Below are 288,358 nucleotides of genomic sequence, written 5' to 3'. Positions count from 1 at the left end.
TGCAAGTTTTTCTTTATTCGTTTATGGGATGTGGGCAGCGCTGGCAAAGCTGGCATTTATTGCCCATCCCTAATTACCCTTGAGAAGGTGGTGGTGAGCCGCCTTCTTGAACCGCTGCAGTCCGTGTGGTGAAGGTTCTCCCACAGTGCTGTTAGGAAGGGAGTTCCAGGATTTTGACCCAGCGATGATGAAGGAACGGCGATATATTTCCAAGTCGGGATGGTGTGTGACTTGGAGGGAAACGTGCAGGTGGTGTTGTTCCCATGTACCTGCTGCCCTTGTCCTTCTCGGTGGTAGAGGTCATGGGTTTGGGAGGTGCTGTCGAAGAAGCCTTGGCAAGTTGCTGCAGTGTATCCTGTGGATGGTACACACTGCAGCCACTGTGTGTCGGTGGTGAAGGGAGTGAATGTTTAGGGTGGTGGATGGGGTGCCAATCAAGCGGGCTGCTTTGTTCTGGATGGTGTCGAGCTTCTTGAGTGTTGTTGGAGCTGCACTCATCTAGACAAGTGGAGAGTATTCCATCACTCTCCTGACTTGATGTGGAGATGCCGGTGATGGACTGGGGTGGACAAATGTAAGGAGTCTGACAACACCAGGTTATAGTCCAACAGCTTTATTTGAAATCACAAGCTTTTGGAGCTTTCCTCTTTCGTCAGGTGACCTGACGAAGGAGGAAAGCTCCGAAAGCTTGTGATTTCAAATAAAGCTGTTGGACTATAACCTGGTGTTGTAAGATTCCTTACATTTCTCCTGATTTGTACCTTGTAGATGATGGAAAGGCTTTGGGGAGTCAGGAGGTGAGTCACTCGCCACAGAATACCCAGCCTCTGACCTGCTCTTGTCACCACTGCATTAATATGGCTGTTCCAGTTCAGTTTCTGGTCAATGGTGACCCCAGGATGTTGATGGTGGGGTATTCGGTGATGGTAATGCCGTTGAATGTCAAGGGGAGGTGGTTAGACTCTCTCTTGTTGGAGATGGTCATTGCCTGGCACTTGTCTGGTGCGAATGTTACTTGCCACATATGATCCCAAGCCTGGGTGTTGTCCAGGTCTTGCTGCATGCGGGCTCGGACTGCTTCATTATCTGAGGGGTTGCGAATGGAACTGAACACTGTGCAATCATCAGCAAACATCCCCATTTCCAACCTTATGATGGAGGGAAGGACATTGATGAAGCAGCTGAAGATGGTTGGGCCGAGGACACTGCCCTGAGGAACTCCTGCAGCAATGTCCTGGGGCTGAGATGATTGGCCTCCAACAACCACTACCATCTTCCTTTGTGCTCGGTATGACTCCAGCCACTGGAGAGTTTTCCCCCTGATTCCCATTGACTTCAATTTTACTAGGGCTCCTTGGTGCCACACTCGGTCAAATGCTGCCTTGATGTCAAGTGCGGTCACTCTCACCTCACCTCACCTCTGGAATTCAGCTCTTCAGTCCATGTTTGGACCAAGGCTGTATTGAGGTCTGGGGCCGAGTGGTCCTGGCGGAACCCAAACTGAGCATCGGTGAGCAGGTTATTGGTGAGTAAGTGCCGCTTGATAGCACTGTCGACGACACCTTCCATCACCTTGTTGATGATCGAGAGTAGACTGATGGGGCGGTAATTGGCCGGATTGGATTTGTCCTGCTTTTTGTGGGCAGGACATACCTGGGCAATTTTCCACATTGTCGGGTTGATGCCAGTGTTGTAGCTGTACTGGAACAGCTTGGCTGGAAGCGCAGCTAGTTCTGGAGCACAAGTCTTCAGCACTGCAGCCGGGATGTTGTCGGGGCCCATAGCCTTTGCTGTATCCAGTGCACTCAGCCATTTCTTGATATCACGTGGGGAGAATCAAATTGGCTGAAGACTGGCTTCTGTGATGGTGGGGATATCGGGAGGAGGCCGAGATGGATTATCCACTCGGCACTTGTGGCTGAAGATGGTTGTAGCTGGTCACAACACCTACCACACATTCACATCAAGGAGGACTGGCAGGCTGCCGTGACCTCGTATGGGTTTCTGTGTCATGGAAGATTTTTGGAAGCGCTCACTTATACAAGGAAGAATGTGACTGCGCCCTGCTGCTGCTGCATCTAAGATTTGATTCTCCCCCCAGAATTCTATTGGTGCTGGCGGGTAGCCTCTCAGTTGCCCAATCTTCATCCCACCTCCCCGCCGGCTAGCTGCCACTTTCTGCCCGAAACAGCCATTTAGTTAGTGTCTACCGGGCCTCCGATGAAGAGCCCTGGGCAGAATTGCAGTCCGTCCTTCCAGCTGGCTTCCCGCCAGGAGTTAATATCGGCCCTACAATATCTCACGTCACAGGTTCCCAAACTCCATTGTTCCAATGGGACAGTACTGAATGTAGCCCAGCTGGTTCCCTCTGGGATAAAAGGGAGGAGAAACAAAGAGTGCCCATGACAGCCTGGTAATCACTGAGTAATCCCCTTACTACTCCACTGTGGTGTGACCACCTCAATCATTTTTCCCTCTTTCCATCTATAGTTCCTCCTTCCCCTGTGCTGCACCATGCATTGTTCCTAATTAACATGCTTGCATGAGTGATCTGCTCCCAGTCCTCAGCCAGTGCAAATTTACAACCATCTGTCAGGATGTGCAAGAATGCAGCCCAGGGTGACTTGTCCTTCCTTGCAAACTCCATCTTGCAAAGTACCTGCCCTCCACTCACCCCTTCCACATAGCAGCCAGGCTGAGATTAAGAACTCTGCATGCAGAGAATCATGAGGCAAATTATATCTCTTTACAGCGTTATGCTTCATTTCTATTTTTTAATCACATGGCTGTCACTAAATTCACAGACTCCTTGTTGGGCCGAAACCCAAAAGTAAAACACAAGGCCTTCACACACTGGCAGGAAGCCCACAATCCCTGGTGGCCATCAATTAGTAACCATGGACACCTAAACGTGAACCTGCACATGTTTAGTTGAGTACACCTGCAGGCACAGAGCCATCTCTCTCTCTCTCCATATTGCTGCTGTCAGCCTGGAGCCTATAGTTCTGGCTACACCTGTGGCTAATTGACAGCAGAAAAAGGTCATCAAACTTTGAAAGACTCCATCGAGGTGACTGACTGGAGAAGAACAGTGTACTTGAACTATTTTTATTTAATATTCCATAATTCTACCTTGTTACCTTCCTGACCCCATTGACAGACAAGCATGAATTTCCCCGCTCGACACACGCACAGACTCACTTCACTCAGCCACAAACAACCAAAGGATAGCTCAGGCTGCCGGAAGGTTCTTGATGTTCATTTTGAAGAGTCCAGTTTTGGCGCCAGTGGATTCTGCTCTTGGAGGCAGAATGTTTCAAATTCAGGGTCAATATAAAAAGTAATGTGGAATAGTAAGATATTGGTGCTTGCTCACATGGTGAGATGACAATCCCTGTTGTGCCACTGTGGGGAAAGCACTGAGTAGAGGCCTGACAGGTGCAGAGAGTCACCCAGGGGCAGAGGACTGTTGCCTGCTTGTTCTTTTTGGCAGAATAATGTACATGGTGTAGAGACAATTATATGTTATTCAATGTTGTGAGAGATCACAGGGCGATTTTCAACTGCTGCCCGCCCTTTTCTCGCCTAAAAAACAGGTGGCCGGCAGTTGAAAATGGGGCCCACCTGATGAAATATTCAGAGAAGCCAATAAGTGGGTGCACTGCACGCCTGCCTCTTTAAATATGCAAATCAGGATCCTACGCCATTGTCGGACACTGATTTCAATTTTGAAGTACAAATGGGCGGAGTACGCAAGGTGCATGCTTTGCCCATTTGTCAAAGACGGCAAGCGGCCATCAGCTCCCCACCACCTCCCCACCACACACCGCGCGCTCCCCCACCCCGGCCCCCGCCGACCCCTGGCTTGACCTGACAGCCAGCTCAGTGTCTCCTGCTCTACCACAACTGGTGAGCTGCAACGGAGTTGCCCATTTGGTGCCTGCTGCTCACCAGCTCCATTCAAATGAGGCCTGACCCTGGAAATGGTTCAGCCAGACGGCACTCCTGCTTTGACTTCACTCCTGCTTTTGGGGGGAAACTGAAATTCCCTCCCTCCCACAGCTTGAAATGAGCACAAAATTCAGAGAAGCAACTGTATTTTTGAAGAAAAAGATTGTCTTCTTCTGTGAATTTTGTATTCATCAAGGTGATGGGTGTTAGTGTTGCTGACTGGAGCACTTTCCATTTCCAGGTGCACAATGTCATCATCAACCATTCCCATGGTTAGATGCAGAGAAAAGCCACCCAATAATGTTCAGCAGTTTCAATCAGAAGAGCACCCTTGTTGCAATTTCCAGTTTTCCATTTCCCACACCAATCGTCTCGGAGTGAGAATCACAATTTAGTGGCAGTTCGGAACTGGACCGGGACTGTCCAGACTCATAGGAAACATCGGAACAGAGGAACAGGAGTAGGCCATTCAGCCCCTCAAGCCCGCTCCGCCATTTGATGAGATCATGGCTGATCTGTGATCTAACTCTATATACCCGCCTTTGGCCCATCACCCTTAATACTATGGACTCCTTCCACATCAGGACCACTCCAGCCAGTTAAAGACTTCCACCCCATCAGTTTGTGCTGGATTTAAATGCAAATCTGAAAGGTGAAAGGCCACTCGATCACCGAGCACCTTTAAACAGACGATTGCCACGTGTTCTGCACTTTTATCGAATGGAGAAAGGGTCGTTCAGAGCAACCTCAAAACCACTGACATGTGAAGAGCATAGCAAGGCACCAGTCAATCTAATCTTCTCATGCCAGTGGGCTAAATCAGGATACCATTCTTTTTCAAAACAAATAATACCATTTTCATCTGCGTATTCATCAGCAATGTTTTTGGAGCATCTGCAAAATATTACAGCAAAGAAATTACTCTTGGAGTTACAATGAATGCCAACATTATTGTGAATTAGACAACAGGGGCACGATTTTGAAAGGGAAAAAGGGGTGGGTTGGGGGCAGGGGGGCATTCAAAATCGCAACCATTTTGAACCTGCCCACTTTGAGTTTTTACCTGGGCAGGACAAGGGGCAGGCGATCAACCTGCTCCCAGAAGGCGGGTTGATGATTGAAACCCTTCAAAGAGGCTGCGGGCTTCTATTTTGCCAGAGTTTCCAATTTCAACCCCTGGGAGCCGGGATTCCCGGGCCTTCTGTTTTATGCCACGTGAAAGAAGGCGAGAAGGCCTGAAACTAATAGGTAACTGCCTTTCTGGCACAGGTTGTGGGCCTGGAGGAGCAGGAGTGTATCCCCCAAGCCCAACATGCCTACCTGCAGCGACCCTCCAATGATCGCGGACGCCCCCAGATCTCTGATCCCCCCCAACAATGGCAGCCCCCCCACCCGATCTCCAACCCCCCCCCCCCCCACAACGATTGTGGACCCCCCCGCCCCGATTTCTGACCCCCTCCAACGCTCGCGGACCCCCCAATCTCTGACCCCCCCACAACAATCGCGGACCCCATGATGACCCCCAACTCCCTCCCCAATGATCGCAGACCCCTGTGATGACCCCCGATCCTGACACCGCCCTTGACTGACGCCCGATCCCTCCCCCCGTGACTGATCCCTGTGCCCATAGGTGCCCCTAGTGCCAACCCATGCCCCCATGCCCACCATGCCCCTCATTCTCACCCATGTCCCCCATGCCCCCCCACCATCCATACAAACAAAGACTTACCTGAAGACTTACCTGAATATGCCCTCTCCCTGGCTGCTCTCCCGTCCGACTGAGACCAGCCTGTCAATCAGGCCGGCCAGTCGGACGGCAAACCCACAAAAAAAAAGACATCCTCACGTCAAAATCGTAAGGACGTCTGGGAAACCTGGACTTCCAGGTTTCCCGTCGCAATTTGCGCCCCCCCCACCAACCCCCTTCCCAGCTCGGGGTCAAAATCATGCCCCAGTAGTTTCAGGAATTTGGAACAGTGTATATTTAACCCACCTTCTCGCGACAGTAATGTCAAGGCCTGAAATAGTGCATGAGAGCCCTGTACCGTCTGGAAGAAGTGTCTTCAGCATTATAGCACTGAAGACGAGAGTAGCCATCCTGGCCATTTATTCTTTCCCTCCTTTGATTCCTTCAAGCAGCAATTCCATGCATTGTCCTTTGTCTCTTACGTTCCACTCTGCAGGAACATTGTTCTGTGATCAGCTATACTGTGGTCTCCTCCACTGCTCCAGGGCTTTAAATGGCCGCTTAATGCTACTGGTACCACCAATGCTCTGCACTGCTGAGTGGCATTCTGTCGGGCAGGGGGCCTGAGCTGCATAACATCACCTAATTGGATTGCAACTTAAGCAAATCTAATTTACATTGCGCTTTTCAAAGAGGCAAGTTACTGGTGCACCAACCTGTGCTCCGAAATTATCCTCCATCTCTCAGCTGAACCTGTTTGGTTGGAATCACAAAATGACTCAACAGGGACCATGGCAATGCTGCGGCACTCAGCAGAAGCTAACTCTTATTCAAGCCCTACTTCTGCTCATTCCACATCTATCTGAAGTGACATCCTGTGCTTCTTCTCCACTCAATACCTTTCTCCAGATGACACCCAAGACTCTCTCATTAAAACTAACTTTTACTCCTTTTGCTTTCATAAAACAAACTTATTTTGATGCACTTCACCCTTAAAAACAACCATGGCTCCACCTGTTTAAACTGGTTTGCAATCTGCCTCATTTATTGTGGTCAGAAATTGCACTTCTGACATCTCCTTGATATTGAGAGCCCCACATCCGCCCAGGGACTGGACAAAAGTTCTGAGTGAGGATGAGGACTTTTCACTGCTATCTGCTGCATGCTGTGGTGCTTCCATGTCCAGATCAGGATCAGGCACACAGGTCTGACACTGGAGAGTTCCCGTTTAAGATCCAGTGAGGAAGTTCCAACCGTGCAGCAAATTCCAAACTTAGAACAGCATTCAATCGAAAGTGGCTCTTTCCCCTGACTGGGAGACATGGGGCAGAGAGAAGAAAAATAGGCCCTGCTGAGCAGAAGCAGATGAATTCGTCACAGCATCTCAATCTCTCTCTCTCTCTCTCTCTCTGCACTAACAAGCCACATGATAATTACAACACTGACCAGTATTCGGAAAGGCAAGGATATCATTCTTTCTCTCCCACCCTGCAATCTCACTTTGAGGCAGGGCTGTCCTTCACCTGTCTGCAGTAAGAAAACTCTGGTTTTGGCCGCAGTGAATGTTATGTTTAGCCATCGAGGCATAATGGAATGCAGAAGAGGTTCCAGTCTGCAGGAGCACAGCGCGAGCTGCAACGTTTCATTTCTCATTGTTTTCATGTTATGGGACCCTTGGCTTCCCCTTGTCCTCACATATCAGCCTTTCTCTTCCTCTGTCTTTCAACACACTGCTCATAGACACAGGATGTGTGATTTCCTACAACATCCAGTCAGACAAAACTCAGCATCACCGCATGAGACCTGCATCAACACAAGGCTTTAGTTGTCCATCATGTGGCATACCAATAGGTGTGGCTGAAGGTTAGTGTAAAAAGGACAGATCCCTTGTGACCACGTCTCTGCAATGTGAGCCAGATGCTTCAGTCATGGGAGCCAGCCGGTGATCCTGATATTCCAGGTACACAAGAATTGATCACTGCTGGAAGTTTACAAACACAAGCATCTCTGTAAGAAATATATTTCATTCTCTCATACAATTTCACTCCCATTGTCTTTTCCCCCTCTATTTCTGTCTCTCTCTCATGCTTCATTTTCCATGTTCTTTCTCTTACACACTCTCATCCGAACTGAGCTTCCAACCCCATATCCTCTCCACCACAGAGACCACCTACTTCTACCTCCATATCATCGCCTGCCTCCACCCCTGCCTCAGCCAATCTGCAAATGAAACCCTCATCCATGCCTTCATCACCACCAGACTCGATTATTCCAATGCTCTTCTGGCTGGCCTCCCATCCTTCAGCAAATCCTAAACTCTGCTGCCCATATCCTATCCTGCACCACGTCTAGCTCACCCTTCACTCCTGTCCTTGCTGACAGAAATTGGTTCCCAGTCCTCCAATGACTCAAATTTAAAATTCTCATCATTGTGTTTAATCCTTTCGTGGCCTCGCCCCTCCCTATCTCAATAATCTCTTCCAACTCTCCCAGAACTCTCCACTCTTCCAACTCTGGCCAGTTGTGCATCCCTCCCTCTCTCCGCCCCATCATTGACAGCTGTGCCTTTAGCCATCTTCACTAAATACTCTCCCGAATCATCTCTCTCCTCCTTTAAGACCCACCTTGACACCCACCTCTTTGACCAAGCTTTTGGTCACCCCTCCGAATAGCTCCTACTTTGGCTTAGTATCATTTGTGTCTGATTACGTCTTTCTGAAGCACTTTGAGACATTTATCGACATTAAAGGTGCTATATAAATGTGAGTTATCACTGCGAATTTCCTCCTTCAACTTGCAACATCTCAATGCTACTTTATGCTTGCTCAAAATTCAAGGGAACAGATGCCAATTGGAGAAAGGCTCATAAAACATCTTGACTCCCTTGGAGAAGGGAATCCTGAAATATGAGAGCATCTAAGGAGTAGGGAAAGGTGAGGCAGCAGGTCTCCTTCGAACTCAGACCGAGCAATGGTCTTCTTTAAAGTTCTGTTCCCCCTTCTCACTCAGTCCCGTGCAGGCATACACATAGCCACGTCAACATCGCACACAGTGTTGCAGGGTCGAGGGGGACGTTGTTTCAACTGCTGGATGTCTGTTTCTTACGTGAAATACGGGTGACTGGCAAAGGAAAATCTGTACGGCACCTTGGACATCCATTTGCCCGCCTGATTCAATTTCCAGGCAGGTCTTTAAATGGGTGCCCATCGCTCCCATCCAAAACAGCTGTTTAAATATTTAAATCAGGAACTTACGTTGGTTGTCAGACCCCGATAGCAATTGTAATGTACAGATGGGCAGAGCATACGCTGTGCATGTTAGTCCCAATTGTACCAGTCGATGAGCGGCCTTGCCAGCAGTTCTTAAAGAGACCGTTCAATGTCTGGTACAATTGGCCCCTCAGGAAAAGGTAAGCTTTTGTTTTTTTTTGTAAGATTGTTGTGGGGCCAGGAGGAGCATTTATTCGTTCTTGCTCCCCTCCTTGCCCCCCCCCAGCCCACCCAGGATCCACTTCCCCGCTATCTGCTGTCCAGAATTGCAGAGCACTCCCAACAGACGAGCTCACACTCCACCTGACCCGGTGTGCCTTTACCTGTCGAATACCAAGGTCATTTGTAGCGACCCGAGGGTTCAAACACAATACACATATCACTATATTTTGGTTCACAAGTTAATCTCTGGAAGGAAGTAGAATGAATATTTAGTTGGATTGTAGCTTAGAATATAAACTGCCAAATAAATGTATTAATCAGTACATGGATCAGTGCGCAGTAACAATGGGACTATGATTTCCAATAGATACAAGCCTTACTATTCCTCCATGGGAGATGGAAAATAACAGTCACGTCTGTTGCGCAAAACTTCAATAAGAACTGGACCTGATTCAAGGTCCCTGAATATTAACCTTACATCGCAGGTTGTTGCCAACTCCTGACAGAGTCTGTCTGTCCGTCGATATCGATCCATGTATCTACGTTTGTATCCATGTCTGATGTCTTCAGTTCAATGACTCAGTTAGAATAAGACAGGCTGAGAAATTCAAAATTTGATCAAGACCAGTGAAAGTTAGACATGTATCTCTTCAGGTGTATTTACACTGTGTGTTTAACATTGGTGAGAAATGATTTCTGCTTTACACCAATGCTGGACCGACAGTGTAAATCTGGAGTCGGTGTCACACGACACGGAATGTAAATTCCCTGCAGTGTCCAACCTGGCTTGTCAAGTGCTTGGGGATCTGTGGGTCCTATGGACACATTGTAAACCTACCTGACTTTTAAGTTAAATGTTTGGAGAGCAAAGAGGAGAAATTGCAGGTGACTATTTATTGCACATTCTCTCTCTCTCTCTCTCTCTCTAATTCTTTCTGTCATTCACATCTCATGATATTGCCATCGAGTGGTCTGCTGGCAGCCATCATTTGGAAGAGGAGTCTTCACCAACAAAGCCTGCTAAAGTGAGCTTTGCCACCTCTCTCTTCAGACGTTGAGGTGAAGGTGTGGGTGAGGGCGGGAGGAGATCGGGAGAACCCCGTGGAAATTCTCCCCCACAGTCTTTTGCTCTGTCCCATACACTTGCTACTCAGGTGGAATTTGCATGGGGGGAGGGGCGAAGGGGTGATCCCTGATCTCCTGCCATAACTTGGGTGGATGATTGGCAGAAACCCCAGAGAAATGGCAATAACAGCTGTTTGGTGATCTTCCACCAAAGTTACAGCAGGAGATCAGAACAGAAATACCAGACAACTATTGTTTGTACTCTCTCGCTCTCTCTCTCTCACACACTTATTGTTTACACTCTCTCGCTCTCTCTCTCTCACACACTTATTGTTTGTCCTCTCTTGCTCTCTCTCTCTCACACACTTATTGTTTGTCCTCTCTTGCTCTCTCTCTCTCACACACTTATTGTTTGTACTCTCTCGCTCTCTCTCTCTCACACACTTATTGTTTACACTCTCTCGTTCTCTCTCTCTCACACACTTATTGTTTACACTCTCTCGCTCTCTCTCTCACACACTTATTGTTTACACTCTCTCCCTCTCTCTCTCACACACTTATTGTTTGTACTCTCTCGCTCTCTCTCTCTCACACACTTATTGTTTACACTCTCTCGCTCTCTCTCTCTCACACACTTATTGTTTACACTCTCTCGCTCTCTCTCTCTCACACACTTATTGTTTACACTCTCTCGCTCTCTCTCTCTCACACACTTATTGTTTGTACTCTCTCGTTCTCTCTCTCTCACACACTTATTGTTTGTACTCTCTCGTTCTCTCTCTCTCACACACTTATTGTTTGTACTCTCTCGCTCTCTCTCTCTCACACACTTATTGTTTACACTCTCTCGCTCTCTCTCTCTCACACACTTATTGTTTACACTCTCTCGCTCTCTCTCTCTCACACACTTATTGTTTACACTCTCTCGCTCTCTCTCTCTTACACACTTATTGTTTGTACTCTCTCGTTCTCTCTCTCTCACACACTTATTGTTTGTACTCTCTCGTTCTCTCTCTCTCACACACTTATTGTTTGTACTCTCTCGTTCTCTCTCTCTCACACACTTATTGTTTACACTCTCTCGCTCTCTCTCTCACACACTTATTGTTTACACTCTCTCGCTCTCTCTCTCTCACACACTTATTGTTTGTACTCTCTCGCTCTCTCTCTCACACACTTATTGTTTACACTCTCTCGCTCTCTCTCTCTCACACACTTATTGTTTACACTCTCTCGCTCTCTCTCTCACACACTTATTGTTTGTACTCTCTCGCTCTCTCTCTCTCACACACTTATTGTTTACACTCTCTCGCTCTCTCTCTCTCACACACTTATTGTTTACACTCTCTCGCTCTCTCTCTCTCACACACTTATTGTTTACACTCTCTCTCACACACACACTTATTGTTTGTCCTCTCTTGCTCTCTCTCTCTCACACACTTATTGTTTGTACTCTCTCGTTCTCTCTCTCTCACACACTTATTGTTTACACTCTCTCGTTCTCTCTCTCACACACTTATTGTTTGTACTCTCTCGTTCTCTTTCTCTCACACACTTATTGTTTGTACTCTCTCTCTCTCTCTCTCTCTCTCACACACTTATTGTTTGTACTCTCTTGTTCTCTCTCTCTCACACACTTATTGTTTGCACTCTCTTGTTCTCTCTCTCTCACACACTTATTGTTTGCACTCTCTTGTTCTCTCTCTCTCACACACTTATTGTTTGTACTCTCTCGTTCTCTCTCTCTCACACACTTATTGTTTGCACTCTCTCCCTCTCTCTCTCACACACTTATTGTTTACACTCTCTTGTTCTCTCTCTCTCACACACTTATTGTTTGTACTCTCTCGTTCTCTCTCTCTCACACACTTATTGTTTACACTCTCTCGCTCTCTCTCTCACACACTTATTGTTTGTACTCTCTCGCTCTCTCTCTCACACACTTATTGTTTACACTCTCTCCCTCTCTCTCACACACACTTATTGTTTGTACTCTCTTGTTCTCTCTCTCTCACACACTTATTGTTTACACTCTCTCGCTCTCTCTCTCACACACTTATTGTTTGCACTCTCTCGCTCTCTCTCTCTCTCACACACTTATTGTTTGTACTCTCTCGCTCTCTCTCACACACACTTATTGTTGGCACTCTCTTGTTCTCTCTCTCTCACACACTTATTGTTTACACTCTCTCCCTCTCTCTCTCACACACTTATTGTTTACACTCTCTCGCTCTCTCTCTCTCACACACTTATTGTTTACACTCTCTCGCTCGCTCTCTCTCACACACTTATTGTTTACACTCTCTCCCTCTCTCTCACACACACTTATTGTTTGTACTCTCTTGTTCTCTCTCTCTCACACACTTATTGTTTGCACTCTCTCGCTCTCTCTCTCTCTCACACACTTATTGTTTGTACTCTCTCGCTCTCTCTCACACACACTTATTGTTGGCACTCTCTTGTTCTCTCTCTCTCACACACTTATTGTTTACACTCTCTCCCTCTCTCTCTCACACACTTATTGTTTGTACTCTCTCGCTCTCTCTCACACACTTATTGTTTACACTCTCTCCCTCTCTCTCTCTCACACACTTATTGTTTGCACTCTCTTGGTTTCTCTCTCACACACACACTTATTGTTTACACTCTCTCCCTCTCTCTCTCTCACACACTTATTGTTTGCACTCTCTTGGTTTCTCTCTCACACACACACTTATTGTTTACACTCTCTCCCTCTCTCTCACACACACACTTATTGTTTGCACTCTCGCTCTCTATCCCACACACACTTATTGTTTGCACTCTCTTGCTCTCTATCTCACACACACTTATTGTTTGCACTCTCACACACATTTATAGTTTGCACTCTCACACACACTTATTGTTTACACTCTCATTCTCTATCTCTCACACACAATTATTGTTTGTACTCTCTCGCTCTCTCTCTCACACACACTTATTGTTTGCACTCTCATTCTCCATCTCTCACACACAATTATTGTTTGCACTCTCTTGCTCTCTATCTCACACACACTTATTGTTTGCACTCTCTTGCTCTCTATCTAACACACACCTATTGTTTGCACTCTCTCGCTCTCTCTCCCACACACACTTATTGTTTGCACTCTCTCGCTCTCTCTCTCACACACACTTATTGTTTGCACTCTCTCGCATACACACACACTTATTGTTTGCACTCTCTCGCTCTCTCTCACACACACACTTATTGTTTGCACTCTCTCACTCTCTATCTCACACACACTTATTGTTTGCACTCTCTCACTCTCTCTCACACACACACTTATTGTTTGCACTCTCTCGCTCTCTCTCCCACACACACTTATTGTTTGCACTCTCTCGCTCTCTATCTCACACATACTTATTGTTTGCACTCTCGCTCTCTATCCCACACACACTTATTGTTTGCACTCTCTTGCTCTCTATCTCACACACACATATTGTTTGCACTCTCACACACATTTATAGTTTGCACTATCACACACACTTATTGTTTACACTCTCATTCTCTATCTCTCACACACAATTATTGTTTGTACTCTCTCGCTCTCTCTCACACACACTTATTGTTTGCACTCTCACACACGTTTATAGTTTGCACTCTCACACACACTTATTGTTTACACTCTCATTCTCTATCTTTCACACACAATTATTGTTTGCACTCTCTCGCTCTCTCTCACACACACTTATTGTTTGCACTCTCTTGCTCTCTATCTCACACACACTTATTGTTTGCACTCTCTCACTCTCTCTCACACACACACTTATTGTTTGCACTCTCTCGCTCTCTCTCTCACACATACTTATTGTTTGCACTCTCTCACTCTCTCTCACACACACACTTATTGTTTGCACTCTCTCGCCTTCTCTCTCACACACACTTATTCTTTGCACTCTCTCACTCTCTCTCTCACACACACTTATTGTTTGCACTCTCTCTCATACACGCACACTTATTGTTTGCACTCTCTTGCTCTCTATCTCACACACACTTATTGTTTGCACTCTCACACACGTTTATAGTTTGCACTCTCACAAACACTTATTGTTTACATTCTCATTCTCTATCTCTCACACACAATTATTGTTTGCACTCTCTCGCTCTCTCTCACACACACTTATTGTTGGCACTCTCTTGTTCTCTCTCTCTCACACACTTATTGTTTACACTCTCTCCCTCTCTCTCTCACACACTTATTGTTTGTACTCTCTCGCTCTCTCTCTCTCACACACTTATTGTTTACACTCTCTCCCTCTCTCTCTCTCACACACTTATTGTTTGCACTCTCTTGGTTTCTCTCTCACACACACACTTATTGTTTACACTCTCTCCCTCTCTCTCACACACACACTTATTGTTTACACTCTCTCCCTCTCTCTCTCTCACACACTTATTGTTTACACTCTCTCCCTCTCTCTCTCTCACACACTTATTGTTTGCACTCTCTTGGTTTCTCTCTCACACACACACTTATTGTTTACACTCTCTCCCTCTCTCTCTCACACACTTATTGTTTGCACTCTCTTGGTTTCTCTCTCACACACACACTTATTGTTTACACTCTCTCCCTCTCTCTCTCACACACACTTATTGTTTACACTCTCTTGCTCCCTATCTCATACACACTTATTGTTTGCGCTCTCTCTCATACACACACACTTATTGTTTGCACTCTCTCGCTCTCTATCTCACACACACTTATTGTTTGCACTCTCACACACGTTTATAGTTTGCACTCTCTCACTCACACTTATTGTTTACACTCTCATTCTCTGTCTCTCACACACAATTATTGTTTGCATTCTCTCGTTGTCTCTCCTACACACAATTATTGTTTGCACTCTCTCGCTCTCTCACACACACACTTATTGTTTGCACTCTCTTGCTCTCTATCTCACACACACTTATTGTTTGCACTCTCTCTCATACACACACACTTATTGTTTGCACTCTCTCGCTCTCTCTCACACACACTTATTGTTTGCACTCTCTCGCTCTCACACACACACTTATTGTTTGCACTCTCTCTCATACACGCACACTTATTGTTTGCACTCTCTTGCTCTCTATCTCACACACACTTATTGTTTGCACTCTCTCTCATACACACACAATTATTGTTTGCACTCTCTCTCCCACACACACTTATTGTTTGCACTCTCACACACACTTATTGTTTACACTCTCATTCTCTATCTCTCACACACAATTATTGTTTGCACTCTCGCTCTCTCTCTCACACACACACTTATTGTTTGCACTCTCACATGTTTATAGTTTGCACTCTCACACACACTTATTGTTTGCACTCTCATTCTCTCTCTCTCACACACACTTATTGTTTGCACTCTCTCGCTCTCTATCTCACACACACTTATTGTTTGCACTCTTTCGCTCTCTACCTCACACACACTTATTGTTTGCACTCTCTCGCTCTCTCTCACACACACACTTATTGTTTGCACTCTCGCTCTCTATCCCACACACACTTATTGTTTGCACTCTCTTACTCTCTATCTCACACACACTTATTGTTTGCACTCTCACACACATTTATAGTTTGCACTCTCACACACACTTATTGTTTACGCTCTCATTCTCTATCTCTCACACACAATTATTGTTTGTACTCTCTCGCTCTCTCTCACACACACTTATTGTTTGCACTCTCATTCTCCATCTCTCACACACAATTATTGTTTGCACTCTCTTTCTCTCTATCTCACACACACTTATTGTTTGCACTCTCTTGCTCTCTATCTCACACACACTTATTGTTTGCACTCTCTTGCTCTCTATCTCTCACACACACTTATTATTTGCACTCTCACACACATTTATAGTTTGCACTCTCACACACACTTATTGTTTGCACTCTCTCGCTCTCTATCTCACACACACTTATTGTTTGCGCTCTCACACACATTTATAGTTTGCACTCTCACGCACACTTATTGTTTGCACTCTCTCGCTCTCTATCTCACACACACTTATTGTTTGCACTCTCACACACATTTATAGTTTGCACTCTCACACACACTTATTGTTTGCGCTCTCTCTCACGCACACACTGATTGTTTGCACTCTCTTGCTCTCTATCTCACACACTTATTGTTTGCGCTCTCTCTCACGCACACACTTATTGTTTGCACTCTCTTGCTCTCGATCTCTCACACACACTTATTGTTTGCACTCTCTCGCTCTCTATCTCTCACACATACCCATTTATTGCTTGCACTCTCTCACTCTCTATCTTTCTTACACACACACACACTTATTGTTTGCACTCTGTCTCTCTATCCCTCACACATACACACTTATTGTTTGCACTCTCTCGTGATAAATTTTCAGTCTCTTGCTGCATTGTTCCACTGACCAGCAGCACTCTTTCAGTGCTTTCTGGCAGAGACCCTATGGAGAGAAACAGAACACAGCAGACATTTCAGTTCTGCTGACATGCACATGTAATTGAGAATAACGTTCTCTTGGAGTGATAAACGACTTGGCTCCTTAAGCTGTAGAGTTGGCAATGACCTGTCCTACTGCAGTTACTCATCTGTGTACAGCAGTGTATCAGAAAAATGTGCCATTTACATGAATGATGTCACCAGCACCAGCAGTCATTTCTACCCCAATATTGTTTCATGCATTAAACCCTTCAGCAGCCTCTTGGGTTTAACTCAGCTACTTTGATCATATCTGCAAAGCAGTGAAAAACCTCTTATCAAAGCAGAGCCCAATCTAAAACTACTGAACCAGTGAGTCCCTCCCCCCAGGTAATAGTAAAGGCAACTTTTGGTCACACAACAAAATTACATCTTGCCAAAATTTTTTAAAAATCCAAGCTGAGTTCAACTTTAGCCACACACATTTAACTTCACCATTTAACTTAAGAAAAAGAACTTGAGTCCATCCAATGCTTTTTATGCCATTACAATGTCCCAAACTCCTGCATATCAATCAGATTTATTTTGAAGTGCAGTCACTAATGTTATGTAGACAAACGCAGCAGCCAATTTGTGCACAGCAAGATTCCACGAACATCAAATGAGACGAATTGCTGGTTAATCTGTTTTTGGCGGTGTTGGCTGAGGGAGGAATATGAGCCAAGCATCAAAAGAACGATCTTTGCTCTTCTTTGGATAGTGCCACAGGAGCTTTGATAACCACCTGGGCAAGTAGACAGGGCCTTGAATTGAAGTCTCATGCAAAGGACGGCCTTCATCAATGCAGCACTCCCTCAGTAATACACTGAAGTGTCAGTCTGGATTATGTGCTCAAGTCCTGGAATGGGGCTAACTGCAGAAGACATCACAGCCAAGTGCAATCATCCAAACACATGCATTTCTAGCAGAGCCAATTTATAATGAGCAAGAGTGGAAACCTTGGCTGATTTCTCCTAACCCAGGGGGACTGCAGCAAATGGTGGCAGTCCTCACTGAGACCAACTAACTCTGCACATTCTTGGTATCAAATCTGTTACCTTCCTATTAATATGGTTTCTCTATTGGTAATGTGAATCGAAGCAATGTGTGTGATATGACAATGTTATAGGATGTGGGATGTGTTCAGGAATGAATGCATTTTATACGTTGTCTGTCAGACAAGATGTCGTAAATGATATCGTTGGACAGTATTGCCATGAGAGAGGATGCCATCAACAACGGACTGAAACCAAACTTCATCAGTTGGCTGTATGGTGACTTTACCTGTGAGTTATTCGGGAACCCTGGTCGTGTTTTCTTCATTCTTGATTTCATAAAGTATTTTTCCCTCTCTTTTGCATCTCGCTGTGACTCTCTCCATTTTCCAATTGCCAGGCTGCTTTTTATGCAAGTATTAAGAAGCATATGAGAGCAGCTTGGGCTTACTTCCTTGCTGATTTTCTTTCCCTCCCTGTGGGGAAGTAGCTGGGCTCTGATCAGCTCCTGCCCCTGACAGTGCTTCAGAAAATAGTCTGATCACTGCATGAAGCCTTGTTAAGTTCTGCTTACCTCAAAATGCTTACAGTGGATTCTTAAATGATCAAATGCTTCACAAGATACAGTGGTTCTCTACTGCTGAGGCTGGAGGTGGGGGGTATTGTCTCTGGAGGGTTGCAGGCCAGGGTGAACACTGAAGACGTGAGGTTGGATGAATATTCTGGAATTTTACTTGATAACCTTTCAGAATCAAGGAGTATTTATGCAGAAATTTCTCTCAGGAGATTAAATCAATTGGGTGGAGTCCGTAATGGGGCATATTATTTATGGTCTGTGGTAGGAAAGGAATGGGCTGAGTGGCCTTTTTTTCTTTGAACAATCTTACTAACCACATTTTCACACAGTTTTTCTTCGAGTCTTTACTGAGTCAGATCTATGCTGTGTCTGTTTATTTACGGAATTCTGCTGATGGTTGCATATTTAAGGAAACATTATATCACAAGCCAGTTCATGCTTTGTGCTGTTCTGGAGTTATAATTCAATCGTGTCCAAGTCACCAGAGAGGTCTGAAGGTTTTCCTCACACGTGGAATAAAGGCAGCATCCCAGCATTATCCAATATCTGGATTGTGGTTCACGGTGAGGGGGAGAATGAATCAAACACAAAGGAAAGATTGAAATACATTTTGTATAAAACTCTCTTCAATGTTATCTTTTTGCTTAACATTTGGTGTTGATTTTGACTGTTGGGCACCCAACTGTCGGAGCGCGCAGGGCAGTCGCCCTATACCTGCGGCAAAGAGGTAGACGTGATTTTCAGGCCCCGGCGTTAATTGCACCAAGCTGCAGGGCACCAAACGGGCATCTCGATGCAGCCCACCGGATTATGGCTGGCCAATACTGGGCCTCCCCAGCCAGCAACAAGCTAAGTGCCGAGGGAAGGGTCTTGGGGCAGCAGCGAACAGATTATTTTAATGGGGTCCGGGAGGGCATTTCTGCTCCTCCAGAGCCCACAAAAATAACTCTTTGGCTTGGGACTCTTGGAACTCTTTGCCTCTATCGTCCGTGCACACTGCCCGCTCCAACCAGTTCCAACCTAAAATGGCAATCGGAGACCTTGGACACCAATTTGCATATTAAAAGAGGCAGGCACTTTGGGCACCCATTGGTAGACCCCTTTCAAAATGGCGCCAGCTGCATCGTTCGGGTCAATGACGAGTTAGGCTACCGACCCCATTTTGAGGCAGTTACTGCCCCGTTAACACCAAGGGCAACAAGTTAAATTCTCCATCGTTGCATCAAAAGGCCGACATAAACTAAATTTATTCACATCAGTGGAGTGTTATAAAGAGAGACTTCAATGTGGTTACTGTAACAGTGTTGTAAATAGAAATAATGTATGAGATCAGAGAATGCTATCAGGGTATGAATGGTGTTAAAGGACAAGTGTTTTGTCTGGGTTATCGGTCAAAGAAGGAGTCATGAACAACGTGGGTGTCATCGGACAGTGTTACAGTGAATGTTGCCTCCATTGGAGAGGGTGCGTCCCACAATGGACAGAAGGTGGTGCGAGCTCAAAGCAAATCGCAATCAGGTTTGGCTTTAACTGATTGAGTAGTATTTCCTGTCCAAACTGCTTTCATCCAGCTTATCAGAAACCAATCATGCTGCTCATTTAATGTTATGAATTCATAGATTCATTGAATTTTTTAGCACAGAGGAAGGTCATCGCACCTGCCACCGAAGTCACGGGTTTTCCAAAATCCAGGAGGAAGTGGCAGAAGAAACAAAGCCAAACATTGACAGCCTTTCCAAAGCCAAAGTCAGAGCAGAGAATGATGTTTAAAATAATAGAGAACATTTGTGAAATCCTCTCTGGGACTCCCTACCAATCTGTGAGGACATTTACTTGGATGAAGATTGCATCCTAAACTAACCACTTCTGAGGTCAAATTGACGTTGGGATAATTGTTGGTTATGCTTCAATGACTTCTTCTGTAGAATCATCGACAATTTACGGCTCAGTAGGAGGCCATTCAGCCCATCGTGTCCGCGCCGGTTAAGAATCAAGCCACCCAGCCTAATCCCACTTTCCCGCATTTGGTCCGTAGCCCTGCGGGTCACGGCTCTTCAGGTGCACATCCAGGCATTTTTTAAATGAGTTGAGGGTTTCTGCCTCTACCACCCTCTCAGGCAGTGAGTTCCAGACCCCCACCACCTTCTGGGTGAAAACAATTTTCCTCATTTCTGCTCTAATCCTTCTGCCAATCACTTCAAATCTATGCCCCTGGTTACTGACCCCTCCGCTAAGGGAAATAAGTCCTTCCTATCCACTCTGTCGAGGCCCCTCATAATTTTGCACACCTCAGTTAAATCTCCCCTCAGCCTCCAAGGAAAACAAACCCCAGCCTATCCAATCTGTCATCATAGCTGAAATTCTCCAGCCCTGGCAACATTCTCGTAAACCTCCTCTGCATCCTTTTTAGTGCAATTACATCCTTCCTGTAATGTGGTGACCAGAACTGTGCGCAGTACTCAAGCTGTGGCCTAACTAGTGTTTTATACAGTTCCTGCACAACATGCCTGCTTTTGTATTCTATGCCTTGGCTTATAAAGGAAAACATTCCATATGCCTTCTTAACCACCTTATCTACCTGTCCTGCTACTTTCAGGGATCTGTGGGCATGCACTCCAAGGTCCCTCACTTCATCTACACCTCTCAGTATCCTCCCATTTATTCTGTATTCCCTTGCCTTGTTTGCTCCCCCCAAATGCATCACCTCACACTTCTCCGGATTGAACTCCATTTGCCATTTTTCTGCCCATCTGACCAGTCCATTGATATCTTCCTGCAGTCTACAGCTTTCCTCCTCACTATCAACCACACAGCCTATCTTTGTGTCATCCACAAATTTCTTAATCATGCCCCCTGTGTTTAAGTCCAAATCGTTATACCAAAAAAAGCAAAGGACCTAGTACCGAGCCCTGCTGCACCCCACTGGAAACAGCCTTCCAGTCGCAAAAACACCCGTCAACCATTACCGTTTGCTTCCTGCCACTGAGCCAATTTTGGATCCAATTTGCCACATTCCCTTGGATCCCATGGGTCTTTACTTTTTTGACCAGTCTGCCATGTGGGACCTTGTCAAAAGACTTGCTAAAATCTATGTAGACTACATCAATTACGCTACCCTCATTGATCCTCCTTGTTACCTACTCAAAAAATTTAATCAAGTTCATCAGACACAACCTCCCCTTAACAAATCCGTGCTGACTGTCCTCGATCAGTCCATGCCTTTCGAGGTGACAGTTTATCCTGTCCCTCAGAATTGATTCCAATAATTTGCCCATCACTGAGGTTAGGCCGACTGGCCTGTAATTACTAGGTCTAACCTTCGTACCCTTTTTAAACAACGGTACAACGTTAGCAGTCCTCCAATCCTCCAGCAGTGAAGTTTGGAAAATGATTGTTAAAGCCTCCGCTATTTCTTCCCTGGTTTCTTTTAACAGCCTGGGATACATTTCATCCAGCCCTGGTGATTTATCCACTTTCGAAGATGCTAATCCCCTTAATACTTCCTCTCTCACTATGTTCATCTCATCCAATATTTCACACTCCTCTTCCTTAGCTTCAATCTCTGCATCATCCCTCTCCTTTGTGAAGACAATCTATGAAGAGATGTCTTATGATGGGAACACAGATATGGGTGAAAGGTGGTTCCCATCCTTCACCTACTGACCCAAATTCACTACTCTATTGCGGATAGTTGAACAGCTTGGAGGTCAGCGCACAATCATGTTACCCCCTGCTTTGCTGTCATGTGATAAGTCGTAATCTGATCTGAGGTTTTCCAAATTTATGGAAGAATCTATGTACACAATTTCTCCAATTGTTTTTGTAAAGGAGCAGCACAGTCTAATCTGGAAGTTATACTGATAAACGTAGGAGAACAATAATTTCCATAATTAATGGACTATGATCAACATTATAGTACATACCAATGAGTCACACAGTTGAAATCCACGTGTTTAACAGTTGGAAGTGTAATGTAAGCCATGCTGCAAGTATTGTGTGTAGCATCATTCATGATTGCCATGTCCGCTGCTCCTGGGACTATGGGAGGTGGGGCAAGGGATGAACATGACAGAAAGGTGGAACTGCTACATCATCTCATCACTGTAAATGACAGGGAGATCTTGGCATTTGAGTTAACTAAGGAAGGCGAGGAGGATGAGGAAGAGCAAAAAAAGAGGAGCCAGCACAGAAGAAACAACTCTCGTGTGACGTGCATGTAGAACAGATCATTTATGTACTGGGTCTCCAAGCAGAGGTCAGTTTGACCTCAAGTGCATTTTGTAGCGCCTAATTCACTAATATTCAATAAATCTGAATTTGATCCAGTGCTAAGACAGGGAATGATGTTCTTGTAAGACCTGGACTCCTCCACAATCTTTGTGATCAATATCCATGAGGTACAGCTGTCTTTAAGCAGGGCCTCCATATTCCCAAATGATTTACATCACATTCTGAGGTGAAGAATTGTCTTATTAGCCGGCTGTGTAATGCTCTCCGTAAAATTAAATGAGAACTGGTAAAACACAGCACAATATTAATGTGTTGAATGAATAGAGTTAAGCAGGCAGAATGAATCTGATTGTCCATAAAAGAAAGCTAACATCTCTCTCATATAAGTGGTAATTACTAATCAACCTGCATTCTGATCATACTCACAGATGTGCACGCAGTTTATGCTCACACTGAATATTTCCATTTGTTGTGAAATTACAGCATAATTACAGTTGCTGACCCTATGTAAATGATGAGTTACTGACACTAACCCTATTTTCAAATAAAAATTCTACTTTCTAATTTTCAAGTTGCCGAGGGTGATAAAGGAAGAGATTTGTAACTGGCTGATGCAGGTCTCATTTATTCTTTTAAAAAATATTCATTCTGGATGTGGATGTCGCTGGCATTTATTGCCCATCTCTGGTTGCCCTTGAGAAGATGGTGGTGGGCTTTCTTCTTGAACTGCTGCAGTCCTTGTGGTGAAGGTCTTCCCACAGTGCTGTTTGGTAGGGAGTTCCAGGATTTTGACCCAGCGACAATGAAGGAATGACGATATATGTCCGAGTCGGGATGACGTGTGACTTGGAGGTGATGGTGTTCCCATTCACCTGCTGCCCTCGTCCTTCTAAGTGGTGGAGGTTGTGGATTTGGGAGGTGCTGCTGAAGAAGCCTTGACGACTTGCTGTAACGCATCCTGTAGATTGTACACACTACAGACACGGTACGCCAATGGTGGAGGGAGTGGATGTTTAAGCTGGCTGCTTTGTCCTAAATGGTGTCAAGCTTCTCGAGTGCTGTTGCAGCTAAACAGCATTCTGGGAGCACCTTCACCGCATGGACTGCAGTGATTCAAGAAGAAGGCCCATGGGATCCAAGGGAGAGTGGCAAGTTCGATCCAAAATTGGCTCAGTGGCAGAAAGTAAAGGGTGATGGTCGACGGGTGTTTTTGTGACTCGAAGGCTGTTTCCAGTGGGGTTCCAAAGGGCTCAGTACTAGGTCCCTTGCTTTTTGTGATATATATTAATGATTTAGACCTAAATGTAGGGGAAATGATAAGAAGTTTGCAGATGATACAAAAGTTGGCCCTGTGGTTGATCGTGAAGAGGAAAGCTGTGGACTGCAGGAAGATATCAATGGACTAGTCAGGTGGGCAGAAAAGTGGCAAATGGAATTCAATGCAGAGAATTCCGAGGTAATGCATTTGGGGAGGGCTGACAAGGCAAGGGAGTACACAATAAATGGGAGGATACTGAGAGGTGTAGAGGAAGTGAGAGACCTTGGAGTGCAAATCCATCAATCCCTGAAGGTAGCAGGACACGTGGATAAGGTGGTTAAGAAGGCATATGGAATTCTTTCCTTTATTAGCCGAGGCATAGAATATAAGAGCAGGGAGGTTATGCTGGAACTGTATAAAACACTGGTTCGGCCACAGCTTGAGGACTGTGTACAGTTCTGGTCACCACATTACAGGAAGGATGAAATTGCACTCCCGAGGGTACAGAGGAGATTTATGATGATGTTGCCAGGTCTGGAGAATTTTAGCTATGAGGAAAGATTGAGGAAAGCTGGGGTTGTTCACTTTGGAACAGAAGAGGCTGAGGGGTGATTTAATTGAGGTGTACAAAATTATGAGGGACCTAGATAAAGTGGGTGAAAAGCATCTATTTCCCTTAGCAGAGAGGTCAATAACCAGGGGGCATAGATTTAAAGTGATTGGTAGAAGGATTAGAGGGGAGCTGAGGAAAAATGTTTTCACCCAGAGAGTGGTGGGGGTCTGGAACTCACTGCCTGAAAGGGTGGTAGAGGCAGAAACCCTCAACTCATTTAACAAGTACCTGGATGTGCACCTGAAGTGCTGTGACCTACAAGGCTACAGACCAAGTACTGGAAAGTGGGATTAGGCTGGGAGGCTCATTTTTGGCCGGCATGGACACAATGGGCCAAATGGCCTCCTTCTGTGCTGTGAACTTTCTATGATTCTACCACCACCATCTCAGGGCAATTAAGGATTGGCAATAAATGCTGGCCTTGCCAGCGATGCTAAGAATTAAGGCTTTGGGGAGTTCGAAGGTGAGCCACTCACCACAGAATACCCAGCCCTTGACCTCCTCTAGTACTTTTAGCATTTACATGACTGGTGCAGTTAAGTTTCTGGTGACCCCCAGGATGTTGATGGTGGGGGATTTGGCGATGATAATGCCATTGAATGTCAAGGGGAGGTGGTCAGCCTGTCTCTTGTTGGAGATGGTCATTGCCTGGCACTTGTGTGGCGTGAATGTTACTTCCAGAGATCTTGCACTCCCGCAAGTAGTTAGAAGCAGGTCCAATCGATTCCTATTTAAATACATTTAAAATTAGGTGGCCAAGGACAGATTGCAGGAAAGGCTAAATTGCATTTGGAAACTTTATGGGGGATTGATTTGGGGAGTAAAACCGGTAGAAACAGCTCCTGCCACAATTTGCTGGCCTGAAAAACATGTTGCCCTGATTTAACAGTATAAAAATACCAAAACAACATTGAATTTCAGGGCCAAGGAGTTTGACAAAGTGCGGCAGGACATGAGCTTATCAAAACATATGTTGCAGGTCTTCCCAACACTTGATCACTTTTTTTTGGAGAGGATAAAACTTGAAGTACACTAAAGTACTGTTTACAGCACTGGTGGATTTCGGAATTCCTGAAGGGGGAAGCAGGTCCTGAAGGCATGAGATTTGTTTTCTCGGGAGGGTCTGAGCCATCCCCTCCCTTCAGAAAATTTTGATTTTTTTTTTTGCTGCACTTCCAGTCATTTTGAAGGTGAATGAAATTCTACCTTTCAAACCAAAAATAATTTACCTTGGAAGGATTACAGATGTTTTAAAAATGAAAGTCAAGTTCTTGCAGGAGCTTCAGGACAATTTTATGGGGTCTAATTCCTTTCTTTGGGAATCTAACACCAAATGTGTCGTGTTAATTTGTGAAATAAAACCTTTTGCGACACACATCTCCAATACTCCCAATTGGCAGTGTATTCGACAATGACAACAAAAAACTGGCTCATGATCACCTCTTTCCCTGTGCTGGACTCTATCGCAGTCCATGTGCAGGCAGCAGATGACCATGATTGAGGGTTTACTGATTCAACCTCCTTAAAAAAATAACATGGCTCAGTTGTTTCAGGAGGATTAAGCGTGAGTCAATGTTATCAAAGCAAAACCTTAAAATTGAGTTCTGATGAAGGATCACGCCCAAACATTAACCTACCTGTCTTTTCCTCTCTTAGATGGTGATCAAACAACCATCCATTTCAAATAGTTTCTGTTGTTAAAACCTTAAAACACAAGGCTAGACGTGACTGTTTGCGATATTAGCAGATGAAGGGGTTATTGTGTTTGTATAACATTCCGCTATCCACTTAATGCTTCTGTTAAAATAGCCAAGAGAGCAGTGTCACCAAGATCTATTTATCGCTCTTTTGGTCCGATTAAAACAATTTCTTTACAGTGTATTCATTTAGAAAAAAGCAGGTGCACAAAAGCATGGTTTGCAGGAACAAGAATGGGGACCTGACTGCCTGCTTTTAGTCTTGGTTTGCAATCTTTTATACTCTTATTATACTCTTATTTACAATTAATATCACTTCTCAAAATTTTCCTTGGATGTTGACTGCTCTATTGTGGATGGTGCAAGCTATCAAGCTTGCCCAGTATCAAAGTGCCATTCATAACAAGTATATAATCAAATTGAAAACAGCTTTCATAGTTATGGAACAAAACTTGTCGCTGCAAATCACACAAAAACAGGCCAATGGGGGTTTGTATCACACATCACAATAGTACAATACAGTAAAATCCGAAATATGGAAATTGATGTGATTTTTAAAAATTACTTAAAACTCATCACCTCTCGAACCCCACTCTCAATTTTAAATCTACAATTGCAGCGACAGGAGTGTTCACATAAAGGCAGTTAACGCATTCACACCAGGGAACATCTTCCTTATCTCAAAAAGATGTCTATAATGAATCTTGAAGAAAACAAATCTTCACATAAGACAGCAGTTGTGCATATGAGGAAAAGATTAGGCTTTATGAAAAATGGCATTTTAGCAGCTTATTTGTTGTTTCTAACTTCTTTGGGGACCAGAATCAAATAAACACACTTGTAACTTTGCTGCTTCAAGTTTGTGTACAGCCAACAGTTGTACAAAGTAACACCAGACTGATTACTGATTCGTTCTAATAGCTTTACTCTTACCCTCCAATGGTCCAGCATTCTTTACTCTTACCCTCCAATGGTCCAGCATTCTTTACTCTTATCCATCAATGGTCCAGCATTCTTTACTCCTACCCTCCAATGGTCCAGCATTCTTTACTTTTCCCCATCAATGGTCCAGCATTCTTTACTCTTACCCATCAATGGTCCAGCATTCTTTACTCCTACCCTTCAATGGTCCAGCATTCTTTACTCTTACCCATCAATGGTCCAGCATTCTTTACTTTTCCCCATCAATGGTCCAGCATTCTTTACTCTTACCCTTCAATGGTCCAGCATTCTTTACTTTTCCCCATCAATGGTCCAGCATTCTTTACTCTTACCCTCCAATGGTCCAGCATTCTTTACTCTTACCCATCAGTGGTCTAGCATTCTTTACTCTTACCCATCAATGGTCTAGCATTCTTTACTTTTCCCCATCAATGGTCCAGCATTCTTTACTTTTCCCCATCAATGGTCCAGCATTCTTTACTCTTACCCATCAATGGTCCAGCATTCTTTACTCTTACCCTCCAATGGTCCAGCATTCTTTACTCTTACCCATCAATGGTCTAGCATTCTTTACTTTTCCCCATCAATGGTCTAGCATTCTTTACTCTGACCCTCCAATGGTCCAGCATTCTTTACTTTTCCCCATCAATGGTCCAGCATTCTTTACTCTTACCCGTCAATGGTCTAGCATTCTTTACTCCTACCCTTCAATGGTCTCACATTCTTTACTTTTCCCCATCAATGGTCCAGCATTCTTTACTCTTACCCTCCAATGGTCCAGCATTCTTTACTCTTACCCATCAGTGGTCTAGCATTCTTTACTCTTACCCATCAATGGTCTAGCATTCTTTACTTTTCCCCATCAATGGTCTAGCATTCTTTACTCTGACCCTCCAATGGTCCAGCATTCTTTACTTTTCCCCATCAATGGTCCAGCATTCTTTACTTTACCCATCAATGGTCTGGCATTCTTTACTTTTCCCCATCAATGGTCCAGCATTCTTTACTCTTACCCATCAATGGTCCAGCATTCTTTACTTTTCCCCATCAATGGTCCAGCATTCTTTACTCTTACCCATCAATGGTCTGGCATTCTTTACTTTTCCCCATCAATGGTCCAGCATTCTTTACTCTTACCCATCAATGGTCCAGCATTCTTTACTCTTACCCTCCAATGGTCCAGCATTCTTTACTCTTACCCATCAGTGGTCTAGCATTCTTTACTCTTACCCATCAATGGTCTAGCATTCTTTACTTTTCCCCATCAATGGTCTAGCATTCTTTACTCTGACCCTCCAATGGTCCAGCATTCTTTACTTTTCCCCATCAATGGTCCAGCATTCTTTACTTTACCCATCAATGGTCTGGCATTCTTTACTTTTCCCCATCAATGGTCCAGCATTCTTTACTCTTACCCATCAATGGTCCAGCATTCTTTACTTTTCCCCATCAATGGTCCAGCATTCTTTACTCTTACCCATCAATGGTCTAGCATTCTTTACTTTTCCCCATCAATGGTCTAGCATTCTTTACTCTGACCCTCCAATGGTCCAGCATTCTTTACTTTTCCCCATCAATGGTCCAGCATTCTTTACTTTACCCATCAATGGTCTAGCATTCTTTACTCTTATTTATGAATGGTCTAGCATTCTTTACTTTACCCATCAATGGTCCAGCATTGTTTACTCTTATTTATGAATGGTCGAGCATTCTTTACTCTTACCCTCCAATGGTCTAGCATTCTTTACTCTTCCCCATCAATGGTCCAGCATTCTTTACTCTTATTTATGAATGGTCTGGCATTCTTTACTCTTACCCTCCAATGGTCCAGCATTGTTTACTCTTACCCATCAATGGTCTAGCATTCTTTACTCTTACCCATCAATGGTCTCGCATTCTTTACTCCTACCCTTCAATGGTCCAGCAGTCTTTACTCCTACCCGCTAATAGTTTAGCAGTCTTCCCTCTTACCCTCCACCCTCCAATGGTCCAGCAGTCTTTACTCCGACCCTCTAATGGTCTAGCAGTCTTCCCTCTTACCCTCCACCCTCCAATGGTCCAGCAGTCTTTACTCCTACCCTCTAATGGTCTAGCAGTCTTTCCTCTCACCCTCCACCCTCCAATGGTCTAGCAGTCTTTACTCCTACCCTCCAACCAATTTGATTAATCTTGATTGACTCTAGTTGCATTTTCCATCTGGTCTTTTTGGCTGAAATTGACAACCTACAATCCCTGTGAAAGAGTTGATTTTTTTCATGTAAATCACTAACAAACTGACGTTTGGGTTTTAACAATAACTGTCAGCTTATAAAGCTGATGTTTTTTAAAAAATTGTTCTTGGGACGTGTATGATATTGGAAAGGTTGCACTTATTGCCCATCCCTAGTTGTCCTGAGAAAGTGGTGATGGGCCTGCTCCTTGAACCGCTGCAGTCTTTGTGAATATTCCACATACACCCTAATCACAAAATGGTTGGCATGTATGTGGACCATTTTCTACTTTGGCAATCCAGTGTCAGCATCAAGCACTCCCAGGTGAGTTATGGTATGGTTAAATGCAGAATGAAGTTTCCTCCCCGAGCCATGTGCCTCAGACCCAAACTCAGAAAAGCATCCTCTACTGCACAAGTGTGACGATTTCCATTTTGCACACTATGCCCATGTCCATTTTGTGAGGAAAGGATGGGGCTCGCAGCTCTCTCTCATTGTCAGATAACTTTCCAAACTCGCTGTCAAGGCTCACACATGAATAATGGGCACATCAGAAAGATACCAGAGGACACCAGTCAAACTGTAACCCAATCAGGAGTCAATTTTCAGGAGAAGAAGGCAAAAAACTGGTGAGAGAAATGTTTCTGATCTGTTGGTGGTAGGTATGGAGACTGCTGCAGTGTGAAGTCATGTGATGGGGGAGTGTTCAGTGTAGGCAATCCCAAGAACTGAGGCTGCCTAAAAACTCCACTGTGAGGGGACGGCATCCATTAAAACAAAGGGAATTTTTACACTGTCTGATAAATGATCAAAAACTAAAAAGGCAGCTGGACGTCGGTAAATTAGTCTTTGGTATCGGTGTCATTAAATAAATTGGTTCTGCAAAATTGTTGGGAATAATGATCTGAAAGGATCTTCAGTCGGATGCACATGTCACCTTTACATCTCAGGAGACAAATGGACGGCTGTTATACCTGACACTGCTGAGTGCACGGGCTTTTCCGAGCAGGATTTACTGCTGGTTTGTATGGCAAAGTTAGGACTTGTATGGAATACGCAGATCAGGCTTGGTTGATTCATTTGTCAACTGAGCAGGCAGTAAAAATGGAATCAATTGAGACGAGGGACCCTGCAAATCATCCTCCCAGGGCACTCTTATCAGCACACGTTACAGACTAATAACATCCTGAAATTAGCTGACAGATGCACTGATCTCTGTTAAAATGTTTTTTTTCTTATATACAGGTGTAAGTCTTCTCACATAAATAACATAGTTTGTCAGTACAGGATTGTGAGGAACACTTACCCACCGCACTGACGTTGTGACTGACAAATAATTAGTGCTTGGATTGAGAGCTAGCTGGACAGTTTACTACCTTGGTCCTTGCTCAATTATCAATATATTAATGTAGATCCTTGAATACTTGCTCTGACTCCATGTTCTGAGTTGAGCTCGTAAAGCAGAGATTTTTCAGCAAGGTTGTGCCTCTCTTTGAGAGACATTTACACATATATTTTAATTTGTATTTCCCCCATTTTCAAGTTATTTTCTTCCTCCTTCACATCTCCCATTGCAACACACCATTCTGCAAACAAGCTCTCCAGCCTGTATTTTGTAAAAACAGGTGTTACAACACCCTGTGGGGAGATTGTAACTTTCGACCAGCTGACCGGCAGAACACGTGACTGTCTGCACATGTCACGAGCAAAGAGGCCAGAGCCATTTCAGGGCCCCGGCCTCACTTAAATCGAACTGGTAAACTGTGGGTATCACGAGTGTGTCCCGATGCGGCTTGTTGGATTTCGGCCGGTATAATTTCGGGTGGCCTGGATCAACCCGGAAAAGTGCAAGGTGATGCACTTTGGAGGGACTAACAAGGCAAGGGAATACACAATGAATGGGAGGACCCTAGGCAAGACAGAGGGTCAGAGGGATCTTGGTGTGCAAGTTCACAGATCCCTGAAGGCGGCGGAACAGGTAGATAAGGTGGTAAAGAAGGCATATGGGATACTTGCCTTTATTAGCCGAGGCATAGAATATAAGAGCAAGGAGGTTATGATGGAGCTGTATAAAACACTGGTTAGGCCACAGCTGGAGTACTGTGTGCAGTTCTGGTCGCCACACTACAGGAAGGATGTGATCGCTTTGGAGAGGGTGCAGAGGAGATTCACCAGGATGTTACCAGGGCTGGAGCGCTTCAGCTATGAAGAGAGACTGGGAAGATTGGGTTTGTTTTCCTTGGAGCAGAGGAGGCTGAGGGGGGACATGATTGAGGTGTACAAAATTATGAGGGGCACAGATAGGATGGATACTAAGGAGCTTTTTCCCTTCGTTGAGGGTTCTATAACAAGGGGACATAGATTCAAGGTAAAAGGCGGGAGGTTTAGAGGGGATTTGAGAAAGAACTTTTTCACCCAGAGGGTGGTTGGAGTCTGGAACTCACTGCCTGAAAGGGTTGTGGAGGCAGGAACCCTCACAACATTCAAGAAGCATTTGGATGAGCACTTGAAATGCCATAGCATACAAGGCTACGGACCAAATGCTGGAATATGGGATTAGAGTAGACAGGGCTTGATAGCCGGCGCGGACACGATGGGCCGAAGGGCCTCTATCCGTGCTGTATAACTCTATGAATATAAGAATGGGGGGGAGGGTGGGGAAAGAGGGGTTTGCGGTAATAATTTAAAACTTACCTTTGTCGGGCATCTTCTGCTGTAACGCCAGTAAAACTGGTCAGAGTGTGCACAACACACACTCCGCTCAGTTCTTGCCTAAAATGGCAGTCGAGGTCCCATGTATGTCATGGGAGCCCAATTTGCCTATTAAAGGGGCCTACTGCCTGAAGCAGGCAGGCACTACAGCCATCCGGCGGTAGGCCCCTTTAAAAATGGTGTCAGCCAGAGCGTTGTGTTAACAGGCAGTGAGTCCACTGATCTCATTTTGAGTTACTGCCTCTTTGTGGGCAACAGTTTCACTGACACTTGGCTCCTCCCACTGACAGATTGACTGAGAATGTAAACCACTGATATAAATTGGGTGAGATGTACAATATTATCACTCTTGGGAGAGAAGAGAGGCAAGTAACAAAGATAACTCCAGGTCCCAGGAATTACAAAATTGGTCTTGTTTCTCTTCAAAAGAGTCGATTCGAGATTATTCAGGAGATGGACAAAAGTTTATCCCAGCAAATTGTTCACTTAAAAGAAATATCTTTTATTTATATAGCCCTGTATCATGTTCTCAGGATGTCCCAAAAGATTTCACAATCAATGAATTACTTTGAAGTGCAGTCACTGTTGCGATGTGGGCAATCGCAGCACCAAATTTTGAGCCTTCCAATGTCAACTTGGCTTTCCCTTCAGATCTCCTGAGCAGAGCTTGCAATGTTACAATATGTGGACAATTGAGAGGAGGCACCAGTGCCATGCAGCCTCGCTGATTGGAGTCAACACACACACTCCCAGTTCTCCTCAAATTATTTGTGTTAAATTGCTGTTTTGCATTATCGGCAACTACAGTCATTAGACAGTAATAAGGAATTTCTCCGTTCAAATTTCTTGTTCTCGAACCCAGCGGGGGTTTCAAACTCAGTAAATTTCTCTGATGCCCTCGAATTAAAATGCCCTATACTATCATTACTTCACAGCAATCATTTATACATTTCACAAAATCAAACCATTTTGCACAGCAGTAATCATTATAATTAGCGAAAGGCACGACCTGCTAAACAATTCCTTTGACACTGATGCAGGGTAAGATCAAGTCAAATTCACAGCTAATATCAGATTGAAATATTTACTTGCTGTTTGTTTTATTGCTGCCGACCTTCTCATAGGGAGAGATATTCAGTTACAGAGTTTCTTACTGGCCTGGTCTTTTGCCAGCTGGCATTTGTTAAACAGTTGCCAGCTCTTATCTCTCATGGGATGAAAGTGTGCAGCGTTAGATTAGTGGGCACACAAGGCTCGAATTCTGAATCTCTTGCAAATGCAACTGAAACGTACAATAAATTTTCTTATCCATCATCTCCAATAATTTCCAAACCATCATACAAAAAAGCGCAGTGTGTCAGTCAACATCTGAAATAGGACAGGTTAATGTTACAAGTCGGACCATTTATTAGTTTTTTTCCAATTTAAAAGTGGAGGAACTACAATGGACCTCAGTGCCCCTGGGTGAGGAAGGGAAGAAATCAGCCAAAGTTCCTGCTTCATATTACCATTCAGTGATTACGCTGCAATGTAGCTTAGCATTATGTGATGAAATGCATGTAATGGTACCCCCAAGAGATAAAAATCATAAGGATTCTCCTCGGGCTGTACCAATGCCACTCATGAACTGACCATTTGGAATTGCATCAAGGTGATCTGGTGATACTCACCAATCGGCGTCTCAGTCCTCCCTGGCAATCTTCTACCTTGCAACACCCACTGCTGCCACAGATTAGTTCAGGAACTTGCTGTCTCGGAAACTGTGGGCATGAATTAGTCATTGTGCTTCCTGCGCAGTTTGCTTTCTTGGCACTGCTTGATAGCAAAGTGGATGCAACTGATCTGAAAATGCAACGAGACTGATTGCACAAGTTGATTCTGAAGGTCTGTGACATCACATGACTGGAACGGGGGAATTACAGAGCCTTTTGGAAGAGTGTCTGATAAACTGTTCATTGGATGTCACACTAAAAACAACCTATTTGTGCAACAAAAATAATTATCACAGCAAATCTGAAAAGAATATTCCTTTTTGGCAAACACAGTCAAAGATTCTCAGTTGCATAATCAGTGCTAGAAAATAGGGCATAAAATAAAAACAAACAGGCTGCCTTGTTTTGTGATAGCTGTTCACACAACCCAATGAGCAACATCCAATTCTGACCTCTGAGATCTTTCATTAGCATTCCTGCACTGCTGCAGTGAATACGTCACCAGAAAGAGAGAGAGGACGATTCCCTTGAGGCCTTCAGGAATCACAAGGAGAGCTGAATGTCATCATGATCTGAGTGACCTTTTCTCCTTCTGAAATTGTGTGCATCTACAGTACTCAGCCAGTAATTAAACAGTCGGAGCTCCTGACATCCACTTATTGATTGATTATTGCCTGTCGAAAGGTGCAGGATCCCTTTTGCTGGTCTCTGCACAAGGTAACCATTCCCCCCCACAACTTTCAGTTTACTATTCAGATTCACCCGTCAATTTACCAACAATACCAAATGCAACATAAATAAACAGATATCGAGAGATAGCAGACTTGGTGTTAATGTTGGATTTGGTGGGGGTCCATTTCAAGTTGTGTTTTCTGATTTGGGTTTAACTGTGCAGTCAGCACTATGAGAGGATGTAAAACACCAACCAGCCAGTTATTAGGTCACAGATGCAATTACAAAAGCAGACATTTTCCAATATTATTCAGCCTTTCGGTCACCTGTTCAACAAATCACGTCTGGTCCCAGTTTTAATATCACCAACATACTTAATGTCAGTTTTGTTTTATATCAGAATTCAGTGGACAGTCCACTGCAGGACTTGGCCAGATCTGAGGTACTTCACAACTCCTTACTTTGGATCGGCATTCATCACCAAGAATGCTGCTGATTCAGGGAATTGATCGCTGATGGAGTCTTTCATTGATACGAACTGAACACGTGAGGGCCTCCACCTCAGCGAACTGCCAGGTCTCCTCAGGAGAGTTGGATGATAGCGAGGAAGATTTATCTAAGTACCGAAATGACTCTTCCCAGCTTCAACCCCCAGAGTATCATTCCCTTTAAAAAAAAATAATGAAATAAAGGAAAAGGATTATTGTTCATTCAGTTGCTTTGTTATCAACATAAAAAAGCGACGTTGGCTCTCCACATGATGCCAGTAGAGTTGAAAATTTGATGTTATGGAATTATCCATCATTTCTTCCCAATTACAAAGTTTTCCCTTGAAATATGCCACTGTATTCAATATTTTTAGATTGTCTGTAAATTCACCAACCCACACTGGTCATTTTTCTCCACAAGGGTAGTTCCATGGTTACTCTAGCGACACATAAAGCCAAAGGTCTTTAAAAGGTCCCCATTTGCTTCAAAATATGAAGAATCGTCCATTACTAATCTCTCCAGACTTGTCGTAATCCAAATGGAGAAAAAAAAATCAGATGCCTGGTTGTTTGTTTTTTCTTTCCACATCCACTGTGTTTATTTATATTTCCATCTGGTTTTAACTCCCACCCCTGTGCCAAATGTAATTCCCCAACTGGGAGAATGGGAAGAGATCCTATTCCCAAGCATATGGCAGTGGCACTCTGTAACCAGTTGCAAGGATGTGCACGAGAGTGACATTGAATCACTCACCCACTGATTTTCTTTCATTCTCTGCAGGGAAGTGACAAACCTCGGTTCCTGGACAGTCGTTTCACCTTTTGCATAAGTTTGGATCATGCACCAACAGCTGCTTGATATTGCATTTTTGAACATTCGCAAACTTCACCACATCTCTGACCCAGGAGCACCGATTGATACTGCTGAAGTAGGTGTTCTTATTATCATAGAATGATAAAGCATAGAAGGAGGCCATTCGGCCCATCGTGCCTGTGCCGGCTCTTTGAAAGAGGGGGAGGATCTCTGGTTGCCTAACTGAGAATGGGTAAAAATTTCCCAGAGGGTCCAAATGGTGAAGTAATAAAGAGTAGCGGGAACACACAATGAGGGAAGTGGCTTCAATTGACAAGCAAGTCCTGTTGGCTCCCATTCACATGAGGAAAGCCAGGAACTTCAAATGACAGGGAGATCCTGGGGCACACTCGCCTAAGGAAGCCCATCAACTTCATGTGATAAGCAATCCCACAGGAACATAGTCACGGCTTTTCCATTTGGGAGTTAAGCACTCAGCCATTTGAGCTCCCTACCAGGCCACCCCTTCTCCCTTCCCCCACTCCCCACAGCACCACCCCATGACTGGAATTTGAACCCAGCGTCTGCATGACGCCGACCCTAAACAAGAAGTTCAAGGCAAGTGTATTGCCTCTGATGCATTGCTCTGTGCTCGGTTATTGTTTGCAGCAGTGTAGATTTGTCAGCTTTTTAGAATCAGGTGAATTCTGCTCCATTGATTTCCATCCTGTCTCCTTCCACTGCTGTGACTAATCTTACCATTAGCTGTTCTTTAGATGGTGCAGTATAAAGCCCAGTAGACAGGGCAATGATTCATGCTATTGATTTATAGATTTCCAAGTAGCCTTTTACTGACAGTCGTAGACACAATTCAAACAATAACAATTACCATCTTTATCCTCCCTTCAACAGATCTCGCAGCCATTGTATAGATGTAATAAACACAGGAATGAGAGTACAGGGGGTATTTCAGTAATGTCACAACAAAGAGCTCAGCCTCAGATGTATTAGGTCACATGTACTCTTTAAAGGGACTCTGTCATCTTGCAGTAATATTGTGAAGCAGGATCTGCATAAGGCCAATTTGAGGCAAAGCAAAAACCCACTGACATGGCAGAGAGGTGGAAACCTGTCATTGTTTCCACAGCTGTGATTCCATGCAGTCTTCAAATATCAGATTGATACGGCACTTTAGCAATGGCTGTTAATGTCAAAAAGCATAAAAATTCCTTGTCATTTGAAATTGCCCCATTCCACTTGTACCCAGACATTGAGTGGATAATCGCAAAGGTGAAGCAGTGTGGGGTGGTGTAGTGCTACGGGCACTGTGTTTTAAAGTGATAGGAAGTCTTCTGATTCCCCACAGAGTGAGTCTTCACTGCTGGATGGCTATCAGGTGGTTTCCCACAAGGAGGGACACAGAGGGATAGTTGTTCCCAGGTAATTCTAATATCCTTCCATGGAGCTGATGAGCAGCATTGGTCGTGGTCTATAAGTGGGTGACTTACAGCGAGTCATACCCGTGTGGAGCAGGACAACAGGAGAGTAGGATAAGAAAAAAAAATAACAACAACAGAAAGATAAATAGCTAGAGAGCAACATTAACAATATGGAAATCACAATCAATAGTGGCATACTGCTGGGTTTAATGTGTCCCAGTGAATAATGTGTTTGTGTGTCCTTGTGATCTGTGTGTTGGTGTGCATATTATATACATCGTACCGTGTATAATAGTGTTTAGAATATAGTAATATAGGAACATAGTAATATAGAGTAAAGTATATCATGTAATATACAATAGAATTTTATTATATTGCACAATCTATAGTATATTTATACAATATATACAAGCAGATTTCCAATGGCATTAGTCACGGTAAGTTTGAGGACGTGCTATTTTATAAGGACAGCAGTTTATAATGTCGCAGGTGTGAGACACATTGTACGTTGTATTGCAGAATGTAATATTCTGCTGCTAAGGTGCAGCTGTGTGTAACCCAGTGGAGAGAAATGCGACTTATGCCCAAAACGGGCGCAAGTCAGGGGAGCGAGCGTTCTGCACTTCGGTCCTCCTTTCAATGCCACCGGTGAGTTGCAAGCACCAAAGGGGCACTCCACTGCAGCTGGCCAGTCGGGGAGGGCGGAAAATCAGCCGTTCAACGTGTGGCCCAACTAGGCGGAGCTTGCACAGCGCACACTTTGCCCGTTTGTACCTGAATTTTGCAATCAGGGTCCTAAAGCCAGTGTAAGACCCCAATTTGCATATTTAGGCAGCCTTACTCCCGTTTTGGATAGGTGGGCTGCTCGCCCGTTTACAGGCTCACCTGAATATGGAATCAGGCGGACTTTAGGCGTCAATGGTAGATGAGGTGCCCCCCCCACCCCGATTTTCAACTGCCGGGCGCCCATTTTTCAGGCGAGAAACGGGTGGCCATGAGTTGAATTTTTCCCCCAGTGTGTCGCTTTAGGTCCTAATTGCTGCCACAAGTTCCAATTGCTTTCCTTTCCTGGGGTCAATTAGAAAATACAGAACCTTAGAATCATAAAATGTCACAGCACTTAGCCTGTCAAGTCTGTGATGGGTTTTTTCTCCACATGAACAACCTGGTTTAATCCCACTCTCCTTTTCACTCCCCATATTTTAATGTTCCTTGTTTGTCAAGGCTGTCTCTGTTGCAGGAAAAGCTTCTCTGTAGTTTGGAAATGATTGGCTTTCTTTCGCTTCTTTTTAAAGTGTGACACAGAAATTTGCATGTGTGAAAAGGTGTGACACATCAAGTGTGAAGGGTGCACCTCAGAATTTTTATACAGACCAGCATATCTCCTATGGCATCGCTCTTGGTGAATCAGAGGTTATGCTGTTTCAAGCAGGAGGGAGGGTAGTTGGGTTATGGAATTGGGAAGGGGTGTACATCTCAAGTGAAAGAGTTTAGAAAGAAATTTGTCGAGACTGAGATGCAAGTATTTTTGCTCAATTCATGGGAAATATATAGTTAGTGTTTTCCATCGCCACTGCAAATAGGAAAATAAATAAATACCACATCCACGTAAATAAATCTCAGTAATTAATATGGTGGAGTCTGCCTTCATTGTCAGTTTGCTATGGATATGGCTTTTTATAGCAAATTCCAAAAAAAAACAACATTTCAGTTTTCAGTCTTTGTTTATTTGCATCTTTCCTTTTTTTACCAAATATCTTTGCAACAGTATCTAGTGGCCATGAAATTCCTGGGAAGGTTTGGGGGCAGGCGGATTTCGGACAGAGTGGAACTTATCCCTGTGATCTGTCCGAAATCTCAGGGTCAGGCATCTCTTCCATTTCAACTCTATGTCTGCGCGTTCGTGCTTTGCCTTTATTATTACCTTCTACTGGAACCCATTGTCTATTCAAGTGTCACAGTGATGGAACAATAATATCACATCAGGGAGATTTCGACAATAATGGCTCCTCCAAGGTGAACTTCAATAGGCAGTTGTACCATGAAAGACAGTAATAAAGGATATTGAAGATACACGAACATGTGTCGAGAGATCTCTCCACCATTTAGCGCAGCATGCCAATCAGTAGAATACTCTTCCTCTTTAAGTATAAAGGACTGCTACCTGCACTCTGGTGGGTCAATGAGGACAGTCAGGTGGATCGAAGGACAAGCATGCAGGTTCAGATACAGCACAAATGGATTCTGGTAAGAATACTCAACTATTGTCTGAGCCAGATCCTTATTTTTCTGCTTCCTCACAACCTTTAAATATTGACACATTGGTTTAAACAGAAGCAGGGAGCTATCTTTTGCTGCTGCCCAATGACTGATTGATATTGTGTTAGGTGTTTGAGGATAAACTCGCGAGGCTATCTTATCAGACCAGACTGTCTCCAAATAGTTGAAACACAGAGTCCAGAAAATAACATAATATTTTCAACTCACTGTGATCTCATTAATTATTGTATGTTGAAATTTTATGAGTAACTCTGCTGATTATAGTGATTAAACTATAAATAATGGTTATTAGTCCAATGGCCCATGTAAATACATTAACAGCGGCCTCTGATCTGGGTCACCTTGATGCCAGGAATGCCCTTCACAATAACTGTGAAGCAGGTCACAGGGAAGTCTTTAGTGGCCAGAGATTGAGAATCAGTACTACAAATATGTGGCAATATTCACTTCGACCTTCCAAGTCATTCTTTTATCTTTTTTGTAATCTGTTTTTGGTCATTAAAAAAACACACTCCAAATATCCACCTTTCACTTGTCAATTTGGGATTTCCTACATTATGTTCAACCCAGTAAATTTCTTACAAATTGGGTACTGAGTTTCCTCTTACTGTTAATCGCTTTTGAAAGAGGGAGTCTCAATATTAGGCCAATTTAAAATAAGTTTTGTTGTCAGGACATCTTTGAAAAAGGGAGCCTCAGCATCGTGGCCCTTATCATGAAATGTGAATTGCTTGTATTCAAAGAGCAGTTTTTTGTTCAAAAAAATTAAATGCTTTTGATCTTGTGATTGAATGAGTAGAAGTGGGCTTTGATTCTAGAGCAGCTTAACTGCTGATATAAATTGCGGATGGCTGCATTCAATGTAAAGAGCAAAAGTTTTTATATTCTGAAAGAACAATTTGTTGGCCACTTTGCTAATAAATTCATTTTCTGAAAATATGACAGCATTAAGAACACAGAGAGAATCATGTTTTTTGTTATCTAATGTGTTATTTTGTCAAGTTCAACACTTGCATGTTTATACTTCGTTGTATATTTGTGTTTAACTGTAAATATTGCCAACTTTGGCAGGAAATCTGATGTCAAAAATAATTATAGATGAGGGAGGATATTCAACCCGTCCGGTTTATCCTTCCATAGAAATTTATTTCCATGTCAAACTGCCTCATGAGCAATTTCAGAAATGTTGTTTCCACTCCCTGATTCTTGGTATTCATCACTCTTTATGTGAAAAAGTATTTGCCGACATCAGTCCTGAACTTGACTTTTTCCAGGTTGTACCCATGTCCTGCAGTCAAGGTTTTTAACACACCAGTATTCCAGGTTTATCTTTCCTAGTTTGCTTAGTATACCTCAGTCATCTTTCAAGGCTCAAGAGTCTGAGTTATTTTAGTCTTTCCTCATTAGTCAGTCCTCTGATAAGTCTCAAAGCACCTCTCAGCACTGCATTCAAGGCTTAGATGTTTCCCTTGTGTATTGTGCCTTGTGGGGTAGGGCAGTATTTAGGTGCATCTTGACTAGAGCACTATAGCTTCAGTGGGACTTGTCCTTTACTAATTTGACAATATCGCTCAGCATCCTGTCAGCTTTATTGATTTCTACTTTGAGATGACTCTATAAACTAAGTGTTGAGTCTACCATTGCTCCCAGATCTCTTTCAGCTTTCCCCGGTTACTTCAACGCCATTCATTGAGTGAGTGTGCTTCCCATTCTTCCAATGTATAATATTTTGCACATATCCATATTAAATTTACCTGTCATAGCTCTGCCTTCTTGTAAGTTTTGTTTAGGTACTTCTGGATTTCCTTGGTTGTCTCATCAGACTCAACTGTTGCCCCTTTAAGTTTAGTACCATCTGCAAATTTTACCAAATTGCAATCATCTGAATCCAAATCCTTTATGTACATTGGAACCCCCTTAAATTCTACAGTTCTGATGATATCTGTAGTTTGATGGTAGGTTCTTTGTTAACTCCTTCCTTCTGGTGGATAATACCTCCAGTTGTTCGAGACCACAAAACTACTAAATTTGCTTTGTCAGTAATAAGACTATTTCAAAATGAAAAGGACTATTATATTTCTGTAGAAGAAATGCCTATACAGGTAAATGACCCATTGCAGACTTTCCTATTTATATTATTTACTATAATCAGTATAATATTTGCCACTTCTAAAGTGAGTGTGATAGTCTTGTACAAGACTACATTTAATTCAGTTTACAAATTATTCAAATAAGGGAATTGTTAACTCTTTGGATCACACAACTCTGCAAGGACAGATTATTGAAAAGGTACAATTTCTAATCATATAGGACAAGGTCCACGAATGAGAATTGCTGTGAAACAGTTGAGAGAGAAACAGCTCGATAAAAATCTGAAATTTTAACAGTCCCGTAGAGAAAAAATGTTATAAACACACCTTTGGAAGAGAGTTTCACAACTTCTCGAAATCCTTTTGAAAGAATGAGCCTTGATGGAGAAAATCTCAACCTCTGGATCCCCATTGGAAGATGGAACCTTGACATCAGCATCTCTTTTAAACAGAGAGTCTCAACCTCAGAGCCGTTGAAAGTCAAAGCTTTAATGTTACCATCTCTGACAAATGGAGTCTTTAACTCAAGGCCATTTTGAAAGAGGAACTCTGACTTTCATCACCCTTTTAAAGAGGGATCCCAGCTCTCAGGATCACATTCAAAGATGAACTGGTACCGTGCGTGTTCTGTGACATCAATGCCATAAAGTAAAAGGTGTTGTAATTCATGAGGATTGCAAGAATGAATGAATCATCTGGATCTTATCAAGAGTAAAATTTAGTCAATATTACACAAAAAAGTTAACATTTTTGCTGTACCCATGAGATTTCAAATTGTTTTTATAGTATTCGCTGTTTAGTCTGCTTCATAGAGTTTTATATTTTAATTTGTCATGTTGTCATTAGAATTACAAATGTGGGATTCTGCAATCAATAACCTATTAAATAAAAATATTTGTTGAATTCTAAAACACTTTTAAAAAAAAGCTCATTGCACCTGGACTCTGGGAACATTGACTGCACATTCTCATCCCCCTGCAGTTTGACCCTGTTTCAAAAGCAATATATGGGACAGTGATAAATGCGATTGGCTCACGATTCATCTGTCACTGTACTAACCAAAGAAACAGTCAAGTGACGTAGAATTGGTAGTTTTAGGGGCTGGCCATCACAAATTAAATTTTAATCGAGGGATGATAGTGCATTAATGAAATTTTATGAAAAACATTTTAAATAAGAACAAGCACTCCACTTTTTCTCCAACCCACCCCTGGGTCACACTTCATTCCACAAACAAGGTTTGATCAGATATGTGTAAAATTCGATTATCCCTACTTAAACCATCAGTGTTAATGGACAATTGACGTTCCGATGCTTGATGCCACAAGCACATTAAACTCATTTGGCTGTAAAACATCATTCCTTCTGCAGGTTCTTCTCCTGCAATCAGATGTTGGACACTTGACAATGGGCACAAGATTATGGATGTCCTCCGATTTACACATTCTTGTATCAAGCACTGATCTTGGACACGGAAAACTCCATGATTGTAATTAATCCCGCTCCTGAATTGTCCAGCAAGAGCTTGCTTCCAAGGAGCCGGAATGATTCTGTCAGCCAGCCCCCCAATTCCCAAAGTGTGAGCACTCTATTACCATGCCATCCTCTCGCAAATTGGTGAAATGTACTGGATGAGAGCAGGTGAGTTTGAATGTCAAGGCAGTGACTAAAATTCATGTCTTCTGGGGACGGTGGCATTCTCCACAGCTGGATCTACTGGGCTACTCTGGGCAATGACCTTTCAGCCACAAATTCTGAGTCTCTCTGGACCATGTCCTGTTCCCTAGTAAAGGGACAGGACCACACCTGGTCCTGAACTACTAATGAAGAGGCTTCCCCTTTCAAAAGAGTCTTGAGGTGATATGCCAAACTTAAAAGATTCTGATACCAATGCCATTAGTGAGTTAGCAAATTGGAGGCATATAGGAACAGCTTCGGTGATGAACCTGTGAACTATCCCTCTCTCTAAGGAAGCACATGGCAAGTTATTGCATCACTTTTAGAGAAATCAGAATTGCCCTGGCAACCCCTCATGCTTTCAAATTGTTAGATTGACAGTATTGATGGGATTTCACCAGTCACAATGAACAAAAAAAGAAATATAAAAATTGATGGCTGCATCCTGGGCCTGCTTTAACATGCCAATATCAATGCATGTGTCATGTCTTTCACATAAACATCTTGCTTGACATGTTTTTAAAGTTCAGGCACTTGTTACCAAATTTCTGGCTCCCTGTTGAAACAGGACAAGGGAAATCAGTCAATTGGATGCATGTTTATTTTTAGAAAGCTAACATAAGAAGATGAGAAATAGGAGCAGGAGTAGGCCATACGGCCCCTCGTCTGGTTCCTGGAAGTGTACCAACCAATAGTTGGTCTCATCTCATCTTTTATTTTTAACATCTACGGACAGCCACAAAAGTTGTGAGTAAGAGGGGCTGTGGGCTGCTTTCAGCCTGTATCGGTGTGTGATAGTGCGTGAAAGAGAAAAATCAGAGAATGAGGGGGTAGGTATGGCCGGCAAGGCAAAAAAAAGGACGTGGGCTGATGAGGAAGGAAGGATTGACAGGGTAAGTGGTTCAGGAAAGACAAGTGCAACCCACAGAGTGCAAAAGCAGGAGACATTGTCGGAGTAAGGGAGACACTTGGGGCAGGAGGAGTTATGAAGGGCAGCGGAACTCAGAGGGCACAAGAGGCTAACAGATGCACTCGAAAAAGAAACAGGGGAGGGTAAACTGGGTTACCAGAAGCAAGAGGGGCTGGGGGCATAAGGGGGCACGCGGAGGAAGTTCGAGGGGTAGTTGGACCACCAGAGGCTGCGGAGGGGCTGAGAGGGCTGCAGGCACCGAACGGCCAGTGGAAGGGGCTGTTAAGATTAAGTGGGCAACTGGAGGCATGAGGGGGCTGCCAGGGCAAAAAGGAGGCACTGGAGGAAGGGGTATCTCTCTCTGGGGAATCATCATTTGTTTCAGGTCAGTTATGATCAGAAACCAAGAGGATCCCCCCCCGCCCTCCCCTTTTTTTTTTGCCTGACTGTTTATTTGGAGGTGCGGGGTCTTGCTTGCTTCCTTCCAACTTATTCGAGAGCACTCAGAAGAAGCGAGACATCTGGCAGCGATCGGCCGCTGGCACGGGTTTCTCAATCGCTCGGAGACAGATCTGATGGCTGTGGAGTTGAAAGGTAAGGAGGATCAATCTATTTTGTTTTCGGTGGGTGGAGAAGTTGCGGACACAGCGCCATTTCCCTGTCGGGGTGCTGTTTGTGTTGAATATTGTGGGCTGTTTGAGATGGATGAAGTGGGAGAGCTGCTTCTCCCCCCCCACCCCCCCCCCCCAGACCCCGCCATGGCTGCACTTCCGAACACCACTTCTTCATTTCTGCCTTTGTTTTTCTCCCCCCCCCCACATCTTCCTCTTCTTCAGACTATCGCTTGAGGTTAAACTCAAGAAGTTGACGCTTTGCAACACGATCGTCCCGCAGTTTTACAGCACACACACAGAGAGAGAGAGAGAGACAGGGAGAGGGGCCCCTTTCTGGTCATCCATTGAATTTGATCTCAAAACCGCTTCCCCGGACGAGTCGAAGCTGAAACAAGCTTTTGCTTGCCTCACTCTTGTCTTCCGCCTATTTTCTCCCCTTTCTCTTCCGATCTCGGGTGATGTTTCACCAGCGCCAGCAGTCCTCTGGCAACTTATCCAAAAGGCTTTCCCTTCACCCCCAGTCAGAGAAAACGGGCTATTCAACTACAGGGACCGTCACAGTTGAGTTTCACTCAGCGGTCACACATGTCCACTTTCCAGCAAGGGTGACTGGACAGCAAATGCCTTGGTCACGGATTGCCCCCCCACTTCTGATTCCACTGCAGTCCCTGTTCGGTACTGGGATGGACCTCTCCATAGTCTGTATTGCTCAGAATCACAGGCAGTACATTTTGCAACTGAGCCATTGGGAAGCTCTAAGGTCGAATTTTGATTTTAAAAACAATTAAATCAATTCTTTGAGTACAAATGAAGCTTGTGTCGATGACTGTGGAAAATCTCTCCCCAGTCTGTTTTCAAGAGATCTAATAAGGAATAATTAAGACGCAACTGTTAACATCAGTCACTGGACTGTTTAATGCAAGTGAGAGCCTCCACTTCTCAATTTTGATGGCCCCACCCTTTGCCCTTCTTCACCTCCTGATTCCAGGTCGAATTCCCACACCTCCTCCATTGCAAAAGCTGCCTCCAAGAAGTTCAGTTTCATGCAATCACTTCTCAACTCTCCATAAAGGCGAAGCCTGCACACAAACTGTGTGCTATTCCCATCTCTGGGGATGTCCTTGCAGTATTTTTCTTGCGCTCCTAGGCAGGAGACAAGAAAACATTTGTCAGTTGGCAGCCTTCCCCCAACTCTAGCCTCCAACCTCTCTCTGTGCAAACCATCACATCTTTCTTTGCTTTGCTGGTACTGCTAAGGGCATGGCTACTCTGAACTTTCTTCTGATGTTTCTCTCAAGTTGCAAGTGTAACATCAGACATGTCCTTCATCCTCACCGTGTTGAAAGTAACGCTCACCATCTCCTAGTTCTCCTACTCTTCATAGCATTCTTTCTCATAACCTGAAAGCTGTGGAACTCCTTGCCTCCCACACTCTTCCTCCTGCAATCTTTCCAGCAATTAATCTCATCTTTTATTCCACTATCTTCAACTGTTTGGTGGTCTTCTGCACCATGGCCTTGGCACTTTAACCTAGGTTTCTTAATCAAAGAAACCCTATTTAATGGGAAAGGATGTTGTTGTGTAGTTTCATCCCTCACCTGCAGTCCATCACAACTTGCTTCTCTGCTTTCTTGTTTTCATCGTATCTTTTCTGGCCTTCAGGAGCTCTCCATAATCCCACCTATATCAAAGGTGAATTTTATTCCTTTCAATAATTCCTCTGCTAAAGTTCAATATGGAGTTTTCGTACATAAGTATGTAAATAGTTATAAGTGGTTAAGTCACTTGACAACTGATGTGTAACTTTTAAAACATATTTACAGCTTAACAAAAAAATCCTGTTGAACAATTTCAGAAATGGTCAGTGGCTATTCATTAGGGCATGAAATTGAAAACATATATTACCTGCCTAAAGAAATGGTCTGATCAGTGAATAAATTGGATTTCAAAGAGAAAACAAGACATAAAAAGGCTCCAGGAGGTCGACTTGTTGAAACTGTTATAAATGTAAAAATGGGACTCTCTGCTTTTAATTGGTGCCTCAGATTTAGGTATTTGGAATGTTCTGGTCGAGTCACGTGGTTTTGTTGTAACTACAGAGTTGCTGTGCAGCCGTTTTCAAAAAGTATATCAAATATCAACCAACTAATTCAACCAAAGATGTCGAAATGGAAATGTTACCAGGAAGCTATAGCTCTCATTGTTTCCGATCAAGATTCCACTGAAAGTCTATTTTTCTTTCAGATCATTTGGATGTCTTTGAGCTTGTAGACATCTGGAATGTTGACCCCAATTAATTGTGACATGTTGCTAACTGCAACTAAATGTTGTGCTTAAGCTCCAACTTGTACCAGCATTGTCAGGAGTAAAGGGGTAATAGGTGCTATATAATGCCGTCAGGAGCTTTCACACCACTATATGGGGCAGCGTCATTCAGTAATCTAAAGATGATGAGTAGTAATCTCTTGGTAAGGATCGAGGGATCAGAAGTTTGCTTTTGTGCTGTTATAAAAGGAATGGGACAGAAAAAGTGTCAGTCGGTGATGCTGGAGAGGGTGAAAGTCCCACTTATGACTGAGGGGACTGCCAGCTCTGCGGGAATTCCATCCCATTGGACCGGACCTTTCAGAGCAACTGTGGGAATATCTGGCACACAGCCGCCCGTCCTGCCCCACCTCACGTGGGCTTGTTATGGGTGGGAGCTCCCGAGCTTCTCGTGGAAAATCCTCCCTTTAGGCCCTTGAAAGCTTCAGTGGAACGCATTCCAGTTGAGACTGTGTATGAGTCCCTGAGAGGCTTTTTGAAGGCCCCAAACCCTTACTAGAGTAAAGTAATCAATCCTTTCGAAGGGCGGATTGATTTGGGATGGGCCAGCCACTGCTGATGCACCCTTACATGGTATTCCAGGGCACTTTACAGAGGTAGTGGAGATGAGTGAAAGCATGGTTAAAAAGTAGATTTTGTGGCTTTTAAAAACAGGGAAATAAGTTGCAATGCAGTTTAGAGAAAGTCGAGCCAAATGGCTGAAGGCTCTGCCACCAATGGAGGTGAAGAGGGATGAGTGGGTGCACAGTGGGGGGGTTGGAGGGCACAGGCTAGGACATAGGCATAGAGGAAGTTGCAGAGGTAGGGTGGGGTGAGGTCACTGATGGACCCCGAAACAAGGACAAGAATTTTGAATTCAGTGTGTGGGTTGGGGCTCAGGAGGCTGGTGACGAGTCAGGTTTGGAACAAAAGGGTTTCAGTCGTGCTGGAGGTGGAGGCAAGTGGAAGCAAACTGTCCTAATGATGGGTGGGATTTAGGGTTTGAAGCTCAGCTCAGGGTCGAATTGGCCACTGAAGTTGTGCACCATCTGGTTCAGTCTGAATGAGCAGCCAGGGAGGGGAATGAAGTCAGGGGCAAGGTACAAAGTATCGTCAGGAGCTGATTGGAACCAAGCGAGGGCGGTCCCCTGGACGTGGACGATGGAGGTGAAACTGTGGAAGAGGATGGACTGGTTGATGATGTCAAACACCACAGAGAGACTGAAGGAGGCTATGGTTGCAGTCATAAAGGAAGTCATTGGTGACTGACCAGGGCAGTCTCAGTGCTGTGGACGGGGTGGAAATTGGATTGAAGGGATTTTAACAGGGATGTGTGGGAGAGGTAAGCATGAAGTTGGGCAGTGATAATGCATTCAAAGACCTTAGGAAGGAAAGGGATTTTGGCAGTAGTTGGAGAGGATGAGATTTATTGTCTGGTCTGTGCTCCATATACAATTCATTTTGTTATGGACTCCGCCCAACTTAATTAATCTCCAGAGGAAAGTTCTCTGAAGTTCCTATCTGACTGTCTGCTGGGATCTGCTGTATGTATTAACCCTGAGTGAGCAAGAACTCCATGTGGCAAGTTACAGCTCATACAGTGAATTAACGTCTCGATAAAATTTATCATCAAGCTGGAGCTAAAACTGACAAATATTAATCTTGAAAGAAGTGATATGAATGCTGAGATTTCAACATTCCCAAAACTGAACTTAAGTGGGTGCTTCTTCATCATGAATACAACATTATTAACTTAATGTCTGCTGAATGACTTGAAAGGGTAACTCCACTGCATGCTGCAGTATCCTTCGAATGTGGACTATGTACTCGAAATGTTCCTATTTAGTAACATAATGAGCTATTCTCTTGCTTTCTTTCATATTTTTCCAAAGCATAGTTTGGCTTATTTTAAAACTTGGAACAGGAGATTCTTCGCCCAACTTTATTATGTTTTCCTTGTATTGTTACTGTTCAAGGAGAAAAGAACACTTGAGGGGAGGGGGGAGGGAAATGCCTGCAGTCAGAAATTCACATCTACCAAAATCTGCATTGTGGTAAGGAGCAATTACTGAGAGAATCAGCATGTTTGAGGAAAACCTCTGATCAAATCCCACAAAAATGCACCTATAGTTCTGCCAGAGGGTACTCAGCGGGCTGGTAAAATTTAAACAAATCGAGCCCAGATTTCTTGTGCGCTACAGCTTTACTACAGTGCAGCATCGAGTATCAGTCTGACCAGTTATTGCCACAGGCCTAACTTTATTGACTGCATTTGAATCCACACATTATTATCTGGAATTTTAATCAACAGTAGTTAGTTTGGCTTTATTTTGGGTGAACTGGAATTCTAATACTGTACTTTTGGATAAGAAATCTTGGATGTTTTTATCATCCAGCTTTGCTGCATAACTGCTTGCATATTTTTCTTTAAAGGGTGAGCTCAAGTTTGTGCTGGTTCCAGTTGTGGAGGATCCTTTAACAAAGCTTTGGACATACCATGACCTCTGATGTAGCACTGATTGTTCACAGCCCCCTCACCAATACAGAACCCATATCATTTCTCCCTTCTCACTTTTCATGTAGATCCCAAAGAAACAAACCCAAATTCACTTTTTTCCCCCTTTGGTTTCTAAACAATGTGTTACACTCCTACTCTGTTGGCACATCACACTGTTTCTCAACCAAGAGGCCAGACAAGTGACTTGCTCCCAAGCCCCTGCCAATGCTGCTCTTTAACCACTAGAGAATGTGTGGGTGGGACCTGATTTAATTCACTCTTTGACTTTTACTTCCCACTACCATCCCTGAATATCACTCGGCACCACTCCCAAATCGCTAGGTCAAGACCTGTCAACTTGGAAATTTGTCACATGGGAAACCAAGGATATGAGCCTGTGTGCTAGCACTCTGCTTGGTAAGACAGTTTGAGAGAATGGAACGCACGTCTTAAAAGAACTTGAAGATATTATCCCACTCTAAGATATTCTCCACATAACAAAAAAAATGTTCAGGGTGCCAAATATCTAAATTTCATCAGACCAAATTCTGCTGAACATCAGAAATTGGCCAGCCAACAATAACTGATGGAATCAACATGTTAACGTAACGAGAGAGGAAGTCTTTCGTCAACTCAGCTCAAGGGATTTGATAAAGTGTCACTGCAATATTCCTATGTGCCACTGAATGTCTCTGATGCACTTGGGACATTTACTGCAGTTCAGTATTTACTATATGACTTAATGGCATCTGCTGGTGGTTGTCCAGTTGAGTTAAATTTTATTTAATTTCTATTTTTTCTTCCCCTCTGAGCACGATGCACCTTTTCAAGCCTCTGCAAAGCTTCTTCTCGGCCAAGGTTAGGAATTGTCTATGAGCGTTACTACGAACGGTAATGTGGCACTGTGCTGTGGTGCACCATCGTGTCCACAATCTTCATTTTTTAAGATTGGAACATCTGTTAACACCAAACAAGGCTTAAGATCAACTTCTTCCCCTTGTCAATACAAATTGATCTTTTGATGACTCCTGACTACAAAGTGCAAGGTTTAAAAAATGCATCAGTGCCTTTTGCGAGTGAAATGTTCCCTCAGTTAAAACTGAATGGCAATTCGTGCAGAGGGCGACAAGTAACTGGTGTGCATAGCAATTCACTTCAGGAAGGAGTCACCTCACTGTGCAGCTTCAAAGACTGAGAAGCTGGCACATACTGTGCAATCTCAAACAGCTGCCCCAAATTAGCTAATGTGATCTTGAAAAATGGTAAATCAAAATCCATCAACTGCTAATCAGGTTTCAATTATGCGTAGCACTGCTCAATGTCAAAGAAAAACTACTCTAAGTACTGTAGTGTCAGAGATACAATGTTGTGGCCTCTGCTTCTCTTCAGTTGAGCTTGATGCGATCAAAGATATTCTTTGGATGAGGGGTGTCATTTTTTTTTCTATTTTCACCTTTCCCTCCCCTCTTCTCCCGAAGGTACCGACTCATTGTTGAGCTGTAGTTCCATGGGCACCAGGTCCCCTCCAGCACCTTATCTATTCTTAATGTGTGGTTCTTGACAGTGAGTGTCGGCAGGGTATCTGACCACAGGGAGCATCACAGCTGAGCCTAATCCTGACCTCACCTGATGTCCATGCAAATGCATTTCCTCAAGGGTCACTTGATAGTCAATGGAAGTGGGAACTCTGGCCAATTTTTCCCTCTCCAACCCTCTGACGCCAATCGAAGGATCCCCCCTATTGCTACTCCAGCTCAGATCAACAAATCAGTTAGAGCATCCCTGCCTGGCTATCCTTTGCACCATCTGTCCCACCTAAACTACCGCAGTAGTGGTGTGGTCCTCATCATCAAATCACACCTTGGTCTTCGCCCTATTCCTCTGGTACCTTCTCCTCCTTCGAGCACCTCACCTCGTACCACCCCTCTCGCTTTTCCTTTAAAATCCTTGTCCTCTATTTCCCACCACCCCTCCCCCACGTCTCTTCCCTCCTTTTATCTCTCAGCCTCTTCCCCGAGCAACTCGTCATCCTCGGTAATTTCAATCATCTCAACTTACCTTTCTCTTCCTCCTCTGAATTCACTGCCCTTGTCCACTCCCTTAAGCTCTCTCTCCGTATAAACTTCTCGACCCATATTTATAGCCACCCCTCAATCTTGCAGTCTCCTTTGACCTCTTTACTTCAATGGTCTTGATTACAAACAAGACTGTCTCCAACCACTTCCTTGTATCCCTCACTATGCACAACCCCATATCTCTTCCAACCCCACGTCCTTCTGCATCTGCTGCTGAAAAAACACTCCCAAGTCACTTAGAGCTGCACTTTCAAACTCCCCACTGCCTAGTTTTTAGTCCTCCATATGCCATGATACTTATGTAGCTTTCGATCTGTTCAACCACTCCCTCTTCTCCAACTTTGAGAAACTTGTCTCCAGTAAAACCTTTACTCTCTGCCATCCTGGTCATTCCCCTAGGATGGCTTCCATCTTCACTCCTTTATGTCCAAGGGGCACAGACTTGAGCGTATCTGGTACACAGTTGCTTTAGCCATCCATCATTAGATCTGGCTGGAGAGCATCAAATGCTAATAAGCCTCACTCTCCTCTGCCAAAACCACCCACCACTCTATTCTGAAGCAAAGGTAACCCCTGGCTTCTTTTTTCCACTACCAAATGGCTTCTTCAACCTCTCTTCACTGCCTCCTCCATCATCACCTCCAACAACGCGAGGAGCTCATGGATTTCTTTGTCATGAAGATTTAGACCTTTGCTTCTGCTTCATTCCCCCTTCCCATCAAGCCTAATCTCTTTGGACAATGTGCATGTCTCAGCATGAGATATATCTAAGGGATCACAGAATCTCTCAGTGCTGTGTGAATCTCTCCCAGGCCCGGTCGGTGTTGCACCGTTCCCACACTACATTGTCTTGGGGAGTGCTATGTATATGTAGCTCTCCTGGTGCTGCTCAGTGTCGTTTATTTTTTTAAAATTCGTTCATGGGATGTGTGCGTCGCTGGCAAGGCCAGCATTTATTGCCCATCCCTAATTGCCCTTCAGAAGGTGGTGGTGAGCCCTGTGTGCGCGTTTCTCTCTGTGTTGTGTTTTAGTGCAGTGTGAGTACACTCACTCTTCATCATCCCAAAGTTGTGCTTCTCTCACTGTGAGCTCAGGAGTATACTCTCTCTATTAGTGATGGATGTGTATCTCCCTTTCTCTCTGCCAGTGTGTCTCACTCTCCCAATGCTGCATTGTCCATCTGTGTGTGTATTGTCTCAGTGCTGAAAATGGTACAGAATCTCTCTTTCTCAGTCCCAATGTTGTGTTAGTGTCTATATGTGTGCAAGTACACGAGTTCTGTGCTCTTCCCCACCTTTCACCATAGTGTGTGTGCGTATGTTCTCTGTGATGTCTGTTCCTCCCTCTGGGCCATTTGAGACTTTCTCGTATGTGAGTACACTCTCAATGTCTGGTTTTGTATTTCTTCCCCTCTCTCCGCTGGCCCCGTGCTGTGTGAGTGTCTCTCACCGCAAGTACACTCCTTGTGCAGCACACGTGCTGTGTGTGAATACACTGTCTGTCGCTCCCTTGCTCCCCCAGTCCCAGTGCTGTGTATGTCTCTTTCTCCATCACTCCCTTCCTCCCAAGTCCAGTGCTGTGTGAAGATCTCTGTCAGTTACTCCCTTCTTCCATGGCCTCAGTGTGCTGTATAAATATCTGTATCTCTCTAAGTCCCTGCCTCCTTTGGTAATGGTGCTGTTTGAGTCCCTCTCTCATTCTCTTCCTCCCCAGTCCCAGTGCTCTGAGTGTTTCTTCGTGAGAATGTGTGTCCATTTGTCTTTCTTGCTTCCAGTGCTGTGTGTGTCTCTCTCTCTCAAGTGTGTGAGTACCTTCAAACTCTCTCTTGCCCTCTCTGAGTTCACACTGTCTCTCTTTCTGACTACACATGCTCAGTAAATTGCGCTCTCTCTCTCTCGTTGTACGTGCACACAGTCTCTACGAATTTACACAGACTCAATATCTGAGTGTGCACATACGTACAGTCTCTGAGCAGTCACGCACCTTTCTTTCCTAGTACAGTCTCTCTCTAAGTATACATACTGTCTCTCTGAGTCGACACGCTCTGTTTCTCTCAGTAAACACTTTGTCACTTACTGTGAGTGGGCACACATATATTCTGTCCCACTCAGTACACACAATTTCACTCAATACACTCTCTCTCGAGGACTCTTTCGGTCTCTCTGTTTGAGTACTCTCTCTCTCGAAGCACACACTCCCTCTCAGACTCTTTCTGTAATCACACACCTCTCATTCCTCTATCACTATACACTCTGGACACACTCACTCTCTCCCTCTGTGTATATATACACATACACACACACTGTCAATACACATTGCCTCTCTCAGTCTCCCTCATATGCTCTCCCTCTGAATATACACTCTGTACACAAACTTTCTGCACGCTCTCCCTCTCTCCACACAGTCTCTGGAGTACACACTTCCTCTCTCACTTCCTGACTCTGCAAACTTTCTCTTCCTGTCTGTACACACTCCATGTCTCTCTATCAACTCTGTGCACACTTGCTCCCAGTCTCTCTCTGTATATTCTCTCTGTACACTATATAGATTATCTCTCTCTGTACACTAGATATACACCATCTCACTCTGCATACTCTATATACATTATCTCTCGTTGTACACTATACATACGCCATCTCTCTACACACTGTCTCTCTCTGAACACTCTACATATACACTATCTCTCTATATACATTTTCTGTCTGTGCACTCTCTATACTATATATACATTATCTCTGCACCTTCTCTATATACCATATGTACAGCATATCTCCCTTTATACATTCTCTATATGCTATATACACATTATCTCTGTGCATTCTTCATATACTATATACACTATCTCTCTGTACACAATGTATATACAATATCTCTCTGTAAATTTCTATATACAATGTATACATTATCTCTCTACACCATGTACTATACATACATGATTTCTCCACATACATTTGCTCTATTTATATGATCTTGCTGAACACTATAGAAACATTATTTCTCATTACACTATAGACATTATCACTCGCTGCAAACTACATACATTATCTCTGCACACTCTATACATCATTTCTTGTTACACTATATTCATTATCACTCTCCCTGTACACTCTTTATACATCGCTCTCTGTATAGTAAAGACATTATCATTCTCCCTGTACACTATATACATTATCTCTCTGCACACTCTATATATACATTATCTCTCTGCACACTCTCGGTATACATTATCTCTCTGCACACTCTCGGTATACATTATCTCTCTGCACACTATATATACTATGGAAACATTATCTCTCTTGACACCATATACTATATAAACACATGATCTCTCTATACACTCACTCTATATACATGATCTCGCTGTACATTTTCTTTATACATCATCACTCTGTACACATGCTCACTCCTTCTGTATACTCTCTATATACATTATCACTCTCCACATTATCATTCTCTCTACACTATATACATTATCTCTGCACTCTCTATATACATTATCACTTTGTACATTCTCTATATACATTATCTCTCTGTACACTATATATACAATGTATACATGATCTCTCTTTACACCATATATTATAGATACACATGATCTCTTTCTATATACTTGCTCTATATACATGATCTCGCTGTACATTCTCTTTTTCCATCATCACTCTCTGTACACTCTATATACCTTATCTCACTGTACACCCTCTATGTACCGTATCTCTCTGTACACTCTCTTTATAGACATTATCTCTTTCTGTACACTTATTATCTGTACATTTTCTATATAAGTTATCACTCTATACGCTCTCTATATGTTATCTCTCAGTAAACACTCTATATACATGGTCTCTCTGTACACTATATACATGATCACTCTCTCTGTACCCTCTCTATATACATCACTCTCATTGTACACTCTCTATATACGTTATCACTCTATATACATGGTCACGCTCTCTGAACACTCCCTATATACATTATCACTCTCTCTGTATATGCTCTATATATAATCACTCCCTGTACACTCTATATACCTTATCTCTCTGTACACTCTCTATACACATCATCTCTCTGTACACTCTCTATATACGTCATCTCTCTATACACGTCATCTCTCTGCACACTCTCTATATACGTCATCTCTCTGCACACTCTCTATATACGTCATCTCTCTGCACACTCTCTATATAATTCATCTCTCTGCACACTCTCTATATACGTCATCTCTCTGCACACTCTCCAGAAACGTCATCTCTCTGCACACTCTCCATATACGTCATCTCTCTGCACACTCTCCATATACATCATCTCTCTGCACACTCTCCATATACGTCATCTCTCTGCACACTCTCTATATACGTCATCTCTCTGCACACTCTCTATATACGTCATCTCTCTGCACACTCTCTATATACGTCATCTCTCTGCACACTCTCTATATACGTCATCTCTCTGCACACTCTCTATATACGTCATCTCTCTGCACACTCTCGATATACGTCATCTCTCTGCAAACTCTCTATATACATCATCCCTCTGTACATTCTCTATATATGTTATCTCTCTGTGCACTCACTAAATGTTATCTCTCTGTATGCTCCATATATTATCTCTGTACACTATATACATGGTCTCTCTGAAAACTATATACATGATCACTCTCTCTGTACCCTCCCTATCTACATCATCACTCTCACTGTACTGTCTCTACATACATCATCACTCTCTCTCTACACTCTCTGTACACATGATCACTCTCCATACACTCTCTACATACATGATCCTCTCTCTGTATACACTCTGTACACATTATCACTCTCTCTACACTATATCCACTGTCGACTCTCTCTGTACATGCTCTATATACATTATCACTCTGTGTGTACTCTATACACACTTTGTACACATTATCACGATCTCTACACTCTATATACACTCTGTAACACTCTATATACATGATCCCTCTCTGTACATTACCTCTCTGTACATTCTATATATTATCTCTGTACACTATAGACATTATCACTCTCTCTGTACACTATATACATTATCACGAAATATTATCATTCTTTCTGTACACTTTATATACAATATCCCTCTGTACACCAAATGTTATCGCTGTACACTCTCTTTCTGTACTCTATATGTTATCACTCTGTACCCTCTCGAAATGTTATCTGTCTGTGTACCCTTTCTATATGTTATCTCTCTGTGTACCCTCTCCATATGTTATCTCTGTGCACCCTCTCTATGTTATCTCTGTGTACCCTCTCTCTATGTTATCTCTCTGTGTACTCTTTCTATATGTTATCTCGCTGTGTACCCTCTCTATATATTATCTGTGTACTCTCTCTATATGTTATCTCTGTGTACTCTCTCTATGTTATCTCTGTGTACTCTCTCTATATGTTATCTCTCTGTGTACCCTCTCTATATATTATCTGTGTACCCTCTCTCCATGTTATCTCTCTGTGTACCCTCTCTACATATTATCTGTGTACCCTCTCTACATATTATCTGTGTACCCTCTCTACATATTATCTGTGTACCCTCTCTACATATTATCTCTCTGCACCCTCTCTGTATGTTATCTCTCTGTGTACCCTCTCTATATATTATCTCTCTGTGTACCCTCTCTTTATGTTATCTCTCTGTGTACCCTCTCGATATATTATCTGTGTACCCTCTTGATATATTATCTCTCTCTGTATCCTCTCTCTATATTATCTCTCTGTTTACCCTCTCTATATATTATCTGTGTACCCTCTCTACATGTTATCTCTCTCTGAGTCCCCTCTCCATGTACACAATCACTCTGTGTACCCTCTCTATATATTATCTGTGTACCCTCTCTACATGTTATCTCTCTCTGAGTCCCCTCTCCATGTACACGATCACTCTGTGTACCCTCTCTATATATTATCTGTGTACCCTCTCTCTATTATCTGTCTGCACCCTCTCCATGTACACGATCACTCTGTGTACCCTCTCTATATATTATCTGTGTACCCTCTCTACATGTTATCTCTCTCTGAGTCCCCTCTCCATGTACACGATCACTCTGTGTACCCTCTCTATATATTATCTATGTACCCTCTCTCTATTATCTCTCTGAGTGCCCTCTCCATGTACATGATCACTCTGTGTACACTCTCTATATATTATCTGTGTACCCTCTCTACATGTTATCTCTCTCTGAGTCCCCTCTCCATGTACACGATCACTCTGTGTACCCTCTCTATATATTATCTGTGTACCCTCTCTCTCTATTATCTGTCTGCACCCTCTCCATGTACACGATCACTCTGTGTACCCTCTCTATATATTATCTGTGTACCCTCTCTACATGTTATCTCTCTCTGAGTCCCCTCTCCATGTACACGATCACTCTGTGTACCCTCTCTATATATTATCTGTGTACCCTCTCTCTATTATCTCTCTGAGTGCCCTCTCCATGTACACGATCACTCTGTGTACCCTCTCTATATATTATCTGTGTCCCCTCTCTCTCTATTATCTGTCTGCACCCTCTCCATGTACACGATCACTCTGTGGCCCCTCTCTCTCTATTATCTGTCTGCACCCTCTCCATGTACACGATCACTCTGTGTACCCTCTCTCTTATCTGTCTGCACCCTCTCCATGTACACGATCACTCTGTGTACCCTCTCTCTCTATTATCTCTCTGCACCCTCTCCATGTACACGATCACTCTGTGTACCCTCTCTATATATTATCTGTGTACCCTCTCTCTATGATCTGTCTGCACCCTCTCCATGTACACGATCACTCTGTGTACCCTCTCTCTCTATTATCTCTCTGCACCCTCTCCATGTACACGATCACTCTGTGTACCCTCTCGATATATTATCTGTGTACCCTCTCTCTATTATCTCTCTGAGTGCCCTCTCCATGTACACGATCACTCTGTGTACCCTCTCTCTATTATCTCTCTGCACCCTCTCCATGTACACGATCACTCTGTGTACCCTCTCTATATATTATCTGTGTACCCTCTCTACATGTTATCTCTCTCTGAGTCCCCTCTCCATGTACACGATCACTCTGTGTACCCTCTCTATATATTATCTGTGTACCCTCTCTCTATTATCTCTCTGAGTGCCCTCTCCATGTACACGATCACTCTGTGTACACTCTCTATATATTATCTGTGTCCCCTCTCTCTCTATTATCTGTCTGCACCCTCTCCATGTACACGATCACTCTGTGTACCCTCTCTCTATTATCTCTCTGCACCCTCTCCATGTACACGATCACTCTGTTTACCCTCTCTATATATTATCTGTGTACCCTCTCTACATGTTATCTCTCTCTGAGTCCCCTCTCCATGTACACGATCACTCTGTGTACCCTCTCTCTCTATTATCTCTCTGCACCCTCTCCATGTACACGATCACTCTGTGTACCCTCTCTATATATTATCTGTGTACCCTCTCTCTATGATCTGTCTGCACCCTCTCCATGTACATGATCACTCTGTGTACCCTCTCTCTCTATTATCTCTCTGCACCCTCTCCATGTACACGATCACTCTGTGTACCCTCTCTATATATTATCTGTGTACCCTCTCTCTATTATCTCTCTGAGTGCCCTCTCCATGTACACGATCACTCTGTGTACCCTCTCTCTATTATCTCTCTGCACCCTCTCCATGTACACGATCACTCTGTGCACCCTCTCTATATATTATCTGTGTACCCTCTCTCTCTATTATCTCTCTGCACCCTCACCATGTACACGATCACTGTGTACCCTCTCTATATATGATCTGTGTATCCTCTCTCTCTATTATCTCTCTGCACCCTCTCCATGTACACGATCACTCTGTGTACCCTCTCTATATATTATCTGTGTACCCTCTCTCTATTATCTCTCTGCACCCTCTCCATGTACACGATCACTGTGTACCCTCTTTATATATTATCTGTGTACCCTCTCTCTCTATTATCTCTCTGAGTGCCCTCTCCATGTACACGATCACTCTGTGTACCCTCTCTCTCCATTATCTCTCTGAGTGCCCTCTCCATGTACACGATCACTCTGTGTACCCTCTCTATATATTATCTGTGTACCCTCTCTCTCTATTATCTCTCTGCACCCTCTCCATGTACACGATCACTCTGTGTACCCTCTCTATATATTATCTGTGTACCCTCTCTCTCTATTATCTCTCTGCACCCTCTCCATGTACACGATCACTCTGTGTCCCCTCTCTCTCTATTATCTGTCTGCACCCTCTCCATGTACACGATCACTGTGTACCCTCTCTATATATTATCTGTGTACCCTCTCTCTCTATTATCTCTCTGCACCCTCTCCATGTACACGATCACTCTGTGTACCCTCTCTATATATTATCTGTGTACCCTCTCTCTCTATTATCTGTCTGCACCCTCTCCATGTACACGATCACTCTGTGTACCCTCTCTATATATTATCTGTGTCCTCTCTCTCTATTATCTCTCTGCACCCTCTCCATGTACACGATCACTGTGTACCCTCTCTATATATTATCTGTGTACCCTCTCTCTATTATCTCTCTGCACCCTCTCCATGTACACGATCACTGTGTCCCCTCTCTCTCTATTATCTCTCTGCCCCCTCTCCATGTACACGATCACTCTGTGTACCCTCTCTATATATTATCTGTGTCCCCTCTCTCTCTATGATCTCTCTGCCCCCTCTCCATATATTATCTGTGTCCCCCCTCTCTCTCTATTATCTCTCTGCACCCTCTCCATGTACACGATCACTGTGTACCCTCTCTATATATTATCTGTGTCCCCTCTCTCTCTATGATCTCTCTGCCCCCTCTCCATATATTATCTGTGTCCCCCCTCTCTCTCTATTATCTCTCTGCACCCTCTCCATGTACACGATCACTGTGTACCCTCTCTATATATTATCTGTGTCCCCTCTCTCTCTATTATCTCTCTGCACCCTCTCCATGTACACGATCACTGTGTACCCTCTCTATATATTATCTGTGTACCCTCTCTCTCTATGATCTCTCTGCCCCCTCTCCATGTACACGATCACTGTGTCCCCTCTCTCTCTATTATCTCTCTGCACCCTCTCCATGTACACGATCACTGTGTACCCTCTCTATATATTATCTGTCCCCCCTCTCTCTCTATGATCTCTCTGCCCCTCTCCATGTACACGATCACTGTGTACCCTCTCTATATATTATCTGTGTACCCTCTCTCTATGATCTCTCTGCCCCTCTCCATGTACACGATCACTGTGTACCCTCTCTATATATTATCTGTGTTCCCTCTCTCTCTATGATCTCTCTGCCCCCTCTCCATGTACACGATCACTGTGTACCCTCTCTATATATTATCTGTGTCCCCCCTCTCTCTATGATCTCTCTGCCCCTCTCCATGTACACGATCACTGTGTCCCCTCTCTCACACCGTGTGCCGCTGCCTGCCGGTCCCAGTGCTGCCCCCTCCCTGCAGCCCGCACCCGCTGCTCTTTCTGTCCGTCTGTCTGTTGTGTGTAAGATGGCGGCGGCGCTCTCCGTCTGTTCCTCTCCTGCGCTCTCGGTGAGTCTCCGCGGCTCCAGCCGGAGCCGAGCCGCGCCGCCCCGCCCCGCCCCGGGGCCCGCCGGCCACCAGATACCGGCCTCCGGGCGATGGGAGGAAAACCAACCCGAGCTCCCTCCGCCCCCCCCACCATCACCACCACCACCACCAGCCCCCTCTCCCTCTCCTCCCCTCCACCCTGACTCTCCTCGAACCCGACAGCGGGGCTGCGGCCAAACTCCGAGCCCCAGCTCGGGCCTGGGGCCTAGGCCAGGGTGGGATGGACCAGGAGGCCTCGGCCTCGGTCCCGGCCTCAAGGCGGCGCGGGGAGGGTGGGGTGTGTGTGTGTGGGGGGGGGGGGGGGAGGAGGGCGAGTATTGTACCGCCGGGGAAGAAGCGGGGGGCCGAGGCTCGGGGTGGGGGGGGCGGGGGGGAAGGAGGGTTTCATCCCGTCAGGGGGGGGAGGCGAGACCCGAGGATTGTCCGCCCGCGACAGGCGAGGTCGCCGCACGTACGCCGTCAGCATCGACTGGCCTAGGCCGCAGGCCCCGGGCTGTGAGTTGTGGCGTAGCGGGGAATTGGGTTGCAGTCGGCGCAGAGCCGGGTTCAGCACGGCGGTGAAAATAAGCGGCCGCTCGGAGTGAGGGCAGAGCCGGGGTGTGGGAGCCACCTGCGGCCCCCCAGTGCGGTGAAATACTGAGGCTGTGATCAAGTGTTGGGCTGTAAACAAAAGCAGGGATTGCTGGAGCTGCCAATCCTCAGCCTAGAAGGGATTAGCACCAAAATTACACTGGGATTTATTGACTCCAGTTCCTTATATGCACTTTCTGCATTTAAATCTCTTCTCACTTTCAATAACAACTGCAGCAATAGTCCCTGTCAGTGCACTTTGCCTGTCCTTTGATTTTTGGAGCTGTTCTCCACTCTTTGAGTAGTTGGGATTAATTATTATGTGTGGATGCTATTTTTCTCTTTCTCTTCTAAATATGTCATTATTGTTCTTCCCTTTCCCCCCCCCCCCCCCACAGATGCAGCATTCTGCCAAGTGTTTATCTTGGATTACATTTGGAGTGAACGCAGTCTTTTCGGGCAAGTGAATGGAGACTTTCTGATGGTTCGAAGTTTCGGAACTTTACAGAACGTTTGGGATTTTATAAATTGGACCGTGCTTTTAATTTCCTATTTATGAAAGGTTATTTTTTTATAGAGCCAGTATACCACTGTTTTTCTTCCTCCTCCTCGTCCCCTTGCTGGGAGCGTCAGAAGTCTTGGTGAGAGAGAGAGATTGGCTTCGATTTGGAAAACGTCAATGCTATGGTGAACTGCTTCTTTACTCCGAGAAATCTTTTTTTGTTATGTGGGGAACTGGTTCAACACAGAGATAAGGGGTAACACTCTGTGGATATTGGGAGTCATCAGCCATGGTAAAACTTGCGAATCCGTTGTATACCGAGTGGATTCTGGAGGCAATCCAAAAAGTTAAAAAGCAGAAACAGAGACCCTCAGAGGAAAGGATTTGCAATGCTGTGTCCTCGTCCCACGGATTAGACAGAAAAACTGTTCTGGAACAACTGGAGCTGAGTGTGAAAGATGGGACAATCTTAAAAGTTACAAATAAGGGACTTAATTCCTACAAGGATCCAGATAATCCGGGGCGGATTGTACTCCCCAAACCTCGGAATCAGTCCAAGTCAGATGCTAAGCACAGTGTCGACTGGAATAAACTTCTCAAAAGGTCGATTGAGGGCTTGTCGGAGCCCAATGGGTCATCGTTGAAGAACATTGAACGGTTTCTGAGGGGTCAGAAGGATGTGATAGCAGTTTTTGGAGTTGGCGCCTCCTCAGCCCTCCACCAGCAGCTGAGGCTTTCCCTGAAACGCTCTATAAGCCACAGCAGGATCATCAAGGATGGGCCGCTGTATCGGCTGTCGCGCGGCAAATCAGGTGGTGATGGCAAGCAGGGACTTGAGACAATCTCCTGCCTTCCACCGGTTAGCCTCCTGACTCATGAAAAGGACAAGGTAGGTGGCATTTGGATGAAGACTGAAACTTGTTCCGTGTTAAACTGAGGCTTCAGAGCCAAAAGAGCCAGCTATGTAAATTACTGATCCAGGAGAAGTGGAAAGTGTTTGGGCAAAGTAATTCCAGGAATGATGGAAAATTTTGGTTCGGAGTGTAATCCCCCTGCTCTTCATTCCAATTTATTCCCTGTGCCTGCACTGCATGTAATAATGAGAGTCAGTACTTAGTGGGTGGTGGGAGAAGTGTTCAGATACTTTCAAGTACCAAAAATGTTCACTTCAGTTGCTAAAATGCTTCAAATCTGATAGCCATGATGGAAGCATTCAGCAATTAAGTTTGCCATTTGAGTGTTTTGTGACCATGGGCGATTTTATCACTTGTGTAGGCCTTGTAAATACTTGTATTGCAAAAAAAGGGAAATTGGTGTCAAACTCTGTAGTGTCGTTACAACTAACTTGGAGTTGTAGAAAACCTGCAGTTCTTCTGTAGTTTCTGAGTTGTCTCTGTACCTAAAAGAACTCAAGCTTGATTTTAAGGGCTCTGACAGCCTTATAATTTATTTAGTCGGTGAAGATATTTCTACAAGACATCCCAGTTAAGGTTCAAAGCTTGTTTAATACGGGTTTCTGCCGACGGATGGTTAATAAATATGAATGCACTGCACAAAATAGTTAGAATGCAGGTCAGCGTGGTGCAATGTTTTGAGATTTCTTGTAGCTCAGATCACTGCTGTCATTCCTTAATGCTTAATGTTTTGTTTTAAACTGTGTGGGGCTCGGTGCTGGAAAATGCTGTCATGGATCACAAGTTTTGACTGCCAGTTCCATTTCTTCTCACCATTAATACCAAGTAGTATCAACCTCTCTGTCTTACACACCACACACATTCGGCAGTGTAAATCCTCCTGAATTGCTCATTCAGACCTCTGAAAAGCTCCAGGACGCACCCTTTCAGGGTTTGGTTCTGTGCCAGCATGAGTTTGGACTCACCACAATGTAAATGGGATGTGCACTCCAAGCCGATACTTCAGTGCCATTGCCTTGTCTTCATTTGTTTGTGCATTTTGTGAAGAGTGGGTCTGTGTTAGTCTGAGATTAATATTATTTTCAGCTCGTTATGTTGGAGGTTGTGTCTGTACAGGTGCGAAGTGAGGCGATCCATAGTTTTGATTTGCGAACCTGGCGGTAAGGTTTGTAATGATGAAAGGAAAGATTGTGCTGCATTTGCCCACGTAACAACAGCCACTGTGCTCTTCAAAGTCATTAAATGTGTCAAGTGCTTGAGATTTTTCAACAATGTGTTCAGGTACTACATAAATAAAAGCATTTCTTTCTTTGTATTTGTAAAGAACTTGAATTCATGTAGTGCCTCTCAAATCCTCAGGACGACCCATAGCGCTTTGTCCTCAAATGAATTACTTCTGAAATGCAGTCACTGTTGTTATGGAAGAAAATGTGGCAGCAAATTTGTGCATAGCAAGGTCACACAAAAAGCAGTGAGATAAATGACCATTTAATATCTTTGGTAGTGTTAATTGATGTAATAAATTGAATAGCCTGGTGGTGAAGGATAGAATACTGGAGCCTGGTCTTCTGTTGCTTCCAAGCCTTTATTCACAAAGATTCACATTACCCACCCCGAGACAAGCTCTCATACAAATGGATACGAGAGTCCCCAATTGATACGCACCATCTGAATAGAATTAACACTAATTGATATAAATCATAGGGATACAATTAACAGTTGAGGGATAAACCTTGGCCAGGACACGAGGAGATTTCCCTTGCTCTTCGAATAATGCTTTATGATCTTTTCTATCCACCGGAACATGCAGACAGGGCCTCGGTCTTAACATCTTGTCCAAAAGACTTCACCTCCAACAGTGGTGCGGTCCCTCAGTGCTCCAATGAGTCCCATCCTCGATTATGTGCATGTTCTGGAGTGGGACTCGAACTTAGAACCTTCTGCCTTGGAAGCGAGTGTGCTACCAGTGAGCCAAGCTGACATTACGAAGGAAGATAATAGAGAGATTGCTACTACTCACTGAAATGCTGTTGCATGAATTCAGCCGAGAAATCATAAAATTACACACATTCGCCAACTCGAACCAGTTGAACAGGTACCTCACAGCTTATGGTATGAATTCTGTATTGGCTTCCCTTCAAGTTCAGTTGGAATATTGCGTTCAGCTGTTGTCTTTGGGCCTGGTCTAGACTTTACATTAAACTGTGGTATTGAAATTCCCAGAATGCTTCAGGGGTTGCACGTTTTGGCACCAGGAGGTTGATCTGTACATACGATTGTGGGTTGATGGGCCAGCCACAGGTGTATCATATAGCAGTATAACTACACACTGATTATCTACTGTGCTGAGAATGTTCTATTAAGATTTACTTTTGTGATATTTTGCCATGCAGGATAGAGTCGAGGAGTGGTGCTGTAGACTTGGAGTTAAGTATATCTGTGTACCATTGCACCTGAAAAGTAAGCTTTGATTTTATGCTTGAAATTGGCAAAAATGTTCAGTACTAGAATTCAAAGCTGACCAGTTACATTTTTGAATTTGTTCTTGGGATGTCGGTGTTGCTAGCAGGGTCACAATTATTGCCCATCTCTCGTGGCCCTGAGAAGGTAGTGTTGACCCTTCCCCTTGAACTGCTGCAGTTCTTTTGATAATGTGCTCCCACAGTGGAGGGACTTTGAGGATACTGACCTCGTGATGTTGAAGGACAATATGTCCAACTGAGGATGGACAGAAAGGAGAATTTGAAGGAGATGATGTTCCCATCATTTTGCTGCTCTTGTACTCAGTGGAAAAAGTCTCAAAATTGTCATGGAAATAGACAAGTAAAATTGCACTCACAGTTCTGGAGTCTTACAATACTCCATAATTTGAATTCCGACTTTTATAATTTTACTTACCGTGGGAGGGTTAAGATCTGGAAGGACAGAGGTTTTTTGGTGAGATGCTCATAACTGTTATGTGCAGTCTTGGGAAATCTTGTGTCACATTATAGTTGCAGTGGGGGATTGAATGTTGTTTACAACTATCCGTAGAAGTAGCAACTTGCGAAATATCTCCAAATCAAATAAATTGATCAAAACTGATGGTTTCAAACACAGCGCCCTTTGGAAACCTGTGGAGTCTGATTATGGTTATTGTACGGGTGTGCTCCCATCAACAAATTGATAGTACCAAAGTCATCGGAGTGCTACGAGGTAATTTGGGATTAACCTCCTTGCTGCAGGTTCAAAATAGTAAAAGAGAAGAGAAATCAGTGATTTGGTGGCATGCGACTTGGGTGGGAGTGTGGGGTAAAGTATTTGAAGTTTAGAAAGAAAAGAAAGAATCGAAGAAACAGGACAGGAATATTTAAAGAAGCTTCTGCAGATATGGAAGCAGTATTCAACTCTTAGGCTTTATAGAGAGCTAAAAGTTGTTGAGAGGAAAGAACCTATTTGGAACGGATGAGGAAAACAAGATTTTTGGAGCTTTAGCAACAGAGCAGATAATGGGAGTTGTATTTAAGGTTAGAGGAATTAGGTGAAGAATATCAGCTGATGAAGGAGGACAAAGGTTGGAGCCATCAAAAATAAGAGATGGTAACTGTGGGTAGATTTGCGAGAGACATATGAAAACTGTGTCTTTGAGGGATTAAAAGAAACAAGATTTTTCACTCCCGCATTTAAGGGTGCGGAGGAGCTCCTGATGTCGTGATTCAGCCGCGGAGAGGACTCAGCCTCAGAGCGACTGGGGCTTGTGAGCACTGAGGCTGTGCAGTCCAAAGAAAGTTGTGAATGTGAAGTGGAATCATTGGTGAAAGGGCGGGCAATGTTACATGGTGAAATAAAAACAGAAAATGCTGGAGAAGCTCAGCAAGTCAGGCAGTATCGATGGAGAGAGAAGCAGAGTTAACGTTTCAGGTCAAAGACCCGTTCTGATGAAAGGTCTTCAATCCGAAACGTTAACTCTGTTTCTCTCTCCACAGATACTGCCTGACTTGCTGAACTTCTCCAGCATTTTCTGTTTTTATTTCAGATTTCCAGCCTCCGCAGTATTTTGCTTTTGATTCAATGCTAAATTGGTGAATTGAAGAGGTCATTCATATGAAGAAGGAGCAGTGAGAAAGAAACAGTAGAGCCTGGGGAAACTGAGAGTTAAAAGGGAGAGCAACCTGGGTAGCCACAAACACAGCTTTGGTTTGTGATGTTTAGACGTGCCAGACTCCGTCAAAGGTATTTGAGATGCAAAGACATGTGATTCATCAAAATGTTCCAGGGATCATAACAAAGGCAAGCAGAGAACCAGCGGGATGGCCATGCCAAAACCCACCTTGATATCCAGAACTTTTCAGGTGATGGATAATTTGGAAGTTAGTCAGCTTCCATAATTTTAGAAAGTACCATGTAAGGACAACAGGGCAGTGGTATGCAGAGCAAGAACAATCACCTTTCTTACAGAACCGATCAAGATAAGTAAATGTCCAAGGAAAAGAAAGGTGAGCTGGGGTCGGAGATAATGAAGAGATGGCATAGGGCAGCATAATTTCAGAGACCGACATCTTGAGGTTGTTGGAACAGGTACAGTCTGGACTAGAAATCTTACCTGGAGTCCAGAGATCCAACTGACTTGGTGTGGATCATATATTATGCAGTCATACTGATTGAACCGGATGGAGCAGGTTCATCACTAAGATCAAGATTAAAGTTGAAAAAAAATGAGCCACAAATGTCAGCTTCCTCTTTAGGAGAGCGAGTAACTGTACCATTAGAGTGGAAGAGGAATGGCAAGGATTCACAACAGTCCTGAGAGATTGACAAGGGCCTAGGAGTAAATGCTGAAGTAGCAGGAAGAGAGCATTTGATTCTTTTCAAGAAAGCTGAGTGAGTCAAGCAGCTGTCAAAGATGCCACACACTGATCAAGAGACCGGATGTGATGTTGCAGTATTCTTACAACAGACTGTGCTGTCTCCACTTGAAGTTGCAACTTGAAGATGAAGTTAAATAGAACTTGTGTGGGTGCACATAAGCTGGGCAGACATTGTGGGCCAAATGGACGTAGAATGTGAGTGAAGATGGAGGTAGTTGGGTTGTGGCAGTCCTGCATGACCCTTCTGGTATCTGAAACCATCTGCACAATAAACAGTGGCCCATGTGACAGCTCAGACATGGATTTCAGGTCTGAGCATAAATGGGACATTTGGCTTCATTCAACCCAATTGAAAGCTCTTGGAGTAGAACTTTTAAAGTCGTGCCAGGGTGCTTACTCCAAGGGGGAACAAAGTGCAGCAGGTTTTACGCAAGCAAACTGTTTTTTGTTCAGTCGAACCAGTGCTTTGAGTATTGTAGACAGAGATTATGCAATGGTCAGCAGTGAGATAGCACTGATATCTCTGCGTGTGAGACTGTTCATATCCCACTTGTGACTTTGTCACTGGAGTTATCTGGTCAGCTGCATTTGTGGAAGTTTTTGATCCCTTCACACTGCTGTTTCTAATGCAACAGACACTCTCACCTTTCAAGCTTGATGCAAAACAGAATTTATTTTTATATTGGAGAGCTTTTACTGTAGCTGTTTGATGGCATGTGACTTGATATTGGTATCTCTGTGTTGGCACTGGTTGGCATCACATGTTCCTTCCTCCTCCTCCTCCTCCACTATCCAATTATCGCCCTTAAGGAGGTTGGGGGTTTGATTAATTCCCATTTAGTTTTTTACACTGAGGCAACAGTGTAAAAACAAATATTTGCTGCATCGAAGTTTCCTGAGTAATGAGTGTTCCGTTCTGTTTAACGGAATGAGAATTGATGTAAAGTACGAAGCCATGCAAGTACCTTCTTCTGATTTGGACATACTGCAGTAAAATTACCTTCAATATTGAGTAGGTAATGAAATGGTATGGAAAAATGAGCCTGAGAATATGATGATCACCATGAAAGGGAAGCATAAACATTCATGTGGTTTGAACTTGGAAGATGAGAGCAACATGCACAGTATCGATGAAGATCTTGGGACAGATAATGTGTCACAACACAGGTTCGCAATTAGTGATATTGTGCATTATCACAAACTCTTGGGTAGCGGGAAATATAAGTAAAAGGATGCATAACGCTTATACAGGAGGATGAGTGAGAGGTAGCAAGCTACTCCACTTTAACCCATGGACCTTACAGCCAGGTATTGAAAGTCAGCTGTGAGTTCTCATCTCCTGTCAGGCAAATGTGAGTGACAACAGGGTGGAGGCAAGCAAGGGAAAATAACTTAAAACTTGATGAATTAAAAGGAAATGATGTGCAAAAAGTTTCTGTCAAAAGCTGTGAACATTGCTGTGGTGTGACATTGTTTAAGATGAAAGATTTGACTGATGACATGAAACAGAAACGGTAAATCAAGAGCCACATACTGATTTGCATTCAGTGCGAAAAAAAAAATGACATTGGGTTCTGAAATTTAATTAATCCAATATCAGTGACGTTGTATTTGATGGTAGTTACAGTAGCTACGTTAGTTTACATCCTGTGTTTCTACATACAGTCTCCGTGGAATGTTGTTTTTCCATTTCCAGTCACGTTTTTCCAGTTATGTTGAGTTCAAATGTGAAAGGTTCTACTGGTACCACATGCTGTTCTTTGGCCAAGAGTGGGGAGGTGACTCACACTGTAACAGTTGTCATTACAGTATTGCTGTAGGCCATTGAAAGGTGCTTGAGTGGCACAGAGTTGAGTTAACTTGAGATTTATTTTTGTTGGCTGGCTGTGGAAAACTATCTCCCTCTCTCCTGGATTGATTATCTTTACCTGATGAATCTGGCTGTGAATGATGGAGTTGAACACGCATCCTGTCACTTTGTGTTGCCTCAAGTTGTTATGTGGATCCATCTCTTATCAGTCTTTTCCATCGATCCGTTCTGAACGGACCATTCCAGGTGAGCTGGATGTCAGGGAATCTGCTTACTTTTGGGAGGAATGGGAAAACGCAAAACCATCAATTAAATTTTGAATGAAAAATTCAAGTTGACACCACACTTGTTTACCATATTGGTACAATACCTAGTAAGAAGAAAAAAACACAAATCACAAGTAAAATAAGATACTTCTGTGATCATTTTAATTCTTCAAATTGCTCCTACTACCATCAGTGATAGACCCGTGGCCATCAGTATTTCATCCTGGTGTTACATGGCTCACCTTGGGTTATGTCTGATGAAGTGAGACACTGGGAGCAGTTTAACATTATACCCAAAGAGTGCGAAAGAAAGTAGAGGAAGATGGAAGGAAAGTGGTGAATGAGCTGATGTCAGACACAATATATTTGGACAATTCTTTTATATCTATGAAAAAAAATCATGATAACCGACAATGGCTTATTGTCCCAAAGAGTCAAAATTTCATACAGACTTCACATAATGGATGGCAGGTAGTAATTATTTTATCCTTGTTATGTTCATGCTAATTGTACTTGTTCCTTGTGATAGTGCCAGTCATTTTCATCCATTTCATTAAGTCGAACATCTATTTGCACGAAAAGTAAAAGAATGAAATGTATATCAGATTACCGTGGTCCTGAATTGAATTAGAATATATCTTTTTGTTTCAAACTTGGGTTTCTCCAGAGAGTACATTGTGAGCCACGTAACACCAGGATGAAATACTGATGGCCACGGGTCTATCACTGATGGTAGTAGGAGCAATTTGAAGAATTAAAATTATCACAGAAGTATCTTCTTTTACTTGTGATTTGTGTTTTTTTCTTCTTACTAGGTATTGTACCAATATGGTAAACAAGTGTGGTGACAATACTGGGCAGAGTTAGGATTCCTGTAGGAATGTAGCCTGATGCCCAGGTACAGTGTTCACCAATTAAAAATATATGAACAAAAGGGAAGCTCATTCAAGGTTGGTATTTGGACAGATTCAGGAGTCCGAAATTTAAAAAAAAAGTCCTTTCCTCACCCTGCCAGTACTGCTTGCCTTTCGGCACGATTTCTTAGTTTGGGAGGAATTCCCAAACATCTCCACAAGTACTGTTGGTATCATTCCATGATGGGCTGAGAGGAAAGTGAGTTTGCAGTTGGGGCATATTCATTAAATCCTTGTCTTCATGCAGATATCTGCCATAGTGACTGGGTCCGGCTGAGGTCCTATAAAAACTTCCAGGGGTAAGTTTGTATGAGCGACAGACCCTTCCCCTGCTCCTTGGACTCGAACAGGATTATCTATGCTGACAGGTTGACTAAATTTAACGCAAAAATGATACACGTGGCATATATTGTGCATTTGCACATTGTAAGACATAAGTGCTTGAAAGGTGCTAGGACTTGTTCTTAGCCTCTGGGAGGCCCCTACTTAATTTGATGCAGCAAATAGGCTTAAAAGAGAGCTTTGCATGATTCAAAATAAACTTCTAGAGGCTTTGGTATCAGAACAGTCTGTTGATCAATGTTTGCAGTTGATGTGATTGGAGCAGGTTGGTGCTCTTGATTTTTACCAATGATGAAAGTGAAACTGAAGTATGTCCAAAGTTTCTAGTTGACCCTTTGAACTTCATTATAAATGTTTGACAGATCTACAAACTCCCCATGCTCTTCATCTTAGTCATGGCTGAGTTATGAGAAGAGTTGACCGGATTAATAAACTTTCCTGAAGTTGAGAACAGGAGCATACCACAGGCATGGGACGGTAATGACACGGTACATTGGTATACTGGCACACTGTGCCATGGGGTGGCAAGATGTGGCTAAGTTCCCCATCTCATTGAACAAGTGGAGATGGGGTGCTTCCCCCACAGAGTATGATGGAAATAGCATGCTTTTATGTACCAACGGGGGCTTGTTTACTTACTGGCATTGTCAGAAGCTTGGCACCAAGTAGTCTGCCCACATTTGAGTCATGTGATTGCATTTGCCACTGGGGGTGGAATGAATCCAAAAGAGGGAAAAGTGGTGGAAACTCATAAATAAAACACTTTGCTCCTCAGATATATTTTGTCTTATAGATTTTGAAATTGTGAGTTTATAATTAGAAAGAAAGAACTTGCTTTGAGATAGCGCCAATGTGTTTTACAGCCAATGAAGTACTTTTGTAGTGTCTTGAAATGGAGCATTTCTGATCCGTTTCTCTGCTATGTATGGTTGAGCAGATTTCTCAAGTACACTCCTTAGCTTTTCCCATTTCTGATATATGTTGGCTTGTGGAGAAGAACCAGTTGAGATTGTAAAGGCCTGGTTGCATTGGGTTCCTGTAGATAATTGAGTCTTGTTTGAGGGATGCTGCTGTTAGGTTTTGTTTTGATTTCAGTCATGTTTTAGTTGTGCAGTGGCATCATGGTTGCCTTTGGCTCGAGTCCTGGCTGCATTTCTATAAATAGCGAGGAATAAGTGTGTGTCCCCCCCGACACCTTACAGTACAGTTCTGTGTGCAGGTGAGGTGTGGTGATTTTGGTTTGGTGGACGAGTGGTTTTATATTGTGGATCATTGGCATCTTTTTGATGCTGGTATTTGTTGTCCAGTGACTGCAAACACCTCTGACTTCGACTGCTGAGATTTCCCACCTGAGTGAGACATCATCTCCTGGGTTATCCATTGCAATTTCCAGCCAACTTCATGGAGGTCTGTGATGTGCTTTTTTTCCTGAATTTCCACTTGTGAGGCCAACAGTAAGTTGCATCTCACTTGTGGGAATAAAACTCTCAAGAACCCAAACAGCCCACAAGAACTCTGTGAACTGCTGACTGTGTTTGGTCTGAGTGTTGTGTTTGATGCACCTATTTAATTAAGACTGATGTTATTTTTTCCTATTTCTTGTAAGACTTGAAAGGGCTTTGTTATATGATAGAGATTAATAATAGCCATAATGTTTCCTTTACAGGAATTCAGACTTGCTTTGATCATAGTAGCTTTTAACTTGCTGTTACTCTGGATGAGAAAAACAAAAGCACTGTCCACCTGTCTGGGACACATTTAAAAAAAAAGAAAAATTCCTTCACAGGCAAGCTGTTGCTTTGTCCTCTGGAAGAGGTGGCAAGTTAGACAAGAGTTGCAGCCACTACATGAAACAAAACTCTCCAGAAAAGATTGAAACAACCACAAAATTCATGGTACAGATTGACGTTTCACTTAGCAATTCCAGAGGTCAGATATTTTCTACCACTAATGGCTGCATATTTGGCACTCTTTATTAAATTATTAGCTTACACTCACTGACTTACTCTTGATACTTTTGCAACATTCGTTGTTCACAGTTTAATTTTGCTAACTTTCTGATCCCAAGGCAAATGCAGATTTAATGGAAAAGTTTAATAGAACATGGCAACAAAAGTCTATCATCACTAACTTAAATGTCCACAAGTTAAATATTGGCTGAGGCTCAATTTTTTTTCTCTGATTAAACATATTGTATGGATTAAGATAAAACAATATCTCGTATGTTTTTGTTGGCACATGGTATCAATTGACGTTATCTTTCTCTCTCTTCCCTTTAATTTGTATCACAGTAATTTTAGGGTTCAGGTGCAAGGGCTGTAAAGATTTTTGCATAAAATAAAATTATGTTGTGTCAACAAGCAATGCAACATACAGTCACAGTATTGAAGTTCTGCTCTCAGTGCTTTTGTGAGAGATATATATATATATAGATAGTCTTGTGGTCTATTCTTAGCTGAGCAGTGCTCATTCTCTCACACTTTTGAAAGGGTTTGGCGGTGGAGTGAGTCTGTAGGGGCAGAGCTGTAAATACCACTCCACAGACCAAAGGTGTGCTGAGCAGAGCATGCACAGCAGAATGCATTTCATTTCAACCGGCTGCAGCTGAAGTCTCTCTCTTGCAGTAAAAAAGAGAGCCGTTCAAAGGATCTGCTGCACCATCAAATCCTGTTTGAATGAACTGTGGCTTTATGTGTGGTCTGGTAACTGAGCAGGGCAGTGTTGCACTGCTGCATCATTCTCAGTGGAGGCAAGGCTGACAACTCAGTGCACTCTGCTTTCAAAAAAGGCGACTTATTCAAAGACCAGCAGAAAAATGGAGTTGCACACCCCCTTAGCCCCCTTCCACCATCAGTTAGTGTTAAGAGCAAAAGCTGTTTCTGATACGTCTGTTATTTTCTCCCATCACATAAATGTATATTTGGGATTGAGGGCACACTGGGCTCAAACTTGGTATCCCAAAAGCAGAATGTGAAAACTATCTCACCCCTTTCCTCCCAATTGTTTTTCATGGTTTTTGGATTCCTTTTCCCTGATTCGGAGAGTAAGTAGATCTATGATCACAGGGCGAAGATGCTCTTTGGCTGCTTTCTAAGGATGGCCTGGGATGACTTGTCCTTGAATTTTTCCACAAGGAAACACTCAACCCTATTTTTCATACGTGTTGGATGAAATTTAGCAGCTAAGATGTATCCTTCCTAGCGTAGATTGAGTAGTACACATACTGGTCCATTTAAATTTCGGGTGGAAGGCCAGCCCCAGGGATCCCTTTTCATCCCCATGCCACTTGGAGGTCAGCACTGCCTTGGTAAAGGTTCGGGAATGGACTGTCTGTGTGCGAGTCATTGGTGTTAGCAATGAAGGAGAAGTGAAACCCATTGTCGGCATGCAGCATGGCCACCGGATTACGAAGCCCATTGTGATGCCTTCCTGCAGGCAAAGCTGGAGACAGTCCTCCGAGGCGGCCAGGACGACCCCGAGTTTGGAGTTGAGCTTGTTGTTTGGGATAGCAGTAGTTGTTGTCTTTGAGCTCGAGGGGTGAAAGTACACAGGCGCGAACCGAAAAAACGAAAGTACTTCTCTCCCGGGTTGCTAGCCAAATTACTTGGGAGATCAATCAGCCGTTCTTGAAGAGACCCGGACAATGCGAAAGAGTTGGCAATCCTAGTAGTGTTGTCACCCAGTACCTAATTCTTCCCTTTTCATGTTTGAACCCCTTGTGGTGTGCAGCACTCTGCTGCAGAGCTGGTGGGTGGCCTCTTCTCACACCGCTTCATGTGATGCTCTGTAATCAACTGTTGGAAAGTGAGAGAGTTTTGTCCAAGCATCATTCTCCTTATGGGCAGCACCTTGCTTCTGCTTGGTGCCTCCAAAAGCTATTCACAAACCTTTTGATGTCTGTTTGCTACAGTATCAATTTTCATGGTAGTCCCTGTGGTTGAACAAGGGGCCGGGATTCCTCATTCTCATTTGCTGTAATCCTGCATTTTCTAATGTTCCCCCTTGTCTATTGTGGCAGCCTCTTGCTTTACAGCACTACTGCGTGGGGTCCCATTTGTTCTCTTTGATTGTCTGATCCATATGTTTGTTGGAAGATCACAGGAAATGCCAGGATCAAACTAAGCAGAGCGCTTCAATTGAACTTGTGCTGTTTTACTGCATGTCAAATGGTTGCAAGCATTTCAGTATAATCATTATATTGCTGTTTGCGATTTAAAAATGCTTCATATGTGTCTGAAAGCAGTTATTATTTTAAATAGCAGTGAAGGGATTAGTCTGAAATTTGAGACCACCTGCTGTGTTGTCTTGTCAGGCTTGGCATGGGTGGGAATGAGAGAAAACTCGTTGTGTATTTCAGGGCCACGAGCTGACGTAATACAAAGTACATGTGTGTATTGCTGTACCTTCTGTGATATTTCAAGGTAGTCCAAAAAATCTCAAGGGTGCCATTGAATAAAGTCAATGTCCAGGCCTTGAAATGCATGTACAGGTGTTGAATCTCATTGGTGAGATATTTCTTTTAGTTTGCAGTTTTAAAAAATACTTAGTTGGACTTTTTAGTCACAATTTTTTATGCATAAATTCTTGCAAGGCCGCACGAATGATGGGGAATCAACCACATGAATAAATGTTTGCGCACAGTGTTCCTTTGATCAGAGGTGAAGGAGTCTCTCACAGCTAATACATTGTAGCCCTCTGGATCCTGTAGCTGAAATGCTAGAGTACATGCAGATTGCTGATGGAACACTACTCTGGACAGCTGTTTATACCATGAGATCCTTTGGAGTGGGATGATCTGAACTTAATGTACCCTTGCAGTATTTAAACTGCCCTTGAACCCAACCCGCTCCAGCCCCTTTTTCCGAGTGGAATTCTGTATGGTGCTGAGCGGAGCTCACAGTGTATGTTTATATTAAGTAGTCAAAAATGACATAAGTCATGTTGGGTATTCAAAGCAGCTTAGCGGACCTACCCAAATCCAAGGTATTATATTTTAGAATGAATCAGCCTACAGAATTAATAGCATGTGGCAAAGAATTCCATACAGGACAGAGGAGTCCATTTTTGAAAATCAGGAGCAATTCCACTGAAGAATTTTCAATGCCGTTAAAGAGAGGAAAAAATACAAGCAACATTCCTTGTTAAATTTAAACTGATCGACGAATGAATATAAGATGGAATCCTCATAAAGAGATAAAGATGAAATCAATAATTGTAACAGCAAAGCTGGAACATTTTTCGAACAGACACTGTTTGATACACTGATATGAGACAGCTGTCTGGACCAGCCCCACCTATTTGCCCATGCCTCCATTCTCCAACTCTCCTGGCCAACATGCCCCCATCAGTCAACTCTACCAAAAAACAGATTGATGAGTTATTTTTCTGAATGTTTGTGAGACATTGCTGCATGCAAAATGGCTGCTGTGTTCACCCACAGAACAACTGTAATTGCACAGTGCAATCCATTCATTGTCAAATGCAATGTAATTACAAGTTCTTTCTGATTTTTTTTCATATCCTGTGCGGTGGAATTGGTGGACTGCAATAGTTTTCAGTTGTTTTGGTGTTTGATGGCAGATGGTGTGCATGGACCAGAGTGTAACTCACAGTGTCATTGCCACCCTCATTGAAGAATGAACAATTGTAATGCAACCGGAGTCACAGTCTGCAGCTGATTACAAAGGAAATAATAGTCTGTAAATAGCACGAGAAACTTCAACATTCTTAAGAAAAAAACAATCATCTCTGTTTTTAAATGGAACATTTCTGTTTAAACAACGATTGGGGATTGCATCATTGGCTTAATTCTGTTCTTGAGCTCGACAGCATGCGAGAGCTGAATTAATACCCGCAGTTGAAGCTGCAAGCTCACTGAATCCTGAGTGAATGGCGACTGATGTTAATTCAGCTTCTTCACACTGGCTGAAAAACTTAACCAACCCAGTTATGCCATTGATGAAGTTGCCACTCACAAGAAGCTCACAAGCAACAATAAGATCAACAGGAAAACTCTCAGTAATTGAGAAAATAATTTCTGTTCTAAAACATCTCTTCGAAAAAGGGTCTCTTGGTCTAGATTCTGTGGTTCATAATTTTCACAGTTGAATTTTGTAATCACTGGGCCAGAAGGGTTCCAGAACTGTCCAATGTGACATCAGTCATAAACTGGGCAGCATAGGCGACCCTAAAGCTGCTTAAATACAGACCAAGTGAAACCATAGGTGAGAGGTGGTCTATGTTTTATTGTGAGTTTCCAGATGGAAATTCAGAGAAAAAACTTGAATGGGACATAGGAAATAACGAGAGAAGCTGCGACAGTTTTTTTGGATTTAAGTGAAACACTTTTTAATGCATTCTGTAACATATGTATTTAAATAATTGTAGATTTTTCAAAGTTCCACAGATAATACACCTGTACGAGAACGTAGATCTGTATTATTCCATGCTTGCCCCACCCCCAAATTCTCCTTTTCGAAGCATTAACAAGACATTTCTATGGACATGATCGCAAACCTGATTTGTCTTTTTTCATCATATTTCACATTGTTGTTTCCTGTACAGTGATATTAATGTCATGTTTTTGGCCACTGTCTCATGGTGTGGAAAATACAGTATTGCTTACATTCGTGTTTCGTGGTTTGTTGAAAGTGAGCGATGGGATACATTTTACTCTGGGTGTTCTGAGTTTAAAAAGTTCTGGTGTAATATCAAAACCCATGCCGAGAGATCCCGACATGATTTGTCTTGGTTTGACATGAAATTGGAGTTGTTAAGTTTGATTGCGCTTTGGGTTTTAGAGTTGGGAGAGGTTAACTTTGTTGGCAAACTATTTGAACTGGTGGATGTTTGGGATCGGGGCCTGAGATGTTGAAAGAAGAGGATCAATGGAATGTAGGTTTTGTCCTCTCCTGTTCTGAAGCTGCTGACTGACACTGCTGGAATGTGATTGTAGAGAGCCCAGTTATGTTCCACTTGTCCAAGTGGCCAAACTCATTGTGTAAACAAAGACAGTGAACAGTGTGTGGCCTCAATCATGTCCCCACTTCATGCTCACACATGCACAATTTCCAGCAGGAATCACTGGATAGCAACCAGGAGAGGGAAACCTGGCTGATATTCCTGATTTGCCCCCCCGCACTGGCCAAGGGGTGCTGAGGCCAACTGTCGCTCCACCACTGCCGCTCCAGCTGGGAGCGGAACGCGGGACCTTCTAATTTGTACAGCTCGGTCATGCACTCCTTTTTGAGCTGTTAGAGGACGTATGTATATTTTCAAAGCTGTATATTGTGGTCAGAAATCTTGAGAAAACTTTGCAGCAGGTTTCGTTATAACAGAGGCATAGATTGTATGTCTGGTAATGACTGTAACAGTTTGTGGTTGGGAGGTCGGTGATAATGTACAGATTAAACAATGTATAAAAGTATCTGTGCCTGGCAGAATATATAAAAAATATAGAAAGCTCCCAAGTTTGGTCGTTTTTTTTTGTTTCGTGCCAGTTTCTCAAAAACATTTTGTGTGAATTCTGGCCTGAAGGTGAGGAATGTTGGCATGGCATTGGGACACTTTTTATTTCCAGTGCAACATGCACTCTCAGATCAGATATCGAACTACCTGATGCAGAGTAAAGAGCCCCACCGTTATACCTCAGTCCAACCTCAGAACACCACCCTTCAATGCACCAGTGTGTGACACTTGTGTTTTCCATATTAGCAGAGGCAGACTGCCAATTTAGTGCCAGATTAGGGATATTTTTGTGATTTGGGCCCAAGCTCACTGGGAACCAGATTGAAACTGCCTCAGCTCATTTCACATTGTTCTTATTCCCCCATTTTTGGTCTTCTCAGCACCCAGCTGTTCCTCCCTCCATGGAAGAATAGTGCCTTGGAGAGGGTAAGTAGGCGTCCAGCTCCTTGACCACTGCTGCCCTTGCTCACAGGTGTATGAGAGTGACCCTGGCTGACTTGACCACTTCAGATTAACTCTTACTCTTGGAGGAACAATTAAGATTAAGAATGTACCCTGCAAAGATATGCATTGTGTAGCCCACATTTTCTCACTCTCTGGGAAACTTTTCTGGCACAGCAACCCACAATGGCACCACAGTAAAAAAAAAAAAAATTTTTTTATCATTCGTTCATGGGATGTGGGCGGCGCTGGCAAGGCCAGCATTTATTGCCCATCCCTAATTGCCCTTGAGAAGGTGGTGGTGAGCCGCCTTCTTGAATCGCTGCAGTCTGTGTGGTGAAGGTTCTCCCACAGTACTGTTAGGTAGGGAGTTCCAGGATTTTGACCCAGCGACGATGAAGGAACGGCGATATATTTCCAAGTCGGGATGGTGTGTGACTTGGAGGGGAACGTGCAGGTGGTGGTGTTCCCATGTGCCTGCGGGTTTGGGAGGTGCTGTCGAAGAAGCCTTGGCGAGTTGCTGCGGTGCATCCTGTGGATGGTACACACTGCAGCCACTGTGCGCCGGTGGTGAAGGGAGTGAATGTTTAGGGTGATGGATGGGGTGCCAATCAAGCGGGCTGCTTTGTCCTGGATGGTGTCGAGCTTCTTGAGTGTTGTTGGAGCTGCACTCATCCAGGCAAATGGAGAGTATTCCATCACACTCCTGACTTGTGCCTTGTAGATGATGGAAAGGCTTTGGGGAGTCAGGAGGTGAGTCACTCGCCGCAGAATACCCAGCCTCTGACCTGCTCTTGTAGCCACAGTATTTATGTGCTGGTCCAGCTAAGTTTCTGGTCAATGGTGACCCCCAGGATGTTGATGGTGGGGGATTCGGTGATGGTAATGCCGTTCAATGTCAGGGGGAGGTGATTAGATTCCCTCTTGTTGGAGATGGTCATTGCCTGGCACTTGTCTGGCGCAAATGTTACCAGCCACTTATCAGCCCAAGCCTGGATGTTGTCCAGGTCTTGCTGCATGCGGGCTCGGACTGCTTCGTTATCTGAGGGGTTGCGAATGGAACTGAACACTGCATTTCTGACCTTATGATGGAGCGAAGGTCATTGATGAAGCAGCTGAAGATGGTTGGGCCTCGGACACTGCCCTGAGGAGCTCCTGCAGCAATGTCCTGGAGCTGAGATGATTGGCCTCCAACAACCACTACCATGTTCCTTTGTGCTAGGTATGACTCCAGCCACTGGAGAGTTTTCTCCCTGATTCCCATTGACTTCAGTTTTACTCGGGCTCCTTGGTGCCACACTCAGTCAAATGCTGCCTTGATGTCAAGGTCAGTTGCTCTCACCTCACCTCTGGAATTCAGCTCTTTTGTCCATGTTTGGACCAAGGTTGTAATGAGGTCTGGAGCCGAGTGGTCCTGGCGGAACCCAAACTGAGCATCGGTGAGCAGGTTATTGGTGAGTAAGTGCCGCTTGATAGCACTGTCGACGACACCTTCCATCACTTTGCTGATGATTGAGAGTAGACTGATGGGGCGGTAATTGGCCGGATTGGATTTGTCCTGCTTTTTGTGGACAGGACATACCTGGGCAATTTTCCACATTGTCGGGTAGATGCCAGTGTTCTAGCTGTACTGGAACAATTTGGCTAGAGGTGCGGCTAGTTCTGGAGCACAAGTCTTCAGCACTACAGCTGGGATGTTGTCGGGGCCCATAGCCTTTGTTGTATCCAGTGCACTCAGCCGTTTCTTGATATCACGAGGATTGAATCGAATTGGCTGAAAACTGGCTTCTGTGATGGTGGGGATATCGGGAGGAGGCCGAGATGGATCATCTACTCGGCACTTCTGGCTGAAGATGGTTGCAAACGCTTCAGCCTTGTCTTTTGCACTCGCGTGCTGGACTCCGCCATCATTGAGGATGGGAATGTTTACAGAGCCTCCTCCTCTCGTTCGTTGTTCAACTGTCCACCACCATTCACGACTGGATGTGGCAGGACTGCAGAGCTTTGATCTAATCCGTTGGTTGTGGAATCGCTTCGCTCTGTGTTTAGCATGCATGTAGTCCTGAGTTGTAGCTTGGACCAGGTTGGCACCTCATTTTTAGGTACGCCTGGTTAGGTCTCAACTGGAGTATTGTGTCCAATGGAATGCTGGCCTTTATATCTAGAGGACTAGAGTACAAGGGGGCAGAAGTTACACTGCAGCTATACAAAACCCTGGTTAGACCGCACCTGGAGTACTGCGAGCAGCTCTGGGCACCGCACCTTCGGAAGGACATATTGGCCTTGGAGGGAGTGCAGCATCGGTTTACCAGAATGATACCCGGACTTCAAGGGTTAAGTTACGAGGAGAGATTACACAAATTGGGGTTGTATTCTCTCGAGTTTCGAAGGTTAAGGGGTGATCTGAACAAAGTTTATAAGATATTAAGGGGAACGGATAGGGTGGATAGAGAGAAACTATTTCAGCTGGTTGGGGATTCTAGGAGTAGGGGGCACAGTCTAAAAATTAGAGCCAGACCTTTCAGAGGTGAGATTAGAAAACATTTCTACACACAAAGTGCTGTAGAAGTTTGGAACTCTCTTCTGCAAACGGCAATTGATACTCGCTCAATTGCTAAATTTAAATCTGAGCTAGATAGCTTTTTGGCAACCAGAGGTATTAAAGGATATGGGCCAAAGGCAGGTATATGGAGTTAGATCACAGATCAGCCATGATCTTATCAAATGGCAGAGCAGGCTTGAGGGGCTGAATGGCCTACTCCTGTTCCGATGTTCCTAATTCTGGACTTCAGGAAGGACATCAAGGTGCCAGAGAGGGTGCAGAGAAGAATTACTACAATGGATTAGAGGAACTCTGATTGTTCTCCTTAGAGCTGAGAAGGTTAAGGGGAGTTTTAATGGAGGTGTTCAAAATTATGAAGGGTTTTGATACAGTAAATACGGAGAAACTGTTTCCACTGGCAGGAGGGTCAGTAAACAGAGGACACAGATTTAAAATAATTTGCAAAAAAACCAGAAGGGAGATGAGAATTCTTTTTACGCAGCGAGTTATTATGATCTGGAACGCACTGCCTGAGAGGAAGCAGGTACGATAGTAACTTTCAAAAAGGAATTGGATGTATACTTAAAATGGAAAAATGTGCAGGGCTATGGGGAAAAAGCGGGAGAGTGGGACTAATTGGGTTGCTCTTTCAGAAAGCTGGCTCGGATAGGATGGGCCAAATATCCGCCTTCTGTGCTGTAAGATTCTATGACTGCATTCCAAACAAATAATTCATCAGTTGTGAAGTGCTTTGTGGTGCTCTGAGGATGCGCTAAGGCCCTAAATAATCGCAAGTCTTCTTCACATGTTGGCGTACAGATATGTTGTGGTCATGACGTGGTTGGTTCAAATTTATGTGAGCACGTCGCCATGCACTGAGTTCTTGAGCTGTTGGAGATGGAATTGAACAGGGGTCAGCCAGGCAGCACTTGACAAGAGGAAGAGAGAACCCCAGAATTGTCGTCGTTACTGAGTTGTTCTTGGACTTTGCTGAGCAGTCATTTCTGGGGCAGATGTTGACAAAGCTGTGAGGAGGAAGACAAACTAAATGCAAATGCATTTCTCAGTCGAATTCACTGGATCATTGTTATCAGTACTTCAACATGGTATTGATGCATTTTTCCAAATAATAGTAATATGTACATCTAGGCAAATTTACACCAACATTCACCCTGAAGGTTTGTTAAAACAGTTTTACAATTGTGTCAGATTTTTTGCAGGTTTCTTTCTTTTTGATCTTTGCAGATGTTTCAAGTTGCACATGCAGGGGATCCCCTTTCATGCCTCTTTTTTGTAGTATGTATCTCATCGTCTTTGATAGCTGAAAATGGTTCTCTATGAATAAAACTATATAAAGTTGACTTCACAGAAGCACACATGCAACTGGAGCATAATTCTGATCAAGCCTTGAATTCCACTGAACCCATTCCATCCCATTCTCCCACCACAGCATTAGCTGATCAAATCATCAAGCCATGTTATCCAGTTGCCAGACTCTTTCATGCACAGCACATCAAATCACAACCTGGAATTCAACTCGTGGTTCTCTGTGTGTGTCAGAGGGGCTGCCCTACTGAGACTCAGTACACGATAGCTTCATGTGAATGATTAACATTATGAATCATTTGAAGCAGGAAATGAAGTTAAATTGTCTGCAATCTCAGTACGTGGGTGTTAAATCTTACCCCCAACCCTCCCCCCCACACTGCTCCATCTCCTGTAATGCGCCCATTAATATGTTTACTGAGTTGTCCCATGAAGAGGGATTTTGAGCTCCCAGATGGTGGTTGGTAGATGACAGGCCAGAAAGCTCACTGGTTGATTAGTATCTATGCCGATGTCAAGTCAGGGAGGTGCAATTGGCCTGGGATAGGAAAGGTAAGAAAATAAACAGTCAACCTCCCTCTTCCTAATTGCTGTAGTGTGGCTCCGGTTGGAAAGTGCAGAAGCATCAATGTTGGATGAGGACAGGATTGTGCTTGCCTGTGATGCTTCCTATGGTAGAATAGTCAGTGGACTCACTCTCGAGGTTCACTCCATGAACCATTTCCACAGGGCATGTGGTGTCTGTGCAGGAATCTGAGCCTTTAGGAGAGGAGGTGGGGGGAGAAAATGGAGGCTTTTTCACCATCCCACAGGCATCATTTGAAGAGAGAATTGATCAGTCCTGGATCCAATTTAAAGTCAAACTCTTCTAAATAAATATGATTCATTTGACAAACTCATGGAAATGAGGATTTTGTGATCCTAACAAATTAATGAATTCAATGGGGTAAGTGTTAAACTGAGATGAAATATTGCTCATTCCCAGAGAAGCATTGACTGTATCATCTGCAGGGCGGTGTGATACTCGGACAAGCTGGTTACATTGTCAGTCACCAAAAAAACATATATCTTGTTCCGCCTATGATCTTGTCACTTACTTCCTCCCTCCCTTCTCCAGTTTTCTTGCCAGGATTATGACTCGTGTTGGGGCAGGGTTCAACGAGAGACTGGTTACCCACCGATACTGTGCTCATTTGACCATTCTTCACTTGTGAATCATATTGTAAGTGTCAGCAGGCTGTTTGAAAAAATGAGACATCATAGTCCATCTCAATCCTCTTCTCACCCTACGTCCACATGTGTACTTTCTAGGAGGAGTCAGTGGATCGAGTTCCAGAATCAGAAGTCTGTGATGGAAGGTTGGATGCTCTGGTTACCTGCTGCCTTTGGTAACATAAATCACCGGGCAGCTCCTTGTCATGTTTTGACGACCTATCTATTTGTAAATTTGACTTGCCTTTGGAAAAAAGCCATTCCATTAATACTGGAAAGACTGAGATGAAGAGATTGAAGTGTGTTTTTGAGCTTTCAGTTTCGACAGACTTCCTGACAAATATGAAAATCATTGAACCTTCTGTGAGTCAGTACACACAAATGTGCAAATCAGCAGACCTGAAGTTGAAGGATCACATGTGCCCTTTAAAACGGGTCTTGGTTACTTGTCTATAGTTTATTAATGAGGCACTGTCTGAATGAAAATGTGTTTGGAAACTTGTTATGTTTGGAGAAGAGCTTTGTGACACTGATCATGATATCGTTTGCAAGTGATGCATCCTGACCAAATTTGCATCAAGATATGGAATTGACACACTTTCTTCCATTTGTTCACACATGTTTTGTCATAAAGACCTGCCCCTTTAAGAAAGAGGTTAACTCTTGAGGGAAGTCCTTCCAAAGGTCCACAGTTCATAATTTGTAACTTAGCTTCTCAGTTTAAATTTTAAAAAATTCTTTGTGTAAATTACTTCAAAAATAATTTCTTGTCGTGCATCATACCTTAGTTCAGAGAATGAACGGGATCTGGGCCCTCGTGGCTGCTTCTCTGTTGGGGCCTTCTTTGAGGGGTAGCAGAGGAGGCTGGACAACTGGATCTCCCTTCCTCTGTCACTCTGGAGGAACAGCTGGGCTCGACAAAGGCCCCTCTTCCACCCTGCCCCAGAGTACCGCAGCTCAAATTGTAATATCATCCTTTGGGAAAAGAAAGGCATACACCTCTGTCCTGTCACTTGGTGACACAGCACTGTTAGGACATGCCTTTTAAACAGCTGCTCTGAACAGTCTGTTGCTTCATGGAAGTGTGTGAGTGTCATTGTTATCTGGACATGTTTATTTGTATATAAAAGAAATTAGATGGGGGGGGGGGTGCAGTTAGTGAGAGGTGTTTCAGGATGTTTTTGTTGTTGAGGGAGCTGAATTTGTGAAGTTCTTGACCTTCCATACTTGGGGGAGCAGTGAAGATAAACTCATTAACCATGGTTGGTTGAGCAATGATGTCATTTCATCTGTTCATCTCCTTGGTATGGTCATGCTCAGAAACTCCTCTCAGCTGCTTCCCCTCTTGTAGCATATTGGCTTTTAGTGTTTAAAGTTTTCAAAAATGTTCTGAAATTAAAAGTCAGGGTTACAATTGGTCTTAATTATGCTCAGTGTAAATAAAGGGATTCTCTTGAACTCAGCCCTCTTAGTTTTGCTGGTGGTGAGAGTCAACCCTTTAACAATGCAGTAGTTACTTGAGCTGTTTTTGCTGGAAGTGCACGTATTGTGTGTTTATAATTTAACGTACACCAGAGCCCAGTTACTATTCCTGACTGAATCGATGGGGATGGTGTTGGTGTAGCTTGCGTCAAACCTGTGTATTGAAGGATACTAAGTGGCACTGTGTCGGGTGTAACAGTGACTCGATGCCCTGGGCTGCTGATTACACGCGAATGAAACCTTGGCAGCTGTAGAGCAAGGACTTAGGCTTGTGAAGTTTGCTTTTATTCATCATTTCACCTGCTTTTAGTTAAGGGCAGGATCTTATTTAGTGATTTTAATTGACTTGGAAGTGAGTTTATTTGAAGATTAGTGTCTCTGTCGTTGGCCAGTATCGCTATTTGGACTAAAGAGAAATTGTTGAAATGTCTTCAACAAAAGTTGTCTCAAAAAAAAAGGGGTGCAATGAAAGTTCATGGGATGAGAGGGTTGTCCTCTGAGGAGAGATTAAGTAGAATGGACCAATATTCTCTGGAGTTTAGAAGAATGAGAGGCAATCTCATTGAAACATATAAAATTCTTAGATGGCTGGACAGGATGGATGCTGAGACTGTTTCCCTGGCTGGAGAGTCCAGAACTAGGGGGCATAGTCTCAGGATAAGGGGTTGGTCATTTAGGACTGAGATGAGGAAAATGTCTTCACTCAGAGGATTGTAAATCTTGGGAATTCTCGACCCCAGAAGGCTGTGGATGCTCAGTCGTTGAGTATGTTCAAAACTGAGATCGATAGATTTTTGAACACGAAGGGAATCAAGGGATCGGGTGGGAAAGTGGAATTGAGGTCAAAGATCAACCCTGATCTTATTGAATGGCGGAGCAGGCTCGAGGGGCCGTATGGCCTTCTCCTGTTTCTTCTGTTCTTATTCTGTTCAACATCAAATAGTTGTTACTTTATTTTTAAAAGTTGCTTGTCTTATTTCTCCTTCTTAATTTCCTCTGATCCCACCCTGTACTATTTCTTGTTGCTGGCAGAGGGACGGGAAGGGATGTCTTGGTTCCAGGCCTCTGCCAATGCTGGTTTGTTACCAGCTGCCTGGAGTTGCATGGGGGCCAACGAGGTGATTTGGCAGCCCTTTTAAAGTGTATTCGAACACATCATTTGTATTCAGTGTGGTGAAGCCTTGCGGCAATGTCTTCTCTCCGATGGGCTGGCTGAAATTGACAACTTGCTATGTGTGAAATTGTAGGCAGTGCCATGCACTGTAAGGCTTCGATGGTATACCTCCCACTTCAGTGTGGAAGTGAAGGTTTGCACATAAAGTGCAGCTTGTTGAATTGGAAGTGTCATATGGTTGGAAATTGGGCATATAAAGTAAATCAAGTGTGCGTGCCTATGTTTGTAGAACTGATTGTGACACAAATTTATCCTTTTTATTGTCACACAGATTATGCTGCACAACACAGATCAGTGCAGTAATTTAATTTTAAGGTTTTTAAGTATTTTGGTTCACATTTAATTGACAGTAAATTGTTGCTAAAAGCATTTTAATCCAGAAAATGATCAAAATTTAAATCCCACGTGAAATATCAATTCTTAACTGCATTTTATTTTGGAGTATGTTGTATGATGATCAATAGTCAGCCAGTTTTAAGACCATGTGCAAAGCTAGTGTTGTCACTTGGATTTTCAGTTAAGCGTAACAGGCATTTAAAATTTTCTCACAGTCATATTGTACATGTTTATTTGACTTGGATGTCAATAAAGCTTTTATGCTGTGACCATATAATGTGTGAAAGATAACATTGTAGATTTTGCCTTTCCAAATTTAGTTGAGAAATTTAGTCACCTGCTCGGTGAAGTAATTTAAGTCAATAACCTGTTGCTGTTCGGGGAGGGAGCAATTTAAGGTGCTCGAATTGAAGGACTCTGCTTGGCAGTTCTGACTTCAAGAGAGTGGTAATGTAGGAGCCTTCCCAGTGCCAATCTGGGCAGTGTCCTCTTATCAGACTCTTGGCAAATAATGTGGCAGTTCACAAGACTGAGGAATAGATGGATGTGTGATACTGCTGGAACATGATACACTGGCAGTTTTCTGCTTCCTGGTGCAGAGGTGTTCGGGGAATGTCACTTATGCCATCAGCTGCTCTTGTATAGGTCGTACAAGTGTCTTAAGATATTGCACAAGAGGCATATTGGCACAAAATCAATTTTTCCTGTAACATATAACTACTGCACGACTACAACTTGCATTTATATAGCACCTTTGATGTCGCAAGACATCCCAAAGCGCTCCACAGGAGCGATTATCAAACAAGATTAGACACGGAGCCACATGAGAGATTATGACAGGTGGTCAAAGAGGTAGTTTTTAAGGAGCACCTTAAAGGAGGAGAGAGAGGTACAGAGGCGGAGAGGGAATTCCAGAGTCTTGGGCCGAGGCAGATGAAGGCACGACCGCCAATGGTGAAGCGAAGAAAAACGGGAATACACAAGAGGCCAGAATTGGAGGAGCACAGAGATCTTGGAGGGTTGTAGGGCTGGAGGAGATTACGGAGATAGGGAGAGGCGAGGCCATGGAGGCATTTGAAAACAAGAATGAGAATTTTAAAATCGAGGCATTGCCGTACTGGGAGCCAGTGTAGGTCAGCGAGCACAGGGGTGATGGATGAACGGGACTTGGTGCAAGTTAGGCTACGGGCAGCACAGTTTTGGATCAGCTCAAGTTTACAGAGGGTGCAAGGTGGGAGGCTGGCCAGGAGAGAATTGGAATCGTCGAGACAAGAGGTAACGAAGGCATGGATGAGGGTTTCAGCGGCAGGAGCAAAGGCGAGCACTGTTACGGAGGTGGAAATAGAAGGTCTTGGTGATGGAGAGGATTTGTGGTGGGAAGCTCCTCTCAGGATCAAATAAGATACCGAGGTTGCGAACAGTTTGGTTCAGCCTCAGACAGTGGCCAGCCAGGGAGAGGGATGGAGTTTGTGGTGGGAACTTAAGACAATGTCTTCAGCCTTCCGTAGTAAGAAAATACTAAATAAGTCCGGTGACCATACTGCAGAGTTCAGAACATTATCTGCACCCTCATGAGGCTGTCTTGTATCAAAGAATGATAAAATTAACATTTGACTGTTTGACCAAATAGTGTGTGAAGGCAAGCAGTTCAGGTAAACTGCAGAGACAAGATCCAGATGTCCAAGTCAATATTCGAAAACTCAGTAAAACTGGGAGGGCACTGACCTCTTCCTGCTTGATGTCAGCATTTGGATTTAATGCGGTATCACATCATGATTATAAAGCACGTTGAAGGAACCTGGGGGCAGAATAGGGAATGTTATTTTTGCACGTGTCTTTTCTGCACTTTGAGTTCCTTTGACTTTCTTTGACTTTATCAGATTCTAACTGTAAGTCTGAAATAACTGAAGTTTTAGAATCGTGCTTTGAACAGAATGAGTAAGAGTGAAGCTCAAGGAGTTGAGATGTAAATTGAGATTATTATATCCATTTTTATAACATTCACTCAAGTTTTAATCAGTTTTCAATTCATTGCCAGAAGCTGCTGATCTCCCAGCATGGACACAGTTTGTGCAATTTTGAATAAAATCCACAAAATGGGATTAATTGTAATTTGATTGCTCGAAGTTGATTGAGGAGAAATCTACAGTCAGGTTGCAGGAAATAACACTACCAATGTGCCGATATTATAAAACAAAAGCAATGTGTTAAAAGGCAGCAATACTTTGAGGGATTAAAATGACATTGGAAATGGCAAAGTTTATGTTCATCTGTGTCACCTCAACCCCAGGATATGTTTCCTGGAAACTTACTGTAGCTTCTATTTTATATTATATCTATAAATATATATTTCTGGAGGCAGAGTTTTGTGGGAGCTATTTTATTTTGCTCAGCATGTTTCTGATTCCATGTTGGCAGTGGGTGTAATGGCTGATGCAATAATAATTTGATCTGGGGTTCATGGCAGACAGTAATGAAAGAATGATTTGAACTGAGGTATCAATATGCCACAGGAAAAATCGCACTTGATCCACTACATCTTAATGCCTCCAAATTGTTCCCACGACCAGTGACGGACCAGTAATCATCAGTACTTCACCCGCACCTTGTACAACTCAAAATGACCTTGCTAGATATGACAAGTAAAGTAGGAAGGAACTTATATTTGTCATATTAGATTCTTTCACAGTTCAAGTGGATGTAGTACAAAAAATTTGCGCACCGACTTGGCTTAAATCCCAGTGACAATACTGCATTTCAGCAGAAAATCTTGCCGTTAAGTGTGTGTATGTATATGCATATCGATACATATCACAAAATATTTGAAGAATTGTAATTGTACCTTCTGTTTCGTGATCACCGTGGTGTCAGTTGAGTTAGGATGTTCTCGAGTTCGAATTCCCAAACTGAACAATTGGTGAGAACATACTGTTGGAACATTCTAACTTGATGCGTTTACATTTAAATTGTAACTATAACAGCAAATCCTTTCCATTTTTTGCCTGAATGGGGTGATTTATGTGCTCTTGAAAGTGGATGCCATTTCGACTTCTAATTGGCCCAGTGGAAGATGATAAAGGTACACAGTACTTTTGAGTGAGCTCTTGTACAATTCCAGTTAATTACTGCTGACTATTAGACCACATCGACTTACTTCCTATTTTCTAACAAAAAACAACTCCATATGAATTTCAGAAGCAATATGGGTACCCAGAATTGACATGTTTGCTGTCCCGATTAACAAATTGGATTTTCACATCATCATCAAAATCCTCACCCTGACTATGTATCTATTTCGAAAGAAAGGAACGCATGAATGTTCTGCTTTGTGGGCTGTGGTTTGAAAACTAGGGACTGGTGATATAACATCTGAAAATTGCTGCTGGTTATTGATAATGATAATCATTCTACTTTTACCTCAGTTAGTTCATTGACTTGGCCATGCAATCTATCAGTTTCCCAGGGCAGATATGGTTGTCGGAGACCAGAAAACATTATGATGCCAGGTGCTTCTGTTCTGTGTGATGTTGTTCAGGTAGTTTCGAAAGTCATACTCGTTGGTGCAATCAACGATCAGGTGCAGTTGCTGATCTGGCCCATTGAGCACCTGGTAGTCCTTGAAGATGCTTCTGTTCTGGTGATTGCGGTTTGGCAAAGAAAGTCTGGTTAATTTTCAGCTCTGGGGCTTGTCAAACTACGTGTCCTAAGTAGGTTGACGCATGCATTGAAGGTAATGCGTGAGACATAATGACAGCAGTTCACTTTCGAACAAGAAGACCCGATTTAGCACAAGACCCGATTTGCTGAGGGAAATTACTGAAAGTGTGTTGCTCAGCATTCATTTGCATTGAAATGACGCACAGGCTGTGATCTGGAGGGGTTGGAACTGATTCTTTGAGTGCTTAAATTCACTGGGGCATTTGACAGGTGGTGAATGTCCCAATTCGCTTATAGGTTTCCTGCATAACTGTCCTGTCCATACGATACTGTATATGTGCAAATAAATTACTTTTAATAATACAGTATACATTTCCCTCGTCCATCCTTGAGTTCCCACTAACAGTATACACAGGCAGTGATCTGGGCCATTAATGCTGGGCGTGGTGCAAGTAGGACGTGTGGGGGCCCATCTTGTGCATTACCACCAAGACTGGGGAAGAGCAGGACAGGGCACCGGGGGAGGTGGGGGAAGTCCCCAATTGCAATCGTTTGTCAGCAAATGCTGACTGGCCCCCAAAAACGCTGTCTGTGTGAAACGTTGATCGTTGGCATGTATCCTCTTGTCAAGGGCAGATGATGTTCTTTCAGGTGGAAGCACATCTCATAAAGCTTCTCTCTTTCTTCATACTGCCTTACAACATGTTTTTATAATATGCAGATTGTGATGTTTCGTCAGATACTGTTTAGTGCTGTTGTGATCTTTGATCATTTGGGGTTTGGTACCATGTTTAATAAAAAAAAATGTTTCTGACTCAAACAGGTTTGATCTTTCCGCAAAATATTATGAATGCAAAACTTTAGAGAGCCATCATTTTACAAGTATTAGATCTGACTGAGAAAAGTATTGAAGCGGTGAGAAATAGGAATATCGCATAGTTTTATTGTTGAAAATACTTCCAAATATAAACTTTTTTTGGGGTTACTAATTTAATTTTCAGCGTAATGAACTATAATAAGACAAGGTCAGCTCATCGGGGGAGTCCTTCCGGCTCATTAATAATGAAAATGGAGCTCAGTTTTACATTTTTTTTCTTTCTCCTCCCACACTCCCATGTAACTGCCCTATATTTTTTGTTTTGACAGGCCACAGTGTGTGTGAAATGCTGAAAGATGTGGGTAATTATTACTGGTGATCGGGGCATGTCCTTCTATTAACCTTTCCCCTGCTCAACAAACAGGAACTGTGTGGTTTGCACCGAAGCAGTGAAGAATATTGCAAGGACAAATGTTCTGTGTCAGAGAATCTTGTTCTGCTGATGAGATAAAGTTCAAAAGAATCATTTTTTTTTGGGGCTGTCAGTAATTTGGAAAGACTCTGTCCGGTCTCTCTCGGTGGTACAATGGAAGAAAATGAACTTTAAATGCTGCCCGAGTGGAGAAATGCTTCATTTCTCAAGATGATCGATTGTTGCCCTCTTAAAGCGGCGAGGGGAGTGGCTCAGTACTCTTTTGCTCCTGTGCCTTGCTCCATCAGTGGTAGGATGCTGGTTTTGGGCACAGTTGGTCACGTGGCTGTTCTCTAATTTAATATGCAGGGAGCAGAGGCTAAATATCTCCCTGCCGGAAGAAAGGGGAATTCAGCAGGTGAGTCACTGGTTGTTCTGCAAAAAAACCCAAATCATTGGCCAAGACTGGGTATGGCAGACAGCTCGGGCTGGTTGTTTTTCTGATCTCATCCAACGACATAATTGTGAGTGGAACCTTAATGCATGTACGTCAGAACAAAAGAGATAGGAGCAGGAGCAGGCCATTAGGCCCTTGGAGCCTGCTCTGCCATTCAATGAGATCATGGCTGATCTGATTCTGGCCTCAACTCCGTTTTCCCATCTGTTCCCCATATCCTTTGACTCCCTTGCGAATCAGAAATTTGTCTAACTCAGCCTTGAATATATTCAATGACTCAACCTCCACCGCTCTTTGGGGCAAAGAATTCCAAAGGTTCACAACCCTCTGAGAGAAGAAATTTCTCCTCATCTCCGTCTTAAATGGGTGACCCCTTATTCTGAGACTGTGCCCCGAGTTCGAGACTCCTTATGAGGGGAAACATCCTCTCAGCATTTACCCTGTCAAGCCCTTCAGAATCTTAAATATTTCAATAAGATCTCCTCTCATTCTTCCAAACTCCAGTAAGTATAGGCCTAACCTGCTCAATCTTTCCTCATAAGAAAACCCTTCCACACCCTGAATCAACCGAGTGTAGCTTCTCTGAACTGCCTCCAATGCAAGTAAATCCTTCCTGAAATAAGGGCACCAAAACTGTACACAGTACTCGAGGTGTGGTCTCACCAGCACCCTGTACAGTTGTAGCAAGACTTCCCTGCTTTTTTCTCCATCCCCCTTGAAATAAAGGCCAATATTCCATTTGCCTTCCCAATTACCTGCTGCACCTGTATGCTAACTTTTTGTGTTTCATGTACGAAGGCACCCAAATCCCTCTGTACCGCAGCATTCTGTAGTCTTTCTCCATTTATATAATATTTTGCTTTTTTACTCTTCCAACCAAAGTCAATGTCTTCACATTTTCCCACATTGTCTGCGGGAGGGCAGATGGAGTACAATGGCCTGGGAGCGACTGTCTGGCTGCAATTTACTTTCTTTCTTTCTTTCTTTCTTTCTTTCTTTCTTTCTTTCTTTCTTCCATCCCTGTCATAAGACAGAAGAAAATTAAGTTATAACTGCAGGTTCCTGGTTTGCACTGGGCAAATCAACATGTAGTTCGCTTTAAAAGCTGGGAGAATTTGAATCCTGAAGGAAACTTGATCCCGCATGGCAGTTTAAGTCTTCTGCAAAATCCTTATCCTTCCAGGAATAACAATATTGTAATCCTGTTTGGCAGCTTGTTGGACTGTGCCGACCAAAGCCATGTAAACCAGTGAACTTGATGAGGATGATTAGTCCTTGCAGAAGTCCACTTATAACATGAGAGTGTTGTTAGCATTTCAATTATGTAAAGGATTGTGACCACTGTAACAAATCAGGGGTCGCCTGTGCTTAAGACAGAATTCCAAGATTTATGCCAAGGATATAAGAGCATTGGCAGATGCACCTCAAATCCTGCCTCAATCCATAATGTCAAATTGGAAATAAAACTTCATCTTTCTCTTGACTGCGTCACGCTCTGAGAAAGCAAAAAAAAAACTGCCAATGATTGAGATCTGTAAAAAAAAAATAGAATGTTTTTGTTTTTGTTTTTTTCCCCCCAGTCTGCTGGAACTTGGCTGTGGAAGTTCCAACTAAGTTGATTCTTACTCTTTGGAGTGTACATTGTAAGCGATGGAAACCTGTAACTTTGCTTTAATATCCCATACAATTTCACCAAATAACCTTTCGCTGCCAGCAGCCACTCTGGTCAAATTCATGGGACATCTGTCCCCATTTTAGTTGTCTCGGGCTGTTGTGTCACCAAAAGGCAAAAGCAACACTTGAATAGAGAGCGAGGCCACAGGCTATGGACTTGTGCCTTTGTGAATGTGTGCCTCTTCTGTGGTTAGATGAGTAACCTGTGTTCCAATTTGTTTTCTGTGTCAGAAGAATGTACACTTTCTGTGTTCAAGAAATCAGCGTAGAAATAACATTTCACACCTGTAACACAATCCGATTTCTGGGTTTAGATGACATTTTATAAATTCCCATTGTGGTGCCTTTGTAGTTAGTTGTAATCGGAACTTCCAGTATGTGCTCCACCCTTGTAACTTGATATGTGATGCTTAGTAGACTTTATAATAGAAATATCACAATGTGCAGTGTGGCACATAAAGTGCAAAATTGTGATGCTATTTTGATAACATTTTTCAATAGCACTAATAAGTATCATAGGTCAAAAACACATAGCAAAATGACAACATTTGCTTTGGCATGTGAATAGAGAGAGATGGAATATTACAGGCTCAGTGTTTTGATTTATATTCTTGCTTTCGCTTCTGTCCACCCCCAACCCACCTCCAGTCAGTGCTGCAAATATTTCCCAGCTCTTTGGGTGGGCAGGTGATCTGTTTTTTCACCAAGGCCGCCTCTCCTTTGCCTTTGTTTTTCTCAAACTGACTTATCAGGCACACATGAGCAGCTCTGGACTTCTTTTTCTTCCTCTGAAGAAGTGGTTTGCTTCTACCAGCCACTGCCTTCCCCTGATGACAGTAATAACAACAAACAAAAGCACAATACTGCGGATACTGGAAATCTGAAACAAAAAAAGAAAATGCTGGAGAAGCTCAGCAAGTCAGGCAGCATCCATTTATGTCATGCCTTTCATATTTAAAAAAAAACACCCCACTGAGCTTTATTGTACAAGCATATGGAAAATGGACCTCAAGCCAGGAAAGAAAAGATGAGATGGGGTGGCAAAAAACTTTGTCAAAGAGATGGGTTTTGAAGAGGATTTTAAAGGAGGAGAGGAAGGTGGAGAGGCAGAGTAGTTTAGGGAGGGAATTCCAGAGGGTAGGATTCAGGCAGCTGAAGGCCCCACCACTGACATTCAGGCAATGTGACATGAGGTGCACAAGAGGCTGAAATCATTGTGATGGAGTGTGCAGTCGGGATATAGGGCTGGAGGAGATTGTGGAGCGAGGATGGGGGCGTCCATGGAGACATTTAAAAACTAGGATGAAGATGTTAAATTTTTATTGTTGGGGGACGGGGAGCCAATGTAAGTCATTCAGGGCAGGGATGATGGGTGAGAGTGGTGGAACAAGGTATGTGCAGCAGGGTGTTGGATGAGTTTGAGCTTTTGGTCAGTGAATGATGCAAAGCCCCAAAAGCAGAGCGTTGAAATAGTTGAGTCGGAGTTTTACGAAGGCTTGTATGATATTTCAGCAGCACGAGAGTTGAGATGAGGTGTGGTGAAGGATGTACCTTGGCGTTGGAGAGGACGTGTGATCTGAAAATCAATTCAGGATTGAACAGAATGCCAAGATTGTGAGTGGTCTGTTTCAATCTGAGGTGGGCTGGGAAAGGGGATAGAATCAGTGGCAAGGGAATGGAATTTGTGGCATCATTTCCCATTGTTGAGCTGGAGGAAGTTAAGATTCATTCAAGACTGGGTGTTGGCAATCAAGGAATTGAGGGAAGTGATGCAGACGTAGTGCTGGGTGCCGTTGGCGTACATGTGAAACCTGACCCCTTGTCTGTGGGGATGAACAACATGTACATGATAGGAATCTTACAACACCAGGTTATAGTCCAACAGTTTTATTTGAAAATCACAAGCTTTCGGAGATTATCTCCTTCGTCAGGTGACGAAGGAGATAATCTCCGAAAGCTTGAGATTTTCAAATAAAACTGTTGGACTATAACCTGGTGTTGTAAGATTCCTTACATTTGTCCACCACAGTCCATCACCGGCATCTCCACAACATGTACGTGAGGAAGAGGAGTGGGTGAAGGATCGATCTTCGCAGGAGAGGGAACAGAAGTCACTTATGGAGGTTGAAGAGGATGGGGAAAGATAACACACCATGGTCATAGTCACAAAGGATGTTTCCGTGAATTTGGTTGGGGCTATTTTGGTGCTGTAAGAAGGGTGGACCGGACCCTCCAATTAAGCAAATTACTGGAGAGACATGCACGGAACTGGGAGGTGACAACACAGACCAAGATCTCAAGAGAGCAAACAGGAGTTTGAGATGAGGTGGTAATTGGCAAGGATGGAAGTGGTCAACTGTTGAAAACCGCTATGGCAATCTGATTGAGATCAGAAACTTGCCAGTTACAGCATCAGAGGCTTGAACCAGAATCCTGCTGACGTAGGACAGCCACAGTGCATTGGTGAATCATGCTGTTTCAGGTTGCAGGCTTTGTTTGGTATTGCACTTGCGGGTTTGGGAATGTGGGGATTGACAGTTGAAATGTACTGCTGATAGGTGAGATTTAAGATGAACTCAAAAATTCACAAGGAGCTAAAAGCAGGGTTGATCTTGGTCACGGTCATAACTATCAGGGCTATAAATACTATGGCACTTCAGTTGTCGGTGTTTTGATGGTTATTGCAATGCTTTTTCTGAGCCTAATTTTCCTTCACCATTCATTCTGTACTTGCAGATGTGCAGCCTCAATATACAGCTTGACCCTGAGCTGAGCTTTAAATAGTACATTTAGCTCCACCTCTGCAGTATCACCCACCGATGTTCCGACCTCTCTTGACCATAGTTGAAACCTTCATCCATGCCTTTTTCACTTCAAGGATCAATTTTTCAAAAGTGCTCCTTCCTACCTTCCCAGCTCTAACCTGCTCAAATTCCAACATGTCTAAAATTCTCTGGCCTGTATTTTGACCTGCATGAAGTTCTGTATCCTCCCTGTCCATGCTGACGTTCTTTCCTCAGTATGTTAGCTTCAAAATCCATATTCTTATGTTTAAATCCCTCCATGGCCTTGCTCCACCCCACATCTGAAATGTTCTCCAGCTCTCTGTCCAAGTTTCCGCTTTTTTGAATCTGGTGTATTTTGTGTTCCTTCCCTCATTCCGCTTCACCAATGACCACAAAGCTTCTGCACTCTGGTACTCTCTCCTTAAACCTTTTAAGCCTTGCTCTCTTTGCGCCCCCCTCCCCTTTTAGAAATTCTTTCAAAATTTACCTTAGTGACTGCCTATGGTCACATCTCTTCCTGTAAAGTACCTTGGGACATTCTGTTTTGTAAAAGTTGCTGCATCAGTGTAAGTTGTTAATTCAGCTGTGATCAACGTTATTTGTTTTGTATTTATATCAGATGGTGGTTGAGAAAAAGATAGGGTATTTACTTGGAATGTTAGCTGAAAACAAGGCCATTTACATGTAAGCACTTTTACTTTAAACAAGCATATTAAAGTCAAATAATAGAGTCCTGCGTTTTTTGCTTAATGTGGTACTTATTCAACAGTCGAAGATGTTCTGTATGTTTGGAGTTCAGGTCCACTTGAAATATTGAAGGCAGCATTTGCACTGCATTAAGTGACAGCCTGTTGCGTGCTCAGAACAAGAAACTGAGACAATCTTGAAGGCTGTTGGGATCTGTAGCTGTTTGGTGTAGGTTATTGTCATGCATACAATTGCAACTCCAACATGATTTTTTTATTCGTTCGTGGGATGTGGGCATCGCTGGCAAGGCCAGCATTTATTGCCCATCCCTATTTGCCCTGGCGAAGGTGGTGGTGAGCCACCTTCTTGAACCGCTGCTGTCCGTGTGATGAAGGTTCTCCCACAGTGCTGTCAGGGAGATGCAGGATTTTGACCCAGTGACAATGAAGGAACGGCATGCAGCAAGACCTGGACAACATCCAGGCTTGGGCTGATAAGTGGCAAGTAACATTCGCGCCAGGCAATGACCATCTCCAACAAGAGAGAGTTTAACCACCTCCCCTTGACATTCAACGGCATTACCATCGCCGAATCCCCCACCATCAACATCCTGGGGGTTACCATTGACCAGAAACTTAACTGGACCAGCCATATAAATACTGTGGCTACAAAAGCAGGTCAGAGGCTGGGTATTCTGCGCAAGTGACTCACCGCCTGACTCCCCAAAGCCTTTCCACCATCTACAAGGCACAAGTCAGGAGTGTGATGGAATACTCTCCACTTGCCTGGATGAGTGCAGCTCCAACAACACTCAAGAAGCTCGACACCATCCAGGACAAAGCAGCCCTTTGATTGGCACCCCATCCACCACCCTAAACATTCATTCCCTTCACCACCGGCGCACAGTGGCTGCAGTGTGTACCATCCACAGGATGCACTGCAGCAACTTGCCAAGGCTTCTTCGACAGCACCTCCCAAACCCGCGACCTCTACCACCTAGAAGGACAAGAGCGGCAGGCACATGGGAACAACACCACCTGCATGTTCCCCTCCAAGTCACACACCATCCCAACTTGGAAATATATCGCCGTTCCTTCATCGTCGCTGGGTCAAAGTCCTGGAACTCCCTTCCTAACAGCACTATGCGAGAACCTTCACCACACGGACTGCAGCGGTTCAAGAAGGCGGCTCACCACCACCTTCTCAAGGGCAATTAGGGATGGGCAATAAATGCCGGCCTCTCCAGTGATGCCCGCATCCCATGAACGAATACAAAAAAATACATTTCCAAGTCGGGATGGTGTGTGACTTGGAGACGAACGTGCAGGTGGTGTTGTTCCCATGTGCCTGCTGCCCTTGCCCTTCTAGGTGGTAGAGGTCGTGGGTTTGGGAGGTGCTGTCGAAGAAGCCTTGGCGAATTGCTGCAGTGCATCCTGTGGATGGTACACACTGCAGACACGGTGCGCTGGTGGTGAAGGGAGTGAATGTTTAGGGTGGTGGATGGGGTGCCAATCAAGCGGGCTGCTTTGTCCTGGATGGTGTCAAGCTTCTTGAGTGTTGTTGGAGCTGCACTCATCCAGGTAAGTGGAGAGTATTCCATCACACTGCTGACTTGTGCCTTGTAGATGGTGGAAAGGCTTTGGGGAGTCAGGAGGTGAGTCACTCGCCGCAGAATACCCAGCCTCTGACCTGCTCTTGCAGCCACAGTATTTACACGACTGGTCCAGTTAACTTTCTGGTCAATGGTGACCTTCAGGATGTTGATGGTTGGGGATTCGGTGATGGTAATGCCGTTGAATGTCAAGGGGAGGTGGTTAGACTCTCTCTTGTTGGAGATGGTCATTGCCTGGCATTTGTCTGGTGTGGATGTTACTTGCCACTTATCAGCCCAATCCTGGATGTTGTCCAGGTCTTAATGCATGCGGGCACGGACTGCTTCATTATCTGAGGGGTTGCGAACGGAACTGAACACTGTAATCATGAGCAAACATCCCCATTTTTGACTTTATGATGGAGGGAAAGTCATTGACGAAGCAGCTGAAGATGGTTGGGCCTCGGACACTGCCCTGAGGAACTCCTGCAGCAATGTCCTGGGGCTGAGATGATTGGCCTCCAACAACCACTATCATGTTCCTTTGTGCTAGTTGTGACTCCAGTCACTGGAGAGTTTTCCCCCTGATTCCCATTCACTTCAATTTTACTAGGGCTCCTTGGTGCCACACTCGGTCAAATGCTGCCTTGATGTCGAGGGCAGTCACTCTCACCTCACCTCTGTAATTCAGCTCTTTTGTCCATGTTTGGACCAAGGCAGTAATGAGGTCTGGAGCCAAGTGGTCCTGGCGGAACCCAAGCTTAGCAACTGTGAGCAGGTTATTGGTGAGTAAGTGCCGCTTGATAGCACTGCCGACGGCACCTTCCATCACTTTGCTGATGATGGAGAGTCGACTGATGGGGCGGTAATTGGCCGGATTGGATTTGTCCTGCTTTTTGTGGACAGGATATACCTGGGCAATTTTCCACATTGGTGGGTATTTATTATTTAGCTGCTGGATTTTCAGATTTGTCAAATTCTGGAGGCCTAAGACAATTGAATTTCTGCAACCTTATTCTTCAAATGTATTTTCCCTCTCTTCGAGGTTCCCCATTGATCAGCTGAGAGACAACCTGCTCCAAAGTCTGATAATTTGTTTGTTAGTGGTGTGGCTCAGGTACTGGGGGAAGTCCCTGCTCTTTGTCTTGTATCTTTAATGTCGACCTGAACAGCCAGACAGGGCCTCAGATTTATTCCCTCTTCTGAAAGACAGCACCTCAGACAATGCAGTGCACTTACAGTGTTGCACTGAAGTACCAGCCTTCATTATCTCAAGTCCTGGAGTACGCATAAGCCCATAAGCTGGTGATTGAGTGGCAAGAGTGCTACCAGCTGAGCCGTCAGTATTGACAAAATTATGATAATTCATGGTAAAAGAATATTGAACCTATTTTTTGTTAATCTGTTTGGATTTATTGGAGTGAATGCTGATGGAGAGATCATTGTATCAGTATAGGATTTACATGTAATATCGTACTGAACACCCGAGTTCTGGCCTTATGTAAGTGTAATAGAATCAGTAACTGATGAAGCTGTTATGTGTCAGTCCACAAGAGTTGGGAGTTAGAAATACATCTGGGATTGATCTGGCTTACCAACGCTTGCATTTGGTGGGAGCCTCATCCATGAGATCGCGATTACCACAGTTCCAAGAACGCAATCTTAAGCCTTCATGACAAGTAATTGTCAGCAATGTTTTTCCTTTGTTTCACTGGAAAGCAAGAAAAAGCATGTTAGTGGTACTTGCATCTGCATCTAGATGGGCCGTGAAGACAGAAAGAGATAAAAAGGAAAATAGAAGAAAGATCCAAAGTAGTGAAAGAGACTGGGAAAGAGGAGGCGAGGTAAGGACATAGATGCCACTTTGCGCCTGTATTGAAGCAGACAGTCATCGTTCCGTATCCACGGTGATATAAGCAGGAGCCATGCTTTTGCTGCCTGTGAATGTTGTTGTGAAGTTGGAAAGGCAGGGCTTCAAATACATGGTACACAAACACGTAAAGAGAGCTGCTGACTGGCCTTCCCACTGCCAGTGTGTTCATTAATGACTAAAGGTAACTGACAAGCAGGCCCCCAGAGTTTGTTTAATTTGAAAAAGTTACCCTTTTTGACGAGGCTTCGCTTTGCTTTTCAGCCAATGTCCGCCCATGTTTCCCGGTGTGGAATCATCTCTTTCTGGTGATTTCTGATAGGTGACAAGCTGGAAGCGCTTCTTCCTGTAGTTACTAGCAGACTGTAGTGATAACTGGAGCAGCTGCATCAATGGTATTAGGACAGCAAGCTGGATTAAAACATGGACAGACCGGTCCTATTGACCTGTGTGATGAACGCCACTTTTAATCAGGTTTGTGTTTTATGATGGTAGGTAGGCAATGCCTCGTGCTTGTCATCAAATCGTAACTCAAAATCTCACACCTCAGATGTGGCATGTGATGTGAGCTTCAGGTTTGACTGAGCCATTCAAGGGAGATTCAAGAAAGACATGAACTGTTCAGACTCTTGAGTGGCCATCAAGCCGCTACCATACAACGGATCACTGCTCGTTGTTTAATCGACTGAGAAAAACTTTCAGGAAATAAATGCAGATGAATGGATACGCCCTCCTGCGCTTTGGGTTCAGGTGGAGGTCATGGGTGTGACTGACTGACGCCAGACAAGCTTGTTTTGCTCTGAAAATTCCCAGAGGCACAGTGGACTCAGACAAGATTCTTTATCTGCTGCTCTGCCCAAGGCTGTGTTTCAAATTAATGTTTTAACAAATCCAGGGAAATAAAATGCCCCCAACCTCTCTCCCCAGTGCTCTCAAACTCTGATTCCCCTTCCTCATATTCCCATCGCCTGGGACTGCCCCCTCTGCTCCTCTTTTCACCCCATCCCCCCCAGTTCTCTCAGATCCCAAGATCTCACTGGCACGACTGTGGTGACCCCTAAAGCCTCAGCCACTACTCCTGTATCACCACCCTGCCTGCTTATTTCACATCACTCACTACACTCACCTCTATCATCGTTGATAATGGTGGAGATCACCGGAGCCAACATCTCACTATCAGGTTTGGAGTTAAATAAGTTTATTCTCCTCCTCTCTGGGCCTATTCTCCTCTCAGTTCCTTCCTCATCGTCACCTCTTGTTTTCCTCACTCCCACCTGCACAACACTCATTGTGCACTCGCACTATCTCTTTCAATTCCTCACTCTTTGATCAGTCAAGCACTCGCCCTGTACTATATCCACATTTGCTGACTCACTTTGATTTACCACCACTCAACTCAAACCCGAAGCACCCATCTCAATGCCCCCAGATCCTGGCAGCCTCTTCCCCAGTCCTTTGACCTCGAGTATGCCCCCAATGCTTGTACATGTAACAAACCCCTTTCCCAGTGCTACCAGGTTGTGGGAAAACCCATCTCCAGTACTGTGAGCCTGGCCATTCTCCCTGCCCCCCCCCTCCGCCTGACACCGAGCTATAAGACCCTGGAACCCTCTGCCCCTAATACTGAGACTGACATCAACACCTCTCTCAAACCTTTGCAGATACTGGTTCCCTCTCCAACCCAGTGCACTTGGGAGCGTCTACCCCGGTGTTGCCATACCTGATGTAGATTTTTGGTCGCCCACTGGAAGACCCTCTGATTTGGTGCTGTGTTCAATATTAAAATTCTCCATTAAACGTGCAACATATTTTCCCCTCAGAATATTTGTCCCACATGATATGATTAAAGAACTCCCAACTTCACTAAGGACGAGCTAATGTGAGTGATTCAGCCAGTGCTGAAAACCTTCTGATTAGAGAAAAATAAATGTATCTTCTGTGTGAGCTAAAAATAGTTATTTGGGATTACTCCACATTCACCCACAATATGATTTGTTGTAAAATGAAATGTACCTGTGTGGTGGGATGCTTGCTTCAGTTAATTTGAGGAAAATCACTGCCCTTGGATGTGTGGACTGCTGCATGGTCTGGAGCTGCTGGCCCGGGCATGTTCAAGCTATTGGCTCTTGGGCCACGGCAAGGGTTAATCATTCTCTTCAGTGCAGATAGCCACACACAGGTATGTGTAATATTTCCATGTCACTGCCGTTTTAGTGGGGTGGAACTGTGAAACATTCAGCTCTGATCACAGCAGTCGCTCTTTAAACTCTGACCTGCTCCCTCACTGTTACAGCAGGGTTTGCCTGGAGGTGGGAGTTGTACTATGTAACCTGTGCTCTCACAATACTGAATGCTGCTTCCTCAGACAGTTGGGATGAGTATACATTACTGGGTAGCCTGGAGCTGTGAACCTTGTTTTCTGAGCCAAAGGAGGAATATTAATCCTCTTTTTAATTATTCCGCGCAAGTGATTATTAGGTGAGCAGAAAGCTCTGCTTCTGCCATAATCTTTCACACATGTACAAACTTTGAATCAAGTGAACGGCTGTAATTTGCATTTGCATTTATATGGTGCCATATCACACCAAAAGTAGTATCAAATGTCTTGTTTTATGTCTTTCGGATGAGACATTAAACTGAGGCCCCCATCTTCCTGCTCAACGGGACTTAAAAGATCCCATGACACGATTTGACCTGACTAACATTTATCCCTCAACCAACAGCCCAAAATGGAGTATATGGTATTCTATCTCGCCACTTTTTGGGACCTTGCTGTGTGCAAATTGGCTGCTGCATTTGCCTGCATAACAACAGTGAAGTACACTTCAAAAATACTTAATTGGCTGTGAAGCGCTTTGGAAGATCCTGAGGATGTGAAAGGTGTCAAATAAATGCAAGTTCTTTTTTTGGATTTTGTTCCAGTGTCAGCTTTTTATTCAAAGGTTTTTGTTTGGTTCCATGCAAACTGTTGTGAATGTATTTTAGGTGAGGCAAACTAATGTGATCCACTACACTGTGATACAGTGGATTCTCCAGTGCACATAAAGAAAAGCAGAGGCTTGAGATCACTGTGGCTTACACCACTCAACGCATTGGTTATTGGTTACTGTCTGCACCTGATGCACTGAGTGACACTCACACACTGTTCCCATCCGATGCACTGGCCATTGCTCACGAGCTGTTGCTATCAAAAGCACTGAGCAGCATTCAATACAATGAGCAGCAGTCACACTTTCCCATATGATGCACTGGACAACACTTGTGCGCGCACTCCAAATTATACATTGGTCATTGTGGAAAATTGGAGGAAGAATTGCCCTGGACCATTTTGACACAGTCCCTTGTAGTTATCTTCAAACTGGCAAAGATAAATGGTTGGGAGTAGGTTATCTGGCTGACTTCTGAGCTGGGAATAGTGTATGTTTCCAGGCGACGCACGTGGGAAAGATGCGGAGAAAATAAGATGCGAATTCAGTGCTGACCTCACTAAAAAGAAAAGTGCTTGGGCATGGTATGTTTCGCCACACTTTGACTCAAACCTACAGTTTCTGTTTGACTTTCTCTGCATCCTCTTTTGCCCCTTTTGGAGTTGCATTTTGTACTGCAGAGGGACATTTGCTGGAATGTGCATTCTTGTCGGATGGACCATGTGCAATGTAATTACTTTTTCAAAAGTACCCCTCGGTTTAATGAAGTACCATAAAATCTGATATCCACAAAACACCCGTGAATCTTAGTCCAGCCAGTGGTCAAACTGTAGGTGAATTCTGGCATCGTCAGGTTTTCAATGTTAGAAATCTCAGCAAGATGTCACTCAATTTAACAGTAATACAGGGTGCTTCAGAAACATAATTTTACAAGTAGTAATAGCTTTGTCAGTCAGGATATTTTGTAAAATGATTCCAATTGCTGCACCATAGAGCTTTGTTCCAGTGGTTCATCACCAGGTACTTTTCTGATCATGTTGGTGCAAGCCGGTGAGATGAAGCATCTGCTCCCTGAAATGAAAAATGGGAGTACAAGTCACCCTGGACTGCACCTGTGTATCTCCAAGGGGCTTGGCACAGAGCAGCATTAGCCGAGCAGCCAGCCTCAGGCAGGAATTGGTGCAGGATGTTGCAGAAAGATTAAACCTGAAGTGCAGAGGGAAATGAATTTTTTAAAAAACGAGGATAAAACAAAATAGTAAATTCACACTTAAGTGGAAAAGAGATTCATTTTGAAGGAACCGTGTTTTCATGAGCAAGCAATTGCCAAACCTTTCTTCATCTGTTTACACACAATGCAGTAATGTACATTGTTTTAGAATACACAAGTGTCATCGTCGGAACGTGACTTAATTGTGGTGAAAATGAGGCAAACCAAACAAATTTCATGATGTCAGTGCCCCTTTGAAGAGGGAGTCCTCACCATCAGGACCTCAATTCGAGAGAGAGTCTCAACATCAGAATTCCGTCACTTGCAAAAGATTATAAAAACGTGTTTTGCCTGCACTCAAGGTGAACCAATGATGGACTCTGTACTTGAATAGTGTGAGAAGCACTTTTCCATTCATGCACGGTCATTATCTTTCAGCAGTTCTTCTTTATGCTGTCAGTGTAAGTGGCTGCTCCAAGCACATTCACTGTTTCTTTTTATGAGACAATTACAAAAGAGGTAGTTGAGTTGAGACTGTCTTCTAACTATTTCAGCCCCAAAAACTTGCTGAGAAGGTTTGAGAAACCATGAGCTTCTGAAGTGTACAATTGGTTCAATGTGTGCACATCTTTATATTTGGTCTCTCATGCTTTACTAATCATCCCCCAGATGTGGTATCTTACATCAGCAGTAACTCATGTGGCTGTACCGATTTTGCTTTGTGAAATAAATTTAATTTGAAGAAATATTTAATTCTTGGGTTTGGGAGACTTCTGATTATGAGCATATTTTCACATGGCCACATAAATCTGATTTAAATATTATAGCCATAATTTGCTACAGACGTACCCAAGATGGCAGTAATTTCACTTCTGGCGATGTATTATCAGAGGATGGGCTATTGTTACTGCAAATCTGTAATTCATTTGACTGATGAAAATTAATTTGATGAAAATTTGCTTAAATGATTTTGAGTAACCAGTATCCCTTGGGTAGGATTAGTTAGTCAAAATGTTAATATCTTGTTAATACCACTAACAAGCTAAGTAAGCATAATAATCAAAAGAAAGGGACCACAGAATTTGACTCTGGCTGTTCAATTATGAATGGCATTTTCTTGGGGTTGGGTTGATGGTACTGTGCTTTGAGTTCCCACAGTGCATTTCAATGTACAATCCAGGAACAGAAAAAATAAGTCTCTTGCCTCATCTCTCTGGTCAGTTTACTGTTCCTGCAAGAGTAAACTTGCTGAGTGACAGCCATAAGCAAAATGTTGACTCACTGCAAAAAAAATGAGCCATTTTGAGCCCTGTTTTATGCAGCCATTTGGCACTAAGAGGAATAAATTTCCATTCCTTGCAATCCTCTCCCCCACCGTGATAAAATCAGGTACATACTTAGGTACATGCCAACAAGTTATTGAGTGAATCTCTGTGGGAATACCAGTTGATTCACAGGAAGTGTTTGCATCATCAGTTAAGTCAGTGAGATGCAAGGATCAATAAAGTTGCAATGCACAGGAGCAAGCTGAAATGGCAGCCTTGCAGAGAGTACCACCCTGGGGCCTGGCTCCATTCGCTGCCTTTCCAGCTCTTGTTAATTTTCCTCCATACTCCTTCACAAGCAATTTAGGAATTTCAAAGCACCAACCACCTGATAGTGAAGCCCCACAGAGCATGAAAAGAAACGCTGAAGTTAATAAATGAAGGTTGCTTATCTTTTGAAACATGTCCTGAGTTGATTGTCCACCTGTCTTTTTAGAACCTGTTCAGCAATGTGTTCCCACACATAGTTACCCTCCCCCTCTATTACCATTTGCTTGGTGCATGAGGCAGGTCTCAGCCGACTTGGTCTTGTGTGTGTGTGTGTGTGTTTTGTCCTTTTCCGTCTTTCCTTCCTCTTGCCATGTAAGTCACTCTACCTATTTCCCTCTGGCACAATATAAACCAGGAACTCGCTGAATGAAGATTTCAAGACACCAAACATTCAGTGGCATATGCAATTTGGAACTGCATTCAATCTTTTTTCTTGAATCTAGTTGTGACCAGCGGTATAGTTTGCCAATATTTTGGCATGAAGAAATTAATTTCTTCTTCAAATAACCTGCCAATCAGAGCATTGCATCTTTGGATGACTTAGACTTGTATCAAATGTAACAAAGGTTCTTTTTTAAAATCTCATAAAGCCTCATATGCTGTCATTTAGCTGCTCAAACCCAGCACTTAAATAATTTTTGGAGATGGGGCTGAAAACTAAAGGAGCTCATGCCCTGATATGCCTTTTGAGAAATTACAGCTTTCATAGTCTCGACAGACTTGTTCTTCTTCTGGCAGGATCCTGCAAGAGAGCAGAATTTAATGCAGTGAAATTGGGACTCAAAATTCTTTCCAAAGCTTGCTAATTAATTCCAGCTAAAGCTTTTGCTTTCAGCCTGCCACCACAATCTTCGTACAATTGCCACCAATTCCATCCCCCCCATTCCCACCCACTGTTTGAGGGAACCAGAATATTCGCAACCTCAACATCCTGTTAATCCTCAAGCTGAGCTTCTGACCCCGTATCCTCTCCATCACAAAGACCAGCTACTTCCACCTCCGTAATATTGCCTGCCTCACCCCATCTGCTGCTGAAACACTTGGCCAGCGTCCCGACCTTCACCCTCCAGAAACTCATCCAAAATGCTGCTGCCCACATCCTGTCTAGCAGCAAGACCTGCTCAACAATCACCCCTGTTCTCGCTGACCTAAACTGGTTCCCGGTCCCCCACCCCCATAAATTTAAAATTCTCATCCTGGTGTTCAAATCCGTACATGACCTTGCCCTTCCCTGAATAACCTCATCCAGCCCGACAACCACCCCCCTCTCAACCCCTCTGCAATGCCCCGTTAGTCTGAGTTTGGCCACTTGTGCATCTCTCCTCCCTTTGCCTCACCATTGGTGTGTGTGCCTTCAGATGTCCAGGCCTCATGCTCTGGAGTTCCCTCTGCCCCTCCACCTCCCTCTCCTTCGTTAAGATCCTCAAAATTCATCTCTTTGACTAAGCTCTTAGTCACCCCTCCTAAGATCCCCTTTTTTGGCTTGGCGTTCAACTCTGTGAAGCACTTATGGATGTTTTTTCTGTGTTAAATGTGCTGTATGAATACAAGTTGTTGTTGTAGTTCTGACATTCATTATGGAACTTGACAGGGGAACCTCAGCACGTTAAGGCCTAGATACAGCTGCAGGGGGAAAAGAAAGACGGCGGTGGGGGGGAGGGGGGTGGAATTGATAGGCATATCAATCAGGATTACTCTTCACACCTCTTGGAGAGTCGAGAATGAATAGTGGCGCACATAATAGATCAGGCTGTCTTTTTGCACTTGACGCCTGACGCAGGCAAGAGAAAAGTGAAGTAACTTGGAGTGTGCGGGGAAGAGAGGAAAAAAATAAAAACAAAAATGTCGTCCGTGTGCATTGTAAACATTGCACTAAGTCTGCCCCCTCATACTTCCGTTTCTAAAGCAGCCCTCTCTCATTCCAAAGTGATTGATCAGCACAGCAGTATGCCTCAGCACAGAAATGTGTCAGTATTTCATGTTTTAAATTTTTTGAATTAGTTGTTACCTGGGTGAACTTGCTCCGTGAGGTGATCCTCACTCACTTCAGCCAGCAGTCGATGCTCACTGATTGATCTGGCTTGGGTTTCAAACACAGCTCACAGCACTGGGTAAAAATCCTGCAGAGATTCACTCTTCTGAGCTCCAGAACTAGCCCATTTATCCAGGGATAATTGATTCCGAAGCAATACGGTTTAAGTAGATTGTTATTGACATGGGTTAGAGAGCTCCAGTCCCTGAGGCAGTGAGGTCAGGATGTCAGGTTTCCATAGATCCATCCTGCCCTGTGTACACACTGTGGCAGTCTGGCTGCAGACTGCTTCAATAGTCTGCCCTGCAGCTGGAATGGAGGGAGGGCTATTACTGGTGAAAATGTCAGTGGATGCTTATTTCACTGGATGATTATCACTTAAAACAATGTCACCAGTGCAGCTTGTACTGTGAAATGCAGTTGAATCGGTCGTTTTCAGCTGACATTTTAGTTTTATTGGCTAAGAAGGCGGCAATTTCATAGGCAACTTGTGCCATTTTATACAAACCTGTTTGGGTGGTTGCATGGTTTTCACGCAGGGGAAAAGACAGCATGGGTGTGCCAGCCCAACGTGCCACATAACTTCAAGAAATTGCTTCATGACCTTCATTCCCCACTTTCTGAGTTTCCCATCTCATTCAGTTGGAAGCACTGGTTAAAGGACAGGTCTCTCAGGCCCAAGTTACACAGTTTGATGAGGAACAGCATTGACCTAAGTGAATCCAAATGCATACAACCCTCAAGTTCAAACCATCGATTCTCTCCCACCACTTGCATTCATTGCATCACACCTGCCTTTTCTCGGGGTAAATCTGCTTGAGGTGGTATACCTTAGCTATTTTATTTCCACAGAATACCAACTTCCAGTTTTACATCCATGCCCCTCGCTGAGGAGAGTACATAGGGCATCTTCGCTCCGAACATGTGGAGTGAGTATCGTCCAGCCATTCGCACTGAGTACTTAGAAATGCTGCAGCTGCACTATGGCAATGGTTGTGAGTTCTTAGTGATGGAATAAACCAAGCTTTTTGTTCAGAGTTGAAAAGAACAACTCTGGGTCCTCTTTTAGTCGTGTCTACTGCTGAAGGTATGAACTTTTCCTGATCCAAAGCGGGGGGAAAAGCTTCAGAAAAACGAGTTCTCTGAGGTGGGGAGGAAGTGAGACAGTCCAGTTTCTTTATTATCAGTTTTGTTACTAGAATTTTTCAACTACTGGTGGCCTGCTGTGCATTGAGCATCTCCACAATATTCTCCCACAACAGTGAGAGCTGTGATGATGTCTTGCCCCCACTTGAAAAATAAATAAACAAAAATAATAATTTATATTGTGCCTTGTCACATTGAAATACCTTAAATGCTTCACACAATTAATTACTTTTGAAATAGAGGGACTGTTGTTATGTTGGAATGCACATTGTAACATTGTAATGTTTTAGGCAGGAGGGAGATCATTGCCCCATCAAGCCTAATCTTGGAAACCTCCCATCAGTTTGCTTCCCGTGATTCTGGAACTCATAGCCCCATATCTCCTTCCGAAGAGGAATTCATCCTGTCCTTTTTTTTTTTACAAACCTTCACTGGGATTTCTGTTCCACTACCCTTGTGAATAACAATTTTCAAATTTCTATCATCCTCTCAAGTATAAGAAATGTTACCTAAATTTCCTTAACTTCAAACTGTGCACTCTAGTCCTCAACTCCTTTGCCCGATAAAAGACCTATGAAAATCTTCAAGTTCCGTCTCATCCTGCTCTTCTCCAGAGAGTTAAGTCCCAGGGTAGACCATCTTTCCTCATAACTCAGCTGTCTTAAGTTCAGGAATCAACCTCGCAGTCTCTGTGGATTCCATCCAATAATTCGACATTCATTCCATAAAATAGAGCTCAAATCTAAACACAGTGCACAGTTAAGCCTGACTATGGCCAGATACAACTTAACATCACCTCCTTAGACCGATAAGTCATACCTTTCGGTTCGCATCCCAACATTTTGCTTTCTTCATTGCCTGCCAACACTGAGTATAAGATTTTAACATCCCATCGACCAAAACCGACAGACCTCTTTATTAGTTCATGGATGTTGCCGTTTAATATGTAGTCCACATTCTCGCTTCATGTACCTAATCCCATGAGTTCAGACTAATTTTGTTGAGCTCCATCTGCCACCTCTCAACCCATTGATCTAGCTTGTCCAGATCCTTGTGGATTATCACAGTGTTAGAATCATCACCCACTGCACCCAATTTGGTGTCATCCACAAAACTGGATGATATCTGTTCTCTAAATCATTTATGAAAATCGTAAATGGCTATGCCCTAATTCTTTCACCCCACTTGTTTGTTCATTCCTTCATATTCTCCATATCTGGGCTAAGTTCATGAGAATAGCAGCCAAAGACCTAACTAGCATCCTGCAAATTCATGGAGCACTTTATTTCAAGAATACTTTTGAATCAGCGAATGTTTGGTTTCATACATTCCTTCTGATGTTGACATTTTCCACGTACCATTTGGAGTCAGTCCACTTAACTTCCCAGAGAGTCACAAATATAAATCAGGTAATACTCTCTGCTTCTGCAAGGGCCTTGTTTCTTCACAATGTTTAACCAAGGACATGAGCAGGATTGAAAACATTTTGAAGACATTTTTGTGAAGGGAAAAATATTTGTTTTGAAAGCTCCTGCAGCACTGGAGATGTTCAATGATAGATGTTCCCATTCCTCCATCTCCCAAAAACAAGGAAGGAATGGAACATAGGAACTTGAGGAGGCCATTTAGCCCCTCAAGCCTGTTCTGCCATTCAATGAGATCATGGCTGATCTGTGACCGAACTCCACGTATCCGCCTTATCCCCATATCTCTTAACACCTTTGGTTCACAAAAATCTATCAATCTCAGATTTGAAATGAACAATTGAGCGAGCATCAACTGCTGTTTGTGGAAGAGAGTTCCAAACTTCTACCACCCTTTGTGTGTAGAAGTGTTTCCTTACTTCACTGCTGAAAGTCTTGGCTCTAATTTTTAGGCTATGCCCCCTAGTCCTAGACTCCGCAACCAGCGGAAATAGTTTCTCTCCATCTACTCTATCGGTTCCCCTTAACATCTTGAAACCTTCGATAACACATCACCAAGTCATCCAGCAGCAACTTGGCAAACATATCTTAGATGCAAATGGACAGATTAGTGACCTGGTTGTGAAGGCAAAGCTGTAACCATGAATGTAGAAGAGTCGTCCTTCAGCATAAGTGAAATTCCTGAAGAATTCTGTGGTTCTGTGAAAAATTAGCTTCTTAAGAGATATTCAGTGCACCTGCTCCGTGTATGCACGCAAGGATGGTGTGCTTGCTTGAGCTCCCGTGCTGCTGCAAAGATGTACAGCAATGAATTGGCACCATAATAGAAAATACCAGCATTTGTGCTGCAAATGACAGCCCTCGTCGACTATGTTCCTACAGTTGGTGACCTCTAGTGGTGGAAATTCAGCACAATGTGGGAAATAGGAAGAAGTTGCCTTTTGCAGATTTAAAAGGGTTAAAGTCCAGGAAAGCACTTTTTATTCAAAATATTCCTCTCGTAAAAGAAAATGATCAAGTTTACTGTCAGTTTATTTGACATCCTGTTGAAAATGTCTGCTTTCCTGCTGGCATAGAGTTCTTTTCGTCGGGTCTGCATCCCTGCTCAGCCACTCCAGTGATAGCAAGCACTTTGTGCAACGTGGTTCCCTTTGGTTTTGGGCAGCTGGAGAGCAGCTCTTCGACTGGTTTGAAGCTCCACCACCTGCTGTTTATAATGGAGCCGCATGGGGCACTGCCTGTTACCAATGTTCCCAGAGCAGCCCAGCGGTGAGGGAGGTCGTAATCAGATCTCGGTGCTGTCAAGCAAAGTTAATAACATTTATTCTGCCTTTGAATTTCCTTCCTCTTTGAGAAAGGTCACATAGCTCTCTTTCCAAAAAAAATTGCCATCTAATGGTTGCATGTGTACATAGTCCATCGTTCGGAGTAAGGAAAAATGAGGAAACTGAGATGTCAGACAAGTACATCAATATTAATTATTAATATACATTGTACAGTTCAACCATGTATAGATGCATGTTGGGATGTGGAAATATACAGAAAATACAGAAAAGACATGAGATACATAAGTTATGTAGCCATCACCACAATTTATATTTTTGTGAATCACTGTGTCTGCATATTAATTCCAGATTGATTTTTTTTTAGTTCTTTCCTACTTTTAAAAAATGATTTAAAACCGTTTAATTTGGGTTTTTTCTTCCTCCCATGAAGATCAGGTGACTGACAGCTTAATACATCTCGTGATCTGATTCTGTTGGGCTTTCAGTGTGTGGGTCAGTGTCAGCAGGATACTCACAGATATGAGGCAGACTGCGAACCAGATTGAAAGAATGGTTGAGACGTTGTGTTCTGGGGAAGTCCGAGGAGCAGGTGGGAAATTGGCCGAGCAGGTAGAAAGTGAGAAACCAGCTGGGAAGAGAGACAGCAATCAGGGAGGCAGATGGATTCTGAGAGGGAGAACAGCAGGTAGTGCACAGGCCAACAAAAGAGGGAAAAGTGAAAGATGGAAAGGGATAGAAACAAAGACTGTTACAATGCTGTAAATGGGTCGGGCGAGAAGTTACACATGCAAATAGCATACTTTGAAGCTGTTCCAACACTGGTCAGGGGTATGCATAAGTTACTGAGTGTAAACTTTACTGTGAACCCAACCTGTACAGTATAACGTTAAAGACCAGAACAGTAACATGGTCTTCGACTCAAGGCTCAGTGGTAGCTTCTGAATTGGAAGGTTGTGGGTTTCAGCCCCACTCCAGAGACTTGAGCACAAAGTCTAGGCTGTCACTTCAGTGGAAAACTGAGGGAGTCTTTCGGATGAGACATTAAACCGAGGCCCTGTCTGTCATCTCGGGTGGATGTAAAAGATCCCATGGGACTATTCGAAGAAGAACAGGGGAGTTCTCTCCTGGCCAATATTGATCCCTCAACCAACAACTAAAAACAGATCATCTGGTCATTTATTTCTTTGCTTTTTGTGGAATCTTGCTGTTTGCAAATTGGTTGCCACGTTTCCTACACTATAACAGTGTTAATACTTCAAAAGTAATTGGCTGGAAACTGCTTTGGGACCTCCTTGAGATCGTGAGAGGTGCTGTATAAATGCAATTTCTTCTGTAACTTTTGTTCATTGGAAAATTATTTTCAATATGGATAAGTGTGAGGTGCTGCATTTTAGTTGGAAGAATAAAGAGGGCACATACTGCTTGGATAATAAGTCTAAATGGGGTCGAGGAGCAAAGGGATCGAGGGGGACACATTCACAAATCACTAAAAGTAGCGACACAGGTTAATAAGGCCATTAAAAAAAGCCAACCAAGCACTGGGGTTCATTTCTTGTGGGATAGAATAGAGAAGTTATGTTAAATTGTATGGAACTGTGGTTGGATCACACGTGGAGTACTGTGCACAGTTCTGGTCTCCATTTTATAAAAAGGATATAGAGGCATTATAGAAGGTACAAAGCTGATACCAGAACTGAGTGGATATACTTATCAGGAAAGGCTGAACATGCTAGGGCTCTTTTCTCCAGAAAAGAGAAGGCTGGGGGGTGAGTTGATAAAGATCTTCAAGAAAATGTTTCCACTTGTGGGGGAGTCCAAAACTGGAGGTCATAAATATAAGATTGTCCAATAAATCCAATAGGGAATTCAGAAGAAACTTCTTGACCTAAAGAGTGGAAAGAATGTGGAACGTGTTTCCAAACGGAGTAGTTGAGGCGAATAGCATAGATGCATTTAAGGGGAAGCTAGATAAACACGTAAGGGAAAAGGAATAGAAGGATATGCTGATAGGGTAAAATGAAGAGGGGTGGGAGGAGGCTCATGTGGAGCATAAACGCTGGCATGGACCAGTTGGGCCAAATGGCCTGTTTCTGTGTGGCAGACTCGAACTCGATATCGGGACACACTGCCATTATGCAGGCTTGGTACATTCTAGTAGCTGGAAGAAATAACAGAGCTTTTCAATGATCGCCCACAAAGGCAGATGCTCAGTGAGCTGTTGATGGAGTGTGGGATGCAGCATGAGCCGTCCGTCAACAGGTAACACGGAGGAGTACAGTGATGTCTGGTCTGTGATGATGTACATTTCTTCGAAGTTGTTGTCACCAGTGTTGGAATTCTCTTAAAGCATGCTTCCAGATTTGCATGTTTTATTGCTTCGCTTTCAAAGCACCGTAACGTTACAGTCAAGTGACTTCGTTCTAAGTTTCTAAATTCTCAATCCGCTCCCTGCAGATTGACAGTGTCTGATGATGAGAGACAACTATCAATAGGTAGGCAGATGACAGAATTCCGATAACCCGACTGGGTGAGACTGGAATCGTTATGTAGGAAAAGTCCACCTTTGTAGATGAAGTTTCTCTGAATTAGATATCCTGGCTCTGAAGTACTCAATTTTTGGTTACACTCTGTTGAAGTCAGCACTTGGACCCTGCAGCATTGCTGTAGACATGTTTTACAATTTCATGTGTAGCAGAAAATGTGTAGTGTGAAAATGGTACCTATTTTAGACCCAGTGTCCGTCAAGGAAAACAAGCAGTTGACACCGTTGATTGCAAACTGCTAACTACTGTCACTAGCCATCTCGGTGCTAATGTGTCTCTTCATATTTTTACCAAGTTGGCTCCATAAAACTGCATGAAAGTGACATGTGAATTTTGATTTTAATATTTTTGAATTATAATGGAGAGACCTCCTAAATGATGAGGAATGATGGAGTGAGGCAGCTTATTATTTGATCATTGACTGCAGCATTATTTTTGAGATGAATGTTTTGGGTTCAAGCCCACTTGGGGACTTGGTTTAAGAACTCAAACAGCTGACACTCCAGGGGAGTGGAACCTCGAGGGAGCACTGAGTCTTCAGCTGTATCAGACTTCAGATGTGGGCGTAAATGGCAGTTTGTCTACCTCACTTGGTGAACCATCCAAATCCCATGCCAACTGATACAAAGAGCAGGGGGTGTCCCCAGACTCTTATGCAAATATTACTTGGGCCCTCATTGAGTCTCTTCAGGTTAGTTGACAATATTTATCTCTTTATAAACACCAGGCTTGTGCTCCATTGGCACGAATGGTCCACATGCTGACTGTACTGTTGTGCACCAAACCAACTCTTGAGAATAATATTTTTGCTTTTTTCTGTCAATAGCCCCGTGCAGAGCCAATTCCAATCTGTGGGTTTTGTCTGGGGACAAAAGAGCAGAATCGGGAAAAGAAACGCGAGGAACTAATTTCGTGTGCAGACTGCGGTAATAGTGGTATGTATCCCTCCCAACTTTTGATAACATTTAAATCATTTCAGCGGCACTGGTTGAATTTTGATAAAGTAAGTTCAAGTTATTGTTATTGGCTGAGGGATGTTTTGGAGCTTGATAGTCTCTGTGTGTATGGATTTTTCTGGTGTGTGTAATCTGTTTTAACAATGTTGAGAATGCAACATGCTGTATCATGGAGCACTGGGGTTAAGGTGTGTGTATGCGATTTCTCCGAGCAACAAATTCACAGACACTCTCATTTTACCTGATCTGTCGGTGCCAGGAGTCCAGAATAAGCATGATAATAGATGATTGAGTGAACCAGCCTACAACTTAGATTAAGGGCAGCTAACATTTCAAAGCTCAAGAGCCAGAGAAAGATTATTGTCTTTACTTGTATGGCAACTGATACTCTCATTGTAATCACACGAACAGAATGAATAAAGTTTTAAAACCTAGCTAAACAATGTGGCTTTTGGCATGCTTTGTTTCCAACCATTTACATTAAATTTGTATTTTTCTTTGATTACCTGTCATTCTTTCTCTCCCTGCCTTTTTTTTCACTTTTATTTTCCGTCATGTTCCAATTTACCCTTTTCTCTCATTGTTTCTGTCCTGATCTCTCAATTCCCATTCCCTCTTCTCTCTTTCCCCTTTCCCTCCTTTGCACTTATTTCTTCTCTGTCTATTTTCTCTTCCCCTCTTTCTCATTCCCTCTTCTCTTCTCTTTTCCTCATTCCCTCTTCCACCTCTGTCATTCCCTCTTTACATTTTTCTCTTGCTCGTTTTCTTTGTATCTCTCTGTCCCTCTATGTATCCTATTCTTTCTCTCTCTTACATTATCTCTCTCTGTCTTTTTCTCACATTTCCTCTCTCCATTTCTAATTTAATCTCTCATTCTATTTCCCCCCTCACCTTTCTTTCTCTAATTCTCTCTCTCTCTCATTATCATGTCTTAAACAGTTAGCAGCAGTGGCTTGGAGTCTCATAAATCCGAATGTTGTCTTTTAGTCCTGGTAACACAACCTGGCTTTTTGTCTGTTGCAGAGGCCAATAGCTTCAAATGTTTTGGGCTTGTGGTGGTGGATGCACTGTTAATTCCTATTTAAATCTTTGCCAACTCCAGACCAGTTAACTATTTTCAAGGCTGAGTGTATGCAACATTTTCCTCCCCATTCGATACGGTATCACATTGAAGCCACAGTTGTAGGTGAATTGAAACAAGTCCACACAAATATGAACAGAGACCCAACTACATGTCATATTGAGGGGTGTGGATTAGAAAGTCCTGTTTTCCAAGGATGTCTCTACTTATCCCAAAAGACAGACCCAATTCTGTCTTCAGCTACCCTCAGTGTAGTTCATAACTTCAGCCTAATCTTGTTTCTGTTCCTCGCTCCCCAAATTATAGTCCTTTGGGACTAAAGATAGTGGTTCAGAGATTTAAAGAAACGATGAAGCTTCCCGACCTGAATATTAGCTTTATTTCTAAAACGAGCGAGGTATATGTAATTTTGTAGAGCTGTTCACGACCAGTTCAAAATATAAGCGCTTTCAAAACAAATTCCTGGTTCCCAGATTAGTGCTCGGAACCAGCCAAGAGAGGGGAACGACCATCGGGAGCAGCACAAGAATGACCAGGACAGGCTGATGCTGGGCAAGAGAGTGGGATCAATTGGTGACCCTGAGTGGGACTGGGACCCGGTGAGTCGAAGCTGGGCAAGGAGGCGAGGGTGAGCAGGACAGGGTGGGCGGAGGTTGGATTTGAGCGTGAGTGTGGATGGGCACCAGGATAGGGGCGGCCAGGCAGCACGGGTGGCAAAGGCACGAGGCTGGAGCAGGAAGGCCCAAATGGATCTGTGATGTGGAGATGCCGGTGATGGACTGGGGTTGACAATTGTAAACAATTTTACAACACCAAGTTCTAGTCCAACAATTTTATTTGAAATTCACAAGCTTTCGGAGGCTTCCTTCCTCAGGTGAATGTTGTGGAAAAAAAAAACATTCACCTGAGGAAGGAGGAAGCCTCCGAAAGCTTGTGAATTTCAAATAAAGTTGTTGGAGTATAACTTGGTGTTGTAAAATTGTTTACAAATGGATCTGAACAGCAGACTGAGACTGAGGCCAGAGTGGGGAGCTGGAAAGGGGAATTGTAGCCTTCGAACTGGTAGGCATCCCCTGAATGAACCTTCAGTTGAACTGAATAAAAAGGAGATAAAATGTTTAAATGTTGACAGTAATACATTAGAGCTGTGCCTGGAGCTGAAGCAACAGTGTCTAGAGCACGGGGGTGGGGGGCCTGCAAGGCAAGTAATAATAGTATTGCCTCAATTTAAAAGCACTTCTATGCATTACACCCAGGTGCAGCTGCAGTAGTTTAAAACTGGTTCTTTGCCCAGGCATGGAAAAATTGTGACACAGGAAGTAAATGTGGCAAATAGGAAGTGCATGCTCGATGCAAGACATGTATAATTTATTAGCTGGCTCTCAGAATGCAAGGAAGGCTGCTGTTCTGCTTGATTGGGTCCTTTGTTGTTTTGCGAGACTGGCATTGGTCAGTGTGTGTGGGCAGGGCCAGCTAAAAAAGCATTTATTTCAGCTACAGAGGATCTGCATGTCGCTCTTGAGATGCCAGTTGTCCACACCTGATACAGCTATTATTTCAAACCAACATCAACTAACACCACTAACATGATTGTTTCCTTATAAAACATCTTATTCTGCTTCACGCTTGTTGGTCGGTGCAGCTCTAATTCAAATGAAGATGTTTCATGTTGCTCCCTCAAGAGGAACCTGAAATTAAAGCAACACCACACTTGTGTTGTTGAGAGTCAAAGGCTGAAACTTTGGAACATTTTATTTGTTGAATAATACTTGTGTCTGCTCTGTTTGAACAGACTCAGTATAAATTGAACGAGACTTTAAAGAGATTTTTCAGATGATTTTGTCCTTTGGATTGTCCTTTTTTTTCTCTTCACTATTGTACAAGCAACAGGGAGAGATTTTTAGTCTCGAAGTGGGAATGACATGGTTGGTGTTGCAGCCAGTATTTCTGTTCTGTGGCACTGCCTGAACAGTAGTTATTGTGGTGTCACGGGGATGTGTGGCACCGCCAGTTCCTCAGTGTACGACTGGAAGTAACGCGACAGCAAATAGCTCCCATCCACAGTACTGGAGCACTCCACAACCCCATTTCCATTGTTTCAACCCCCAGGGAAACGACCCCCCTCCCCTCCCCCAGGATTTCAACTCCCAACTCCCCAGTGCTCTGTGCACTGACACTATCCAGTGCTCCGATACCCCAAAATCACATTCCTACCACTATCTAACAATTGCAGTTTCTTTACCATGATCTTTTTTTGGATCTTGGGCTTAAAAAAGGCAAGACATGTAATTTGGTACATATTTAAACAAACATAATAATTGGCACTCGAGTTACGATTTCCATCAAAATGTGGACACAATTTAAACCTGAAAATACATTCCCATAGCACGTGGGAATAATATAAACTTAATTTCAGTTGTCATAAATCATTGGCCCTGATAATTAGCTTAAAACATGTTGACTGACTCACTGTGAGTAAAGCCACCGATGAGCCACTGGTATTGACACTTGAGTGTGGTGTCAAACACACATCTGTTACACTTCATTACAGTTGTAAACCAGCCTTAAAAAATGAAAAAGAAAGCCAATCATTGACCTGGAACTTATAAGCATGTACAGTTGCCCCCTCACCTCAACAGTTACAGTTATTTGGATTTGCCCATTTAGAGCTTGAGCATTCAAGTTATCCGAAAGGGACAAGCCAGGTTAACAGCTGAACATTACAGCTGTGCTGCAGACCCCACACAACGCCATGGGAGTTCTCCTAACACATTTATGTTGATGTGACTTTACCTTTTCAGAGTTAAGATCCAATTCGAAGTGTTTGAAATCAAGCCGTATGCTCGAAGATGTTGAGCATTCTTGTTTTACCCTTTCTCCTCCTGTCACATAGTTTTTTTTTGTACAAACATTCCAATGCAGCACCTGCTACCCATCTATAAAATTGGGTTGATAATCTCTGTTTAGGATAACTTGCGATGATGGAGTGATGGCTGTGTGTATGCGCAGTGAATAATACGGTCACAGACTGAACTTCAGCTCTTGTTGTGTTTCCAGGTCACCCGTCCTGTTTGAAATTCTCTCCGGAACTAACGGCTCGTGTGAAGGCCTTACGATGGCAGTGTATTGAATGCAAGACGTGCAGCACCTGTCGGGACCAAGGGAAAAATGCTGTAAGTAACCCGTCAATCTATATGATGGAAAATCCTTAAAGTTTGCCCCAAAAAAAGAAGTGGAGTAGGTCGCAACAGAGTTGGAAACGTTCGTTAGGACTACCTTGTGTTGCTGTTTATCAGATTTTTTGCGTTGAGTAAAACCCATCACCACTCATATAAGGAATAGGTTGGTATCTTGAGAGATGCCTTTAAAATGTGTTAATTTGCCATGAACTGATGTCAGTTATTCTTAGCTTTGAATTCCAGTAAGCTCCATTGGATTCTTGTTTCCCCCCTCACAACACCATATTTGAAAGGATCTCTTGTAATATGCAATCAAGAAAGAATGAACTTGGATTTATATAGCATCTTTTATGTTTCCTTGGAGCATTTTGAGTCGGGCACAGGGGTGAAGTGCTGGTGGTTGCATATCTGTCACTGGTGCTGATGATAGTGGAAGAATCATAAAATGATACCGCACAGAAGGAGGCCATTCAGCCCATCGTGCCTGTGCCGGCTCTTTGAAAGAGCTATCCAATTAGTTCCACCCCCCTGTTCTTTCCCCTGCAAAATTTTTCCCTTCCAGTATTTATCCAATTCCCTTTTGAAAGTTACTATTGAATCTGCTTCCACCGCTCTTAGGGACAGTGCACTCCAGATCATAACAAATTCTCCTCATCTCACCTGTGGTTCTTTCCAATTACCGTAAATCTGTGTCCACTGGTTACTGATCCTTCTGCAAATTGAAACAGTTTCTCCTTATTTCGTCTATCATGATTTTATTTTTATTCGTTCATGGGCTGTGGGCATCGCTGGCGAGGCCAGCATTTATTGCCCATCCCTAATTGCCCTTGAGAAGGTGATGGTGAGCTGCCTTCTTGAACCGCTGCAGTCCGTGTGGTGAAGGTTCTCCCACAGTGCTGTTTGGTAGGGAGTTTCAGTATTTTGACCCAGCGACGATGAAGGAACGGCGATATATTTCCAAGTCGGGATGGTGTGTGACTTGGAGGGGAACGTGCAGGTGGAATTGTTCCCTTGTGCCTGCTGCTCTTGTCCTTCTAGGTGGTAGAGGTCGCGGGTTTGGGAGGTGCTGTCGAAGAAGCCGTGGCGAGTTGCTGCATTCTGTGGATGGTACACACTGCAGCCACAGTGCGCTGGTGGTGAAGGGAGTGAATGTTTAGGGTGGTGGATGGGGTGCCAATCAAGCGGGCTGCTTTGTCCTGGATGGTGTCGAGCTTCTTGAGTGTTGTTGGAGCTGCACTCATCCAGGCAAGTGGAGAGTATTCCATCACACTCCTGACTTGTGCCTTGTAGATGGTGGAAAGGCTTTGGGGAGTCAGGAGGTGAATCACTCGCCGCAGAATACCCAGCCTCTGACCTGCTCTTGTAGCCACAGTATTTATATGGCTGGTCCAGTTAAGTTTCTGGTCAGTGGTGACCCCCATGATGTTGATGGTGGGGATTTGGCGATGGTAATGCCATTGAATGTCAAGGGGAGTTGGTTAGACACACTCTTGTTGGAGCTAATCATTGCCTGGTGCGAATGTTACTTGCCACTTATCAGCCCAAGCCTGGATATTGTCCAGGTCTTGCTGCGTGCGGGCATGGACTGCTTCATTATCTGAGGGGTTGCGAATGGAACTGAACACTGTGCAATCATCAGCGAACATCCCCATTTCTGACCTTATAATGGAGGGAAGGTCATTGATGAAGCAGCTGAAGATGGTTGGGCCTAGGACACAGCCCTGAGGAACTCCTGCAGCAAAGTCCTGGGGCTGAGATGATTGGCCTCCAACAACCACTCCCATGTTCCTTTTTTGCTAGGTATGACTCCAGTCACTGGAGAGTTTTCCCCCTGATTCCCATTGACTTCAATTTGATTGGGGCTCCTTGGTGCCACACTCGGTCAAATGCTGCCTTGATGTCAAGGGCAGTCACTCTCACCTCACCTCTGTAATTCAGCTCTTTTGTCCATGTTTGGACCAAGGCTGGAATGAGGTGTGGAGCCGAGTGGTCCTGGCGGAACCCAAACTGAGCATTGGTGAGTAAGTGCCGCTTGATAGCACTGTCGACAACACCTTCCATCACGTCACTGATGATTGAGAGTAGACTGATGGGGTGGTAATTGGCCAGATTGGATTTGTCCTGCTTTTTGTGGACAGGACACAACTGGGCAATTTTCCACGTTGTCGGGTAGATGCCAGTGTTGCAGCTGTACTGGAACAGCTTGGCTAGAGGTGCAGCTAGTTCTGGAGCACAAGTCTTCAGCACTACAGCCGGGATGTTGTCGGGGCCCATCGCTTTTGCTGTATCCAGTGCACTCAGCCATTTCTTGATATCCCGTGGAGTGAATCAAATTGGCTGAAGACTGGCTTCTGTGATGGTGGGGATATCGGGAGGAGGCCGAGATGGATCATCCACTCGGCACTTCTGGCTGAAGATGGTTGCAAACGCTTCAGGCTTGTCTTTTGCACTCACATGCTGGACTCCGCCATCATTGAGAATGGGGATGTTTGCAGAGCCTCCTCCTCCCGTTAGTTGTTTAATTGTCCACCACTATTCACGACTGGATGTGGCAGGACTGCAGAGCTTTGATCTAATCCGTTGGTTGTGGAATCGCTTTGCTCTGTCTATAGCATGTTGCTTCTGCTGTTTATCATGATTTTGCACACCTATTAAAACAACATTAAAACAATTGTAAACAATTTTACAACACCAAGTTATAGTCCAGCAATTTTATTTTAAATTCACAAGCTTTCGGAGGCTTCCTCCTTCCTCAGGTGAACGATGTGAAAATGAAATCCTCGAAATGAAATCGCATTTATAATTCACAGAACAATGCTTGGTGATTACAGACAGTTTTTTCAACTGCCTGTTGCCAAGGCAATCAGTGTGCAGACAGACAGGTGTTACCTGCCAGGTCTCAGAATATACAAATCACCAAAAAAAACAACAAACAAAAAAAAGAGATAGAGAGGTAGAAACATAGAAAAGACAGCAACTGACCCGTTATATTAAAAACAGATAACATTTGTTCGCTGGTGGGGTAACGTGTAGCGTGACATGAACCCAAGATCCCGGTTGAGGCCGTCCTCATGGGTGCGGAACTTGGCAATCAATTTCTGCTCGACGATTTTGCGTTGTCGTGTGTCTCGAAGGCCGCCTTGGAGTACGCTTACCCGAAGGTCGGTGGATGAATGTCCATGACTGCTGAAGTGTTCCCCGACTGGGAGGGAACCCTCCTGTTTGGCGATTGTTGCGCGGTGTCCGTTCATCCGTTGTCGCAGCGTCTGCATGGTCTCGCCAATGTACCATGCTCTGGGGCATCCTTTCCTGCAACGTATGAGGTAGACAACGTTGGCCGAGTCACAGGAGTATGAACCATGCACCTGGTGGGTGGTGTCCTCTCGTGTGATGGTGGTATCTGTGTCGATGATCTGGCATGTCTTGCAGAGGTTACCGTGGCAGGGTTGTGTGGTGTCGTGGACGCTGTTCTCTTGAAAGAAGCGAAGAGGCCATCCCCCATGGACAGGCCCTGCGAATACACAGGGTCTGCTCAGACGAGGAGGAACGCGATGGACACCTACAGACGCTGAAAGACGCCCTCGTAAGAACGGGATATGACGCTCGACTCATCGATCGACAGTTCCGACGGGCCACAGCAAAAAGTCGCATAGACCTCCTCAGGAGACTAACACGGGACGCAACCAACAGAGTACCCTTTGTCGTCCAGTACTTCCCCGGAGCGGAGAAACTACGCCATGTTCTCCGCAGCCTTCAACATGTCATCAATGAGGACAAACACCTCACTATGGCCATCCCCACACCTCCACTACTCGCCTTTAAACAGCCACCCAACCTCAAACAGACCATCGTTCGCAGCAAATTACCTAGCTTTCAAGAGAACAGCGTCCACGACGCCACACAACCCTGCCACGGTAACCTCTGCAAGACATGCCAGATCATCGACACAGATACCACCATCACACGAGAGGACACCACCCACCAGGTGCATGGTTCATACTCCTGTGACTCGGCCAACGTTGTCTACCTCATACGTTGCAGGAAAGGATGCCCCAGAGCATGGTACATTGGCGAGACCATGCAGACGCTGCGACAACGGATGAACGGACACCGCGCAACAATCGCCAAACAGGAGGGTTCCCTCCCAGTCGGGGAACACTTCAGCAGTCATGGACATTCATCCACCGACCTTCGGGTAAGCGTACTCCAAGGCGGCCTTCGAGACACACGACAACGCAAAATCGTCGAGCAGAAATTGATAGCCAAGTTCCGCACCCATGAGAACGGCCTGAACCGGGATCTTGGGTTCATGTCACGCGACACGTTACTCCACCAGCGAACAAATGTTATCTGTTTTTAATATAACGGGTCAGTTGCTGTCTTTTCTATGTTTCTACCTCTCTATCTCTTTTTTTTTGTTTGTTGTTTTTTTTTGGTGATTTGTATATTCTGAGACCTGGCAGGTAACACCTGTCTGTCTGCACACTGATTGCCTTGGCAACGGGCAGTTGAAAAAACTGTCTGTAATCACCAAGCATTGTTCTGTGAATTATAAATGCGATTTCATTTCGAGGATTTCATTTTCACATCGTTCACCTGAGGAAGGAGGAAGCCTCTGAAAGCTTGTGAATTTAAAATAAAATTGCTGGACTATAACTTGGTGTTGTAAAATTGTTTACAATTGTCAACCCCAGTCCATCACCGGCATCTCCACATCAACATTAAAACAGATTGCCTTAATTGTTATTTTTCCTATCATATATTGGTACCAATGCACTAAATAAACGTGGTAAAAACGCAATTTCGGCCTGGCAGCAGCTCATTCTTCTGCTTTTTGATCAGGGAAGCTTGTGATCAGAACAATTTACCCAAGAACTTTTTAGAACAGGAAAAGGCCATTAAGTCCAATAAACTAGTCTCTTTTTCATAGCTGCATCCCACCTATCTGCCTTCTCAGTATATTGAAGGTATATTTATATTCAACAGGGTTGAAGAGTCAGCTCATCTGCCTTCTTAGTATATTCCTCAGTCCTTTTTTCCTCATTTAATTGAGTAATTGCCTTGTCTCACAGTGCACTTAGCTGTTGATTATCCTCTATGTGGTGCACTCAAGGCCAACATGTATTTAATACTTTGTCAGGAATTATTGATCACTTAGTCAAGAAGTTCGGATGCTCAGTAGCTTTTTGTGGTCACAAGCCTATTTGGTGATCCAAATATTAATGTTTTATTGTGGTAGTTTTCTGTCAACTCAGTTTGTTTTATATTGATTATCATAAACGATATAACACCTTTTCTTGGCATTTTGACGGTTGATCTGCATAGCATATTAAGGTTTTTAAGCCTTGGAAACCAGTTTGAATCGAAGTGTTGACCCTTCGGTGATTGAAATGGCAGCTGGTTGGAGGTGCAGGGTATTACAAGGGAATGAAAGTGAATTTTTAGCTTCAAAATCTGGTAAAGTGAGTGAAGCATCGAGGCTTTGTGCCTGTATTCCAGCTCTAATTATCATTGTTCTCAAGGGCAATGGTTTTACCTTGTGGGGACTGCACCAGAATCAAAAATAGAACAAGATGTAGAATATTTGGTATCTAGGAGTGCATAACAAGTCACAAATTCAGTTGGGGGTTTTGGATGACATGATAAAACATCAGAGTGGAGCTCCTTAAGATTAAGTTGTAATGTTTTGTTATCTACCATTCATTCTCTTTTAACAAAGCACATACTGTGCATTCAACAAAATGATCACAGTTAAAGCCAGCATTGAAATGACATTGAATCTGAGAGACCAGTGTGACAGCATCACAGCTGAATAATGTGTTTCACTGAACAGTATTTTAGAATTATATATTGGAATTGTGAAACAGGGTTATAAGCAATTCGGAGCATAATGTACACTAGAATTTCTGTTGGATATTTCAAGAATATTAATTACTTCAACAACAATTTTTATTTAACGTAAAAGCTCTTAACCTTTTTCTCCCATCTCTTGAAGATGTTGACTCTTGGTCAGAAGTGAGGCCCTGGCTGATGTCCTCCTAAAATGTGTCACGGTGGGAGGGACTCTGGGTGGGGAGGGTTGGTGGGTGGGGGCGAGGAGCGTCAGATGCTGAGAAGGAGTTGGAGGAAGAATTTGGGTGGTGTCGGCAAGACAGGGTTGAAGAGTCAGCTCATCTGCGACTGAAACCCTCATCCTTTGTGACCTCTAGACTCGACTATTCCAGTGCTCTCCAGGCCGGCCTCCTACTTTGCACCCTCTGTAAACTTGAGCTCATCCAAAACTCTGCTGCCCGTATCTAACTTACACCAAGTCCCGTTCACCCATCATCCCTGTGTTCGCTGACCTGCATTGGCTTCCAGTCCGGCAGTGCCTCGATTTTGAAATTCATATCCTTGTTTTCAAATCCCTCCATGGCCTCGCCCCCTCCTTATCTCTGTAACCTCCTCCAGCCCTGCAACCCTCCGAGATCTCTGCGCTCCTCCAATTCTGGCCTCTTATGCATTCTGATTTTCATTGCTCCTCCATTGGCGGCTGTGCCTTCACCTGCCGAGGCCCTCAAATCTGTAATTCCCTCCCTAAACCTCTCCGCCCCTCTCCCTTTCTCTTCTCCGTTAAGGCGCTCCTTAAAATGTACCTCTTAGATCAGGCTTTTTGTCACCTGTCCTAATATCTTCTTTTGTGGCTTGGTGTCAAATTTTGTTTGTTAACGCTTCTGTGAAGTGCCTTGGGACGTTTTACTACGTTAAAAGTGCAATATAAAAGATTTTTGAAGGTGAGGTAGAGTTGTATCAAGGTTTTGGGATGGGAGAAAGGGAGTTCGAGAGTCCAGGGTTGAAGAGTAAACTCGTTTTTGTGTCATAGTTGTGATAGTTATTGAGCTGATTTGTAATTTCTGCCTGGAAGCTGCTAACATTACTGTTTTTAGGTTGTAATATGGATGTTGTCTGAAGCTGCCTGGAAGTTTTGTGGTTTACAAGCTAACAATCCATTACGATGAATTCTGTGGTAAATCTAAATGAGCCAGCCCAATAACACAAAACAGGGATGCCTCTTTATTTGGCTACTTATGAAGCTATACACAAGCTGTGTCCAATGAATTGCAGAGAAAATATTTTACATTGGCTGCGTGTTGAAGAGGGATCTTGAAGCCACAAGTACATTGTGGTGTATTTAAGGCTCTGTGGCAGTGAATAGCTACTGTTTCGTGATCTGTTATTTCTTCAATATCACTTGCAAAGTCAGATAGATTAATAATGATTGTCACCACTCCTTTCTCCTAGGATAACATGTTGTTCTGTGACTCGTGTGATCGAGGGTTTCACATGGAGTGCTGCGACCCACCTCTCACCAGGATGCCGAAAGGTAAGAATTCTTTTCTTTGATAAAATACAATTAAATAAGTTGTGTGCAGTAGGGCCTCGGACAAGAATCTCCACACTGTGAATTCCCAATCTCATCCTTGGGGAGGTTTCCCAGCAATTTTCTGCAGCTCTTTTTCTACATAAATACATTCAGAATCGTGAATATTAACAAATGGTTCAGTGTTCCAAAACTATTGCAGTGGCTGTTTTCCCCCCCCAGCCTCGCTCGGTACCAAATACAAATCTCGCTAAGTTATTCCAGCTTCCTGTAAAATGCAACACCCACATAAATCTTAAAAGTATTTCTTAAACAAACTCGACACAGCATTGAACTGGAGCAGAGTGCAACCCTTGGCTTCGGTTACAAGAGAAAAGGATTACATGTTTTGGGACATCTCCATCAGATTTAAAATGCTGTTAAATTGTTAGCATTTAATTTGGCAACATGGCTTGCTCCTTCTGTTGTACCCATCTTCTTGGGTGCATTGCACATTTGGTTGTGCTCCTTTTCTCTTCTTCTGAGGTTTCTTTTGGTTGGTATGTCATGTCTGTAAATATTGCTTCCCATGTGACATTTAAGAAAGAGAAATGCAATATGGCTCTTGAATTTCCTGGAGGAATTATGGGGGCAATTTTAACAACTCACTGGGTGGGAAACCCACAGATTTGGGTGGAACGAAGGTTTCGCACCCTGCCCAATATTGGTCTCTATTAACAGATGAGTTCAGTTTGAATTGCCCCCCATATCTCCATTATAAAGTTGCATCAGTAGTGTCACAGTTGTAGACTTCATCAAACATCAGTAATATAGAGCACATTGATGACTGAGAGCTGCCACAAAAACAAAATGAGTGTCAGAAAGGTTTGGGCAAGTTGGATCCAAGTGAGCTTTTCTGCTGTGTGCAGAATTTAAGCACTTGTCCTTAATTTTGCAAAAATGACCCCAACAAAAGAGAACAGGAAATGCAGGAGGAACTTTTTTTTACTAAAAGGGTGGGTAAGTATGTGGAACAGATTAGCGGCACTGGTGGTGGCTCGAGAAATCTTAATGGGTTTCAAGAAGGAACTAGATCAGTTCTTGTCAACATATGGTATTCAGGGTTATTAGAAATATACCAAGGGAATATTGTGGACCAGAGCTCTTTTCTTGTATGAAACTCTTACTATGTTACTGTTACTATGAAGCAGATTAAAACCATAAAATTTCTAAGATATATTGAATGATTGAAAGAAACTGAATGATTGCAGTAATTTAATTTGAGGCTTCAGGTAATGAGTCAAATCAACTTGTTTATGACATGACTTGAAGCCATCAATTCAACAACTGCCTGATGATCACTCTCTGCTGTCCATTATTCTCCCATTATTTAGCAGCTGTTCTGATAAATCCTCTGAGGTTAGAAAATGTCTGGTGTTGATTATTAATTGGACTTAACATTGTCAGTGAGTGAAAATGGACAAGTAACTCATCAAAGAATAGTGGTGTCGTGCAGATGCTCAGATCCATCTCCACAGAAGACTAATTCTACTTGCCATCCTCAATCAGATGGCCAGTCAGAAGCTGAAAGGAAGATATCATGCATCCCCTGGTGCACTACTGAATGTATACGAGCACATCCACAGTTTCATATTGACATCAGACTGATGGGAGCACCAGTGATCAACACTTGGTTAATTCAGTGGCGTGCATAATCTGGAAAAGTGCAGCTGTTCCTGGAACAAATCCTGGAAAGCAAGCACTTGTTCAGGATAAATATCCTCTTGTCCGAGCTGCAGCGAAAGTGACATCTGATGCACAGACTGTGCATTTCACAAGAGGCTGAACTTGGGTCATGGATCCCTTTTGTAACTGGGGCAATTCTCCCATTACCGAAGCAAAGGGGAAGGAGAAATGTTTCTTACCTTCCTTTATCATGATTTTAGCATGCACATATTCATGGCACATTTCTCTGGAAGATTACAAGCTGCTCTCTTTTTTTGTGTTTTGTTGTTTGTTGTAAACGCAAATGTCCGTGGATACGACAACGGTGGCTTCTGACAGGTTGAATCTTCATCTCTCTGTGTTTCCATCGCAGGCATGTGGGTGTGTCAGATTTGTCGGCCACGGAAAAAGGGAAGAAAACTGTTACACAAGAAAGCAGTACAGATTAAACGGCGCTACGCAACGTCAATAGGACACTCGAAAAACAGATTAAAGAAAAAGACAGTGTGAGTATTTCACAAAATGAATTGTTGTTTGAGAATGTATTGCTCGCTGACCTCTGTGATATATAGTACATTGGTTTACCAAGGAGCAATGACAGCGAAGGCCTGAAGATGCCAGGCACTTCATCACAGTGGCAGGAAGGGAAAATTGGAGGGCGAATCATGACCAGTTACAAGGTGGAATTGATGGCTCTTTCGAACTGGGGTTGCCAACTCTGGTTGGACATATTCATGCAGGTTTGATCACTTGACATTTCATCATGTGACATTTACCCACTGTTTTCAAATGTGAATTGAATTTGGCTTAGTTGAGTGTCTCAGTACTGTCGCATTCCAAAGATAACATAAGATAATTATACCATAGTACACAAGAACTTTTTAAAAACTAGATGTGCAGTTGGGACAGAAGTGGTTTGAAAGCATATTTAAACCCCACTATGAATCATTGCTTTTTGGACAGGAGGATTAAGGGAGAAAATTAGAAGTAGGAAGGAAAATCATTATCAGAGGGGCTGCATGGTGATGTAGATTATCGGTGCCCTCATGTGCTGCATCACACAGTGATGGGAGATTCACTTGCAACCGCGATTCCCCACACACTGAGTTCTCAACATCAATTGTGCTGTTGGGTGCTGACAGCTGGTGAGTTGAGGGCTTGGTGCTTTCTGAGGGAGGCAGGGGGGATTTTCATAGAGAGTCACCCTCGCCCACTCTCATCTACACCCCAGCAGCCAGCTAAGGGTAAGCATTGGCAGGTCTTAGTCTATCCTGTATGGCACAGAAAGGCTTCAGATAAGAATAGGTGGAAGGACATGGTAACAGATTACACCAAAAAGTGTTTTTTTTTATCGATTAGGCTTCATTCAGATGTGTGATAGAGCTCGCATAGTAGTTTATGGCAAGCATATAATCTCTGGAGTGGCACTTAGAATCATGGAAAGGTTACAGCACAGAAGGAGGCCATTCGGCCCATCGATTCCGCGCCGCCTCGATGCAAGAGCAATCCAGCTCGTCCCACCCACCCATCCGTTCCTCATAGCCTTGCAAATTTTTTCCTTTCAAGTACTTATCCAGTTCCCTTTTGAATGCCATGATTGAATCTGCCTCCACCAGCCTCTCGGGCAGTGCATTCCAGATCCTAACCTCTCGCTGTATTAAAAAAGTTTTTCCTCATGTTACCTTTGGTTCTTTTGCCAGTCACCTTAAATCTATGTCCTCTGGTTCTTGACCCTTCTGCCAATGGGAACAGCTTCTTTCCATCCATTCTCTCCAGACCCTTCATGATTTTGAATACCTCTATCAAATCTCCCCTCAACCTTCTCTAAGGAGAACAACCCCAGTTTTTCCAGTCTATCCACGTAACTAAAGTCCCTCATCCCTGGAATCATTCTAATAAATCTCTTCTGCACCCTCTTTAAGGCCTTCACATCTTTCCTGAAGTGCGATGCCCAGAATGGGACACAATATTCCAGTTGTAGTCAAAACAGTGTTTTATAAAGGTTCATCATGACTTCCATACTTTTGCACTCTATGCCTCTATTTATAAAGCCCAGGATCGTATATGCTTTTTTAACCGCTTTCTCAACCTGCCGTGCCACCTTCAACGATTTGTGCACATATATCCCCAGATCTCTCTGTTCCTGTACCCCTTTTAGAGTTGTGCCCTCTAGTTTATCTTGCCTCTCTTCGTTCTTCCGACTGAAATGTATCACCTTGCATTTTTGTGCATTAAATTTCATCTGCTCCGTGTTTGCCCATGCCACCAGCCTGTCCATGTCCTCTTGAAGTCTATCACTATCCTCCTCACTGTTTACTACCCTTCCAAGTTTTGTGTCATCTGCAAATTTTGAAATTGTGCCCTGTACACCCAAGTCCAAGTCATTAATATATACCAATAAAAGCAGTGGTCCCATCACTGACCCCTGGGGAACACCACTGTACACCTTCCTCCCGTCCGAAGAAGAAACGTTGACCATTACTCTCTGTTTCCTGTCCCTGAGCCAATTCTGTATCCACGTTGCCACTGCCCCCTTTATTCCATGGGCTGCAATCTTGATGATAAGCCTACCATGCACCACTTGATCAAACTCCCTTTGAAAGTTCATATACAGCACATCAGCTGCATTGCCCTCATCTACCCTCTCTGTTACCTCATCAAAAAACTCTATCCGGTGAGTTAAACACGATTTGCCTTTAACAAATCCGTGCTAACTTTGCCTAATCAATCCATACTCGTTCAAGTGACTGTTAATTTTGTCCCGGATTAATGTTTCTAAAAGTTTCCGCATCACTGAGGTTAAACTGACTGGCCTGTTGTTGCTGGGTTTATCCTCACACCCTTTGTTGAACAAGGGTGTAACGTTTGCAATTCTCCAGTCATCTGTGAACCCACAATCTTCTGACTCAGAGGAGCGAGTGCAACCAACTGAGCCACGGCGAAAACCTGACACGAAAAATAGCTCGCATACACCTTTCTGCATTTGTACCTGGAGTATGAAGTCAAAATGTTATTAGTAGTAGCTGCCAAGTGTTAAAAATCCTGTGAAAAACCAATTCTGCCTGCAGTGTTGTATCACATACACACAGGTTGGCCCTTAAGGTTCAACAATACGGAGACAAACCAATTCTAGCCCTGTAGTTTCTTGTATAGATCTAGAATGGTATCGTCCAGTGTAGTCATTTGCATTTTTAGTGGGGGGACGATGACTTGGAGCTATTTATATCAGAATTTGCTTTTTGGAGTTTGCTCAGAGCTCCAAATCATTTTGCTGAAGTTGAAGCAAATTGAACAGGAAGTGTGGGTTTTACAGAAACATAGTGCTATATTAAACATTGCAGCAGTGTCTATTTATAACCAGCAATTTCTCCTCAACAATGTGGATAGACCCTGAATCTGCAAGTGCTGAACATATATATTGACTTAAATCAACATTTCAGGGTCTTCTATTTTTGTCCTAGTTTTGTTTTTATCCAGTTCCAGTCTCAGACAACCTGCAAGCCACCAATCCCCTTTCAGAGATCTGCTCAATCTTGTACACTATCCCTCTCATAATGACTCCACAATTTGTTACATATGTTTGCTGAACCTCCAAACCTCTTCTCCAAGTCAGCTCCAGAGCGCCTTCAACAAGCTATATTTATTGTGAATGCTACTCGGTCCCAAGCTTCCCTTTTTTCTTCTTCTTTCCATGAAAACCTGCATAACTTCACCCCCTCCCAAAGGAGAGAGAGGTAAACCAGGGAATTATAGACCAGCTAGCCTAACATCTGTTGTGGGGAAAATGCTGGCGTCTATAATTAAGGATAGGGTGACTGAACACCTCGAGAATTTTCAGTTAATCAGAGAGAGCCAGCATGGATTTGTGAAAGGTAGGTCGTGCCTGACAAACCTGATTGAATTTTTTGAAGAGGTGACTAAAGTAGTGGACAGGGAAATGTCAATGGATGTTATTTATATGGACTTCCAGAAGGCATTTGATAAAGTCCCACCTAAGAGACTGTTCGCTAAGATAGAAGCCCATGGAATCGAGGGAAAAGTACGGACTTGGTTAGGAAGTTGGCTGAGTGAAAGGCGACAGAGAGTGGGGATAACGGGTGGGTACTCACATTGGCAGGGTGTGACTCATGGAGTCCCGCAGGGATCTGTCTTGGGGCCTCAGTTATTCACAATATTTATTAACGACTTAGATGAAGGCATAAAAGTCTCATATCTAAGTTTGCCGATGACACAAAGATTGGTGGCATTGTGAGCAGTGTAGATGAAAACATAAAATTACAAAGCAATATTGATAGATTAGGTGAATGGGCAAAACTGTGGCAAATGGAATTCAATGTAGACAAATGTGAGGTCATCCACTTTGGACCAAAAAAGGATAGAACAGGGTACTTTCTAAATGGTAAAAAGTTAAAAACAGTGGATGTCCAAAGGGACTCGGGTTCAGGTACATCGATCATTGAAGTGTCATGAACAGGTGCAGAAAATAATAAGGCTAATGGAATGCTGGCCTTTTCTATCCAGAGGACTAGCGTACAAGGGGATAGAAGTTATGCTGCAGCTATACAAAACCCTGGTTAGACAGCACCTGGGGTACTGTGAGCAGTTCTGGGCACCGCACCTTCGGAAGGACATGTTGGCCTTGGAGGGAATGCAGCGTAGGTTTACTAGAATGATACCCGGACTTCAAGGGTTAAGTTACGAGGAGAGATTACACAAATTGGGGTTGTATTCTCTGGAGTTTCGAAGGTTAAGGGGTGATCTGATCGAAGTTTATAAGATATTAAGGGGAACAGATAGGGTGGATAGAGAGAAACAATTTCCGCTGGTTGGGGATTCTCGGACTAGGGGGCACAGTCTAAAAATTAGAGCCAGACCTTTCAGGAGTGAGATTAGAAAACAATTTTCGACACACAAAGGGTGGTAGAAGTTTGGAACTCTCTTCCGCAAATGGCAATTGATGCCAGCTCAATTGCTAATTTTAAATGTGAGATAGATAGCTTTTTGGCAACCGAAGGTATTGAGGGATATGGGCCAAAGGCAGGTATATGGAGTTAGATCACAGATCAGCCATGATCTTATCAAATGGCGGAGCGGTCTCGAGGGGCTGAATGGCCTACTCCTGTTGCTGTGTTCCTCCCTGCATCTTATAATTTTCTCAGGCACGACTCAGTCTCCTGTGTGGAAGTTGCTGGACCACAAGCAGCTTTGTGTTTAATTCGGTGAGCAACAGGCTTGGTTTCCCTTTGTTATTCAGTGGCCAGCTCATGAAACCCACCCTTGTTGTGGGTCGAGGCGACGTGATGGTCTTGCTGGATTTCGATAGGAGTTTTGCTTCTGCATGCTACTGCAAGGGTGCGAGTCTGAATGAAAAATTCAGGCACACAAACTGCTTGGAAAGATGGTTCTTCAGTGAAGGGAAGAATCAATGCTGACTCTCAAAGCTCTCATCATGGAATGTGTTCCAATCGCTTGGAGTTCCGATTTGTTGAGGTGTGTTCCACTTTTCCCAATGGAGCATTTACTTCAAATATGTGAATGAAATGAGACCATTCAGTCCTGCACCTTGCCCCATGATCTCAGCTTATAATATCTGTTTCCAAATAAGCTCCTCCGAAAATACGGATTGTGTGCCAATCAATGCGACGGATATCACAGGACTTTTCTCCCCTTACCCAACCCCTCAAAAACCGTTTGCATCTTCTGTCATCGTCAAGCACTTGAAGGACAGGTTCGGCACAAGTTAGATGCATATTTAAACTTCCACTGCATCAGCACACCTCAACCCCAACCTCAGAAGACTTGCCCCACAGCACCAGAGTACCATTTTCCACTCCTCAGACCAGCTATTCTCGTGAACTCTCGGATTGCCCAAAAAGGAATGCGAGGCGATGTGTAATGTCATGAATGTTTCCCAGCACTAAAGGAAGTTCATTCATCCCTCTGAATGTGAAGCTGGATAGTACTTTACTCACTGAAGGTATTGAGAAAAGTATTATCCAGCTTCTCAATTGTATCATGAGGGTCGTCATATCTATTTGAATATACTTTTACACATTGATATGTATATTGTGACTCTTATGATACTCAACAAAAAAAAATGAAGCTTGTTATCCAGAAGGTGGTGTACTGCACCTTTTATTTTTGTGTAAGTGTTCATGAATTATAAATTGATTGCAGAACACTCTAGTGTACTGCTTGTTTCGAACTTTGTGTGGTTTTATGACAGTGCGAGCTGCATTTTGAAAGTAAGTGTATGATTCTGTTAGTGGAGGTGCTCTTTGAATAACTGAGCAAGGATGCAGCTGATCCTCTCTTCTCCTTCCACAGATCAAAAGGTTCTCAGCCATTCGACAAAGAGAGACAGTGTCCCGGCCGAGGTCGCAAACGCAAAATCTCCGCAATCACTTCGTCGAAGTCGGGACGGTTGGATGGACTGAACGCTTTGAACTCGCGAACCACCAAATCTTCCAGTCTGAAAATGAACAAGAAAACCAAAGGGCTCATTGATGGCCTTAGCAAATTCTTCACCCCTTCGCCCGATGGCCGCAAGCCACGGGGTGAACTCCTGGACTTAGCTGAGCAATACAGGCTCAAGAAAAAGGTGCCACGAAAATCAAGCACTTCTGACAGCGGCACATGGCCCACAGGTACTGCACTGACCTCATTAATCCCTGCATGCCCAGTATCACCTGAGGTTTCTTTACCAGCACCAAGGTGCCACTTAAGTAGCCTCATACCACCTCCCTGTACTAGCCCGCTTGATAACTTCAGTAAGCTGTCATTCACTGGCCAGTTAAATGTGTCCAGAATGCCCAGGTTAAGAAAGGAACCAATTGACTCTCCTTCCCCTCTTTATACTCCCAATCTCTCTGACGAAGCAGACTCTGAGTTAACTCCTCCTTGCCTTACACCTTGTGAACCTTGTCCTACTTCCATTGATAAATCTGTTCTCCCAAGCCTTTGGGGCAGTAGCATGAAAAACAGTTGCACTTTACAAATCTCACCATGCCTACGACTGAGTACATCCGCAGAAACGGTGGCTAAACTGCACTCTCATTATTTCCTGCCGTTTTCTGTGAGAGAGAAAGCAATAAGGGGCAACCGGTGTAAAATGAGACACGGAAAGGAGATCCTTTGGCACGGGAAGGGAAACGTGGAATTAGAAAGGAGTGAGAGTGCCGAGGACAAGGGTAAGAAGTAAATGCCATGCCGTCGTACATCGCTAGCACTAGAAACTGGCTTTTCATTGCGCTTTGTGGGGGTGCTTCAGTCGCTGTTGTCTTTTGGAAGGGGAAGGAGTGGGCTCATGCCATGAAAGTAGCTCAGCACATTGTCATTTCAGCCATCAAAATAAAAACAGGAAACACACAGCAAGTCCATCAGAATCTGAAAGAGAAAAGGCAGATTAACCTCTTGGTGGACACCATTCAGCTCAACTTTTCTTTGTCAAATATTGACGGGCCTGCTGTGTATTTCCCATGTTTCCTGTCATGATTTCAGACTTGCAAAAGTGTTTCTTTTAATCATTGCACTCTTTAAATTGGCTGGGATATGGGCACCTTGGGAAGGGGGTGAGGTTACAGCACACAAGAGCTTTACACCGTGTCTGACCACATCAACCCACCTCCAAATTGCCCAGAGACATAAAAACATTTCAAGGGAACTACTCCAGCGTCACTGCTGTTGGGCATTTCTTTCATGGCATGCGCGGAATGTCCATTTAAGCTGGAAAATATTCCCCAAGGTGGAGTTGACTGACTTAATCTCGCCACTTGCAGATTGATGAGGTCAGGTCTCTTGCAGGGTATTTTCCGTATCCCACAGGATTGCGTACAGTAGCCTCTGCTTTTTTTATTTAAAGCATTTCAGCTCACAAGGATTTGTAGACTTCGAATAAAACTGACTGCTCTGAAAACCTCTTTTTAATTGTGTGTGAGAGACAAGTGCACATCTAAACTTCTTGGTTACTGATCAGGTCACTGCTTTCCCTTGGACTGGAAATGGCAACTTTTTGTTAAAAATAATTTTTTTAAAAAGTAATTATAATCTCTCTTCGCAGCCCCCCACTTTTCATATCTACATCGTTCCAAGGGCATTATGATGACTGTCACTCGTCCCTTTGCCTGTGCAGCTCTTGTGCTTGTCATAAAAATTGGTTCCCTGAATTTAAAAATCCCCTTCTCTGCGAGGGGGGGGTCACTGAGCCTCCTTTTTGAAAATTGAGCACTCACCACTTTGTTGTGCAGCATGTTGCCACACCAGTGTGCGATGCTGCAGAGCTGGCTTGCTGAAATGAGCATTTTGGGAAGTTTTGGTATTTTGCTTTGGTTGAGTGAAGGAATGATTACAAAGCAATGCTCATTATAAAGGAAAAAGTACTGAGCTGAGCAAAAGAACTGGGATCCTCACGGCCAAATGAGTGCTTCATTGTAACTCTTGTCCTCAGTTATTTTATGCTCATAAGACTATTTAATTGAAGCTGCTATTGCATTATGCTGTGCCTCTTGTTGCATTTAATATTTGCTGCCCTGTTTGTTTACATCTTATTTCTTTTTCCTACTTTACATTGACTGTATTTGGTCGTTCTATTTTTTTCCTGTGATATAGGCTGCTTGTGTCATTTCAGTTTGTTAATATACTTTGCTATCCCAGTGCCAGTGGTGAGCTCCTGATCGTGGCCATGCAGTATGGAGGATGCTCCGAACAGAGTTGAGGTGCCTCCCCAGTGAAAGAAAAAAGGAAATGGGAGGGCACATCAACCCTTGTTCTGCTGTTTCCCTCCAAGAAGCCTGTTCAAGAGGCAGAGCACTGGCAGAGTTTTTGAGAATGCTTCACCTCACCCTGTTGGTTGGGAAATGGGGCAGAGACATCTGAGGCAGGTGAGTTTCACCGGACCTTCAGCACTTGAACTCTGAAACTTTTAGTTTGGAGTTTGGAGCCCGCTGTTCCAATGGGAAAGGATACACAAAGCTCCAGCTGCAGCAGCAAAAATTACAAAACATCATCTGAATCCAGAATAATAGCCAACCATGGCAGATGTTGATTTTACTGATATTTGTCCCCTCGGTTGGTTAAAATGTTTTAAATTTGAGGGCATAAATGTCACTGTATTGCCCCATTAACTTTCAGCAGCTATATTAACAGGTTGAGGGTTGCCAGTTCCTCAATCTGGCTCTCCATAAGCTATGAATTATTGCAGAAGGTTTTCTTTAAGGAAAGTCCCTTCATTAATATTCTGTTTTTCAAAATTTGCAGACAATCAGGACTCATGGGGCAGCAAACATGAAAATGAGGAGGTCCAATCGCTGAGCAAAGACATTGTGACGGAGAAAGACTTCGACCTATTTCAACACGTTCAAGAACTTGCACTGGAGGTGAGATGCAGTGTCGCATTATGTCGGTGAATATTGGCGAGCAAACTGCGAACATTACAGATATTGACTTCAGGACCAGAGATTTATTTTTATGTCTTACAGAAAAGGCAGATATTTTAAGACTTGCAGGAAATGGAGATGTGCTGAGCTGATTAGAGTGAAATTACTTGCATGCAGAATTTTCATTCTTTGCTGTTCTGCACTGGAAAGCAAAATAGTACGAGGCATTTGCAAAAGCAGATGAAAAGGTTGGCATCAGATGTATCAAGAATATTATCCACAATGGAATGGTTAAGTATGAAGGACTTGACTCAAAACCTCCCAGTGAGACCCACAAATATATCTGGGGAGGAATTGTGGGTGCAAACTGTGTGCAGCACAAAAGAATCATTTTGCCAATTCACTGCTTTTTCAGGCCACATTACGACCAAAGAGTTTCCAAAGCTGCAAACAATGGTGATTTTGAGTTTAAAAGTCCAATTGGCCCGGCTCCAGCAAAATGTAATTGGTAGCTGAAATGTATTTTTCTCGTGGAAAACAAGAAATGACAAATACAGTTTGATCTGAAATGTGAAAGTGTATGTCCAGAATCTGAGAATATGCTGCGTAAGTAATACTTTGTTTGGTGATCTCTGCATCGGCCTGTGCAGCAAAGGTGTGAAAGTGTACACGACATCCGATTCGGTTCAGTCATGCCGGTCAACAGAAAACAACTGACATTACCCAGTGAGCAGATTTGAAGCCAGTTGTTTTGATGTTGTTTTTACTTTTGAGGTCTGTTAATATAAAATCACAGAGGAAATTTTTTAAAAAGACAACAGTTGAGTTTACTTTCTCCCTTAAAAGGCGATACAGCTGAGAGTGCAAGGTACCTTTGTACTGGTGATACTAACCCGATTGCGGTCAATTTGGGGTTGGGTGTTGAGAGCAAATTGAGATCTCATTCAAACATAAGGATAGAAGATGGTTAGTCGAGAGCAAGGAGCAGATCACACAGAATACATTTTCGAAACCACAGACGCTTGCTTGATGGTCCCCATGGTGTCACAGACTGAGTGAGCAGTGCTGAAGTGAGAAATTCTATCTTTTTTGTTAATCAGCTGGTTGTGGGAAAACCAAGTCCAAGAACCCGAGGATTCCAGAAGCATATTTCACTGTTTAATATGCAGATCTTTCCTGGAGTACCTGATTGAACCTGTGCTGTTCTGGGCTGCACCTAGTTTGTCTTATCCTGCTGTTCAGTCACCATACCAACCTAATTGTGTCGAAGTGTTCAAGTCAACAAGACGAACCAGTCCCTTTTTTGAGTGAACTGTGGAGGTCTTATTGATTGTCGAATACAAACAGCAACTGTGGACAGTCAACTGCTTGTGCTAGAAGGTAAGGCACATGTGCAAAGTTAGAAGCAAATAAGTCAAATCGGCAAAGGGCAGAGAATGCCCTGACATTCAGTGGTTGGTATTTACGCTGTGCAAAGTTGGGGTTGATAGTGCCAGGAGATCCAAAGACTTTTACACCTGAACCTTGCAGTTACTGCAGCAAGCACTTCCAGATTGGGTTCAGCCCCTTTTTTGGGTCTTGCTCTCAGTCTTGTCTTCTGCTTAGCCTTTGCTCCCTTATCCCATCTTCCATCTTCTGTCTTCTGTGGGAGACAGCCAGCAGACTGCCTGGTGCCACACTGTTACTTCAGAATTAACCAAGCTGTTTCTGCCACGTCGGAACTGAACTGCTCTGGTCAATCTTCTGCATGGGACTCTAAAAGCAACATTAAAGGTGAGGTAAAATCAATCCACCTGTAAAATCTTCCCATTTAACGGCCTGACAAAGGGAACAGAGCTTAATTTTGTTCACTCTAAACAAAAAATTCGAACATACTTGGGTACATGACTGTTTTAGCTATTAACTGGAGTCCATTGATGTTTCATCAAATGAACATTAAACAACAGCAAAACAACCTGCATTTATATAGCGCCTTTGACTTGGTAAAACGTCCCAAGGTGCTTCACAGAAGTGTAATCAGACAAAATAATTGACACCGAGCCAAAGAAGGAGACATTAGGACAGATGATCAAAAGCTTGGTCAAAGAGATAAGTTTTAAAGAGTGCCTTAAAGGAGGAGAGAGAGGTGGAAAGGCAGAGATAATTCTCGAGCTTGGGGCCAAGACAGCTGAAGGCGTGGCCGCCAATGGCGGGGCAAAGGAAGTCGGGGATATATAAGAGACCAGAATTGGAGGAACGCGGAGAACTCAGAGGGTTTGTTGGGCTGAAGGAGGTTACAGAGATAGGGGTGGGGGGTGGGGCGAGGCCATGGAGGGAATTGAACAAAAGGATGAGAATTTTAAATTTGAGGGGTTGGTGGTCCGGGAGCCAATGTCGGTAATTCACCTCAATAAAAGTCAATCGCCCACGGATCCTAACTGAAGCTGGGATTCGGTCAACAGCATGTGAGCTGAACTTTTTTTTTAAATGGTTGGATCAGGGTCACCTGACAATGGTCTAAAGACTGAATTGTGAAATGAACTGTGACCATACACACATACATCATCATCATCATCTTGCACACCAATGAAGCAGGCAATCATGCTGAAAGAGATGATGAAGACACATGGTGCATGAAATGCAAGTATTGCTCTGGCACTTTGGAAAGTGCTCTTCTGAGGTCATTGTTAAAGTGTGTCATTTGGATATGGTACAAGAGCTCTTAAACACCACGTAACCCCGGTATAGTTGCTGTGGTGGACAACTAGAGCCAAACAGGAACTTGGCAGGTGCCTTCAAATCAATCAAGTTTTGTTTTTGCTGTCGAAGATAGTTTCTCATGGTTAACCTGCCCTTTTGCTGCTGCAATTGGAGTGAAACATTTGGGTGAAGTGTCAGCTTTGCACATGTTTATTCATGCCATGTTCTGAACTTCAGAGATTCTCATCTTTGTTTGACTTGCATGATATGGGTGGGGCAAGTCTGGCTTTAACACCGGACCACAGAGAGGTGTGGTTTTACCAAAATGTTGGCCATTTGACTGTGGCTTGTCCACCTTGCAGTTGTGAGATACCATTCATTGGCTGTTGCAGAAAGGAATTGTGTGATAAATACACATCAGAGTGAACCCAGAAACAATGGCAAACAGTGCTGGTATTCGGCAGCTGATGAGGCACAAATCTGAATCAAGTTTACTGATTAATATTCACATTTGCACTTGGAATTCCCTCAGAATGTCACATTTTGCCAATTTTGCTTGAGTCGTCTCAGCGAGGGAATCCCTTTTGTGCATCACACAAGCACGTTTTCTAAATATAGCTTGGGGTGGAGTTGATGAGGGAGTAGCCCTGTTAGTTGCATGTAAAGATGCAACTCTCCTGCTAGCAACTTGAATTTTGGAAGGGTTCACCAAAGATGGGAGAAGAAATGTAGAAGGGAAGTGTGCTGAAGTTTGACCCAACTTTACAAACATTTTGTCCTTGTATGTTTTGTGATGCGTAGCCTGCTCCTGTTATTTGCAGGCAATTGTATGCTGTGCAGAAAACTGGAATAAACAAATTCCTTGGGTCCTCAAAGGATTAAGGCAAACTGCCAGTATTGTTCTGTGTGCCTGGTGTGTTTGCTTCTTTGAAATCAGATGCTGTGCACTGATCACGTGACTGTAGTGTCGCAGCTGCTGCAACACTTCAGTGGCCAGAGTTAAACCACATTTCATTTGTAGATAGCTGAGAGTGCGAGCGAGTCTTTCTCTGTTTTTTTCCCCCTCTTTGCACCTGGCTGAAGGGAAAAGCTTTTTTTTGAGATAAAACACAGTATAACCGTGTTAGACCTTGCAAATCTCTGTCCTTGTGCTGTTTGTGTGTACATTTTCTTCTGCATACTCATGTGCAAGCAGTTGTACTGGAGCCGAGTGTCGGCATTCCCACTTGGAATTCAACTGGAAGAGAGGTGGGAGCATGAAGGGAGGGGTCTGATGGCCCATGCATTGGCACAGGTAGACTAATACTTTCTGTTCTTCGTGTTTATTGAATGATAAACTGGTTCAGGAGTCACTGTGCGTAAGCTGAGTATGTGTTCTGTGGGGGAAGGGAGATACAGTTGCAAGTTTCTGATTTTTTTTCCTGTTATTTTGCTGTTATGGTGAAATTAACTTAGCTGAATTGATTTTTTAATATAATTGGTGCATCCCTGCATTTGGAAGTTTCTAAGATGTTAGTTTGCTGGTTAGTTTATTGGATCCTGTGAACCTCCCAGCTTCTGAATTGGTGTTTGTAAGTCCTGTATTGTTTAGTAACTTGGTGTGATTCGGGAGGTGGGGGGCAGATCCAAGATGCATTGTGTGGAGGTTGTGCACGCCAGTGCTTTTAGTGTGAAATAAGGGATGTCTGGGAATTAGTTACAAATGCAGTCATGTATTCCTGGGAGTGGTGACACAGCAGCAATCCAGCTGAGAGATTCAAGTGCTGTTGTAAACAAGGAACGAGAAGTTTACAAGGTTTATAGTTGCCCTCTGAACCCTGAAATTCAATCCTGTTTTCAGTAATTGATAGATACAAACATACGAAAATGGCGGTCAGGTAAAGACCCTCTGGTCCATCCAACCATACTAAATGGTGTAATGATAACAGATGATAGCCAGTCCATCAGCATCAGAACCGAGTTCAGACGAAGGCGGCGGAATTTGCCCCTCTGTTGCCACTGGTATTCCAGCAGTACTGGGACGGAAGAGGGTGGAAAATTGGGCTGGCAACTGTTTGCCAGATCCCTGCATTTTTCTGAGTGTGGTCCAGATTCCTGGCATCACTTCTATTGGAAGCACCCGCATCATTACGGGCTGGCACAGTTAAATGAGATGATAACAATGGAGTGACACTGGAAGCTGCACGATCCTGTGTGCACCAGACGGACTGCATTATTCGGTGACGGAGAGACTGAAGAAAGTGCTTTTGGCCGTAGCAGACATTTCAATTGAGAGATGGAGGATTGAGGCAAATGTTGCAATTTTGCTTCACTGTGGAGGCAGGCAGTTGGAAGATGGTAGTGATGTTGCTTGGCCTTTTAAACTTTAACAGATGTTGGATACATGCACCAGGCAAGTCGTTCCCCCCCCGCCCCCCCCCCTCGCTCTGTGGCAAGCTCTCAGTTACAGGCTGCACTGCCATTGGGAGCCCGCTGAAGTAGGTAAATTAAACTGAGCCCGAAAAATTGGCCTTGGCCAGTGGCAGGCCACGAAGCTGGGTGGAATCATGCCCTGCCGTACTTCCGCCAGCAAACGTGCCAAAGAGGAAAATCCCGGCCTGGGTCTCCACCTGTTACATCAATCTGTCTATCCTCTTTCAAGATAATTTTCAGAAGTGTGACAGTCTCTCCCACAAAAATCAACAGCCGTTAGCTCAATTAATAATTTTAAATCTGAGATTGATAGATTTTTGCTTGCCAAGGGTGTTGAGAAATGGAACCAAGGCAGGTAAATGGAGCAGCCATGATCTCATTTAATGGCGGAACAGGCTCGAGGGGCTGAATGGTCTTTTCCTGTTCCCATGTTCCTGTTTCAGACCTGCCATGTATTTGTGGTATTTTCTGTTTTTATTACAAATTGTCAGCATTTCTGACCACATTGCGAATTTTCGTCTAAAATTCTTCATGCGGAGTTGTTTGCTTCTTTGATGCAGAAGTTTCACCGATTTTGTTTGTATATACAGTGGGATAAAGGATAGTTACTAGCCTTGTGATACTGAACTTGAAGTTATTCTGAGGTGTGACAGGGCAGGCAGTTTTACTCGTGTTTCTGTTATTTTCTTTATGAATGAAAAGTAATTGTCTGCGCTGCCTTTAATTGTTGACCTATGACAGGTAAAACCCATGAATTTATTAAATGCTCTCGTTTTATCTTTGTTCAGGATAATTATAAAGCACAGCAATTGGAATTGATCCACTGGAAAATTAGGAAGAAAAGATTCCTTGTTTTCCTCCCTTGCCTCAGGACTAGGGTTGTGCACTGTAATAGTGCATCATGTTGCAGCTCCAATGTATAGTACCATGAAGTGATGGGATATGGATCCAGTTTTGAACAGTTTTAGGGGTGACTACCCGGTAGTTGTGTCTGGTTTTTCAACACAAGATTTAAAGAAAAGTCTGTGCACGTGCACATGGAGGGAAATTGCAGGTGCCAAAACAGCCAACTCACATTTGAAAATTCAAAAACAGACCCTTTTCTCATTCATGAGTGCATCAGTGAAACCCTTCGTTCATGCCCAATTGGCCCCTGTTTCGCAAGTGAACAGTTGTGCACGTGGTTTTTGTCTTTTCATTTGAAGACCCAGTACATTTTTGGGCTGGACTAAAGATTGGTAACCCTGGATGGGATGGATTGTCGATTGCTGCTCTCAGCCACGTCATTGTGAGAAGGCACAGAACGGAAGCCAGACCTTTCCTCACGTTGAGGGTAGCAAGGATGCAGAGTGATAACCACAAGATGCTCTTTCACATCTGATTGAATGGCATCATTAGAGCCTGAGAGCAACTTGGCTGATAAGATAGAGGGTAACATAAACTTCAAAAAAACATTGACTCATATTGTAATGAAACAGAAAAATGGTGAGAACTTAACCCATGAAAAAATTCCTGAAGTCATTCTACTAAATTCTATTTAAATTATCTCCACAATAATGGAATTATTGCTCAAGGTGGATTGCAAAGAAATGATTGTAGTTCAAAAAAAAGCACCAAAATCCTTATCTGAGGCCAGCTGCTTCATCCCAGTGCAGAGTCCATTGGATTTAGATTGCAAGTCTTTCATTTTTCAGATGATTTTAATGGCCAATTTTAGGCCGTGCTGGGTGTGTACTCTGCTGCAGGTGCACATTCAAACATCTTATTTTAGGGTGTGGTCGGTGTCTTGATTTACCATGTCATCCAAAAAGACAGCACCTCCAACAATGTACTGCTCCATCGATACTGCGCTGGAGTTTTGCACACAGTGGTGCTTGAGCCCGCAGGCATTTGACAGAGTAAAGAATGCTACCAACTGAGACAAGTTGATCTTGACTGTAACGTCATGATCTTTCTGAGGCTACCGGGCCACAAATTGGTGGGGTCTGTTGCAACTGGAGTGAGCCATACTACTAAATAGAAGGCCATAGATTCACACCTATAGTTTCCCATGAATTGTTACTGATCTCAGTTGTGTTATCTTGGACTCGGGTTGGAAGAGGGCATGAAACCAAGCAGAACCAGTTCAGACACACTCACTGCAGTTCGAGGACCGGGGGCAAAAATAGTATTCGATCTTGGCACAGATGCTTGCCTACATGTCGATATAGTTAGAAAGCATCAAACTGTCATGTGCCAGTGAAATACACATTATTAGTTTCAGTGTATATTAAAACATCTGTAAAATATTTTTGCTAACTGCCTTGTCCGACTTATGCCTCTTGCGCATCCTCCCTCCCTTCACCCCACCATTTGTGGCCAAGCCTTCAGGCGTCTGGGCCCTACATTTTGGAATTCCCTCCCTCAGCCTCTCCGCCTTAAAACCCACCTCCTTGACCAAGCTTTTGATCGCCCCTCCTCATATCTTCTTCTGGCTCAGCATCCATTTTTTGTGATTATGCCTCTGTGAAGTGCTCTGTGGGTCGCACCCTTGCCTCTGTTAGAAGGTTGTGGGTTGAAGTCCCCCTCCAGAAACATATAATCTGGGCTGACACTCCCAGTGCAGTACTGAGGGAGTGCTGCCCTGTCAGAGGTGCTGTCTTTTGGATGAGTCTGCCCTCTCAGGTGGAAAAAAGATCCCATGGCACTATTTTGAAGAAGAGCAGGGGAGTTTGTCCCTGGTGTCCGGGTCAACCAGCATCACTAAAAACAGATTATCAGGTAATCATCACGTTGCTGTTTGTGGGAGCTTGCTGTGTGCATATTGGCTACTGCGTTTCCTGCATTACAACAGTGGCTGCACTTCAAAAGTACTTCACTGGCTGAGGTCGTGAAAGGCATTACATAAATGCAAGTCTTTTTCTTCTTTGTTTACTGAGCTAACTCGGGGCATTTAAGCTAGGTATCAATCAACTGGCCTTCCTCTGAATATAGAGGACCACAAGGACTGGACATCAAATTTTAACCAAGGTCTAACCTAAGTCTTATTAAAGGACATTGTAGTGGTTTTTATTTTGTATTGGATTGTCCTGGCAATTCATGCTAATACTCTATTTGCTTTTGCTATTGCCTATAAATACTGGTGTGAACCTTTAGGGTATATGTACTGTAACACCAAGGTTTCTTCACGCTCAACAACCTTCAGTTCAGAACCCTGCCTGGTATACTCATACTTGCCATTCGCCCTACCCACATGCATGGCACGATGTTTCTCTGTATTAAATGACATCTGCCGGATGCGGGTCCGTTCCCCCAATGCATTTAGATTTGATTGTGGTCGTTTTTTTCTCATCTAAGGTCCTAAAACACACACATCTTCGTATTATCCATGAACTTGCGGACCGTTCCCCCAATGCCTTGATCCAGATCGTTAATAAAGATGGTGAAGAACATCAGTCTTAACGTTGATCTCTGCAGGACTCCACTGGTGACGGACCCCCACACAGGGCCACTGCCAATAATAACAACCATGTGCCGAGAAGAATGCATCCAATTCCTTATCCAATCCAAGATTTGCTCGCCAATCCCACAGAACTCTGTCTTATTAAGTAACCTGTTGCGTGGTACCTTGTCAGAAGCTTTTTGAAAATTCAGGTACACAATGTCATCCAAGCTACCTCTGTCCACCAACATGGTAACTTTCTCAAAAAACTCAACCAGATTGGTAAGACACGATCTTTTCCAGAAGCCAAGTTGCGAGCCTCAGATAACCCTTTCTCTGTCCAGGTGGTCATACAGAGTATCTCCAGTGATCCCTTCAAGCAACTTGCTTATAACTGGTTGAACTGATGGGCCTATAATTTCGCTTCTGACTTGTTGCTCTTTTTGAATATCGGTACCATATGGGCTTCCTTCCAGTCCATGGAAACAATCCCAGACTTGCCAAGCTGTTGACGAGCCCCTTGCTCAGATATTTAAGTGCAGTTCCCTTTTCTTTTGAGCTCCCTTGAGTGAATGCCACGAGTACAGGCACAATGGGTGGAATGGCCTCCTTCTGTGCTGTATCATGCTATGATTCTAGGATCAGCAGCCCGATCTGTTTTGAGACCCCTTATTCTATGCAGGACAATGTGTGCATCCACTTTGACACTTACTACTTGAGTCAACTCTACACTGCATTATTGGTAACTCAGCATTGTCTACTGGAATGAAGGCTGAGACAAAGTAGCTATCTAAAACTTTCACCATATCCTGGGAGTCCACCTGAATCTGTCCTGCGGAGTCCTTCAGTGACCCTGTGCAGTCCCTAATGGCCCTGTGATTCTTAACAAAGTGGAAAAACATTGAACTATTGCTACCTCAGTTATCCAGTCATCTTTACTGACTTATTAGCTGCTCCGATAGCAGCTTCTGTTGCCCAAAGCTGAGCTCAACACCCATCCTTATTCTCCTGAGAACTATTTTCTTTTAATCTGTAGAAGTATTTTTTATTAAGTTTGATTTGTCCTTGCGCGTGAGCATTTAGCCACTTTGGCTTTGTTTTAAAATGTGCCCTTCATTTGTGTGTGAACTTCACCCATTTCATACACACTTTCTTCGAATGCCGTCAAGATGAAAAAAATCATTAGCGACTGAATACCACGAACAAGGCAGTCCAAACAGAAGATTTATGCTGTCCCTAGGATATTTATTTCAAACTTTTGTACCCAGATTTATGTTTGTATAAGTTCATACAGTTTGTTGTTTGAGTAAGTAGGCCTAATGAACAGGACATCACTCTAATTCTGACATTATTGGCTCATGAGATTTTGTCATTCAGTTAATCAGACCTTGACGACCCATTCCTTGTTTGCAGATTAATCTTTGTGAAGTAATTGAATTAATAACCTTATTGAAACAGGAGCACACGGGTGTTGCAGTTAATTCCCAGGATCTTGCACTTTTTTCTGATACCGCAATGCTTCAACTCCGTGACTCGGTTCCCATGTCTGTTGAAAAGTGGGCCTGTGTTGGTTGGCAAAGTTCAGTGGTGCTGTGGCATGCTTTGCTAAAGATTGGAAGGACGAGAGGTGGTGTCTGTTAATTTTTTGATTCCTCCAACTCATGCAAGTTCTGAATCTGTTACGCTGTCCTGTGTAAACGTATGCATAGAATTTTGAATGTTGTCATATCTTGAAGACTTTCATTATGTGCATCTGGTATTGTGCTCCTTCTTCTGTGCACATGGTTCAATTATCATTTTGTCAAAACTTTTTATTTTTATACGGAAAGTAATTGCACAAAGCCAAACACATCAGACGTATGGTTTACAAAAGAACTCAACAACAATATCGTATCCAGCCTAGCAAAAACTCTGGAGTGATTCAAGAGGCAGTGATGGGTGGGATCATAGGTTCCTTTGGAAGTAGAGCTAGATGAGCTGAATGGTCTCCTTTGTCTGCACTTTGCGATGTTGTATGTGCAGTAGGGAGAACCAAGAATGCAGGAAAGCAATAGTGAAGAAGTCAGCGTATGCAATTTAATACTTTTTATAGTAAGTGATATTTCTTGTCGTGATGCAAAAGCGTTGAAAGTTGAATGCTGTTTCTGCATATGATGCATCACAAATCCTCTTTCAGTTAAAAGATTTCCCTTGTACTGGTGCCATGTGACAAGATGATATTTTTCCCGGAAAATCATACCAGTTATCAAGGTTTAGATCATTGTGTACATGTGATATTTTTCTGCTCTAAGAAACATCTATGAGGCCAACAAGAGGAGAAACATTCTCAAATTATCTTCAGACATTTGTGATTAGTTTTAGTGGAGTAGTTAGAATTGAGAGTTCAAATGCAGTGCGCTCAGCCTTTTCCTGTAGATGAAGCATTTTCCCTTGTGTTTCCACAGATGCATGTGGTGATGACGTTTTGCACGAGTTTTTTTCTTAAGTTACATGTCACCTGGCTGAGAGTGAAGTATCTCATTAACTGCATCACTGCTACAGCAGGGCCCTTGTATGGAAAAGTACTCCTTGACAATGATTGGTTATGTCCCTATGGAGGATGCACATGTGCTGCCCATTCTGCTTCAGACAGACCTGTGCTTGACGATCTGTTCATCAGCTGTTTTTCTTTCTCCATCTTTGTTCTTAAATTTCTTTTAGTTTTATCTCATTGTGTAGATTGCCGGTTCTTATTTTCTTTCCTGCATTTGGCCCTGGGGTTGCATGACAAAGATTTTGGTACTGAAGTACTGACAGATGTAGATTCATAATTTCACATACCAAATTTGCCAAAGACCATAAACCAGTCCTTTCAAGTTGTGACTTTTTTTTCATAGCATTGTATCATAGAATTGTTATAGCACAGAAGGAGGCCGTTAGGCCCATTGAGCCTGCGCTGGCTCTTTGAAAGAGCAATCCATTTAATCCCATTACCCCACTCTTTCCCTGTACCCCAGCAAATTTTTTCCCTTCAAATATTTATCCAGTTTCTTTTTGAAAGCCACGATTGAATATGCTTCCACCACCCTTTCAGGCAGCGCATTGCAGATCATAACTAAGAAAAGTTTTTCCTCACATTGCCTTTGGTTCTTTTGTCAGTCACCGTAAATCTGTGTCCTCTGCTTCGAGACCCTTCTGCCAGTGGGAACGGTTTCTCTTTCGGTGATATTCAGTGGAAATACATATAAGTTCCAACACAGAAACAGAGCATTCAGCCCAGCCAGTCAGTCTGTGTTGACATTTACCCTCTGCACCAGCAAATGGTCTGAGTCACATTTACCCACCTTATTCCCACATCCCTTCATCCCCTTTTCCTTCATTCACTGATCTAATCTAATCTGAATGTTGACATGGTTTCAACATCAACTACTAACCCTGGAAGTGAATTCCACTGCCTCAATTATCTAAAAGAAGTTTCTCTTGCTCTCTGTTCTAAATCTCTTATATTTAATCTTGTATCAATGGCCCTTCTTTCTGTACATCTCTGAAAACAGTCTGTTTCCATCCACCCTGCCCCATCCTTTCACAATTTTAAACATTTCTATCATATGACCCGTAATCTGTGTTGTTCTAACAACAACAAAAAAATCAAATGTTTATTTGTACTTTCTCATACCAGGCAACATCCATGTGGAAGGGTGCTGTACAAAAAGAGAGCACAGCTCCTCAAAAATAGATCTGTCAAGAATACAAGTGTCTTCAGTCCATTCAAATCTGCACAAATACATGTGTATGAGCACAGAGTCTTGCAGCTTCCTTTTTCAAAAAATGTGAGCCTTCTTCATAACCTTTCTGTTCACTGTCAAATGCAGAAGATGCTGTATGCTTTTTTAACAGCTTTCTCAACCTGCCCTGCCACCTTCTATGACCTGTGCACATATTACCCCCAGGTCCCTCGGTTCCTGCACCCCCTTTAGAATTGTAACCTTTAGTTTATATTGCCTCTCCTCATTATTCCTGCCAAAACGTATCACTTCGCACTTCTCTGCGTTAAATTTCATCTGCCACGTGTCCGCCCATTCCACCAGCCTGTCTGTGTCCTCTTGAAGTCTATCACTGTCGTCCTCACTGTTCACGACCCTTCCACGCTGCCATGGTTCATGATATTTTTTGTGTCTCTCTGTAATGTAATTGATGCCATCACCTGTGCTGCTAACATCCAGATTTGTTCCCGTGACACAGCTGAAAAGACGACAAGGGCACAAATTGAAGATAATCACAAAAAGAGAGGAGAGGTTAAAAAAAGTTTCTTTACACAGAGGGTGCTTAGAATATAGAATTCTCTGACACAAACTGAGTCCATGAATACATTTAAATTGGAATGTGATAGTATGATTTACAGATTCTGAAACTAAACATCAGTGTTATAAAGAGAGGCGTCTGCACTTCATGATGTTTCTGAGTTGCACTTTGATACCGTGTTGTATACCTCAAAGCTATTGCCTGCTTTGGAGCTGATATTTGATAGGGAATATGATCAGATGTGATGTGAGGTTTGGATCCTGTGACAGAATGGGGATGATGGGCAGTATTCACCTGTGGACATTTCGATAACTTGTCTTTATAACACTTTATGTGACTGTTAGAGGAATCGGGCTCCTATTTATGAACCTGAGCTCTTCGATGCTGATATTGGACCCCAATTTTTGTCCAAATTAACTGAAAATCCTCTAGTTTGTTGTATTAATACCTAAAATTCAGTTGCCCATCACAGGTAAGTGGTTGTGATACTCCAGTCTTTTCCTTTAGTTGCTTTCTGCCATGTTGCGAATTGTAGGAATGTGATCTTGCCTTTCTTGAGGCAGCACCTTACAAAATGGCTCACTCCTTTTCTGTATCCGTAACAGAACTGCCATGTTAAAGGAAAAGCACAAAGTTTGAAAGTTTTTTGAGACAAAGGATCTTGAAAATGTTGGGATTAAGCAATCCTTCTCTGTTCCAATGTTCTCCAGGCTGGCCTCCCACCTTGCACCCTCTGTAAACTTGAGCTCATCCAAAACCTACTGCCCATTGTATCCGAACTCGCACTAAGTCCCGTTCACCCGTCACCCCCCGTGCTCGCTAACTTACATCAGGGAACGCCTCGATTTTAAAATTCTTATTCTTGTTTTCAAATACCTCCATGGCCCCACCCCTCCCTATCTCTATAACCTCCTCCAGCCCTACGACCCTCCGATATCTCTGTGCTCTCCTAATTCTGGCCTCTTGCGCATCCCCGATTTTCTTCGCTCCACTGTTGGCGGCCATGCCTTCAGCTCCCGAGGCCCTAAACTCTGAATTCCTTCCCTAATCCTCTCCGCCTCTCTACCTCTCCTTAAGATGCTCTTTAAAACCTACCGCTTTGACCAAGCTTTTGGTCACCTGTCCTAATATCTCCTTAGGTGGCTCAGTGTCAAATTTTGTTTGATGACGCTCCTGTGAAGCACCTTGGGACGCTTTACTACATTAAAGGCGCTATATAAATGCAAGTTGTTGTTGTTGCATCTGATTGCTTTAGTGTATTGTGAACTACATAACTTGGCTTTGAGCATTTCCAGGTTTAAAAAATAACGTCTGACAATGTAGTTGCAATTTTCAGAAAGCAACTTAGTCTGAAAAGAGTTGCATTTTCTGAAATTGGAATACTCTTGAATGAAGGTGGCAGAGTCTCTGTTCCTGATCCAGTGTTGTGTGAAATACCGAGAATTGGACAGACTGGAATCTAAAGGGAGAATGCCAGTCAGATTGTATTGCTCCTTTGGAAAATAAAGCTGCGCTCATCAGACACCAAAATGTTTTTTTTTTTACTGAAAGAGGCATTGGAAGATAAACTTGGCAGTACAGGTTGAGTGGAAAAATGCCAGATCTGCCAGGTAATTTACACAGCTCTTCAAGCTGCTGGGACTTAGCCTGAACTTCAGTGCTGAACAGACCCTTAGTGTTGTGCAGTTGCAGGTGCAAGACCATTTGGCCAGCTCTTGATTTTGTGTTTCATGGTCCAAGTCTGAAAAAAAAATTAAAAGTTAATGCTCCAATGAAGCATTCAATAATATATTTTTAAGAGGGGTGTGTTGGCACCAAATAACACTCTGCATTCAAGGAGTTTCATTTGCTCGATATTGAGTTACATTTTCTCAGTCAGACAGTGATTCTGAAAAATCAAACTCCAATTTCTGTGTCATAGATTTGATGATGTCACGTAAACATGGGTAAATTGTACACAGCAAGACCTCCAGCATTGTAACCTCTGTGTTGTAGTTACGGCAGTAAAACTATGTGTCTGACTCCATGGACGCAGGGAGATGAGTTGCTTTTAGCTCTCAATGTTCGAGTCGGAGTGTGTGTATGTAAAACAGTTATCAATCTCTGAATTGAATATACAATACATCTCCAATGGTTCCACATATTCCATTATTCTGTGCATGTTTTCTACGTTGTACAATGAGAAGAATAGGGTTTAAATCTGCAAGGAACAATAAAGCTGCTGACGTGTTCTTCATGTTGCCAACTCTTGTTGCCAATTTTCTCCCCTTCTGAAGCTGGTGACTTGGAATGCAGTGTGGGTGCTGGTGCCCTCTGATACGCTGCCTACCTCTAAGTCTGGACAGTGCATGTCGGCAGGCTAATAAGTCGTGCGGGGCATCGTGGCCGAGGCCCAAACCTGTTCTCATCTGATGTCCGTGCGCACGGATATTTGAGTAAGAGTTAGCCGACAGCAATCAGGCGTGGGAAGCATGCCTGATTTTATTTTACCCCCACTCCTAACCCAGAGTGCTAAGGCAAATTGTCATGCTCCAACTGCTGCCTCAGCTGAGGTGAGCTAGCTTGGTACAGCACAGGAATTTAAAATGGGAGATGCTGGGCACGGTGGCTTAATGCATCAGCACTCAGTGCATTTGCCCACTCGGTTGTTGGTGGAACTCATGAAAAGGCTCTTCTCGTACATCGTTTTGCTTTCTTTTCCCTTTGATCCTCTCAATCCTCATGCTATTCACCGTCATTCACAGACAAGAGATGGCCAGCCTGCTCCCAGGCCTTCCCACTCTTGAGCTGGTCACGTGGTGACTTCTTCCCCTGCTTCACTGTCAGAAGTTGAGTGACTTGCATTGTGCGCTTCTCCATGAGGTGTGCTAAGATGGAGAACGCTGAGGGGAACCTGAAGCTGATATCTCAGTTGCACATTACCAGAAGGAGAAAATAATTCTTCAAAATGGTCACATACTGGGGAAGTTTGGTCTGGTGGTATGCTCCCCAAATAATTGCGCATAAGTGCAGGGGCTCAATGTGTCATTTGCAGGAATTGTAAAAATTTATCCTGAAATCGGTTCATATCGAGGAGGAGAGTGGCAGGTGAGCCTGGAATTGGGATGGAACTTCAGTGAAACTGAGACTAACAGTAATAATACCTTCTCTGTTTTTGGAGGGAGAAAGAGCGACAAGGCAGTTAGACTAGTTTGGTGCATGACAGTATGTGGAATGAAGACACAGCAATCTCACTGGAATCTTGTATCTCTATCTGCGGAATGAAACATGGAGTGATGACATTATTCAATGGAAAACACTTTGTGTGTCGTACATTAAAAAACAGTAATGTTCAGGTTGTCTCACAACTGAAATTATTTTAGAGAAAATCATTTGACTGTTAAAGGATACCTTTGGGGTCATAAAAGATTTACAACTGCTTTAACATTATATGCATTTCTTTTTCTTCAACAGAAAGTTGGAGTCACTGGCCCACCAGATCCACAAGTCCGCTCACCTTCTGTTATTGAGTTTGGAAAATACGAGATTCAGACCTGGTATTCCTCTCCATATCCCCAGGAATACACCAGGTACTGTATATTTAGATGTGAGAATTTAACCTCAAGTCTGGCAAAGAAAAGCTTTCACCTTTTCCTTTTGGTTTTTGGAAATTGAGTAAATAAAATTGATTGCTCCAAACTGAATGGAGAGGGAAGAGTTGGGTGAATTTCATCCAGGAGAAGGACATCAGTGCTGGGGGGACACCTCAGTTGCACACAGCTTTTACAACCTAAGCATCGGGGAGATTGAACCCTGGATTAATTTAAAGGCTTTTACTCAGTCCCTATCTTCTGTTGCTCTTTGTAATGCGTATGAAACGTTACAAGACAGTTAAAACTCGTATTGAAATTGTGAGGTCAGATCTGTGGAACAAGATAAGTCACTTCATTCACAAGAGGAGTTAGAGGGAATTATTCTGCCATTGTAATGCAGAATTAAAAGGTAATTTGGAACGTGGTTCATATTCTGAATCAATAATGCACCTGGTGGATGATGGCTGTTCGTGCATGGCAACGTGTGCAGTGTTCCAGAATGATTTTAAACGCAGTACTAGCGGTGTCCATACTGTTACCACTCGACAGTGTATTACCAGCAACCAGCATTACTTTACAGGCCAGGGAGTATCAATTGCATTCCTCATGTGAAAGACCACTGGTGATGTGTCACCACCAGTGTGAGACCCTGCAGATTATGACCTCACTTAGTCCCTGCCGTCATGCTCAGCAACATCATGCAGCAGTATTACATTGATTGGCTTTAGACGAATTAGTTGGCTTTCGTTGGAATACAGTCCTCTGGTGACAACTCATGTTAACCCATAATGCTCCATAAAACCATTTTGAATTCTCAAGAAAATTATATTTTTTTCCATTTCCTTTTATAAGCATGGTTGTTTTCAGTGCATTACGGGCCATTTATAATCAGAAGAACAAAACTCTCTTGTATTACAATAGAGGAGTGGTTGATCTTCCCGTAGGACATCACCTTGCTCAATAACTCCTCTCTTAACCAGTTGCCGATATGGCGCTGACTGACTATCTTCCCTTGCAATGGGCGGGGAGGGAAAGTGAATGGCATCTTCTTTGCAGTCACAGTGAATCAAAAATGACTGTCACTACCTGGCAATAGAAACTTGGAACCAAATCAACCCTCTGTGGAAGACTCAGTGATCCAAGCAGAGCTGCAGTACCTCAGGGCACTGTTTACTTTTGACCAGCCGGCCTGGTTCACTAATGAAGCCTGGAGGGGCAAACTTATCACTGAGGGCTGGGATTCTTTTCATTCCACTCTGGGTAACCCTACAAGCCAGTGCTCTAACAGGCAGGGTGGCCTTGGCTGGACAAAGAGCAGAATGTTTACTGGTGCTGCCTGCAGGTCCCCTGTGTGGTTTCAGCTGGTTCAACCTGCAGTGGTGTCCCTGTGTGCACATGAGGGTCCTGGGCTCTGCTGACCTGTGCTTAAGATGTCTGGACTTAGGTATGTGGACATGCCCCTGAAGGGAGAGAATGTGCACTCCCCATACAGGAAACAGAAACCCTCAGCTTTTGTGAATTTCTCAGTAGCTTGGTTTGGCGACTCTTGCACATGGTGAAGGATTGTTATGGATGTCAAGCAATGATTAACCAAAAGCAAATACAGCACTTGATTTTGTATTTGCTAGGGCAAATTCTTAAGTTATATATTTCTCCTGAACTTAGGAACAATACAGTTGACACCAAATATTGTTGCCTGGAAGCATGGCATTCCAAAGGACCAAATCCCTTCCCTATCACTCACATTGTGTATGTAATCATGTTGGATCAAACTGCTTCCCATTTACTTGCACGATGTTCAATTGCAGTCCACCAAATTAAATCCCACTATCAGGAATTCATGATCTTCGCATTTAAATGTACAGTACTGATGGTTTTCATTACTCTGCACACTGAACATTTAGCTCATTACACGCCAATCCCCCATGACACATTTTCTGTTTGTCCATTGCAATATGTTTTAATGAGGCTCATCATCAATGCTCCAATGTGTTTTATGTTGAAATAAGGGACAAAGAGCTCATTAAATCATAGAGACACAACCGAGTGGTTAAATTAGGTTGAGATCTCCTTTTTCTGTTTTGAAGTATGCTGCAACACTAATTGTGCCCATTAGTAGATAGTGGTCTAACTACTGAATTACAGCTCCCAGCCTTATTAGAGCAAATCAAGCTTTTAACATGCAGAAATGGCCATACTCTCAGCTGATAGCAAGTACAGTCTGCTGCCCTTGATTTCATTGCCTTAAAGTGTTGTCACTTGGTTTATTTAATTAAATTGTACCAGTGTGCTGAGGGAGAAAAAAAATCACATTTGGGCCAATACTCTTTAATATTGTGCAATTTTCTTCATATTTTTTTCCCAATTTCCTCCCTGGAGCATTGACTCCTTGCTGAGCTACCATTCTAAGAGCACCAGACACTACCTAAGGTTACAGCAGTTGCAATCCCTGCACTTTTGCTGGTGGCAGCAGAGAGAAGAGAGGGTCCCAGCCCCGTACATTAACGGCCAGAATCGAGTCGGAGTAGGCAGGGGGAAGAGAGGCCCGGTCTGCACTGATTTTTGTCAGCATACGCCGACACACTGACCAGGCCCCCCAAAATATTGACTGTTAGCATAAAGCACTGATGGTTGGCGTGTGTGAATTATTAACTTGCCGAGTGGAAAAAAAAATAGTTGATATTTGCCATTATTCAGCTGTCCTGAAAGGATACTGTCACAGGCACACACTGCTGCTACCTGAATGAACTCAGTCGCTGCTAAATTCTTGACTTGCTTGTACATTTTGCTGTCCTCTTATACTGCTCAAGTTGTGAGATGCTGATTCCAGATCCAGTTTGGATCCCTGATTAATCTTTGCATTAACTGGATTATCCTGGAGTTGACTGGATTATCCTGGAGGGGAAATAAATAGTGATGTCTTGAGGAGTGTACATATTACAGAGAGGGAGGTGCTGGAAGTCTTAACGTGCATCAAGGTAGATAAATCTCCAGGACCTGATGAAATGTATCCCAGGACGTTATGGGAGGTTAGGGAGGAAATTGCGGGTCCCCTAGCAGAGATATTTGAATCATCGACAGCTACAGGTGAGGTGCCTGAAGACTGGAGGGTAGCAAATGTTGTGCCTTTGTTTAAGAAGGGCGGCAGGGAAAAGCCTGGGAACTACAGACCGGTGAGCCTGACATCTGTAGTGGGTAAGTTGTTAGAAGGTATTCTGAGAGACAGGATCTACAGGCATTTGGAGAGGCAGGGACTGATTAGGAACAGTCAGCATGGTTTTGTGAGAGGAAAATCATGTCTCACGAATTTGATTGAGTTTTTTGAAGGGGTAACCAAGAAGATAGATGAGGGCTGTGCAGTAGACGTGGTCTACATGGACTTTAGCAAAGCCTTTGACAAGGTACCGCATGGTAGGTTGTTACATAAGGTTAAATCTCACGGGATCCAAGGTGAGGTAGCCAATTGGATACAAAATTGGATTGACGACAGAAGACAGAGGGTGGTTGTAGAGGGTTGTTTTTCAGACTGGATGCCTGTGACCAGCGGTGTGCCTCAGGGATCGGTGCTGGGTCCACTGTTATTTGTTGTTTATATTAATGATTTGGATGAGAATCTAGGAGGCATGGTTAGTAAGTTTACAGATGACACCAAGATTGGTGGCATTGTGGACAGTGAAGAAGGTTATCTAGGATTGCAACGGGATCTTGATAAATTGGGCCAGTGGGCCGATGAATGGCAGATGGAGTTTAATTTAGATAAATGTGAGGTGATGCATTTTGGTAGATCGAATTGGGCCAGGACCTACTCCGTTAATGGTAGGGCGTTGGGGAGAGTTATAGAACAAAGAGATCTGGGAGTACAGGTTCATAGCTCCTTGAAAGTGGAGTCACAGGTGGATAGGGTGGTGAAGAAGGCATTCAGCATGCTTGGTTTCATTGGTCAGAACATTGAATACAGGAGTTGGGATGTCTTGTTGAAGTTGTACAAGACATTAGTTAGGCCACACTTGGAATACTGTGTACAGTTCTGGTCACCCTATCATAGAAAGGATATTATTAAACTAGAAAGAGTGCAGAAAAGATTTACTAGGATGCTACCGGGAGTTGATGGTTTGACTTATAGGGAGAGGTTGGATAGACTGAGACTTTTTTCCCTGGAGAGTAGGAGGTTAAGGGGTGATCTTATAGAAGTCTATAAAATAATGAGGGGCATAGATAAGGTAGATAGTCAAAATCTTTTCCCAAAGGTAGGGGAGTCTATAACGAGGGGGCATAGATTTAAGATGAGAGGGGAGAGATACAAAAGGGTCCAGAGGGGCAATTTTTTCACTCAAAGGGTGGTGAGTGTCTGGAACGAGCTGCCAGAGGCAGTAGTAGAAGCGGGTACAATTTTGTCTTTTAAAAAGCATTTGGACAGTTACATGGGTAAGATGGGTATAGAGGGATATGGGCCAAGTTTTAGGACTAGCTTAGTGGTATAAACTGGGCGACATGGACATGTTGGGCCGAAGGGCCTGTTTCCATGTTGTAAACTTCTATGATTCTGGGGATTTGTACAGAATAGGGTTTTTGTTTCTGGATTTGGGAAATGTTTTATTTAGAGGAATTTATTGAATTGGAATTGATTGGCAATTTCAATACCTCTGAACTAGCAAATGGGAGTTGAACTTGTTCGCTGAGGCACAGAAATAGCAGTTGTGGAGCCCAGAAAGTCACCTTACATGTGATAAGAGAAACCAGTTGCAGCTGCGAGCAGAGCTGCCCCTGCAGTGTGGGATTCTCTGCATGGCCTACAGTGGACTTCAGAGTGTGAGACTCTCTTAATCTTGTTTGCTGAACATGAGCTCAGTCTGTTTTGACTGGACCGGCTGGCTTTACTTCCAGTGTATGGTTGATGTTTGTGTGTGCTTCTATTAAGACATTCACGATTCTTATCCAGCCTGTATAATGAAAATACATACGTCTTGACCACAAACCCATATATTGTGTTATATGGCACTTCGAACACAGTGCGCAGTGAGCTCAGTATTGAGTGAAATTGTGGAATGAGTTTTGTGCATTTAATTTTAAATAGTTTTAGTTGCCAATATGATACTGCTGAGGAAACTGGTGGTATCACATTAACAGTAATGACCATTCCCCTCCCTATTCATCAGCTGTCCCAAAAGGGAGTAAACCCCTGCTTCTTCTAGCACAGATGTGCTTTTACTTCCCATTGGCTTTAATCAGTTGGTTTTGCACTATTTATTGAGAAAGTTGAAATTAATCTTTGACGTGTGTCTTTGGTTACTGTTCAACTCTAATATTTTTATAAGTTAGTTTGTTCTCACCCCTTTTTCTGCCCCAGTTTCTCGCACACTTCATCCACCGAGGTATTAGAAGGCAGCCTGGTTGTAGTATTACATGAAAGAGCAGTCTGGGCTAACTTTTTTGCCCATCAAGGTAATGTTGGTGCTATTCTCTCAATGTGAGGCTCCATTTGTGCAGTGAAACAGCTCATATCTAAGAAGAATGAGCTACATGTTTGGGCATTATATTGAAAGGCATTGATTCAGGATTGCACTCTTTTACACGTTGGATTTTTAATAGAACTGGTTTAAAAGCCCGATGCAAGACCAATGTTTGATCGAAAGTGGGTTGCCTGAACAGAATACGAACCAATTGTACAGTTCTGTCAGCTTCCCTTTGAAGGGAAACTAGAGAAAAGTTAGTGACAGATAAAGTACCTGGAGGCATTTTGTAAGTTGATTGGTGCAAGGGTTAAGAATGCATTTAGTGCACATTTTCCTGTTTATTTAACCTATCTAATCTTACAAGTTACAGTAACCTTTGACTCAGGGTCGAGAGCAGAAATAGCAGCTTAATGAAGGGTGCATACCATCATAGGATCCCTGAGGGGCTCCGAGTGCTTTGACCTTTTCTGTTTCCTACAATCCCACTTCGCCATCAAGATCCTTTTTTTTTTAGCAACTGCAGTCATCTTTCCATATTTTGGATGGTTTTTTTGCCCCTCATTATCTCAGCTTTTGATCAGATTTGGCAGTCAAAGTGGCATTTTCAGTCTAGGATTAAATATTGCCAGGGATTTTGCAGATTTTTGACAAAAAAACGTTTTCATTAAATTAATTTTAAGCTGCTGTTCTTCCCCGCCCCCCCCCCCACTCCCCCAAAACCAATCTCTCAGAAGACATTCACTTGTGCTGGGGTATGGTTTCAGGGGTGGCAGCAGGCATCTTAAATCTTACAAGAATCTCAGTCTATCCAGATCACCTTTGTCAGCTCCCGACTTCCAGTTTTGCAGGTAGGCTTTCCGACTGCACTACCCCATTGTCCTATCTGGCGCACTGCAGTCGGCAGGTTGTCTGCCACATTGGGAGCCAGCCGTATACCACAGCCGACCCAGAGCCTCACCCAAGTAGCCATTGATTGTGGGTGGTGTTCTTACCTATCTGTGATTTGCTGATGGTTCTCGGGTGTAAAATAAAGCAACATCTGTTGCTCTGAGCGAGCAGACAAGAGATGTGTGTCTGAGTGGTTGTCTGAGAGAGTGCCAGTAAAACCTCCACACGCACAAGCAACTTGATGTGCCGTGGGGGAAGGGTAGCATGGTGTCAGATCGCCGGGTTTGTGAGCTGATTTGCCTCTGGCCGTGCCCTTATCTGTGCATCTGTCTCTTGCAGGCTGCCTAAGTTATACTTGTGTGAATTTTGCCTCAAGTACATGAAGAGCAAAAGCATTCTGCAGCAACACATGAAGAAATGCAATTGGTTTCACCCACCTGCGAATGAGATTTACAGGAAAGACAACATCTCCGTGTTTGAGGTAAGTTTGGGATTTTTGGCTTACATGATATTGGTCTGCTATGGAACATTTCCATTTTTGAAGGATTAAGTGCAGAAGGTCAGAACATGACACAATTTAACAATAGAAATCAGCTTTTTCCAAACACGATTTTTGCTTGTCCGCTTTTGGGTACAATTCCAATGTTGTGCTCAGTAACTGTCCATCACAAAGTATACCTATGCATTCTATCTTTTCTCTTCCCCGCTTGTCTTTTCCCCCTTTCATGGACAAAACATTCTCTTCTCTATTCATTCCCACTCAGCCTGGCTCTCCCGACCTGCAGGGTGACTGACGTGAGGAACTTCAGTCATTTTGTTTAGAATCACTCCACATCCCACTGTTTCCACACAGGGAAAATTATACACACACACACATCTACCTTTGATCAGCCATTTGAAACCATAAAACAAGGATCCCGGCAATGGCCAACAAACCAGCAGGTACACAAATGTAGTATTTTACAACCTGTAACATGCAGATAAATACAGCTGCTATTTAAAACTGTAAATTAAATGGAATCCTGTGTGTGATGCTGCTTGACATCACCCTGTCTTGAGCCTTAAAGTCAACTTGATTTGCACTGCAAAATGAAAGTCTCTGTTGAGCCACTCATTGCTGAAAATTTTTGAAGTACTTTCTTTTATTTAATAAAACGTGTTTCATCTTGGCTCATTCTCTTTTTCCGATAAGTCAATCAGAATCCTAGCAGATCAGTCCCCATTGGAAGTGACTTGAAAAAAAATTCAGGAGTTTCTTTTTCGACCTGTCACTTTTCTCGTGGTCTTTGTGTCCCTATTCCTCCCCATGCTACTTACTTGTTGCTGCTAACTTGACTCCCCAAGTCAGTCCCTCCACCAAGTGGTGGTCATTTCCAAAAGCGTCTTGCTTTGACAACTTACACTTCACTTCTCTTTTCTTTCTCTTCGCCCTTCCTGAACGACGAACTTGTAATAGTAAGAGGTTTAATATTTTAACATCTTCCTGCCATGTTCTATCAATGGTCTTTTCTGTACAGGTGGACGGGAACATCAGCACCATATACTGCCAGAACCTGTGTCTACTGGCCAAACTCTTTCTTGACCACAAAACGTTGTACTATGATGTGGAGCCCTTCTTGTTCTATGTGCTGACACAGAACGACAGCAAGGGTTGCCATCTCGTGGGCTACTTCTCCAAGGTGAGTCCCAGCCTTCCTTCATTTCAGAAGCAAATGTTTGGATAGTTCAAGGCAACAGACAGTTGCAGCACTCATTTCATCTAAATTTAAAAATACATTTTTTAGATTCTGGCTACTGTCATGAGCTTGCCAGTGTAACTTATAGCATATTAACTCAGTTGTTTTCTAGAATTTATCCCATATTAAGTTCCACGCGCAAGTTTAATTTGTTTGCATGTTACTTCCAAGCTCACTGACCCGTGACCACCGTCCTCGCATCTAACGGCAGTCTCGAGAAGCTTGAGTTTTGGTTGTCTCCAAAATTGAGGCTATCTGCTCAACTGCCGCAGCCTCCAACAGCCCCTCTGCCCACCCTAACTGCTCCCAGCTCGCTCCTCGTCCCAGCCCTGGCCTGGCAACACAAAATCATCAATTGCTCCCTTTCTTTGGGTAGTGTGCCTCCCATTTTCTGAACTGCCCTAATCACCTACTGCTCCTTAAAAATGCTCCGTATTTTCTCCAGTTACTGCCCCACCTCCGGTCTCCCTTTCCTCCCTTCTGGAAGGTGCTTCATCTACCTTCATGCCATCTCTCGCAACTCTCCCTATTTGAATCCCTGCAGTCTGACTTCTGCCCTGCTGCAGCACTGAAACCACTCTGGGCAACGTCATCAATGACATTCTGTTTGACTGATTTTGGTGCTACCTCTCTGCAGCTTTTGACATGGTCAATGGCACCTTCCTTCTCCAGGCCTTTCTCCATGGCACTGCCCTGTCATGGTTCAATGTTGGCAAGACAAGCCATTCTGATCAGGGTGCCCTAATCCCAACCCTCTTCCTGATGGTTCACCCTAATGCATACGTTTGCCCCTGCAGCACCCCTCGCTGCTGTTGAGCCCCTTATTTTTGCCTTTCTCACCCCCAGACTTGACTCTTCCAATGCTCTCTTGGCCTCTCTAGCTCCACCAAATATGATCAACAGCTCCTCCAGAACTCCACGTCCCACTCCACTCCTTATCACCTTGATCCTTGCCGACCTCAATTGGTTTCCAGTCCTTCAACACCTCAAATTCAAAATCTTTGTCCGTGTTTTAAAATCTTTGCACAGCCTCACCCCACTCTACCTTTGCACCATCCTCCAGCACAACATCCCTGCCTGTTCCCTCCTTTCTTCCAGCTCTGGTCTGCTGCACAGTTTCCCTTCCCCTCCCCTCCCCTTCACTATTGGTGGCAGAACCTTCAGCAGTTTTGCCCCCACATTTTGGAGCTTCCCTCCTTTAAACCCCTTTATCTTGCTCCTTCTCTTCCCCACCTTCAAAAGCTTTATTAAAGCCTGCTTCTTAGACAACGCCTTTGGCCCACTGACTTCCTCGCGGCTCCGACTTTCCCTTCCATCCCCCTCTCTTCCCCCCCCCCACCCCCCCCCCCCCCCCCCCCCGAATTGTGAACAGCTTTGAAACATGAAGCTATTTTCAAGGAGCTGTATAAATGTACATTGCTGTTGTAAGTACATAGAAGATGACCAAAATGGAACCAGCTTTGTCATCACAAAGTGCGTAAGAGTTATGCTGGTAATAAATGCTCTCGGTTCTTTCTCTCTGCTTGTTCAGAAGCGCTTTGCTTCTGACATGTGGATTGGCAGATACAGATAACAGTGAGGAATTGTGGTTGCGTACCCAAATGCTGCCACTCATTGCTGCTGCACATGAACCTTCGAACATGCCCGGCCACTTTGTTGTCTTCTGGGACAAAAAATAAATAAAAATTGCTCTCAGGAAATTGCATTTTGGACAGGAAACATTTGTCTATAATTTACGTAAATCCAAAAAGGACACTATTCCGAGAGCTGGAGAATTGCCACAAATTCTAGGTTATAAATTACCCTTCTGCACAAATAGCTTTCCTGGCAGGGAAATTAAATCTGAAAAGGCCACAAAATTTATGGAGGTGAGGGGGGTGGGGGGACAAAATCCAAGATTTTTCTGGCAAGCCTGCATACATGACCACAAAACCTGGGAGTCTCGGGGCAGGCCCTGGAGAGATGGTATGTGTCAATGTGCACTCTGTATATTTGTTCTCCTAGTTGATGTTTTTCTTCCTATTGCTCCCATCATATTCAGGAGAAGCATTGCCAGCAGAAGTACAATGTGTCCTGCATCATGATCCTTCCCCAATACCAGAGGAAGGGATATGGAAGGTTCCTCATCGACTTCAGTAAGTCGATAATCTTGCAGCAGATTTATGAAAACTCTTATGTGTTTTTTTTTTTAAGAACTCATCACTGCTGAATGCAAAGCAAGTCTTGCCTTTCTCAATGGCTAACGCAACACTGAACTGTTGAACATAAAACCCGATGTTCACCTCTCCTCAGAGGAAATCCACTCCATACAATTGAAATAAAACCCAGCAATGGCATCATTATTGTAACATCACTGAGAATACAATCCACTTGCTGTTGCTGTTAAGCTTTTACAGTGCAAGCTCAATGACGTTTTAAAATATCTTTTGGATTTCTACAAATTCAAAGTTGTATTCTTGGAATTGGCGAAATGTGCAGGTTCATAGATAAATTGTAATAGATTTAGTTTTATTCTTGAGTTCTGGTGCTCCTTTTGTGCTCTTGTAGAGCTATATTCATCTTACTTCCACACTTAGATCATTCTTAATGTTAGAGGGGGGTGCACTAGATTGGTAAGACGGAAGTTTATCAACCCAATTTCTCGCAGGCTAGTTTTCAGTCTCAGAATGTACTCTATTTAGGAGGTAAGCTGTGCAGGAAGGGAGGATGTTGCAGAGACAATCACCCTGGCCTACTCATGCCAGTTATGGAGAAGCATTAAAGAGTTCTGAAAGCAGGTCTCCAGCTCATCCTGTTAACAAGGAAAGGAAGGTGGAGATGTATGGGCAAATGGGGATACTTGTGCAGTTCATGGTATCTACCCATTCAGTTGAAAGCAGCTACAGAAAAAATACCATGTTTCTTTCCCGTTTACAGTCCTCACCACTCACACTGTGTCTGCTTATATCAGGCAAATGGCGCTGACCATTTGCCGTAGGTCTCAATTATAGGCGCCACATAAATCGTATTAAGCCCACCGGTTATTTCGGGCATTAAAGCAGATGTTGGCATTTAAACCGTACAAATGCAGAAGTCAAGGCGTGCTTTTAAATATTATTTATGAACATATGTCAAAATTGCAAGTACAGTACTATTGACTGCTTAAGGAGCAATTGTTATTTCTTCAAGAATTAACAGTGTTTCATAGTGCATATTTGTAGAAACAGGCGCCCCTCTGGTCATCATTCAGGAAGTTCATATTTGTCAGTTGGTCTTCAGAAACGGATTCAAGTGCCCATTTAACTTATTAATACTGTTGGCTTCCATGGGGTTCACATAACTTTCTTTGCAAGTCTATTTTTTAGTGGGAAGAGGTTTCGCGAGGTACCATACTCCATACTCAAGTCCTGGTATAGTAACCTGGGACAGTAACCTGGGACTCCCCTGGCCATGTTACCTCGGCCATCGCCGAAAGCGTGCAAATCACATTCGCACGAACGTGCCCGCTTTCTGCGGTGGAGACTGTATTGTCTCATTGACATTATCTGGTGAATGCAGAGAGAAAGCCACCAGATGTTGTAATAAGTCACTGGAGTCCACCTGCATGCTGTGAGAGTCAGAGGCCCAGAGGGATTTGTTAACCAAGTGCCTGTTTGCAGGCTGGTCCCCTACAGCAAGCCTAAAGTATAAAACACCTGGGCTGGAATGGATTGGCTCTTCCAGACCCTTAAAAGTTGTGCAAACTCAGAATTGAACTGATTCATGCCTCATGTTCATGCTCCATGTTCAAGACGCAAAAAAAAAATTCTCTGTCAGTTTATTTACTGTCAAAGTGGGGATGGTTGCACTGGGTCAGCTCGGTGCTTTCTGAAAGTAAATGGCTAAATCTCCTTTCAGGTTATATGTTCCTCGGCATAAGTTTGAATGTTACCAGTGAACCATTGCTCTGGCTAATAACTCATTTTCCCCCATGTGAAAGTTTCCAGTAAACACAGAATATTGCCTTTCCCCCCAATTGCAGCTTTACCACAAATCTCATTGCATCCTACTGCAACACAGCTGCAGAGGAAATGCAAATGGGGCCTGATAAGACCGCACAAATTCATGTCACAAATTGATTTAGAAACACTTGAATAGTGTTTGAGCTCTGAGGATGAATTCTGGGTCATGTGCGCCAAGTTCCATGGAAGAGGCAAAGGTTGACCATTTTCCCACACCAATGATGGTGGCCACCAGCACAGGACCCAGTGCGCACTGGATGTGAAAGTCTATCAGGAATCAAGCAGAGCTGTGAAAATGATGTGCAATCATTGATTTTTCAGTGTTTGATAAAAAGAATACTGTTGGGGAAAGGGCAAAAGGGACCTTAGTTCATCCACCGCTGTCTTGAGTAGTCAAGTTAATCTGTGAGTGAAATTTCAATGTAAATATCCCCATCCCCAAAGACACTGGCCCTACATTTCCGCAGGAGTTCTGGCGATCTCCTGCCATAACTTTGGCACGAGATCAGTGGAATGCCCAGAAAAATGGCATAAATGTCTAACACCGGCCATTTGTACCATTTCTCTCGGGATTCTGCCAGTCTCCTGCCCAAAGACATTGGGAGAACAACTCCAGAATTTCCAGGCCACTATCTTTGTAACATTTATAAAATTGTCATGAGAAAAAAGTATATCCACTTGTGCATGGCATATGTTACCACACAGTTTGCACTGAATCTCATGAATTTGGAGAAGGTCAGGAAAATGCTTCTTAAAATTAGTTTCCCTCCCACAAGGTGGATAGTGTTAGAAATGGTGAATCCACGCATGAGACTGACTGTAACCCACTTGTGACTGTCACTCACAACTCAGTGAGCTTTGCTTGTGGAGATGTTTGTCGTGATACCTTGCTGGTTGTGAAAGCTTCGTAATCTCCAGACTTCGCCCTTTTCAGAATGCAGATGATATTTTTTGTCTTTAAAGGGAGGAAAAAGGGAGCAGCTGTTTTTAAGTCCCTGTGACTGGAGTAACAACCAAAGGAGAGGCCACAAAGCTGAAAAGCTGTCTTTTTCAGTTGCATCCACACATAGATTCCCCTCTGCCCCCCCCTCCTCTTTTACTTTTACTGTCCTTTTGCTCCCCCTCCCCATCTCTTTTATTCCCCCATTTCTCTGCTTTCTCTTCCCCCTCTCTTTTTCCCACCCCTCTCTCTCCCTCCCTCCCCCATCCAATCTTTGGTTCAGAGGATTAACTTACCTGCTGCTAGGGAATTGCTCATTAAGGAGCTAATACTGCAATCAGACGTATTATTATTTTGATTCCTCTCTGCCAGTTATTTCCCTGTTGAGATCCCTACACAGGACTTTCCAGCTGAGAGGCAGCTGGACTGCTGGTTCCCAGACCTCTGCCAATACCATATTGTAACTGGCTGTGAGTAAAAGGTGCATAACTGCAGCATGTGTTAACTCATTGTTGCCACCCCTTTGTTTTGTGTTGTGCTTACTTTTATTACTTTCTTTCTAGTGCCTGGATTCCACTCTGCACCTCCTCGGTATTGGTCACAGTTGTGAGCTTGCTCATGAGTGCTCTATGGAGCATGGTTTTGCTGAAGTCGAAACCAGGAAAGGCCACTTAGCCTGGTTAGATAACCCATTGATTCAGCCCTGTGTTTAGTCCCTGCACAGATCACTTCACCTCCCTCATTCCTTGGTGCAAACTCTGTATCCCTTGGTGAATGAAATGCTGGTGCACACCGTCAGACACTTCGAATCTTGACTTTGACACAATTCTTCTGCTCTTCATTGAAATAATTTAATGCTGCGCTCCATGTTTGAAAGCTGACTTGCAAAATAATTTCTGCGTGCAGGTTATTTGCTGTCGAAGAGGGAAGGCCAGGCTGGGTCACCAGAGAAGCCGCTGTCTGACCTGGGCCGTCTCTCGTACATGGCCTACTGGAAGAGTGTGATCTTGGAGTGCCTTCACCAATGTCATGACAAGCAACTCAGCATCAAGAAACTGAGCAAACTAACAGGCATCTGTCCCCAGGATATCACCACAATACTGCACCATCTAAAGATGTTACAGTTACGCAGTGACCGGTACGTGGGCATCGCAGAACTGTTAGGCATCAGATGAGTTTTCATTCATTGCTCTGCTTTCAGCTTTTTTCACAGAGTAGAGAATACCTCTATGCTTTTTCTCCTTCTCAGAAATATACTGTGAAAAGTAAAGACAAGCAAATAATGTTTCGTGCACATAGTGCATTAATTTCCATGCAGTCGCTGAGAGATTTATCTTAACTAATCCAAAATAAGTGATTGCAAAGAAATAATGGCTATTGGTTAATTATTTTTTTAATGATAAAGGATTTTATGTTGACAAACAGCAACACCCCAAGAGCACAGTTACAGAGCCACATTAATACTGTTGTCGTCCAGTAGTGGGTGTTTGAAATTTCACTGTCCTTCTGTTTTACAGTATCCTTTGGTAATGAGTCTCTTTTTATTGTTGCAAGATTTCTGGTCATTCGTCGAGAAAAGCTGATTCAGGATCACATGGCAAAGCTTCAAGCCAATCCACGTAAGATTGAAGTCGATCCTGACAGTTTACGCTGGACGCCTCTGATCTTTTCAAACACTGTGGTGTCTGAGGAAGAGGAGGATGAAGATGAGGAAGATGAGACTCCAGCATTAAAGGTAACAGTTCAAAGGACAAGTCAATCCTCTCGTCAGCCATTTTTTGAAAAGACTTTCTGGGCCTCTCGCTCAGTGCGACATCAGTCAGTTCGATTACTCTCTGAGTCAAATTTAAAAAAAATAAACAGCCCAATAAACAGAAGAGGGGGAAAGTGCAACTTTGTTTTTTATATGTAAATGCACATTGAAGCTCAAAAATTAGGTTCAGTATGAATCTGCAACAGATATGAGTTTATTTGAATTCATCTATGCAGTGAGTTGGAGGTTCGAATTGGACAGCGACAGATCTGTTACAATGACTGCCTCCCCCCTCCCCCAATTGCCTTTATTAACGGAGCTTTAATGGTCTTACAAAGACCTGAGATGAAGCCAAAAGTTTAGCATAATGGTTTGATCCAGGTAACCATTGTCGCATGTTTGTTCTTGAGTTCCTGTGTTGCAGTATTGACATAAATCAAGAAGAATTACAGAATGATACTCCAATAACTTGCTCTGAATCTCGACCAAATCAGTCTTGTCTTTTGTAGGAGGTGTAGATGCACAGGATTGTCATCAGATGGCAGCAGAAACATAATAATATGTTGCATGATCCCCAGTTGTATTCAAATCAAGCATGGATGCATCAAGGTTCTGACTTGTAATTAGTACATTAAACGATAGGTCAAATATCCACTTGATCAAACAAATAATTCATGATGATGTTGAGTCACTTTTAATAGATTTGACCGTCCAGCACTTTCTGAGCCAAGCATGAGGAAACAAAAGTACCTTTGTTGAAATGTTACGTAACCATGTTTGATTTAAAGTCAGGAAACAAGAGAACTTCCTCTCCCCCTTCACACTGTCCTGTGCTCAATTTTCAGGAAATGCGAGCTCCGACCTTCAGGCAGATGACTCCATTGACTCTATCTCCTATTACTTTTCTCAAATTTAGTTTGAAACTTAAGCAACACATCTGTGTGACAGTTGTCTTGAGTGGGATTTTAGAGGGTGGGGGAGGAGGGAAAATTCACAAATCTGGTGACTATTCAGAATGCACTGTCTCCAAATCATGAAACTTAGCACAGAAGAGTGGGTGAACTGGAAACGAGGGCGAATTGAGAATTCAGAACTGACCACCTCCATGCTCGTCATTTGGACACTGGACTTCAGCCCTGGCTTGGCCTCTGATTAGCTTTGTAAATGAGATTTTAATGGTCTTATTGAGACCGTGGTACTTTGATAAAATGTGATGCTGTCCAACTTCTTGTAGGCCACACTTTGCACGATTTTTACACACTTACCCAGAGTGTAAAGCGAGCTGAAAGGCCACTGCTCTGAGTTTCGGTACCAAATTTACTTTGCAGCCCTTAAACAGGAACTGTAGAAGGTTCATTCTTGTGGTTTGCCGTTTTGTCATCTGTGACAGGTCTTTTTTAACCCCATTTCCTGGCCTTTATATCCCTTAATACCCTAACTTCCTAAGTTAGTATCTATCTCCCTTTTAAACATCTGAATTGATTCCACAACTATGGACTTCTGGGACGACAGTGCATTCTACAACCCTTTGAGTGAGGAAATATTACTTGGGTTCACTTTTAAGTGGTTTAGTTCTAATTTTAACATATGTTTCCCCGTTCTGACTTCCTCTATCGGAGGGTAGAATCATTCCCTGTCTACCATATCAATTCTCTTCACTGTTTCAAACATGTCAGTCAGATCACTCTCATTCCTTCTTCCCTCTAAGCAATATAAACTAAACTTTATCCCATTTCTCATCATGGCTAAGCCTGTTGATCCCAGTTATCAACTTAGTGAATCGTGCCTGGGCTCCAATCAAGGCCAATGCATCCTTCCGAAGGCGGCTTGCTCCAAACACAATGGGCCGGATCTTGCTGGAAAAATAACGGTGTGTTAACGACACACGCTGTTAATTCATGCACAAATCGGCCAGCAAGAAATACGCCACAAGTTGCCAATCTCCAGAACTTGCCGGTCGATTTACGCCGCTCCACCATTTGCTTCGCACGAACAGCATCTCGCCCTCAACCTCCCCGTTATTTTCAAGAACTTGCTGGATTTGCACATTAATCGCCCATTAAACTCGCCACAGAAAGTTAGGGCTGAAACGTAAAAGCGAAAGTACCTCTTTAATGATGTGATAATTGTTACTGCAATGCCAATCAATCCCTCTGGCCCAGAAAAGGAACAATTTAAACTGTTCATTCTCATTCCTGTATGTAGTAAATTGTCATTCGAGATTTTAAAAATGTCACATTTTACATTTTAAATTTTTTTTCTTACTTTTCCTTTCCCTCTCTTTATTCATCTTTCTGTATCTGATTTGACTCTAATTGACCTTCCTTCTCTGTCGTTCCTCTGTTTCTTTCTCAATCCTTAATCTCATTGGGTAAGGAGACAGACTGTTGGTCCCACCGTACACTAAGGTCCCAGATGCCCTGTTGCCCTCGCTGCCCCGTTATCAGCTCGCACTTCCAGCAAGTTGCAGCAAAAACATTTTGGGCTGAAGGGCACAGGACAAAGTCCAACTAACGCTGTGTGCTGCCCGATGTCCCGCTCCAGCAAGATCTTGCCCAGTCATCCAACTGCTTCCACTTACAGACAATATTCGAAAGTATTGCAGACTAGTGAGATTTGACAGTCACCAAACCAACTATACAAGTTGGTTTGAAGATGGGTTTTCCCTCTGATATTTCAAGAAATTGTGATGGAACCAGTGGTCATGCCATAGGCTGAATAGTGGCAAGGTTTAAGCACATAGTTCTTCGATATCGAAAAAACTGAAAACTAGCATCTTAGTACGTATCAGATTGCTTGTGACAGAAAGTCCGACTGCTTGTCTGATGTCTACTGTTAACTGATAGTCTTCACATGTGATGCCTGCTCGATGTTTTTGGGCTTCATTTGGCTGGGTTTCAAAAGATAAGACCAACCTATTTTTACCCATCAATTTCCATAATTGCCGGTATGCTGAGATCTTGCTGAACACAGCAGGACATGCCCTGCCAAAGTAGAGATGCAGAGGGAATAGACAGCTCGAGTCACTCACGGCATGGCTGTGCACCTCCTTTCAGCCAGTTACACAACTGACACCCGGTGACCGATCTGTGGAGCCCACCCTTTTGCTCCAGGGAGTAATGCCTCTGGACATTGGAGTACCACGCGCAGATATGAGGTTCCTTTTGCTGCTGTTCTGCTTTCTGAAGCGCTGGCCATGTTACTGTCTGAAAGTCACAGATAGGGCTATTATCCTTTCACACTGCAATTGTGGCTGATAGTGACACAAGAGGTAGGTCTTGAATGTGTGCTTCAATATCAATTTTGTAAGAGGAATCCTGGACCTAAAACATGCTTCAGCATTCATTTCTTAAACATATTTTATTTGAAACAGACTGAAAACACCAGTGAGTTGTGGGACAAAAAGGAACCCAATGGTTACATACCAGTTCAGAACGGCAGGCAAATAGCACCATGCGCAACAACGTGCAAAACTCGGCAGGACATTTCTGTGGACGGTCTCATGACTAACGGTGAGAACAAGAGGAATCATTTCAGTGAGAGCAGCGAGGACGAGGAGGAGGAGGAAGACTATGAGGATGAAGGAGGTGATGTCACAAGGCCGAGCTCTCCACCTGTACTCACAAAACCAGCACTGCGTGGAGTGAAGAGGAAGGTAAGATTGTGGAAAGTTGCTGGTCAAATGTACCTCTTTTAAGAACATAAGAAATAGGAGCAGGAGTCGGCCAATCGGCCCCTCGAGCCTGCTCCGCCATTCAATAAGATCATGGCTGATCTGATCCTAACCTCAAATCTAAATTCATGTCCAATTTCCTGCCCGCTCCCCGTAACCCCTAATTCCCTTTACTTCTAGGAAACTGTCTATTTCTGTTTTAAATTTATTTAATGATGTAGCTTCCACAGCTTCCTGGGGCAGCAAATTCCATAGACCTACTACCCTCTGAGTGAAGAAGTTTCTCCTCATCTCAGTTTTGAAAGAGCAGCCCCTTATTCTAAGATTATGCCCCCTAGTTCTAGTTTCACCCATCCTTGGGAACATCCTTACCGCATCCACCCGATCAAGCCCCTTCACAATCTTATATGTTTCAATAAGATCGCCTCTCATTCTTCTGAACTCCAATGAGTAGAGTCCCAATCTACTCAACCTCTCCTCATATGTCCACCCCCATTGGGATGACAGCCTTGATTGACACACACACACCGTTTTGTTTTGGTTCCTCACTGGCTGCAGGAAAGCACTAACCGCTACTTGGAAAGACTGTGTCCTCTGGCTGTGCAGTCACTCAGTGAGAATTTAAGAGAAAATTCTTCACACAGTGGGTTGTTGAAGTGTGGAATGCTTTGCCACATGGAGTGTTTGAGGCAGAAAATTGCATCTTTTAAGGGAAAATTGGATAAATATTTGAAGCAGAGGAAGTTGGACAGCTATGGGAAAGGGCAGGGCAGCGGGATTAGTTTTGGATTGCGCTAGCAAGGAGCTGGCACAGACACAGTGGGCTAAATGGCGTCATGTTGTGCCATAAAACTTGTATGGTTCAATGCTTCTATGTTATCTTCTCCCACTTCCTGGCTCGTATTTCTGACATTGAAAAATCACTACACTGGAGAGTGCAAATGGCTTTATCGTGCATCACCTGTAGTTTGGAGAAGAAGAGAAAGTGGAGCCTCAGTAGAAACTATTTTGATCTCACGTGGTCGTGCATAAAGAGATGACTGAGGCATAAATCTGATGAGATCCTTTCATTTTCATGTTGAAATATTTGCATTTGCCCGCACAAATTTGGTTTAAAATGCTTGTATTTTTACTCGGTCAGTCGCTTTGTAGTTTTTAGATTGTAAATTAAGAGGCACCGTTTTGATCTTATTTTTTTTAAAATGGCAGATTTGTTATGCAGTAAATATTCTGCCTCCGTGAATGGAATTTGGTGGAATGTCAGCCAGTGCCACAGGCAGTGCCTTTCAGCTTTCATCTCTCCCATTAATTTTGAGTTTTACTGCGTAAGAATGCTTTTCATCATGGAAATGTACAAAAGATAAAAACATTAAGAGACCCAAGAGGGAGAAATGTTACAATGTGCAGGTTCAGTGCAGAAACCTCAGCCGACTCCCCTTTGACCCCAAACAACATAATTTCTTTCCTTCCTTTTTTTTCCCCCCCCCCCGTCTCTCCTCCCGCACCCCCAACCACAAACAGTGTCTGACTAAATGTATTGGCAGGACTGTGCCAGTTCTTGATTCAGCTGGAATAATGTGCTTCAGAGTGATGCCGAGTGAGCCTCCACATGCCGTTTTGGTGAAGTATCTTCAACTTGCACTGTGGGGAACCACAGGTGGAAGAACGACATTTTAGTGGCCGGATACCCCAGTGTCAAACTCAGATACGTTACCCTGGGGCAGGGAAAACCATGCGGATCCGATCACCTCACCTCAAAAAAAACCCACAAAAATCCCCACCCTTTTTCATTTTGCTGCCACGGTCTCCGTGAAGGCCTCTGACCAGAAGGGTAGGATGGGGTTAAATTGTGAAGCACGCGACAATTACCGTCCGCATTGGTGCTGTGGAATCAGACGAGCTGAATTTACATCAATGAGAAATAATTTTAAAACCTATCAGGAAGAGCCTCTTTACTTGCAAAGAGTAATGAATGTTTGGAAGCATCTGCCATGTTGAATAGGAAAGCCAGGAACATTAGGGATGCACGAGAGAGGGTGCAGAGGAGATTTACAAGGATGTTGCCAGGGCTGGAGAATTTTAGCTGTGAGAAAAGATTGGATCGGCTGGGGTTGTTTTCTTTGGAACAAAGGAGGCTGAGGGGAGATTGAATTGAGGTGTAAAAAATTATGACAGGACTAAATGGAGTGGATAGGGAGGACCTATTTCCCTGAGCAGAGGGTTCAGTGACCAGGGGGCATAGATTTAAAGTCATTGGTCGAAGGATTCGAGGGAGCTGAGGAGAATTTTTTCACCCAGAGGGTGGTGGGGGTCTGGAACTCACTGCCTGAAAGGGTGGGAGAGGCAGAAACCCTCAACTCATTTAAAAAGTACTCGGATGTGCACTTGAAGTGCCGTAACCTACAGGGCTACGGACCAAGAGCTGGAAAGTGGGATTTAGCTGGATAGCTCTTTTTCGGCCGGCACAAACTCGATGGGCTGAATGGCCTCCTTCTGTGCCGTAACTTTCTATGACTAGGGATGCTCCTGTGCGGCAGGATGCTCTCATGGGAGAGTTACGGTGAGAGAGGGATGAGGTTTAGTGAACCGAATGGCCTTTCTTGTCCTTGACTTTTCTTATGGTCTTGACCAAGATGAATTATGTCAGGAATTAGTAGAGACACATCATTTATAGTGAGCCTTTGTCCTCGCTAACAGTGAAATCCGATTACAGTCTGCACGCGTGAAACGCAGCAGAGAGTACACAAGAAGATGATGCCACAAATGGATCATAGCAGTCTTATGAATAGAGATACTTAACATCACCGTGGACACCCGTGGCTTACTATTTTCATAACATTTCTTGCATTATTGCAGCTGAAAGAAAATTATTTTAACGAGTATTTTTGCAAAGCCAAAATGAATGAAAAGGTTTGTTTTTTTTGCATTTACTGTTTCTCCACATACATCTGTTGCAGGGGCCCCATTAAGGCTTGTTCTGGGGAGGACACAGGATATGCTGGAGATATTGCACACCAGCAGTATGGTCAAGGATTATGGACAGTAGTATATACTTCGAGCAAAGCCAAGCATTACCTTTTTCTGTTGTCTTAACGTTACCACTTTGCAGTCGTTCACCCACCCCTTCCTAATGCTGTTGTCCCTTTCTGTGGGTATTTTGTATTTTGTATATCAGGCGTGCTTGTCTATGAGCTGCACGTCATTGCTGCCCGATGGTGGCACACAGCAGGTTAATTCAGAAACGATCTGCATTTGATGAGCAAGAAATCGGACAACCTCAATGTGATCCAGTAGCAGTTTTGCTTCTAAATTTGTTAAAGTGTTGACTCTTGCCAACTCTGGGAATACAAGAATGTGAAAACAAGAAAAGGCCCTTGAGCCCATCGAGCTTGCTCTGTTATACATGACCTGCTTCAGAACCTGATCTTTTAAACCGTTTTCCTATTCCAAGCTTGCTATACATTGCCAAATCAGAAATTGATGAAATTCCCTTTCAAATGCTTCAAATGAGCTTGCAATTGCACTAGGTGGCAGTGTCGACCACAACTTGGTGCCTGGTGAGGTTGCTTTAAGGGGAAGCATAATTCACTGACTTTGCCCTTCGTCCTCATTGTTACAAAGGCAGCCACCTACTCACTCAACACTGACCCTCTATCACCCCTTGATGGCATGTGTTGCATTTCAACTCTGCCGGCTACAGGCAGCCTGAAGATGTATATTTTCTGTAGAGTTTGAATTTGTGACTTTGAGATGTTTAACGGGGACTGAGACAATTCACCATCCCCACTCATTACACCACAAGAAGGGGTATTTTATTCTGAGTTTGTGCTTTTAGGCTGCATTCAACGAGCAGTTCTGTAGCAGGATGATGAACTGAGAGAGAAGCTGATAAGTGTTCATCTGTAGCATTTACGAGTATGACACAAATTGGAATAAAATGTTCTGCTTTTATGATAAATTTAACTTGAGGCGTATTAGGCTTGCAATCAGCCCCAGTTCCAGTAAATAGTGTTGGTTTTTGACCGTGCTTGAATTGATAATAGACAGAAACATCTGCTGCGTTTAAAACTCACAATATTGTCTCCCTCCCCAGAGAGTGGTAATTCACCGGAAAAAGCGAGGGCGAAAACGTAAACAGCACAACAGCAGCGTTGTGACGGAGACCATCTCAGAGACGACCGAGGTGCTGGATGAGCCATTTGATGATTCCGACACAGAGCGACCAATGCCACACCTCGAACCAACCTTCGAATTGGAAGAGGATGAGAGAAACGAGAAGGAGCATCGAGGCGGGCGCATCATCAGGAGTTTGCCATCTGGTGGTGTTGTACGGAAACGCACTTCCTCCAAGAGAAAGGCCACGGAAGAAAATGGTGATGCCAATGGAGTTCAAGGTATTTGACTATTGAATTAAATCATTTCATTTTGACCTTGATGTTGCTTTCCTGCCCAATTTTTCCCCGTGTTTCTAAAATTGGGCACTATGCGCACCTTTGGCTTTCCGCCTGTTACGGAGGTGTGGTTAATGGTGTGAAAGAAGAATGGGATTTCCTTTGTGCCGACATGAAGACTCTCTCATTAGGTGAACAACGACCTGGTGAGGTAGTTTTTGGGCAAACCCTTTACATTCCCAATGGCCTTACTGAGAAGAGGGAACTTTTTATAATTATTTTTAATTGCCTTTCCCCATCCTCACATTGCTGCACTGCACTGAGGGAAAGGTTAGATTTAAAACTTGCTTCCAGCACCACTGTGTCACTGGAAACCATCTTCCTCATCTCCCCGGCGTGTGCTCCTGAGTCATACAGGTTCCATCAACAGTTTATGCTGAGTCAGCTGATCCCACTGATCCCAGCCAAGGCAGAAGCTCAGGAGCTACAATTGGCCTTAGAGCTTCTGGACGAGGGGAAGTGAGGGTGTTGGAGTCAGTTTTCACTCCAGACCATTGCCCACAGATCCCTTCAGGGAGATGCGACTGCGCGCATATCTTTGAGGACAGGAATTAGGCTGGCCTGTGACGCACCCTCATCGTCAAATAGTCTGCATGTGCACACTGTCCAGGCTCATGTGAAAAATGGCCATTAAAACTTGCTTCCAGCACTGTGAGTTTCAAGGACCCCACGGAACAAGGCTCCAGCATGAGTCAGCACCTTCGGCAGAGGGCTCTGGTGGTCCTACTAAAATCCGCCAGGCACTGACACAGCAGGCAAGTACATTATCACACAATACCGCCACTGACACGCTGCAATCAGTCTCCTGGGTCATTCACAATCCAAGCCACACTGTACAGCTCACTCACTACTGCAGTGTGCTGTGTATACCATGCCATGTGTGCACTTGGAATAAAACAGATCGTAACATGTAAGCCAAGGATATATGCAATAAGCGATCGTTGGTGTGATCCTAGGCTATTGTCAGAAAGCTGCTGTTAGTTACAAAGCACATTGTGACACTTAGGTCGTATCCTTTTACTACCCACTATCATAGCAGGAGCACAGCCATGAATGGTCTTCACTCTTAATGATTTATAGCAAATAGGCCCTCTCTTTCTCTCTCATTACCTAAAGTAAAGTAAGAATGGGAGACAAAGAGTTAATTTTTGCCCCTTTTGCTTTGTGTTGGCATTGAAAGAACAGTGTGGTGCGTACAGTGAAGTTGTGCTACAAATAGCATTATTCTGAGGTGGTGGTTCTTAGCTGAATCATGACCGGACAAGGAACCTGGCTCAGATTGTTGTGACAAAGTCAAGGTCATACAGGGCACTGAAATCACATTCCACAAGGCTAATTTCAGAACTGTGTGGAATGGAAGTACACGGTACTGGCTATTGCAAGAGTTGTGGAAACTTGTCATTGGAAATGGTAGTTTAATGTTAGCACCATTTGGGGCACCATCTGGAGATGCTGAAGTTATATACATGGCTTTGCTTCTATGTGTAATCCTCACTCTCTTGAAATGAGAGGGAAATTTGAATGGCACTTGTTTGTCTGGATTTGAGAGCACATGCTGGGTATGGTAGTGGTTATGGTACTGGACCAGCAACTGAGTTAAGAGTTGAAATCCAATGACAAGTTGTGAAATTGAATTAAATAAATGTAGTAATTATGGGCTTGCGCCAGGAAAAATCAGCAAAGCTGCTAGATTGTCGTGAAAACTCGTTTCACCAATATCTTTCAGGTAACGGAACCTGACACTCCTACCTGGTCTGACCGACATATGCCTCCAGTCCCATATATGTGGTTGATAGTGCCCTCTAAAGTGGTCTAATAAACCACTCAGTTGTTGAACTGTCGCTACATAGTAGAATCATTCAAAGAGAAGGTCCCGTTTAGTTTTTGAGAAGGAATATTCTAGTTTGAACAGATAATGCTGAGGAATTCATCGGTGTTGAACCTCGTAGTGACTGTTGAGCTGAACAGTGTGAGTGAGCTGAGTCAAGAAAGGCCATTGAAATTACGGCACCACCAATGGTCGCAGTCCAACCCTCTCTCACTGTCTGCTTAATGATTCCTTCCTGCCGCTTCCCCCAAAGTGACCTTTACTATATGTAGAATGCAATAATTCAAATGTACTCTTCAATTACAGATTACATTTTCAAATCTGTATGTTATTTTAAGTTTCATAAGGGTTGTGTAATATATTTATTTTCAACTCATTTTTCCACATGCAGTGCAGTGCTCTTAGTCAAGAGACAGGACAGTCTGACCCCAGCCTCTGCCGAGGACTAGTCATTCGAGGTGCATTACCATAGCCCCATGCTGTCTCTGCTTCCCTATGGAGAAGCATACTGTAAGATCAGAAACTGACCACATAGCAAATCATGGTTACTGTAGGCAGAATGTTGGAACCCTGGGCCATTCTGTCTGTAGGCTAAGGTAAATTGGAATATCCCCCTGCCCCATCCTAAAAAAAAAATGTATTTGCGAACTCTTCCAATGAAAGCACTGGAAATTTTGGGGGGAGACGATGAGTTTTTTTTGACGGAGGCGGTTCCAGGAATACGCATTGTTCCTTGGCTGACATGGCAGTTGATGTGTTGGCAAATGTCTGTCAGTGGTGCTTTATAACCATGTTGAGAAGTGTGGTAAGAGCAGCACGAGGATTGTTTCCTTCCAATTTTGCGCTACGAGACAAATCACAAGTTGCATATGTTCTGTTGCAGTTCTGACAAAGGGTCATCGACCTGAAACGTTACCTCTGTTTCTTTCTCCACAGATGCTGCCTGATTTGCTGAGTGTTTCCAGCATTTTCTGTTTTTATTCCAGACTTCCAGCATCCGCAGTATTTTGCTTTTGATAAGTTGCAAGTTCTTGTCCGATAAAGCATACAGTGAGTTCCTGACTCCATTTGGGCAGCCAAGATGAGGCATGGAGCGCAAACTTAATGTTGCACCATCGGAGCAAGGAGAAATCTGGGAAAATCACCAAAGGCATTCTCTTCATATTTGTCAGCTCACCCAGTTGGATTGGCTGTAAAATCTGCCGTACACAACTGGTCTAGCAAAGCACAGAAGCATCTCAATTTTTTTTTTCTTCTTTAAGTTTTTCAGGATTTGGAGCACTTGCTTTTCCCACCATTTCACTCCGTTTCCCTCTCCCTTTCCTAAAACTGAATACTTACAAGTGTTTTCTTTTTTTTTTCCTCAGGAAAAGATACCCTTGAACCTTTAGTCACTGTGAGGAAAGATAAGGCCAAAGAGCCTTCGATACCCAAATCTCCACCCGTGGTGTTGAAGCGCAAGAGAGGGTGGCCAAAAGGCGTGAAGCGAGGAACAATCAAATGGAAGAGAAAGCCAGGCCGCAAGCCAGGATTTAAACTCGCCCGGTCAAACACGACGATGGAGAATGCAAGTACCCCATTGGCCAACACTGTTCTGAAACAAGGGCGTCCGAACCGCAGTGAGGAGAGGAGGAACTCTGTTGCGGAACCGAAAATGGTGGATCTCCCCATGGCTTACAAAAAGGAGGAAGAAGAGGAGGAGGAGGAGGAGGAGGAGGAAGAGGAGGAGGAGCTGGAGGAAGAAGTGCCATGCGATGTGCAGAGAACGCCTCACGATTCTCACAGTCCTGCACCCAAAGTTGAGGAGCATGAGGCCGGTAATGAGAATGAGGAGAAATCTGAATCAGTTGAGCAGGAGGGACATACGGATGAGGAACAAGAGCACGAGGAAGAGGAGGAGGAAGAGGTCAACCAGAATGATGACCATGATGCTGATGATGAGGATGAGGGCCATCTGGACTCTGAAGACAAAAAGGCAGAGGAAAGTGTAAAAGAGAGCGTGAAAGAGGAGTCTCCAATCCAAGAACCTTTTTTAGAGCCAAGCACACTGGATAAAAATGTTGAGTGTGAAAATGTGATGGACGCAGATTCTGAAGAAGAACAAGCAAATGACACGTCGCTGGACTCTGAGCTTGTGCCACCTTCAGATGAAGACCGTGTGGATGACCAAGATAATAAAGAGACATTAATCCCGGAGTTCAAGGAAGAGGAGGAAGAGGAGGAGGAGGAGGAAGAGGAGGATATATCGCACAGTGAGTTGGATCTAGAAACGGTGCAAGCTGTTCAGTCTTTGACGCAAGAGACTAATGGCGAGCAGGATGGTGCTTACCAGGACTGTGCTGAGACCTTGGAAGCCTGCCAGAACCTGCAAAGCTACAACCAAGCTGAAGAAAGCCCACAGATTACCATGGTGGAGGACTGCCAACAGTCAGAACACAACAGCCCCATCTCATCAGTTCACTCACACCCCAGCCAATCAGTCCGCTCAGTCAGTAGCCCAAGCATGCCAGCACTAGAGAGTAGCTACACACAAATAAGTCCTGAGCAGGGCTCACTGTCGGCTCCCTCTATGCAGAACATGGAGACCAGCCCTATGATGGATGTCCCATCCGTGTCTGACCATTCACAGCAGGTAGTTGACAGTGGGTTCAGTGATCTGGGTAGCATTGAGAGTACAACAGAGAATTATGAGAATCCTAGCAGCTACGATTCCACCATGGGAGGCAGCATGTGTGGGAATAACACCTCTCAAACAAGCTGTTCGTATAGTGGCCTGTCTTCCTCCAGCAGCATGACTCAAAACAGCTGTGTCGTAACCCAACAAATGACGAACATGAACAGCAGTTGTAGCATGATGCAGCAGAATAACGTCGCTCCTACAGCCAACTGCAACATGAAGTCACCTCAGAGCTGTGCGATCGAAAGGCCTCCAACCAACAACCAGCAGCAACAACAACCACCACCACCACAGCAACAACCCCAGCAGCAGCCTCCACCACAACAGCCACAGCAACAACAGCCCCAGCAGCAACAGCAGCCACTGCCCCAGTGCAGCATGAGCAACAGTTTCACACCAGCCCCCATGACCCTGATGGAGATTCCAGAGTCCTCCAACACTAGCAGTATGAGCCTATATGAGAGAATGGGTCAGGGAGACTTTAGTGCTGCCGGCTACCCACAGCCTTCAGCCAACTTCAGCCTTGCCAGACTTCAGCAACTTACCAACACCATCATGGACCATCATGCGATGCCTTACAGCCACTCTGCTGCTGTGACTTCCTATGCAACTAGTGTGTCTCTATCCAACACGGGCCTAGCTCAACTTGCCCCAACGCCCCACGCACTTGCAGGGACACCCCAAGCACAAGCCACCATGACGCCTCCTCCCAATCTCACGTCCCCCTCCATGAACCTGACTTCACCCCTCTTGCAGTGCAACATGCCAGCTTCCAACATTGGGATTCCTCACACTCAGAGGTTACAAGGCCAGATGCCAGCCAAAGGTCACATTTCAAACCGTTCCAAGTCTGCCCCACTGCCAGCTGCTCCAGCCACCCACCAGCAGCAGATCTATGCCCGTAACACCCCTGCACTGGCACAGCGGGCTCTTACAGTTCAACGGGGGATGAACATGGGCGTGAACCTGATGTCTGCCCCCACCTACAATGTTAACTCCATGAATATGAACACATTGAATGCGATGAACAGTTATCGGATGAGCCAGCCAATGATGAACAGCAGTTACCATGGTAATGCGGCCTACATGAACCAAACGGCCCAGTATCCTATGCAGATGCAAATGGGCATGATGGGAAGCCAGCCGTACGGCCAGCAGCCTATGCAGTCCAATCCCCACGGCAACATGATGTACACGGGCCCCTCTCATCACAGTTATATGAACGCTGGCATGCCCAAGCAATCACTAAATGGCCCATATATGAGAAGATGAGGGAAGATCCTGTAGGCACTATAAAAGAGCCACTGTTTATACTGACGACAGCAGACAAAATGGAAATTTCAAATAGAACGATTGCTGTAGACATAGGAATTTCATGAACTGCTTAGGGCCATGTTCGGAGCGCCTTGGCCTTAATTTCCCAGCCCCGAGAGAAAAAAAAGGAAGAAAAAGAAATTCTGCAACAGAATTCAATAAGAAAAATGGTTTGAGGAACCATGCACAAGAAATCTTTTAATTAAAAGAAGCCTTACTTAATGAATTGTGTAGAAATGAAAAACTATCTGCTTTTTATATTTTTAATTTTTTTAATCTTTCAGTTTGTGTGTGCAGTCCACATTTTTTATAGAGTCCATAGATATGCGACCCCCGAGTGTGAGGACTGCCCATGTCCCCATTCATTGACTTGGCACAGGGCAGGAGGCACTTATCTCAGACTCTGCCTTGGTGATATTGTTGCAGGTGTGGCTGTAATTTATTGATCTCACTGTATCCCGTGCCAGTAGGTGAAACCGGATCGCTTGTGCGCTTGTGGACTTCGGACCTTAATGCCGAGGGCACCTTTCTTTTCCCCGTTGGTATTGAGTTTGACTCTAAAGTTTGACTCTAGCGCAGCATGCAACAGGCCCAAGAGCATTTTCATGTATGTTATAACTATGTTTTTAACATTGCTTCTTGTGTCACTGCAAGCCATTTCACTCGTACGCCTTTATTTTTTTATGAGAATTGACAGTATTTGTTCTGGCACTTTCGAAGGACAGCCCAGGGTCCTGAAACATTATGGCTTACCACATTTAATTTCCAATTTATTTTTCTTAAATAAATCTCTCAATCATGGGAAATCTTTTCAGATTTGTCAGACTGTGTATATTTGGTTCCCTGTAAGGGTATTTATCAGATGAGAAAGACTGCTATGTTCACAATTAAGTTAATTTCTTTCCTCTTTTCCCCCACCCCCTTCCCCAAATAACCTCGGGCAGTTAAATTGCTTCCAGACTGTAAGTGCAGATTAGTTCACTAAGTGGCACAGTTAGCTCAGGTGCCGCTTAGGAAAGGAAAGGAGCACCTTGTCCCTCGCTCAGCTACTAAAGGTCCTCAATAATCAGACTTCAGGCACCCGTGGGCTACTTCCCAGTGGACACAAATGAGATGGATTGTGAGAGTAGAAAATTGGGAATCGAAGATGAGTATATATTGGCAGGACAATGTGAGGGGAGGCGACATCAAGCAAATAAGCCGTGCCAAACCAGATCTCGCAGCTGTTAATATTTTTGGGTCGAAATAGGAAAATAATAATCTGGATGAGCATGTTTTGAATGTGGGAAGAGGAAGGATAGGTCGAGGTGGGAGGAAATAAATGGTTCTGACAGTAGTGCAGTTTGCAGTAAGGATGTCGCCACAATAACAAATTGACAGCTCTTGTCTGTTCTGATACCTACCACCAGCTAACCCATGTGATGTCAGGCGAAGGGCTAAACAGCAGTGGAGGGAATTGTAGCACTGGATTGCCGCTGGCAGTCTACCCCAGTGATGTGTGCCGCTGGTGTACTCAGCAGGTCCACCGCACACAGTGCGTTCACCAATGGCAACCGTGCCGTGCCCCATCACCCACCATAAAACTATTCCAGTGCGTTAAAAGAAAGCAATGTGATGTAAAATCTTCCCACAACGGTTAAAGGGTGGGCAGGAGTTTCAAACAAAACATGCACAGTTGGCACGTGCCACTCACGGGTCTCGTGGCCGAATGTCGCTCGATGGTTTATTTTTGTTCATAGTGTGTCCCGTTGTTGGAATAATGTCCATCAAAACCACTCCACACTTCTGGGCTGGCCTTCAAGTGTGTTTGTTGGAATACTGTTGATTTGGGGTGGGGTGGGAGGGAGAAGGGAAGATGTTTTTAAAAAAGAAAAGAAAAAAAAACAAACCAGTTTTAGCCCAGAGCACCAGATATATTAAAAATACACAAAGAAGTTTTTTCTTTTCCCCTTCTCATTGTTTCTGGTGTTCTTGGATTCGTTGAATCAGGCAGCTTCCTTTTTTGAAAGCTAAGCTGGCTCATTTTGACTTTAGGATTATTATAGAAAATGTTTTTCTATATTAAAAATGAATTTATCCTACATAATATTGGTACTTGTCATTTTTCAATTCTGTTAAGAGGTATTTTTAGCAGCTAAACTTGGGTAATCTTAACTGAAGCTCACTGTTAGTGATTCTCAGATGCCTTTTAAAGAACTCACATTTCATTCCATCTCTAGAGTTTTTCTATCTTTGTTGTAGAATATTGAAGCTATTTTAAGAAAATAAATTCTCCAGACTTATAGTGTGTGTGAATAGATCTCCTCCAGCCTCCAAGCCGCATGTAAAAAGCTGAATATTCATGTCTGTTTATATTGCTTTCTTTTTTGTAGCCTTTGTACTTGTACATGGTGACTGTAAGCTACGAGGAGGGAAAGGCAGGGCTTGTGCATACAGACGCCAGCACAGGCCACACTCCCTCTTCTTCCCCCTTGTATGTAATATCACTTTTCTTTCTAGCAAGTACTTTCAAAGACCTCTGTACATTTTAACATAAATAAATTATGTTGAGCCATTTTGGATGTCTGTCTTTTAAGCATACCAGCAATATTTCAATCGAAGGCATGATTGGGAAACAGATGCACTTGAAACAAGAACAAATAGCAGCAATTTTCTTCGCAATTCTGCGTAAAAGTTTACATAATATGCTTGTACTTTTATGCTTTCCTTCAAGTGCAACACAGTTTTAGCCGATGGAACGGAAAGGCAATTGCTGATGAATATTTCAGTATTTGTTCAGCTGCCGAACCCATCCTTAATTTTTTTTTGCATCTTCTGCTCGATGACGCTAAGGTCAATGAGCTTATTGGATGATGTTTGCATTTTGTTGATGTGGGATTGTTTCATATTATGAAACACTCAAATGGAGCATGGTCTAAAATGAAGAGGTTGAGCTGAATGCTGCAACTTTTAAAAAGAAGCACTTCGTAATTTTGAAAATGAATTGGTCCCTGTATTTGAACCGTAGCATCAGACACTAAAAGTCCTGAATCTGCTCTTGCTTTCATTGTTTTTGGTTCACCACTCCATGGCCCAGAGAGGCAGCCACGTCCACGACCAGCGACAAAGCTTTTGCCAGTGTCACTCCGTGCCCAACTGCAAGGAGTGTCACGTGGTCACTAACGCCTCGGTGGCTCCCTTGATGACTCGGCTGAGATGGGAGATGTGCTGTGCATAACTCACACTGTTGGCAATCCACTGCACTGACCCATCCTGCATCTGTACCTTTACTGCTAAAATTAATATGACTTCCCTCTTTCAGCGTGTGAACAGCTCCACTAGACATTGCAACAAATGGACCAGACAGTCCATTGGTAGCACACACAGTTGATAAAATGTAAGGCATGACTTAAAACTATTTCAGCATTGGTTAGAAGGGATCCCTTGCCGTAATTGAAGTTTGTCGTAATTTTGGTTACGGATTTCCTCTGAATGGAATTGTACCTCGTCTGGAAAAGAATGTTCTCCGCAGCAGCACTTGCACCATGTGGGCAGTGAGTGCAGATTCACTGCAAGCGTTCAAAAGACAGCTGAAAAGTGGAAGAGATCTCCAGTTATAGAAGGTAGGTGGATTGTTGGGGTAGTGGTCGCAGGCACCATGACATTCTGGGGCTTGTTTGGAACGTGGGAACAGGAGGAGGACATTCAGCCTCTCGAGTCTGTTCCACCATTCAGTTAGATCATGGCAGTTCTGTAGCTTAACTCCATGTACCCACCTTCGCTCCAAATTCCTTGATACCCTCACCCAACAAAAATCGATCGATCTCAGTCTTGAAAGTTTCAATTGATCCCCAGCATCCACAGCATTTTGGGGAAGAGAGTTCCAGATTTCCACTGCTCTGTGAAAAAGTGCTTCCTGATTTCAGTCCGAAATGCCCAACTCGAATTTTAAGATTGTACCCCCTAGTTCTGGATTCCCCCACCAGAGGAAATTGTTTCTCTCTATCCATCCTATCGAATCACTTTATCATTTTAAAGACCTTTATTAGATCACCTCTCAACCTTCTAAACTCCATGGAATATAAACCAATTTATGCAACCTGTCCTCCTAATTCAATCCTTTAAGCCCTGGTATCATTCTGGTGCATCTGTGCTTTACCCCCTCCAAGGCCAATATATCTTTCCTGAGGTTTGGTGCCAAAACCGAATGCAGTGCTTCAGATGGGGTCTGACCAAGGCTCTGTACAACTGAAGCATCACTTCCTCACTTTTATATTCCAACCCCCTTGAGATGAAGGCCAACAATCCATTGGCCTTTTTGTACCTCTGTACTAGTTTTTTGCGATTTGTGTGCATGGGCACCTAAATCCCTTTGCTCCTTCACAGCTCCGAATCTCTCACCATCAAGAAAGTATTCTGATTTGTGAATGACCTCACACTGCCCCACTTGGAACTCCTAGTTTTGTTAACTCACTTAGCCTGCTTATGTCCCTTAGTAACATCTCGCTCCCATCTGCACAACTAACTGTGCCACCGAACTTAGTATCATCTGCAAACTTGGATATGCAACTCTTTATTCATTCATCCATATGTATGATGAAAAGCTGTAGGCCCCAAGTACAGATCCGTGGGGAACAGGGATTGCCTGTTGGGGGTTGGAGAGGAATTTCCCGAATAAATTTTGTTCTTTTGCTTCTGTCAGAAGATTGCAAGGGTAGGTGGTGGGGAGGAATGGGTGAGATGGTGGACAGGGCAGCCAGGATGGACCAGCTGACTATTTACTGTGATTTTTATTATATCTCTATGTTACTGATGCCTCAGGATGATTTCACACTATAACTGTAGCATCGATGCAACGTGGCTTTGCCTCGTACAAATGCTGCTGTAAGGTACAAGTGTAGCCTGAAACCTTGGTCAGAACCCAGCCTGACACCAGAGTGAAGTGGAGTTGAGACTTCCTGGAGGAGATAGTCTCACTGCGCTTGGCTTCAGAGTCAGTTTAGTCCTTCGCACTCCCAGGTTTAGTATCGGGGAAAAGTGGCTTTATCTTGCGAACAATAGTAAACTTGTTGACTGTGATTGCACCGTTAAACTATCTATTGAAAAACAAGAACAAAAGGGTGTGAAAATAAATCAGAATAGTGCTTTTAAATAGTTTGATACTTAGAGTTCCTGACAGTGAGAGTGGCATCACTGTGCTGACAGGAGTCTACTTTCTTAAATGAGTTCCTGAAACCAGCAATTTCTACAAGCATGCTTGTTTGAAAGGAAAATTGAGATTTTAGTTACGTTTGATTTTCATTGACTACTTAAAACACTTCAACAATTCAATGAAAATGGCTTAATCAGCACTCTGGGTACTGCAGCAACAACTTAGGTCGTGCCTTGAACATAGTAAAACGTCCCAAAGAGCTTCATAGGAGAGTTACTAAAGAATTTCAGCATCAGAATCACTAAATCAGTGTGTGCTCATCCCTCAAATTCTCTATTTTTTTTTTGAGAAAGGCTGGAAATTGCCAGCTCTGTTCTGAAAACAGGTGAAAATTGACCTCAAAAATATAATTGATAATTCCTTTTTTATATGGTCACTGGTTCCCCAACTCACTCCCATCTGCATATATACAGTTGTACAACCGGCCAGAAGATCAGAGCTTCTCCAAAGTATGAGTGATGTATTTTGCCTGCTCTCCCCAGTCCCTGGAAGACGATGTGCATGGTGCTCCATTTGGAAGCCCAACTATAAGACAACATGGCTCATGTAAAAAAAAAATTAAACCGCTCTGGGTCGCCGACGTCGTGATTTTCCTGTCAGGAGTTCAGCATAGCTGCCTTTACATTCAGGCAATCAGCCACGTTTTTTCCCCCCATAACTAATTGTGTAACCATCTCATCTTTGCTCTCTTTAATATTTATAAATATGCAGTGTAATATTTATTTAAAGATAAAGTAAGAATTTTATAAAATACCAGCCACACCAGAGTCAAGATGGTAAATCTCATTTGTAGTTCTAGTACAGGGTACCCCCAGACATGGACAGCACCCTTCGAAGTGCCGAATGCTGCCACTCTGCAGAGTTGAAGAGGCCACCAACCCAGCTCCAGGACAGCAAATGGTTAGTATTTGTCACTCATCTGCACCAGGAATCAACTGGAACTGGCAGAACTGCCGATGGCAGTACCACGCTGGGTGCGTGATCAGGCTTTTGCCAATTGCTGGGGCCATAATCATCACAGATAGCTTGGTTAAAGAAACAATAACCAATCTCTGGTATTTTGCACTTGCTCCCCACGACAAGGCACAATGAGCGTCATATCTGCAATGCCACAGCCAATTCCTCTTGATGAATTGTGTGTCTCATCGAGGCGGCAAGTCTTACTTTATCCCAACCTACAGAGTTGTGCAGGAGAAGGATGGGTTTTGGGCCCAGTAACTTGTGATCGGAAGGAAAGGAGAAGGCAGTGAGGCGCTTCGAGATCCTCAGAAACCTAAAGATGGGTTGGCCCCAAAACTCCTTACGGTGAGTTGTGCCACATTTCCGCCAATATGTGACAAGTTTCGCCGACAGCTGGTCAGGAGACCTGGTTGCACCAGGGTTTTGTGGGTCTGCTCATTTGCATATCGGAAGAATCATTAGTGCAAATTCTGTGTAAAATGGGAGTCGTGTGCTGGGGTGCTTGGATTTTGGAGCGCAGCCTTGAGAAAGCCAATACTGGGTGAAGATTGCAGCAGCAGGCTGTGCGAGCAGCAGATGAGCTTGGCTCGATGTCTTGAGTGTTTTGCTGCCACTTTTCAAGAATGTCGAGCACAGGAGCAGCAAGCAGAGACAGTCAGAGAAGAAGCACAGACATGGCACAGGCATAAAAGAGCCCACAACTTCAGTGAAAAAGCAAACACTGCAGATAATGGAAATTTGAAATAAAAACAAAACCCTGGAAATACCATGATGACCTTTTGTCAGAAGTGGAAGAAGTTCAAGATTTAACAGTTTTTAAGCAAGTGCACAGGGGAGGGGAGGAAAGAACAAGAGGAAAGGTCTGTGATAGGGTGGAGGGCACTAGTAATTAAATGTCAAAAGGCATGATGGTGCAAAGCAAGGAGGGTGGGAATAAGACAGTAAAGAAACAAAAGATGGGTCCAGAGGAGCACTTGCTGTCTAATGGTTCAGATCTGCAAACTCTTGATGAAACAGTGCAGAGGAGAGACAGACCTCTGGTGAGAAGGATCTTCCTGAAATGTTGCCTCCCTCTCCTTTCTTCCATCCATTGCTGCTCCTCCACGGTGTTTACCGTGGCCCAGTGGGCGGCATACCCGCCTCTGAGTCAGAAGGTTGTGGGTTCAAGTCCCACTCCATCGGCTTGACACTCCCAGTGCTGTACTGTCAGAAATGCCACCTTTCGGATGAGATTTTAAATTGAGGTCCTGTCTGCCCTCTCACGTGGACATAAAAGATCCCACTGCACTATTTTGAAGAAGAGCAGGGGAGATCTCCCTGGTGTCCTGGCCAATATTTATCTCACAGCCACCATCACTAAAACAGATTACCTGGTCATTTTTTTTTACTTATTCATGGGATGTGGGCGTCGCTGGCAAGGCCACCATTTATTGCCCATCCCTAATTGCCCTTGAGAAGGTGGTGGTGAGCCGCCTGTAAGTCATTATCTCATTGTTGTTTGTGGGAGCTTGCTGTGCGCAAATTGGCTGTCACTTTTCCTACATTACAACAGTGACGTCATTTAAAAAGCACTTCATTAGGTGGGACATTCTGAGGTTGTGAAAAACACGATATAAATGCAAGTTCTTTTTTTTTCCCTCCTTCATGACAATGGCATAGAAAGGTGTGTCCATAGGGAATGCCATATCTGCTCCCAAGAAGCACTCGAGGCAGGAGACCAAAATCTCTTGATGGTCTCACATTGCCAGATGTAGTCAGAAGTCTAACTCCAAGGCTGGACAAACAGAGTGCCAAAAAAAACCTTTTCTTAAAAAGTCATTTCCAGTTGCAGTAATCGCGACTGAAATTCTTTGGCCTCAGAACCTCCTCACTTTGTCTTATCTCAGCTGCTCCTCACATCTCTCATTCTCACTCATCCCCAGTCCATTGCCACCATAAATCCAGGGAATTTGAGGCGACATTACCACTGACCCTCATTAACATATATTACAATGAGCTGGCTGGAGACGCAGCAGGTCGCTCATGAGGAGGGCCAAATTCGGGGGGCGGGTTGATCACTTTTTGGTCAGGAACTGGTGGAAATATCCGCCCCATTTTGCTGCCCAAAAATAACGCCCCGATTTTATACAGAAAATAAACACCAAAAACAGTGTGAAATTTCAGGGCCAACATCTCGTTTGTTCATAACCTGACCTGTGCGTTCGAAGTCCCATACAAGTCGATCGAGGTCATAATCTAAGATGCCATTCGAGTGCCTTATCCCAAGGGACTAATTCACTGTCAGAGGTGCCATCCTTGGGATGAGGCATTGACCCATGGTCTTATCTGCCGTTCGGGTACAAGTTGAAGATTCCAGGGCACTATTAGTAGTTCTGGTGTCCTGGCCAACATTTTCTCCTCAACTAATACGACCAAGTTGGAATAAGTGGCTTTTCATCTCTTTGGTGTTTGTGGGATTCTGCTGTGCATAAAATGGTTGCTACATTTGAATGGACAAGAGCAGGTGCACTTCAAAGTAATTGCACATGAAGCATTTTCAGACATTGTTGAAAGACGTCAGAAGGTGCAAGTCTTCTGAATAAGCGGAGATCCATCTTCAAGTTTCATTTTATCTACTCGGACAATGTGTCTCAGCGATTGGTTTGTAACTATCAAATTAGAAAGAGCCATTTTCATGGAATGATCTGAGAATTATTATCTTACTATCAACTGTGGAACAAGAAAAGTTAGTTCGGCCCAACAGATCATGCACAGTTTGCATTAAGAGCTTGACCTAACTTGCTTTACCACTCTGAGGTGATGAATGACAAGATGCATTGCTACTGAGAAGACAAAATCTCCAGGATATCAATTTCACATTGGAATTTACATTGTTCAATCCCAACAGATAGGATCTGGACCTGAAATGATTTCTTTTCTCTTCAGAGATACTATCAGGCCTGCTGTTTCTGCAACTGACCCTATTCTTATCGTTCAAGCATGTTCCATTGAATATTTGATGACATGTGGCTGTCCCTATTCTTTCAATCCTTTCAGAATCAGATGTTCATCCAGCTCCTCTTTTACCCCTTGCTCCTTCTCCAGCATCATTAACTGGCCTATAGTTCCACAGGTATTGGCTGGCTAGTGGCCATTTTTTCTTTCCATATAATGATGGGCTTGGACATGAGCCTTGGCCGGCTGTTTGAACCGGGGCCCATTATGCCCGAGTTTGCTGTCAGGTGCATTTTCAGGAGGGGTCACCGCACAGCAGCCAGCTGCGAGAACACTGGCTGATATTTTTTCCTCCCCCCTCCCGAACCATGGGATCTTGGAGCTGACTGACCCCGTCGTGTCCCAAATCCAACGTGTTGTTACAGGTTTTGATTGTCAGTATATTGACTGCCTTTATGGAAGTGCCTTCTGCAAATATATTGGTTTGGGGGATTTTTAAAAACATTCTTCGAATCTTATGACTGATGGTGATTTAATCACATAAAACTTGCTGATATCCATGCTATCTGCCTTTCAGCACTTGATTGTGTTTCCATTCGCAATAAGTAGAGTGCTTCACAACAACAACAAAAACCTTTAACTTTAAAACAATGTCCCTTCACAGAGGTGTGATCAGAAAATGGACTCCAGTATTAGGAGGGATGAGCAAACTCTTGGAAAGGCTGAGAGGAGGGCTGAAGAAAGACAGACAGGTAACATAAAAGGCAACAGCAAAGGATTTATAAAACACCAAAACATAAAAGAATAGTTCAAGAAAGGGTAGGGCCGATGAGAAATGAAGAAGCAAATCTTCGTAAGCAGGATGAAGAAATGGCAGAGATACTAAATGAGTACTTTGCCTCTGACTTTACAGAAGTGTTTGGCAGAGGGAAAGAAAGGGCACCAGAAGGAGGAGGTGGAGCAATCAGATGGATAACTACAGATAAGGAAGTAGTGTTGAAATCATTGGAGGAATTCAAAGGCATATATTCGAGAATGCTGAGAGAACTCAGAGAGGAGATAACTTCAAACACCCTTAGATATGGAAGTTGTGCCAGAGGACTGAAGGGTTGCCATTGTAAGAAAGGAAGGGGTAAACCAGATAACGATAAGACCAATCCACTTTACATTGGTAGTAGGTAAGCTTTTAGAGGCCATAATATGGGATAAAATTAATACTCGCCTGGGAAAATGTAGATTAATTCAGAACGGCCATCCTGTGTGACAAATTTAATGGAAATCTCTGGGGAAATAATGGAGCGTATTGATAAAGAAAATGCAGTGGAAGTATATATTGATTTTCAAAAAGTGTTTGATAAGATGCTGCATAAGAGCCTTGTTGATTAAATTAAGGTACATCGTATTCAACAGAAGATTAAATTAAGGTACATCGTATTAAACAGATGATTAAATTAAGGTACATCGTATTAAGAAGTTGCTTAAAGGAGAGCAGAAAATAATCGTTAATGGGTTTTCAGACTGGAATGATGGCATCAGTGGTGTTCCTTGTTGAGACCATTGCTGATCTCAAGATCTATATATAAACAATATGGAGCTGGATATGGGAGCACACCATCAACATCAACATTGACCAGAAACTTAACTGGACCAGCCATATAAATACTGTGCTACAAGAGCAGGTCAGAGGCTGGGTATTCTGCGGCGAGTGACTCATCACCTGACTCCCCAAAGCCTTTCCACCATCTACAAGGCACAAGTCAGGAGTGTGATGGAATACTCTCCACTTGCCTGGATGAGTGCAGCTCCAACAACACTCAAGAAGCTCGACATCATCCAAGATAAAGTAGTCCGCTTGATTGGCACCCCATCCACCACCCTAAACATTCACTCCCTTCACCACCGGCGCACAGTGGCTGCAGTGTGTACCATCCACAGGATACAGTGCAGCAACTCACCAAGGCTTCTTCGACAGCACCTCCCAAACCCGCGACCTCCACCACCTAGAAGGACAAGAGTAGCAGGTGCATGGGAACAACACCACTTGCACGTTCCCCTCCAAGTCATACACCATCCCGACTTGGAAATATATCGCCGTTCCTTCATCGTCGCTGGGTCAAAATCCTGGAACTCCCTTCCTAACAGCACTGTGGGAGAACCGTCACCACACGGACTGCAGCGGTTCAAGAAGGCGGCTCACCACCATCTTCTCAAGGGCAATTAGGGATGGGCAATAAATGCCGGCCTCGCCAGCCACACCCACATCCCATGAACGAATAAAAAAAAGTATCAAAATTAGCAGATGACACAAAAATAAGGATTGTGAAGAGAACCGTAGGTGACTTTAGGAGGACGTAGACAGGTTAGTAAATTGTTCCGCTAGATGTCAGATGAAATTTAATCCAGAAAAATGTGAGGTGATACAAGAATAAGGAAAGGATACAGACACTAAATATATATATATTTCTAAAGGAGGAGCAGAGAGACAGAGGTTCAGATACACAATCTTGAGAAGTGGGAGGACAAGTTCGTAAAGCTGTTGCACAAAACATTTGGGATCCTGGGTTTTATAAAAAGGTGAGACAGTAGAAATGCAAAGGGGTAATGCTGAACTTATACAAATCTTTGGTTAGTTATGGTGCCTTATTTTGGGATGTTAATTCCACAGAGAGGGTGCAGTAGAGGTTTACTAAGACAATACCAGCCATGATAAGCTTTAATGATGAGGAGAGATCAGAGAAACTGGGGCTCTTTTCATTTGAAGAAAGAAGGTTAAGAAAAGTTCTAATATTGAATCTTTTTGAGAGGTTTTGATGAAGTAATTCAGGAAAACTTTTTTCTACTGGTCAGTGAGTCAGTAACTGGAGGACATACATTTCACATCATCAGCAAAACAACAAAGGGAGAGGTTAGGAGAAATGTTTTTATGCAGAGGGTTATAAGGACATGGCATGCTATACGAGAAGCAATGGTGGAAGCAAAATCCATAAATAGCTTTGAAAAACGAAACTGGATAAATATTTGAAAGAGAAAAATGTAAAAGGGCATTCGGACTGGGACGAAATGGAAAGCTCGTTCAGAGACCCCAGCACAAAATGCATTGGGCATATTGGCCTCCTTCTGTGCAGTACAGTTCTATGATTCTATGAATCAGGGGGTACAACTTTCAACTTCAGTGGGGGGAGGGACTGGGCGGGGGGGAATGGGCAATACGATTGATGATTGCACACTGTTCAGCTCCATACGCAACCCCTCAGATAATGAAGCAGTCCGTGCCCGCATGCAGCAAGACCTGGACAACATCCAGGCTTGGGCTGATAAATGGCAAGTAACATTTGCGCCAGACAAGTGCCAGGCAATGACCATCTCCAACAAGAGAGGGTCTAACCACCTCCCCTTGACATTCAACGGCATTACCATCGCCAAATCCCCCACCATCAACATCCTGGGGGTCATCACTGACCAGAAACTTAACTGGACCAGCCACATAAATACCGTGGCTACAAGAGCAGGTCAGAGGGTGTGTCTCACCTTCTGACTCCCCAAGGCCTTTCCACCATCTACAAGGCACAAGTCAGGAGTGTGATGGAATACTCTCCACTTGCCTGGATGAGTGCAGCTCCAACAACACTCAAGAAGCTCGACACCATCCAAGATAAAGCAGCCCGCTTAATTGGCACCCCATCCACCACCCTAAACATTCACTCCCTTCACCACCGGCGCACAGTGGCTGCAGTGTGTACCATCCACAGGATGCACTGCAGCAACTCGCCAAGGCTTCTTCGACAGCACCTCCCAAACCCGCGACCTCTACCACCTAGAAGGACAAGAGCAGCAGGCACATGGGAACACCACCTGCACGTTCCCCTCCAAGTCACACACCATCCCGACTTGGAAATATATCGCCGTTCCTTCATTGTCGCTGGGTCAAAATCCTGGAACTCCCTTCCTAACAGCACTGTGGGAGAACCGTCACCACACGGACTGCAGCGGTTCAAGAAGGCGGCTCACCACCACCTTCTCGAGGGCAATTAGGAATGGGCAATAAATGCTGGCCTCGCCAGCGACGCCCACATCCCATGAACGAAAAAAAAAATCAGACCGACCGCCCATTCCACACTCCGCCTGATTTTCCTTCCCACTGACTTCAATGGAAAGGAAAATATGGCGGGGCATTGAACAGGCGGCCGATCTGATGAGAACCCAGATCACACCACCCCCTCCCCCCGCACCCCCTCCCCCCCCACTGAAAGCTGAAAGTGGTGGAGTGGGAAAGTCATCAATGGGGCCAACACAAGCCAGGTGGTACAGTAAAATTTGACATCTTTTGCTTCTGCGGGTGGGGTGGAGGAATTTGTTAAAATCCAGAGGAAACGCTGTTTGATGGTCCCCAGTCACTGGTTACTTGCCGAGTCAGAGCCTCTGCTCTCTCAGTGTACAACATCCGAGATTTGTTGATGCGTCAGCATTCTTTGTGAGAACAGTAAGCAAACCTGTTAATTTAAAATCATTTATTTTATTAATATCTGTGCTGCAGATTTTATTTCAGCAAGACAGGAAAGGGACCATGTCGGTCTCCTGAGTGAAACTTGGCCATGTCTGCTTGAAAAAGCTAAAGCCATCATTGCCAGCTACTGACTAAAATTCCTGAGTGACCAAAAAAGGAAGTCTGATAAGTAAATTTTGGTGTGTGTTTTGGAAACACATCTTTGGAGAGTAGGTTATAGCTCGCAACATGACTTCACAGCACTTGTTAGAACTGAAAATGTCTGGAATTCCCAGCATATAACTCAAGACGACTTTAATATTTATGACTCAACAACAAATCACTGAACCATATGCACACAGTGCACTGGGATCTTATTTATGGTGCATGCATAACTTTCTCAATGAAACGTTTCTTTAAGTTGTACATTTACCCCTTTGTTTGCCAGGGCAGAAACCAACGCAGCTGCAACTTCCAGTTCTGAGGAGCTGCTCGATCTGCTGACAGAAAGTGTTTTTTTTTTTTATTCGTTCACGGGATGTGGGCGTCGCTGGCGAGGCCGGCATTTATTGCCCATCCCTAATTGCCCTCGAGAAGGTGGTGGTGAGCCGCCGCCTTGAACCGCTGCAGTCCTTGTGGTGATGGTTCTCCCACAGTGCTGTTAGGAAGGGAGTTCCAGGATTTTGACCCAGCGACGATGAAGGAACGGCGATATATTTCCAAGTCGGGATGGTGTGTGACTTGGAGGGGAACGTGCAGGTGGTGTTGTTCCCATGCGCCTGCTGCTCTTGTCCTTCTAGGTGGTAGAGGTCGCGGGTTTGGGAGGAGCTGTCGAAGAAGCCTTGGCGAGTTGCTGCAGTGCATCCTGTGGATGGTACACGCTGCAGCCACAGTGGCAGGACTGCTGCAAGTTCTGAGAGAAGGCTGCCCTGTCACATGGAATAGATTGCGCTCGGAGTTAATGGAAGAGCTTCGAGTTGGCAATCTCAAAAGGCAACTGGCTAAATATATGGTCGGGAAAATGAATGAGGGGTATGTGTGTTGGATGATATTATTTGAATTTTGGGACAAGTCAGATGAACGTTAGGCTCTGCACATGCCTCTCTCTATTTCCTGTGATTATTTCAGTTCCCTGACACTGACGATACAAAGATGCCGTAGATTTTTGTTTTGGAGGGAATTTCGAATTCATCCTTTTTACCCAAATGTAACTTAATTCTTGCTTCATTAATCATTCTTAGTAGGAACTGCAGCAAATGCATGAAGACTCTTTGAGTGCAGCCATGCACTGTGGCTTCATGTTGCAAAAATTCTCCACTCGTAGAAACCCTGGACTTGGATGGAACGGGGTTTTCTTTTTTAATTGCTTATCCTGCCACAGTGACAAAATCAAGAGGTTGGCCTGCCTTTTGACAGAAGCAGTGGAGAAGTGTTCTGGAAACTTGGAGCAGCAATTAAAGCAAAGTCATTTTCCCCATGGCATTTCTGGCCTGTTTTCAGTTTATTGGTAGATTCTGGTTACAGCGGCCTTCAGAACTATTGAGGCCCTTGCACCCGGTGGTGTGATACGAAACTTCCCAAGATAGGACACAACATTCCCTAAACATAGCTGAGATGCTACCTCCCAAGTTTCAACGGCTATGCCAATTCAAAATGTTGTCACCGAGGCAGCAGAAACCAAAGAAAATGTAAATTATTTGTTTCTTTTTGCGCATTCAGTTTTGTGACAGCTGGAGAATCGGTTCCCAATCAAGTCACACTCTCTGATTGCACTTCAAACCCACCGAATTATGATGGGAGCTCAGAGTCAGATTAAAAAGGAACTTTCAGTTTCAAACTTCTGTACAAACCCCTGCTTCAGCCGGTAAATTGTTTGAACAACTCTTGTCTAGAATTTGTATTTTTGTCGTCAACATTATGATATTTGCAAACCATTCAAAATCAGACAGAATAACAAAAAGTTTTAAAGTCTTTTCTATCAGTGTTGGTTTTTGATTGGACTGAGTGGCACTTGAATGTGGGGGGGTTGGTTGGAGGGCTGATACAAACATTTGTGACTGAATTGTTCGTAACTAAGAAGTTTTCATATGACAGAGAGAAAATCTCACATGCCAGAACATCCCTGAACACAATCAGGTGGGGCATGTTGAGAGGAAACCAATCCATAATTCATGCACATGGCCTGCTCCATTTCATTCAAAACAATACTTAAAAATTAATCTGCAATAACTGAAGCCCTGTTGTGTGTCATGGTGATGCAGTGTACTTAGGATATGCATTTATGTACGCACTGCCACACATGAAGGCTGAAATGGACATATTCGTGATTTCAAGTCATTTACCGAAACGTAACCAATTGATGAAAGGTAACACACAGAGGAATTTCTGCTCACTGAGGAGAATCCAGTCTCTGGTGGCTTTGTGCAGAGGCCAGGCATTTACCGCAGGCTGATCCTTACACACATCCTTGTGGTTGGTCTCGGCAAGCACTGGAAGAAGCCTGGGAGTAGGCTGTGTGTCCACACTCTCAGCTGCCATTGGTGTACAATAGGTGCCACATTGCAGAGGGAGAGATTTTTTTTTAAGAAGGTCATTTTGATTTTCTTGTGAGCATCGGAGCCACACAGAGTGATAGGAAGGAAAGAGAGCACATATGAAGTGAGCTAAATTTGTGGGTCAGGTTAGCTGACAAAAAGAAGGAACGGCTAAGAAAGACATGCTGACTGTTCATTTATGCTGTCTGGCCCTGTATTTAAATTCTAATTTTTCTCTGTCTTTGCAATTGTTACATAATCCTGAATTGTGCACATTGTAAAAACAGCACTGGACAGAAGCACCCAAAGGACTTGGATGTAGACGTCTCGGAATCATTGAAAAATTGTGTTCATTATTTTGTCATTGCTCACTGAGCTGAATCTTGTCATTGCTGGAGGGAACTATTTCTGCTTGGTCATTCAAGTGTTTAACAAGCAGTGCAGAGTATATTCCAGTCAGCAGTAATACTGGATTCTTATTTTATCTTTACCATAGTGGCTTGGTTTAGTTGATAGCATTCTTGCCTCCAAGTCAGAAGATTGTGGGCTCACGCCCCACTCCAAGATTTAAGCCCATCTTGGCATTTCAGTGCAATACTGAGGGAGTGCTGCATTGTTGCTGTCTTCCAGATGAGTTGTTAGATGGAGGCCCTGTTCAGGTGGAGTTAAGAAGAGCAGTGAGCTGTCCCAGCGTCCTGGTAAAAACTGTTCCCTCAACCAAAATCAGATTACCTGATCAGTCAAGCTAACATTTAATGTAACATTTACTCGACTTTAAGACACTCCTTAAAACCTCCTCTTTGACCAAGCTTTTGGTCACCTGTCAGTCGGTGTAATGTTTTGAAATTTTTACCTATTTGGCCTGGATCTTATTAAGTTATATTATCATATTTACAAAGAATAAACTCCCAGAGACAGATAAGCTATCTGGGATGTTACTGTGGAAAAATTAGTTGAAGTACCAAACAGATTGTCCATCTCAGAATTGTGCCTTTTCACATATTAGGTCATTATCAACAACAACCTGCATTTATATAGCGCCTTTAACGCAGTAAAACATCCCAAAGCACTTCATGGGAACTCCCTCCTGAACAGCACTGTGGGAGAACCTTCACCACACGGACTGCAGCGGTTCAAGAAGGCGGCTCACCACCACCTTCTCCAGGGATATTAGGGATGGGCAATAAATGCCGGCCTCGCCAGCGACACCCACATCCCATGAATGAATAAAAAAAAAAATCAAACAATGCTTGTCGCAGAGCCACATAGGACAAGGGCAATGACATAGGTTTTAAGGTGTGTCTTAAAGGAGGAGAGAGAGGCAGAGAGGTTTAGGGAGGGAATTCCAAAGCTTAGGACCTAGGTAGCTGAAGGCACGGCCACCAATTAAAGCGATTAAAATCGGGGGGGGGGTGAGCGAGAGACCAGAATTGGAGGAGCGCAGAATTCTCCGAGGGTTGTTGGACTGGAGGAGGTTACAGAGATAGGGAGGGGCGAGGGCCACGGAGGGATTTGAAAACAAAGACGAGAATTTTAAAATCGAGGTGTTGCCGGACTGGGAGTCAATGCAGGTCAGCGAGTACAGGGGGCGATGGGTGAACGGGACTTAGCGCGAGTTAGGATACGGGCAGCAGAGTTTTCGATGAGCTCAAGGGTGGAAGATGGGAGGCCGGATAGGAGAGCTTTGGAATAGTCAAGTCTGGAGGGAACAAAGGCATGGATGAGGGTTATAGCAGCAGATCAGCTGAGGCAGGGGCAAAGAAGGGCAATGTCACGGAGGCGGAAGTCGGCGGTCTTGGTGATATGGGGTCGGAAGCTCATCTTAGGGTCAAATAGGACACCAATGTTGCACATGGTCTGGTCCTCACCCAAGACATATTTGCTCTTTCAATATTATATAATTCAGACGCACCCTACAGAGGGCTTAGCTAAACAGACGGTGTAGTTGCTATGACTTCCACTCCAAGGGGCAATGATTTTAATTTTTATTCAAGATCTAGATGTAGGTGTTGGAGATCACATGGTTTTGGGTGGGGTGGCGAGTGTGTATATTATTGTGATACATACGGTACCACAATTGTGTGAGATCGGCTGGGTGGACCAGAAGGTCTTTTTATGTCCAGCATTGTTCATAAGGCGGTAGCTTTGATTGGCAGTTGAAAAATGTAGTCTGCAGCAATAGCACTGTTTTCACTGGGGTCACTGTAACTGTGTTTCAGCAGCCTGGACAGGGGTTTCTGGCAGTGTGTTGATATTCACAGAGAGGTCGTCAAGGGTTTGTTAATAACTGCAGTGTCGACCCCCATCGAAAAGTTTAAAAACCATTGTACTCAAGTAGCGGAGGTCACCATGCAAAATATTGATGCACTCCCAGGGACCCCTATGCTAACTTCTAAACTGCAGTATCAGCATCTCAAAGGAAAACAGTGCTCTCGTTACAGAAAATGTTTTTTTATGAGCGTATGGCAATACAAATAATGTGCCAGTAAATCACAAATCCATAAATCTGTCGATGGAAAGAGAAAAATCTCAACAGCTCAGGAATTCCCTGACAACCCCTGGGAGTTGGGATCCCAGCCTTCGCTCCTCCTTTTGTAAATTTTTGTCCGATTACACTCCTGTGAAGCGCCTCTGGATGTTTTCCTAAGTTAAAGACGCTATATAAATGCAAGTTGTTGTTGTTGAAAAGAGACAGGTCGATTGAAAGGGAAACACAAAATAAGTTTGGGGTAAAACGACTAATTTTGAATGCCGTAAGATCCATCTGTGCTGCCACTTAAAGATGTTTTTAAATCTCCTGTTGTGTGAATTGAAGGGAGAACACATTCAAAGTGCGATGAAAAATGAAGAGTGTTCTGGAATTCAGGCTGAAGGTGAGTGACAGCTCTATTTTGAAAGGGTGGTGTTGAGTGTGATTACTGGAGTGCTTTCTTGCAGGGATGCATTAGTCATTGAAAATGCCATTCATAATCCTGGATTGAAACAATTATGTTTAATTAGATTTCCAGTACACTATTACAGTGCACCTTGGCAAGTCCAGAGCTGGTGGGATCAATATGTTGGCAGACTGTAAGATGTACATCATCAATGTAACAAACCCAAGATATCCATGGTGAAGCACCATTAAGCCTGACGTCAATCATTTTTCTCTCAGTGGTGTATGATGGCAGATCTGTTGAAATTCATGCACTGAAGCCGAGCCTCATTAAAATCTTGGTGTTTGAAGAATTATTACTGCTCTCTGAAAAACATTCAGAGACACATCTTCCATCAAGTTGCTCTAATTACTATATTTCAAATCTTAAAGTGAGGTATCTGGGCCGCTTCAAAGAAATCAGCACATTGGATACTTTCCCTTCACAGGACAAGCTCCTCCACACAATGCACAAATCCTTGATCAAGAGTGCAGCCATTCTGTCTCCTCCCTGGACTCTGCTTGTGGAGAGTTGCACAGACAAGGTCTGAAGTGGTTTATGCATTCATTTTTCCACCTCCTTTGTCGACACTTCCCCATGACAACCTTGGTGAGCTCAGGAACTTTTTTTAAATTATTCGTTCATGGGATGTGGGCGTCGCTGGCGAGGCCAGCATTTATTGCCCATCCCTAATTGCCCTTGAGAAGGTGGTGGTGAGCCGCCTTCTTGAACCGCTGCAGTCCGTGTGGTGACGGTTCTCCCACAGTGCTGTTAGGAAGGGAGTTCCAGGATTTTGACCCAGCGACAATGAAGGAACGGCGATATATTTCCAAGTCGGGATGGTGTGTGACTTGGAGGGGAACGTGCAGGTGGTGTTGTTCCCATGCGCCTGCTGCCCTTGTCCTTCTAGGTGGTAGAGGTCGCGGGTTTGGGAGGTGCTGTCGAAGAAGCCTTGGCGAGTTGCTGCAGTGCATCCTGTGGATGGTACACACTGCAGCCACTGTGCGCCGGTGGTGAAGGGAGTGAATGTTTAGGGTGGTGGACGGGGTGCCAATCAAGCGGGCTGCTTTATCTTGGATGGTGTCGAGCTTCTTGAGTGTTGTTGGAGCTGCACTCATCCAAGCAAGTGGACAGTATTCCATCACACTCCTGACTTGTGCCTTGTAGATGATGGAAAGGCTTTGGGGAGTCAGGAGGTGAGTCACTTGCCACAGAATACCCAGCCTCTGACCTGCTCTTGTAGCCACGTTATTTATATGGCTGGTCCAGTTAAGTTTCTGGACAATGGTGACCCCCAGGATGTCAATGGTGGGGGATTCGGCGATGGTAATGCCGTTGAATGTCAAGGGGAGGTGGTTAGACTCTGTCTTGTTGGAGATGGTCATTGCCTGGCACTTGTCTGGCGCGAATGTTACTTGCCACTTATCAGCCCAAGCCTGGATGTTGTCCAGGTCTTGCTGCATGTGGGCTCGGACTGCTTCATTATTTGAGGGGTTGCGAATGGAACTGAACACTGTGCAATCATCAGCGAACATCCCCATTTCTAACCTTATGATGGAGGGAAGGTCATTGATGAAGCAGCTGAAGATGGTTGGGCCTCGGACACTGCCCTGAGGAACTCCTGCAGCAATGCCCTGGGGCTGAGATGATTGGCCTCCAACAACCACTACCATCTTCCTTTGTGCTAGATATGATTCCAGCCACTGGAGAGTTTTCCCCCTGATTCCCATTGACTTCAATTTTACAAGGGCTCCTTGGTGCCACACTCGGTCAAATGCTGCCTTGATGTCAGGAACTCTCCCATCATAAGGAAAAGTGAATGGGTAGCCAGCTTCCTTCCGCTTGTGCTGCCATGTCTAATCCAGAGGCCTGGGCTAATAATCCAGGGAATGTGAGTTCAAATCCCAGCCTGGCAGTTTGAGAATTTGAATTCACTTTAAGAAAAAAAGCTGGAGCCTGCTCCACCATTCAATAAGATCATGACTGATCTTCGACCTCAAATCCACTTTCCTGCCCAATCCCCATATCCCTTGATTCTCCGAGAGTCCAAAAATCTATCAATCTCAGCCTTGAATATGTTCAATAATTGAGCATCCAGTCCTCTGGGGTAGAGAATTCCAATGATTCACAACCCTCTGAGTGAAGAAATTCCTCCTCATCTCAGTCTTAAATGGCCAACTCCTTATCCTGAGACTATGGGGTCAATTTTTGGATGGCCAAGTGGGTGCGTTCGTGGCGGGGGCGCTCCTAAAATTGGGGATTCCCGGAGCAGGTCCGGAGCCCGGCTCCAACCAGCCCACTTCCAGGTTCCCCAATGATGCGAATCGGTGTGCGCGCAGCCCCCGCATGCGGGACTCCCACCGGCAATCAAAGCCGGCGGGATCCCATTTAAGATCATTATCTGGGTAGTTGAGGTCATTTACAGACCTCATTAGTTGGAGATTTCAGGAGGATTCGGATTTTGGACTGCCCAGAGCCTGTTTCCCATGCTGGGGGAAACACTCCCTGTTTAAACAGACGTGTTGCAGTCAGTGGCAGCTGCAAAGGTCCATTGAACAGGTGCGGGGTAAACCCTCATTCATTGCAACAGGGCACTCTGTCACCTCAGACAAAGTTTTGCCTGCTACACCGTTGTCTCCACACTCCAAATTATTAAATCATACCCGAAACTCTGCTTTCCAAACACATTTACCTACTTTGTGGACCCCATCACACACACTCCGTCAGGATTGGGCGGGGTCCATAGCTGCATTCATCACTCCATTGGAGGACGACCAACATCACCAGCCTCGCCAGGCATGCCATCCACCTCAGCCACGTAGAGCTACACAACAGGCTCCTGCACTAAGTAGTCGTACAACTACACATACACCCACTGTCGGGTGACCCAATGGGTGGCATCAAGGGTGTTCATGGAGAACCTCATGAAAGGGCATTATTGCACAAGCCAGTCAAGAATGGCCAATACGTGTCAGTAGAGGTGACAATATAATATGTAATGTGAGTTGATCAGAAATTAAATATAAGTAAAAACCATGACAAACCCTCAAACACCCTTGTGCATCCCCTTCATGCTCACGACACGTTTGCATTATGCTTCCTACTACACATATGTGATGTATGCCCTGTGGCTGCAGCACAGGTAGTGGCAGGTTGGGTGAGGCTGACCGTGAAAGAGATGCATGAGAGGGTGAGTATGAGATAGAGCCATGAGATTGTATGAGGATTGGGTTGAGTGGTAGTGGTGGGATGAGTACTGGGGAGGTGAGTTAGTGCAGATAAGATGAGGATAAGGGTTCAGTGGGTGTGAGGAGTGATGTGATAGAGTAGTGTTGGCAGTGCAGAAGGAGATGTGGGGTGGGGGTGGTGATGTGGCAGACGGAGTGTAGGGGAATAAGATTACTCACTTCAGCTGACCTACTAGGTCATTGAAGCGCCCCCTGCACTGTATGCAGGTGCGTGGTATGTTGGTGGTGCTGGTGATCTCCTCTGCCACCTCGAGCCAGGCCTTCGTGGTGGCAGAGGCAGGCCACTTCCTTCCGTCTGCCGGGTGGAAGATCTCCCTCCTCCTCCTCCTCCTCCTCCTCACTCCGTCCAGTAGGACCTGGAGTGAGGCATCATTAAACCTGGGAGCAGCCTTCCCCCTGGGCTGCTCCATGCTGTAATTTTGCCTATTTTCTGCAGCATCAGTCAGTGGAGGACTGCCCCTTTAAATAGGGCTCCTCCAGCTGACAGCCTATGATGCGGGTGCGCAGTCTGCCCGCTGCGCAACTTTCCAGCGCCAAACCCGGAAGCCAAGGTAAGTGGCTTCAATTTACTTACGATCGCGTGGGGATCCCACCGATTTCACTGGGCACGTTACCCACGCGCCCAGTCGACCCCCTGCTGCCAACCTGCCTCCCTCCTAATATCGGGCCCTATGTCCTCTAGTTCTAGACTCTCCAGCCAGGGGAAACAACCTCTCAGCATCTACCCTGTCAAGATCCCTCAGAATCTTATATGTTTCAATGAGATCACCTCTCATTCTTCTAAACTCCAGAGAGTATAGGCCCATTCGACTGAATCTCTCCTCATAGACAACCCTCTCAATCCAGGAATCAATCTAGTGAACCTTCGTTGCACCGCCTCCAAGGCAAGTATATCCTTCCTTAGATAAGGGACCAAAATTGTACACAGTACTCCAGGTGAGGTCTCACCAGAGCCCTGATAAATTGTATTAAGACTTCCTTACTCTTGTACTCCAACCCCCTTGCAACAAAGGCCAATATGCCATTTGCCTTCCTAACTGCTTGCTGTATCTGTATGCTAACGTTTTGTGTTTCGTGTACGAGGATACCCAAATCTCCCTGAACACCAACATTTAATAGTTTAATAATCTTAAAGACCTCAGGTCACCACTCAGTCTTCTCTTTTCCAGAGAAAAAGCCCTAGCCTGCTCAATCTTTCCTCTCAGTTCTGGTATCATTCCAGTCAATCTTTTTTTGCGCCTTCTCCAGTGCCTCTATATCCTTTTTACCATACGGACACCAGAACTGTTCACAGGAGTCCAAGTGTGGTCTAACCAAGGGTCAGTAGAATGTAACAAAGTGCACAAAAGAGGCTGAAACTGAGGACAACTGCGATTGGCAATTTGCCATCTGAAGATTCATGGGCAAGCTGATATATTCCATCTACGACCAGAGTTAGACTCTAAAACAATTACATTCTGGCTGCAAAGAAAAGCAAACTACAATTTATGTGAAACCTTTTATTCAAGAGCAAGAAGTCTTCATAATGAATTATGATAATTCAATCCACCCAATGTTGCATTCATGAAGTTCTTCAGTTAATATTACAACTATTCACACTAGGTTGTCAATATCATTATTAATTCCAGGTACACTTTGAAAGGACTGTACACATTCAGATCTCTTGTACAATTCCAATTACAATTAAATTACAAAAGCATAAACTACCAGAAGTCTCTTGATTACTTTTCCCAGTATTATTCTTTTTTCTCCTTTCTACTCACGAATGAATAGCTGGGCTCGAGATCCACAAGGCCAGGAATTCTCTGTCTTCTTGCCAAACAATCTATTCTTCATTTGTTCTTCAGTAAGGGTCATTGAGTAACTGTTGAGAACAGGCACTTGAGGGATTTTTCTCTTCCTGCTCCAAAGGCACTGGGACAGATGATGTTGGACTATCCTTCAAATTGGAACCCTTTATCATATTTTCCCCCATCGTCACCTCCCTGCCTTCTTTTCTGTGACCAGGGGCCTCTTATTGATTGCCGATCATATTGGCAACTTGTCAAATACTTGTGCAGTGTTGCATCTGATGACCCAGTAGAGACCACCCACTCAGCACCAAATTAATAGCAGCTCAGCTCAGTGACTCTGAATTAATTTAATTCTTGCCCTGAAATCTGGGGGGAATTTCCCTCAGAATTGATGGTTACTGCTGATAATTACATCCAACCGTGTCGCATCCCTCCACAGGGAGATGTAAACAACAGCACAGTCAAACAGCCACACACTTGAGCATGACATTAGTGTCATGGTGACCTCCATCCAGTCTGTCTTTAAATTGCAGTCAATCCTTGTCAAAAGCAAGGCTAGTTTCTATTGGGAAGTGCACTGAGCATTCTGCATGGCACTGCCACAAACTGATCCCATCAATGATCCTTGGAGATGAATTGCTTCTGAACCAAGTACAATGTAAGGAAAGTCATAAAGCAAAGCATTGACTTTCTTAAAGGTGCAGCACATCGCCTATGATCATGAGCAACTTGACATTTCACACAGAGTCCGAGCTACTTCTCACCGCAGTCTATGCCTATGCATTCAAGTTTAAATCCCAAAATTGACATGAATGGTGACCTCTGTACAATTGCTTCTAAATAAACATAACTTTTGGAAAGATCTCCAACTCTTGCCTGAGAGAGAACCAAAGAAACTTGTTTCTTACTGTCAGTTGACTCAGATCCTTGTTTGTTATCAGCATGACCATGGCTCATGCTGTTATCTTTAGTAAAATGGACAGCTAACCTTTTTGCGAAGGATTTACAAGTTGCTACAGTGGACTGTAGACATCAATATAATAAACTCATCTCCTGGTATCGGTTAATCAATCGGTTTGAAAAAAGAATTACCAAGACTGCTGACTGCAGCACTTGAAACCCCAGAAGCTATAGGTTTATGTCTCGTCAGGAGAACCAGTATCTGTTCAGTATTAGGAGGGAAATAAATCCATGGCTTAACAATATGCTGGTCAAACCATTGTCAATTCTGATCACCACGCTGCCAAAAACACATACATGCATTGGGAGAGGTTAGAGAGAAGGTCACAAATGTCTGATTTCATCCCAAGAGGATGAGCTATTAAAAAAAAAATGAAAGAAACCCAATTTCCACAATCCCAGAAAGAAGATGGTTACCAGGGACCTCACAGAGAAAAAAACAAAGACTTGAATTTATATGGCACTTTCTCATATATCTTGGAAATGGTTCAAAAGCGTCCACCATATTCAATTAATTAACCCAACAACGGAGAGCTTATTGCCTGGGCTGGAGTGTCAGCTTATATGTTCTCTCTCCTGCTGGATGAGGGTTTGAGCCGACAACCTTTTGACCCAGAGTTCAGAGTGGTATTAACTGTGGAAAGTATTAAATGCTATCAACAGGCAACCACGTCCGGGGGCATGAAATTTAAAGCGGTGAAAAATCAATGTAAACCCGATACATGAAGAACTTCCGCACTCAAAAGATGGTTGGAATAATCTTCCAGGGTTAGTTCAGGTGATGACTGACCTGCTGCAGAGTTCCAACATTTTCTGTTTCTAATTTAATGCTGGTGTCTCAATCAGGACCTTTAAAAGAATTTTAAAAAGCGTAATTAGCTGTAACATCTGTTTTTGCTGAATCAAGGAAGGCAGAAACATTTGGAAATAAAGACGAAAATCGAGTTCTGAGGATGTCACAAGACATGTCACAAAGGGTGAAGTCTAAGTTATGGATATGAATCAACAAGTACTGTGGGGATCTGAGCATGACTGGGATAATTCCTATGTCTTGGACTGACTTTCGTGAAGCGCTCTCACAATTTCGGGCTCACTGTGTGCTCCTAGCTGGGTGCCCAATGTATCAGTCAGTGTTCAGACTCAGTTGTGGTGTGGCACTCGGCCTGCTCTGAGCCATGCTGCAACTTAGACCTTCCCCACTAGAATGCAACTGAGGTTAGGAATGAGCAACGGGAGCTCAAAGGCACAAAGCCAAGACCCACCATTCTGTGGCACCTTGCGTTGGGGCCGTCATACATGGAAATACTTAAAAGTTACAATGGACAAACAACACTGGGTCTGCCCAGTGTATATCGCAGTTTACCCTCCATGCTGCAATGATTTCATTTGTTTCCAAGTCTGCACGCCTGTTGGAGAGATGGGTAGAATTGTGAGTCGACCGTCTGCTGCGAAACCATGTGGTTATTAACTTAATGAATATTAATATATTTAACCATCAGTCGAATGGTTAGTAGCATTAAAACATTTGTGGTACTTTGGTTAGCGTTGAATTCGAGGTGTTTAAAATAGCTCTGAGACAAGCGGTCAAGCAGTTTGTGAAGTTCGGTCCAATCATTTCTTGAAGAGATGTTGAGGAAATCACCATGTACGTCAGACAGAGCGAATCCGACACTGCACAAAACATGAAGAGTTGGGCCTCAGGCAGACTTCAACACCACTGTCACATTTCAAAGCTTCAGCATTTGTTTATTTCAGAGAGTGATAGGGTGTTCGACACAGTAACACAATGTATTATCACACAATACATCCAGTCACAGTATATTATATATAAATACATGTATTATATAATATATCCAGTAACTGTATATTGTATATAAATACGTGTATTATATAATGCATCCAGTATCTATATTATATATAAATACATGTATTATACAATATATCCAGTAACTATATTATATATAAATACATGTATTATATAATACATCCAGTAACTATATTATATATAAATACATGTATTATATAATACATCCAGTAACAGTATACTATATATAAATACGTGTATTATATAACACATCCAGTAACAGTATATTATTTATAAATACATGTATTCTATAATATATCCAGTCACAGTATATTGTATATAAATACATGTATTATATAATATATCCAGTCACAGTATATTGTATATGAATACGTGTATTATATAATACATCCAGTAACAGTATATTATACAAAAATACGTGTATTATATAATACATCCAGTAACAGTATATTATACATAAATACGTGTATTATATAATATATCCAGGAACAGTATATTATATATAAATACATGTATTATATAATACATCCAGTAACTGTATATTATGTATAAATACATGTATTATATGATACATCCAGTAACAGTATGTTATTTATAAATACATGTATTATGTAATATATACAGTCACAGTATATTATATATAAATACATGTATTATATAACATATCCAGTAACTGTATATTATATATAAATACATGCATTATATAATATATCCAGTAACTGTATATTGTATATAAATACGTGTATTATATAATACATCCAGTCACAGTATATTGTATATAAATACATGTATTATATAATACATCCGGTAACAGTATATTATATATAAATACGTGTATTATATAATATATCCAATAACAGTATATTATTTATAAATGCATGTATTATATAATATATCCAGTCACAGTATATTATTTACAAATACATGTATTATATAATATATCCAGTAACTGGATATTATTTATAAATACGTGTATTATATAATATATCCAGTAACTGTATATTGTATATAAATACATGTATTATATAATAAAGCCAGTAACTGTATATTATTTATAAATACGTGTAATATATAATATATCCAGTAACTGTATATTATTTATAAATACATGTATTATATAATATATCCAGTAACTGTATATTATTTATAAATACGTGTATTATAATACATCCAGTAACAGTATATTATTTATAAATACATGTATTATATAATATATCCAGTAACTGTATATTGTATATAAATACATGTATTATATAATATAGCCAGGAATTGTATATTGTATATAAATACGTGTATTATATAATATATCCAGTAACTGTATATTATATATAAATACGTGTATTATAATACATCCAGTAACAGTATATTGTATATAAATACATGTATTATATAATACATCCGGTAACAGTATATTATATATAAATACGTGTATTATATAATATATCCAATAACAGTATATTATTTATAAATGCATGTATTATATAATATATCCAGTCACAGCATATTATTTACAAATACATGTATTATATAATATATCCAGTAACTGGATATTATTTATAAATACGTGTATTATATAATATATCCAGTAACTGTATATTGTATATAAATATGTGTATTATATAATAAAGCCAGTAACTGTATATTATTTATAAATACGTGTAATATATAATATATCCAGTAACTGTATATTATTTATAAATACAAGTATTATATAATATATCCAGTAACTGTATATTATTTATAAATACGTGTATTATAATACATCCAGTAACAGTATATTATTTATAAATACATGTATTATATAATATATCCAGTAACTGTATATTGTATATCAATACATGTATTATATAATATAGCCAGGAACTGTATATTATATATAAATACGTGTATTATAATACATCCAGTAACAGTATATTGTATATAAATACATGTATTATACAATATATCCAGTAACTGTATATTGTATATAAATACCTGTATTATATAATATATCCAGTAACAGTATATTGTATATAAATACATGTATTATATAATATATCCAGTAACGGTATATTGTGCATAAATATGTGTATTATATAATATATCCCGTAAGTGTATATTGTATATAAATACGCGTATTATATAATACATCCAGTAACTGTATATTGTATATAAATACGTGTATTATATAACATATCCAGTCACAGTATATTGTATATAAATATGTGTATTATATAATACATCCAGTAACTGTATATTGTATATAAATATGTGTATTGTATAATATATCCAGTAACTGGATATTGTATGTAAATACGTGTATTATATAATACATCCAGTAACAGTATATTGTATGTAAATACGTGTATTATATAATATATCCAGTCACAGTATATTATTTATAAATGTGTATTATATAATATATCCAGTAACTGTATATTGTATATAAATACGTGTATTATATAATAAAGCCAGTAACTGTATATTATTTATAAATACGTGTAATATATAATATATCCAGTAACTGTATATTATTTATAAATACATGTATTATATAATATATCCAGTAACTGTATATTATTTATAAATACGTGTATTATAATACATACAGTAATAGTATATTATTTATAAATACATGTATTATATAATATATCCAGTAACTGTATATTGTATATAAATACATGTATTATATAATATAGCCAGGAACTGTATATTGTATATAAATACGTGTATTATATAATATATCCAGTAACTGTATATTATATAAAAATACGTGTATTATAATACATCCAGTAACAGTATATTGTATATAAATACATGTATTATATAATATATCCAGTAACGGTATATTGTATATAAATACGTGTATTATATAATATATCCAGTCACAGTATATTGTATATAAATGTGTATTATATAATACATCCAGAAACTGTATATTGTATATAAATATGTGTATTGTATAATATATCCAGTAACTGGATATTGTATGTAAATACGTGTATTATATAATACATCCAGTAACAGTATATTGTATGTAAATACGTGTATTATATAATATATCCAGTCACAGTATATTATTTATAAATGTGTATTATATAATATATCCAGTAACTGTATATTGTGTATAAATACGTGTATTATATAATATATCCAGTAACATTGTATTGTATATAAATACGTGTATTATATAATATATCCAGTAACTGTATATTATATATAAATACGTGTATTATAATACATCCAGTAACAGTATATTGTATATAAATACATGTATTATATAATATATCCAGTAACTGTACATTGTATATAAATACATGTATAACATAATATATCCAGTAACGATATATTGTGTATAAATACGTGTATTGTATAATATATCCAGTAACAGTGTATTGCATATAAATACGTGTATTATATAATACATCCAGCAACAGTGCATTGTATATAAATACGTGTATGATATAATACATCCAGTAACTGTATATTGTATATAAATACATGTATTATATTATACATCCAGTAACAGTATATTGTATATAAATAGGTGTATTATATAATACATCCAGTAACTGTATATTGTATACAAATACGTGTATTATATAATACATCCAGTAACAGTATATTTTATATAATACATCCAGTAACAGTATATTGTATATAAATACATGTATTATATAATACATCCAGTAACAGTATATTGTATATAAATACATGTGTTATATAATATATCCAGTAACTGTATATTGTATATAAATATGTGTATTATATAATAAAGCCAGTAACTGTATATTATTTATAAATACGTGTAATATATAATATATCCAGTAACTGTATATTATTTATAAATACAAGTATTATATAATATATCCAGTAACTGTATATTATTTATAAATACGTGTATTATAACACATCCAGTAACAGTATATTATTTATAAATACATGTATTATATAATATATCCAGTAACTGTATATTGTATATCAATACATGTATTATATAATATAGCCAGGAACTGTATATTATATATAAATACGTGTATTATAATACATCCAGTAACAGTATATTGTATATAAATACATGTATTATATAATATATCCAGTAACTGTATATTGTATATAAATACCTGTATTATATAATATATCCAGTAACAGTATATTGTATATAAATACATGTATTATATAATATATCCAGTAACGGTATATTGTGCATAAATATGTGTATTATATAATATATCCCGTAAGTGTATATTGTATATAAATACGTGTATTATATAATACATCCAGTAACTGTATATTGTATATAAATACGTGTATTATATAACATATCCAGTCACAGTATATTGTATATAAATATGTGTATTATATAATACATCCAGTAACTGTATATTGTATATAAATATGCGTATTGTATAATATATCCAGTAACTGGATATTGTATGTAAATACGTGTATTATATAATACATCCAGTAACAGTATATTGTATGTAAATACGTGTATTATATAATATATCCAGTCACAGTATATTATTTATAAATGTGTATTATATAATATATCCAGTAACTGTATATTGTATATAAATACGTGTATTATATAATAAAGCCAGTAACTGTATATTATTTATAAATACGTGTAATATATAATATATCCAGTAACTGTATATTATTTATAAATACATGTATTATATAATATATCCAGTAACTGTATATTGTATATAAATACATGTATTATATAATATAGCCAGGAACTGTATATTGTATATAAATACGTGTATTATATAATATATCCAGTAACTGTATATTATATATAAATACGTGTATTATAATACATCCAGTAACAGTATATTGTATATAAATACATGTATTATATAATATATCCAGTGACCGTATATTGTGTATAAATATGTGTATTATATAATATATCCCGTAACTGTATATTGTATATAAATACGCATATTATATAATACATCCAGTAACTGTATATTGTATATAAATACGTGTATTATATAATATATCCAGTCACAGTATATTGTATATAAATATGTGTATTATATAATACATCCAGTAACTGTATATTGTATATAAATATGTGTATTGTATAATATATCCAGCAACTGGATATTGTATGTAAATACGTGTATTATATAATACATCCAGTAACAGTATATTGTATGTAAATACGTGTATTATATAATATATCCAGTCACAGTATATTATTTATAAATGTGTATTATATAATATATCCAGTAACTGTATATTGTGTATAAATACGTGTATTATATAATATATCCAGTAACATTGTATTGTATATAAATACGTGTATTATATAATATATCCAGTAACTGTATATTATATATAAATACGTGTATTATAATACATCCAGTAACAGTATATTGTATATAAATACATGTATTATATAATATATCCAGTAACTGTACATTGTATATAAATACATGTATAACATAATATATCCAGTAACAGTATATTGTGTATAAATACGTGTATTGTATAATATATCCAGTAACAGTGTATTGTATATAAATACGTGTATTATATAATACATCCAGTCACAGTAGTTTATTTATAAATACGTGTATTATATAATATATCCAGTAACGATATATTGTGTATAAATACGTGTATTATATAATATATCCAGTAACAGTGTGTTGCATATAAATACGTGTATTATATAATACATCCAGCAACAGTGCATTGTATATAAATACGTGTATTATATAATACATCCAGTAACTGTATATTGTATATAAATACATGTATTATAATATACATCCAGTAACAGTATATTGTATATAAATAGGTGTATTATATAATACATCCAGTAACTGTATATTGTATACAAATACGTGTATTATATAATACATCCAGTAACAGTATATTTTATATAATACATCCAGTAACAGTATATTGTATATAAATACATGTATTATATAATACATCCAGTAACAGTATATTGTATATAAATACATGTGTTATATAATATATCCAGTAACCGTATATTGTATATAAATACGTGTATTATATAATATATCCAGTAACTGTATATTGTGTATAAATACGTGTATTATATAATGCATCCAGTAACTGTATATTGTGTATAAATACGTGTATTATATAATATATCCAGTAACTGTATATTGTATATAATACGTGTATTATATAATACATCCAGTCACAGTATATTATTTATAAATACGTGTATTATATAATATATCCAGTAACTATATATTGTGTATAAATACATGTATTATATTATACATCCAGGAACAGTATATTGTATAAAAATAGGTGTATTATATAATACATCCAGTAACAGTATATTGTATACAAATACGTGTATTATATAATACATCCAGTAACTGTATATTGTATACAAATACGTGTATTATATAATACATCCAGTAACAGTATATTTTATATAATACATCCAGTAACAGTATATTGTATATAAATACATGTATTATATAATACATCCAGTAACAGTATATTGTATATAAATACATGTGTTATATAATATATCCAGTAACCGTATATTGTATATAAATACGTGTATTATATAATATATCCAGTAACTGTATATTGTGTATAAATACGTGTATTATATAATGCATCCAGTAACTGTATATTGTGTATAAATACGTGTATTATATAATATATCCAGTAACTGTATATTGTATATAATACGTGTATTATATAATACATCCAGTCACAGTATATTATTTATAAATACGTGTATTATATAATATATCCAGTAACTATATATTGTGTACAAATACGTGTATTATATAATATATCCAGTAACAGTGTATTGTATATAAATACGTGTATTATATAATACATCCAGGAACTGTATATTGTATATAAATACGTGTATTATATAATATATCCAGTAACTGTATATTATATATAAATACGTGTATTATAATACATCCAGTAACAGTATATTGTATATAAATACATGTATTATATAATATATCCAGTAATGGTATATTGTGTATAAATATGTGTATTATATAATATATCCCGTAACTGTATATTGTATATAAATACGCATATTATATAATACATCCAGTAACTGTATATTGTATATAAATCCGTGTATTATATAATATATCCAGTCACAGTATATTGTATATAAATATGTGTATTATATAATACATCCAGTAACTGTATATTGTATATAAATATGTGTATTATATAACATATCCAGTCACAGTATATTGTATATAAATATGTGTATTATATAATATATCCCGTAACTGTATATTGTATATAAATATGTGTATTATATAATATATCCCGTAACTGTATATTGTATATAAATACGCATATTATATAATATATCCAGTAACTGGATATTGTATGTAAATACGTGTATTATATAATACATCCAGTAACAGTATATTGTATGTAATTACGTGTATTATATTATATATCCAGTCACAGTATATTATTTATAAATGTGTATTATATAATATATCCAGTAACTGTATATTGTGTATAAATACATGTATTATATAATATATCCAGTAACAGTGTATTGTATATAAATACGTGTATTATATAATATATCCAGTAACTGTATATTATATATAAATACGTGTATTATAATACATCCAGTAACAGTATATTGTATATAAATACATGTATTATATAATATATCCAGTAACTGTACATTGTATATAAATACATGTATAACATAATATATCCAGTAACAGTATATTGTGTATAAATACGTGTATTGTATAATATATCCAGTAACAGTGTATTGTATATAAATACGTGTATTATATAATACATCCAGTCACAGTATATTATTTATAAATACGTGTATTATATAATATATCCAGTAACGATATATTGTGTATAAATACGTGTATTATATAATACATCCAGCAACAGTGCATTGTATATAAATACGTGTATTATATAATACATCCAGTAACTGTATATTGTATATAAATACATGTATTATATTATACATCCAGTAACAGTATATTGTATATAAATAGGTGTATTATATAATACATCCAGTAACTGTATATTGTATACAAATACGTGTATTATATAATACATCCAGTAACAGTATATTTTATATAATACATCCAGTAACAGTATATTTTATATCCAGTAACAGTATATTGTATATAAATACATGTGTTATATAATATATCCAGTAACCGTATATTGTATATAAATACGTGTATTATATAATATATCCAGTAACTGTATATTGTGTATAAATACGTGTATTATATAATGCATCCAGTAACTGTATATTGTGTATAAATACGTGTATTATATAATATATCCAGTAACTGTATATTGTATATAATACGTGTATTATATAATACATCCAGTCACAGTATATTATTTATAAATACGTGTATTATATAATATATCCAGTAACTATATATTGTGTATAAATACATGTATGATATTATACATCCAGTAACAGTATATTGTATAAAAATAGGTGTATTATATAATACATCCAGTAACAGTATATTGTATACAAATACGTGTATTATATAATACATCCAGTAACTGTATATTGTATACAAATACGTGTATTATATAATGCATCCAGTAACTGTATATTGTATATAAATACGTGTATTGTATAATATATCCAGTAACAGTGTATTGTATATAAATACGTGTATTATATAATACATCCAGTCACAGTATATTATTTATAAATACGTGTATTATATAATATATCCAGTAACGATATATTGTGTATAAATACGTGTATTATATAATATATCCAGTAACAGTGTATTGCATATAAATACGTGTATTATATAATACATCCAGTAACTGTATATTGTATATAAATACATGTATTATATTATACATCCAGTAACAGTATATTGTATATAAATAGGTGTATTATATAATACATCCAGTAACTGTATATTGTATACAAATACGTGTATTATATAATACATCCAGTAACAGTATATTGTATATAAATACATGTGTTATATAATATATCCAGTAACTGTATATTGTGTATAAATACGTGTATTATATAATGCATCAAGTAACTGTATATTGTGTATAAATACGTGTATTATATAATATATCCAGTAACTGTATATTGTATATAATACATGTATTATATAATACATCCAGTCACAGTATATTATTTATAAATACGTGTATTATATAATATATCCAGTAACTATATATTGTGTACAAATACATGTATTATATAATATATCCAGTAACAGTGTATTGTATATAAATACGTGTATTATATAATACATCCAGTAACTGTATATTGTATATAAATATGCGTATTATATAATATATCCAGTAACAGTATATTGTATACAAATACGTGTATTATATAATACACCCAGTAACAGTATATTGTATATAAATACGTGTATTATATAATACATCCAGTAACAGTATATTGTATATAAATACATGTATTATATAATACATCCAGTAACAGTATATTGTATATAAATACATGTGTTATATAATATATCCAGTAACCGTATATTGTATATAAATACGTGTATTATATAATATATCCAGTAACTGTATATTGTGTATAAATATGTGTATTATATAATATATCCAGTAACTGTATATTGTGTATAAATACGTGTATTATATAATATATCCAGTAACTGTATATTGTATATAAATACGCGTATTATATAATATATCCAGTAACTGTATATTGTATATAAATACGTGTATTATATAATATATCCAGTCACAGTATATTGTATGTAAATACGTGTATTATATAATATATCCAGCAACAGTATATTGTATATAAATATGTGTATTATATAATACATCCAGTAACAGTATATTGTATGTAAATACGTGTATTATATAATACATCCAGTCACAGTATATTGTATATAAATACATATATTATATAATATATCCAGCAACAGTATATTGTATATAAATACGTGTATTATATAATATATCCAGTAACTGTATATTGTGTATAAATACGTGTATTATATAATATATCCAGTAACTGTATATTGTATATAAATACGTGTATTATATAATATATCCAGTCACTGTATATTGTATATAATACGTGTATTATATAATACATCCAGTCACAGTATATTATTTATAAATACGTGTATTATATAATATATCCAGTAACTATATATTGTGTACAAATACGTGTATTATATAATATATCCAGTAACAGTGTATTGTATATAAATACGTGTATTAGATAATATATCCAGGAACTGTATATTGTATACAAATACGTGTATTATATAATACATCCAGTAACAGTATATTGTATATAAATACGTGTATTATATAATACATCCAGTAACAGTATATTGTATATAAATACATGTATTGTATAATACATCCAGTAACAGTATATTGTATATAAATACATGTGTTATATAATATATCCAGTAACCGTATATTGTATATAAATACGTGTATTATATAATATATCCAGTAACTGTATATTGTGTATAAATATGTGTATTATATAATATATCCAGTAACTGTATATTGTGTATAAATACGTGTATTATATAATATATCCAGTAACTGTATATAGTATATAAATACGCGTATTATATAATATATCCAGTAACTGTATATTGTATATAAATACGTGTATTATATAATATATCCAGTCACAGTATATTGTATGTAAATACGTGTATTATATAATACATCCATTAACAGTATATTGTATGTAAATACGTGTATTATATAATACATCCAGTCACAGTATATTGTATATAAATACATATATTATATAATATATCCAGCAACAGTATATTGTATATAATACGTGTATTATATAATACATCCAGTCACAGTATATTATTTATAAATACGTGTATTATATAATATATCCAGTAACTATATATTGTATATAAATACATGTATGATATTATACATCCAGTAACAGTATATTGTATAAAAATAGGTGTATTATATAATACATCCAGTAACAGTATATTGTATACAAATACGTGTATTATATAATACATCCAGTAACTGTATATTGTATACAAATACGTGTATTATATAATGCATCCAGTAACTGTATATTGTATATAAATACGTGTATTGTATAATATATCCAGTAACAGTGTATTGTATATAAATACGTGTATTATATAATACATCCAGTCACAGTATATTATTTATAAATACGTGTATTATATAATATATCCAGTAACGATATATTGTGTATAAATACGTGTATTATATAATATATCCAGTAACAGTGTATTGCATATAAATACGTGTATTATATAATACATCCAGTAACTGTATATTGTATATAAATACATGTATTATATTATACATCCAGTAACAGTATATTGTATATAAATAGGTGTATTATATAATACATCCAGTAACTGTATATTGTATACAAATACGTGTATTATATAATACATCCAGTAACAGTATATTGTATATAAATACATGTGTTATATAATATATCCAGTAACTGTATATTGTGTATAAATACGTGTATTATATAATGCATCAAGTAACTGTATATTGTGTATAAATACGTGTATTATATAATATATCCAGTAACTGTATATTGTATATAATACATGTATTATATAATACATCCAGTCACAGTATATTATTTATAAATACGTGTATTATATAATATATCCAGTAACTATATATTGTGTACAAATACATGTATTATATAATATATCCAGTAACAGTGTATTGTATATAAATACGTGTATTATATAATACATCCAGTAACTGTATATTGTATATAAATATGCGTATTATATAATATATCCAGTAACAGTATATTGTATACAAATACGTGTATTATATAATACACCCAGTAACAGTATATTGTATATAAATACGTGTATTATATAATACATCCAGTAACAGTATATTGTATATAAATACATGTATTATATAATACATCCAGTAACAGTATATTGTATATAAATACATGTGTTATATAATATATCCAGTAACCGTATATTGTATATAAATACGTGTATTATATAATATATCCAGTAACTGTATATTGTGTATAAATATGTGTATTATATAATATATCCAGTAACTGTATATTGTGTATAAATACGTGTATTATATAATATATCCAGTAACTGTATATTGTATATAAATACGCGTATTATATAATATATCCAGTAACTGTATATTGTATATAAATACGTGTATTATATAATATATCCAGTCACAGTATATTGTATGTAAATACGTGTATTATATAATATATCCAGCAACAGTATATTGTATATAAATATGTGTATTATATAATACATCCAGTAACAGTATATTGTATGTAAATACGTGTATTATATAATACATCCAGTCACAGTATATTGTATATAAATACATATATTATATAATATATCCAGCAACAGTATATTGTATATAAATACGTGTATTATATAATATATCCAGTAACTGTATATTGTGTATAAATACGTGTATTATATAATATATCCAGTAACTGTATATTGTATATAAATACGTGTATTATATAATATATCCAGTCACTGTATATTGTATATAATACGTGTATTATATAATACATCCAGTCACAGTATATTATTTATAAATACGTGTATTATATAATATATCCAGTAACTATATATTGTGTACAAATACGTGTATTATATAATATATCCAGTAACAGTGTATTGTATATAAATACGTGTATTAGATAATATATCCAGGAACTGTATATTGTATACAAATACGTGTATTATATAATACATCCAGTAACAGTATATTGTATATAAATACGTGTATTATATAATACATCCAGTAACAGTATATTGTATATAAATACATGTATTGTATAATACATCCAGTAACAGTATATTGTATATAAATACATGTGTTATATAATATATCCAGTAACCGTATATTGTATATAAATACGTGTATTATATAATATATCCAGTAACTGTATATTGTGTATAAATATGTGTATTATATAATATATCCAGTAACTGTATATTGTGTATAAATACGTGTATTATATAATATATCCAGTAACTGTATATAGTATATAAATACGCGTATTATATAATATATCCAGTAACTGTATATTGTATATAAATACGTGTATTATATAATATATCCAGTCACAGTATATTGTATGTAAATACGTGTATTATATAATACATCCATTAACAGTATATTGTATGTAAATACGTGTATTATATAATACATCCAGTCACAGTATATTGTATATAAATACATATATTATATAATATATCCAGCAACAGTATATTGTATATAAATACGTGTATTATATAATATATCCAGTCACAGTATATTGTATATAAATACGTGTATTTTATAATACATCCAGTAACTGTATATTGTATATAAATATGTGTATTTTATAATATATCCAGTAACTGTATATTGTATATAAATACGTGTATTATATTATACATCCAGTAACAGTATATTGTATATAAATAGGTGTATTATATAATACATCCAGTAACAGTATATTGTATATAAATATGTGTATTATATAATACATCCAGTAACTGTATATTGTATACAAATACGTGTATTATATAATACATCCAGTAACAGTATATTTTATATAATACATCCAGTAACAGTATATTGTATATAAATACATGTATTATATAATACATCCAGTAACAGTATATTGTATATAAATACATGTGTTATATAATATATCCAGTAACCGTATATTGTATATAAATACGTGTATTATATAATATATCCAGTAACTGTATATTGTGTATAAATACGTGTATTATATAATGCATCCAGTAACTGTATAGTGTGTATAAATACGTGTATTATATAATATATCCAGTAACTGTATATTGTATATAATACGTGTATTATATAATACATCCAGTCACAGTATATTATTTATAAATACGTGTATTATATAATATATCCAGTAACTATATATTGTGTATAAATACGTGTATTATATAATATATCCAGTAACAGTGTATTGTATATAAATACGTGTATTATATAATACATCCAGCAACAGTGTATGGTATATAAATACGTGTATTATATAATACATCCAGTAACTGTATATTGTATATAAATACATGTATTATATTGTACATCCAGTAACAGTATATTGTATATAAATAGGTGTATTATATTATACATCCAGTAACAGTATATTGTATATAAATACGTGTATTATATAATACATCCAGGAACTGTATATTGTATATAAATACGTGTATTATATAATACATCCAGTAACAGTATATTGCATATAAATACGTGTATTATATAATATATCCAGTAACTGTATATTGTATATAAATACGTGTATTATATAATATATCCAGTAACTGTATATTGTGTATAAATACGTGTATTATATAATGCATCCAGTAACTGTATATTGTATATAAATACATGTATTATATAATATATCCAGTAACTGTACATTGTATATAAATACGTGTATTATATAATACATCCAGTAACAGTATATTTTATATAATACATCCAGTAACAGTATATTGTATATAAATACATGTATTATATAATACATCCAGTAACAGTATATTGTATATAAATACATGTGTTATATAATATATCCAGTAACCGTATATTGTATATAAATACGTGTATTATATAATATATCCAGTAACGATATATTGTGTATAAATACGTGTATTATATAATGCATCCAGTAACTGTATATTGTATATAAATACATGTATTATATAATATATCCAGTAACTGTACATTGTATATAAATACATGTATAACATAATATATCCAGTAACAGTATATTGTGTATAAATACGTGTATTGTATAATATATCCAGTAACAGTGTATTGTATATAAATACGTGTATTATATAATACATCCAGTCACAGTATATTATTTATAAATACGTGTATTATATAATATATCCAGTAACGATATATTGTGTATAAATACGTGTATTATATAATATATCCAGTAACAGTGTATTGCATATAAATACGTGTATTATATAATACATCCAGCAACAGTGCATTGTATATAAATACGTGTATTATATAATACATCCAGTAACTGTATATTGTATATAAATACATGTATTATATTATACATCCAGTAACAGTATATTGTATATAAATAGGTGTATTATATAATACATCCAGTAACTGTATATTGTATACAAATACGTGTATTATATAATACATCCAGTAACAGTATATTGTATATAAATACATGTGTTATATAATATATCCAGTAACTGTATATTGTGTATAAATACGTGTATTATATAATGCATCAAGTAACTGTATATTGTGTATAAATACGTGTATTATATAATATATCCAGTAACTGTATATTGTATATAATACATGTATTATATAATACATCCAGTCACAGTATATTATTTATAAATACGTGTATTATATAATATATCCAGTAACTATATATTGTGTACAAATACATGTATTATATAATATATCCAGTAACAGTGTATTGTATATAAATACGTGTATTATATAATACATCCAGTAACTGTATATTGTATATAAATATGCGTATTATATAATATATCCAGTAACAGTATATTGTATACAAATACGTGTATTATATAATACACCCAGTAACAGTATATTGTATATAAATACGTGTATTATATAATACATCCAGTAACAGTATATTGTATATAAATACATGTATTATATAATACATCCAGTAACAGTATATTGTATATAAATACATGTGTTATATAATATATCCAGTAACCGTATATTGTATATAAATACGTGTATTATATAATATATCCAGTAACTGTATATTGTGTATAAATATGTGTATTATATAATATATCCAGTAACTGTATATTGTGTATAAATACGTGTATTATATAATATATCCAGTAACTGTATATTGTATATAAATACGCGTATTATATAATATATCCAGTAACTGTATATTGTATATAAATACGTGTATTATATAATATATCCAGTCACAGTATATTGTATGTAAATACGTGTATTATATAATATATCCAGCAACAGTATATTGTATATAAATATGTGTATTATATAATACATCCAGTAACAGTATATTGTATGTAAATACGTGTATTATATAATACATCCAGTCACAGTATATTGTATATAAATACATATATTATATAATATATCCAGCAACAGTATATTGTATATAAATACGTGTATTATATAATATATCCAGTAACTGTATATTGTGTATAAATACGTGTATTATATAATATATCCAGTAACTGTATATTGTATATAAATACGTGTATTATATAATATATCCAGTCACTGTATATTGTATATAATACGTGTATTATATAATACATCCAGTCACAGTATATTATTTATAAATACGTGTATTATATAATATATCCAGTAACTATATATTGTGTACAAATACGTGTATTATATAATATATCCAGTAACAGTGTATTGTATATAAATACGTGTATTAGATAATATATCCAGGAACTGTATATTGTATACAAATACGTGTATTATATAATACATCCAGTAACAGTATATTGTATATAAATACGTGTATTATATAATACATCCAGTAACAGTATATTGTATATAAATACATGTATTGTATAATACATCCAGTAACAGTATATTGTATATAAATACATGTGTTATATAATATATCCAGTAACCGTATATTGTATATAAATACGTGTATTATATAATATATCCAGTAACTGTATATTGTGTATAAATATGTGTATTATATAATATATCCAGTAACTGTATATTGTGTATAAATACGTGTATTATATAATATATCCAGTAACTGTATATAGTATATAAATACGCGTATTATATAATATATCCAGTAACTGTATATTGTATATAAATACGTGTATTATATAATATATCCAGTCACAGTATATTGTATGTAAATACGTGTATTATATAATACATCCATTAACAGTATATTGTATGTAAATACGTGTATTATATAATACATCCAGTCACAGTATATTGTATATAAATACATATATTATATAATATATCCAGCAACAGTATATTGTATATAAATACGTGTATTATATAATATATCCAGTCACAGTATATTGTATATAAATACGTGTATTTTATAATACATCCAGTAACTGTATATTGTATATAAATATGTGTATTTTATAATATATCCAGTAACTGTATATTGTATATAAATACGTGTATTATATTATACATCCAGTAACAGTATATTGTATATAAATAGGTGTATTATATAATACATCCAGTAACAGTATATTGTATATAAATATGTGTATTATATAATACATCCAGTAACTGTATATTGTATACAAATACGTGTATTATATAATACATCCAGTAACAGTATATTTTATATAATACATCCAGTAACAGTATATTGTATATAAATACATGTATTATATAATACATCCAGTAACAGTATATTGTATATAAATACATGTGTTATATAATATATCCAGTAACCGTATATTGTATATAAATACGTGTATTATATAATATATCCAGTAACTGTATATTGTGTATAAATACGTGTATTATATAATGCATCCAGTAACTGTATAGTGTGTATAAATACGTGTATTATATAATATATCCAGTAACTGTATATTGTATATAATACGTGTATTATATAATACATCCAGTCACAGTATATTATTTATAAATACGTGTATTATATAATATATCCAGTAACTATATATTGTGTATAAATACGTGTATTATATAATATATCCAGTAACAGTGTATTGTATATAAATACGTGTATTATATAATACATCCAGCAACAGTGTATGGTATATAAATACGTGTATTATATAATACATCCAGTAACTGTATATTGTATATAAATACATGTATTATATTGTACATCCAGTAACAGTATATTGTATATAAATAGGTGTATTATATTATACATCCAGTAACAGTATATTGTATATAAATACGTGTATTATATAATACATCCAGGAACTGTATATTGTATATAAATACGTGTATTATATAATACATCCAGTAACAGTATATTGCATATAAATACGTGTATTATATAATATATCCAGTAACTGTATATTGTATATAAATACGTGTATTATATAATATATCCAGTAACTGTATATTGTGTATAAATACGTGTATTATATAATGCATCCAGTAACTGTATATTGTATATAAATACATGTATTATATAATATATCCAGTAACTGTACATTGTATATAAATACGTGTATTATATAATACATCCAGTAACAGTATATTTTATATAATACATCCAGTAACAGTATATTGTATATAAATACATGTATTATATAATACATCCAGTAACAGTATATTGTATATAAATACATGTGTTATATAATATATCCAGTAACCGTATATTGTATATAAATACGTGTATTATATAATATATCCAGTAACGATATATTGTGTATAAATACGTGTATTATATAATGCATCCAGTAACTGTATATTGTATATAAATACATGTATTATATAATATATCCAGTAACTGTACATTGTATATAAATACATGTATAACATAATATATCCAGTAACAGTATATTGTGTATAAATACGTGTATTGTATAATATATCCAGTAACAGTGTATTGTATATAAATACGTGTATTATATAATACATCCAGTCACAGTATATTATTTATAAATACGTGTATTATATAATATATCCAGTAACGATATATTGTGTATAAATACGTGTATTATATAATATATCCAGTAACAGTGTATTGCATATAAATACGTGTATTATATAATACATCCAGCAACAGTGCATTGTATATAAATACGTGTATTATATAATACATCCAGTAACTGTATATTGTATATAAATACATGTATTATATTATACATCCAGTAACAGTATATTGTATATAAATAGGTGTATTATATAATACATCCAGTAACTGTATATTGTATACAAATACGTGTATTATATAATACATCCAGTAACAGTATATTGTATATAAATACATGTGTTATATAATATATCCAGTAACTGTATATTGTGTATAAATACGTGTATTATATAATGCATCAAGTAACTGTATATTGTGTATAAATACGTGTATTATATAATATATCCAGTAACTGTATATTGTATATAATACATGTATTATATAATACATCCAGTCACAGTATATTATTTATAAATACGTGTATTATATAATATATCCAGTAACTATATATTGTGTACAAATACATGTATTATATAATATATCCAGTAACAGTGTATTGTATATAAATACGTGTATTATATAATACATCCAGTAACTGTATATTGTATATAAATATGCGTATTATATAATATATCCAGTAACAGTATATTGTATACAAATACGTGTATTATATAATACACCCAGTAACAGTATATTGTATATAAATACGTGTATTATATAATACATCCAGTAACAGTATATTGTATATAAATACATGTATTATATAATACATCCAGTAACAGTATATTGTATATAAATACATGTGTTATATAATATATCCAGTAACCGTATATTGTATATAAATACGTGTATTATATAATATATCCAGTAACTGTATATTGTGTATAAATATGTGTATTATATAATATATCCAGTAACTGTATATTGTGTATAAATACGTGTATTATATAATATATCCAGTAACTGTATATTGTATATAATACATGTATTATATAATACATCCAGTCACAGTATATTATTTATAAATACGTGTATTATATAATATATCCAGTAACTATATATTGTGTACAAATACATGTATTATATAATACATCCAGTAACAGTATATTGTATATAAATACATGTGTTATATAATATATCCAGTAACCGTATATTGTATATAAATACGTGTATTATATAATATATCCAGTAACTGTATATTGTGTATAAATATGTGTATTATATAATATATCCAGTAACTGTATATTGTGTATAAATACGTGTATTATATAATATATCCAGTAACTGTATATTGTATATAAATACGCGTATTATATAATATATCCAGTAACTGTATATTGTATATAAATACGTGTATTATATAATATATCCAGTCACAGTATATTGTATGTAAATACGTGTATTATATAATATATCCAGCAACAGTATATTGTATATAAATATGTGTATTATATAATACATCCAGTAACAGTATATTGTATGTAAATACGTGTATTATATAATACATCCAGTCACAGTATATTGTATATAAATACATATATTATATAATATATCCAGCAACAGTATATTGTATATAAATACGTGTATTATATAATATATCCAGTAACTGTATATTGTGTATAAATACGTGTATTATATAATATATCCAGTAACTGTATATTGTATATAAATACGTGTATTATATAATATATCCAGTCACTGTATATTGTATATAATACGTGTATTATATAATACATCCAGTCACAGTATATTATTTATAAATACGTGTATTATATAATATATCCAGTAACTATATATTGTGTACAAATACGTGTATTATATAATATATCCAGTAACAGTGTATTGTATATAAATACGTGTATTAGATAATATATCCAGGAACTGTATATTGTATACAAATACGTGTATTATATAATACATCCAGTAACAGTATATTGTATATAAATACGTGTATTATATAATACATCCAGTAACAGTATATTGTATATAAATACATGTATTGTATAATACATCCAGTAACAGTATATTGTATATAAATACATGTGTTATATAATATATCCAGTAACCGTATATTGTATATAAATACGTGTATTATATAATATATCCAGTAACTGTATATTGTGTATAAATATGTGTATTATATAATATATCCAGTAACTGTATATTGTGTATAAATACGTGTATTATATAATATATCCAGTAACTGTATATAGTATATAAATACGCGTATTATATAATATATCCAGTAACTGTATATTGTATATAAATACGTGTATTATATAATATATCCAGTCACAGTATATTGTATGTAAATACGTGTATTATATAATACATCCATTAACAGTATATTGTATGTAAATACGTGTATTATATAATACATCCAGTCACAGTATATTGTATATAAATACATATATTATATAATATATCCAGCAACAGTATATTGTATATAAATACGTGTATTATATAATATATCCAGTCACAGTATATTGTATATAAATACGTGTATTTTATAATACATCCAGTAACTGTATATTGTATATAAATATGTGTATTTTATAATATATCCAGTAACTGTATATTGTATATAAATACGTGTATTATATTATACATCCAGTAACAGTATATTGTATATAAATAGGTGTATTATATAATACATCCAGTAACAGTATATTGTATATAAATATGTGTATTATATAATACATCCAGTAACTGTATATTGTATACAAATACGTGTATTATATAATACATCCAGTAACAGTATATTTTATATAATACATCCAGTAACAGTATATTGTATATAAATACATGTATTATATAATACATCCAGTAACAGTATATTGTATATAAATACAAGTGTTATATAATATATCCAGTAACCGTATATTGTATATAAATACGTGTATTATATAATATATCCAGTAACTGTATATTGTGTATAAATACGTGTATTATATAATGCATCCAGTAACTGTATAGTGTGTATAAATACGTGTATTATATAATATATCCAGTAACTGTATATTGTATATAATACGTGTATTATATAATACATCCAGTCACAGTATATTATTTATAAATACGTGTATTATATAATATATCCAGTAACTATATATTGTGTATAAATACGTGTATTATATAATATATCCAGTAACAGTGTATTGTATATAAATACGTGTATTATATAATACATCCAGCAACAGTGTATGGTATATAAATACGTGTATTATATAATACATCCAGTAACTGTATATTGTATATAAATACATGTATTATATTGTACATCCAGTAACAGTATATTGTATATAAATACATGTATTATATAATACATCCAGTAACAGTATATTGTATATAAATACATGTGTTATATAATATATCCAGTAACCGTATATTGTATATAAATACGTGTATTATATAATATATCCAGTAACTGTATATTGTGTATAAATACGTGTATTATATAATGCATCCAGTAACTGTATATTGTATATAAATACATGTATTATATAATATATCCAGTAACTGTACATTGTATATAAATACGTGTATTATATAATACATCCAGTAACAGTATATTTTATATAATACATCCAGTAACAGTATATTGTATATAAATACATGTATTATATAATACATCCAGTAACAGTATATTGTATATAAATACATGTGTTATATAATATATCCAGTAACCGTATATTGTATATAAATACGTGTATTATATAATATATCCAGTAACGATATATTGTGTATAAATACGTGTATTATATAATGCATCCAGTAACTGTATATTGTATATAAATACATGTATTATATAATATATCCAGTAACTGTACATTGTATATAAATACATGTATAACATAATATATCCAGTAACAGTATATTGTGTATAAATACGTGTATTATATAATATATCCAGTAACAGTGTATTGCATATAAATACGTGTATTATATAATACATCCAGCAACAGTGCATTGTATATAAATACGTGTATTATATAATACATCCAGTAACTGTATATTGTATATAAATACATGTATTATATTATACATCCAGTAACAGTATATTGTATATAAATAGGTGTATTATATAATACATCCAGTAACTGTATATTGTATACAAATACGTGTATTATATAATACATCCAGTAACAGTATATTGTATATAAATACATGTGTTATATAATATATCCAGTAACTGTATATTGTGTATAAATACGTGTATTATATAATGCATCAAGTAACTGTATATTGTGTATAAATACGTGTATTATATAATATATCCAGTAACTGTATATTGTATATAATACATGTATTATATAATACATCCAGTCACAGTATATTATTTATAAATACGTGTATTATATAATATATCCAGTAACTATATATTGTGTACAAATACATGTATTATATAATATATCCAGTAACAGTGTATTGTATATAAATACGTGTATTATATAATACATCCAGTAACTGTATATTGTATATAAATATGCGTATTATATAATATATCCAGTAACAGTATATTGTATACAAATACGTGTATTATATAATACACCCAGTAACAGTATATTGTATATAAATACGTGTATTATATAATACATCCAGTAACAGTATATTGTATATAAATACATGTATTATATAATACATCCAGTAACAGTATATTGTATATAAATACATGTGTTATATAATATATCCAGTAACCGTATATTGTATATAAATACGTGTATTATATAATATATCCAGTAACTGTATATTGTGTATAAATATGTGTATTATATAATATATCCAGTAACTGTATATTGTGTATAAATACGTGTATTATATAATATATCCAGTAACTGTATATTGTATATAATACATGTATTATATAATACATCCAGTCACAGTATATTATTTATAAATACGTGTATTATATAATATATCCAGTAACTATATATTGTGTACAAATACATGTATTATATAATACATCCAGTAACAGTATATTGTATATAAATACATGTGTTATATAATATATCCAGTAACCGTATATTGTATATAAATACGTGTATTATATAATATATCCAGTAACTGTATATTGTGTATAAATATGTGTATTATATAATATATCCAGTAACTGTATATTGTGTATAAATACGTGTATTATATAATATATCCAGTAACTGTATATTGTATATAAATACGCGTATTATATAATATATCCAGTAACTGTATATTGTATATAAATACGTGTATTATATAATATATCCAGTCACAGTATATTGTATGTAAATACGTGTATTATATAATATATCCAGCAACAGTATATTGTATATAAATATGTGTATTATATAATACATCCAGTAACAGTATATTGTATGTAAATACGTGTATTATATAATACATCCAGTCACAGTATATTGTATATAAATACATATATTATATAATATATCCAGCAACAGTATATTGTATATAAATACGTGTATTATATAATATATCCAGTAACTGTATATTGTGTATAAATACGTGTATTATATAATATATCCAGTAACTGTATATTGTATATAAATACGTGTATTATATAATATATCCAGTCACTGTATATTGTATATAATACGTGTATTATATAATACATCCAGTCACAGTATATTATTTATAAATACGTGTATTATATAATATATCCAGTAACTATATATTGTGTACAAATACGTGTATTATATAATATATCCAGTAACAGTGTATTGTATATAAATACGTGTATTAGATAATATATCCAGGAACTGTATATTGTATACAAATACGTGTATTATATAATACATCCAGTAACAGTATATTGTATATAAATACGTGTATTATATAATACATCCAGTAACAGTATATTGTATATAAATACATGTATTGTATAATACATCCAGTAACAGTATATTGTATATAAATACATGTGTTATATAATATATCCAGTAACCGTATATTGTATATAAATACGTGTATTATATAATATATCCAGTAACTGTATATTGTGTATAAATATGTGTATTATATAATATATCCAGTAACTGTATATTGTGTATAAATACGTGTATTATATAATATATCCAGTAACTGTATATAGTATATAAATACGCGTATTATATAATATATCCAGTAACTGTATATTGTATATAAATACGTGTATTATATAATATATCCAGTCACAGTATATTGTATGTAAATACGTGTATTATATAATACATCCATTAACAGTATATTGTATGTAAATACGTGTATTATATAATACATCCAGTCACAGTATATTGTATATAAATACATATATTATATAATATATCCAGCAACAGTATATTGTATATAAATACGTGTATTATATAATATATCCAGTCACAGTATATTGTATATAAATACGTGTATTTTATAATACATCCAGTAACTGTATATTGTATATAAATATGTGTATTTTATAATATATCCAGTAACTGTATATTGTATATAAATACGTGTATTATATTATACATCCAGTAACAGTATATTGTATATAAATAGGTGTATTATATAATACATCCAGTAACAGTATATTGTATATAAATATGTGTATTATATAATACATCCAGTAACTGTATATTGTATACAAATACGTGTATTATATAATACATCCAGTAACAGTATATTTTATATAATACATCCAGTAACAGTATATTGTATATAAATACATGTATTATATAATACATCCAGTAACAGTATATTGTATATAAATACATGTGTTATATAATATATCCAGTAACCGTATATTGTATATAAATACGTGTATTATATAATATATCCAGTAACTGTATATTGTGTATAAATACGTGTATTATATAATGCATCCAGTAACTGTATAGTGTGTATAAATACGTGTATTATATAATATATCCAGTAACTGTATATTGTATATAATACGTGTATTATATAATACATCCAGTCACAGTATATTATTTATAAATACGTGTATTATATAATATATCCAGTAACTATATATTGTGTATAAATACGTGTATTATATAATATATCCAGTAACAGTGTATTGTATATAAATACGTGTATTATATAATACATCCAGCAACAGTGTATGGTATATAAATACGTGTATTATATAATACATCCAGTAACTGTATATTGTATATAAATACATGTATTATATTGTACATCCAGTAACAGTATATTGTATATAAATAGGTGTATTATATTATACATCCAGTAACAGTATATTGTATATAAATACGTGTATTATATAATACATCCAGGAACTGTATATTGTATATAAATACGTGTATTATATAATACATCCAGTAACAGTATATTGCATATAAATACGTGTATTATATAATATATCCAGTAACTGTATATTGTATATAAATACGTGTATTATATAATATATCCAGTAACTGTATATTGTGTATAAATACGTGTATTATATAATGCATCCAGTAACTGTATATTGTATATAAATACATGTATTATATAATACATCCAGCAACAGTGCATTGTATATAAATACGTGTATTATATAATACATCCAGTAACTGTATATTGTATATAAATACATGTATTATATTATACATCCAGTAACAGTATATTGTATATAAATAGGTGTATTATATAATACATCCAGTAACTGTATATTGTATACAAATACGTGTATTATATAATACATCCAGTAACAGTATATTGTATATAAATACATGTGTTATATAATATATCCAGTAACTGTATATTGTGTATAAATACGTGTATTATATAATGCATCAAGTAACTGTATATTGTGTATAAATACGTGTATTATATAATATATCCAGTAACTGTATATTGTATATAATACATGTATTATATAATACATCCAGTCACAGTATATTATTTATAAATACGTGTATTATATAATATATCCAGTAACTATATATTGTGTACAAATACATGTATTATATAATATATCCAGTAACAGTGTATTGTATATAAATACGTGTATTATATAATACATCCAGTAACTGTATATTGTATATAAATATGCGTATTATATAATATATCCAGTAACAGTATATTGTATACAAATACGTGTATTATATAATACACCCAGTAACAGTATATTGTATATAAATACGTGTATTATATAATACATCCAGTAACAGTATATTGTATATAAATACATGTATTATATAATACATCCAGTAACAGTATATTGTATATAAATACATGTGTTATATAATATATCCAGTAACCGTATATTGTATATAAATACGTGTATTATATAATATATCCAGTAACTGTATATTGTGTATAAATATGTGTATTATATAATATATCCAGTAACTGTATATTGTGTATAAATACGTGTATTATATAATATATCCAGTAACTGTATATTGTATATAAATACGCGTATTATATAATATATCCAGTAACTGTATATTGTATATAAATACGTGTATTATATAATATATCCAGTCACAGTATATTGTATGTAAATACGTGTATTATATAATATATCCAGCAACAGTATATTGTATATAAACACGTGTATTATATAATACATCCAGTAACAGTATATTGTATGTAAATACGTGTATTATATAATACATCCAGTCACAGTATATTGTATATAAATACATATATTATATAATATATCCAGCAACAGTATATTGTATATAAATACGTGTATTATATAATATATCCAGTAACTGTATATTGTGTATAAATACGTGTATTATATAATATATCCAGTAACTGTATATTGTATATAAATACGTGTATTATATAATATATCCAGTCACTGTATATTGTATATAATACGTGTATTATATAATACATCCAGTCACAGTATATTATTTATAAATACGTGTATTATATAATATATCCAGTAACTATATATTGTGTACAAATACGTGTATTATATAATATATCCAGTAACAGTGTATTGTATATAAATACGTGTATTAGATAATATATCCAGGAACTGTATATTGTATACAAATACGTGTATTATATAATACATCCAGTAACAGTATATTGTATATAAATACGTGTATTATATAATACATCCAGTAACAGTATATTGTATATAAATACATGTATTATATAATACATCCAGTAACAGTATATTGTATATAAATACATGTGTTATATAATATATCCAGTAACCGTATATTGTATATAAATACGTGTATTATATAATATATCCAGTAACTGTATATTGTGTATAAATATGTGTATTATATAATATATCCAGTAACTGTATATTGTGTATAAATACGTGTATTATATAATATATCCAGTAACTGTATATAGTATATAAATACGCGTATTATATAATATATCCAGTAACTGTATATTGTATATAAATACGTGTATTATATAATATATCCAGTCACAGTATATTGTATGTAAATACGTGTATTATATAATACATCCATTAACAGTATATTGTATGTAAATACGTGTATTATATAATACATCCAGTCACAGTATATTGTATATAAATACATATATTATATAATATATCCAGCAACAGTATATTGTATATAAATACGTGTATTATATAATATATCCAGTCACAGTATATTGTATATAAATACGTGTATTTTATAATACATCCAGTAACTGTATATTGTATATAAATATGTGTATTTTATAATATATCCAGTAACTGTATATTGTATATAAATACGTGTATTATATTATACATCCAGTAACAGTATATTGTATATAAATAGGTGTATTATATAATACATCCAGTAACAGTATATTGTATATAAATATGTGTATTATATAATACATCCAGTAACTGTATATTGTATACAAATACGTGTATTATATAATACATCCAGTAACAGTATATTTTATATAATACATCCAGTAACAGTATATTGTATATAAATACATGTATTATATAATACATCCAGTAACAGTATATTGTATATAAATACATGTGTTATATAATATATCCAGTAACCGTATATTGTATATAAATACGTGTATTATATAATATATCCAGTAACTGTATATTGTGTATAAATACGTGTATTATATAATGCATCCAGTAACTGTATAGTGTGTATAAATACGTGTATTATATAATATATCCAGTAACTGTATATTGTATATAATACGTGTATTATATAATACATCCAGTCACAGTATATTATTTATAAATACGTGTATTATATAATATATCCAGTAACTATATATTGTGTATAAATACGTGTATTATATAATATATCCAGTAACAGTGTATTGTATATAAATACGTGTATTATATAATACATCCAGCAACAGTGTATGGTATATAAATACGTGTATTATATAATACATCCAGTAACTGTATATTGTATATAAATACATGTATTATATTGTACATCCAGTAACAGTATATTGTATATAAATAGGTGTATTATATTATACATCCAGTAACAGTATATTGTATATAAATACGTGTATTATATAATACATCCAGGAACTGTATATTGTATATAAATACGTGTATTATATAATACATCCAGTAACAGTATATTGCATATAAATACGTGTATTATATAATATATCCAGTAACTGTATATTGTATATAAATACGTGTATTATATAATACATCCAGTAACTGTATATTGTATATAAATATGCGTATTATATAATATATCCAGTAACAGTATATTGTATATAAATACGTGTATTAGATAATATATCCAGGAACTGTATATTATATACAAATACGTGTATTATATAATACATCCAGTAACAGTATATTGTATGTAAATACGTGTATTATATAATACATCCAGTAACAGTATATTGTATGCAAATACGTGTATTATATAATACATCCAGTCACAGTATATTGTATATAAATACATATATTATATAATATATCCAGAAACAGTGTATTGTATATAAATATGTGTATTATATAATATATCCAGTAACTGTATATTGTGTATAAATACGTGTATTATATAATATATCCAGTAACTGTATATTGTATATAAATACGTGTATTATATAATATATCCAGTCACAGTATATTGTATATAAATACGTGTATTTTATAATACATCCAGTAACTGTATATTGTATATAAATATGTGTATTTGATAATATATCCAGCAACTGTATATTGTATGTAAATACGTGTATTATATAATTCATCCAGTAACAGTATATTGTATGTAAATACGTGTATTATATAATACATCCAGTAACAGTATATTGTATATAAATACGTGTATTATATAATATATCCAGTAACAGTATATTGTTTCTAAATACGTGTATTATATAATATATCCAGTAACAGTATATTGTATATAAATACGTGTATTATATAATACATCCAGTAACAGTATATTGTATATAAATACGTGTAATATATAATATATCCAGGAACTGTATATTGTATATAAATATGTGTATTATATAATATATCCAGGAACTGTATATTGTATATAAATACGTGTATTATATAATACATCCAATAACAGTATATTGTGTATAAATATGTGTATTATATAATATATCCCGTAACTGTATATTGCATATAAATACGCGTATTATATAATACATCCAGTAACTGTATATTGTATATAAATACGTGTATTATATAATATATCCAGTCACAGTATATTGTAGATAAATATGTGTATTATATAATACATCCAGTAACTGTATATTGTATATAAATATGTGCATTGTATAATATATCCAGTAACTGGATATTGTATGTAAATACGTGTATTATATAATACATCCAGTAACAGTATATTGTATGTAAATACGTGTATTATATAATACATCCAGTCACAGTATATTATTTATAAATACGTGTATTATATAATATATCCAGTCACAGTATATTGTGTACAAATACATGTATTATATAATATATCCAGTAACAGTGTATTGTATATAAATACATGTATTATATAATACATCCAGCAACAGTGTATTGTATATAAATACGTGCATTATATAATACATCCAGTAACTGTATATTGTATATAAATACATGTATTATATTATACATCCAGTAACAGTATATTGTATATAAATAGGTGTATTATATAATATATCCAGTAACAGTATATTGTATATAAATACGTGTATTATATAATACATCCAGTAACTGTATATTGTATACAAATACGTGTATTATATAATACATCCAGTAACAGTATATTTTATATAATACATCCAGTAACAGTATATTGTATATAAATACATGTATTATATAATACATCCAGTAACAGTATATTGTATATAAATACATGTGTTATATAATATATCCAATAACCGTATATTGTATATCAATACGTGTATTATATAATATGTCCAGTAACTGTATATTGTGTATAAATACGTGTATTATATTATGCATCCAGTAACTGTATATTGTGTATAAATACGTGTATTACAAAATATATCCATTAACTGTATATTGTATATAATACATGTATTATTTAATACATCCAGTCACAGTATATTATTTATAAATACGTGTATTATATAATATATCCAGTAACTATATATTGTGTATAAATACGTGTATTATATAATATATCCAGTAACAGTGTATTGTATATAAATACGTGTATTATATAATACATCCAGCAACAGTGTATTGTATATAAATACGTGTATTATATTGTACATCCAGTAACAGTATATTGTATATAAATACGTGTATTATATAATACATCCAGGAACAGTATATTGTATATAAATACGTGTATTATATAATATATCCAGTAACTGTATATTGTGTATAAATACGTGGATTATATAATACATCCAGTAACAGTATATTGTATATAAATACGTGGATTATATAATATATCCAGTAACAGTATATTGTATATAAATACGTGTATTATATAATACATCCAGGAATAGTATATTGTACATAAATACGTGTATTATATAATACATCCAGTAACTGTATATTGTATATAATTCGAGTATTATATAATATATCCAGTAACTGTGTTTTATATGTGATGTGGAGATGCCGATGATGGACTGGGGTTGACAATTGTAAACAATTTTACAACACCAAGTTATAGTCCAGCAATTTTATTTTAAATTCACAAGCTTTCGGAGGCTTCCTCCAACACCGTTCACCTGAGGAAGGAGGAAACCTCCGAAAGCTTGTGAATTTAAAATAAAATTGCTGGACTATAACTTGGTGTTGTAAAATTGTTTACAATTGTATTATATATAGATACGTGTATTCTATAATATATCCAGTCACAGTATTATATATAAATATGTGTATTATATAATATATCCAGTAACAATATATTATTTGTATAGATAAACAAGTGTATTATATAATATATGATATAAGAATCAAACCGGACGGATCACCCGGCATCGGACCACAAGGCACCGGACACGACAAAGGCAAACCAAGCCCAGTTGACCCTGCAAAGTCCTCCTCACTAACATTAGGGGACTTGTGCCAAAATTGGGAGAGCTGTCCCACAGACCAGTCAAGCAACAGCCTGACAGAGCCATCTTCTTCGACAGCACCTCCCAAACCCGCGACCTCTACCACCTAGAAGGACAAGAGCAACAGGCACATGGGAACAACACCATCTGCACGTTCTCCTCCAAATCACACAACATCCCGACTTGGAAATATATCGCCGTTCCTTCAATGTCGCTGGGTCAAAATCCTGGAACTCCCTTCCTAACAGCACTGTGGGAGAACCGTCACCACACGGACTGCAGCGGTTCAAGAAGGCGGCTCACCACCACCCCTTCTCAAGGGCAATAAATGCCGGCCTCGCCAGCGACGCCCACATCCCATGAACGAATATTAAAAAAGTCAAAAAATTAAAGCACCACAGTGCCACTACTGTTGGGAGGATGCAAGTACAACATGATAAGTTTTTCAGAATTTTCCCTGTTGTTCTGGGTCTTTGGGATTGAGAACAGAAAAAGTTTGCACAACTGTAACAAAAACATGTCAACAGGAAATAAGGTTTTTCAAACAGGAAGTGCACCGAGATCCAGTAACCATACTGTATTATTGTGTAATCTGAGCACTTCTCCCATCATGTTGCTCATGGTGAGTTGCAGGTTTTATGGGGATGTGGGTGTTATGCCAAGAAGTATCGTAAGTGCATTGATTTCGCAGCTTTGAAGCCAGTCTGGCGACGTGTCAGTAATGGCAAAGAGTATCAGGGTGTAGATTAATTTCATAGGAATTCAGGAGCTGAGAACACTGGATTTGGGGTCTTAAGTTCCTGGGAACACCAGGACAGGTCCTGAGACCTGGGATCACTCAGTGAGGGGTCCTGGAATCTGAGAACACTGGGAATGCAGCTTTGGGATTTTTGATCTCCAGTTCTGATATTTGTCTTTTTTGGACAAAGGCCCTCCCTTCAGTCCATGGGAACAATACAAGATCTGAGTGAATTGTTCAATGAATCATCACAAGTCTTGTCTGACTGAGCACTTAATATTAGAAATAAATCTTTGAAAATTCAATTTTCAGTTTCTTTCAAGGCTGTTTGTAAAAAGCAAAGAAACCCACAGTGAGGGGATATCGCCTTCAACTTCTGTCCAGGGAAAATTCTGGAAACTGCATATCTCAGCATGCGAGATTGGCAGACCCACCAGCTCAACAAACTGATCAAGACCTTCGATCCAGACCTTCAAAGCATCCTACGCGCTCTCATCCCACGTACTCCCCGTGTGGGAGACTTCTACTGCCTCCCAAAGATACACAAAGCCAACACACCCAGACGTCCTATCGTATCAGGCAACGGAACCTGTGTGAGAACCTCTCTGGATACGTCGAGGGCATCCTGAAACCCATCGTACAGGGAACCCCCAGCTTCTGTCGTGACACTACAGACTTCCTACAAAAACTCAGCACCCACGGACCAGTTGAACCAGGAACACTTCTCACCACGATGGACGTCTCGGCACTCTACACCAGTATCCCCCACGATGACGGCATCGCTGCGACAGCATCAGTAATCAACACCAACAACAGCCAATCTCCAGACGCCATCCTACAACTCATCCGCTTCATCCTGGATCACAATGTCTTCACCTTCGACAACCAGTTCTTTACCCAAACACACGGAACAGCCATGGGGACCAAATTCGCACCCCAATACACCAACATTTTCATGCACAAGTTCGAGCAGGACTTCTTCACTGCACAGGACCTCCAACCAACGCTATACACCAGATATATCAATGACATTTTCTTCCTCTGGATCCATGGCGACGAATCACTGAAGAGACTACACGATAACATCAACAAGTTCCATCCCACCATCAAGCTCACCATGGACTACTCCTCAGAATTGGTTTCTTTCTTGGACACACGAATCTCCATCAAAGACGGGCACCTCAGCACCTCACTCTCCCGCAAGCCCACGGACAACCTCACGATGCTCCACTTTTCCAGCTCCCACCCTAACCACGTCAAAGAGGCCATCCCCTATGGACAGGCCCTGCGAATACACAGGATATGCTCAGACGAGGAGGAATGTAATGGACACCTACAGACGCTGAAAGACGCCCTCGTAAGAACGGGATATGACGCTCGACTCGTCGATCGACAGTTCCGACGGGCCACAGCGAAAAATCGCATAGATCTCCTCAGAAGACTAACACGGGACGCAACCAACAGAGTACCCTTCGTCGTCCAGTACTTCCCCGGAGCGGAGAAACTACGCCATGTTCTCCGCAGCCTTCAACATGTCATCGATGATGACGAACACCTCGCTAAGGCCATCCCCACACCTCCAGTACTCGCCTTCAAACAGCCACCCAACCTCAAACAGACCATCGTTCGCAGCAAATTACCCAGCTTTCAGGAGAACAGCGTCCACGACACCACACAACCCTGCCACGGCAACCTCTGCTAGACATGCCAGATCATCGACACAGATACCACCATCACACGAGAGGACACCACCCACCAGGTACATGGTTCATACTCCTGTGACTCGGCGAACGTTGTCTACCTCATACGTTGCAGGAAAGGATGCCCCGGAGCATGGTACATTGGCGAGACCATGCAGACACTGCGACAACGGATGAACGGACACCGTGCAACAATTGCCAGACAGGAGGGTTCCCTCCCAGTCGGGGAACACCTCAGCAGTCAAGGACATTCAGCCACCGATCTTCGGGTAAGCGTTCTCCAAGGCGGCCTTTGAGACACACGACAACGCAAAATCGTCGAGCAGAAATTGATAGCCAAGTTCCGCACCCATGAGGACGGCCTCAACCGGGATCTTGGGTTCATGTCACGCTACACGTAACCCCACCAGCGAAAAAAAGTTTCTGTTTTTAATACAACGGGTCATTCTCTGTCTCTCTCTTCCTTTCGGATGTTTCTCTCTCTCTCTGTCTGTCTTTTGTTCGGGTCGTTTGTGTATTCGGTGGTCCTGTAGGTAACATCTCTCCGTCTGAACACTTTGATTGCCTTGACAACGGGCAGTTGGAAAGATTATCTGTACTCACCAGGCATTGTTCTCTGACTAAAAATGCGGCAACCTTCCATGGAATCCGAATCCCACACTCACCTGACGAAGGAGAAAGCCTCCGAAAGCTTGTGATTTTCAAATAAAACAGTTGGACTATAACCTGGTGTTGTAAGATTCCTTACATTTGTCAACCCCAGTCCATCACCGGCATCTCCACATCATGAACAATTGTTGTGAGGGAAAAATAGCCAGTCGAAGCCCAAACTTATGCAAGAGGCGACAGCCTTGAAGTAAAAACTTTAATAAATGGATTAAAAGATAATTCAGTGGTTACATTTAATCATGATATTGTGAATTATAATTTTTGAATTTTCCATATTGTTTTGGGCAATATAAATTTAAGTTTGTGAGTAAATGTGGTGCATGAAAGTCTTTTGATAAAGCATTTGAACGATTTGATTGATTCAAGCAACAAGTGTCAGGGCAACTAGAAATATTTACATAGGAATTTCCAATATTAAACATTGACATAAGAATGTGCTGGAAAATTGTGACAATGGGAAGTGAAGTTTGTGGACAGGAAGTGAATGCAGACACAAGATTTTTAATCAAATATTTGCAAATCGCCTGAAGGATGAGTTGACAGTTTTCGAAGAACTGTTGTGACAAATATTATTATCCTGTTCCAATGAGGCTCAGTTGAAGCTCGGGGAACATCTTTCAATTGGGGACTTTACAGCCTTCCAGCCTCAACATTGAATTCAACAAGTTCAGGGGTACGGTAGCATAGTGGTTATGTTACTGGACTAGTCATCCAGAGGCCTGGACTAAAATCTAGAGTCATGAGTTCAAATCCTGCCATGGCAGTTGGTGAATTTAAATTCAATCAATTAATTAATTAAATAAAAATCTGGAATTAAAATACTAGTATCAGTAATGATAACCATGAAACTACCGGATTGTCGTAAAAACCCATCTGGTTCACTCATGTCCTTCAGGAAAGCAAACCTGCTGTCCTTACCCGGTCTGGCCCATATGTGACTCCAGACCCACAGCGGAAGCAACATGCTATAGACAGAGCTAAGCGATTCCACAACCAACGGATCAGATCAAAGCTCTGCAGTCCTGCCACATCCAGTCGTGAATGGTGGTGGACAATTAAACAACTAACGGGAGGAGGAGGCTCTGCAAACATCCCCATCCTCAATGATGGCGGAGTCCAGCACGTGAGTGCAAAAGACAAGGCTGAAGCGTTTGCAACCATCTTCAGCCAGAAGTGCCGAGTGGATGATCCATCTCAGCCTCCTCCCGATATCCCCACCATCACGGAAGCCAGTCTTTGGCCAATTCGATTCACTCCACGTGATATCAAGAAGCGGCTGAGTGCACTGGACACAGCAAAGGCTATGGGCCCCGACAACATCCCAGCTGCAGTGCTGAAGACTTGTGCTCCAGAACTAGCTGCGCCTCTAGCCAAGCTGTTCCAGTACAGCTACAACACTGGCATCTACCCGACAATGTGGAAAATTGCCCAGGTATGTCCTGTCCACAAAAAGCAGGACAAATCCAATCCGGCCAATTACCGCCCCATCAGTCTCCTCTCAATCATCAGCAAAGTGATGGAAGGTGTCGTCGACAGTGCTATCAAGCGGCACTTACTCACCAATAACCTGCTCACCGATGCTCAGTTTGGGTTCTGGCAGGACCACTCGGCCCCAGACCTCATTACAGCCTTGGTCCAAACATGGACAAAAGAGCTGAATTCCAGAGGTGAGGTGAGAGTGACTGCCCTTGACATCAAGGCAGCATTTGACCGAGTGTGGCACCAAGGAGCCCTAGTAAAATTGAAGTCAATGGGAATCAGGGGGAAAACTCTCCAGTGGCTGGAGTCATACCTAGCACAAAGGAAGATGGTAGTGGTTGTTGGAGGCCAATCATCTCAGCCCCAGGACATTGCTGCAGGAGTTCCTCAGGGCAGTGTCCTAGGCCCAACCATCTTCAGCTGCTTCATCAATGACCTTCCCTCCATCATAAGGTCAGAAATGGGGATGTTCGCTGATGACTGCACAGTGTTCAGTTCCATTCGCAACCCCTCAAATAATGAAGCAGTCCGAGCCCGCATGCAGCAAGACCTGGACAACATCCAGGCTTGGGCTCATAAGTGGCAAGTAACATTCGGGCCAGATAAGTGCCAGGCAATGACCACCTCCAACAAGAGAGAGTCTAACCACCTCCCCTTGACATTCAACGGCATTACCATCGCCGAATCCCCCACCATCAACATCCTGGGGGTCACCATTGACCAGAAACTTAACTGGACCAGCCATATAAATACTGTGGCGACAAGAGCAGGTCAGAGGCTGGGTATTCTGCGTCGAGTGACTCACCTCCTGACTCCCCAAAGCCTTTCCACCATCTACAAGGCACAAGTCAGGAGTGTGATGGAATACTCTCCACTTGCCTGGACGAGTGCAGCTCCAACAACACTCAAGAAGCTCGACACCATCCAAGATAAAGCAGCTCGCTTGATTGGCACCCCATCCACCACCCTAAACATTCACTCCCTTCACCACCGGCGCACTGTGGCTGCAGTGTGCACCATCCACAGGATGCACTGCAGCAACTCGCCAAGGCTTCTTCGACAGCACCTCCCAAACCCACGACCTCTACCACCTAGAAGGACAAGAGCAGCAGGCACATGGGAACAAAACCACCTGCACGTTCCCCTCCAAGTCACACACCACCCCGACTTGGAAATATATCGCCGTTCCTTCATTGTCGCTGGGTCAAAATCCTGGAACTCCCTTCCTAACAGCACTGTGGGAGAACCGTCACCACACGGACTGCAGCGGTTCAAGAAGGCGGCTCACCACCACCTTCTCAAGGGCAATTAGGGATGGGCAACAAATGCCGGCCTCGCCAGCGACGCCCACATCCCGTGAAGGAATAAAAGGAATAAAATAATTTAAAAAAAGATCATAACAACTACTCCCACTTTCTCCAACACCAGGTGCTGCAAATGGTTCTCCTGTTACCATTTGCAGCTCCTCAGGACCCATCTTTTGTTTCTTTACTTGTCCCATTACCACCCCCTTTTGCCTTGCGCCATCATCCCTTTTGTCATTTAATCACTCCAGCCCTCCACCCTGTCACAGACCTCCCCTCTTGTTCTTTCCCCCCCCCTCCCATCCTTTTCCCCTGTCTCTGTACTTGCGAAAAAACTGTTAAATCTGTCATACCTTTGGGGCATAATCTTAGAATAAGGGGCTGCTCTTTCAAAACTGAGATGAGGAGAAACTTCTTCACTCAGAGGGTGGTAGGTCTGTGGAACTTGCTGCCCCAGGAAGCTGTGGAAGCTACATCATTAAATAAATTTAAAACAGAAATAGACAGTTTCCTAGAAGTAAAGGGAATTAGGGGTTACGGGGAGCGGGCAGGAAATTGGACATGAATTTAGATTTGAGGTTAGGATCAGATCAGCCATGATCTTATTGAATGGCGGAGCAGGCTCGAGGGGCCGATTGGCCTACTCCTGCTCCTATTTCTTCTGTTCTTATGTTCTGATGAAAGGTGATTGACGTGAAACATTAACTATGTTTCTCTCTCCACAGATGCTGCCTGACCTGCTGAGTGTTTCTGGTTTTATTGTTATCAGGGACACTGATTACTAAGCTTTGGGGACAGTTTGGGGATTTGGTAATAATGAGATAGAGTCTCACATCCATCAGTAATTTGAGCGGGTCACAGGGTCAGGATGCATTGGGAGGGGTAACCTGTATTTCTGGTTGCATTCATTGTGGTCGGGGGGGTGGGGGGATGTTCTGAGCAAAGGTTCTACCATCTGAAATCATTGGGATAAAAGGAAGCATCGAGGAGAGGGCTTCTCGGCTCGTAGCAATAGTGATGAGGTTTTAGGATGTGTGAGTACTGATGGGGGGGTCTTGGGATCTGGGAATGGGAGGCAAAGTCCTGGGAAAGTGGGTTCTGAGGCCCAGCTGGACTGGGAAAGTGATGCAGGAGCTTTGAGAGGATAGAGTCCAGCAGAACTGGGGGTTGCTGAGTACTATTTGGGAACGGTAGCCTTGTGGGGAAAAAGGGGCAAGGAGAAGGGGGCTTGAACTGCTCGAGCCCCTTGTGGCCAACAACTCCATACTGTAGTTTTGCTCGTTAGCCTCTTCCCCTGGTTTTTCTGCCCCATCAGGCACCTCCCACGCACTCACTTCATTCCCTGTTGTCAGCAGTTTCTTGTCTTTGTGTTCTGCTTTAAAGCAATTACGAAGAATTTACAGCACAGAAACAGGCCATTCGGCCCAACTGTCTATGCTGGTGTTTATGCTCCACACGAGTCTCCTCCCATCCTACTTCATCTCACCCTACCAACATATCCTTCCATTCCTTTCTCCCTCATGTACTTATTTAGCTTCCCCTAAATGCATCAATGCTGTTCACCTCAACTATTCCATATGGTAACAAGTTCCACATTCCAACCACTCTCTGGATAAAGAAGTTTCTCCTGAATTCCTTATTGGATTTATCAGCATTTTCCTTTCCCCTTGGCTAAGAGACAGAAAGCAGAGAGTAGTGGTGAACGGTTGTTTTTCAGACCGGAGGGAAGTATACAGTGGTGTTCCCCAGGGGTCAGTATTAGGACCACTGCTCTTTTTGATATATATTAATGACCTGGACTTGGGTATACAGGCCATAATTTCAAAGTTTACAGATGACGCGAGACTCAGAAATGTAGTAAACAGTGAGGAAGATTGTAACAGACATAGACTGGTGGAATGGGCAGACACATGGCAGGTGCAATTTAACGCAGAGAAGTGTGAAGTGGTGCATTTTGGTAGGAAGAATGAGGAGAGGCGATATAAACTAAACGGCACAATTTTAAAGGGGGTGCAGAAACACAGAGACTTAGGGTTGTTTGTGCACAAATCTTTGAAGGTGGCAGGATAAGTTGAGAAGGCTCTTAAAAAAGTCTATGGGATCCTTGGCTTTATAAACAGAGGCATCGAATTCAAAAGCAAGGAAGTTATGCTGAACCATTATAAATCACTGGTTAGGTCCCAGCTGGAGGATTGTGTCCAATTCTGGGCACCGCACTTTCGGAAGGATGTCCAGGCCTGAGTGCGAGTGCAGAGGAGATTTACTGGAATGCCAACAGGGATGTGGGGACTTCAGTTACGGGGAAAGACTAGAGAAGCTGGGGTTGTTCTCCTTAGAGCAGAGAAGGTTAAGGAGAGATTTGATAGAGGTGTTCAAAATCATGAAGGATTTTGATAGAGTAAATAAGGAGAGACTGTTTCCAGTGGCAGAAAGGGTCAGAACCAGAGGACACAGATTTAAGGTGATCAGCAAAACAGCCAGAGGCGAGATGAAGAGAATTTATTTTATGCAGCGAGCTGTTATGATTTCGAATGCACTGCCTGAAAGGGCGGTGGAAGCAGATTCAATGGTAACTTTCAAAAGGGAATTGGATGAATACATGAAGGGAAAAATTTGCAGGACTTATGGGGAAAGAGTGGGGGAGTGGGACCAATTGGATAGCTGTTTCAAAGAGCCAGCACAGATACGATGGGCTGAATTGCCTCCTTCTGTGCTGCATCATTCTATGATTAGTGACTATCTTATACTTCTGACCCCCTTAGTTTGGACTCCTTCACAAGTGGGAACATCTTCTCTACGTCGACCCTATCAAACCCCTTTATAATTTTCTGGAGAAAAAGCCCCAGCCTGTTCAGTCTTTCCTGATAATTATAACCTCTCAGTTCTGGTATCATTCTTGTAAATCTTTTTTGCGCCTTCTCTGGTACCTCTGTGTCCTTTTTGATGATATGGTGACCAGAACTGTGCACAATGTTGCAAGTGTAGTCTCACCAAGGTTCGAAACAAATTTAACATAACTTCCCTGCTTTTCAATTCCATTCCTCCTGAAATGAACCCCAGTGCTTTGTTCGAGAGTTGACTGATGTATCTCGTTTAAAATGAACACATGTTTCCGTGAAGAAATAAAAACGACCTCATAAATTGCTGAAGGGTTCGTTGCCTGCACAGGAACAGTTGGCTCCTCCTGTGCTGTATGGTTCTGCGGCTTTTGTGCAGTTGCCCAGTTTTTAAAGAAGAAAAAAATCCCCGTTAATGCCCAAAAAACAGTTCAGTTGAGAAAGATTTTTTTTCACTGAATTTTAAAACCTAAAAGAAATCTTTGACAGTTGTTGAAAGAAAATCACAGTTGCTGCCAATCACACAGGTGCATTCATCATGGGTCGTCTCTGACTTCGTAAGTTTATAAACAGCAAAAGTTAGTGTTTTAAATCAGACCTACCTGAAATAAATCTTTGAAAGTTCAATCTGCAGTCACTTTCAAAGTCTTCTGGTTGGGAGGGGGAGCGGAGGGAAAGCCAAGAAATACAGAGGTCTTCACAGGACGAGGAGACATGCCCCTCCCCCCGGCTGATTGCACGCTGGGAAATCCTGGTAACCACACCAGCTCAGAGTGCCTTCCGGAACACTCTAGAATCTTGTCACCTGCACTGATTTGTGGACTGGAACGTTCTGGAGACCGGCACATGCTCAGAATGCACAGCTGTGATGAGAGCTCTGGATAATTGTGCGGTAAATAATATCCCATTGAAGCTCAGGGCTTTTGCAGGAGGTCGCAGCCTTGAAGTGAGAACTTTAACCGATGTTTTAAAAGGCGCAGAAAACTGTTCAGTTGGTAAATTTAGTCGTGTTATCGTGAAATATATTTTTTGAGTTTTTAATTTAGTTTGATGTCTTATTTTGGATATTATGAAGTTGTGAGGAAAAAGCGATAGATGACAATCCTTTGAGAAAACATTTTGGTTCAACCAAGAGTTATTACAATGACGTCCATCAGGAACTTAAATTGTCAGTGTTTGCATTGATCGATGACAAATACTGACATAAACGTGTGACAGAAATCATAATAACAGGAAGTTATATTATGGGTATATTAATGGAATGTTAGCCTTTATAAATAGAGGGCTAGAATATAAAGGGGAAGAAGTTTTGCAACAGCTGTACAAAGCCCTGGTTAGACCACATCTGGCGTACTGTGTACAGTTCTGGGCACCGCACCTTACAAAGGACATATTGGCCTTGGAAGGAATGCAGTGCAGATTCACCAGAATGTTACCAGGACTCCAAGGGTTAAATTACGAGGCAAGATTACATAAACTAGGCCTGTATTGCCTGGAATATAAAAGTTTAAGGGGTGATTTGATTAAGGTTTTTTTTAGGATTTTGAAAGGAATTGAGAGAAACTTTTTCCGCTGTTGGGGGAGTCTAGGACAAGGGGAGAGAACCTTAAAATCAGAGCCAGGCCATTCAGGAGAGATGTTAGGAAACACTTCTTCACACAAAGGGTGGTAGAAATGTGGAACTCTCTCCCACAAAAAGCAGTAGACACGGGCTCAATTAGTAATTTTAAATCTGGGATCGAGAGATTTTTGCTAGCCAAGGGTATTAAGAGATGTGGAGCCAAGGTGGATGGATGGAGTTAGGAGACAGATCAGCCATGATCTAATTGAATGGCGGAACAGGCTTGAGGGGCTGAATGGCCGACTCCTGTCCCTACGTTCCTACAAAATTTTTAATCTGATAATGGTTGATCTCCCATAGTGTTGCAGATGGCAAGTCAAAGAAAATGGCCTCACTCTTATTTGTCTCTGTTGTATTCATATTGAACGTGTTGTCACCTCCCAAATCCGTGCCCATCTTTCCTGCAACTCCATGTTTGAATCCCTCCAATCAGGTTTCTGCCCCTGCCACAGTACTGAAACGGCCATTATCAAAGTTACAAATGACATCCTATGTGAGAGTGACGATGGTAAACTATCCCTCCTCATCCTTCTCGACCTGTCTGCAGCCTTGACACAGTTGACCACACCATTCTCCTCCAACACCTGTCGTCCAGCTGGGTGGGACTGCCCTCGCCCGGTTTCATTTTTATCTATCCAGTCGTAGCCAGAGAATCTCCTGCAATGGCTTCTCTTCCCCCTCCTGCACCGTTACCTCTGGATCCCCCCAAGGATCTATCCTTGGCCCCCTCCTATTTCTCAACAACATGCTGTCCCTCGGCGACATCATCTGAAAACACCATCATGTTCCACACGTACGCTGATGACCCCAGCTCTACCTCACCACCACCTCGCTCGACCCCTCCACTGTCTCTGATTTGTCACGCTGCTTCTCCGCCGTCCAGTACTGGATGAGCAGAAATTTCCTCCAACTAAATATTGGGAAGACCGAAGCCATTGTCTTCGATTCCCGCCACAAACTCCATTCCCTAGCCACCGACTCCATCCCTCTCCCTGGCCACTGTCTGAGGCTGAAGCAGATCGTTCGCAACCTCGGCGTTCTGTTTGACCCTGAGATGAGCTTCTGACCCCATATCCTCTCCATCACCAAGACCGCCGACTTTCACCTCCATAACATCGCCCGTCTCAGCCCCTGCCTCAGCTCATCTGCTCCAGAAACCCTCATCCATGCCTTTGTTACCTCTCGTCTCAACTAGTCCAATGCTCTCCTGGCCGACCTCCCACCTTGCACTCTCTGTAAAGTTGGGCTCATCCAAAACTCTGCTGCTCATATCCTAATTCGTACCAAGTCCTGTTCTCCCATCACCCCTATGCTCGCTGACCTATATTGGCTCCCAGTCTGGGAACACCTCGATTTTAAAATTCTCATCCTTGTTTTCAAATCCCTCCATGGCCTCACCCATCCCTATCTCTGTAACCTCCTCCAGCCCTACAACCCTCCAAGATCTCTGCTCTCCTCCAATTCTGGCCTCTTGATTGACAAGGCTTCTTAAGGGCAACTAAGGATGGAGAATAAACACTGGCCTTCCCAGCGACGCACACATCCCGGGAATAAATTTAAAAAAGGATGGGAGGGTGTTCGTGGCATGACGTTGTGTGGTGGGAAAGAGTCCACCAATGTCTGAGAGCTTCATTTGGGGAGAGGGGAGGCGGGGGCTGTGTGGATAATGTAGTCCTCTCCCCCAATCACTTGTGATTCCCCCTCACCCCCTCATTCCCATCAGATCCCCTCCCCATTCACCTTCCTACTACCACTTCCCTTTCCTACCATTCTGGCACTCTTATCACTCACCCCCTACCTCTTGAACTATCCACTCAACCCCTGTATACCTGCCCCCCACCACCCCCGCCACTTGCTCCACTGTCACTGGGGCTTATATCAAACGGTGGCACCACCTACAAGGTGCTCTGCTCATTGCAATTAGAGGTTGGTTTGAATGGAAGTGCTCAGAACATTTCTCAACCTGCAACCAGTTGACACCTCCGCGTGGGTCTGCTCCTGGGCCTGGCCAAGGTGGGACATGGCCCCGGTGGGGGGGGGGGGGTAGCGGTCGCTCTGCCTGTTTCTCTTCCACAATCTTGTCCACACCCGGGTGGCCCTGGAGAATGAGCACGCAGTGTCCACTGGTACGCTTGTACGCTTGACGGGTTTACACTGCGGGGACTGGAGTGTGTATTGGACGCAGGTGATAATATTATTTCATTTTATAAGTTTCCTTTGTTTTACGGTTTTGGTCCTCATTAGTCGTGGCCCTCTAAAAAGGGGGCACTTTTGTTTGTTTTTTGTTTGATATCGCTGGGGTCAGCCCAATCTCTCCTTGTGGGTTTATTTGGAAAAGGCAAACCAGTTGAAATGCTTGGCATCGCAGGACGATTCTCTGTCGAACTTGGAGATCAGGTGATTTTGCCAACTTTGATTTGTGGGGGAGGGCTTTGTGCAATGCTGTTACTTTACTCAACAACACTGCTCAATGTCAGGTTGTACCAATTAAAACTGGACGGCTGAGAGCTTTACCTTCAAGATTGAAATGGTATTTCAAAGAGTTACATGCTGAAATCGGGCTGGGAACTGGGTTGTATAATAGGTTAGAAATCTGGCCTTTGACCTATGCCCCGAGGTTTAAGTTCAGCCCAATACAAAGCATATTCTGCCATAAAGTTTGAAAGTAAAATGAGCATGAGCAGTGCCTTTCCACTTTGTGGTGGGGATGGGCTCACAAGATAAAATTACTCACAATTTAACACAAATTGCCTCTAAATTAGCAATCTAGCTCATGGAGGCTTGTGAGCATCATTGGTGGGAGGAATCGAATTTTTCAAATTGGTATTGCAGGGGATGTTTGTGTGCAGTTGGGTTTGAGTTTCCCAAAAGAGCACAGGGAGCTTCCCATTGGGTCTGATCTGGAAGAATTTTATTTTCTCTTGTGCTCACATGCCTCACCTTGATGAGCATGAGAAAAGATGACATGATTCAACAATAATTAGAACTTTCTGTTGTTTATTTATTGGGAGATGCACAGAATTGGGTTAACATTTGCATATCATTCACAAAAAAACCTCCAGGAATCTGACTGAAGCCAGGAGAGAGTTGACAGATTTATGGTCCTGGCGGAAAGGAAGAGTCTGGAATCTGTAGGAACTTGCAACCCTCAAATTCTTCTCAGTAAGTACGGTCATGTTCCAAGTAGTACTGGTCTGGGCTGACATCGAATTAACCAGAAATGGGTGGAATGAATAAGATAAAAGGTTGGCCATGTCTGGGAGAAGAATAGTTTTTTTGATAATGAGTAAAATCTGAGTTTTGGTTGACTTGAGATAAGATGACCGTTCGGACTTGCCTCAGAGCAGTTTTGTGTTTCTTCACACTGGCAATCTTCTCTCAGTAAACCTCATGTCCTTATTCAAACTATGGCAAAATACTGCCAACCCTTTATTTGTAACCGCACTGATAAAGTAACAACAGTCAGACAACCCAGGCTCCAATTTCATTGAAGATGTGTCAGATTTCGCTCTGTTTCCAGTGTTGCTAGCACTTGCACTATTGAAATAATTTTGTACAATTGTTTTTCAATGAAATCATGGAATGATACAGCACAGAAGGAGGCCATTTGGCCCATCCGGCTCTTTGAAAGCACTAACCAATTCGTCCCATTTTCCTTTTGATGCAGGATTCACGGTGATGGGGGCAGGGGGGAGAGAGAGGGACTCTCTTCATCTCCCTCCCTCCTATTCATCTGAATAATGCACATGGGATCAATTTCTAACGTCAATAAATTGTTTAGAATGCCGGCAACACTGCAAGAGAGGAAAATCAATAGATGATCTGTGGTCACAATGGTGCTACCGTACTGGGGCAGGGAGCAACCCTGCAGTTTGATGTCTTGCCACAGAGTGCAGAGAACAGAGCTGTGAGACTGTGCTCCGAGGATGCCTCACTACAAGATAAGCAGGCACACGCTGGGGGCTCTCCATGGAACAAGAAGGTCAACCCAACTGGGACAGAAAGCAATGAGTAAGGATCAAAATCCAAAACAGCAACACAGGCAGGACAGATGAAAGGTTACCTACTGTGTACGTGACAGGTTTTAATCAAAGCACCAGGAGGATGTCAGAGGGTCATGAGATTAAAAGTCAGCACTTACAACAAACGGACCAAATTTTTGTAACTTAAAGACCAGCTCCCTCAAATGTACGACCACTGTTTCTCCGATATGTTATGGTAGCCAAGAGGCCATTTTACAAAAGAGAAACAGAATGAATGTACATGAACGCAGCTGGAATCAAGTAAAAATGGGAAATGCTAGAAATACATCGCAGGTCAGCCGGAGCCTGAAAAGAGACAGGACAGCTGGAATCAAATTGCTGGTTAGGAACTCGGATTTACCCAGGCACTTGCAGTTAGTGTGGGACTGTAAAGGGTCACAAAACAAACGGCAAGTGTCAGGGAAAATACAAGAGATGAGAGGCAGGTGAAGGAAGCACTTCACTCCTGCACAACCAAAAATCCACTCACAAAAACCAACCCTGCTTCTCCAACAGAGCCATTGTCAGCCCTTCGAACAGTAACGCAGTGAACGAGGAGCACTCGTACGAACTCAGCCCAGACTACAGCAGAAGCCACGATGGGCCGAATGGCCTCCTTCTGTACTGTATTATTCCATGATTCCAAGAAGCAACAGGTTAATGTGAGAGACAGGTTCCCAACAAGCATGAAAACACATTCACAGATCTGGAGCAAAATATGAATGAACATGTTTTGTAGGAACAGGGAATCCACACACTTTTGAACACATTTCTCAAGTTACAAACCATGCAAATGAGGTGGTAAGATTTCAAATCGAGTAGAGGAGCCAAAGGACTTTAATGTGCAGAGTGATTCAAGATGGCAGCACAAGTAGACAAAGCCATTAAATAGGCAAACGGAAACCTTGGTTTTGTATCTGGAAGCAGAGAATTCAGACCAAGGAGCTAATGCTGAACTTGTCCAAAAGCTTAGTTAAGCTGCGGTTGGGATACTGAATGTGGGCTTGAGTCCCTCAGTTTTGGGATAAGAAAGAAATAGAAAAGGTGCAGCATATATTTACCAGGGACGTGGCCAGGGTTGAGGGATCCAGTCGTGAAGAGAGAGAAGCTCGGGCTTTCTCCACTGGAGTTGAGAATATTAAGGGCTGACCAAATGGAGGTCTTCAAGAATTTGAAAGGTTATGATAAGTCGATAGATTGTTCGCACTCACCTGTGAGAGAGCACAAATTTAAGATAATCACAAAAACAATTTCAGGGGAGGTTAGATAAAATGTCTTCACACAGAGGATGGTTAGCACGAACCATTGTTGGAGCAGAGTCCGTATGTTCTTCGAAAAAGTAATCAGAGACTTGCTTGAAAAAGTTGACTGCTGAAGGGAATGGGAAGCGACAGTAGAGTGGAATTCGACTGGGTGGCTGAGGAGGAGAAGCAGAACAGTGCAGACTCGATGGGCCAAATGGCCTCCTTCTGTCCCGTGACATTCTGTGACTCTATGACTAATGACTTCAAATTCGTTAAGCATTATCATGGAGAGAATAACGTGGTAACAAGACATATATATAGAATAATGGATACTGGAGAATGATTACCAGGCTGTACCCTAATCAAGGGGTTCAGATGACAATAAAACTTTTGAAGGCTATTAAATATGTCAGATGAACCAATTGATTATTGATTTTTAACAATTCCCTCGTATTTGCTAGTCTATGTATAACCTAACTCAAACCCTCGATTAGATTCCAGCCTGTAACTCACTCCTGGATTGTCATTATTCTGTATATAAGCTATCTGATTCTGTCAATTAGATTGCAGCCTGTAAAAAACACCAAGGTATTTATTATTCTGCACAACCATAGTGTGTGGAATCTTTTTCTGATCCAAGTTTCTTTTTCTATTTCTGGTACACAGGAAATCTGTCTCCCAGGACTGTGGCCTTCTTCAGACTGCAGTTAATCTTGATCTTTTTATAACCACTTGGAGATCGCCTGGGTAAGGTAAGAGTGAGGAGTTGGCTTTGTTTAATTAGGAACGGTTTGCAGTGTCAAACTCAACTGTCAGTTCCCCTGAGCATATTCTCTCCAGAACAGGACCTGAGGAAATAAAATTACTCGTGAGAAATCTCCGTAACACTGTGTAGGTTGGATATCACTCAAGTTACCTGCTGATGCTGTATGCACCCTCCCTCCCCTATCCTTCCCCATCAGTGAGAACCAGCAGGATATTGGTCTCACCAAAACTCGTTCACTCAAAATAGCTGCTGTTGGATTTGCTGCCATCTTGCAGTGCCTTGCCATGCCTTTGATTGAGTGGTGACATGTTACCTATCTGCCATTTTGAGGCCATCATTCAGGCGAGGCAGTTTAATGACAAATGACCACCTCGGGCACAATCCACATGTGGGACACGTTCCATCATCGCTTTTTACTTCAGTCCCAAAAGTGTGAATGAAAACGGGGTCAATCAGTGGATTTCTATGGATTATGTGTGAGTGAGCAGGCTGGAGGATTTCTTTCGCTTTGATCAGTCAGCTATCTTACTTTCTTTATCACAAGCTATTGAGGAGCTTTGACTCGATTTCATCAAGTTTTGGAACTGATTGCCAAGGGAATACGTGGTGTCCATATCCTCAGCACTCTTGAGAAAACATATTCTTGGATGTTATTTTTAAACCCACGAGATGGTGGAACTCCCACTTTGCCATTATTTTCCCCACATTTTTGAGGCTGGGTTACTAAAAAATAGAGTCTTCACCACCTTGACGCCCAACATCTTTGCCATTGATCTCTGCATCTCACCTACATTGAGACGGAGGATTGGGTGTTGTCGAGGTATTAGTAGCACTGTGGTTAATTTTTTTCAGAGAGCAAGGGGAATGGATTCACTGATCTTCAAAGAAGGGATCAAGAGCTGATAGTGGGAGGATTGGTGCAAGATGAAAAATAAAATCACACGTGGTCTTTTGGCTTCCAGGGCCAGATATTTGATTCTCACTCTGACATTCTTAATGTTCTCCCAACATCTTGTAACTCTGGACAAGTAGTTCACATGGTGGACCAGCAAAGGACGGTGTGAATCATCAGTGTTCCATTGCTGACACAACAGGTCAAAAGCAAAATACCGCGCGGATGCTGGAAATCTGAAATAGAAACAGAAGATGCCGGAAATGCTCAGCAAGTCAGGCAGCATCTGTGGAGAAGGAAACAGAGTTAATGTTTCAGGTTGCTGGCTTCCCTGTAGACGCTGGTTTAAATGGTGGCCCACCGATTCTTGCCAGATTCCGGTCCTGCTGCTTTGAGTTCCTGCACATTGTTGGAACGAATCTGTCACGTGAACCATACACCATAGCACAGAACCAAGGCCACATTCTGAGATATCCTTCATGATCATCACAGCAATGGCCTTGCTTGCATTCGTGTGGGTAGACATACACACTATTTTCTGTCTATGTATAAATTGTCACCTATACTATGCCCATGATTTAAATCATGCATGTTACATGGGAAACAAAAAAACAGGTATTGTTTGCAGAAATGTTCCATTGAGAGCAAATTCACCAAGTAACTTCTGATACTGTATGGCCATGGGTGAGGTCGGCATTTATTGTCTCAAACACAAGCTGAGAAACAAACTTGATAACACTTGTTTGAAAAATAATCTTTTCAGCCTTTCCTGATGGCTCAGTGGGTAAGTGCACCAACTCGTGTAGATCTGAGCCTCATAGATCAGGAAAGTCCCTTGGAATTGTGGAATGCCAGAGCACAGAAACAGGCCTTTCAGCCCATCAAGTCTCTGTTGATGTTTTCCCTCTGCATGAGCCACCTCCTCCCATCCCACTCTGCTGCTCACTTCCCATTAGTCTCCGTGGCAGAAAATTCCATGTTAGTTCCAGATACAATTCATGGGTCTTTGTTGAGTTAATTGGTCTCAATTGAGACAGTAATGGGAGGTGTTCAGTTGGCCACAGTGCTCCTGGACTGGGGAGGGTTTCTGCTCCTGATTTTAATCAGATGCCCCCTGCTGGAAAGTGTGTGATGTCAGTTGGGGACAGCGTGAGATTGAGCTGTGATGTCCCCACTCCCATCGTTAAATAGTCCACTGACGCTCATTGTCTAAGCTCACACTGCAAGAACGGCCACTGGGCGCTGCTGGAATTGTACCCCAGTGAGACTCAGCACCTTCAGAAGAGGAAGGTGGAAATAACCTTGAACATCACCTGTCTCTTGAGCATAATGCTGATGGGTGGGTGATTTACACATTAGATAGACTTGTTCTGGCCAACTGAGCTGGATGCCACATCTTGAGTGTCTGTAAATGAGTGGGACTGATACCAGGCTCCAGCTGAACGACATTGCACTGTGTGTTATTTGGTGTTAAATAGCACTGTGGCTTGTCTGCAGCAATCAATTATATTTTCAGTGTAATGCATGGGACTATTGATGCATTCTGTAATTTGCCCTGTCTGGTCAGTGTGCTTCCCACACTGTCTTGGTCCCAGTCACATTTTGAACAGAGAGGAAGCTGATTGCTCTCTTTCCCCCACATTGCACAGATATAGAACGTGGTCTCCAATCCTGAATGTTTGTTTGGGATGGGGGAGAGGAGGAGAACCCTGCAATGGAATGATTTGGAAGCTGGCTGCACTGACTAAATTACATAGAATTTTACAGCCATTCGGCCCGACTGGCCCATGCCGGTGTTTATGCTCCACATAAGCGTCCTCCCATCCTACTTCATCTCACCCTATCCACATATCGTAAATCTGTACATTTACAAACTGTTGATTAAAGTGGTAAATATTAATGTATGAAGGCTTTGCGAAATGTGTTTGCATTTGGCATTAAGTTATTTCGCAGTCTGCTGGTATTGCTGCAATTTTGCAATGTCCTTTTGGATCTAATAAGAGGAGTATGGGTGTGTGAGTGGTATATGCTTAAAGGGGAAGTTGGTTCTCAGGGCAAGCAGTATGTTTGGGAAGTTACTGTTGATGGTAAATACATATCGCTCAAGGTGTTTTCCAGGACACTCCATGTCTTGGAAGTACTTCCTGCCTCAATACTCTGGGTTGTCCTCACCTTTAAGTCTGCCCCATACATTGGAGATCTCTCTGCCACCCACTCTTTGCTGGCCAGCCCCTCTTTCCTGCACAACTCCATGCTCTCGAGGTTCCCCTTTTCCGAGGCCCCCCACATAACGCAGCCATTCATTTTTCCAATTCCAAATTCCCTCCTCCAGCCACTGATTCTCTCGTGCTCTGATTGTTGCCGATAACTTCAAGTGAAAGAATTGCTGTCAGAGGATAGGCTGCCCCATCCTCATAGTTTCGATGGAGTGCCTTTAATCCTTTTACTGGTACTGTGGATGCTGCGATTGCCTTGCCTTGCCTTCAAATGGTTTCTTTTGCTAATTGTCACTGGCCAGCCAGATGGGCTGTGAGGGGGGAAGAGAGAAAAAGACAGAGGTTAAAAGAAAGAGTTGAGATGAAAGGGCTGATTTTTAGCTCCAAGTTGGATTTTGCTTTTTGTGCCTAGTTTCACCCGTGTAACAAGAGTGACAGCACTTCCTAAGTAATCAATCCATTGGTTGTAAAGTCCTTTGGGATGTGACAAGGTGCTATATAAATGTAAGTTCTTCCTTTTCGTCAGTTGCTCATTGACACAAAACCAATTGCCCAGTGAGCTGATGGGCCTCCATTCCCTCTGCTCCTTTAGGGGAAAGGAAAAGATCACATATTTCTTCCTCTTTGATCTCAAAACATGCTTGAGAAGGAATTTGAAAGACCTGTTTGACATAAAATTTTACTTATAAAATATTATCAGGTGCTTAATTTTTTTTAGAACAGAAAGGGAATAATTATAGCACTTCTGCTTTGCTTTGTTTATACTGAGAATTTGAAAATGTTTTTGTATGGAAGATGCTTTCATTTTTCTCAAAGAAAATGTCAAACTATGTCTTTCCTCATCCTGCCACTTCTTTGTTTCACCAAATGATTTCAAAACAAGATGGCAGATGACTTTAAGAAGGTTTGCTAAGTCGAAGTTTTGCATCAAATCTGCTAGCAACTGTTTTCTTTAGTTCAGAGAGAGAGAGGCAGAGTCACAAAAGTGGATGGTGAAAGCATTTGCACGCTCTCTTGTTTCTACTTAGGATTCAAAAATGATGATTGGTTTACAAGATTTGATTATGGGACTGTGTCAGTTATATCCACAATGTATTGTCACCCAGCTGCAAAATTTCAATAAAGCCATGGCTGCCCTCCGAGTGCCTCCAAATGCTAGGGCACCCCTTTACCCCATGTTGCTAAACCCTAGGGCATCTCCTCGGTGTTGCGAAAGTTTTGGAACCCTCACCATAATGTTCCCAAACTCCAACTGCCTCATCCCGATTCTTTGAAATCTCAGGAGATATTTACCTCACACCTGGTCGATCTTGCCCTGCAAAGCCCAGGAGACACAGCAGATTGTCAATGGTCAGAGATAAAAATTCAATACTGAGGTAAAGGCACATATAATAATCAAAGGCATTGATTTACAGTTTGCAAAGAAAAGTGGACAGAATCGCGTAAGTTGGTAAAAATTTTGACAACCAATACACAATGTAGCTTAGTCAGTCGGAATTTTTACCAACTTATGCGATTCTGTCTAGTTTTCTTTACAAATTATACATTGTGTGTATCGTGGCATAACACCCCTTTTGTTAAGAAAAGGGTTTCCTCCAAATCATGGTGAAAAACACCACTGCTAGTATCCCGTCATAATCCAGGCATCACACACCAAATATCGAACTCCAGATATCAGACTTTGTAGCAACAAAGAAAGAGAAAGAATCCCAATCATTGACCTCAAGCCGGAAATTTACGAGCAGCTACGACTGCCTTCTAGTTAGGAACATGGGAACAGGAGGAGGCCATTCAGCCCCTCAAGCCTATTCCACCATTCAGCTGGATCATGATTGATTCGTATCTCAACTCCATCTCCCCACCTTTGATCCATAACTCTTAGTCCCCTTACCTAACAAAAATCTATCAATCTCTTTAGAAATTTTCAATTGACGTAACTTCAACAGCTTTTTCGGGGAGAGAGTTCCAGGTTTCCACGACCTTTAGTGTGAAGAAGTGTTATACTGACATCACTCCTGAATGGCCTAGCTCTAATTTTAAGGTTCTGTCCCCTTGTTCTGGACTCCCCAGCAGGAATAGTTTCTCTCTATCTACCCTATCAAATCCTTAAAAACTTCATTTAGACCACCCCTTAATCTTCTATACACAAGAGAATTCAAGCCTGGACTGTGCAACCTGTCCTCATAATTTAACCCTTTTAGCTCCAGTATCATTCTAGTGAATCTGCTCTGCACCACCTCCAAGGCCAATCTATCCTTCCTGAGGTGCAGTGACACCAATTCTCCCAGTGTCCTGGCCAACATTTATCCCTCATCCAACACCACCAAAAAGCACGACACTCATCTCATTGCCGTTTGTGGGATCTTGCTGTGTGCAAATTGACTGCCATGTTTACCTACAAAACAACGACTACATTTCAAAAGTAATTTATTGGTGTAAAGCATTTTGAGATATCCTGAGGACCGGTGAGGTGCTATATAAATGCAAGTTCTTTCTTCTATTTTATATAATATACTCTGTGTTACTGGATATAATATTCCAATAGATATATATATTATACAATAGATTGTTGTTACTAGGGTATAGCAGTCCTATATCTACCATGTTATACACTATGCATTTATGTGTTTAACAGTCCTTTACATATTATACGTTAATACACTTTTGCTTTGTGTTTCATCCCTGTCGTATGTAATAATATAATCTCGTTCACTGGGTTTGCTCTCATGTAGTGCCGTGAAACACCGAGAGTGTTGTAGCAGATCACAATAAGCTTCTAAAACAGTAGCAATAAAATCCTCCTCTCCTGCCTGATCACTTGGCCTGTTCCTTGCTCAGAGCAGCTAAGCGTAACAGCCTGAGTCTGGAGGACAGTTAAGTCACTGCAGAAGAGCTGCTCTGCAGTGTTTCCAGCATAGACACGGCCACGGCAGTAACTGCAAGCAACTTTCACAGCATAATCACTTCACCTTACAACATTATTAGCAGCTTGAGCACATGCAGTGTGCAGCTGCAATGCCGGCTCTCCCCCTATCACAGATTTAAATCTCCTCTTCAATATTGGGCTGGGTTATGCAGATTTGCCGGTGTTTAATGAAATGACTGTGGGAGTTTTTTTTTTGTGTTTAGGAACAGCTTGAATTGCAGATGTTGCAGGGGAGAAGGACATTTACTGCTGTTTGCAGTGAATTGTAGTGAGTGTGAGAGGTAGTGAATTTCTGCCTGCATCAGCATCATTGCAGGGGAAAATCCATTCAACAGCAAAGGTGGCTTCTGAAAGGCACGGTCGCAGGCACCTGGAGGGAGCCAGATGGACTCAAACCAAAAAAAAAGCAAGTCATTTGGCAGGATGATTTGTTCTTCCTTCCCTCCGTGGCCGAGGCACCTTGAGTGATCTTTTTCCCTTTGACTCTCTGCGTTAGCTGATGGTCCACCCCTTGGAACTGGGGTGAGATAGGCACTTCCGAACAGGCACAAATTACTGTCCCAGAAGGATTTTTTGAATTATGTATCGGCACTGAGCGATTCTACCTGCCGTAAGATATTCTGCCGCTCTGTAGTTGCGGCATGAAGACTCTTATTCACACGACTCTTCCCCTGATCACAGGGCTGATTTGTGCAGCGCGTTGCTGATTTTTCAAAAAAAAAAGATAATGTGGATGCTGCTGTTGTAACCTGTACAGAATACGATAGAGAGAGAGAGAGAGGAGAAGAGAACTGTCCCTCACTGGAGTATCCCGGTGCTGTCGGAGTGAGTGTGAGTGTGAGTGAGTGTGTGCGTGTGTGTGTGCGTGAGCGCGTGTGCGTGTTTCGACGTGTGTGTGGAAGGAATCTGCGGATCCTAACATGGCTCAAGCTGCCAAACAATTGAAGAAGTTGAAGGATGTAGAGACTCAGGCACAGCAGGAGCAGGAGAAAAAGGAGGAAGAGAAGAGGAAACGCAGGAACCGTTCCCGTGAACGCAGAAGAAAGGTACATGGGTACGGTGAGGGGGCTGCCGACGGAGGTGGGGGGGGTGTTGATAGCCAAGATGTAGACAGGCATGAGTGTCACTGTGTATTAAACATACTGTGAGCTGTCAAGCCCACAGAGCTGATCATTTAAGTGCAAATCCATTTATACTGCATGAAGTTTTAATGAGAGAGATGGAAATTAAGGTTTAAAGAGGAGAAAGAGTGCTCAGATTTCAAGATGCACTGTCTAAAGTGAGGCATATATGAGGGCATCGAAGAATCAAGGAAGTGGTGGGAATGGCTTGAAGATTGAGAGGCACAACAAGTGAGATAACAGGGGGGGCATCCCATGAAATTGCAGGATGAAGTGACCAGTGTGTCAAGGAAGGGCAATGCAGCAAGAGGCTCCTGCGTTCGGGTCGACGGTTTACAATTGTGAAGAGATCGAAGGTAGCAGGAGGTGAGTGGAGGTCGCAGACAAGGAGACATGAGGCATTGAGTTTGAAATCAGGGAATGTTGAAACGGGGACGGTGATTGATGGGTGGGGAAAGGTTTAGCAGCAGGGAGAGAGAGAGAGAGAGGGGGGGGATGTGAAGAGCTATTTATAATGGTTAGGAGGTCTGCATGAAGAAAAACTTAGTGCTGCCTGATGAGTTTTGCTGTCATGAATTTCAGTGAATGGACTCTGCATTTGGGGTTTAAACTTGTGCATCCACAGATGCCTCTGATTTGCTGACTTATAAACTTTGAGAGAGTCTGTGAGCACCTGCACTTGTTAGTACAGTTTTATGGGATGGAGAAACTTTTTAAAAAAAAACCTCTTGGATAGCATACTGAACAAGGGTGTCTGGGTTTTCTCCAGAGGAGCAGGCCAAGCAATCAAACAGTTCGAGGGCAGGTTCACTGACATCTTGTGCTAACTCTCTCAGTTAGCAATGGTTTGAAAGTGACACTATCCTCATGACTCAATGTTTGTTTTGCTGAGGGAGGGAAGAGCATTATTGTGGTTCCAGTAACAGGCATCGTGTGTTAAGTGATGTGATAATGTGTTTGCCATGAAGTTCATGTCCCTTTAATGGATGAGCTATCGAGGGTTAACACGGTTGTGCATTTGGTGCATTTCCTGCTGACTTGTAATGCCACACTCGTTAAATGCAAAACTATCTGTTGTGCAATTTGTTACTTAACAATGGGGAGGTTGTGCTTTTAACATGGGATATAAACATACAGAGGCTTGGAATATCAGTGCCTTAAATGGTTACAGTTCCCACTCCTGCTCGGGCCTCAAACCCACCCACAGTATAAGACCCCTTCTGGCACCCTCAAGTTTTCATGCAACATCTGTCTGACTGGTGATCTGGTTTGAGGAGATGTTCCTGTGTCTAGAGATAATTCAGCTGACATTTTAACTTCTTTACCTGGTGCAAAGGGCCACAAGGTGAAACGTAAATATTGAGCCTCGTTTGATGCTTGCTGCTGCCAGTTTCTGCGAGAGCAGGTGAGTGGCATTGCAAACTATTTTCAGGGATGCATAAATTGGAGATCGTTGTCCTGATTCAAATGCACCGACAGGTTGAAATGTTTCATCTCTTTCACAACGAAGAAGCACCAACTCATTTTTTGCCTCACCTCCCGTCTGTGGGTGGTGTTTCTCTGTCAGAGTTTTCCTTGCAGGTTCCGAGGTTCACTGATGGCTGATTATCTGTAAATGATTCTTTACTTCCCCTGTGTACTCCCAATTAGTTTCCCCCCACATTCACATTGCCCGGCCTGGCTTCCAGCACAGTAATGGTGCACCTGCACACATCTCCCCAGATGCTGCGACCACCTTTATTTAGCCCGTCCACTGGGAGGCACAGTTGAGCAAAGCAAAATTCATAGACGTGCCTGTCGAACAGTTCTACTTGTTTCGGAGGACAATGGAGACCTCTGTAAAGCATGGCTTGCATTGTTGGATAATGGGGCTTTTGTCCATTGAAAGTCTTACATTCATGGAATCCTTTTCAGGACTGAAGCAGCATATCTTTTTTGTTACTTACCTGCTCATATTTTTTGATGGTGCTGCACAGTGGTATCGAGCACTGCATGTGTGTATTGGTATTGCTGTGAGGCACTGTTTCAAAGGTCAAGGCAATCAGAGTATAGTCCACAGGGTTCAGCCGTGCCAGACCAGATGAGGAACTTTGCCTATCTGCAGCGGTCACCCTGTAGGATCGAGGTCTTTTCTGGGGCTTCAGATGAAGATTTTTTTGTTACCATATTTACCCTTGTTGAGTTGGTCTACTTTTTCCATCTTGGTGGGTGGGTCTGACTGTTGGGGAAGGGAAGACATGCATCTTTCAAGTCTAAAGGAATGGGGCCCATGCTGTTTGGAAGTTTGTGAGAACCAAGCATGGACAATTTTATAGGCATGTGTTACATGGGGGCTGACTCACATGGTTTTTGTGGGGAGGTGCTGCTCTTCACCACTGTGGCCAGAAGTGAGAGACAAAGAACAGAAACGATAGCAAGTCAGGCAGTGTCAGTGAAGAAAGGAATAATGTTGATGTTTCAGGCACACCCCTTCGTCAGAACGAGAAGATATTACAGATGAACAGCTCATCATTGTACATAACAGGCCAGAAGTGAGAGGTGTGCTCGCCTGTGTATTGTGGGAGAGGTGAATGCTCCCCCTCAGGTGGGTAGATGCAGCAGATCTGGGGCTCTGTCTGTAACAATTGCAAGGCCTTTCATGGTCTTTATGATCTCCTGGATTACGGAATCATGGAATCTTACAGCACGGAAAGAGGCCATTTGGCCCATCGTGCCTGTGCCAACTTTTTGAAAGAGCTATCCAATTAGTCCCACTCCCCTGCTCTTTCCCCAAAGCCCTGCCAATCTTTCCTTTCCAAGTATTTATCCAATTCCCTTTTGAAAGTTACGATTGAATCTGCTTCCACCGCCCTTTCAGGCAGCGCATTCCAGATCATAACAACTCGCCACGTAAAAAAAATTCTCCTCATTTCCCCCTTGGTTCTTTTGCTAATTATCTTAAATCTGTGTCCTTCGGTTACCGACCCTACTGCCACTGGAAACAGTTTCTCCCTATTTACTCTATCAAATCCTTTCATGATTTTGAACACCTCTATTAAATCTCCCCTTAACTTTCTCTGCTGTAATGAGAACAATCCCACTTTCTCATCTCTCCACAAATTACTGGTGGAAACACCCGGAATATGGGCACCTGTGTACTTTTATAGCCATAGGCTGTCCAGCAAACAAACTTTAGGAAAAGATGGAATTTTGTAAGGTTCGTGTGGGTGCAGAGCATTTGGTCTATCATTTTCAATTGGCCCCTATGTGAGCATCGTGAGGGTATGTCTTCATACGTCTGGCTCTCTTCTGTTATTTGATGGCCTGGGTTTCGATTGTCAACCTCCTTCAGTCTTTTGGCCTGGAGGGGAATGTGGTAAATGGAGTCTATTTGGTGAGGGTTTGAGGAGGAGTGTTGATGTTATTGTAGTGAGGGTTTGGAGAGGTGTCAATTCAACTCTTGTTGGAGTTTAGTGTCACTGGTTCATGTTTAGTCTGGAGGTCGTGGTTTTGGACAAAATGAATGTAGCGTGTGTGTGTGTGTGAAGCAGAATTGCAGACACTACAGAGTTTGTTTCACGGCTTGTTCAAAAAAAAAGGGATTCTGAGCTTGTAAAATCACAAATTAATGACATTTCTACCTTACGTATGTTGCTTCAACCTCTGGAGGAATTGAGTCACAGTTGCACAGCAAAATCTAATGTAAGAATCATACATGTTTTATGCAAGTTTCATTCCAGGAGTACAGTGAAAGATAGGTTGGAAATTTTAACAGCTTTCTTTAGAAACAATGCATTGGTGATTTGATCCTGAGAAAAGGTCGGAATCTGGAATTCCTCTCGTGGCCGGGCTGTTGCAGCGAGTCACTGAAGGGTGATGTGATGTTGTGTGGAGAGGTTGTCACTCTGGGCTAGTTCCACCACCTGCTCTGAATGGTTGGAACAAGACCCCTTAACTGCCTTCCCAATCAAGGTAGAAGTGTAGAAGGGGAAAGGGGACGAGGGGTCCTGGAGTTAGAACCTGATGGAGGTACAGAAAAATATTCTTAACATGCGAAGAAAAGTTTTTCATCTTAAAAGCATTGCTAAATTGTGGTTACAGGAAATAGGTGTGAAAAAAAGGGCTCAGTTTTGAAATGGTGGTGGGTTGGCAGTGGGGTTTGGGACGGTGAAGGTGTGCATGGCAAACCCGAATCAAAAAAACTTACCTTTCCCAACACGATCTTGATGTAATTGATGGTGATTAAAGTTGTTTCTGGGTTTTGCGCCCGCCAGCCAGCTTGATTGACAGGCTGGCTGCCGACAGGAGCTGCAACACTGAGGCAGGGTGGGGGGGAGTGGCCGGGGGGGGAGAGAGAGAGAGAGAGAGAGAGAGACGTCATCCGGCGCTGGAACAGAGAGTGGAGGGTGCTGAAGATTGGGGGGGGGGGAGCGGGGGGGAGTGGCGGGGGGGAGAGAGAGAGAGACGTCATTCATCGCTGGAACAGAGTGGAGGGTGCTGAAGATTGGGGGGGGGCGGGGGCAGTGGGGACAGGTGAAGATCGGGGCGGGGGGGAGAGGGGAAGATCGGTGAGGGGAGAGGGACATCAGGGGGAGAGGGGAAGATCAGGGTGAGATCGGGGGGGGAGAGGGGGACATCGGAGAGGGACATCAGGGGGAGAGGGGAAGATCGGGGGGGGAGATCGGGGGCTCGGTTACGGACATCGGAGAGGGAGATATTGGGGGCCGAGAGGGACATTGGAGAGGGAGACATCGGGGGCTGAGAGAGAGATCAAAGAGGGAGATATCGGGAGGAGAGGGGGACATCGGACATCGGAGTAGGATGGAAAGGTCGGTTTATTTTGTTTTTTAACTTTGTGCAATGGTTTTTTATTTAATTTGTTTTGTTTATTTTTGCCTGATCCGGTGTGAATTGGAAGCTGTGGGAAAGCCGCCCAGGTAAGTTTAAAATTGTTTCAACTATATACTACGTCAGAAATAAAGTACCTTAAATACCTCAATGACATACATTTGGTTCTTTAACTATCAGGGGTTACGGGGAGCGGGCAGGAAATTGGACATGAATTTAAATTTGAGGTTAGGATCAGATCGGCCATGATCTTATTGAATGGCGGAGCAGGCTCGAGGGGCCGATTGGCCTACTCCTGCTCCTATTTCTTATGTTCTTATGTTCTATCATCCCGCCGGCTTTAATTACCGGCGGTATTTCCGCATTTATAGAATCATAGAATCATAGAAGTTACAACATGGAAACAGGCCCTTCGGCCCAACATGTCCATGTCGCCCAGTTTATACCACTAAGCTAGTCCCAATTGCCTGCACTTGGCCCATATCCCTCGATACCCATCTTCCCCATGTAACTGTCCAAATGCTTTTTAAAAGACAAAATTGTACCCGCCTCTACTACTGCCTCTGGCAGCTCGTTCCAGACACTCACCACCCTTTGAGTGAAAAAATTGCCCCTCTGGATCCTTTTGTATCTCTCCCCTCTCACCTTAAATCTGTGCCCCCTCGTTATAGACTCCCCTACCTTTGGGAAAAGATTTTGACTATCGACCTTATCTATGCCCCTCATTATTTTATAGACTTCTATAAGATCACCCCTTAACCTCCTACTCTCCAGGGAATAAAGTCCCAGTCTGTCTAACCTCTCCCTGTAAGTCAAACCATCAAGTCCCGGTAGCATCCTAGTAAATCTTTTCTGCACTCTTTCTAGTTTAATAATATCCTTTCTATAATAGGGTGACCAGAACTGTACACAGTACTCCAAGTGTGGCCTCACCAATGCCCTGTACAACTTCAACAAGACATCCCAACTCCTGCATTCAATGTTCTGACCAATGAAATCAAGCATGCTGAATGCCTTCTTCACCACCCTATCCACCTGTGACTCCACTTTCAAGGAGCTATGAATCTGTACTCCTAGATCTCTTTGTTCGATAACTCTCCCCAACGCCCTACCATTAACGGAGTAGGTCCTGGCCCGATTTGATCTACCAAAATGCATCACCTCACATTTATCTAAATTAAACTCCATCTGCCATTCATCGGCCCACTGGCCCAATTTATCAAGATCCCGTTGCAATCCTAGATAACCTTCTTCACTGTCCACAATGCCACCAATCTTGGTGTCATCTGCAAACTTACTAACCATGCCTCCTAAATTCTCATCCATTTGTGAGGTGTGTGCACACAGACACACCGGTGTGGAACCGGGAAGTCGGTGGGTTGGAGCTGGCTTCCTCACTCGCTCGGGATTTCCCTGATTTTCACAACCCCCCCCCACCCCGACCCCAATGCACCCACAATTTCCTTGGAAAATTGGGGCCAAAGTCTCAAGAATTTAAATATGCACTCTGTGCTACTGAGTTTCACTCCTGTGTATAATACACCCTGTGTTATTGGGTTTCACATTCCTGTGTATAACACACTCCTGTGTATCATGCACCCTGTGTTACTGGGTATCAGATTCCAGTGTATAACACACTCCTGTGTTACTGAATATCACACTCCTGTATATAATACACCCTGTGTTACAGGGTATCATATTCCTGTGTATAATATGCTCCCTGTTAATGGGTATCATATTCCTGTATATAAGACACACTGTGTTACTGAATATCACACTGCTGTATATAATACACCCTGTGTTACAGGGTATCATATTCCTGTGTATAATATGCTCCCTGTTACTGGATATCACACTCCAGTGTATAATACACTTTCTGTTACTGGGTATCACACCCCTGTGTACAGTACACTTTCTGTTACAGGATATCACACCCCTGTGTATAATACACTTTCTGTTACTGGATATCACACCCCTGTGTATAATACACTTTCTGTGACTGGATATCACACCCCTGTGTATAATACACTTTCTGTGACTGGATATCACACCTCTGTGTATAATACACTTTCTGTTACTGGATATCACACCCCTGTGCACAGTACACTTTCTGTTACTGGATATCACTCCCCTATGTACAGTACACTTTCTGTGACTGGATATCACACCCCTGTGTATAATACACTTTCTGTTACTGGATATCACACTCCTGTGTATAATACACTTTCTGTTAGTGGATATCACACCCCTGTGTATAATACACTTTCTGTTATTGGAAATCACGCTGCTGTGTACAATACGCCCTGTGTTACTGGATATCACACCCCTGTGTATAATACACTTTCTGTTATTGGATATCACACCCCTGTGTATAATACACTTTCTGTTACTGGATATCATACCCCTGTGTATAATACACTTTCTGTTAGTGGATATCACACCCCTGTGTACAATACACTTTCTGTTACTGGATATCACACCCCTGTGTATAATACACTTTCTGTTACTGGATATCACACCCCTGTGTATAATACACTTTCTGTTAGTGGATATCACACCCCTGTGTATAATACACTTTCTGTTAGTGGATATCACACCCCTGTGTACAATACACTTTCTGTTACTGGATATCACACCCCTGTGTATAATACACTTTCTGTTATTGGATATCACACCCCTGTGTATAATACACTTTCTGTTACTGGATATCACACCCCTGTGTATAATACACTTTCTGTTACTGGATATCACACCCCTGTGTATAATACACTTTCTGTTACTGGATATCACACCCCTGTGTATAATACACTTTCTGTTACTGGATATCACACCCCTGTGTATAATACACTTTCTGTTATTGGATATCACACCCCTGTGTATAATACACTTTCTGTTATTGGATATCACACCCCTGTGTATAACACGCCCTGTGTTACAGGATATCACACTCCAGTATATATTATAATACACCGTGTTACTGGTTATGATACTCTCGTGTGTAAATAATGTGATGTTCTATATATAAACCATCTGAATCTCTTGCTTGGATTTCAGCCTTGTAATCACTTATTCACTATTCTGTATATCCTGTCTTGAGTCCCTTGATTTAATTAGTGCCTTGTCATGATTCCCAGGGAGCCACTCTTCAGTGTGTCTGCACATTTAACGTGTTCAATAGCAGGCTTTTGGAAATATCTGATGCTGGCAGGTCCTTGACAGAATGACCTTTATTGAACATTTCTTCGAAGTAAAGCTGCTCTTTAAGGGACATTGTCTTGTAAGACATTTAATCCCACTCGCTGACAGCAACACACATGGGTAAAATTGTATCAATTGCAGTGAGCAATCATTTGTTACAGTTATCGTAAAAACACGTGAGATTAAACCAAGATAATGGTGTCAGAGTTAGTACTGGGGCAGATAGAGGACCTGCTGCAGTGCTGACTCGCTGCATCGAGTAACTTGGTGACACTTGACTGGGGTTTTCAGAGTTGGTTGTTGCTCCTGCACCAAGAGCTGGGCTTGCCTGAAAATTCCTCTAACCAGCGACCATGGCCGTTGTAGCCCTAGCCCTAGCCCTAGCCCTAGCCCTCTATATGACAGAGATTGGCAGTCTGCATCATTTTAACCATGCCTGTTGATTCTTGTATCAGCAGCCTTAATAACTCCCATCAGATGGGAATGTTTTTTAAAGCAAGACTTACAGGAAGGAGGTCGGTCGGGGCCTGAGACTAACAGCATATGCTACAGTCATGTTGTTGGTAGGAGTGCATTGAAAAAGCCACAAGTTTACCATCAGTGGAAACTAGTTCATACCGATGCTAAACTTAGAGTGTAAATTGAGCGTGAAGGCCAGAACGGATTCCGAAAGCAAATGGAGTGGGACTCCCTCCTCCAGAGAGTCTCAGTCAGCTTCCTCCTGGTGTCAGGTTGGACCCTGATGCCAGATTCAGGCTGCATTCATATTGTAACCGCAGTGTCAATGCAAAGACAACTTGCTTTGCACCAGCTACATCTGGACTGTGAATAGAGTGTCGGTCTGGCTGGAACAAGAATAGCCCCTTGTCCCGGACTTGCTCTCGGCAACATTTTGGAGTAATTCCGAGAAATGTTCTTAATATCGCTGGGGTTTTAGGAACGTCTGTGCCCACGTGGGTGTGTTAATGGTGGGGGAGGGGTTAAACATGTCGTCAAAGGTGGAAAAATGTACAACACGTCATGTCAGTGGTTTCGAGTGTGACCTCACCTGGGAATTTTTGAGGTGTTGTGATGTGGCTCACAGGAGGTGAGTGGAATCTTTCTGATGATGGATACGAGGTAGTTACCCTTGTGAAATTGATTTGCAAGAGGTGGAGGGGAATGTATTTGTGGTGGAGTGGGAAGATGTGGGTGAGTTCCGAAACAGTGCCAGATTATTTGGGGGCAGAATGGATGCTCTCCAAAGTGAATCGGCCGTGAGATGTTACAAGTTGCCTGTGATGCTTTGTTGTTGGCCAGTTTCTGTTTCAGTCCCAGTCGTATTCGGTGTGATGAAGAAGGAAGAGAACATCTCATTTATTGATCGCTGTGAGCATTTATGTGATCACATCGAGAAGTCCAGTCTAGACATGCCGAGTCTAGAAGAAATTTGGAGCCTCAGATTTAGCTTTCCCTTTTCGTCTTGCACTACCTCTCGGCAAGACTGTCCAGTTGAGACCTGTATCAAAGGCCCCTCTCAATGTCACTGTCAAGCTGGCACTTAAGAGGCATGTGAGTAGTCTTGGGTAACTTGCCCATTAGACTTCTTTTTCACCTCCTTTTCTGTGAGTGAGAATCCCTACGTGGTCAGTTTTCGGTAAAATATTAAGATGCCTATGTGGCAAAGAAGCAGAATGCAAAATGGTTAGAAAGGGTTAATTAGTTAGTAACTGAGATTGGTACAGGTGGCCTGGCCTCCTGCTGGGCCATATGTTTGCGTAGTCAGCAGGTTTGCATGGTCTTAGCAATGTAGAGTCTTTGATGTGATTCAAGGACTGGTCTGAATGTCTCCATGTTTATGGCAGATCAATATAGGTAACGAGCTTAGCCAAAGTTGAAAGACATTCCAGGTTGGGAGATAAGGAACAGAAGGAACAGGGAAGAACATTCCAAGTTGGAAGGTGAGGAAGTATCCCCTTTGATGTCTAACAGCAGCATGATCAGCACATGGACGATTTATGATTGGCCGGAAATAATGTAACCTCGCATGGCAACCTGTGCCTGGCTTATGATTGGTGTTGACCCTCGTTAAGTATGTTCCAACCCTATTGATTTGTATAAAAACGTGTGGATTTCTGTATGTTTTTGTTCTTGCTCTGCCAGCATAGAGGGACTCTATCAGGAGTCCAAATCAATGCTGCAGACTAAGAACCCTGCTATTAAAGTTGTGTTGAACTTTAAAATGTATTCGACTTCAGTTTTTACTGAACCAGACTGAGGGGAAAGAATCCGGATCGTCATGAGGTGGCCTGACCCTCAGCACCTCCCCCTGGGCATCAGGAATTGCAGGTGGCAACCTGCATCCAATGTGATTTCACACATTGATGGGGCAATGAATTGTACCCCACTGCCTGGACTCCCATCGGCATCGATTGGTTCATAGACCTCACTGGGAAAAAGGTTAAGTGAGTTATGTTGAAACAAACTTGTTCGGAGAAGATCTGCGTGGGTTTCAGTTCAATTAAAAGTCTTATTTGAAATAGTTATTTGTAGGTCTTCCTCTTGCAGCCTGGTTAACCTCCATTGTCACCGTGCAGACAAGGTTTGATGCAATGAACCAGAGATCCACTTGGATCTTGCTCTGTAACGTTGTTGTAAGTTGGGAATGCTTTGTTCGAGATGTCAGCCTTGGCTTGGTGTTGCCTCTGAGTCAGAAGGCCGTGGGTTCAACCCCACTCCAGAGACTTGAGAACATAATCTAGGCTGCACTAAGGGAATGCTGCATTGTTGGAGGTGCCATCTTTCGGATGAGACAATAAACTGATGCTCTCTCAGGTGGATGTAAAAGATGCCATGGCACGACTCAAGGAAGAGCAGGGGAGCTCTCCCCTGTGTCCTGGCCAATATTTATCCCTCAACCAGCGTCACTGAAGCTGTTTCATTGGTCAGTTATCTCACTACTGTTTGTGGGACATGACTGTGTGCAAATTGGCTGTTAATGTTGCTTGATGTCGTGAAAAAATTGCCAATTCTTTCCTCCTATTTCTTTTTGAATGATTCATCCCATTCCACTGTGTTAGATGGAAGTCTGTACCCTTGTGTTAACGAATCTAAAAGTGGTGATTGCTTAAATTACCATCCGCTCATGCCCTCTTCCTCCATTCTCCTTGCCAGCTCCGCACAAATGCCCGAGGACCTGAACATTTTGACATTGTCAGGTCCGAGACCAGAATGGTGACGAAATAATTTCCCAGCTCTGCAAAAACGTGCAAATATCCTATTGCATGTCCCAGGACAAGTACCTCAAGGTGACTTTACACAGGCAGAATCCACACTCTGCTGGTACAGATTTTATGGCTTATTTCCAAGTCATCTGCTGGCAAGACAAAAAAAAACTATATTTGTATCAGTCATGGGCGATCAATTACCTTTCCATTCCACACAGCTCTTACATTTTATAACCCTTTCACTTCCCTCACTCTATCTCCACCATGTTCAGCAGGCCTCAATACCTGAAAGAGAATGTAGAAAACAACCCTTATTTTTTTAAAGAAGCGATTATAATATATGTTATGGGGAACTAAAAAAAACGAAACCAAGCTATGTGTTTAAGGCTGTAACTCCGTCTCTGGGTTCTGCTGACCGTCATGAGAGCTTTGCTCTTGAGGTCAGTGACATTGTAACAGTCTCTGGATTGAATTACTGCCTTGGATCTGACTGTCAGCCTCTCTCTATTGTAGATTGGCTTGATTATGAGCTGATTGAGGCAGCAGTCCAGTGTCTTGACAAATGTTGTGTTTAATTCCATCTGTCCTCAAGAACATTATAATGAATTAGTGGACATAAACAGAAATATGGCAACATTTTTTAAGAATGAATCTTTTGCCCAATTTTTGGACAAGATCTGCATGACACTCAATTCCATTTATGCTTTGTTTCATTCCTGATTTATTTAGCATCTGCTTCCTTCCTTTGCATGTTTCTGATGAAAGAACGTAATAAAATGTCGAAGACATGAAAAGGCCATTCAGCCCCTTGAGCTTGTATATCTCGTGTTTCAGCTCACCCTGAGCTGTCCCTCTCAGCCCCCCCTCCCAGTCTGACACTGACCTGTGACACTCCACTCAGTATCTCTTCCCAGTCTGTGGAGAGGTTGTTACTTGACTGGTAATCCAGAGGCCTGGACAAATAATCCGGAGAACATGAGTTGAAATTCCACTCTGGTATTTGAAGAATTTGAATTCAGTAGAACAAATAATCTGGAATTTAAGAAAGCTGGTAATAAAAGAAGTGATCACAAAGCTGTTGGATTTTCCAAAAACCCAACTGGTGCACTTCAAGAAACCTTACCCGGTCTGGCCTGGATGTGACTCCAGCCACACTCCAACATGGTTGGCTCTTAACTGCCTTCTGGTGTGGCCTTGTGAGCCACTCAGTTGCACCAAACAGAAGAAGACCCCACCACCACCTCCTCAGGGCAACTAGGGATGGGCAATAAATGCTGGTCTTGCCAGCAACGTCCATATCCTGAGAATGAGTAATAAGAAAAGAAAGCCTGGGTTTCTCGATTTTAGGAGGAATGCAAGGCTGAGTGAGGCAAAGAGTATGAAAGTTTTGAATGATTAGGAGTCGGGAAGAATCTGTGAGAATGCACTCTGCAGGCAAAAGGAAGAGTGTGGAGGATGACCAAGAGAGGGCTATTCAGAACAGCGATGTAATACTGATTGTAAAATGAAAGAAAGAAATGCTGTGACAGAGAGAGAAGTTGCAGACTAAAGAGGAGAGAAGGATCACTTATCAGATAACATGTTTTTTATGTAACCTGCCTAGGAGCATGAGAGAGCCTCTCCAGATAAGGAAGCAAATGTTGAACTCTTGGATGGTTTCATCAAGTTAAGAGTTGTTGAGGGGAAGTGCTTGGCACAGTGGAGGTCATTTGTGGATGGTCCTGCTGCTATCACACAATAAGTAATGGATATGACGGTGGATGGGTTGGTGTTTATGCCTTAGCAGTGTTTGGTCCTATTGTCGAAAGGAGGCAGTCACCTGTGCCACATAGCTGCTGGGGTCCAATATTTACACATTGCGGGACTTCACTCATTTGCCTTGGATTTACTGACCTGTAACTTGCTGCCAGATCAAATTCATTCCAGTCCAAATGACCATTGCAGCAATTGCCATCATAAAGCAAAGAATAAGAACATCCCATACGAATGGGGATTGGTAATGTTGAAAGTAAAGTTTATTAATGTCATCTCTCACCAACAGAAGGTGGAAATTGATTTAATCTGAGAATAATTATGATTTGTAGCTCATTATGTTTCCTAATTCCATGTGATATTGCTTATTATTATTATAAATATGTTTCAGGAACTGTTTGGTTACTTATTTTATTTAGAAACATAAACATAAAAAATAGGAGCAGGAGTAGGCCTTGCGGCCCCTGAGCCTGCTCCGCCATTCAATCAGATCCTGGCTGATCTTCGACCTCAACTCCATTTTCCCGCCCGATCCCCATATCCCTTGATTCTCTGAGAGTCTGAGAATTTATCGATCTCAGTCTTGAATATACTCAACGATTGAAAATCCACAGCCCTCTGGGGTAGAGAATTCCAAATATTCACAACCCTCTGAGTGAAGAAATTCCCCCTCATCTCAGTCCTAAATGGCCGACCCCTTATCCTGAGTTCCCTAGTTCTAGATTCATCAACCTGGGGAAACATCCTCTCAGCATCTATGCTGTCAAGCCGTCTTAGAATCTTATATGTTTCAATGAGGTCACCTCTCATTCTTCTAAACTCCAGAGAGTATAGACCCATTGTACTCAACCTCTCCTCAAAGGACAACCCTCTCATCCCAGGAATCAATCTCGTGAACCTTCGTTGCACCACCTCTGAGGCAATTATATCCTTCCTTCGGGAAGGAGACCAAAACTACACCCAGTTCTCCAGGTGTGGCCTCACCAAAGCCCTGGACAATTGCAGCGAGACTTCCTTACTCTTTTACTCCAACCCCCCAGATAAAAATAAGTTGAAAATGCAGTACTTAAAAGCTCACCCAATAGTTCAGTGGGTAAATCCACCACTTAGTGTAGCAGTGAGCCACACAGGCCAGGAAGGTCCCAGATGAACCCCTGCTGGAAAAGACAAGTGTGTGCGGACATCAGATGAGCCCACGATCAAGCACAGATGGTCAAACAACCTCCCAGCAGCCACCGTCCAAGGTCACTTTAAGAATGGCCAGATGCCTGTGGTGATGGAGTTGACAGCACTCTGGATACCCGAGCAAGAGTCAGCACCTTCAGGAGAAGAGGGAAGATAATTGGGGGGGAAAATGGAATTCTTGACCCATTAGAAAAGAAAAGTTATCTCAGGTAACGAGGTGGTGTTACCTCGGGGAAACATGTTCAATGGTGGAAACACGTACCTGGTCCAACAAATCACGGTCTTTTTTAAGTGCTTAAAAAAAGAAAACATTGGAAAAAGTCAGTACTGCAGGAGGTTATAAATTACTGTCAGTGATGTCAACGGATCAACACTTAACTCTTTCTTATGACATGCCTCTTTCCACGAGTTTATTGGAAATGGGTTATCACCTCCGCTAAAATAAGAATGTTATCCAAATGGGTTGAGTATTCATTCCCTCGACAGCATCCACAGTAACTTCTGGGCCAGCGTGAGAGACACGCTGTGCCGCAGTCTTAGCTTCCTAATATGAACAACAGCGCCCCTTTTAAGAAGATTTAATTTTGTTCTGTGACTCTTTAAAAAATCTGCGTTGTTTAATAAAGTATCATTTAAAATTGCAGACTGTGCACGGACATGACGAGGGTGCAAACAGAACATTAATAAGTATCTGTTAATTCCAAGATAATGCAGTCTATAAAATAGGGCATATAAATTGTATTGTCACCTTTTTGTTTTTTGCCTCTATTTGTCAAGGAAATTAGAAGTGATTTCAGTCCATCTTCTGGAATTTAAAATAGGGAGCAACTTGGAGATTGGTAAAGCTTGTACTCTGGATTTTATGCTGGGAAAGTTTGTACACATGAATAAACTGTTGCTGTTGATCAGTGCAACCTGAACATTCCCTCCCATTTTGCATGAAGTCCTCGAGATCTATTTTCCTCCGTGTGTTTTTCTTCCTGATTCACACGTGTGTGTTCCTCAGGATTATTTCTCATTGGCGACAGGCAGCAACAGTTGTTTTTAACTGTTCTTGCACATAATTTGAACTGCAATGATGTTTCGTGTTATTTGACTGTTTGACATTGAAATATCACACCCTGTGGGGAGTAGGGCAACAGTATTCCCTATTTGTAATAATCCTTGCATTTGAAGAACACCTTAGCTTTTCAAACATTGCAAATTTTGCAGCATTTGACCGAGTGTGGCACCAAGGAGCCCGAGTAAAATTGAAGTCAATGGGAATCAGGGGGAAAACTCTCCAGTGGCTGGAGTCATACCTAGCACAAAGGAAGATGGTCGTGGTTGTTGGAGGCCAATCATCTCAGCCCCAGGGCATTGCTGAGTTCCTCAGGGCAGTGTCCTAGGCCCAACCATCTTCAGCTGCTTCATCAATGACCTTCCCTCCATCATAAGGTCAGAAATGGGGATCTTCGCTGATGATTGCACAGTGTTCAGTTCCATTCGCAACCTCTCAAATAATGAAGCAGTCCGAGCCCGCATGCAGCAAGACCTGGACAACATCCAGGCTTGGGTTCATAAGTGGCAAGTAACATTCGCACCAGATAAGTGCCAGGCAATGACCATCTCCAACAATTGTAAACAATTTTACAACACCAAGTTATAGTCCAACAAATTTATTTTAAATTTCACAAGCTTTCGGAGGCTTCCTCCTTCCTCAGGTGAATGGTGTGGTCATCTCCAACAAGACAGAGTCTAACCACCTCCCCTTGATATTCAACGGCATTACCATCGCTGAATCCCCCACCATCAACATCCTGAGGGTCACCATTGACCAGAAACTTAACTGGACCAGCCATATAAATACTGTAGCTACAAGAGCAGGTCAGAGGCTGGGTATTCTGCGGCGAGTGACTCACCTCCTGACTCCCCAAAGCCTTTCCACCATCTACAAGGCACAAGTCAGGAATGTGATGGAATACTCTCCACTTGCCTGGATGAGTGCAGCTCCAACAACACTGAAGAAGCTCGACACCATCCAGGATAAAGCAGCCCGCTTGATTGGCACCCCATCCACCACCCTAAACATTCACTCCCTTCACCACCGGCACACAGTGGCTGCAGTGTGTACCATCCACAGGATGCACTGCAGCAACTCGCCAAGGCTTCTTCGACAGCACCTCACAAACCCGTGACCTGTACCACCGAGAAGGACAAGAGCAGCAGGCACATGGGAACAACACCACCTACACGTTCCCCTCCAAATCACACACCATCCCGACTTGGAAATATATCGCCGTTCCTTCATCGTCGCTGGGTCAAAATCCTGGAACTCCCTTCCTAACAGCGCTGTGGGAGAACTGTCACCACACGGACTGCAGCGGTTCAAGAAGGCGGCTCACCACCACCTTCTCAAGGGCAATTAGGGATGGGCAATAAATGCTGGCCTCGCCAGCGACGCCCACATCCCATGAACGAATAAAAAAAAATGCAACCATTTTTCCACAGCAACACTCTGGCAAACAGCCATGAGATGGAATGAGCAGTTGATCCATATGCGATGGTTTTGGTTGAGAGGAATGTTGGCCAAGTACTCTGGAATAATGACCAATGAATTTGAAGGAGGGTTTAACAAACACTTTTTGTATAATAGTCAGTAAAATAACCTGGTTACGTTAGTGATCCTGGGCTTTTGAAAAATGTCTGATCTGACTGGCACTTGTGCTGAAGTTGTTGGAAAATCATAAATACTGGACATAGTCCACCCACTTGCTCATGTTTGAAGTGAACCTCTCGTGTATTAGTCCTTTGGGAATTGACTTTCTTGGCTTTCAAAACGCAAACGCTTGTTTCTTTCAAAAAAAATTATTTTGTGTTTTTGTACAGAAGAACATGACACAAAAATAGAGATGTAGAAAACCAAAGAATTTTTCTTCAATCCTTGTTATTGTCACGATGAACCTGACACAAGAAGAGTGTTTAATGGCTGTGGCACACAGCTGATTTTTAATTCTCTGCTTTTTGTAGTCACTACCTCTGAAGAGTTAAGATTGTGCTGAGGAAGCACACAACAGAATATTCTGATCGAGTGCTGATGTACAGAGGTTTTCCAACAAACCTAAATTATTCATGGAATGATAGCTTTCTTTAGTTTGTTGAATAACGTGCTTTGTTGTTCAAAGGCAAATCCACATAATCTCAATCGTCAATGTATTCAAAGCAAGAATGCTGACATGGTTTTGGTCAGCCTGTGCTGGTAGCTGGAGACTGGACGATGAGTGCATGAAAATCCTGGAAGCAGAGTGAATGCTGGGGTTTATGAGATGCACCAACTCTGGCTGAGTTAGATGCCATAATGCAGCAGGGACCCTAAATCCACAGCCCAATTGGATGAAAAGAAAGAGGAGGCAGCCCAAACCCAATTCTGAATTTGATGCGCACCAAGCCCATATCCAGGTTGGATTCTGAGATAAAGGAGGCACATCTAACGTGTAGCTAAATAACTGGAAGCTGTCGTAATGGAAGTGTATGAAAGCCAGAGCTGAGTTAGTGCTGAGAAAGAAGAGGATGTTTTGGTAAGGTCACTGGAGGGAACAGATTCTTGGATCACAGTTATGTTGAGAAGGTGACTGTGTACAGAAGTGGAGTGCATATTGGGCTATGTGATGACTGGTCCTGATGGTCAAGTGGGTGCTCGGATTGGATTGGATTTGCTTGGGCTTGTGATCTTGCAACTGACTATGCTGTGGAAAGTAAAACAAAGTGTGGGGACAGCCATTTTAAAGCAGCTGATGGAGTGACTTTACAAGCTTACATGGTGACAGGGAGGAGCGAGGTGGATGGACAAGTTTCCAGCTGCAATATAAGCAATGCACATTAATGATTGGATCATCGAAAATGGCTACTCTACACCTGTTCAATTTTCACAGCAATATTTGCGTAAGGATGTGGAACCATTTCAATGATAGGATCGTGTGGATAGGAATACATTCCAACTGGAGAGGATAATGGGATCGTGGAAGTACGTTTGAATTTCCAGTTGGGATGAATGATGGGTTGGTGGAGATAGGAATAACTTCCCAGTTAGAATAAATGATGGGATTGTGAAGGTACAGAGAATTTCACAGTGGCATTGGATCTGGAAATATTTCAGTATTGGTCATTGAACTGGACCATCAGAACATTTATTGGACAGACTCAGAGTTCATTAGGCAGCCTATTAAATGCTATAACTCTGCGATCGCAATTTATCGGTTGTGGAGAAATGAAAATAGAATACACTGTGCATGAAGTCGCTGTGTGCCAAAGATCGCAAATCATTTGTCAATTATATTAATTAGTATTCACTAGTATGTTGATTTCCCCCCACCCTGGGTCAGTGAAACAAAGACAAGGATGGCAAACGATCCTTGGTCACTCCAAGTAACGGACCCAGTGTGAGTGGAGAATATACACTCCATCACACTGGGGCATCAAACAGTCCAGAAAATGAAAGTTCCAGAAAGTTGAGGGTCTGTTGTTCATTGCTGATTCACCATTTTAAACAGTTTGATTATGTCGGATATTCTGCGATCACCATGCAATGCATCAAATGCCGGGGGAGCGTCGAAGAAACAAGAGAGAGATGACAACACCACCTTGTTTCTGCAGAGTGCCTCACATGCAAGGAGACATCTTGGAGCACTTTACATTCAAGAGAAAGCAGTGACGAATGTTGGACTGGAAGATCCCAGCCGGAGCTTTGTGGGAAGGAGTTCAGATTGGACAATCCTACAGGACGGCTTAATTGAAAAGAGAGCCGACTCCCTCTCTTTCTGGTTTGTGATGGAGTTGAAGGGACAGCAGCATATGTTTTGCTTGAGGCTCAGATTCTCGACCCATTTGTTTGCTATTTGGAAAGTGGAACCTCTTTGTAGTTAAAATTCATAATTCTGCAAAATTGGTGTTAACAGACTGAGGAGTGAGTGTTATTGTCATGACCCCTTTTAGAGAATCAGCTATAAAGGATTGTCGATCTTCATATACCTTTATTTATTTTGGCCATTTGTTTTTTGTGCCAAGTATAAGACTTGGCTCGATGGGTAGCACTGAGTCAGAAGGTCATGGCTTCAAGTTCCACTCAAGAGATTTGAGCACATAATCTGGACTGACATTCCAGTGCAGTACTGAGGGAGTGCTGCACTGTCAGCGGTGCCGTCTTATGGATGAGATGCTAAACCGAGGCCCCTCTCAGGTGGTCTTAAAAGATTACATGGCACATGTGAAAGAAGAGCAATATCCTGGCCGATATTTATCCCTCAGCCAACACCACCAAAAACAGATTATCTGGTCATTATCACATTGCTGTTTGTGGGACCTTGCAATGTGCAAATTGGCTGCCAATTACATTACAACATTGACTGCACTTGAAAAAGTTGGCTGTGAAAGACTTCGGGACATCCAGAGGTCATGAAAGGTGATGTATAAATGCAAGTTGTTTCTGTAAATTTAAACTGGTGATAGTAACTGGGAAACTGGGAAGAACGACCAATATTGACTGTGGGGGGAAATGTTATTAAGTAGGCAGGAGGAGTTAAAGGTTGATGATCACATCCACTGATATTAATTCAGTTCCCATGCACTGTACTATATATAATTCCTTCCAGCCAGTACTCCCTCGCATTGGTAATGTTTGTTAACTGCTTCCAGCAGTACCCTTCCATGGCAGTACACAGTAATCCCTTCCAGCTGATGACCCCTCCCCGTCAATAACTTTTTGGTTGAAGGAGAATTTCTTTTCAAAAACTCAAATATTAAAAGACAGGCCCCAAAACTCCATTGGCCATGATCCTACCACGTCTGCCGGGATCAAGCCCATGGGTGTCTCCCAAGCTCCAAACCCGCCCGTGTTGGTAGCTAATCCCCCTAACTGGGCGGGGATCTAATTAGAATGGGGTAGGCAGGTGCCTGTACCACAACAGGTGCTTCTTGGACACCTACCTGCCCCAACGAGCCAGGAGATCCTGCCTCTGTTGCGAGGTCTTTGGAGGGGGGAGGGGATGAGCTGTAAGCCACCTCCCCCCACCCCCCACCCCACCCTGAACCTCCCAAAACACTCCAATACTGGCCCCAAGGCTGCAGGAAACACAGGAAAAAAATTACCTCAATGTCAGACTTCGGAATGGTCCAAACTGCCTCCCTGACCTGGATCCCCATGGTGGCCTCCACTTGCCTCCTTGAGAAGGTTGATGCACCTCTTCCCGCTCAGCGTCTCAGACTCCAACGTTACGCCAGATCCCTGTGAGGCCGAGGATGCAGGAAACTCCCGGGGTAGAGAGTCCCCGCCCCGACAGACTCAGGAGGTTCCACCCCTGTAAGTACTGGCAGCGCAAGATGGAGTCAGGCATCTCCGTGTCATGGCCTGTTGTCCAGCCCTTCCACTGGGAAACTCTGGGAAATTTCAGGTCCAGAAAGTTAATGAGGGTGAATTGTGCACTAATGGAATTGAGGTGGGGAGGGAAACATCTTGTGCAGCACGTGGAGAGAAAAAAAAATTAAAATCCAACACGAGGAATCTGAAATAAAAACAGGGAACTCTGGAAATTCGTAACATCTGATTAAAGAGAAGTTAACATTTTGGAGGGATAGCCTTCAGCAGGATTCTGACAACGGGTCGCCACATCAGACATGAACTTATCTTTTCAGATATTGACAGACCTGTTGTGTATTCCCAATATATAATTTTTATTTTGGGTACAGCATGGGGATGAACAGCATAAACAGAGGAGGCTGAGGGGAGATTTAATTGGGGGGAATAAAATTACGAGGGGTCCAGATAGAGTGGATAGGAAGGACCTATTTCCTTTAGCAGAGGGGTCAATAACCAGGGGGCATAGATTTAAAGTAATTGGTAGAAGGATTAGAGGGGAGTTGAGAAATTTTTCACCCAGAGGATGGTGGGGGTCTGGAACTCACTGCCTGAAAGTGTGGGAGAGGCAGAAAACCCTCAACTCATTTAAAAAGTACTTGGATGTGCACTTGAAGTGCCGTAACCTACAGGGCTACGGACCAAGTGCTGGAAAGTGGGATTAGGCTGGGTGGCTCATTATCGGCCGGCACAGACGGGATGGGCCGAATGGCCTCCTTCTGTGCCGTGAATTTCTCTGATGGGTTAGACGTAGAGTGTTCTTCTCCCAGTCTTGCTATGCTGCCAGCATCTCTGCAATGGCCATTCAGCGTGAGACTGCCTATTAATGAAACATTACAAGAAGATTTGGAATCACACCCATCGTATTGAGGCTGCCTCAATATCCTTGTCCACTGTTCACTGAATATCTGGTGGTCCCGATCATTCCTGTCGTTGACCACCTAGTCTTTCCCACTATTGGTTATCTGAGGCTTTTTCCAAGTGCCAATGTCTTGCATTGACGGGGACTGATTCTTGGTCATGGGGCCTACTGAGACGGGCCCCTCTCAGTCAGTGTGCGCCCGACTGGCTCGAATTAAATCTGAAGCTGCTGACTCATACAGTGGGATGGTTCCTCAGATCCTGGCGGCCATGCAGTACATCGTCCAGTTGGCCATTTGTTCTGTCAGCCTGGACAGCAAGTTTTTGGCAAGCTGTTGGACATTGGTGGAAAGCCAGCTGATCCCAGTCGTGTCGACAGACAGCGGGGTAGATATCTGCCTTGGGGCAGTAGCGCAAAACGGGGAGCATCGAATCGGCCCGCCCGTTAAAGGCCCCGTC

At 41.6% G+C, this 288,358-nt stretch overlaps 1 protein-coding gene across 2 annotated transcripts; it reads left to right on the top strand.

The window, feature by feature from the left end:
• Window positions 1-60,872: 60,872 nt before the first annotated feature.
• On the top strand, window positions 60,873-186,498 carry LOC137335803 (histone acetyltransferase KAT6A-like). Of its 2 annotated transcripts, XM_068001241.1 has the most exons (17): window positions 60,873-60,932; window positions 61,940-62,932; window positions 116,057-116,165; window positions 120,325-120,440; window positions 127,728-127,809; window positions 129,884-130,016; window positions 135,838-136,157; window positions 138,766-138,884; window positions 155,131-155,246; window positions 161,930-162,071; window positions 163,108-163,269; window positions 165,368-165,461; window positions 169,153-169,384; window positions 169,801-169,981; window positions 173,373-173,654; window positions 177,766-178,066; window positions 181,319-186,498. In XM_068001241.1, the coding sequence occupies exons 2-17, from the start codon at window positions 62,333-62,335 to the stop codon at window positions 183,898-183,900; spliced, it is 5,571 nt and encodes a 1,856-aa protein (XP_067857342.1). In that variant the 5' UTR covers window positions 60,873-60,932; window positions 61,940-62,332; the 3' UTR covers window positions 183,901-186,498. The 2 variants fall into 2 exon arrangements, with proteins under 2 accessions (XP_067857342.1, XP_067857343.1); XM_068001242.1 differs by lacking the exons at window positions 60,873-60,932; window positions 61,940-62,932; window positions 116,057-116,165; ... (2 more) ...; window positions 129,884-130,016; window positions 135,838-136,157 and adding an exon at window positions 136,175-136,700.
• Window positions 186,499-288,358: the final 101,860 nt, after the last annotated feature.

This window comes from Heptranchias perlo, chromosome 20, assembly GCF_035084215.1.
Source record: "Heptranchias perlo isolate sHepPer1 chromosome 20, sHepPer1.hap1, whole genome shotgun sequence".
Lineage (NCBI taxonomy): Eukaryota > Metazoa > Chordata > Chondrichthyes > Hexanchiformes > Hexanchidae > Heptranchias > Heptranchias perlo.
This window is presented reverse-complemented; position numbering and strand designations above follow the sequence as displayed.

What these genes read in the sequence shown, in the direction of transcription:
- LOC137335803 (XM_068001241.1), top strand. Translation starts at nt 62,333, where the DNA reads ATGGTAAAACTTGCGAATCCGTTGTATACCGAGTGGATTCTGGAGGCA. An exon ending in TGCGTGGAGTGAAGAGGAAG is followed by an intron (nt 173,655 to 177,765) that starts GTAAGATTGTGG and finishes CTCCCTCCCCAG; the next exon opens with AGAGTGGTAATTCACCGGAA. An exon ending in TGATGCCAATGGAGTTCAAG is followed by an intron (nt 178,067 to 181,318) that starts GTATTTGACTAT and finishes TTTTTTCCTCAG; the next exon opens with GAAAAGATACCCTTGAACCT.